Source organism: Panthera tigris, chromosome C1 (assembly GCF_018350195.1).
Source record: "Panthera tigris isolate Pti1 chromosome C1, P.tigris_Pti1_mat1.1, whole genome shotgun sequence".
Lineage (NCBI taxonomy): Eukaryota > Metazoa > Chordata > Mammalia > Carnivora > Felidae > Panthera > Panthera tigris.
In genome coordinates, this window is record NC_056667.1 from 94,015,641 (window position 1) to 94,263,458 (window position 247,818).

Below are 247,818 nucleotides of genomic sequence, written 5' to 3' on the forward strand. Positions count from 1 at the left end.
CTAATATAGTTGGAAACCTCAACACTGAGTATCAGAAATGGACAGATCTAGCAGGAAGAAAATTGGTACGGACATAGTTAAAATCAACAGCACCATGAAGCAACTCGATATAATTGACATCAATAGACTACTAATCAAAAAGAGGTAGAATACACAGACTTTTCAAGTTCATATTCAATATTTACTAAGATAGACCACATTCTTTGACACAAAATACACCTTAAGAAATTAAAAAGAATGAAAATATACAATGTATGCTCTCAGACCGCAACATAATTAAACTATGTATCAACAACAGGAAAATAGCCAGAAAATCCCAATATACGTAAAGATTAAATAACACATGGGTCAATGAAGAAAGCTCAAAAAATTTTTAAATGTTTTGAACTGAATGAAAATGCAACTTATCAGAATTTGTGGAACTCAGCAAAGGCCGTTGTTTTAGTCTGTTTGGGCTGCTATCACAAAATACCACAGATTGGGTGGTTTATAAACAAGAAACATTTATTTCTCACAGTTCTGGGGGCTGAGAAATCCAAGATAAAGCCGCTGGCAGATTTAGTGTCTTATGAGAGTCTAATTCTTGGTTCATAGATTTTTTGCTATGTTCTCACATATCAAAAGAGGGAAGGAAAATCTCTACAGTCTCTTTTTTTTAAATTTTTTTTAATGTTTTATTTATTTTTGAGACAGAGAGAGACAGAGCATGAATGGGGGAGGGTCAGAGAGAGGGAGACACAGAATCTGAAATGGGCTCCAGGCTCTGAACTGTCAGCACAGAGCCTGACGCGGGGCTTGAACTCACAGACCGTGAGATCATGACCTGAGCTGAAGTCGGATGCTCAACCGACTGAGCCACCCAGGTGCCCCTCTACAGTCTCTTTTATAAAGATTCTAATCACATTTATGAGGGCTCTTCCCTAATAACCTCACTTCCCAAGTGCCCCACCTCAAATACTCACATCAGGATTAGGTTTCAATTTATGAATTTGGGGTGGGGGAGCAAGACTCAAACATTCAGTCCATAGCAGCAGTGTTTAGAAAGAAATTATAGCATGGAGTGCATATTTTAAGATCTAAAAAATAATAACTTAAGCTTCCTCTACAGGAAATTAGAAAAAGAATAGTAAATTTGCTTGATTTTTTTTTCTTTCAGATATATTCTCAGAAATGGGATTGGTGGATTATATGGTAGTTTTAATTTTTTTTTTCTTTTAATTTTTATTTATTTATTTTTTTTTTTTTTATTTTTTAATATATGAAATTTACTGTCAAATTGGTTTCCATACAACACCCAGTGCTCATCCCAAAAGGTGCCCTCCTCAATACCCATCACCCACCCTGCCCTCCCTCCCACCCCCCATCAACCCTCAGTTTGTTCTCTGTTTTTAACAGTCTCTTATGCTTTGGCTCTCTCCCACTCTAACCTCTTTTTTTTTTTTTTTCCTTCCCCTCCCCCATGGATTTCTGTTACGTTTCTCAGGATCCACATAAGAGTGAAATCATATGGTATCTGTCTTTCTCTGTATGGCTTATTTCACTTAGCATAACACTCTCCAGTTCCATCCATGTTGCTACAAAAGGCCATATTTCATTTTTTCTCATTGCCACGTAGTATTCCATTGTGTATATAAACCACAATTTCTTTATCCATTCATCAGTTGATGGACATTTAGGCTCTTTCCATAATTTGGCTATTGTTGAGAGTGCCGCTATAAACATTGGGGTACAAGTGCCCCTATGCATCAGTACTCCTGTATCCCTTGGATAAATTCCTAGCAGTGCTATTGCTGGGTCATAGGGTAGGTCTATTTTTAATTTTCTGAGGAACCTCCACACCGCTTTCCAGAGCGGCTGCACCAATTTGCATTCCCACCAACAGTGCAAGAGGGTTCCTGTTTCTCCACATCCTCTCCAGCATCTATAGTCCCCTGATTTCTTCATTTTGGCCACTCTGACTGGCGTGAGGTGGTATCTGAGTGTGGTTTTGATTTGTATTTCCCTGATAAGGAGCGACGTTGAACATCTTTTCATGTGCCTGTTGGCCATCCGGATGTCTTCTTTAGAGAAGTGTCTATTCATGTTTTCTGCCCATTTCTTCACTGGGTTATTTGTTTTTCAGGTGTGGAGTTTGATGAGCTCTTTATAGATTTTGGATACTAGCCCTTTGTCCGATGTGTCATTTGCAAATATCTTTTCCCATTCCGTTGGTTGCCTTTTAGTTTTGTTGGTTGTTTCCTTTGCTGTGCAGAAGCTTTTTATCTTCATAAGGTCCCAGTAATTCACTTTTGCTTTTAATTCCCTTGCCTTTGGGGGTGTGTCGAGTAAGAAATTGCTACGGCTGAGGTCAGAGAGGTCTTTTCCTGCTTTCTCCTCTAAGGTTTTGATGGTTTCCTGTCTCACATTCAGGTCCTTTATCCATTTTGAGTTTATTTTTGTGAATGGTGTGAGAAAGTGGTCTAGTTTCAACCTTCTGCATGTTGCTGTCCAGTTCTCCCAGCACCATTTGTTAAAGAGACTGTCTTTTTTCCATTGGATGTTCTTTCCTGCTTTGTCAAAGATGAGTTGGCCATACGTTTGTGGGTCTAGTTCTGGGGTTTCTATTCTATTCCATTGGTCTATGTGTCTGTTTTTGTGCCAATACCATGCTGTCTTGATGATGACAGCTTTGTAGTAGAGGCTAAAGTCTGGGATTGTGATGCCTCCTGCTTTGGTCTTCTTCTTCAAAATTACTTTGGCTATTCGGGGCCTTTTGTGGTTCCATATGAATTTTAGAATTGCTTGTTCTAGTTTCGAGAAGAATGCTGGTGCAATTTTGATTGGGATTGCATTGAATGTGTAGATAGCTTTGGGTAGTATTGACATTTTGACAATATTTATTCTTCCAATCCATGAGCACGGAATGTCTTTCCATTTCTTTATATCTTCTTCAATTACCTGCATAAGCTTTCTATAGTTTTCAGCATACAGATCTTTTACATCTTTGGTTAGATTTATTCCTAGGTATTTTATGCTTCTTGGTGCAATTGTGAATGGGATCAGTTTCTTTATTTGTCTTTCTGTTGCTTCATTGTTAGTGTATAAGAATGCAACTGATTTCTGCACATTGATTTTGTATCCTGCAACTTTGCTGAATTCATGTATCAGTTCTAGCAGACTTTTGGTGGAGTCTATCGGATTTTCCATGTATAATATCATGTCATCTGCAAAAAGCGAAAGCTTGACTTCATCTTTGCCAATTTTGATGCCTTTGATTTCCTTTTGTTGTCTGATTGCTGATGCTAGAACTTCCAGCACTATATTAAACAACAGCGGTGAGAGTGGGCATCCCTGTCGTGTTCCTGATCTCAGGGAAAAAGCTCTCAGTTTTTCCCCGTTGAGGATGATGTTAGCTGTGGGCTTTTCATAAATGGCCTTTATGATCTTTAAGTATGCTCCTTCTATCCCGACTTTCTCAAGGGTTTTTATTAAGAAAGGATGCTGGATTTTGTCAAAGGCCTTTTCTGCATCGATTGACAGGATCATATGGTTCTTCTCTTTTTTTTTGTTAATGTGATGCATCACGTTGATCGATTTGCGAATGTTGAACCAGCCCTGCATCCCAGGAATGAATCCCACTTGATCATGGTGAATAATTCTTTTTATATGCTGTTGAATTCGATTTGCTAGTATCTTATTGAGAATTTTTGCATCCATATTCATCAGAGATATTGGCCTGTAGTTCTCTTTTTTTACTGGGTCTCTGTCTGGTTTAGGAATCAAAGTAATACTGGCTTCATAGAATGAGTCTGGAAGTTTTCCTTCCCTTTCTATTTCTTGGAATAGCTTGAGAAGGATAGGTATTATCTCTGCTTTAAACGTCTGGTAGAACTCCCCTGGGAAGCCATCTGGTCCTGGACTCTTATTTGTTGGGAGATTTTTGATAACCGATTCAATTTCTTCGCTGGTTATGGGTCTGTTCAAGCTTTCTATTTCCTCCTGATTGAGTTTTGGAAGAGTGTGGGTGTTTAGGAATTTGTCCATTTCTTCCAGGTTGTCCAATTTGTTGGCATATAATTTTTCATAGTATTCCCTGATAATTGTTTGTATCTCTGAGGGATTGGTTGTAATCATTCCATTTTCATTCATGATTTTATCTATTTGGGTCATCTCCCTTTTCTTTTTGAGAAGCCTGGCTAGAGGTTTGTCAATTTTGTTTATTTTTTCAAAAAACCAACTCTTGGTTTCGTTGATCTGCTCTACCGTTTTTTTAGATTCTATATTGTTTATTTCTGCTCTGATCTTTATTATTTCTCTTCTTCTGCTGGGTTTAGGCTGCCTTTGCTGTTCTGCTTCTATTTCCTTTAGGTGTGCTGTTAGATTTTGTATTTGGGATTTTTCTTGTTTCTTGAGATAGGCCTGGATTGCAATGTATTTTCCTCTCAGGACTGCCTTCGCTGCGTCCCAAAGCGTTTGGATTGTTGTATTTTCATTTTCGTTTGTTTCCATATATTTTTTAATTTCTTCTCTAATTGCCTGGTTGACCCACTCATTCGTTAGTAGGGTGTTCTTTAACCTCCATGCTTTTGGAGGTTTTCCAGACTTTTTCCTGTGGTTGATTTCAAGCTTCATAGCATTGTGGTCTGAAAGTATGCATGGTATAATTTCAATTCTTGTAAACTTATGAAGGGCTGTTTTGTGACCCAGTATATGATCTATCTTGGAGAATGTTCCATGTGCACTCGAGAAGAAAGTATATTCTGTTGCTTTGGGATGCAGAGTTCTAAACATATCTGTCAAGTCCATCTGATCCAATGTATCATTCAGGGCCCTTGTTTCTTTATTGACCGTGTGTCTAGATGATCTATCCATTTCTGTAAGTGGGGTGTTAAAGTCCCCTGCAATGACCACATTCTTATCAATAAGGTTGCTTATGTTTATGAGTAATTGTTTTATATATCTGGGGGCTCCGGTATTCGGCGCATAGATATTTATAATAGTTAGCTCTTCCTGATGGATAGACCCTGTGATTATTATATAATGCCCTTCTTCATCTCTTGTTACAGCCTTTAATTTAAAGTCTAGTTTGTCTGATATAAGTATGGCTACTCCAGCTTTCTTTTGGCTTCCAGTAGCATGATAAATAGTTCTCCATCCCCTCACTCTCAATCTAAAGGTGTCCTCAGATCTAAAATGAGTCTCTTGTAGACAGCAAATAGATGGGTGTTGTTTTTGTATCCATTCTGATACCCTATGTCTTTTAGTTGGTGCATTTAATCCATTTACATTCAGTGTTATTATAGAAAGATACGGGTTTAGAGTCATTGTGATGTCTGTATGTTTTATGCTTGTAGTGATGTCTCTGGTACTTTGTCTCACAGGATCCCCCTTAGGATCTCTTGTAGGGCTGGTTTCATGGTGACAAATTCCTTCAGTTTTTGTTTGTTTGGGAAGACCTTTATCTCTCCTTCTATTCTAAATGACAGACTTGCTGGATAAAGGATTCTCGGCTGCATATTTTTTCTGTTTAGCACACTGTAGATATCGTGCCAAGCCTTTCTGGCCTGCCAAGTTTCAAAGGAGAGATCAGTCACGAGTCTTATAGGTCTCCCTTTATATGTGAGGGCACGTTTATCCCTTGCTGCTTTCAGAATTTTCTCTTTATCCTTGTATTTTGCCAGTTTCACTATGATATGTGGTGCAGAAGATCGATTCAAGTTACGTCTGAAGGGAGTTCTCTGTGCCTCTTGGATTTCAATGCCTTTTTCCTTCCCCAGTTCAGGGAAGTTCTCAGCTATTATTTCTTCCAGTACCCCTTCAGCACCTTTCCCTCTCTCTTCCTCCTCTGGGATACCAATTATGCGTATATTATTTCTTTTTAGTGTATCACTTAGTTCTCTAATTTTCCCCTCATACTCCTGGATTTTTTTATCTTTCTTTCAGCTTCCTCTTTCTCCATAACTTTATCTTCTAGTTCGCCTATTCTCTCCTCTGCCTCTTCAAGCCGAGCTGTCGTGGTTTCCATTTTGTTTTGCATTTCGTTTAAAGCGTTTTTCAGCTCCTCGTGACTGGTCCTTAGTCCCTTGATCTCTGTAGCAAGAGACTCTCTGCTGTCCTGTATACTGTTTTCAAGCCCAGCGATTAATTTTATGACTATTATTCTAAATTCACTTTCTGTTATATTATTTAAATCCTTTTTGATCAGTTCATTCGCTGTTGTTATTTCCTGGAGATTCTTCTGAGGGGAATTCTTCCGTTTGGTCATTTTGGATAGTCCCTGGAGTCGTGAGGACCTGCAGGGCACTTCCCCCGTGCTGTGGTGTATAACTGGAGTTGGTGGGCGGGGCCGCAGTCCGACCTGATGTCTGCCCCCAGCCCACCGCTGGGGCCACAGTCAGACTGGTGTGTGCCTTCTCTTCCCCTCTCCTAGGGGCGGGATTCACTGTGGGGTGGCGTGGCCCGTCTGGGCTACTTGCACACTGCCAGGCTTGTGGGGCTGGGGATCTGGCGTATTAGCTGGGGTGGGTAGGCAAGGTGCACGGGGGCAGGAGGGGCAGGCTTAGCTCACTTCTCCTTAAGTGATCCACTTCAGGAGGGGCCCTGTGGCAGCGGGAGGGAGTCACATCCGCTGCCGGAGGTTTGGCTCCGCAGGAGCACAGAGTTTGGTGTTTGCGCTGCGCGAGCAAGTTCCCTGGCAGGAACTGGTTCCCTTTGGGATTTTGGCTGGGGGATGGGCGGGGGAGATGGCGCTGGCGAGCGCCTTTGTTCCCCGCCAAGCTGAGCTCTGCGGTCCAGGGGCTCAGCAGCTCTCCCTCCCTTTGTCCTCCAGCCTTCCCGCTTTCTGAGCAGAGCTGTTAACTTATGACCTCCCAGACACTAAGTCGCGCTTGCTGTGGGAACACAGTCCGTCAGGCCCCTCCGCTTTTGCCAGCCAGACTCGGGCGCTCCGCTTGGCCGGCGAGCCGCCCCTCCGCCCCGGCTCCCTCCCGCCAGTCCGTGGAGCGCGCACCGCCTCGCCGCCCTTCCTACCCTCTTCCGTGGGCCTCTCGTCTGCACTTGGCTCCGGAGACTCCGTTCTGCTAATCCTCTGGTGGTTTTCTGGGTTCTTTAGGCAGGTGTAGGTGGAATCTAAGTGATCAGCAGGACGCGCGGTGAGCCCAGCGTCCTCCTACGCCGCCATCTTCCGGACTCCTCTGGTAGTTTTAATTTTTTAATGAACCTCCATTTCATACTGTTATCCATAATGGCTATACCAACTTATATTTCCATCAGCAGTATACAAGGCTCTCTTTTCTCCACATCCTTACTAACTCTTTTGTTGCTGTTGTTGTTAATAGCTATTCTAACAGATGTGAGATGTATTTCATTGTGGTTTCAACCAAGATTTCCCTGGTCATATTGAGCATCTTTTTGTGTACTTGTGGTTATCTGTATACCTTCATTGGAAAAATTTCTATTTAGGTCCTTTGCCCAATTTTTAATGAGATTTTTTTCTTTTGCTATTGAATTTTATGAGTTCTTTTTATATTTTTAATATTAACTCCTTATCAGTTAGGATAAGTAGACTGTTGATTACTCTTTTGTATGTGGATAACCAGTTCTTCTAACTCTATTTATTGAAGAGTCTATCTTTTCTCCATTGCGTATTCTTGACAATCTTGCCAAAGATTAGTAGACTATATATGTAGGTTCAATTCTGGATAACTTTTTTGTTCTGTTGGTTTGTGTGTCTGTTTTCATGCCAGTACCATACTGTTATGATCCTATAACTTTGTAGTATAGCTTGAAATCAAGAAGTGTTATGCCGTTCTTTTTTCTCAAGATTCCTTTAGTTATTTGGGGTATTTTGTGGCTCCATGTGAACTCTGGAATTGTTTTGTCTACTTCTGTGAAAAATGCCATTGTAATTTTTATAGAGACTGAATTGATTCTGTACATCATTTTGGATAGAGAGAATATTTTAACAATATTAATTCTTTCAATCACGATCATGGGCTATCTTTCCATTTATTTGTGTCTTTAATTTCTTAGAGTTTTAATGTTCAAGATTTTCTCTGTTAAATTTATTCTTAAACATTTTATTGTTTTGGGTGCTACTGTAAATGAAATTATTTCCTTTTTTTCTTTTTCAAGTAGGCTCCATGCCTGGCATGGAACCCAGTGTGGGGCTTGAGCTCACGACATCAAGATTAAGACCTGAGCTGAGATCAAGAGTCAGACACTTAACAAACTGAGCTACTCGGGCACCCCTGGAATTGTTTTCTTAATTTCTCTTTCAGATAGTTCATTGTTAGTATACAGAATCACATAATTTTTGCATGTTGATTTTGTATTGTGTAACATTACTGAGTCTGGTCGTAGTTCTAAAAATTTTTTGGTGGAGTCTCTAGGGTATTCCACATATAAGATCACATCATCCGCAAACAAAGACAATTTTGCTTCCTCTTTTCAAATTTTGATTCATTTTGTTTTCTAGCTTAATTGTTCTGGCTAGTACTTCCAATACTATGCTGAGTAGAAGCAGCAAGATAAGGCATTCTTACCTGGTTCCTTATTTTGATGAAAGTTTTCAACTTTCCACTGTTGAGTATAATGAACATGAATAATGTCAGCTAGACACAGAATAGGATATATCAATCTTCATCTCCCCACAAAGCATAACATTTAAATAGTTATCCATAAATGAAAATAGGCCTTAGAGAGCTCAAAAGTATCATTAAGATTCTATAGCAACACAGTGGAGCAAAAAATTAAGATAAACCACACAGAAAGGGTCACTGGGAAGATTGTGTTAGTTAAAATATCTGGAGATGATTAGGAACAAAGTAAAAGGGTGGGGTTATCAGTATTAGCTACGTGGTGGGTGCCATCACATTTTCCATTGGCTTGCTCTGCAGAGGACTCTTCCAGGCTTTACTGCCTAGGAATTCAGTAGCCCTCAAAACAAACCCAGGCTCCTATACTGTTCAAAGTTGAGGACTCTAAAATGTTTGTTAGTGTGGATCCTGACAGTCTACTCCTCAGAAGACACCAGCAGCTATTTTCCATTGAGGTAACCAGCAGCCATCACTATGGTGGACTCCCCAGAGAGGATGTAGAAGAATCAGGACCAAGAAGGAAATTCATAGTGATTAATGAATACATTAAAAAAACCCCTCAAATTAACAACCTAACTTTACAATTCAAGGAACTAGAAAAATAGTAATAAACCAAATCCAAAGTTAGCAGAAGGAAGAAAATAACAAAGGTTAGAGAAAAAGTCAAAGAAATAGAAAATAGCAAAATGATTTTTAAAAAACTAAGAGTTGGCTTTTTGAAAAGATAAAACTGACAAACCCTTCACTAGTCTAAGAAAACAGAGGGGAAACTCACTCAAATAAATAAAATTGGAAATGAAAGAAACATGAGAACTAATGACACAAATAAAAAGATCACTTTTCAGAATGGCTAAAATTAACAACTCATGGAAAAACAGATGTCGGTGATGATGCAGAGAAAGAGGAACCCTCTTACACTGTTTGTGGGAATGCAAACTGGTGAAGCCACTCTGGAAAACAGTAGGGAGTTTCCTCAAAAACTTAAAAATAGAACTACCCTACCATCCAGCAATTGCACTACGAGGTATTTACCCCAAGGACACAAAAATACTGATTTGAAGGGATACACACACTCCAAAGTTTATAGCAGCATTATTAACAATAGCCAAAGTATGGAAAGAGCCCTAATGTCTATTGAATGGTGAATAAAGAACTTGTGGCATGAATGTGTATATATATATATATATATATATATATATATATATATATATATATATGAATATTACTCAGCCATCAAAAAGAATCAAATCTTGCCATTTGCAATGGCATGGATGGAGCTGGAAACTATTATGCTAGGTGAAATAAGTCAGTCAGAGAAATACAAATACCATATGATTCTACTCATATGTGGAATTTAAGAAATGAAACAAATTAACATTGGTGGGGTGGAAGAGAGAGGCAAGCCATAAGACAGACTCTTAATTATACAGAATAAGCTGAGGGTTGCTGGAGGGGAGGTGGGTGGGGGGATGGGTTAAATGGGTGATGGGTATTAAGGGCACTGGTTGTGATGGCACTGGGTATTGTATGTAAGCGATGAATCACTAAATTCTATACCTGAAACAAAAGAAAGAAAGAAAGAAAGAAAGAAAGAAAGAAAGAAAGAAAGAAAGAAAGAAAGAAAGAAAGAAAGAAAGAAAAAGCTATTTATCTCAAAGCACTGGATAATCTAAAAGAAATGGATAAATTCCTAGAAACATAACCGACCACAGGTAGATCATGAAGAAATAGAATTTCTAAACAGACCCAAACTAGAATAGTGATTGAATCATTAGTCAAAAACCTCTCCACAAGGAAAAGATCAGTATGAAATGGTTTCACTAGTGAATCCTACCAAATATTTAAAGAATTAATGCCAATTTTGCTCAAATTCTTCCAAGAAATTGAAAATGAAGTTATATTTCCAAACTCATTTTACAAGGTTAGCATTACCCACATACAAATGCCAGTAGAAGAAAACTAAAGGCCAACATCCCTGATGAATATAGGTATAAAAATTATAAACAAAATATCAGGAAACTGAATTCAAAAACACATTAAAAATATCATACAACATTACCAAGCAGGATTATCCCTGGGATGCAGCAAACACAATCAATAAATGTGATATATCATATTAGTAATATGAAAAATAAAATCTATGATCATATGAATAGATGCAAAAAAAAGCACTTGACAAAATACATCATTTCGTGCTAAAAAAACCCTCAGTCAACTGAGTATAAAAGAAACATACATAAACAAAACAAGGATTATATATGACAGTGTTGCAGCTAACATCAAACTCAATGGTGAAAGAATGAGAGGTTTTCCTCTAAGATCACCCTCACCACTCTTATTCTACATAGTACTGGAAGCCACAGATAGAGAAATTAGGAAGATAAAGAAACAAAAAGTGGCTTTCTGAGAGGGGCCAAGTTGGCAGAACAGCATGGAATATTTTTTTTTTGCGTCTCTCATCCCTGAAATACAGCCAGATCAACACTAAACCATCTTGCACACCTAGAAAACTGATTTGAGGATTAACACAACAATCTGCACAACCTGAATCACAGAACTCAGCAGGTACGTGGGGCAGAGAGGTGAACCAGGGGAGAGAAGCCACAGAGGGCAAGGAGCTGTTTTTGCTTGTGGAGAGAGGATGGAGATGGGGGGTGGGTAGGGAAAGTACAGGAAAGCATCCCACCCCCAACCGCCTGAAAGCAGCTGGAGAGAAAAGAAAGAGCACACAAGGAAGTGAAGGAAAAACAGAGAGAAAGGAGAAAGAAGAGTGTTTAAATTCCATTAAGACTCTAAACAGGGGGACCTCAGAGTCTGAAACTCTGTAGCTTGATACCTGATGGTGTTCTGGTAGGAAGGGCGAATCCCCAGGAGCAGAGTGAGGTCGGGAGGTCCTTGGGCCACAGAGGAGAGGCAGTTCCCCTGCTGGGAGGACATCTGGTAGAGGCTATGCAGACACCCCACAGGCAAAGGCTCCAGCAGACCCCGGAGAACAACCACATTCACTGGTGCTGGAACAAGGTCATTAAGGGTAAAGCCTGGTGCCAGATATGTGTTGTGATTTTTCATAATCCCTGAAATGCTGCTGCTACGTGATCGTGTGAACTTTTTCTGGGGTGGGCTGGCACCCAACCGTGGTCTCTGGGCATCAGCATCGACGCGGTCTCCCAAACGTCCCTGGGGGTGGGCCAGCACCCAGCCATTTCTCGGTGAGACCCTCCCCAAGAAGGTCTGAGTGGGCCAAAGACGCAGTCCCTCAGAAGTGAGGGGTCGGGAAACACAGCCGCATTTGAGATAAAACTCAGGAGGGAGGTGCCGCTTAGTAACTTGGCGGCTTGGTCACAGACAGTCTAAAAGTGGAGTGTGGATGGAAGCTGGAGACAAAGGATGTGTGCGGGATTGCTGATCAGGGAGAACAGATTTCTGATACTAGAGACTGGGTGGGAGAACAGATTTCTGATACTAGAGACTGGGTAGCTGGGTGACACCATTCTCACCCCTCCCACACATGCGCAAACATACTTACATGCGACACAACAATCCACCGCAGTAGACTAGAAGTGCCATCTAGTGGAGAACGGAGCTGTTACACTAAGCCCCGCCCAACTGGGCCAACCTCACTCTTCAGGAACACAAGTTTCTCCACCACACAAGTTTCTCCGCCTGCTTAGTTTATGGACTATAAAGTGCTTCATAGTTTGCTTCTAGGGGAAACTGATGTAATTTCAATTGTATTTCAGTCTTTGCTGGTCCATCTATTCAATTTGTTTTCTTTTTCTTTTTTTTTTTGCTTGAATACAGAAAGAGAAAAAATTTTATTTTTATTTTCAATTTTTATAAAAAAATTTGTCTTTAATTTTTTTCTACTATATTTTTTACTTTTTTGTAAACTTTTCAAATTCTATTTTACTTCCATCATGTCATTTAATTCTATTTCATTGTATTCATTTTTTTCAAATTTTCAAACATTTTCCTTTTTCCTTTTTTCTTTTGTTTATCTTTCCCTTTTTTCACTAATCTATCAAGCCCTTTTCAACAACTAGACCAAAACACAACTAGGATCTAGCATCATTTATTTGATTTTTGTGTGTGTTGTTTTTATTTTATAATTTTAATTTTTTTATCTCACGAATTCCTTTTCCTTCAAAATGATGAAATGAAGGAACTCACCCCAAAAGAAAGAGCAGAAAGATATGACAGCCAGGGACTTAATCAACAGACACAAGCAAGACGTCTGATCTAGAATTTAGAATCACAATAATAAGAATACTAGCTGGGGTTAAAAACAGATTAGAATCCCTATCTGAGGATACAAAGGAAGAAAAAGCTAGTCAGGAAGAAATGTAAAAAATGGATAACTGAGCTGCAATCTCGAATAGATGCCACGGAGGCAAAGATGGATGCGGCAGAGCAGTAAATCAGCAATATAAAGGACAAACTTGTCCTCTAGGAGAATAATGAAGCAGAAAAAAAGAGGGAGACTAAGGCAAAAGAGCATGACTTAAGAATTAGAAAAATCAGCGACTCATTAAAAAGTAACATCAAAATCATATGGGTCCCAAAGAGATGAAGAGAGAGAAAAAGGGGTAGAAGGGTTATGTGAGTACATCATAGCAGAAAACTTTCCTAACCTGGGGAAAGACACAGACCTCAAAATCCAGAAAACACAGAGGACTCCCAGTAGATTCAACAAAACTGACCATCAACAAGGCATATCATAACTCAAATTCACAAAATAGTCAGGCAAGGAGAGAATCATGAAAGTAGCAAGGGAAAAAAAGTCCTTAACCTACAAGGGAACACAGATCAGGTTTGCAGAAACCTATCCACAGAAACTTGGCAGGCCAGAAAGAGTGGCAGGATATATTCAGTGTGCTGAATCAGAAAAAAAATTCTTCTCCAGCAAGAATTCTTTCTCCAGCAAGGCTGTCATTCAAAATAGAAGGAGAGAGAAAAAGTTTCCCAGACAGACAAAACTTAAAGGAGTTTGTGACCACTAAACCAGCCCTGCAAGAAATTTTAAGGGGGACTCTCTGAAGGGAGAAAAGACAAAACAAAACAAAAAAGACCAAAAGCACAAAGACTAGAAAGGACTAGGGAACACTACCAGAAACTCCAACTCTACAGGCAACACAATGGAAAAAAGTTCATATCTTTCAGTATGCACTCTAAATGTCAATGGACTAAATGCTCCAATAAATAGACATAAGGTAACAGAATGGATAAGAAACAAGATCCATCTATATGCTGTTTACAAGAGACCCACTTTAGACCTAAAGACACCTTCAGATTGAAAGTAAGGGGATGGAGAACCATCTATCATGCTAATGGTCAACAAAAGAAAGCTGGAGTAGCCATACTTATATCAGACAATCTAGACTTTAAAATAAGGACTGTAACAAGAAATGAAGAAGGGCATTATATCATACTTAAGGGGTCTATCCACCAAGAAGATCTAACGATTGTAAACACGCTCCAAATGTGGCAGCACCCAAATATATAAATCAATTAATCACAAACATAAAGAAACTCATTGATAATAATACCACAATTGTAGGGACTTCAACACCCCACTTAGAGCAATGGACAGGCCACCTAAACAGATAATCAACAAGGAAACAATAGCTTTGAATGACACACTGGACCAGATGGACTTAACAGATATATTCAGAAAATTGCATCCTAAAGCAGTTGTATCCTAAAGCAGAAGGAATACACCTTCTTCTCCAGTGCACATGGAACATTCTCCAGAATAGATCACATACTGGGACACAAATCAGCCCGAAACAAGTACAAAAAGACTGAGATCATACCGTGCATATTTTCAGATGACAATGCTATGAAACTCGAAATCAACCACAAGAAAAAATGTGGAAAGATAACAAATACTTGGAGACTAAAGACCATCCTACTAAAGAATTAATGGGAGGGGCGCCTGGGTGGCGCAGTCGGTTAAGCGTCCGACTTCAGCCAGGTCACGATCTCACGGTCCGTGAGTTCGAGCCCCGCGTCAGGCTCTGGGCTGATGGCTCAGAGCCTGGAGCCTGTTTCCGATTCTGTGTCTCCCTCTCTCTCTGTCCCTCCCCCGTTCATGCTCTGTCTCTCTCTGTCCCAAAAATAAATAAACGTTGAAAAAAAAAAAAAAAGAATTAATGGGATAACCAAGATGTTAAAGAGGAAATTCGAAAGCACCTGGAAGCCAATTAAAACGATAACACCACAGCCCCAAACCTCTGGGACTCAGCAAAGACGGTCATAAGAGGAAAGTATATAGCAATCCAAGTCTTCCTAAAGAAGGAAGAAAGGTCTCAGATACACAACCTAACCTTACACCTTAAGAAGCTGGAAAAGAACAGCAAATAAACCAAAAACCAGCAAAAGATAGGAAATAATAAAGATTAGAGCAGAAATCAATGCTGTTGAAACAAACAAAAAAACCACACACATAAAAACAAAAAACAAACAAAAAACAAAACAAAACAAAACAAAAAAACCAACAACAGAACAGATCAATGAAACCAGAAGCTGCTTCTTTCAAAGAATTAACAAAATTGATAAACCCTTGCCAGTTTGATCAAAAAGAAAAAGGAAAGGACCGAAATAAATAAAATCAAGAATGAAGAGGAGAGATCACAACCAACACAGCAGAAATACAAATTATAATAAGAGAATATTATGAGCATTACACACCGATAAAATGGGAAATCTGGAAGAAATGGACAAATTCCTAGAAACATAGAAATGACCAAACCTGAAACAGGAAGAAATAGAAATATTTAACAGACCCATAACAAGTAAAGAAATTGAATTAGTAATCAAAAATCTCCCAAAAAACAAGAGTCCAAGGCCAGATGGCTTTCCAGGGGAATTCTATCAAACATTTAAGGAAGAGTTAACATCTTTCTCTTGAAGCTGTTCCAAAAAATAGAAATGGAAGGAAAACTTCCAAACTCTTTCTATGAAGCCAACATTACCTTGATTCCAAAACCAAAGACCCCATGAAAAAGCAGAACTATAGACCAATTTCCCTGATGAACATGGATGCAAGAATCCTCAACAATATATTAGCCAACCAGATCCAGTAAGACATTAAAAAAATTATTCACCATGACCAAGTGGGATTTATACTTGGGATGCAGGCCTGGCTCAATATCCACAGAACAATCAATGTGATACATCACATCAATAAAAGAAAGGACAAGAACCACATGATCCTCCCAATAGATGCAAAGAAAGCATTTGACAAAATACAGCATCCTCTCTTGACAAAAACCCTCAAGAAAGTAGGGATAGAAAGATCATACCTGAGATCACAAAAGCCATACATGAAAGACCCAATGCTAATATCATCCTCAATGGGGAAAAAGTGAGAGCTTTCTCCATAAGGTCAGGAACAAGACAGGGATGCCCAGTCTTGCCACTGTTATTCAACATAGTACTGGAAGTCTTAGCCTCTGCAATCAGACAACACAAAGAAATAAAAGCCATCCAAATTGGCCAGTAGGAGGTCAAACTTTCACTCTTTGCAGATGACATGATAATCTACATGGAAAACCCAAAAGATTCCACCAAAAATTGCTAGAACTAATCCATGAATTCAGTAAAGTTGCAGGATATAAAATCAATGCACAGAAATCAGTTGCATTCTTATACATCCAACAATGAAGACCAGAAAGAGAAATCAAGGAATCAATCCCACCTACAATTGCACCAAAAACAATAAAATACCTAGGAATAAATCTAACTGAAGGGGTGAAAAATCTATAAACTGAAAACTATAGAAGGTTTATGAAAGAAATTGAAGAAGACAGACAAACAAAATGGAAAAATATTCCATGCTCCTGGATAGGAAGAACAAATATTGCTAAAATGTCAATACTACCAAAAGCAATCTACATATTCAATGAAATACCTATCAAATAACACCATCATTCTTCACAGAACCACAACAAACAATTCTAAAATTTGTATGAAACCAGAAAAGACACCAAATAGCCAAAGCAATTTTGAAAAAGAAAAACAAAGCTGGAAGCATCACAATCCTGGACTTCAAGCTGTATTACAAAGCTCTCATCTATCAAGATAGTATAGTACTAGCACAAAAACAGACATTCAGATCAATGGAACAGAATAGAGAACCCAGAAATCGACCCACAAATGTATGGCCAACTAATCTTTGACAAAGCAGGAAAGACTATCCAATGGAATAAAGACAGTGTCTTCAGCAAGTGGTGCTGGGAAAACTGGACAGCAACATGCAGAAAAATGAACCTGAACCACTTTCTTACACCATACACAAAAATAAACTCAAAATGGATGAAAGACCTAAACGTAAGACAGGAAGCCATCAAAATCCTCGAGGAGAAAGCAGGCAAAAATCTCTTTGACCTTGGCCACAGCAACTTCTTACTCAACACGTGTCTGGAGGCAAGGGAAACAAAACTAAAAATGAACTAGTGGGACCTCATCAAAATAAAAAGCTTCTGCACAGTGAAGGAAACAATCAGCAAAACTGTAAGGCAACTGATGGAATGGGAGAAGATATTTGCAAATGACATATCAGATAAAGGCTTAGTATCCAAAATCTATAAAGAATTTATCAAACTCAACACCCAAAAACAAATAATCCAGTGAGGAAATGGCCAAAAGACATGAATAGACACTTCTCCAAAGAAGACATCCAGATGGCCAACTGACACATGAAAAAATGCTCAACATCACTCATCAGGGAAATACAAATCAAAACCACAATGAGATACCACCTCACATCTGTCAGAATGGCTAAAGTTAACAACTTAGGCAACAACAGATGTTGGCGAGGATGTGGAGAAAGAGGATCTCTTTTGCACTGCTGGTGGGAATGAAAACTAATGCAGCCACTCTGGAAAACTGTATGGAGGTTTCTCAAAAACTTAAAAAGAGAACTACCCTACAACCCAGCAATTGCACTACTAGGTATTTATCCAAGGGATATAGGTATGCTGTTTCAAAGGGGCACATGCACTCCAATGTTTATAGCAGCACTATTGACAATAGCCAAAGTATGGAAGGAGTCCAAATGTACATCTATGGATGAATGGATTAAGAAGATGTGGTGTATACACACACACACACACAATGGAGTATTACTCGGCAATCAACAAGAATGAAATCTTGCCATTTGCAACTACATGGATGGAACTAGAGAGTATTATGCTAAGCAAAATTAGTCAGAGAAAGACAAATATGATATGACTTCACTCATATGAGGACTTAAAGATAAAAAACAGATGAACATAAGGGAAGGGAAGTAAAAATAATATAAAAACAGGGAGGGGGACAAAACATAAGAGACTCTTAAATATGAAGAATAGAGGGTTACTGCAGGGGTTGTGGGAGGGGGGATGGACTAAATGCATCAGGGGAATTAAGAAATCTACTCCTGAGGGGTGCCTGGGTGGCTCAGTCGGTTGAACGTCCAACTTCGGCCCAGGTCATGATCTCACAGTTCATCAGTTCGAGCCCCGCGTCAGGCTCTGTGCTGACAGCTTGGAGCCTGAAGCCTGCTTCGGATTCTGTGTCTCCCTCTCTCTCTGCCCCCTCCCCAGCTCATGCTCACACTATGTCTCTGTCAAAAATAAATAAACTTAAAAAAAATCTACTCCTGAAATCATTGTTGCACTATATGCTAACGTGGATGTAAATTAAAAAATAAATTATTTTTTAAAAAAGAAATAAAAAGCATCCAAATTAGAAAAGAAGTAAAATTGTCATTATTTGTAGGTGATATGGTCTTATATGTAGAAAATAGTAAAGACTCAACCCAAAACCTGTAGAACCAATCAAGCTCAGGAAAGTTGCAGGATATAAAATCAACATAGAGAAATCAGTTGTGTTTGTATACTCTAACAATGAAATATATGAAAAAAGGAATAAAACTATCCTATTCACAATAGCATGAAAAACAGTAAAATACTTAATAATTTAACCAAGGAAGTGGACATTCAGCACAATGAAAACTACAAGACTTTGATGAAATAAGTTGAAGACACAATAAATGGAAAGATATCCCATGTTCATGGTCAGGAGAATTAATATTGTTAAAATATCATGCCACCAAGTATATTTATAAATTCAATGTAATCCCTATCAAAATCATAAAGGCAATTTTCACAGAAAGAGAAAAAAATAATTCTAAAATCTGTGTGAAACCAGAGAAGACCCCAAATATTCAAAGCAATTCCGGGGGGGAAAAAACAAAGCTGGAGACATCACACTTCATGATTTCACACTATAATAAAGCTCTAGTAATTAAAATAGTATGGTACTGACATAAGAATAGACACTTAGACCAATGGAAGAGAGCCCAGAAATAAACCCCTGCAGATATGGTCAACTAATATTTGACAATGGTCCAAGAACACTCAATGGGGAAATGAAAGCCTCTTCAACAAATGGTGATGCAAAAAGTGGATCATCACATGCAAAAAAATGAAATCAGACCGCGATCTTACAGCACTCATTAAAAATAACTCAACATAAATTAAAACATAAACATAAGACCTGACATTGCAAATCTCCTACAAGAAAACACAGAGAAGAATTCACTTGGCATTGGTCTTAGCAATGACTTTTTTTTTTTTGTATATGACATCAGAAACATAATCAAGAAAAGCAAAAATAAACAAGTGAAGCTACATGAAACAAAAAAACTTCTGCACAGGAAAAGAAAAAATCAGCAAAATGAAAAGTCAACCTACAGAAAAGGAGAAAAAATATTTTCAAGCCATATATTGCATATGGGATAATATCTAAAATATCCAAAAGCTCACGCAAGCCAATAACAAAAAAAATCAAATTAAAAATGGGCAAAGTAGGGGCGCCTGGGTGGCTCAGTTGGCTGTGTCTGGCTTCTGCCCAGGTCCTGATCTCACAGTCCGTGAGTTCGAGCCCCACATCAGTCTCTGTGCTGACAGCTCAGAGCCTAGAGCCTGCTTCAGATTCTGTGTCTCCCCCTCTCTCTCTGCCCCTCCCACACTTGCACTCTCTCTGAAAAATAAAAAAATGTAAAAAAAATTTTTTTAAATGGGCAAAGTAACTCAATAGGTATTTTTCCAAAGAAGACATACAAATAGATAACAAGTACATGAAAAGTATTCACCATTACTAATCATCAGGAAAATCTAAGTCAAAACCACAATAAAATATTACCTCACACCTGTTAGAATACTATCATCTAGAAGATAAAAAATAACAACTGTTGATGAAAATGTGTGGGAAAGGAACCCTACCTAGTGCACTATTGGTGGGAATGTAAATTTGTACAGATACTATGGAAACCAGTATGGAAGTTCAAAATACAAAACATAGAGTGATCATATGATCCAGCAATCCCACTTCTGGGTATACATCCAAAGGAAATGAAATCAGGATTTCAAAAAGATACCTGCAATTCCATATTCATTGCAGTATTTACTACAGCATTTTTACATATGGAAACACCCTAAGTGTCCCTCAGTGGGTAAATGGATGAAGAAGATGTGGATGTGGATGTGTGTATGCATATGTGTACACATACAGTGGAATACTATTCAGCCAGGAGAAAGAAGGAAATCCTGCCATTTGCAACAACATGGATGGACTTTGAGGGCATTATGCTAAGCGAGGTAAGTTAGACAGATAAAGAGAAACACCGCATTATATCACTTGTATATGGAATCTTAAAAAGCTAAACTTGTACAGAGCATAGAATTGAGGTTAGCAGGGATTGAGGAGTAGGAGAACTGGGATATTTAAGGGTACAAACTTGAAACCAGTAAATAAACACATTCTGGAGATCTAATGTATAGTAGAGCGGTTATAATCAACAATATTGTATTATAAACTTCAAAAGCACTAAGAGACTAGACCTTAATTGTTTTTACAATAAAGAAATGATAGTTATGTGATATGATGGAAGTATTAGCTAATGCTAAGATGTTAAACATATTGCAATATACAACTGTATCTAATCAGTGCATTGTAAACTTTAAATTCATATCATGTTATATTCAACTATATTTAAATAAATAAATAAATAAATTTAAGAAGTTCTCTGCACATTTTTATCACATTATTTGCTATTCTGTTATTGAGCTGTAGCAGTGTTTGCCTTTTAGAGAATTTATAGTTAATATTTATTATAATTATTGATACATTTGACTTAAATCCATGAAATAGAGATACAGTCACATTTATCTCACTTGCACTATTACTTTTTCAATCCTCTTGCTTTGTTTTGGCTTAATTTTTATTATTCCATTTTTCCTTTTATCTCTTACACATTCTCATACTAATGTCTTAAGGGTTCCCTACAGATTCCAGCATGTACCCCTTACTAAAATCAAAATCTGGGGGTGCCTGGGTGGCTCAGTCACTTAAGCATCCGACTTTGGCTCAGGTCATGATCGCACAGTTCGTGAGTTCGAGCCCTGCGTTGGACTCTGCGCTGACAGCTCAGAGCCTGGAGCCTGCTTCAGGTTCTCTGTCTCCCTCTCTCTCTGCTCCTCCCCTACTCATGCTCTGTCTCTCTCTCTCTCTCAAAAATCAATAAACATTAAAAAAAACCAAAATCTGTACATTTCCTGAGCAATTAAGGGAAATTCAAAAATTTTTATTCCATTTATTTTGATTTGTGTATTTTTTCATATATTTTGCTTCTGCATATATTTTAGGCCTAGGCAGGTGTGATTGATAATGATGATGATGATTTTGTACAATCAACAGTAATTTAGACTTACCCATTTATATATCCATTCTGTTCCTGTTTATTCTTTAATTTCTAATACTGCCTCTGGAATCTTAACTTTGCACAAACAACCCCCTTTAATATTGTCTTTAGTGAAGACCTAATGGTGAAATTTCTCGGCCTTATAGGTCCAAAAATGTTGCTATTTTTACTTAATCTTGATAGATCGACTTGATACACAGGTTTAAGTTGGCAATTATTTTCTTTTAGTTCTTTGAATACATTATTCCATTGCATTCTGATTTCCATCATCTCTGTTAGCAAGTCACTTGTAAATGTTATGTTCCCCCCCTTTTTAATGTTTATTTATTTTGAGAGAGAGAGAAAGGAAGAGACACGTGTGCATGCGAGTCAGGGAGGGGCAGAGAGAGAGGGAGAAAGAGAATTCCAAGCAGGCTCCACATTCAGCACAGAGCCCTATATGGTGCTCGATCTCACAAACTGAAAGATCATGACCTGAGCTGAAACAAAGAGTCAGACACTTAACCGACTGAGTCACCCAGGTGTCCCATGTTCCCCCTTTAAACACAATGTTTCTTCTCTTTGGATGTTTTGAAGACTTTCTCCTTGTCATTAATTTTTACTAGCTTTGCTGTAATATACTTACGTATGTTTTAATTTACCTTCATAAATTTATGTTTATAAAACTTTTTTTTAAAATTTGCAGATTGACCTTTCTTCAATCTTCTAACATTCTTCAGCCAGCATGTCTTTAAGTAGTGTTCAGCCCCATTCTCTCTCCACCCTGTTCTTCACTCCAATCAGTCTTTTTCACTATATAGTCCACGTATCTCTTATGGTCCTTCTTCTGACATCCATCTTTTTGCTTCTCTATGGCATCACTGTAATATTTTCTTTTGACAAATTTTTTACTCTTTTCCTTTACATCTTATCTATTAAGTGAATATTATTTTCAGCTATTATGTGTTTTAGCCTAACAAATCCATTTGTATGGTTTTAAAGTCCATGTCTGTGAACTCCATTATTTGGCTTTCTTGGTTATCTAAAATAAGTTCTTGGTATTTTGTCATCCCCCCTCACCTGTCCATATACTCATCTGGTTGTCAGATATATTAATGTGGTATTTAACTTTTTTTTAATGTTTTTGAGAGACAGAGAGTACAAGTGGGGGATGGGGACAGAGAGAGAGGGAGACCCAGAATCTGAAGCAGGCTCCAGGCTCTGAGCTGTCAGCACAAAGCCCGTCACAGGGCTCGAACTCATGAGCCGTGAGATCATGACCTGAGCTGGAGTCGTACACTTAACTGACTGAGCACCCAGGTGCCCCATACTGTGATATTTAATGTGAAAAACTGTAGATATAATTAGAGACTCTGGGTGATGGGACCTTTCTCCAGATCGGATTTGCTCATGCTTCTGTTAGGAAGATAGGCTAAAGGAGCTGGAGATCCCACAGTAGGCGGACTCATCTAAGGAATATATGATCTGAAGCTTGGCTTAAAACTGTACAATGGAAATTGTACATGTACCTCAGCCTCACGCCTTTCAGAGTCCCGACTGAAAGTGGGTTATTGCCCAAGGTCTCACCTCCTTCCTAGGGCCAATTACTGCAGTATTTGTCAGTGTACTACTATTGACTCCACAGAAAGTGATGCTTGGTTTTGTACCACGTCAGCACCTCCTTTCAGAATTGGCAATTCCTATAATTTGAGGAAAAAGCAGCATCGATGATAGGCTCGCTTCTTTGAGCATTCCTTCTTTTTAAAGTTTGGCTTCCAAAATTGCCAGTACCTATGCAAATCTTCGATGCCTTTTAACAGATTTATGATTTTTAGTATAAACCTTATTGAAATATAATTCACGTAAATGTGTTCATTTTAAGTGTAGAGTTACATGAGTTTCGAAAACTATGTACAGCAATGTAAACACTACCAGAATTAGGAAGTAAAGGTATTCCATCATTCCTCAAAATTCTTTTTGCAGTCAACCCCCTAACACCCAAGTCCCAAATGGACTTGTCTTCTATAATTACAAATTACAATTTGCTTTTTCCCTTTTCTAAAATTGCATGAGTGGAACTGTATTAACATACGTTCTCTTTTGTGTCTAAACACGTTTAGAACTTCATCTATATATTTACATATATCAGAAATTTGTTTCCTTTTACTGATTAGCATTCCATTGTGCAGATATATCACAATGTGTTCATTCATTTACCTGTTGACATTCACATTATTACCAGTTTATAATTATTATTAATACAGCTGCTATGAAATACCAATATAAGTCTTTTGTGGACAAAAATTTTCATTTACCGTGGGTAAATACCCAGTGGACTCATATCATAATTGTAAATTTGAGTTTATAAAAAACCATCAAAAATATTTGAGTGGTTATAAATTTTACATTAACCAGAAACATGTGAAAATTCTAAGTGCTCCATATTTAGCAATATTTATAATTGTCAGTTATATAATTTTAGTAATTCTAGTTGGTGTGTAGCATAATTATATTGATATTTCAATATGCACTTCTCTAATGACAAATAATGTTCATTATAATTTGATATGCTCATTGACCATTTCTTGATCTCATGTTACAAAGTATTTGTTTAAATCTGTTCCCCTTCTTTATGGATCTTTATATTACTGGATTAAAAGAGTACTTTATATATTTTGGATATAAACCCTTTGTAAGATATATATTTAAAATGTTTTTCCCCACTCTCTAGTTTTCCTTTTCATATTCTTAGGGTGTGCATAGGGCTCCCCAGAGACACCTATGTGTGTGTGGGGTGGGAGGTGTTAAAAGAGTTTTTAAAAAATTGTCTCACATGATTGTGTGGGCTGGCAAGTTGGAAATCTATAGGGGAGGCCAGCAAATAGGAAATTAAGGTAGAATTTGATGTTGCAGTATTGAGTCCGAAATCTCCATTGCAGGGCAAAAGACTGAAAATTCACTCAGAATTGTTATGTTTTTGAAGTAGAATTCATTCTTCTTGAGAAACTTCAGTTTTTGTTCATAAGACCTTCAACTGATTGGATGTGGCTAACCCACATTATGGAGGATAATCTGCTTTACTGAGAGCCAACTGATTACAAAAGTTAATCACATCTAGGGGCGCCTGGGTGGCTCAGTCAGTTGAGCGTCCAGCTTTGGCTCAGGTCATGATCTCATGGTTCATGAGTTTGAGCCCTGCAGCACTCTCTGCCCCTCCCCCACTCTCTCTCTCTCTCTCTCTCTCTTTCTCTCAAAAATAAACAAAAACATTAAAAAAAATTTTTTTAAGTTAATCACATCTAAAACAGTACCTTCACAGCAACATCTGGATAGCTTAGCCAAGCTGGACACAGGAAATCAATCATCAGAGTGTCTGAAGCAGAAAATTTTAATTATGATAACTCTAACTTATCCATTGTAATGACTCAAGCCTTTTATGTTACATATATATAAAACTATGTCTACCCCCAATACTGCTAAAATTACTCATACTTTTATAAATTTTATAGTTTTAGCATTCTTAAATGGATGTCTATATAAAGTAAATATTTTGTGTGAAGTATTAGATTCAGTGCGTTTGTTTCTATTTTGTTCTTCAGTTGTTTCAGCACTATTTGATTTAAAAAAACTCTTCTTTTTCATTGAATTTTTTAGAACCCATGTTAAAAATACATAGACCAGATGCATTATTTTCATAGGTTTTTGTAAGTAAGACTCATTTTCTCACCTCCTGCTTCCAAAACTAGATTCCTGAGAAAGAGATTTATTTTAAATAATTGGCTCACCTGGCAAGAATCTGTGTATTTTCAGCCCACTTTTTCAAACTCTAAACTTGTTCCTCAAAAGTGTCTTGGAGAACACTTTAGGAACAGTCAAGTAAGGACTTCTGAATATCCACTCTGAGAGGGGTGTGGTGGGGCGGGGGTGGGGGGGGTGGGGGGAGAGAACAGTGGCAAAATGCTCAACGTCAACTTTTTCTAAACTTTGGAAATTACCCAAGGTTTCAAGAAGCTGGAGAGCATTTCTTCAAGAACAACAAGTGAATCTCAGTAAGAACTGTGAGCTCTGAGGATGCTCTTTCCTAGTCACCTCCACAGATCAGTGGTAGTCTTAAAACTTAGAGGCCTAAGAGCAAGAGCAATTAAAGAGAAGGGGAGGGGGAGGGGGAGGGGGAGGGGGAGGGGGAAGGGAGAAAAAGAAAGAAAGGAAAGGAAAGGAAAGGAAAGGAAAGGAATGGTTACACATAGAGGTCTAGAGGGCAGAACACACATGCAAGCAGACATGGAAGCTCAGGAAGACAATGTAAAAGACCCTAATCTCTCACAAGCAGGAAATGAAAGCTAAGAAAGAACTATAAACCACCAGAGCACCGAGGGCATGCTGCAACATGTACACAGAGCCTCTTTTCAAATGGGGACGATTCATTGCTTTAAGGCATTGTTTTGAAGTTGTTTTTTTTTTAATTTTTTTTAATGTTTATTTTTATTTTTGAGAGACGCCAAGAGCACAAGCAGGGCAGCGAGAGAGGGAGACACAGAATCCGAAGCAGGCTCCAGGCTCTGAACTGTCAGCACAAAGCTTGATGCCGGGCTCCAACTCACAAACCGCAAGATCATGACCTGAGTCAAAGTCAGACGCTTAACCAACTGAGCCACCCAGGTGGCCCGGCACTGCTTTGAAGTTTCTGCCAATCACTAGTTGACTATGAAGTTGACCAAAAATATTGTCGGCTCCACACTAGACAGAATAGGGAATGCATTGTATTGATCCAGATAAGTAATCAAACAGCAAACTAACAAGCTTTTGGAAGTGGGGGGGGGGGGGGGGGTGGGGAGGAGAGGGGAGGGCTGATTTCTAGAGTCCCTACATTATATTATGTAAAATAACTAGTTTTTGCCCTGGCCCTCAGCCTCCACTGCCAGCAGATTCTGCCTGTGCCGCGGGGTCAGGGCCTCTGGCATGTCCCAGGGGAGTGTCCTGAAGCTACTATACCACACCTGGTGGCACTGGACAGTGTTGGGCCTGGGTGGCCTGGTGCTCTGCAGTGCCGGACTTCTCTACCTGGCCTGCTGTGCGGCTCTTGGCCCTAGCCTGCCAGAGGCCGCAGCCCTCCTCCCGCTGGGCCAGCACGGGCCACCACCTTCCTGGCGGTACCGTTGGCCCGTGCGCCATGGGCGACCGCACGGCACTGTGTGGTGCACCACACAAAGGAGGCAGCCGCACGGCCCGGCAGCCAGGGTGACATGCGGGCACATTCTGCCAGTGGGCACAGGCAGCCTGGGCGCTGAGGAGCGGCCAGCCCTGGCACGCGAGCAGGCACAGCATGGTGACCTGCTGCTCCCCGTGCTGCACCACGTGTGCGAGAACCTCACGGCCAAGGTACCGGCCACGCTGGTCTGGCTGGAGGGCACATGGCCTTTGCGTTCATACTAAAGGCGGATGCCGACGCGTTTGCGGGGCTGGGCGAGCTGCTGGCAGAGCTGCGCACACGTGACGCCAGGCACGGCCACCGTCTCAACTGGGGCTTCCTTTTAGGCCGCGGCAGCGCCAAGCGTCGGGGCCACTGGCACAAAGCCATCTGACAGCTCTGTGACTACTACCTGCCGTACACGCCGAGCAGTGGCTCTGCGCTCTCAGCGGACCTGGTGCACTACCTGTGCCGCAGCTTGAGCACTTGCACACGTGGCACAGCGAGGAGGTGTCCCTGGGCGCCTGGCCGGCGTCGATGGGTGTCCGGCGCGAGTACGACCCCTGCTTCCACACCGAGTCGAAGTCCAGCGGCTGTAGCGACCTGTACCCAGTGACACGCAAGCTGAGCCTGGAGAACATGCTGGAGAAGCGCAAGGCCCTGACGGGAGAGGACCACCTGTGCAAGCAGGACATGCAGCTGCGCCTTTCCTACGTCTTCCACTGGTGGGCGCCTCCCCCACAATGCTGTCAGAGGAAGGAGGGCCTCCCCTGAGCTGCAGCCTAGCTGACCTGCCACAGTCACAACAGCACTGTTGGGAGCCAGGACAGATGCTTTGGGAGGTGGCCGGCACAGCCAGTCATTCAGGGGCCGGTGGGGCAGATGATGAGTGGCCTCCCACTGGCCTCGCATGGACAAAGCTGGCAGGTTCTGGCTAGTGGTTCAAAATGAGTCCAGCCCCCAGGAGACCTGGTTTATTCAGCGCCAAATGGGGTTTTCAGGCAGAAGCCAAGCAGCAGTGGGCAGCTCCTGGATCCCAACTCTGGTGGGCACCCTGGGCTGTGCACCCCAGTGGCCACCATGGGGCCTCACTCAAAGAGCATCTTGTTCGGGGTCTGGGAGACCCATGGTACTTGCCAGGACAACACATGATGTCCAGGTACAAATGCTTGTCGCTGGATTTCAGGCAGTGTTGGCCTAGACTGGGAAGATGTCCGGTTTGGGGTGTGATGGCAGACAGCAGGGGCTTGCAGCCCCACCTCAGCCTGTCCGCTTGCTGTTCTCTCCCAAGGTAGGGGCAAGCAGCCAGAGGCTGGAGCTGACAGGCGCTTGCAGATCCTGACCCCAAAGAAAGAATCTGGACTTGTTCAGGGGTGGGGACTGTGTCATTTCCTACATCCTGTGTCATTTCCTACATCCTAGGAAATCCCTGCACCAAGAGCTGTGGCTGCAGGGAAATGACCCTTGGACCCTTACATGTTGCAACTTAGCTCTGTGTTGCACTCCAATGGCGTTTATCAAAATTGCTATAGATTTACTGCGTTAGGTTACCTTCTTTAATGTGTCATGTTGGTATCTTTTGTCATGTGTAAGTTTAAAATTTAACTTTGTGTTATGTTCCTTAGCTTCAATGGTATTTTGGTCTGTGTTGCTCTAGAGTGAATTTGTGACAAATGTAATTCAGGGCTAGCCTGTGACTTATTTATAAATAATGTAAATTTGTGTGGATGAGGGTTTAAGTTGGGAATGTATGGGTCTCAGTATTTTTAAAATTATTTAAGGGCAAATTTTTCTTCAGAACGTGTAATTTGTGGATTAATCCGTTTTTACAACTTGCGTTGTAGAGCCATTGCTGCATGTGTATTTAAATGTGGAAGAATTCTAAAACTGTCAAAAAATAAAATAACTAATTTTTAACAAAAATTATGAATCATGCAAAGAAAGAAGAAAGTATGGTCCACACAAAACAAAACAGTCACTAGATACTGTTCCCAAGGAGCTCAAATGTTGGAATTACATGATAAAAACTTTAGAATAACTGTTATAAATATGCTTAGCAAATGAAAACACATGTTTAAAAAATTTTTTTAAAGCATGAGAATAACATTTCACCGTATGAAAAAATTTCAATGAAGAAACCAAATAAAACTTCTGGACAGAAAGTACAATAACTGAAATTAAAAAGCCACTAAATAAGGTCAACAAATAATTGGAACTGGCAGGGAAAAATAGCAGTGAACTTGAAGATAGGTCAATTGAGATGATCTAATCTGAGGGATGAAAGAGAAGAAGAAGAGGGAGGAGGGAAGAGAAGAGAGGAGAAGAGGGGAGAAGAAGGGAGGAGAAGAAGAAAAAGGGAGAAGAAGAAGGGAGAAGGGAGAAGAAGAAGGGAGAAGAAGAAGGGAGAAGAAGAAGGGAGAAGAAGACGGGAGAAGGGAGAAGAAGAAGAAGGGAGAAGGGAGAAGAAGAAGAAGGGAGAAGAACGGAGAAGGGAGGAGAAGGGAGGGGGAGGATGGAGGTGGGGGACAGAGGGGGAGGAGGGAGAAGAAGGAGGAGGAGGGAGGAGGAGAAGGGAGAAGGGAGGAGAAGAGAAGAAGAAAGAAGAAAGAAAGAAGAAGAAAGAAACCCAAAATGTCAGAGTCCACTGAAACACCATCAAGTGCACCAGATGTACAGTAAAGGAGTCCCAGAAGGAAAGGAGAAAGGGGCACATTTCAAAACTATTTCAAGACCAATTAGTTCCCAAATTTAAAGAAAAATAGTAATCTACTTATCCAGAAGCAATGAATTTCAATTACAATAAACAAAAAGAGATTCACACAGTCATATCAAAGTCAAACTGTCAAAAGCCAGACTTATATATACATTGAAAGCAGTAAAAAAAAAAAAATAATAATAATCTAATTAAAAATGTGAACAAGAAATGAACAGACATTTCTCCAAAGAAAACATCCAGATGGCAAACAGACACATGAAAACATCACTCATCATCATGGAAATGCTAATCAAAACTAAAGTGAGACCTCACACCTGTCAGAATGGCTAAAATCAACAACACAAGAAACATGTGTTGATGAGGCTGTGGAGAAAAAGGAATCCCTTTGCACTGTTGGTGCGAATGCAAACTTGTGTACCACTGTGGAAAACAGGTTGGAGTTTCCTCAAAAAGTTAAAAATAGCACTATCCTATGATCCAGTAATCATCTTACTGGGTATTTACCCCAAAAATACAAAAACCTTAATTCAAAGGGATACATGTGCTCTTGTGTATATAGCAGCATTATTCACAGTAGCTCAATTACAGAAACAGTCCAAGTGTCCATCTACAGATGAATGAATAAAGAAGATGTAGTTTATATACACAACGGAATATCATTCAGCCATAAAAAACAACGAAATCTTGCCATTTCCAACAACGTGGAGGGACCTAAAGAGTATAATGCTAAGCAAAAGAAGTCAGTCAGAGACAGACAAATACTATATGATTTCACTCATATATGGGACTTAAGAAACAAACAAAAAGGAGCAAAGGGGGAAAGAGAGAGAGAGGCAAATCAAGAAACAGACTCCCAGCTATAGAGAGCAAACTGATGGTTACCAGAGGGATGGGTAAAATAGGTGATGCGGATTAAGGAGTGCACTTGTCAACATGAGAATACTGTGTGATGTATGGAATTGTTGAATGACTATATTGTACACCTGAAACTAATATAACACTGTATGTGAATTATACTGGAATTAAAATTAAGTTAAATGAATGTAGTAGAAAAAAATTACTCCTAAGGGATCCACAATAGATTAACCACTGACTTCTCCGCAGACATCATGAAGGCCCATGAGCAATGGAATGACTTATTCAAAATCAAAGAAAAGACCATCAACCAATAATTCTAAGTCCATAAAAACTATCTTTCAAAAACGAAGGTGAAATTAAGATCATCCCAGACCAAAACAAACAAACAAACAAACAAAAAACTGACAATCTGTCTCTAACAGGTCAGACATCTATGCAGTTGAATCTTCTATTCATAACTGCATAGAAGAGTAATTACAAAATTGTGTTGAAGGGCTTAAAATTGACGACCTTATAAAGACATAATATATATGAAAATGGTACCACAAATGCATGGGGAGATAACATAGCCATACTGGAGCAATATGTTTGTATACAATTGAAATTAAGTTGGTACTAATGTGAACTAAAATGATTTAAGTTAAAATGGACTTATAATCCCAGAGTGATCACTAAGGAAGTAAAAAGTGACACAAAAATATATAGGAGTTAAACCAGTAGAATAAACAATATCTATTCTTAAAATCTTTTTTATGTTTATTTATTTTGAGGGAGAGAGAGACAGAGCACGAGTGGGGAGGGGCAGAGAGAAGAAGGCACAGAATCTGAAGCAGGCTCCAGGCTCTGAGCTGTCAGCACAGAGCCTGACATGGGGCTTGAACTCACGAACTGCGAGATCATGACCTGAGCCGAAGTCAGACACTTAACCGATTGAGCCACCCAGGTGCCCAACAATACCTATTTAATACAGAAGAAGCCAGTAACACAGAAATGGAGAAAAAAATAAAGACACAGAAATGTAGAAAACAAAGAGTCACAAAATGGTAAATGGTGCAGTAAGAAGCTCCAAGAATTCATCCCTCCAGCAAAACCAATACTGAAATGATAAAAACTGTCAAAAATCACTATTTTGGAAACCTACTCTAGCTGAAAATTTGAAGTGATCAGTGGAGTCCCTGAAGAAGAAAGAGGCTGGTAAATTTAAATGCTTGGCATTTAAATATTGGTAAATTTAAATGCTTGGCATAGTAGTTATCAGCCCTAAGCCCCAGCCATGCAGAAGCTAGAAATTGAGATTCTGTTCCATATCCTGCTGTGGCTTGTTAGTTCCAGATGAGCTTTGTCCTCCAAAATCTAGGTTTACATTTTGATCTGATTGGTTTGGTTATTCATTTAAGAAACAGCACAGAGAGTGACCATTTTAAACTCAGACAGAAGTGATTTCTACTGTCTGAAGAAAGAATTTAAAGGGACAAAACACTTGTATTTTCCTTTTGGGTCCAAGTATTTAAGGAGAACTCTGTCAGGGCACTGGCTAAACATGTAGATAGTAGAACAGAGACATCATGGTCACACATGACAAGGAATACAACATTTGCAAAAATAGTTTGGAAAAGCCTTTTTTTTTTTTTTTTTTTTTTTTTTTTAAGAGAGAGAGCATGCTCACCCAATGCAGGGCTGGATCCCACAACCCTGGGATCATGACCCAAGCCAAAATCAAGAGTTGGACATTCAACCGAGCCACCCAGGTGCCCTGGAAAACTCACCTTTTAAAGAAACAGTAATTTTGCAGGAAGGTAAGATGGCAGAGGAGCAGGGTGACCCTAAGTTCATCTCTTCACTTCAACAGCTAGATTAATATTGAATCATTCTGAACACCCAAGAAATCAATTGGAAATCTTAGAGAACAAAGCTGCATTTCTACAAACCAGAAAAACTACTCGTAGAAGGTAGGACCTGGGTAGAGTTCATGGGAGAAAAGGGCTGCAGTCAAACCCCAGGGGAAGGAGCCCTGACTGTGTTGGGAATAAGGAGAGAGAAGGAGGAGAGATAAAGCACAGAAAAAAAAAAAAAAAAAAAAAAAGAATGAAAACATGCACAGAGGACTGTACAAGAAAACTACTCCCCTAAACCTTTGACAAGGAAAAATACAACACTGCCAGTCTTCTATAAACAACGGAGTGCAGATTCCAAAGTTTTGGAGGTCTATGAAATTGTGGTTCATGCGTGGGGAGCTGAGCAGTGTTCTGGTGGGAGAGCAGTGTTGAGCCCCAGTAGCAGAAAGCCTGAGGGTCCCTAGGGTCACACGGTGAGAAGTGATTCTCCTGTTTGGAGTGCATTTTGGAGAATGATGTAGCCTCTCCACAGACAAAGGACCCTGTGGGCATCATCAAGCTATCCCGCTCACCATAATAGGAACAAAGATGGTGACTGAGAGCAGCAATCCCTGGCACCAGCTATGTGTTGCGATTTACCATAAACTCTGATACAATGCACGGTTGGGTGACGGTCTTCTACGGTCTTCAATGACAAGATGGCACTAGCCACAATGCAGTATTACCCTCCCCACAGAAGACCAGTATGGGTCCCTGCTACAAGGGTCTCTGTAGCGTGGGGTTTTGAAACACAGCCACGCCTGAGTTAAAAAACAGGAGTGCTGTGGCATTTGGCAGGCTGACAGCTCAGAGACAAGATGAAGGTGGAGATCTGATGGAAACCAGGGACACAGGTGGGGTCACTGTTTGAGTGTCTCTGACAGCTCACTGAACAGGGATGGCTGCATTTCCTCCTCCCAAGAGAGAACAGGGTAAAGAATGTCTTCCCCTTATCCACCAGCTTGAACTACCTCAGTGAGCTAAACAGCACCACCAAGCAGACAGAAGCCACTACACCAAGCACTACCTTCCTGCTCCCTGCAGGCACGTCTCCACTACAGCAATTGCACCTGAGAATCAGAGTAGCAGGTTCCTCCCCCAGAAGACCAGCACAAACCCCTCACCCATAGTGATTTAGTCTACTGATCATAAACTGCTGCAAAGCTTCACCTCTAGGGGAAAAAGGATCTTGCTTCCTTTGTTTGTTTGTTTTTTGTATTTGTTTCACTATTTTGTTTTGCTGATAGAGAAAGCAATTTTTAAGTTTTTAAAAATTTTGTACATATTTGTTAATTTTATATATGTATTTAAAAATTGTAATGTAATCCATTCCTTTTCTTTCTTTCTACCTTTTTTCTATCAAGCTTCTCATAACAAGCAGACTAAAACACACGTAGGATCTAGCTTCCTTTGTGTACTTTATTTTTAATTTTTAATTTAATTCAATTTTTAGGTTTTATTTTGTTTTATTTTGCTTTTGTTTCCCTCTGTCTCCAAAATGACAAGATGGAGGAATTCATCTAAAAGATATTCACCTAAAAGGAACAGGAAGAAATGATGGCCAGGGATTTAATCAATGCAGATATAAGTAAGAGGTCTGAACTAGAATTTAAAACAATTATAAGATTATTAGTTGGGCCTGAAAAAAAGCACAGAAGACACTAGAGAATCCCTTACTGCAAAGATAAAAGAACTAAAATCTAGTCCAGCTGAAATTAAAAATACTATAACTAAGATGCAATCACAAATGGAGGCCATAAAATCAAGGACAGCAGAGGCAAAGCAGCATATCAGTGATACAGAAGATAAAATCATGGAAAATAGCACAGATGAAATGAAGAGAGAAAGAAAGGTCATGGACAATGAAGGCAGACTTAAGGAACTCAGTGACTTATTAAAATGCAATAACATTAACATTCATATCATAGGATGCCAGAAGATGAAGAGAGAGAAAGAAAGAGGGCAGGTTTATTTGGCCAAATTAAAAAAAAAAATTTTTTTAATGTTTATTTTTTTGAGACAGACAGAGACAAAGCATGAGAGAGGGGAGGAGCAGAGAGAGAAATAGAGAGAGTGAGATAAAGAATCTGAAACAGACTCCAAGCTCTGAGCTGTCAGCACAGGGCCTGACACAGGGCTCAAACTCATGAATTGTGAGATCATGACCTGAGCCAAAGTTGGACACTTAACTGACTGAGCCAACCAGGTACGCTTGACCAAATTATACCTGAAAACTTCCCTAATCTTGGAAGAAAACAGACATCAAAATCCAAGAAGCACAGAGAATTCCCATTATATTCAACAAAGGCTGATCATTGCCAAGGCATATCACAGTCAAATTCACAAAATATACAGGCAAGGAAAGAACCCTGAAAGCAGCAAAAGTGTAAAAAAAGTTCTTAACCTACAAGGGAAGACAAATCAGTTTTGCAACAGATCTGTCCACAGAAACATAGCAGGCCAGAAACAAGTTGCAGGAAATACTCAACGTGCTGAATGGGAAAAATATGTGGCCAAGAATTCTTTATCCAGCATGGGTGTCATTCAATATAGAAAGAGAGATAAAGAATTTCCCAGACAAAAGCTAAAAGGTTCATGACCACCTAAACCAGCCCTGCACAAAATTTAAAGGAGGACACTGAGTGGAGAAAAAAAAAGACCAAAGCAACAAACACTAGAAAGGACCAGAGAACATCACCAGAAACACCAACTCTACAGGTAAAACAATGGCACTAAATTTGTATCTTTCCATAGTGACTCCGAATGTAAATGGACTAAATGATCCAATCAAAAGACACAGGGCATCAGAACGGATAAAAAAAAACAAAAAACAAAAAACAAACAAACAAAACAAGATCCATCTATATATTGCCTACAAGAGAGTCATTTTAGACCCAAAGACCCCTGAAGATTGAAAGTGAGGGATGGAAAACCATCTATGATGCTAACGGATGTAAAAAAAAACCAAAGTAGCCATACTTACAAGAAACAAATTAGATTTTAAAACAAAGATTGTAAAGAGATAAAAAAAAAAAAGGGGGGGGGCATTATATCATAATTAAGGGGTCTATCCATCAAGAAGCATTAACATTTGTAAATACTTTTGTCCCCAACGTGGAACCCCAAATATAGAAATCAATTAATAACAAATGTAAATAAACTATTGAAAATAATACAATGTTAGTAGGGGACTTTAACACCACCCTTACAACAATGGACGGATCATGTAAGCAAAAAGTCAGTAAGGAAACAAGGGCTTTGAATGACACACTGGACCAGATGGACTTAACAGATAAGCAACAGAATACACACTCTTCTCAAATGCACATGGAACATTATCTAGAATAGACCACATACTGGGTCACATATAAGTCCTCAGCAAGTATAAAAAGATTGAGAGAATATTATGCATATTTTTAGATCACAATGCTATGAAACCTGAAGTCAACTGCAAGAAAAAATTTAGAAAGTCCTCAAGTACATAAAGGTTAAAGAAATTCCTACTAAAGAAAGAATGGGTTGGCCAGAAATTAAAGAAATAAAAAAATATATATATATGTATATATATGGAAGCAAAAGAAAATGAAAACATGATAATCTAAAAACTTTGGGATATAGCAAAGGCAGTCGTAAGGGGAAATATATGGCAATTCAGGCCTATCTCAAGAAGCAAGAAAGGTCCCAAATACAAAACCTAACCTTACACCTAAAGGAGCTAAAAAAGAAACAGCAAATGAAGCCTATAGCCAGAAGAAGAAGGAAAATAATAAAGAGAAGAGCAGAAATAAATGATATAGAAACAAACAAACAAAAAAACAAACAGAATAGATCAATGGAAGTAAGAGCTGACTATTTGAAAGAATTAACAAAATTCACAAACCCTTAGCCAGACTCCAAAAAAAAGAGAAAGGACCCAAATAGATAAAATCATCAGTGAAAGAGGAGAGATCACAACCAACACCAGAAAAATATAGACAATTATAATACTCTGAAAAATTATATGCCAACAAACTGGGAAATCTGGAAGAAATGAACAAATTCCTAGAAACATACAAACTACCAAAACTGAAACAGGAAGAAATAGAAAATTTGATCAGACCTATAATCAGCAAAGAAATTGAATCAGTAATCAAAAATCGCTCAACAAACAAAAGTCCAAGGCAGATGCCTTCCCAGGAGGAATTCTACCAGACATTTAAAATAGAGTTAATACCTACTCTTCTCAAACTCTTCCAAAAAAAAAAAAAAATAATAAAATTAAAAAAAAAAACATATATATATATATATATATATATATATATATATATATGGAAATCTTCTGAACTCATTATATCGAGCTAGCATTACCTTGGTTCCAAAACCAAAGACCCCACTAAAAAGGCAAATTACAGGCCAATATCTATGATGAGCATGGATGCAAAAATTCTCAACAAGATACTAGAAAATTGAATCCAACAATACATTAAAAGAATTATTTACCACTATAAAGTGGGATTTATTCCTGGGCTGCAGGGGTAGCTAAATATTTGCAAATCAATCAAAGTGATTGATTAAGAAAAGGATAAGAACATGATCATTTCAATAGATGCAGAAAAGACATCTGACAAAGTGCAACATCCATGCATTATTAAAACCCTCAACAAAGCAGGGTAAGGGGAACATACCTCACCATCATAGGGCCATATATGAAAAACCCACAGCTAACATCATCCTAAATGGGGAAAAACTGAGAGCTTTCCTTCTAGACTAAGGAACAAGACAGGGGTATCCACTCTCACCACTGTTATTTAACATAGTACTGGAAGTACTACCTCAACAGTCATACAACAAAAAGAAATAAAAGGCACCCAAATTGGCAAGGAAGAAGTAAAACTTGCACTATTTGCAGATGAGATGAGACTCTATGCAGAAAAGCCAAAAGATTCCAGAAGAAAACTGCTAGAACTGATATACAAATTCAATAAAGTCACAGGATATAAAATCAACATACAGAAATGTGTTGCATTTCTATACAACAATAATGAGGCAGCAGAAAGAAAAATCAAGAATTGATCCCACTTACGGCTGCACCAAAAAACATAAGATACCTAGAAATAAACCTAACCGCACAGGTAAAAAATTTGGAGTCTGAAAACACTTATGAAAGAAACTGAAAAGGATACAAAGAAATGTGAAAACATTCCATGCTCATGGATTGGCAGAAAAATATTGTTAAAATGTCTAAATTACCCAAATTTAATGCAATTCCCATCAAAGTACCACCATCATTCTTTGCCGAGCTAGAACACACAACCCTAAATTCATATGGAACCACAAGAGACCCCAAATAGCCAAAACCATCTTGAAAAAAAGAAAACTGGAGGTATCACAATTCCAGACATAAAGTTATACTACAAAGCTGTATTCATCAAGACAGCATGGTACTGGCATAAAAACAGACACCTAGACCAAAAGAACAGAATAGAAAACCAGAATTGAACACACAACTATATGGGACAATTAATCTTTGGCAAACTAGGAAAGAATATGCAATGGGAAAATGTCTTTTCAACAAGTGGTGTTGGAAAAACTGGACAGCAACAGGCAAAACAATGAAATGGGGCCACTTTCTTACAACATACACAAAAATAAACTCAAAATGGAGAAACACCTAAATGTAAGCCAAGAAACCATCAGAATTCTAGAGGAGAACACAGGTAGCAACCACCTTGACCTCAGCCACAGCAACTTCTTACTAGACATGTCTCCAGAGGCAAGGGAAACAAAATCAAACATGAACTATTGCAACTTCATCAAGATAAAAAAACTTCCTTACAGCACAGGAAAGTATCAGCAAAACTAAAAGGCAGCCTATAGAATGGGAGATGATATTTGCAAAGGACATATCTGATAAAGGGCTAGTATCTAATATCCATAAAGAACTTGGCAAATTCAACACCCAAAGAGTAAATAATCCAGTAAAGAAATGGGCAGGGGAGGAGCCAAGATAGTGGAACAGCATGGAATGTTTTTGGCATCTCGTGTCCATGAAATGCAGCCAGATAAACACTAAACCATCCTGCGCACCTAGAAAACTGATTTGAGGAGTAACACAACAATCTGCACAACCTGAATCACAGAACCCAGCAGGTATGCAGCACAAAAAGGTGAACTGGGTGAGAGAAGCTGTGGAGGGCAGGGAGTGTTTCTGCTTGCAGAGAGAGGATGCAGTCGGGGGGAGAGTATGGGAAAAGCACCCACACACACAAAAGAGGTGGAGAGAAAGTGGAAAAGTGGAAACAGCCACAGGGAATGAACTAAAAAGGGAGAAAGGAGAAAGGAGAGGGTTTAAATTCCATTAAGACTCTATAAACAGGGGGAGTGCAGTCTGAACTCCACAGCTAGATACCTGGTAGTACTCTGGTGGGAAAGGCAAATCTCCAGGAGCAGAGTGAGGTCCAGGGGGTCTCGTGACACGGAGAGAAGTGGTTCCCCTTCTGGGAGGACATCTGGTACAGGCTGTGTGGCCACCCCACAGGCAAAGGTCGTAATGGAGTCTGGAGAGCAATCACATTTGCTGGTGCTGGAACAAGGTCGTTAAGTGTGAAGCCTGGTACCAGATGTGTGTTGTGATTTTCCATACTCCCTGAAATACTGCTGCTACACGATTGCATGAACTTTTTCTGGGGCGGGCTGGACCCAGCTGCAGTCTCTGGACATCCGCAACAGCATGGTCCCATGAACATCCCTGGGGAGGCCAGCACCTGGCCATTGCTGGGTGAGACCATCCTGTAGAGGGTCATAACAGGTCAAATCCGCAGTCCCTCAGAAGCGAGGGGTCGGGAAACACAGCTGCATCTGAGATAAAACTCAGGAGGGAGGTGCTGCCTGGCAACCTGACAGCTTGGTCATAGTGTGAAAGCAGAGAGTGGATGGAAGCCAAAGACAAAGGACAGGTGTGCTATTGCTGATTGGGGAAACAGAGTTTGGATACTAAAGGTTGGGTAGCTGGGTGACGCCATTTTCATCCCTCCCACGCATGTGCATACACACCTACAAGCACTACAATAATCCAACCCAGTAAGCTAAGCAGCACCATCTAGTGGAGATTGGAGCTGTTACACTAAGCCCCGCCCAACAGGGAAAACCTGGCTCTTCAGGAACACCCCTCTGCCTGCTTAGTTTAAGGACTTTTATAAAGTGCTTCAGAGTTTGACTTCTAGAGGAAACATGTAATTTCACTTTTCACTGGTCCAGCTATTCGTTTTCTTTTTCTTTTCTTTTGCTTGAATACAGAAAAAGAAAAATTTATTTTTATTAAAAATATTTTTAATTTTATTCTACTATATTTCCACTTTTTTGAAAATATTTCAAATTCTATTTTACCTCCATAATTTCATTTTGTTCTATTTCTTCGTATTTATTTTTTAAATTTGCAAGCATTTTCCATTTTTTTCCTTTGTCTCTATTTTTTTCCTTTCTTCTCTAATCCATCAAGCTCTTTACAACAACCAGACCAAAAGACATATGACCTAGCATCATTTATTTGATTTCTGTTTCTGTGTCTGTGTTGTTTTTAATTTTTTAATTTAAAATTTTTTCCCTTATTAATTCCCTTTCTTCCTTCAAAATGATGAAATGAAGGAATTCATGCCAAGAGAAAGAGCAGGAAGAAACAACAGCCAAGGACTTATCAACACAGATACAAGCAAGATGTCTGAACCAGAATTTAGACTCATGATAATAAGAATAATAGCTGGGGTCAAAAATAGATTAGAATCTCTTTCTGAGGATATAAAAGAAGAAAAAGCTAGTCAGGGAAGAAATAAAAAAATGCTATAACTGAGCTGCAATCATGAATGGAGGCCACGGCAGCAAAGATGGATGAGGCAGAGCAGTAAATCAACAATATGGAGGACAAGCTTGTGGAGAATAATGAAGCAGAAAAAAAGAGGGAGACTAAGGCAAAAGAGCATGATTTAAGAATTAGAAAAATCAGCGACTCATTAAAAAGTAACATCAAAATCATATGGGTCCCAAAGAGATGAAGAGAGAGAAAAAGGGGTAGAAGGGTTATGTGAGTACATCATAGCAGAAAACCTTCCTAACCTGGGGAAAGACACAGACCTCAAAATCCAGAAAACACAGAGGACTCCCAGTAGATTCAACAAAACTGACCATCAACAAGGCATATCATACTCAAATTCACAAAATAGTCAGGCAAGGAGAGAATCATGAAAGTAGCAAGGGAAAAAAAGTCCTTAACCTACAAGGGAACACAGATCAGGTTTGCAGAAACCTATCCACAGAAACTTGGCAGGCCAGAAAGGAGTGGCAGGATATATTCAGTGTGCTGAATCAGAAAAAAATTCTTCTCCAGCAAGAATTCTTTCTCCAGCAAGGCTGTCATTCAAAATAGAAGGAGAGAGAAAAAGTTTCCCAGACAGACAAAACTTAAAGGAGTTTGTGACCACTAAACCAGCCCTGCAAGAAATTTTAAGGGGGACTCTCTGAAGGGAGAAAAGACAAAACAAAACAAAAAAGACCAAAAGCACAAAGACTAGAAAGGACTAGGGAACACTACCAGAAACTCCAACTCTACAGGCAACACAATGGAAAAAAGTTCATATCTTTCAGTATGCACTCTAAATGTCAATGGACTAAATGCTCCAATAAATAGACATAAGGTAACAGAATGGATAAGAAACAAGATCCATCTATATGCTGTTTACAAGAGACCCACTTTAGACCTAAAGACACCTTCAGATTGAAAGTAAGGGGATGGAGAACCATCTATCATGCTAATGGTCAACAAAAGAAAGCTGGAGTAGCCATACTTATATCAGACAATCTAGACTTTAAAATAAGGACTGTAACAAGAAATGAAGAAGGGCATTATATCATACTTAAGGGGTCTATCTACCAAGAAGATCTAACGATTGTAAACACTTACGCTCCAAATGTGGCAGCACCCAAATATATAAATCAATTAATCACAAACATAAAGAAACTCATTGATAATAATACCACAACTGTAGGGACTTCAACACCCCACTTAGAGCAGTGGACAGGCCACCTAAACAGAAAATCAACAAGGAAACAATAGCTTTGAATGACACACTGGACCAGATGGACTTAACATATATATTCAGAAAATTGCATTCTACAGCAGTTGCATCCTAAAGCAGAAGGAATACACCTTCTTCTCCAGTGCACATGGAACATTCTCCAGAATAGATCACATACTGGGACACAAATCAGCCCTAAACAAGTACAAAAAGACTGAGATCATACCGTGCATATTTTCAGACCACAACGCTATGAAACTCGAAATCAACCACAAGAAAAAATGTGGAAAGATAACAAATACTTGGAGACTAAAGACCATCCTACTAAAGAATTAATGGGATAACCAAGAAGTTAAAGAGGAAATTCGAAAGCACCTGGAAGCCAATGAAAACGATAAAACCACAGCCCCAAACCTCTGGGACTCAGCAGAGAGGGAAGTATATAGCAATCCAGGTCTTCCTAAAGAAGGAAGAAAGGTCTCAGATACACAACCTAACCTTACACCTTAAGGAGCTGGAAAAGAACAGCAAATAAACCAAAAACCAGCAAAAGACAGGAAATAATAAATATTCGAGCAGAAATCAATGCTATCAAAACCAACCAACCAACCAAACAAACAAAAACAGTAGAACAGATCAATGAAACCAGAAGCTGCTTCCCTGAAAGAATTAACAAAATCGATAAACCCTTGCCAGTTTGATCAAAAAGAAAAAGGACCGAAATAAATAAAATCAAGAATTAAAGAGGTGAGAGCACAACCAACACAGTTGATACAAATAATAATAAGAGAATATTATGAGCATTACACACCAATAAAATGGGCAATCTGGAAGAAATGGACAAATTCCTAGAAACATAGAAACTACCAAACCTGAAACAGGAAGAAATAGAAATAATGAACAGACCCATAACAAGTAAAGAAATTGAATTAGTAATAAAAAATCTCCCAAAAACAAGAGTCCAAGGCCAGATGGCTTTCCAGGGGAATTCTATCAAACATTTAAGGAAGAGTTAATACCTAGTCTCTTGAAGTTGTTCCAAAAAATAGAAATGGAAGGAAAACTTCCAAACTCTTTCTATGAAGCCAGCATTACCTTGATTCCAAAACCAGACAAAGACCCCATGAAAAAGGAGAACTATAGACCAATTTCCCTGCTGAACATGGATGCAAGAATCCTCAACAAGATATTAGCCAACCAAATCCAACAATACTTTAAAAAAATTATTCACCATGACCAAGTGGGATTTATACCTGGGATGCAGGGCTGGTTCAATATCCAGAAAACAATCAATGTGATACATCACATCAATAAAAGAAAGGACAAGAACCACATGATCCTCCCATTATATGCAGAGAAAGCATTTGACAAAATACAGCATCCTTTCTTGATAAAAAGCCCTTAAGAAAGTAGGGATAGAAGGATCATACCTCAAGATCATAAAAGCCATATATGAAAGACCCGACACTAAAATCATGTTCAATGGGGAAAAACTGAGAGCTTTCTACCTAAGGTCAGGAACAAGATAGGGATGTCCACTCTCACAACTGATATTTAACATAGTATTGGAAGTCTTATCCTCAGCAATCAGACAACACAAAGAAATAAAATACATCAAATCAGCCAGGAGGAGTTCAAACTTTCACTCTTCACAGATGACATGATACTCTATATGGAAAAGATTCTACCAAAAAACTGCTATAACTGATCCATGAATTCAGCAAAGTTGTAGGATATAAAATCAATGCACAGAAATCGGTTTCATTCCTATACATCAATAATGACACAATAGAAAGAGAAATCAAGGAATCGATCCCATTTACAATTGCACCAAAAACCATAAAATACCTAGGAATAAATCTAACCAAAGAGGTGAAAAATCTATACACTGAAAACTACAGAAAGTTTATGAAAAAAACTGAAGACACACAAAAAAGGAAAAATATTCCATGCTCCTGGATAGGAAGAACAAATATTATCAAAATGTCAATACTACTCAAAGCAATCTACATATTCAATGCAATCCCTATCAAAATAACACCATCATTCTTCACAGAACTAGAACAAACAATCCTAAAATCTGTATGGAACCAGAAAAGAATAGCCAAAAGCAATCTTGAAAAACAAAACCAAAGCCGGAGGTATCACAATCCCAGACTTCAAGCTGTATTACAAAGCTGGAATCCTCAGGACAGTATGATACTGGCACAAAAACAGACACTCAGATCAATGGAACAGAATAGAGAACCCGGAAATGGACCCACAAGTATATGGCTAACTCATCTTTGACAAAGCAGGAAAGACTATCCAATGGAATAAAGACAGTGTCTTCAGCAAGTAATGCTGGGAAAACTGGACAGCGACATGCAGAAAAATGAACCTGAACCACTTTCTTACACCATACACAAAAATAAACTCAAAATGGATGAAAGACCTAAATGTGAGACAGGAAACCACCAAAATCCTTGAGGAGAAAACAGGCAACAACCTCTTTGACTTAGGCTGTAGCAACTTCTTACTTGACACGTCTCCAGAGGCAAGGGAAATAGAAGCAACAACAAACTATTGGGACCTCATCATGATAAAAAGCTTCTGCATAGCAAAGGAAACAATCAACAAAACTAAAAGGCAACCCACAAAATGAGAGAAAATATTCACAAATGATATATTGGATAAAGTGGTTAACATCCAAAATCTATAAAGAACTTACCAAACTTAACACCCCAATAACAAATAATCCAGGGAAGAAATTGGCAGAAGACATGAATAGACACTTTTCCAAAGACATTCAGATGGCAAACAGACACATGAAAAGACCCTTCATCATCAGGGAAATACAAATCAAAACCACAATGAGATACCACTTCACACCTTTCAGAATGGCTCAAATTATCAACTCAGGAAACAACAGATGTTGGTGAGGATGCAGAGAAAGGGGAATCCTTTTGCACTGCTGGTGGGAATGCAAACTGGTACAGCCACTCTGGAAAACACTATGGAGGTTCCTCAAACAATTAAAAATAGAACTACTCTCTGACCTAGCAATGGCACTACTAGGAATTTATCCAAAATTTATCCAAATAAATTTATCCAAATAAATTTATCCAAAGTAAAAAAACAAAATGCTGATTCAAAGGGGCACATGCACCCCAATGTTTACAGCAATGCTATCAACAACAGCCAAATTATGGGAAGAGCCCAAATGTTCATCGGTTGATGAATGGATAAGGAGATGTGATATATATACAGATACAATGGAATACTACTTGACAATGGAAAAGAATGAAATCTTGCCATGTGCAACAATGTGGATGCAACTAGAGGGTATTATGCTAAATGAAATAAGTCGGTCAGAGAAACACAGATATCATATGACTTCACTCATATGTGGAATTTGAGAAACTCTACAGATGAACAGGTAAAAGGAAAGAAAAATAATATAAAAACAGAGAGGAAGGCAAACCACAAGAGACTCTTAAATACAGAGAATAAACATAGTTGCTGGAGGGGGGTGGGTGGAGGGATGGGTTAAATGGGTGATGAACATTAAGAAGTCACTTTTTGGGTTGAGCACTGGGTGTCATATGTAAGTCACTGGATTCTATTCCTGAAGCCAAGACTACACTGTATGTTAACTAACTTGAATTTAAATAAAAAATAAAAATCAACAACAAAAAAAGTAAAAGGCATATGTCCATTTCATCTTAGTTGTTGAACTTATTGGTATAAAGTTGTCCATTACATGCTCTTATTATCTTTAATGTCAACATGTTCTGTATTGATGTCTCACTTTTCATTCTTGATATTACTAATCTGTTTTCTCTTTTACTTGATCAGTTTTTTTGTTTCCTAAGCTATTATAACAAATAACCATAAACTGAGTGGCTTGAAAACAATAGAAATGTACTCTGCCACATTTTCCTTTGAAAATCGAGGAGCCTTTTAAAGGCTGTAGGAGAGGATTGTTCCTCACCTCTTACTGGTTTCTGGTGGCTAGCAATCTTTGGCTTGAGGATGCATTAGTCCAATCCCTGCCTTATCTTCACTTAGCCTTCTGTTTCTTTGTCTCTTTATGGTCTTCTTATAAGGACACTAAATCATTGGATTTAATATGATATAGTATGATGTCATAACTAAATATATCTACAATAACCCTACTTCCAAATAAGGTCACATTCTAAAGTTCTGGATGGACGTGGCTTTTTTTATTAAAAAAAATTTTTTTTAACGTTTATTTTTGAGACAGAGAGAGATAGAGCATGAATGGGGGAGGGTCAGAGAGAGAGGGAGACACAGAATCCGAAACAGGCTCCAGGCTCTGAGCGGTCAGCACAGAGCCCGATGCGGGGCTCAAACCCACGAACTGTGAGATCGTGACCTGAGCTGAGGTCGGACGCTTAGCCGACTGAGCCACCCAGGCGCCCCAAAGGATGGACGTGGCTTTTGAGAGAATACTATTCAGTTCAGCATATTAATCCTGCTAGGTGTTTATCAATTTTAATCATTTCCACAGTCTCACTTTTTTGTTGATTTTCTGTGTTAATTTCCATCAATTGTGGATATGTTCTCTGTCAATATCTCTTCAAACATTTCTTCCGTGCCATTCTCTTTTTCTTCACCTTGTGAAACTCAATTACAAGATGCAAGGCCATTTGATTTTGCCTTCAAAACTCAAATACTCTGTCCTTTTTATTTTCACTCCCTTTTCTCTTTGATTTTCAGTTTTTTATTTTCAATTGTCCTGTCTTCCAAGTTTATCAAATCATTTCCTATGTAGTCATACATTCTAGAATTTTCTTTTTGTTTCCCATAGTTTACATGTATTTGCTGAAATCCCCCATCTTTTCATGCATGTTTTCCACCCTTTTTACTACCTCCTTCAGCAATTTATCATAGTTAATCTACTTCTGATAACTACAATATCTGGGCAATCTCTGAGTTCACTTCTATTGACTTCTCTCTGAATCAAATCAAATGTCTCTGCTCCTTGAAGGTCTTATAATTTCTTGCTGCATGCTGGATATTTTCTATAAAAGAACAGTAGGTATGAAAATAAATAATAATTACCTCCACAAAAGGGTGTGCCTATTCCTTGTCAGGCTCTTAGACTGGGAAGCTGCATCAATCTAATCTGTGGTTGATGTGGAGATGAGCTGTGCTAATTTAGTTTAGTTTTACCACTTGCTTCAAATATTTTAAATGAAGATTTCCTTTCAGCAGGAATTGGGATCTGAGAATTGGTGAGAACTTAGTAGAACCTTTGGTTTTTCAGCTAAATCGCCAGCTTTCCAAACATGTGGAGTTTCTCTTTGCACTACATTCCAAAGGCATAAGTTAGAATTTGAGGTTTTCTCTTTGTATTCCACTGAGGCTTCCTGAGAAGGTGAACTCTCTCTCAAATTACCATGCCTTTTGGAGGATACAGTTGCTTACAGTCACAACGCCTCAGAAAGATCTTTCCTGTTTTAGTTCTGTTCTATGTTCTTATCTTCCTAGTAAGTGAGTACATCCTTTCTAAAACTAGCAATCTGGCTGATTGAAAAGAAGCAAGACATAAATCACGGATTTATAAAGATAAGCCAATGTTTACTGAACTTCATTTCACAGTGAGTCTATACAGGACAAGGCAGAAGAGATAAGAGAAGTTCTTTCTCTTTCATAAATCCACTGAGCACTTACAACATATGACACTATTCCAGCAAAATATAATCTCAGTAACTGGGATGGATAAAAATGGAGCTCCTAAATTATAGATCTTGTTTGATTTTCTAAAATCTAAAATTAGAAGTGGACTAGTTCAGGTTCCTTTTACCACGTGATTCTGCCATCTCCTAAAATCTTATCATCAATAATATCCATTGAATGGAAAGAGGAAAAAAAAGGGGATGGGCATTCCCCTTTTTCAGAATCTTAATATGAAAACAACAAACACATCCATTTCACTTACATTTCAGTGGCTAATATTCAGTCTCATGCAATTCTTAATTGAAAGGGAGGCTGGGAAATGCAGTTTTGCTGTGTATCCAGAACAAAAAAGAAATACATTCAGTTCATAGAATCTGTTAATTTTGTCAGCTTAAAAACCTTCTATCCTTAAAGCTAAATATTCAATACAGGAACGTTGATTGAATTGAGGAGGAATGCCTTATCTGTTTATACAAGCTTCTGTACTGACATTGGAGGCAAGTCATATTTTAAGGAAGGGTGTGGTTCTCTTCCATTACTTCAGTGCAAGTGAGGGATAAACACACATTCAAAAATCTATTTATAATCCCTTTTTGAATTAACATTTTCACCCTCTGTTATGTTTAAGAGTAAAAGTTACATAATGGGATTAAAATACTATTGAAGTAACTTTTTGTTTTATAAGAATTTAATGTGTTAGTGCATATTTCTAAACCTAATATTCTAGTACAGACCTGTAAGTCCAAGTTCTTCCTGTGTCATCCTCGCCACATGTAATTTATAAACTTTGATTCTATCAATCCCCCTCTCACCATATGTGGTCCTTCACAACTTGAATTTCAGCTTCCTTGATGTACAGGAGTCAGGACCCACCAGTGTTTCTCAGGTGTGGTTGCACTATGATTTTCAGAGGCATGAAAGAAATTTTTCATGGTTTGTATCCAAATATTTTTCTAGTGATGTCAAATTTCAATGCATCGATATTTATTGAAGTATCTCCCATGGTCACTACTGTGTGACCTCTGTAAATAGTATTTTATTCCACTTTCTGTCTTATTAGCTCAGAAGTCTTCAGCAGTATTATTTACACAGTCTTATATCTAGAAACTTATTCTTAATTGAGATTTCTAATTCCACCAGATAACCATTTTCTTTTAAAGTGCTCCCTCTTATACGTTAAACTTGTCACCATCTTTTATTTTGGCCATGGAATCATTTCTTCTAAAATGATAAACCCTGTGAATCTTCTTCAAAGATTCTTTTGAGAACCAGTCACTGGGAACCTTCTGGATGATCATTTTCTTCTTTTGAATTTTCTCTGGGATCTGTAAACCATTCTTTATCTGCACAGATATGGATCCAAGTAGAAGCTATCCAATCACTTGCATGACAGAGAGAGAGAGAAAGTTGTTTTTGTGGATACAAGTATCACAACTATTTTGTACCTAGTTTTCTCCCCCTCTCCCCCCTGTGGATTGATTTTGTCCTTCCTACAAAGATCACACCTTGTTTAAAAGGGTTAGTATTTGCTCATTCAAGACTACTTTTACAAATAACTATAATTTCTATATAAATGAAAATCTAAGAAGCTCTTGACAGCAGTTTGTGGTAACTTCTATTAATCATATCTGCTATTACTCACAACGTTTCAGCCTTATGTATGAACACTAGCCCTTGTTTTGTGTAGATCACAACTGAAGTAAACTTACCTATAGCTACTTCTCTCATGCATTAAGTGATTAAAATCCCATTTCAGAGACTAAGCTTCATGAACCTCTTGCAAGGATGTGTGACAGACTAGTTGGCATAGTATTTGGCCTTATGGCAGGAATTAAATCAACACCTACAGAATCACTTGTGCAAAGCCTAAGCAATGAAAGTGCTTACATGAATTCAAGTCTGCTCCCCTTAATAAGTGGATTCCAGAAGAAAAAAATTTTATAAAGACTGTAAGAAATGTAGTGATATGGTAAAACTATTACTTCAAAACCCAATTCTGAAGGAGCTGCTGAGCAATGCTGAGTATCCGGGGTCCTGGAAAATGTCTCTTATAAAAGTGCTCCAAACAAAACACGCTTTACGATGATTTAGAAAATATGAAAGGCTGGATTTTGTAGACTGCTTGGTACACTTCTGGTTGTTTCTCATAAGTAGGAAAAAAATCTACAATGTTGTAGTCCTTTGGTTTTATTTTCTGGGATTAAAAAAAAGTATAGGCATAAATGTTTTCCCATGCTCTTCTTGATGATATCCTTTAAAATAACTTATCAAACGGCTTTATGTCTCTTGTTTATCAGTGTTCATCAAAGTCACTGTCAGCCTTGATTAACTGGTTGAAAATTTCAGAGCAGAGTAAGTAACTTTCATGAACATTTTCCCCAATCCCTGAGAATCATAATCATCACAGAAATGTTTTATCCCTTCATCATAAATCTCTGGAAAGTAGCCGTGTTCGTTCATTGTTAACAGGGCAAGGAGCAGTGTCATAGAGGGTTAATCCATGTAAATTGGCTTCCACTTGTAAAGAAATTTTCTGTAACAGAAAAGAAAATTATATATAGATGTTTGTTCCTTAAAGACATCTTCAATGTCTTCAACATCACATCTTCGATATGTTCTGAGGAACATTTATGGGATTGAGGATGTAAATCAATTCTAATGAGTAACAAGAGTGAGACAGATGCTATACTGACAAAGGTATCAACTGTAGTACCAACAGAGTTGGGAAAACCAAGCTTCTCTACTCAGAAGTTCTTCATTTTTCTTTGGTTTCTAAAAGGAATCAGTAGGCGGAGGAATCAGGAAACGTAGGCAGAGTTGATGAAAATTCTGTGAAAAAGTTTCTGCAAATTTACTTGTTCTACAGCCCTATTTTCAAGGTTGAATACCTTACTAACAATACACTACTTCTCCAAACACAGAAACAATTTCCCTGAGTCGTTTCTCTTCTGGCATTGCTGCTTATGAAGTTAATTTTCAAAAAGGCTGGAGACTTGCCTATAGAAACTTCTCTTATTCCACCTGCAGGAAGTTTGACTGCATAAATCTAACGCTGTGTTTTCTTACCTGAAAATCACGGATGTAAGTCAAGAAAAAACCAAAGAAGGAGAATGACAAAGACCATTCTGCTGCAGTGGTGATCATGTGAAGCACATAACCCTTGAGTGACAATGGAAAAAAAAAGAACGTTCTGTGAAATTTCATTCAAATAATCTATAATTTCTCTCAAAAAACCCATAAAATTTATAATCCAATCTGCCTTATGAAAATTAAAAGACATCAGGTAAATACTAAGGACATTTTAATACGCTATAGACTTTTGTTAAAAATGTGTCCATTTGAGTTTAACTATAACAAGCATGCTATATTAAAGATGTTAATAAAAGGGGAAGGTATAGAATACATTGATAACACAGAACCCTCTGTACTATTTTCACAATTCTTCTGTAAATATAAACTATCTAAATTAGGATTTGTTTAAAAACTTAATTCCATTTATATTTTATAAATAATTCCATATCTGAACTTTCTGTGGAAAAAAACCCAATCCTTAATTTATTGAACCTAGCTCGAGAATTAAAGACAGACATTAGAAAGTTCCTCCTAAATGATTTACCTACTGTAAATTTCATCCAGAGCAAATAAAATTTCCATCTGAGAACTAAGACAGGAGAACTTCTCTATGATCAGGAAGTTACTGCCTTTCCCACAACCATAAGATTCATTAAATGTCACTAAAAATGTTTAGGTAAAAAATGCTCATGGTAAACGTGGTGTCATTTTTAGAGCATTAAATAATATATGGATTATAGCTAAGAGAATCCAGGGGCTCTTAGGTGGCTCAACTGGTTGAGGATCCAACTCTTGAGTTTGGCTTAAGTCATGATCCTAGGGTCATGAGATCAAGCCCTAGGTCAGGGTCTGCACTGAGCATTGAGACTGCTTGGGATTCTCTTTCTCCCTCCTTCTGTCCCTCTCCTCTGCTCATATATCTCTCTCTAAAATAAAAAAATATATACAATAAAAAAAATAACTGAGAATGGGGCACCTGGGTGGCTCAATCAGTTAAGCGTCCAGCTTTAGCTCAGGTCATGATCTCACGGTCTGTGAGTTTGAGCCCCGCGTTGAGCTCTGCGCTGGCAGCTCGGAGCCTGGAGCCTAGTTGGATTCTGTGTCTCCCTCTCTCTCTGCTCCTCTCCCACTTATGCTCTGTCTCTCTCTCTCTCAAAAGTAAATAAACATTAAAAACTATTTTTAAAAAATAACTGAAAGAATCTAATAAATTATTCCATTCTTTCATTCTTATAAACATGTCCTATCCAGGGCTAATTCTTTAAAAATAACTTAAAATGAAATGCCACTGAGAGGTTTGTGAAAACAGATGAACTTATTTTATCATCTATTTAGTATATGTCCCTCCACTTTTTTTCTCAGGATCAAAGATGCTATCTCCATTCAGATATCCAGTATACTGGAACCCAAATGTAGAGTCCATAATAATAAACTTCCAGATAATAATTCAGAAAACACGATTTCTAATAATAAAAGATCTCAGTTGGGTATGTTGTACACTACATCCATATTTAGGAGAGACAATTTCTGAGAAAACTCTTTGCCATCACGATTCTCTTCATGTCTTGAAAATGTTCACTGATCAGACGCGAGAGAATAACACAGGTAATTCTACACAAACTCAATCATACATAGTAAATAATCCTAATTTAACAGAATTGACTATTCTACTGAAAAAGTTTCATTTTTGGTGATGACACAAAAGAATACATCAAAACCAACCAAACTAGTCATCTTTAATATAAAACTAAGTTTTGTAGATTCCAAGCTCTTACTTTGTCCTCGGGGTCCCAATGGAGTTTCTGGTCTACATCTTTGCCATAATTGCCACTGTGCAACAATGATGAGGAAGTCAGCACTATAAAAAAAAGTAAGTCAAGGAGAATCTCGGACAAGACCTGTGCATTTAAATTACATTCAAAATAAAAATAACTTTAAAGGTCCCAAAGGATTACTCATACATTTGTTACCAAGGTCCAAACCCATTTTCTTAAAGACTAGATGTCACATAGCAGTAGTGAAAATTAAAATGTGCCTGGAGGATTACTATGAAATGGTCTGTAGAGTCAACTCCCCTTTGCTCAGTAAATCAGTACTATCCTCCATAATTGTTCTCAAGGACATAAACTCATCCTTCAGATGTCTGAAGTGAGTATGGTCAGGCTAAACATCAGCTTTGTTCCTAGTTCAATTACTGAGGTCTTATGTAAAATTTGAATTTCACATTTCAAGTCTTTTAGTTTACTAACCCAAGAATCTCACCCACAAAAGACCTGCTTACAATATGCCAACAGTGTTCACTTAAATTCTGTTATTCAATTCCCTTCCAAGTGGAGCCACATTTTACAGCAAAGGATACTGCTAAATGCACTTACTCCACACCAGATAACCAGCAATAGTCTAATCCAGAAGACTTGTTTGCCATGAATTTTGGGCTGCATTTGGTAGGAAAGGATGGTCTGAACCAACATATATAACGAGCCCATACCAAAGGTGAGCACAGCTCCACATATGTGTACAGGAAAAAAGTCTGTTTTCTAAGAGGTAGAAAGAAGAAATAAGTAAATAAGGTAAACTCAAAACACATTACCAACACAATATTTAAAAGCACAAGCCAGCGATTTCAATAGAACATTCACTGAGTGCAAAAATACTGCGAATTCTACAAAATTAGTTCTTGAAGTAATTCTCTCTTAGACTACTCAGCATAAGCCAGAGGACTACAGTAAACCAAATTATTCATATGCCACTACTGAAAATATGACAGTAGTTGTTCATTTACTCATTGAATACCATGTTTCTGTGGGTGCCTCTTGTGTGTCAAGCACTGTTCTAACTACTCAGATATATCAGTGAACAAAACAGGCAAGCATCTGGCCCTCAGAGTTTATATTCAAGTGAAGAAGCAAAAACAATAAATAATAAACTTTAGAAGCAAGTAAAATTCATAGTATGTTAGATGGTGATAAGGACTATAGAAAAAGAGTAATGCACAACAAAGGGAGATTAGCAGGTTGGAAAGCTGGAGGGAGGGAGTTTCAACTGAAACCCAATTTAAATCAAAAGCAATTTAAAGTCTCAAAAAATTTAAACACCCCACCTTGGCTCTAATTGATTGGTATTGATAAAGTATACAAGGGATTATCATAAATTATAATTTTTCCCCCTTTACCTCACTCTTACTGGTATCCATTTACATTTTACTTTTTACTACATATACCCTCTGCTTAAAAGTGACAAGAGTGGCTCTCCAAAAATCCTACAAAGACCTTCAGTTGAGCCCCTCTAATTCTTGAAGCTGGCACTGTCTGTATTTCATGTGGTTGGGAAGGCACTGCACAGCATCTGGCACGGAGGGCATCACGGGGTAGCAAGAGGGAAGAGGTAGGGCTTGGGCCCCTCCTTTCAGTCAACTGTGCTAATTCACAAATACAGAACCCAACTTTCTTAGTTGAAGCTACAGGAAGTTTCCAGTATAAAGAAGTAAAAGATAACGTTTTTGGCAACGCCATTGGTTTTCTTTTGGAGAGAAAAGGCTACTTTGATCCAGTTTGCGGTGTTATAACTGGCAATGAGTTATGAGTACTGAGAAGGGAAAAAAATGCATTGTCGTTTCCACTTTGGGTAACAGAAAAAAAACCCTTCAGCACCTGTAAAACAATACAAAAAATAATAAAAAATAAAACAAAATGGTACTATCTTATCTTCATATGGGAATTTATCTGTATGTATGGATAAAGGCTGGAAAAATATAGACAAAAATGAAATTAACTATTTTAGGGCTATGAGAAGGAATATGGGTGAACATTTCCCCTTAAAAATATTCTCATATTGTGATGATGCTAGAGATAGAACCTGATTGATGACCATCTGGGACGAGTACACAGTCCCATCAATAAAACCCTGTGACTTAAAAAGTAAAAATAAAAAATGGAGAACATTTATTACTATATTTTTATAGTTATAATAAAGGAATATAAAACTGGCAGGAATATTTAACTGGCAGTGCTTCAGCTTGTACATTAAATTTTGTCATATTTTTGAGACCAGAGAAACAGCAAAAGATCTTGAAATAGGTCAGACAGCATTCTTCCTATGGAATGCTAGAGCCTCTGGGTATAGTTCTACACAAATGTGAATTTTACTTGGCTTGGATGAGGCTACTTTTCACAGAAAACTTCTGTAATAATAAAGCTATGTGTAGCTTAGAATTCATAGGTAAATATTTTGCATACGACTTTTGAAAATGAAACAAACCATCCTTTGAGGTGTAGAATAGTTCTATATTTGTTCACAGGGAAGAAGAGTAAAGGAAGAGAACAGAAGAGAATTCTATTCATATTTATTATAACCATTGTTCTTTGGGCATATTTTATGTAATGCTTTTGCACAAATGCATTGAAACTTGATTGAAAGTCACAGAAACTCACACTTATGGAAAAGAGGGTATTTATACCTTTTATACTCATTTTACTAGAAAGGGCAATGATAGACCTATTCCTTGCATATGCTAGATTAAAGTGTTCTGTACCTGGAAAAAAAAGTTATGTACAGAGACAGAAGTTAACCTATAGAACACTGATAGTAATACAAATAATCCACATCTGCATAAATGCAAACTGTGTCCTTTTGAATGCTATTAATTATTACCCTGTGAATAATGGCCAGTTTTGCATCATAAATTTATTTTACATTCCTTATCTGACAATAAATGTGTGGTACTTTGACTTCTCTTTTGAGCTGATTTGTAATTCCTAGTATTTCTCTCATGAGTTAATAAGTTAAATAAAAGTCTTTGACACATTTATCCTCTTTAAAAATATATCCTTTATCAAAGACAAAAACTTATCTTTTGACAAAGACAAGAAAAATTACAGAGATTATGTGTGGTCAGGAGCCAATGTCTGATAAAGAACTTATAAATTACATATTGATTATATCTGTAAACTTTACCTAAAAGCAGTTAATGAAACTTAGGAACTAATATCCTGCTTACTTATCCTCTCTCCCAGGTGTCCTTGAGGATAAATTTTACAGGAAGAGAGAATGCCATGTGACAACAGAGGCATATATTATAGAGTTATGCCATGAGCCACGCATACCAAGGGTTACTGGTTTCCACCAGAAACTAAGAAAGAGGCATGGAATAGCCTGTGTCCAAAAGGGAACCACCCCTACTAACATCTTGGTTTCAGACTTCTGGCCTCCTAAACTTTGAGAGAATAAATTTCTGTTATTTTAAGCCACTTGATGTACGGTATTTTGTTATGGCAGCCTTATGAAATTAACATAGATTTCTGCTTACTTGACCCTTCCAAGTTTCCTTGAGGGTAAATTTCCTAGGAGGGGAAAAATTCCTCTAAGTAGGCATTGAGGACATATGTGTTTGTTTTGCTGAATATTATCATACACAGTTGTTTTAAAAGAAATTAAATTTGTATCTTTTTAGTCAGAGTTTTCAAATCTCATTAGATCTCTTTAAATATGGACGGCCACCCACACTCAGATATCACCTCACGCCAGTCAGAGTGGCCAAAATGAACAAATCAGGAGACTATAGATGCTGGAGAGGATGTGGAGAAACGGGAACCCTCTTGCACTGTTGGTGGGAATGCAAACTGGTGCAGCCACTCTGGAAAACAGTGTGGAGGTTCCTCAAAAAATTAAAAATAGACCTACCCTATGACCCAGCAGTAGCACTGCTAGGAATTTACCCAAGGGATACAGGAGTACTGATGCATAGGGGCACTTGTACCCCAATGTTTATAGCAGCACTCTCAACAATAGCCAAATTATGGAAAGAGCCTAAATGTCCATCAACTGATGAATGGATAAAGAAATTGTGGTTTACATACACAATGGAGTACTATGTGGCAGTGAGAAAGAATGAAATATGGCCCTTTGTAGCAATGTGGATGGAACTGGAGAGTGTGATGCTAAGTGAAATAAGCCATACAGAGAAAGACAGATACCATATGGTTTCACTCTTATGTGGATCCTGAGAAACTTAACAGAAACCCATGGGGGAGGGGAAGAAAAAAAGAAAAAAAAAGAGGTTAGAGTGGGAGAGAGCCAAAGCATAAGAGACTCTTAAAAACTGAGAACAAACTGAGGGTTGATGGGGGGTGGGAGGGAGGGGAGGGTAGGTGATGGGTATTGAAGAGGGCATCTTTTGGGATGAGCACTGGGTATTGTATCAAGACCAATTTGATAATAAATTATATATATTAAAAAAAAAAAATATATATATATACATACATACATATATATATATATGGACGGCCACAAAAGGGGCGCCTGGGTGGCTCAGTTGGTTGGTCATCTGACTTTGATTCAGGTCATATCTCACAGTTTGTGGGTTCAAGCCCCACATCAGGCTCTGTGCTGACAGCTCAGAGCCTGGAGCCTCCTTCAGATTCTGTGTCTCCCTCTCTCTCTGTCCCTCCCGCTTGCACTCTCTCTCTCAAAAATAAATAAACATTAAAAAAAATAATAAAAATATATAGACGGCCACAATAATCACAAGAGAATTTTTAGCCATCCTGCTTAGTCCCTTAGCCTCTTCACGAAGTTACTAAACAATGAGAACATGTTGGTGGTAAGTACTATGTTAGGTGCTAAATATGCAATATACACAACGGTGAACAAACCCATGGTGCTTACAATTAATGGAGAACTAGATCAACTAAAAATTTTTAAAAACCATAGATATAAAATTAGACTGTAAGAAGTACTGTGAGCAATTTGTTTCCAGAGCTTAGAGAACACAAAGAATACAAAGAAAACTCAAACTACACAGAAGCAAGTCTATTCACAGATTTCCCTGAGGAACTACAGCGTGCACTGAGATCTTTAAGACACCTCGATCTGTTTAGGCTTGGGGTTGTGAAATGTCCAACAAAGGAAACATGAAATGGAGTGAAATAACTTATCTTATTTAAAGAACAAAGAAAGTCCAGTGTTATGTACAAGGGAAGACATTAAGAAGGGGAATGATGCAGGGGCGCCTGGGTGGCTGTCGGTTGAGCGTCTGACTTCAGCTCAGGTCATGATCTCGCGGTTTGTGAATTCGAGCCCCGTGTCAGGTTCTGTGCTGACAGCTCAGAGCCTGGAACCTATTTCAGATTCTGTGTCTCCCTCTCTCTCTGCCCCTCCCCTGCTCATGCTCTGTCTCTCTCTGTCTCAAAACTAAATAAAACATTAAAAAATTAAAAAAAAAAAAAAAAAAAAAGAAGGGGAATGATGCAGAACGAGGTTAAAGAGGTAGACAGCACCCAGATCATGTAAGACCTTTGACTTAATTAAGCAGCTTGGCAGGCAGTTTGCCAAACTCCTTTTTCTCTCTTGATTCTATGTCTTTGCATGAAACTTTGGAGCTGTACAGCTCTAAGCAGGGGTACAGAGAAACAGAGTAGGATGTATATATAGCTCCAAAAGATTATACCGGAGCAATATTAAATGAAAGGCTTGCAAGAGTGAGTGCAGAGGAAGTATTCAGGCAACTATGGCAGTAGTCCAGATGAGAGAGAATGAAATCTGAACTGGCTGAGAAGGAGATGGTAGGGAGAGAAGTGGAGATGAAAATGGACAGAAGCAGATGCTTTCAACACATGTTTAAGAGGTAAGACCCATAAGTCCCTACTTTAAAACACAGTGCTAGAGTCTCTTCCAAGTCAAGCTCTAGAACTGTAAACATCTGGTTTGTGGACCTTTTTTTCCTGTATCAATCAGCTAGAGTTTGTTTTTGCAAGAGAGAAGTGGGAAGAGGGGGCAATGCACTCACCACTTAAAATAAGCAGTAACAGTTTATGTGAGAAAGGAAGGAAGGATATCTGGGTACTATTACAGAGTCTGCTTATAAACAGGGCCCAGCAATGAAGCCATCAAGGAAGGATGTAGAAGAAATTCAATAGGTCCAAAGCTGCATGAAAAGAGATGTGACCAAGAGAGAAAAAGCAATTTGATTCAAAATTATAAGGCTCGGGTGATGAAGTAAATTAGAATGAAAGCTGAAAACAACAACAAAAAAGTATATCAACTGTTTTTGTAGGTGAATGAGATAAAGGTAGAAAGGCAGTGTGTATGAGTGCAATCAGGAACTGTCACTGGAATTTACTGGATCGCATAAACAAATTTTAGTTACTAGTAGAAGTAACAAATTAAGTGTGGAAGTCAGGTTGGGATTCATTTTCCCACATGGGGGTGACAAATATTGTTAAATTGATCAAGGGACAACCAGAGCAAAGAATCACTATCCATACACTAAAAATTTCCAAATTTCCAAAACATATTTTTAAACACTGAGCTTTAGAAACTGATGGACGGGGGTGGGTGGGGGGGGCGGGTTGCTGAATGGTTTGGGCGGTTAAACATCCAACTTCGGCTCAGGTCATGATCTTGCAGTTCGTGGGTTCAAGCCCTGCAGTGGGCTCTGTGCTGACAGTTCAGAGCCCAGAGCCTACTTTGGAATCTGTGTCTCCCTCTCTCTCTGCCCCTCCCTTGTTTGCACTCTGTCTCTCTTTCTTAAAAATAAATAAACATTTTAAAAAATAAAAGTAAATTAAAAAAATAAAGAAAGAAACTGATCAGGGAAGGCAGGACCCTATTTGTGGCAAAGACAACTAGGTAGCTGTCCACCAAAAATTGTATGTCCCTTCCATGGTTTAGAGTTGCCCCAGGAACTGATGCTCAGCAAGACTTCATTTCCTAGCACCCCTGTGTCTAGCAAATACATGTTACTAGAATGATGTGACTAATTCTAGTTAACGTTAAAGTTGTAAAAAGCAGGTGTGGTTTTTGCATGTTCTCTTTGACTGTTTCAGCCAGCTGGTTGCAGAAGACATTAAGGACTTAGGGAACAGCAGAGCTCAAAGAAGGATAGTGTCAAGGCCTTAAATCATTGTGGGAGGAAAGCCATCCATCAACCAAAAATAACTACACTAGATGCATGAATATGCCTCTATAAGTATATTTGTATGATGAGTGTGTATAAATAGGGCATCAAACGTCTAAACTGAAACTTCATAAAGACTGTAGAGAGATTAATCAAAAGACACAATGTGCCCAGGATGTGGCTGAAAGAATGTCAATAGAAAGGAATGTGAAGAGTTGGCAAATGTTTATGAAGGTTGACTACCACTTTGAGAATTCCCTGAGGAAAAAGCTGGAAGAGCTCCATATCCTCCCTTTACTTACTCATATAAGGGGCTGAACACCTAGAAAGAGAGGTGATCAATGGGAACGTCTTAACAAGAATATAAATACAAAATAGGTGTCAGGCATATTTTTTTTAAGTTTAAGTCTATAATTTGGTCACTTATAATTTATATCAATTCTCTCTGGTCTTGGAGTAATCACCAACTAAGTAGTAATAAAGAGTCTAATAAATGAAGAGTCCTGTGGACCCTTAAAGGGATAATTTATAAATAAAGAGTTCTGTGAATCCTTAAAAGGTCAGAATAATTTATAGGTGTTCAGCAGTTTACTGAGAATGAATTTTTCTAATTGTATATGTAGTGATCTCTAAGAAGGCCAAATAATTTAATGGTAGGGGATTCTACTTTGTCAAGGCAAAGAAACAATAACAGTGTGTAACTGAATGCTTCAGGTTTCCTTTTTAACATGTATTAATTTAGGTACTTCAGGAAAATACCTATGCTGGGCTAAGGCACAAACCTGGAAGTTTGCCACGATAGAAAGTCCAAAACAACTCAGTAATCCAAGTACAAGGCCAGCCTTGTTTATTCTGATGATACGATTCTCTTCAGGATTCAGAGCATGAACTTGCTTATAACGAACATAAATTGTAGCAATGCCTGGGAAGAGATAATCCGAATGACAACAAAGTAATAAATAACCAGGGAATAAAGTTGCCAACAGTTAACAAAGGTCATATATCATAGATTTTCCTTTTACATTTTATTTGAGAGAAGAGAAAAAACAAAAAGCAGAAATAGCTGTTGATTTCAAAGAACTTTTAAGGTTGCATTATGGAACTAGTAATATCTCTGTGTGACTCAAAGGCACTGGCCTCCTGTGGGCCTCACGTTTACAAATATTTAGGATAAAACTTAAGAGAGAAGTTTGATGTTTTCTGAAAATGTCTAATAAGTGTTATATAAAACACAAACTATTCTATATGATTAGCATTAAAGTCTAAAGTAATTAGTGCCAAAATATGGATAAAATGAGTCTAGGCAAACAAAACAAAACACTAAAAGATGATTTGCCTCACTCTCATCAAATTATTACAATTTGGCTCAATGAGATATAGCAGTCAATTACACAGGGGGAAAATCCACACAACAACCCATTTTACTATCCTTATTAGTCAAAAGAGTCAAATCAAATCAAATTTTCCATGGCAAAAATATTATCAAAGATCTCAGAAGTGTAGAAAAGGAAACAGAGATATGCTTTTGTAGACAAGTTTTTGAAAACTTTAGTCATAAGAAGAATTTCTATGCACGGAATCATTTCCTTGACTTCAATTTTTGAAGTAATAAATATCATATGGAAGAATGCAAATATTTAAAACAATCAAAACTGAGAGAAAAAATATTTTAGTAAATCATTAATGAAGTTTGGTTCAAAAAAATAAACAGGAATGTAAAATCCAGTAGAACTCCATTCTTTTGGCATTAGAACATCATTCAAAAATCAAAACGTGGTTCCACTGCTGCTCTCAAACTTCTAAACTGTTTATCCCAAACGAATTTAGTTGGTGTTAGTTGTGAGCAGTGTGTTTACAGCTTTCTGTCCTCTACTGGTTCCTTAAGAAATCCACTTAAGGCCTCAAGAAATATTTGGTTGTACTTTACAACTTCTATTTGGATGAGAAGTTAAATAGCTTCATAGATATGTTTTATGATTTCTGTAATTTAGCATTTTTAGAAATTGCTTTTCTTTTAAAAGAAACATACCTGCGATCAATAATTTAGTGATAACAGTCCCTCCAGTAAACAGAAAGTAAAACAACAGAGTAGTGTTTAAAGAAGGAAATTAATTTAGCTATTAATTTCAATTTTTAAAATAATTCCCATCACTTACATAAAACTGCAGCGATATTTAACATTGCCCCAAACAAGCATTTTTCTGGAGGCAGTGTACCGGTGTCACTGAAAGAAAAAAAAGAAGGTATGTGGATTTCTCACACTAGGTATACATGTGCATTTTTTCTAAAGAATAAAAAATAGCAGGGTTACTTCAAATCCTTTGTCTTTTTATACATTTGTAAGTTCAGCTCTTATATAATTTTATGCGATCATGACAGTTTGAGCTCACAATATCCTACCTGGTTCACTTTTTCTCGTATCGCTTTAGCTTATTTCTTTTTCACATAACAGAAATCAACAGAAAATGATTTGAAAAACACACAAACAAAAGCACATGCTGGGTATGTTAGGGCTGTGTTCCTGACTTCCATCCTGGGCAGGTGTGTTCATCTGTCTCACCAGAATATTCATTCCCTAACACCGCAGGTTCTTTCACAACTCTGTCTTTTGGCATCTGTTGTTGATGCTGCCTATAATTCAATTAATACTTAATCATTTCCTGTTAATTAAAAAAACATTTATCAAGCACCTCCTAAGTGCCAGACAGTATTTTAGGGACAGGAATACAGTGGTTAGTAAAGGAGACAAAGCCCTTGCCCGCCTGGAGCTTCCACGCGAGACCAGTTTTGAGTCCCCTCCCCTCCATAGCCTTAGCCAACTCCTCTAGCAGAGTGCAGACTCACAAAGCATTGTGTCCAGACTTCTATCGAAATCAATTAGTACGATGTATTGCAATGCATCGGTTTACATGCCTGTGTTTCAGGGCAGTGTGGAATACACAGATCCAGATCAACAGTCCACCCACCATTTACTGCAACACCTTGGGTATGCTCTTTTCAGTCCTTCTGACTGCTCCTTATCTGCAAAATGGGGCTATTAATTCCCTCCCAGCCTCGTCAGACCAACAAGAGGAAATGAAACTGTGGTCATACATGTGAAGATCTAGCGAAGTAGCAGACGCAGGGGAGATGCGTATTAAATGTTACTTCCTTTCCCTTCCTTCAAACTACAGTAAAGATGAAAAAGACAAAGACTTTCAAAGTCTCTTTTGAAAATAAGAAGGATCTCAACTAACACAATGTAATGGGATTAAAAACGAAATGGAAACTCGTGTCTGGTAAGGAATCAATAAGGTTTGGCGAGTTAAGTTGGGTTAAGTTCAGGAAAACTAAAGTATCAAATATCAATTCTAAGTATTGTTCCTTCTGACTCTAAAATGTATCTTCAGAAACAAAAGATTTTGTTACTCTGATCATCTTCAGGAGGTGGAGATTGTGGTTTTGTTAGTTTCTTCTACCTTTCAAAATTTCAAAAATAATGTATATATATTCTTATAATCAGAAAAAAAATCCATAATAATCCATAATAGTTGTATTTCAAGTGATGCGGTTTTGAACTATTCCATAAGTAAACAAAAGCATGCATTTCCAAGACGACTGGCTAAGTGTACTCCTTCCTTGGCTCTGCATCAGAATGACATAAACTGGCCCACAAGTGAAAAGAGCCAAGTCCATCACCTCATCAGCATGATGCCCCAACCCGGAGGTCATCAAATTATTTTGATCATACACTATCAAAAAAAAAAAAAAATCTGATCATGTAACTTCAAAATGTATGTATTATATATATTTAAACATTGAGATTTAAACAAAATACAGAAGTTCTAATAATTTCTCCTCGTGCCCCAGTACTAGTCTTGTGCATTCTACCTGAGCGTCCACTACTTGAACCGCTAAGAGAACATGTGCAGTGGAACCGCTGAAGCACATGTGCAGTGGAGTTGTCTTTGGAGTGAAATTTACACTTGGTTATGTCTTTTGGGACTATTAACAACTAAATCTTTCAGGTAGGGTGTGTGAGCTGAAAGGAAGTTTGCAGAGCATCTAGTCTAACTCAATCATTTTTCAGATGAAGGAAACGAGCCTGAGAAGTAAAATTAAGTACTACTGAGTTTAGATATATTAGAATGTTGGAGAAAGATCCCAGGGTAATATTACTAAGGTCATTAGCAGGAAAATAAAAAGGCAGAATGACAGGGATGGAAAAGGAAGTGTCTAGGGTACTGTCTATCAGAAAGTCACATGCAGTACCATCACAGAACTGAAACTCTGAAGAACCCAGTGGCCTCTTAAATGATTAAAAGCTCTTTAAAGTGAAAGCAGACAAGTTCTCGAAGGGGAAGTAAAAATGCTGATGGATGCTCAGGAATCACAGATATATGCTCGTTAAAGAGTTACTAAAGAATGAACGGGCTCCTTAAACTACATATTCTGCTAGCAGAGTGGTGAACGGTGGTGATTCTTCATCAGATTATTCCTAGACTTGGAACCTTAAATTCTAAAGTATCTTTGGTTTTTGTAAATCTTCCCAAAGTGTACCCAATTGGTTGATATCTTTTACTCCACAGCATGCTACTGTGAGAACAGATGTAGATGGTAACATTCTGATCTCTTCTTGATATTTTTAAAAGGTAAATTTAGGCTTTTGGTTTATCATCCTTTAAAAGTTCGCTATTCTCTATGTTGGAAAGATTACTTTTCAGGAGATAAACAAACAAGTGAAACAACTACAGCAACAAAACAAACAATGGAAGGAAATCAACGAAACCATTATATTACCTCTGGACAGGCAGGAACTGGAGAGGGCTGAAACAGACTTTCATTTTTTACTTTTATAAGCAGTCTAGTATTGTTTAAAATTTGTTAGAATAAGTATATATTGCCTTTAGAATTGGGGAAAAAAGAGAGTTACTGACATAGCACATATAACTGAGTACCCATACTAACGTCGTTATTAGTTTTGAAATTTCAAAAATATTACTGATACATGTTGATACTTAATGTGTTAGAAAGATCTAAACGACATGTCATAAAGATTATGAGCAGAGCCGGTAGAATCAAATTATCCAGTCAAACTGAACCTTGGTTCCATCACTTACTGAATCATGTGCCCTTGAACAAATAACTTAACCTCGGACCTCATTTCCTCCTCTCTCAAATGGGGGTAATAATTCTTACTTCAAAGGGTAATTGTAACTATTCAATTATTTAAGACCTGAAGAATGCTTGAAACATTACCTTGTACACAGTGGGTCAAGAAATAGTTGCCATTACCATTACATTTTAATACTATTACTGTTGTTTGCAGCATTTTTGAATTTTAAGGAGAGAATAATTCCACATCTCTCTTCCGAGACAACCTCAAGTACTTATTTGGAAAACAAGACACTTGAATGTCGTAATTCACTAACTAGTTCACTAAGTGAATCTAATTCCATCCCCACATTTTTTCTATCACATGGAAAGAACCAAACATAACTTCCTTTTTATATCCCTTTGGTTGTTGTAATGTCAAACATGAAATCTGAATTTTAAATGTTAGCATTAAATGTGGCTTTGGCTACTATAGACATTTTATCAATATTTGTTCTTCCAATCCATGAGCATAAAATGTTTTTCCATTTCTTTGTGTCCTATTCAATTTCTTTCATCAGTGTTCTATGAAGCAGAGTACAGATCTTTGACTTCTGTGGTCAGGTTTATTCCTAAGTATCTTATGGTTTTTGGTGCAATTGCAAATGGCTTCAATGTTAAAATGTGAATGAAACAGTCTCCTATAAAAGGATATATTTCACTGACCTGATATAAGGCAAAGCAGGGTCAACATGGTGGAGTGTTATAGCAATAATGTACGAAAATATGAAAGCAGCAGCTGTCCAAATTACTAGGGCAGAAGGAAGGAAACTGAGACCTTGCTGAAACCACCACATCTCAAACACGTCTTCCGAAGTAGAAAAAAAAACAAAAACAAATTAGAAAAGATTATTCACAAGTATTTCATCTCTTCTACTTTAGCTATCCACTCCCACAATCTTGTACTTATCACCATGAGCTGTCCCACTTCTGAAATCATCCCCCATACCATCTCCTAACACCTGTTTGCTTTCAATTTCTCGGTAAACGGAACCGAGTTTCACCCACTTGCCATATTCAGAAACATCCTTTCTCCCCCATCTTTCCACACATAATCAAGTACTAAGTTTATTCAATCTCTCAAATATCCTTCAAATCTACCCTTTCTCTCCATCTTCCCTGCCACTACTCTACCCAAAATACCATCGTTTCTTGACCAGATTATTGTTATAATCTCCTAAATGGTCCTTCTCTAGTGTGGACCATGATCAATCTAGACTCCACCCTATAACCAGAGTGATCCTTCTAATTCTGAAATACCAATCTGACCACCTAATTCTCCTACAAGAATCTTTCGGTGCCTCCCTGTGCCCTTATAAATTGTCTTTCCTCCTTAACATGATCTACAAGGTCTTTGTATTGTCTGATCTCTACTTACCTTTCATAATTCATCTCTGACTACTTATTTGTTCCCAGTTCCTTGTTCCAGTTATCATCATCTTCATCATCATTACAAAAGTAAACACAGTGTCTATTCTGTGTCACCAAGTTACTAAGCATCTTAATTACATGATCTCATTTACTCCTCAGAACAGAATTACAGAGACAAAGAAAACTGCAAGGTCACAGAGCTGGAACTCAGTAGAGACAGAATTCAAACTCAGGCCTTCCATTCTAACACCAATCACTATGCTCTATTGCTATAGCGAACTTCTTTCAGATGTTCAAATGGGTCATGCTCTCTTGCACACTCATAGACCTTCACGTACACTGTTCTGTCTGGATGGCAGGCCGCAGTGCTATCATTCCCCCAGCTCTATGACCACCTGTTAACTCCTATACATATTCAAGTCCCAGATCTTCCAGCTTCAGCTGAGTGGCCCTACTTTGTTTCCAATAGTACCCTTTACTTCTCCAACCAGGGCATTTATCTCACTTAACTGTTCCTAGTTTGCTTGGTTTTATCTTCACTAAACCTTAGATTCTGAGACAGAAGAAACGAACTGTTTTGTTCACCATTACATGCATAAGGGCAGGGGGAAGAAAAAGAGCACCTAAATACACACCTAACACACATCACCACTTTCTTTCTTCAACTCCAGACGGAGAATGTTAAGTAATCATAATGAATTTTAAGACATTAATGTATCTGAATGCATTTACTTTTCAAAAATAAATACAGAAATACTTTCAAATTCTAAGAAATTACTCCTCTGTATGCGAAAATAATTTCATGTTTGGAGGGGTATCTTCTCATAGTTTGAGGGACAGAAATTGAGTACTTCCCATGAACAATGTAAGAACAACTCCTATCTACACAACCCTCCAGTACACTAGCGTCCGCATCTCAGACTGAGGTTCCAAACAATGAAATCTCAGCCATTTTTCACTTGTCATTTACTCTGATCATCTGACTTGTTGCTAAATATGTACATTTAAATCTTGCTAAATAAGTTTCTTTTCCTTTATCCCCGAAGTCACCATTATAGACATGGTTTGAGTAATTTCCTGCCTGAATTATCATAATCTCCTTCTTTCTGTTCTTTTTTTGCCTTCTGAGTCTTTAACATTCTATCAATGCTTTTCATCAATTTAAACATGACAATTCCTTGCCACATTCCTATAGTGCTTTCCCCGGCATAAGTTTCTGGGATAATGATTCTCAATTTCTAGAAAGTTTGAACTGCTTCTAAAGTCTTTAATTCTTCTCCTTTCTTCTCTTTGAACATTAATATGTTTTGGGTAATTCTAATGCAACATCCTTAGAGGAATCTAATTTCATATTTGTTGGTTCCACCACCCCTTGCACCTGTTTTATAGTTTTTGACCATGAACTTGTATTTGGATGATTTTAATTGGGAGAATTCTAAAAGGCTTAGGTTAAGGGTAAATCATTCCAGAAGCGCCTGGGTGGCTCAGCTCAGTCGGTTGAGCGTCCGACTTCAGCTGAGCTCATGATCTTGCCATTCCCAAGTTCAAGCCCTGTGTCAGGCTCTGTGCTGACAGCTCAGGGCCTAGAGCCTGTTTCAGATTCTGTGTTTCCCTCTCTGTGTCTGACCCTCCTCCGCTCATGCTGTGTGTGTGTCTCTTTCTCTCTCAAAAATAAACAAACATTAAAAAAAGAAAAGAAAAAAAGGGTGAATCATTCCAGGGAGGGTCTATGACTATTTTTGCCAGACACTCTGGCACATTACCAACCTAGGCCAACTTTACTTTCTTGACTGCCAGGTTTTTCAGACCATGTAGATATGTAAATTGAGCCCTGAATCTGAGTGATGAAAGACGCTGTAGCTTCAGGTTCTCAAGGGGGAGCTTTACTCCCTCACCTGGACCTGGGTGAAAATTTCTTTGTGATCTTCCTTTGCCAGAAAGGAGATACATTTCCTAGCCCACCTTTCATTGAGTGTGGATTTTTGAGGATCCTGGCTGAATGAGGGGGAAGGTGATTCTCCAAGGCCGTGAGCTGTACAGTTGCAAGTAGAAATCTTTACATTTTATTTTTTATGAGAAAGGTCGTCCCCTGAAACACATTTACACAAACTACCCTGTGAATGGTGCCTCTTGGATTTGTATACCTGAGAAGTTAAAGGGGTATGAATTATACCTCTCTACCTTGGGGGGAGTAGGGGGGTGGTGGGGAGAAGAGGAGCCTATGAGCTGACTCTAATTGTGCTTCATTTCTGCTATCAGCCAAATGCCTTCTCCCTGCAAAAGACACATTGCTAGTTTACTACTCTGGTTTCTGCTCTCTCTCTTTGACCTTTAGCCCTGGGCATTTTCCTTTCTGTTCTACACGCCTGCTATGCATTTAAAGGCTAATATAATTTATCCAACATTTAGGTGTTCTAGCAAAAGTAATTTTCACAACATCATGTCCATCTCATTTCTAGAAGCATAACCTCCTCTCCCTTTAATCATTTTTGAATGCCCACATCCTTCCTATTCTTTATAATGGAGCTCAAATACCATCTTCCACACACAACCTTCCCTTATCTCTTTGCATCTGGAAATAAGCACTCCTTCTTCAGAGAACGCTAGATTTGCACATCTCTCGTGGCTATTATCTTCTGCAGTAGGACAGATAAGGAGAGTGTCTTTAAGTGGATAAAATCCTTGATAAGAGAGTCTACTACCTAAGCATAGCAGAGGGCCTTGCCCATAGTAATCACTCATTCACTATTTTCTTTTTTTTTTTTTTTTAAGTTTATTTATTTATTTGAAAGAGGCAGAGAATCCCAAGCAGACTCTGAGCTGTCAGTGCAGAGCCCAATCCAGGGCTCGATCTCACGGACCATGAGATCATGACCTGAGCCAAAATCGAGAGTCTCATGACTGAGCCACCCAGGCACCCCTCACTAAATATTTTCTGAATGAACAAACAGCTAAATCCAACTCATCTTAAACCCCAAAAGGATTCACGTCTTTTCTACTTCAGTAAACAGTATTACCATTTTTCTAGGTTATCCAGATTCTAAGACCTCAGAGTAACCCCATGTTCCAATACAGTATCCTCCAGCCAAATGTGGCTACTTAAATTAAAATTACAAATGACTAAAATAAAACTTAAAATTCAGTCTTTCAGTCACACTAGCCACATTTCAAGTGCTCAAAAGCCACATGTGTCTAGTGACTACCATGAAAGATGGTGAAGACATAGAACATTTTCCATTATCATAGGAGAGTTCTATTGTACTATGCTACATAGCTATCACAGGGATTGCACTGACATAGCACAAGAAACTAACACATTACTGGTACATAATAAGGGCTAGCTTTTACAATTAACTGTTTTAAATAATGCCCACTTCACAGAGGTTTAGTCAAGAACTAAATGAATTAATATAAGTGAAATACTGTCATAGATGGTCCATAAATGGTTGTTCCTCTTGTAGAATAAAAAGACGAATTACCTGTTTTACAAGTTCATAAGATACGTCTTCAAATCTGCACAAACCTGCACCTTTGTAAATCTTGAAATCTACATACAAAGAGAGAAAAAGGGTATTTCAAACTGCATTCTTTTAAACATGTACAATTTCAAGTCAATGCATCAATATTTGTTCATAGGTAGAACACTATGTTATAGAATTATTAATAACTTATTTTTCTTTAAAGAGTTGATAATTGTGTGTTTAATTTTTTTATTTTAAATCTAGTATAGTTAACATATGGTGTTATATTAGTTTCAGGCATATGATACAGTGATTCAACCATTCTATACATTACTCAGTGCTCAAGATAAGTGTACTAGTGTGTTTTATAATGATATTGTACCATCTGAAATTAAGTAATATTTTAAATCCAGGATGTCAATTTTCCTATCCTTTCTCCCATTAGACAACTTTCACTGACCTCAAAAAAGATAAAATGAAAGGAAAAACACTGAGTTTCCTCCTACAAAAGGAAAGACAAAAATGAAGAAAGAACAATAGTTTATTATTAAGCAAAATAAAACATTAGTCTGTGTGATGCAATGGAAAGAACACACACAGTTGTGAGAGGAGGAAAAAAAAATCACTAATCTGTGTGATGCAATGGAAAGAACACAGTTGTGAAATCAGTTGTGACATTTAGCCAAGTGCAAATCCTAGCTTTATCAAGTCCCAGCTGTGTGATTTAGGAAAGTTACTAAGCTTCTCTGAGTTACAGTATTCTGATTTGGAAAGCAGCTATATCAAAGGGTTGTTCCTTAGAGTAGAACAGAGTAAGCACACAATTTAACAATGAGAGTTGATTTATCAATTCTGTACAACTAGCCACGGGGATGGGGAACAACACTCAATTCTTTGCATGTGTGAATCATCTTGGAGTTGTATCTCCTTAGGCTTTGAGGGTTCTCATTGTTTAAACTGACAGTTTAGATGAGAAGCAGGGCTTGAAATGATTTACCAATTTGCTAATGACAACTGAAAACTTTAAGTGCACTGACTTGGTAAGGAAGACTACTTTTGCTCATGTATTTTCACAGTGGAAAGCTGGAAGTATGGCTGTCTAAGTGCCAAGCAAATAAAGTTAAAATTTTAATGGTTAATGATTTAAGGAAACCTTTGAAAATAAGCAGGAATAATCTTCATAGAGTAGTAAGAGTGATTAACAAAATGTTGTTGCGTCTCTCACCTACCTTCTCTACTTTCTTTGAAGATCCACGAATCAGAACTGCAGTTACAATTCTTAAATTTCACAAATGTTTGAATGCCACTGGTAATAAGATGAATTCCTTATTCATCTGCTGAGTCCTCTAAGTGGTGACTGCTAAGAAACAACAAGAAAGTAAATTCTAGATATTCCAACTGAAGAGAGAAAGCCTAAAAAAGAGAGAAAGCTTAAAAAAAAAAAATTCTATGGAACCATCAGGCCCAAAGCAAAACAGAAAACGGTTATTTGTCTAAACTCTAACTTGGCCTTCTGGCAAATGTGATATTCTTGTAATTGCTAAATCCTATAGAGTCTAAAAGATTAACTTTGTTATACGTTGGGTCAAATGTTATAGGGAGAGAAATGGGGGAGAATCTGATGATGCCACAAGAATTACAGAAGGGCATTTGGGTACTGATTTATAAATTAAAATTTGGGAGAACTGGAAAAATTTCCCTGGTGTGTTTTCTGTTTTTCAAATGTATCCTAATGCAAAGAAAGCACGGTGTGAGGATACAAAGGACCAGCCGTTTACCTTTCCGTATTGGGCTCACACACCCTTCACTCCGCCCCGCGACAGAACTGCGCGTGGTGGACAAGCTTCGGGTAAACACAAGGTCAACACAGATCTCAATTTCAAACCTGCCCCCAAGCACCCTACCAAGAACTCTGAGCCTGGGCGTGAAAACTGCAGTTTTTGTGGGACTGGGGCGAAGGTTCTCAGTAGCCGCTTAAAACAAAACCAAGGCACTATTTACACCGTTGCCTCCTTCAGAGGTGCAAAGCCCTCGGACTAGCACCTGGGACCAGGTAAAATGCGGGAGGCGGAGCCTGGCCCGGCTCGCGGAAAGGGGGCAAGGGAGAGGGAAGGAGGAGGAAAGTGGGAGGGGGACCGCCCAAGGATGGGGCGCAAAGGTGAAGCGCGGAGACCTGAGCCCAGTGAACACACCCGCCCCGGTCCCCCGGAGCCCGCCCGCGCCCCGACCACCACCAGGTCCCTCTCCCGCGCTTCGCACAGCGTAGGGCCAGCTGGCACGCGACTCGTGCGCGGGCCACCTTGGTGAGGGGGGAGGGGGGTGGCGGTCGGGATCGGGGCGGCTTCCACTTCTCCGACCCGCCCTATCCCATCCTTTGACACACACTCCGACAGCGGTCTGGGGCCGGCCCTCATCCCCTTTTCGGCTTACCTCGCTTGCATGGGCGGGCAAGTGCTGGCCGCCGCGTCGGCAGCGGCCCCGCCGGACGAAGACAGGGCGGGCCTCCGGGGCGCGCTCCCGAGCAGCCAGGCCAGGCCTGGGGCGCGCTTACCGCCCCGAGGAGCGCGCCCGCGCCGCCGCTCGTTCCAACCCTGTCTCCCTTTACGGCAATCGCGAAAGTGTCGCAAACGGGCCGCCGCGGATCAGAGTCACTCAGTCGCCTGGAGTAGGAGGTCTTATTTCTAGCCGTGTGCTTTCGGGGGTCGGGGTAAGGCTGCCGGGCTCGGCCTGGGGAAGGTGGCCGGGTGTGACGGACGTGTTGGGGGCACGACTCTCGAGCTGGGTGGAGAGAGAGCTGCATGCTCTGGGGTGGGGCGTTGGAATATTGGTGTGTAGGGACCCGAGCGAGGCGAACGCAGTGCTTCCCCGCGCCGGCTGCCCTCGCGCGCGGGGTTGTGGGGAAGGCGAGGGACGCCTGCTCCTCTGGCCGCAGGTGGAGAGATTGAGGTGGCCAAGTGCCAGCGCGGGAGCCCGGGGGCTGCTGAGGGGGAGTCGGGATGCGGAGAACCTCGGCGGGCCGGGGCTGGGCGGCCCGAGGGGTGGAGGCGCTGCCCGAGTGGAACCGACCTTGCCTAGTCAGGTCCACACCCTCCTGCCCAGGTGCTGCCAAGTCCACCAGCGTGTTGCATCCGGTGCCCGGGTGGCCTTCTTTTTGGAATGCGGGCTGGGCCACGCTTCTTCATCAGCAACTTTTCTAGAAATTTCAGCGTATATTGACAAGCTCCGAGATCGCCAGCTAGGGTTTATTTTCAGCAGCGTTCTTGGAAGGAGGAAGGACGGGAGGGTTGGTAGTGTTTGCCGGTGTTCCCAGGATCACTGGGATGAATGGGATTACAGTTAGCCGCGTTTAACCTGTTTTCTCCAATTCGGTGCTTGGCGTTTCCGTGTCGTTTTGCTATTTTGCATCCTTGGTATCGGAGTGAAATTTAGTGTCTTGTATGTAGCCAGAGAGTAAAGATTCCGTTTCGACTCTCGAGCTAGTAGGAGTGTGTTCAATGCTTGTGTTTAATTGACTCACAACACAAGTTAGACTGTCGTAAGGACATTTAGCATTACTACTTTAGAACCATTGGCGTTCACATAAAGTTCCAGCTATCCAAGTTCTAAAAGCATTTATTTTGCCGCTTATTCTGTGCTGGGAAAAACCACTCAAAGCCCCTTGTACAACTTGTCCCTACGATGCTTCCAACTGAGAAATAAGTTTGATGAATCTGCCTTTTGTATTAACCTGTTCCGACAGAGGCACCTTTATTTCTTGTCCAGTTGATAGATTATTACTGAATATTTACCACTGTGGTTTCATAAATTTATTCTCTTTCCCACACCCAGTCTCTCCTGAAATTTACATTATCAACATTTATTCGTTTGAGATGTGTAACTCTAAACTTTGTTATAACCCAAATTACATTTTATTGCATAGTCTGTTTTCTAGGAGGCAGTAGACAGACATGTTCTTTAAGCTGGCTAAAAGTGCTTGGTGATGTTCTTTTGAGGGTCATGCTGTGCTGTCTTTTTTGATGGAATATGAAAATAATCTATAAAATGCCACGATTTTGCTTTGCTTTTTTTTTTTTTCTGGAGGAAGTCATTTCGTTTTTTTAAGGAATGCAAGATTTCACTTCAGCAAAACAGTAGATCTAAATTGTGTTACACAGTACTGTTTTTGCTTCCAAGTCTGCTGAAAAGGCTTTTGTTTTTGCTAACTTGTTCTGTTATCACTTGTTAAATAATGCTGAATGTAATCCTGTGATCCTATTAGTTTTCCTTTTATTTTTTTTTTAACCTTTTATGATTTGCTCTGCTGCCCAAATAGTGTTGGCCATTACAGTTTTCCTTTAGTAGTGCCATAAAGGTCGGAAAGAGCTGTGTTGTCACCAATTTCTGTGAAAAGACTATAAACATACTGCTGAATCAGTGCAGCTCAAAACTTGGCACCCTGAGATGTGGGGGGTGGGAAATCTGGAATTTCACACTTCAGGTTGGATATTGTGTAAGCTTACCTTATGCTCTGCAGAGCAGTTGGAGATTCCTTTTTTAGTGGGATGCTTGTCAGATGTTCCCCAAAGCTGAACCCAGGAATAATGTAGGCAGCATGCCATTATCCTCAGCTGCTATAAGCACAGATGTTCTATGCCGTAGATGTATGTCCACAAAATGTGTGTAATTTTAGTAAAGGTATTCGTTAAACATCTCTGATTATATTTTTGTACCTTCATTGGGCTTTTCATATAAATATTCATGTCTGCACAGAGAAAATCTTTTGTTAGACCATATGTGCCCCCTCCTCTGGACTCCCACAACAGTTTGTTCAGAGCACATTGTAACCTAGCTGTTTATAAGACACACACGCACACACGCCCTGAGCTTCTTGGGGGAATGGATGGCACACTTCAGTTTTTCTGTTTCCTCAGGGTCAAGAATAACTAGGTGCTCATTAAATACTACATAAATCATTTTTGTTCCTTGTTCCATAAATAAGTCCTAATTACCCACTTAGTATTAGGTATGGTATGAGATTCTTGGAAAAGAATGTTGCGACAGGTGTGGTCTCTGCATTCGTGGAGCTTATAGACCAGTGTGGGGAAAAGACCAAAAACAGTACAAGAAACAAAAAAATTCAAAATGTGGTAAGTGCTATGAAAGGAATATTGCACTGGGGCCAGGAAGGGGAATTTGCTGATTACAAGTAGAAAGGTTACAATAGCTGTAGGCCTGTGATCAATATTTATAGTAAACTGGATTCCAGATAATGGGAAATTTTTCAGTTCAAAATATTCACTTTTACTATTATGATTTATGAAACATATCCTCAGTTAATAAGCTGTGCTACAAAATTACAAATTTATAAGCTCATTGATGGCCTTCCAAAACATCAGAATAAATTCTCAGTTCCTTACCTATAAACCTTCCTCAGTTCCTTCCTACAAACCTCTGCATTGTCTGGCTTTTCAGACTTTATTGTATGTCACTCTTCAATCTGATTTACTGCTGTCCAGCCACAGTGATCCCAAAGGTACCTGAACAAGACTTGACTCAGGGCTTATTCCCTTGGACAGTTCTTTCTCCTGCTTTTGGAATGACTACCTCCTTTTCTTCCTGTGAATTTGATACAAATGCTACCTCTTCATAGATTTCAATTACCTTACCTAAAATGTGCACCCCTAACTATTTTCTGGCTGCACACTCTTTTCCTCATAGCCCTCATCATAGTATGTAATGCTGTTTGCTCATTTACCTGTTTTTAGTTATTTTCCATTTGGACATGGGAACCGGGACTCCCGTTGTCTGTCCTGTTTACTGCACCAATATTGGCTGAATGCATTTGGAACTTGGAGTTCATTTTCTCATAAAAACTTATGACTGGTGGTTGGTAGGCTAGCCAGCAGTGATTTTAACTCCTTACATTAATTGTTTTAGTTCCTTTAGTGTGGCATAGGCCTGACTCTATGTAAAAATTTCAAGTGGCTAGAATAATTTAGTAGTATTTGTTTCTCCTTTCCGTATTCCCATTCCACATCCTATTTCCCTTTCTCTCCATAAAGTTCGATCTTCCTGTTACAGTCACCTACCCTGTTGCACTCCCTTGAGATATGCTTGCTTTTCATGAGCTGAAATGCAAAAGCTCCTGTTTTTTTCTTGAGATGGTTTGAATTGCAATAGCGTCTAGGTCCCAGATGTTATGGGATGAAGGGAGAGTAGAGATGGGCTTGTGTCAGCTTCGACAACCTCTGTGTGTATCTGAATGTAGTGAAAGTAGGTATCTGTATGTCAGGGGCTACATGTATCCCAATTTATATTTGCAATCTTGTTGCTAATAGCTTCACAGAGAGACAATGTTGCCAAATCGCAGTGTTTAAAAACTCCCTGGCCTTTTTTCTTGTATGAATTATGCAAAGGCTAGATCTATGTAAAAATCTAGAAAGGTTTGTCAAAATGTAGATTTTTTTAAAGAGAGAAATAAAAGGTAAAAAAAAAAAATGTAGGGCACAGAGGGAAAACACTCAGAAGGGAGGTATCAGTGTATCATATAATCCTGCCAAATGCTCAAACTTAAAACCATTAGGATCAGTTACTTGTAGTTGTTTAGTGCCTTCAGCATGTCACCTGTTTTTTGTTTGTTTGTTTGGTTTTGGTTTGTGTGTGTGTGTGTGTGTTTTTACAATAGGAAAATGGAACACCACAATAATAAAATGTAAATTGAGTTGACTAGACTTTTTGTTCCCATTTTAAGTTGAATTCTATAAGAACTGATTTATTATAGCTTCCAAATGTGAAGATGAATCATTTGACCACAGAAAATATGACTACTATAAGGCTATTTGGTGGCCTGTCACTTTCTCTAAAATGATTACAAACCAGTTGTTTGGCATTAATCAATTGCTTTGTGACACAGTTGGGTGTATGGAAGAATTCTTTGAAACAATAAGATATTATCTTTGGTTTGCCTTAGTTTAAAAAATTATTTCAGTATTTTTACTTCAGAGCACTTTAGTTAGCACTGGCGATTCTTTTTAAGATTTTTGAAAATTTATTTAAAGTAGTTGATGATTACAGTAACTTTTCTGAACCAGTTATTGAGATACATGATTGAGATTTTGGATGTCACTATAGATCATTAGTGACATTGAAGCTTTAGAATTTGATATGTATGGGAATAGAAGGAAGAAGTCTTGCACATGTTTAATACCAGGTCCATTGCTGAGATGTCCTAGTCCCTGTATCACATTCTTTATTCCCATAGTGCAACATTTCTGGGAATTTCATATTGCATTTTGGATAGCTTTCTACCAGAAGATTGAAGTATACCTCTCTTGGTTCATTGCCACTACCCTTTTAGTTCTATTGAGATTGTTCCTTTCTTTTTCCCCCCTTAATCCTCTTATGGCTTCCCTCTCTTCTGCTTTGTAACCATGAATTTCCTGCAAAGTTCCTTACTCTTTTCCTTTTTTCTTCACACTTAATCCATTCAAGAAATTTTCTACTTTCTAAAAGAACTAGACTTTAACTTTTAAGTTGATAACTTGAAATTTTCATCTCTTGCTCAAACTCCAGGTATTTGATCTTGTCTGAAACATGTCTGCTTAAAAGTTACTTCTGTGTATTTCTTACCTCCATCCCTAAATCCCCTTCCATCACCCTTCAAGCCACAATAACTGGTTTACTTTCCTCACTTCCCTTTTTGACAGTAGTACCACTAGTCTCTGACTGTTCATTCATGTTTTCTTCTGTTCCTCCAGCCTTCGTATCTAATTCCTAAGTGCCTTTCCAGGATTCTTCCTTCTAAATAGAAGTTACGTACAGATTTGACTTTCACACTTCCATTTTTACTACCCTCGTCAAATGTTTGAGGTCACCACACTAACTTTTGAGTGTTCTCACTTTCTGTGTTCTGATAAATATACATACATGTATATATATATGCATATATGTATGTATATACACATACATACGCATATACACACATATATACATGACTCCCCTTTAGTCTTGAATATGTTCTTGTCATTACTTTCTTATGTTGCTTAGTGATTTACAATAATTATGTTATCTTTAATCTTTTCTAAGTCAAGTACAAGTACTTTTGGGATTAAACTTAAGGTCCTTGGGGCGCCTGGGTGGCTCAGTCGGTTAAGCGTCCGACTTCAGCTCAGGTCACGATCTCACGGTCCGGTCCATGAGTTCAAGCCCCGCGTTGGGCTCTGGGCTGATGGCTCAGAGCCTGGAGCCTGCTTCCGATTCTGTGTCTCCCTCTCTCTCTCTGCCCCTCCCCCGTTCATGCTCTGTCTTTGTCTCAAAAATAAATAAACGTTAAAAAAATTAAAAAAAAAAAAACTTAAGGTCCTTTATGAACAGTCATCACTTAATACACTTATACTTTTTTCTTACTACCTCAGTTCATCAGGTCACTCTGCTAATACATGTATTCTGTCCTCTTAAAGTTAGGTTTGTTACTGCTCTTCACCCCTGCCTAAAATACTCTCAATATCCCATTCTACTAATAAGTTTTTTTATCTTTCAGTTTAGCTTAGACAGAAACCCTGTGTTTGTGTGAACCCCACTTACCAGCTCTATGAGCTTGGACAAGTTAGTTAGCCCCTGTGCCTTAGTTTCATTTTCTGTAAAAATGGGGATAATTAATAATCCTGACCTCGAGTTATTGTGAGGATTAAATGAGTTAATATGTGAAACGTGCTTGAAGCATTAGTACACAGCAAGTGCTCAATGTTAGCTATTAGCATTAAATAAATAATCTGATTTAAAACCCATTTTATTCAAGTCATTCCTCTGATATTAATATTAATTTGCTAGCTATCTTTGGGTATGCCTTTGGACCTCAGTGTCCATACATGTGAAATAACTAGATCATTTCTAAGGTTTATTCCATTATATTACTGAAATCAGAGTGAGATAGAAAAAAAAAGTGAGAGCTTTGAATTCAGTCAAACTATAAGGTTTCGGGAACTATATTACTATTAATTCCCTTAATATTTTTCACCTGAGAGTGAAGTTATATGACTTCTTTTGGCTCACACATTTAGTAAGAATTAGAACTAAAAACAGGTCCCTGGTGTTCTGATCCCTGTTTGATATGCATTAGTCTGTTACCAGTTTAAACTTTACTGACATTGACATAAATAGTGGCTGATAGATACATCTTTTTCTCTTTTTTCAGGTAAAGACCAGCCACAAAAAGCTGTGAAACAAAAGAAATTATTCTCTTCAAATAAAAGACAGCCAAGATCCATGAGTGGGCATCGGTCAACAAGGAAACGATGTGGAGATTCTCACCCGGAGTCCCCTATGGGCTTCGGGCATATGAGTACTCCAGGGTGTGTATTAAATAAATTGTTTCAGTTACCTACGCCACCATTATCAAGACATCAACTAAAGCGGCTAGAGGAACACAGATATCAGAGTGCTGGACGGTCCCTGCTTGAGCCCTTGATGCAGGGCTATTGGGAATGGCTAGTTGGAAGAGTTCCCTCCTGGATTGCCCCAAATCTCATCACCATCATTGGATTGTCAATAAACATCTGTACAACTGTTTTATTAGTCTTCTACTGTCCCACAGCCACAGAGCAGGTAAGGTGAATTTCTTAACAGATTTGAGCGTTTGTTATATACCCAAAACAATGTAATTGGGATTTTAGGTCATTTTTGCTAAAGATTTGACAATTATTTATCAACTGTTCTAAAAGATTGTATCACACATACTATTAATAAAGCTTATAACTACAGTCTATTTTGTATACTCCGCTTATGAAAACCAGAAGGAAAGGGTGGAGTCTGATTCTGGTAGGTATATTAGTGTCATCAGAGATTAACATGTAAGGTAATCCTTTTAAAATCAGTAAATCTCAATGCAAAAAAGTTTTTTTAATGGCTGGATTTTTTTTTTTTAATTTTTTAATTGCTGAATGAAATCCTAGCAAAGTTGAAAATGATCAGAGAAAAAAGGCTCTGGTAGTGAGATGGCACAGCTGTAAATCAGTCTTATCAAAAGTGGTTTCCTCTCGGGGCGCCCTGGGGGGCTCAGTCTGTTAAGCGTCCGACTTCGGCTCGGGTCATGATCTCATGGTTCATGAGTTTGAGCCCTGCATCGGGCTCTATGCTGACAGCTCAAAGCCTGGAACCTGCTTTGGATTCTGTGTCTCCCTCCCTCTCTCTCTGTCTCTGCCCCTCCTCCACTCACAACTCTGTTTCTCTCTCTCTCTCTCTCTCTCACTCAAAAATAAATAAACATTAAAAAAAATTAAAAAGTGGTTTCGTCTCCATTCCAGTGAGAATTGTTTGAATATCCCTTTTCTCTTCCTGTAAATACATGTGACAGATAGACCTCAGATATATCTCTATTATTCTAACAAGGCGAAAGAAGTTCTGTTCTGTACCCTGCAATGGCTGCCTTGAAGAAGAGAAGCAGTTATTGCTGACAAGGACTGTCTGCTTGGGCCCTTCAGTACAGGTCTCTCTACTGCTGGTCCCGCTTTTTACCCTCTGTACCCGTTACTTAAAACCAAAACTGAAACTAGAGCTCTTCATCAGAATAGGTAAATTGATGTTTATCTCTTTGGTTTTGAAACTTCCTTGATAAAAAGGGAACTAAAGTAGTTAGGTAGATGGCACAACATTTGTTGTGCCCCTCCGAATGATCAGTCACACCAAGAAGATACAAGGTGATTCTCAATGAAAGGTGTCAAACGTGACTCTGAACCATATGAAATCATAGTGGTCACAAGGATTCCTTATCTTCTTTTAAGCTTGAAGTAATCATTTTTAAGTAGTCTTTTCAGATTATTCGTTCTTTGTGATAAAATTATCACCATCCAACCCTTTGTCCCTTTCTGTTTTTATCAATTCATTTGTTTCTCTCTCTTTTTTTAATATTTACCTATTTTTCAGAGAGAGAGACAGAGTGTGAGCAGGGGAGGGGCAGAGAGAGAGGGAGAACCAGAATCCGAAGCAAGCTCCAGGCTCTGAGCTGTCAGCACAGAGCCCAACACAGGGCTCAAACTCATGAACTGTGAGATCATGACCTGAGCCGAGGTTAGATGCTTAACCGACTGAGCCACCCAGGTGCCCCTACATACCTCTCTTAAAGTAAATGGCTACTGAATGTCACAGTTACTTACAAAACACATTTTTTTCCTTCTTCCAGTTCATTTCTTAATCACCCTTGAATACTTTTATTTTAATTCCTCTTCTCCTGTACAAATACAGTTCCAAACAGATTGTATGAATATATTTCTGATTTTCTATCATTTCCTTAGCTATCTTGCTTCATATCAATCAGGAAACTTAAAAACCAGTATGATTGTTTAAATGTGTCCTGGGATTCTTTATCACATGTCCTTTGAACTATTTTACCTGTGACTTATTTGAGGACCTGATAGCCACTTCCAGAGGAACTTGGTTCAGGTCTCACACATCCTTAGAGTTGCAGCAGAACAACAGGGGTGTGTGTTAATTCTAATGGAAGCCCTCCAACAATCCTAAGCTAGTTCCACAATAGGGGTCAGGGAATGAGAGCAAGTTTAAAGGTAGAGCTCAGCTACTAATATTTACTGAACACCCCAGAGTGTACCAGTTACCATGTTCCCTATAATACTTTTCCTCAGCCTCTATGCTTAAGTGATTTGGAATTATTGGAATAATCTTAGAATTAGTTTAAATCTTTGAGGAAACTTCCAGAATGAGAACCAGTTGAATCAAATAGAACTTTTCAGAATGGCTACTAGGAGGAATGAAGGTAGAACATGACTGAGCTGCTGTTTGTTTGGTGCTCTGCAAGGGAAGGTAGTGTCCCACAAAGGCTATGCATGGATACATTTATAGCTGCACAGTAGAAATCCTTGTTAAGCTTCAGATCACAGTGCATTAAAATAGGTCATGGCTGTCTTCCATGATATGCTCTTATTATCTCTGTGATCTTCAGTAAATTACATAAATTCTCTAAGTCACAGTTTATTCTTTGAAATTTTATTTTGTGGTACTGAAAGAAGTAAGATTATCCATTTATAGTACATAACCTATAATGCTCCATAAGTAATTATTATTTCATTGGTCAAAAAGATTAAGTATGTAATATGTTCTTCCCCACAATTTCCCTCCCATTCCTCATTTCTTCTAATAAAATACTTATATATGAAAGCATGGATATTTTTTTCTTTATCACTGTTTTGGAGTCAGAGAGTTCCATAAACTTATTACCCAGGGACATTCTCATTCATTATGATTCTAATTCCTTTGGGCTTTATTCCAGTGGGTGAGCATTAAATTTCATGTCTCCAGATATTGTGAACTTTCCATATATTTATGTTACTGATTTCTTTTAATACATTAGAGTTTCAGATACTAGTCTTTCTAATAGAAAAGAATGTCACTATTGTAATGGTTTCAGCAGAGTTTGCCTTTTTGTTAGAAAAAAAACTTTCCAGTAGATGGGAAAGGAAAATCAGTCCTTATTTTTCAAATTACTAAGGTAGAACTATAGGCTTAACCCTTTAAAAAAAAAAAAAAAGAAGAAGAAAAGCTCATCTATTTATTTAGAGAGCTTGCAAATGTGTGCACACAAGAAGCAGAGAGAGAGAAAGAGAGAGAATCCCAAGCAGGCTCCAAGCTGTCAGTGTGGAGTCCGACACCGCACTCAAACCCAGCAACCCCAAGACCATGACCCGAGCTGAAATCAAGAGCCAGGTGTTTAACCTACTGAGACCCCCAGGTGCCCCATCCCTTTTTATATGTATACCAAAATATACTTGTGATTTCTGATACTATGTACTTAAATCTCCTTAGCAAGTAGCTTTGATTTTACTATCATAAGTTAATTTGGAATTTATCTTGCAGCTTGATACATGTTACATATGCTTGAGTTACCCTTGCAGCCTAAGACAGATAAAGGAAATTGGTATTAGCTATTTCATACACAGGAAACTAGAACGAACTGAGCTGTATGTTGTTACCAATAAGAGCTCTATCAGGTTTAATTAAAACTTTTTGAAATATGACCATAAGAGTTTTTAGTTTTAATATTCATTTGTTTTTGTTTTGTATTGCTAAATGAAATTCTTTTGATCTGACTTACTAAATGCGTGGTCCAGGATGGTAACCATAGCCACGTCTGGCTGTTGAGCACTTGAAATGTGCCTAGTGTAGCTGAAGAACTGAGTTTTTAGTTTTATTTAATTGTAATGAATCTAAACTAAAATAGCCACACATGGCTAATGGCTATGTAGGACAGTGCAGCTCTAGAGTTACTGGATTCCTGTAGGAGCAAAAAGCAGTAGCTTCAAAGTCTAGAAGGTGGGGCTTCTTAGTCACACGAGGTTAACCAATCTCTCAGTGAACTTGCGCATCAACTATGGTTATGTAACCACAGTGATTGCTTTCAGGGTTTGTAACTCTGTCCTAGAGGAGGCTTACACTCTGGTCCTTTTGATAGCTTCAATGTTCTAAAATATGAGACTCTAAGAAAATGTTTAAGAAAAGATCCTTACCTTTAATATTGGTAACTAAATAGATGTCTGAGAGCAACCTCTTTGCAGTGAAGAATATGAATATTATTTGCAGCTCTGCATAGTTTTGATTTGCTGCTCTGAGCACTTGATACTCAGTTTAACTTGATAACCAATATCTGAGAAATACCTTGTGATCATAGAAATTTTTCCATGGCATGGGAAAATAGTGAAAAGTGATATAAAACACTCTTTCTTACTTTCTTAAAGAGAACACACCGAATAAAAGCTCTCCTTTTTTAACACATAGCATTTAAATTCAGTATTAGTGGTTCAGTTTCTGCCTGGGAAAAGAGAAATTATTCCTTGAAAATGTGACCATAAATATATGAAAAATAATGTTCTAAGCACTCCGTGTGCTAGATCATCATTTCCCTACCGTTGTTCCATTGAACACTGATGAGGTGTGTTGAAAAATAGGTTACGTGCTCAAATGAGTTTAGAAAATGGCAGTGTGTTGTGTCTCCCTTCTCGAATATTCACAGTGTGCATTAGTAACATTAAGGGCTGGAAGGAGTCCTGCAGTAAAGAAATGTTTAACATTGTTTAACCCAGTGTTTCCCACATGTGTTAAGCATGGAATTCATTTTCTTCATGCAATACCTATAAACATCCTCAAAATCCAATTTGGGAGAAACTGTACTAGATTATTCATTAATTGACTCAGCATCTAAATGTTAGTTATTCTAACTAAATGTTAGGAGGAATCTTATGGACGTTACCTAGTGTAATCTCTTAGATAACCTTACAAAGCAGTTATCCAGCATCTGCAGTGAGCAGCCCTCCAAAGCAAAGAATGTGATTCTTTTACAGTTCTGATTGTTTCAGAAAGTTTTCCATTATGTAACCCTTGCATTCTCTCCCTTAGCTTCCAACTAGTTGTACTTCTCTGGAGAATGAAGACAAACTATCTGCAAGTAAACCGTTATCAGTGAAACATAGTAACGAATATGTCTTAGTAAATCTTGTGTCTTTTGTTTCACAGGCACCTCTGTGGGCATATATTGCTTGTGCATGTGGCCTTTTCATTTACCAGTCTTTGGACGCTATAGATGGGAAACAGGCAAGAAGAACCAATAGTAGTTCTCCTTTGGGAGAACTTTTTGATCATGGTTGTGATTCACTATCAACAGGTATTGTTGATTTTTTAGTGTTAATGATTAATAGTGATAAAATTAATATGATAAACAATGTTAGAATAAAATGTTTATGGTGTTATGGTATCAGAGTAAGTGATTTATATCAAATTTTAATGTTTTCAAAAGACTATAAATATGATTAATACTTGTTCATTATTGGCTGTATTGGGAGATTTAGAAATTCAGTTAATTTCTACTTAAACTACTTTTAGCCTAAATATTATTCTTTTGGCACCTGTGATATTTAAAATCTTAGGGCATAATTATCATCAAAAATCTCATAAATTGTAGACAAGAGTACAATAGTGGGAGACCAGGAAATCTGTGGTCTTTATATTTATGTGGATATTCTGTAGACATTTAAAATTATGTTGTAGGGGCGCCTGGGTGGCTCAGTGGGTTAAGCATCTGACTTTGGCTCAGGTCACGATCTCGCGGTTCGTGGGTTCGAGCCCCGCATCGGGCTCTGTGCTGATGGCCCGGAGCCTGGAGCCCGTTTCGGATTCTGTGTCTCCTTCTCTCTCTGACCTTCCCCCGTTCATGCTCTGTCTCTTTCTGTCTCAAAAATAAATAAACGTTAAAAAAAAAATTTTTTTTTTTAAATAAGTAAAATAAGATAAAATTATGTTGTAGGCTTGCAGTATAACTGGCAATGAATGGGCTTGGATAAAAAGATTGAAAAGAGTGGTGCCTGGGTGGCTCAGTCGGTTAAGCATCTGACTCTTGATTTCGGCTCAGATCATGACCATGTGGTTCATGGGATCGAGCCTGGTATCAGGCTCCACTCTGTCAGCACTTGGGATTCATTCTCTCTCTCTCTCTCTCTCTCTCTCTCTCTCTCTCTCTCTCTCTCTCTCTCCCTCTCTCTCTCTCTCCCTCTCTCTCCCCATCTCTCTGTTCCTCCCTCACTCATAATAGACTTGCTCTCTCTCAAATATTTAAAAAAAAATTTTTTTTAAAGACTGGAAAGAAATATATATACTAAAGTGCTGGCAATAGATGAGTTATATATTAGGTTATAGGCAATACATCTTGTACTGTTTTAAGAATACTATTTTAGTATTTGGAGGGAAAAAAGATTTAGAAACTAAATGACAGTTTCTAACTAGTCTTCCTGGTAGGAACACCCCATGCCCTCACAACACATATTTTTACTTAGTTTTTTCTGTTGGTTTCTTGTCATTTGGCATAGCATTTAGAATATTTTTTTTTAAGAAACAAAAACCCATGGTAGCTTTACCTCTTGAACTCAGATATGCAGATGTAGGTTCCTGTGAAAATCATTGTTTCAGCGTGTCCTGACAACAGCTTCCTAAGTAGAGGAGAATGAATAGCTAAGCACTCATAATTCAAAGGACTCAAGAAACACTCAAGACTTCTACTGAATGCAAAGGCTTAACGGGCACCTAATTTAATCAAGTGTATCCTATTTTTTTTTTACCTGTTTATTTATTTATTTTGAGGGAGAGCTTGCATGCGTGTGTACCAAAGGGGAAGGGGCAGAGAGAGAGGGAAAGAGAATCACAAGCAGGCTCTACACTCAGCATGAAGCCCCATGTGGGGCGCTATCTCGTAACTGAGAGATCATGACCGGAGCCGAAAATGAGAGTAGGACACTCAACCAATTGAGCCACCCAGGCACCCCCCTATTTTTTCTTTTAAGTGGTAATCTTTTTTGTGGTGTACTTTGAGTTCCAAACTTTTATAGGACATGTTTTTCTGTATAAGTCACCCATAATTATATCTGCTACATATGAAAAGATACCTATGGATGTAAAAAACAATCAGTCCTTTTGTGAATTATGTAGGTCTTTAGTGTTTCTTCCTCCTCTGCCAATAATCACTTAATGCAATGTCTAATATGTTTCAGGCACTGTTTGAAATCCTTTACAATATTGATTTATTTTGTCTGGTTTTTATCATCATGTTACAAATGAGGTAACTGAGGCACAAGGGAAGTCTTTCTTTTTACTCTGTCCTGTAATTTTTTTTACTGTTCATCACTATCACTAAACTGGGAGGATACTCCAAAAAATGCTCAAGTATTTTAGTTGCTTTCAAGACCTTTGGTTCCACTGAGTGGTATAGTGAAAAATGAAAGTGAAATTATGGGGTGAAAGATAATGTAAAAGATTATATCCTGCTTTCCTGGAACCATAGGTACCTGAGACAAGATTGTACATTCGTAGCATGTCTTTTTTTTTTTTTCTTTTTTTTGCTTCATCTAAAAGTATTTCCAGCTCAGTTAATGTTGGTTATTGAGATTGTTCAGTTATTATCGTGATCTTTCTTTTGCAGTTTTTGTGGTTCTTGGAACTTGTATTGCAGTGCAGCTGGGGACAAACCCTGATTGGATGTTTTTTTGTTGTTTTGCTGGAACATTCATGTTCTATTGTGCACACTGGCAAACATATGTTTCTGGAACATTGCGATTTGGAATGTAAGTAACACTTAACAGTGATTTTTTTTGTCTTCTCTTTCAGATATGGAGAATGTTGCTTTTACATATCTCAGTATTAGGAATTGATCAAAGCTCTAAATTAGTTTAGCAAATAGAAGTTTAAAACTCTCATTATTGTAGCTGCCTAATGGTCTCTGTCCGTCTATCACACTGTTTAGAAGGAAATATTAGGACCTCCAACCAATATTTTTAAAATAATATGAAAAGCAGTGGCCCCTCCTCACTCATACCCACTTGTCTTTCCCTCAGATAAATTCACTGTATTTTTCCTGTATTTACCTTAACTCCATGTTTTATTTTGACATACGAAAATGCATTTTCAGGAAAGATTAGATAGTTTATGAGAGCAAAGAGCAACTCTCATCTCTCAATATCATAGCTTAATTAGATTTTATTCTTTTCATATTATTTGTGAGTCTATAAAAATCTAAGCTCTTAATAATTCAGTTGACATAAACACACCATATAAGTTACTACCACCAACAAATGCCCAAGAATTTAAAAAATGAAATACAAGCTCCTTTCAGACTCCAAAATGTATAGTTCCTACCTGTTGATCAGTACTTTTTCATAAATATTAATGAGTAAACTCATCTTGGAACAAGGTAAAGGATGAAATTCACCAACTGGTGTTTAATTGCCACAGATCCGATTTACACTGCTCGAGTTAGTCTTATTTTTTTCATGGTGTCGAAGTAAAAGAGAAAGAACTTGAGAAAAGACTCTGAATACTTCATGAAATATCCAAATAAAATCTCTGATTGCAAATGATAGGAGAACATCTTAACCTAGTCTCTTTAAGATGAATCATTAATGGATATTTAAATTTTAGATCCCTAAGAAACTTAGTTTTCTAGCTCTTGTGAGAGCCAAATGCACAGAAATCCAGCTGTTCCTTACAAATTCAGTTCAAATTGTTTTTGCTAAACTTATTTAAACAGAACTTAAGATGTTCTTAACTTATGACAGTAACAATAATTATTATTTTGGATGTTAACTAAAAGACATGTCCTGGAAGAATTTTATAATAAAGGGGTTAGAAGACATGTTTAAGGCCCATCTTAAGGTGACAATAGTAGACACGCATGTCCAATTGAAACTCGAATGCTTGTGCGTTCATCAGTTCAAAAATGATCAGTGCTCAGGAAATATTGTAGATTTCTGATACAAAAAAAAAAAAGCAGTAATTGAAAATACTGTGTGCAGATTTTTTTTCAAATTGTTTTTATAGCCTATATCTCAAGTTTTCATAGTATTTCTCTGCATTGGTAAAACCACAAAATATAATGGACTTCCAAGATCACTTGGTTTGCCCTAATTCAGTTTTAATTTTTAGTGATGTGACTGTTTTCAAAAATAGCAGAACTTGTAATATCTGGATTTGACATAGTTTGTTTCATTGGTTATTATCTCATAGTTAACTTGCAAGCCCTTATTTTGAAAGTTTATTTATCATCAGCCCTAATAAATTCTCTTTCCCTTTCAAGTAAAGCAGCACCAACCATGTAGTATGGGAACTGAAGGAAGGAGAGGGAGTGAACCATGGAAGTAGGGGAAGAGTAAACAGTGTTTTTAGGAGCGATTTGTTAGCACAGCTCTCAATTTGCCAGTCTTAGAATGTCCCTTGTGGTGTATTCCTTTGATAAAATATGCACTTAGAGAACTGTGAGCAGTTCCATATTGTTAGACCAAAGATGCCTGTAGGGGAGTGGCAGGAGATAAGGCTGGAGAAGATCCAGAAAATCAGGGGATTTCTATGTCCTGCCAAGAAATATGAGCTTTTTTCCTGAATCTGTGGGGAGCCTTTGCAAAACCAAAACCAGGAAAATGACAAAAGGACAATTGGAAAGAACAGTCTGGCAGCATTTGGAGGGTGAATTGGCATGGGCTAGTACAGAGGTAAGGAGGTCCTGTCGGAGTCATCAACATAATTAACATGAGGAATGCTCATACCTGAACTAGTGTGATGACAGTGCTATCAGAGAGAAAGTCATAGTCTGGAGAGAGGCTGAAGAGGTAGAAACTGTAGGACCTGATCTCTATCTGCACGTGGAGAATGAATGAGCGAGCAGAGACTGGAGTAACTCCCAGTTCCCCTCCTTAGGTGGTTGGATGGGGGGTAGAGAAAGGCCCTACACGCAGAAGAACCTATGTGAAAGGGCGAGTTCTATCAGCACATGTATGTGAGGGATTTTAGGCATCCAGATAGAATGAAAATAGCTTAGAAAACTTAGAAAGCAAGCTTAGAAAGAAGCCTATGAAAATTATTGAACAGCCAGAGAAGGAGGCATACCAGAATGAAAAGCCAGAGATTTCAAAAGAGAACAACGCTGAATGCTGCCAAGACTCAAAATGAGGACAGAAAATTGTACACTAAATTTGGCGATCTGAGGCCATCCGGAGTAGTTTTCTATAGTGGAAGGGTAGAAGCCAGATTGTAGGGGATGGGAAGTGAAGGGATTAAATAAGCATGTGGTACAGGTGATGTACAGAATGTGTGGCTGTGATGGGAAGAAGACATCTGTTAGAAGAAAGAACATAGGTGCAAAGGAAGGAGGGTTTTGAATTTACACAGAAGAAATTGGCTAGAGAAGAGATTGAAGATATTTGGGGGAGAAAAGAGAGAGATGGATCTATGGAGCTAGACTGATGAAAATGCAGGAACAATGTTTAGGGTAACAGGCAGAGGGACTAGGTGGGAAGACACTGTCCCACTGAGACTATAGTGCTTCTTTGTAATGGTGTGAAACTAGATACACAAATATTGGAGCCAGTTTAAATTTAATATCTCAATTTAAATTACATATTAGTATTACAAGGGATTGGTTTTGATTTGGAAAATTAAATACAATTTTCTGAAATCCTGCATTCATATTAAGGCAACGCTTTTTTTTTTTTTTTTTTTTTAAGTAAAAGCAGATCTCAACATTCAAAGAAATGTGCTGCGAGTACTCACATTTAAGGAGATATTTTTCCAATGTAATGGGGACATATGGAATAATAGAGATATTCCTAAAGAAGTTTTAAAAATGCCATTTAAGATTTCACATTCTTTTCAAGAGCAGGTAGAATAGGCTAATGTATAATAGGTTGAATATTGAAGTAAAGTTTATATGTGTGGAGGAGAAAGTCTAAGTTTTGTTTAATTAGAAAAGAATAAGATAACCTTTCAAATGTAATTTGACTAAAAAGACTTTTTTTTACTATTTATTTTTTTGAGAGAGAGACCGACAGAGCTTGAGGGGAGAGGGGCAGATAGAGAGGGAGACACAGATTCTAAAGTAGGCTCCAGGCTCTGAGCTGTCAGCACAGAGCCTGATGCAGGGCTTGAACTTAGGAACCATGAGATCGTGACCTGAGCCAAAGTCGACGCTTAGCCTACTGAGTCACCCAGGCATCCCTGACTAAAGAAATTTTTTTAAATCCCTTACTTTTCTTACTCCTTTTTGGAGAAACATGAAAGCGGTCCTTAGGCACCTTAGGAATTTTGTTTTAAAATATTTTTATTTTAATTGTTTTACTTTGGTGGTTACGCACAAATGAAAAAAAATCATGAGGATTTCTTTTTTATATATAATCAATTTAGGTTGTTGTGTGTTTAATAACCATATAGCATATTTGTCAAATAAGAGATACTGATTTGTTTTTCTTAATCGCCTAGTGTCACTAATTTTAGTTGCTATTAAATTTGCTCATATCTTGACCAAAAATAGGCACCATAGTTAATTCATTTTTAACTAAGTAATTTCCATTCAAAGTCAGATATCATGAGAAAGTCAATGTGTTTTGGATCCATCATCTCTGATATTATGACTAAATCTTCCAGCACAACTGGAAATTTTGCTCTGATCACAACTGAAAGCTGCCTTGTACAGAGAATATTAGTACCTGTCGCATCTAGACAGACCCCTGTTCTGACAGTGTTTCTGGACCAAGCAAGTAGAGGTCTGATAGAGATGAGTACTGCTCACTGGGACCTTCTAGATCCAACTTAGCCTGTTGGGATTTTTACTAACTTGGATTTGAAAGCTGGGGAGGGAAGTGGGCTCAGAGGCTAGAACTTCACAGAAGAATGGGGTCGGCCAAAGAATTATGAATCGAAGCTCATTTGTAAACATTTGTAAAACATACTTTAAAATGTTTATGGGTTATACTAAATGGAAGAGTTCACATTTCCTCTCTTAAGGCTTAAACCGTGTATATCTAGATATTTTAAAATATATAATTTGTAGATGTATATGTAGAATCATTTTTTATAAATCAAATGCTTAGAAATTCTAGACAATCTCTAATAAAACTATTTATGCAAAATACTGGCCTTAAAGAAATCCTCCACACTGTGAAAGGTAGAACTCTTAAATTATCATTTCAGGAAAAAAAAAAACAATAACAAAACTTTTCACAAGTCAAAAAAAGAAAGAAATTATAATAAATTGAACTAGATCAGTATATCTTGCCTCAAGTGTTACCTCCAGACTATTGTCTGTGTATCAGCTTGAGCAAGGCCCAGAACTTTGATTTCGTAATTTGTAAGTCAGAGTTTTGGATTTGATGGTATCTAAGGTTCCTTCTATGAGCCTATTAACTTTACAGATGCTATTTTCAGTGTACTTACTATTTATAATTATAGCACGTAGAGTATTTAGTACATTTTTCAATTCATTTTTCCACACTTACATTAGCTAAAACTATGTAAATACATAACTTCTGACTTTTTCTTTTCTAGTTAAATGAAAAAAGTTAATAGGCTATGTATTCTGGTAGTCTGGCAAATCCAGTTCAATTCTTACCCAAGAAATCTCTAAAGTATAAGTATTTGCAGATATCATAGTAATTAAAAACTGTTAATGTATAATCCACTTTTTGTGGATTAAGAATTAGGAAGCTTCCTGTTAAATGCCCATATAGGATATTCATACCTTTAGAAGTTTAAGACTTACCATGTGAACTAATAACTATCAAAGATTTTCCTTTCAGTTTCTAGTTTCCCTGTGTATTTTTTGTTAGTAAGTCATTCATTTGGACTGTGCCTGTTTTAATTCTATCAAGTTGTTAGAGATAAGATCTTAAAACAACTGTTTATATTAATGTAAAGTCTAGATTGCAGTTTGGACTTTAAGATCATCAGGTAAAATCGTAGACCTGTTTCCATCACATTTAGCATTCCTAGGTTCTTAATTTTGATTACATGGCTTTGATTTGAAGTCTGTTCTATACTGCCACTCCTTTTGCCAACATCCTTTAGTGATCACATTAGACATGTTACTTATTTTTACCACTAATAAACTAATCCAATATAGTAGAGAGTTATAATGCTGGTATGGAATTAAGGGAAGAGAAAGAGGAAGAAGGATAAGATTTTAGACTAGAAATGATCAGGAAACGGGACAAGGAGCTGACCAGTTTTATTTTGTTCTGACCATATCCAAAGAAGTCATAGTTTCCCCCTTGCCTTTTTCACATACGTGTGCATTTTTTTACTGAATAGCAGAAGCAGGAGCATGATGAGATGTGGGGCAGTGAAGGGGTATGAGATGATTAGTGGTTTTTCAAACACCTAGATAACTGTACACTGGGGCTTCTGGAAGCACTCCTCTCGACAGAGAAGTCTGGATAGGTTCTCACAGAGAAGGGACCTATGTCACAGCTAATGTGATTATTTGGCAAGTAGTGTTCACTACTTAGGTAACTAAGAATTAACTGCATTTTTAGTTCTAGTGTTTCCAGCTGCCTATTTACAAGTCATGTATTCAGTGTGTTATAGTTTGAATTTTTACACTTTTCTACTATTTTGGTTTGGGTAAGAAATATACATGTTTGCATAAGGTTAGTAATAGTACTGTATAAATTGTTATTGAATCTTTAGATGTCTTTATAAGGGTAATGCTACTTTTTAAATGTTTTTGCTACCTGTAGGGCTCTTTGGCAAAAGCTCTGAGTAAAGTTATTTTGAAATGTTTGTTTCCTTATGCATAGATTCGATGTTACAGAGTCCCAGATCATAATTATAATATGCCAGCTTCTCACAGGAACCCTGGGACCTTGGTTCTGGAACTTCACGGTAACTGCTAGAATATTCATGCTGTCCAATGAACAGTGGCGTGAACTCAATAAAGACAGCACCTTTGTCATGCACAGAGTAATTAAAATACAAAAAAATAAAAAGTTTTCTGGTGGTATTTCACAGACAAACAGGTTATTAGAAAACAAATAATTTTAATATATATAGGGCAATAAAAATCCACCCTATTAAAATTTTTTGAAAATAATATTCCTGGTGATTTGATGCTAGAAACAATTATCTCTCTCACTTACCCTACTGTACCTAATAGCATTTTTGCTCTTTGTAATATTTTTAAAACAAATACCTTTCCACCATTAACTAGATTTTTTTTTGAATTTATATTTTGAAAACAGAATAAAGCAAGCAGAGTTTCCCTTTAGATAAGCAAGTTGAGAAGATGCTTAGTAGTAATGTAGGGAAGATTCTGTTTATTCCCTTAACTCCTTTAGAATATTCTTTAAGCAATCTAGTACTGATTCTTCTGTTTCTGTTTTCAACGATCTTAGTTTTTAAAAAAATTAATGCTAGAAGCTATTCTTATTTGTATTGTTTACTGTTTTCTTCTCTTATTGTGCTTTTAAAACTAAGTATCCTTTGCTTTTCATGTTACTATAGCCATCTATTGAATAACATCCTTTTTCAGGTTTGGTTTGTTTTTAGTAAATACATATTTCCTTAATTAATGCTGAGTAAATAATACATCTTTTTTTCTCTCATGTTAAAATTATAATTTAGACTTTATGACCTTTAAAAGTTCAAAAATATTTATTAGGAAATAGTTTCCCAGTAGAATAGTCCAGAATCTTTCACACTTTAGTATGAAAGGTTTATTCACAAGCAAAGTAGAGCTTAAATTCCATTTATTTTGCAGTTCATGGAGTGTTTGGGGACTGTTCATATGGACACCTAACATATTGTTCTAGCAATACGGGGCTGCATTAGGTTTCCTATATTGAATCCTCATGCTCCAAAATGTTTCAATAATGTGATAGAGTAAGTCTGGTAGCAGAGTTCTTTCTGAAAGGTATCTTGCAGCATTGTAAATCCATTTATTCAGTGGCAGTAGAGACCTCTTTGGGGACAGATTAATAGTGAGGGATAGTTTACATCTTTTTTTTTCAAAAGAAGCTTAGACTTTGGAGAATACTGAAAAGTACTATAGACATGATTTAGAATCAAAACAAAAGCCATTTTTTCATTTGAATTTACAACGTACTTGCAGAATTATTTGTGGGGTCTATTTTCCTGGGGTAGAATAATGTGCATAGTTCAGAATGTGTCATTTTTAGTCCCCCTCTACCCATAACCTGTCTTCTGGTTCTTTCTCCAAAGACCTAAAACTTTATGCTCACTGCAGTTGTCTAGGTAGACAATTTTTGATAGCTCATTTACTATTTTTAATTGTACTCACCAAAGGTCTTTTCTCCCAGTGTTCTTAGTGAAATTAATAGTCAGGATATTGACCATATTACTTACTTTCACCTTGTTTGTGTATGATAAAAAAGTACCTGTATTTATAGAACCTTTCCTATTAAAATGTTTCTAGAAACTAATGCAAATCTGTTCTTTTACCAGTTGCTAACTTGCAGAGACTTTTTTTGCTTTTAATATTTGTTGCTTTAACTGGTTTGATCATTGCAATGAGACTGTCAGATGTTTGTGGGTTTTTCTTTTTCCATTTTTTCAGAGTTCAGGGGGAAGATAAGCTTAAGAAAGAGTTCATTATAATTTGTTTCCAATTAATTTAATTTATTAGCATCAACTTGGAATGCTATTACCATTTTACAGAAAGTTGTGTTAGAATACAAGAAACATCATACATGGACACCTTAGTGATAACAAGGTAAAAACTTAGCACAGATGTTTACTCCAGTTGATTAGTAAACTAAAAATCAGAGTTTTAGCACCATGTAGGTACAACACTTCCATTTTCTTTCAAGGCTCTGCCACCTATTATCTCGGTAACCTTGGAAAAGTCCATTAACCTATCTGACTTTCCTCATCTATAAAATGGTGGCAATAGTTCCTACCTCCTAAATAGTTGTGAAGATTAAGAGTATCAAAATGTAATGTGCTAGCTTTAGTGACTGGCATATAAGTGTTTGTTACCACTATTATTTTTATTTATTTTAAGGCCTGTGTTAGTAACTCCCAGAAGTTGCTAGATTTCTTCCAGAATTGATTGTGCTAGTTTCAGAGGAAGAATAGGTCCATGATCCCTTCATTTAACTTCATCACGATTATTACTAAATGAGGTGAGAGGACTCTCCTAATTCTTCTGTTTCCAAGGGTGATGAGGGTAGGCTGTCCCCTGAATTGTGAGACCTAAGCTTTAGCTCCTTTTAGAGGACTTATATTCTAGCCTTTGGCTATTTTTCTTCTTACTCAAAAATCACTGGATGGGTTGTTGTTGCAGGTGGTGGTTTTTTTTGTAGTCTTCTCAGATAATCTAAAGATTCATTTAGTCCTTCATGTGGTAGATAATAAATATGGTTTTAAATAATTCAGCTTATCTCAAAAATAGATGCTTAGACTTTCTCTGTATGTGACACTTTTTGAGAGTGTGTGTGTATGTGCGAACAGGAAGGGGCAAAGGAAGAGGGGAGAGAGAGAATCCCAAGCAGGCTCCGTGCTGTCCGCACAGAGCCCAAATCAGGGATCAATCCCACGACTGTGAGATTATGACCTGAGCTGAAATTAAGAGTCAGATGCTTAACTGACTGAAACACCCAGGTGCCCTGTACCACTTGGGTTTAAAATATCATCGTTACCATTCAGCTGTCTGGTTAATATTACCTAACATTAAGCTTGCCATGCCCAGATTGTCCATTATCAAGGGTAGAAAGTAAAATATTGGAAGGCAGTATGGTCAGTTTCTAGGCCAGTCTTGGTTGCAGTCTACCAAGACTTCACCCCACCCATGATTTTTCTGGTATAATAAATGTTCTGGTCATGCAGAAGTTCCCTACAACTTCAGATCCATTGACAAGTGAGTGCAAATCTGTAATTAATAACAATCTAATCTTTGAATAGGATTCCAGACACCCTCAGTGGATGTCTTTTTAAACAAAATTCTTCTTTTTATTTTTTTATTTTTTTTTTATTTTTTTTTTTTCAACTTTTTTTTTTTAATTTATTTTTGGGACAGAGAGAGACAGAGCATGAACGGGGGAGGGGCAGAGAGAGAGGGAGACACAGAATCGGAAACAGGCTCCAGGCTCCGAGCCATCAGCCCAGAGCCTGACGCGGGGCTCGAACTCACGGACCGCGAGATCGTGACCTGGCTGAAGTCGGACGCTTAACCGACTGCGCCACCCAGGCGCCCCTCTTCTTTTTAAATAATAAATAGCTCACAAGTCAAATTGTACAAATCTGGGTTTCTTTGACACTTGAATTTAGCCTTAGTGCATATTCTCTTAACCAAGCCAACAGCCAACCCAAATTATAATACAATTACATTTGTTGTGTAGAGTTTAACAACAACAACATTGCTTTTATACATTAACTGCAAAATATCTTTGAATGCATATGTGACACATATAAGAAAAATAGATTAACTCGTATTAGAGTGAGTGGAAAGACATAAAAATTTTAGGGAAAAGATGATTAACATGCTTACCAGCTTTCACAGAATGTCATTTAAATCCCTTCACATTCCCATTACTCCTGAGTCTTGTTGGAATTCAAATCAGATGCATTTGTTAAGTATCTCTCTCAAAACTGAACAATGAAAATGAAACTTAAAATATAAATTTTATTCATAGTCAACTTAGGAAGTTTGAGGTTGTTACACCCCTTAATCACTTTTTAAACCTCTAATTCTGATGTAATAACTGACCTAGGCTGCCTTTCTGTTGTGATAGAGACCCCCGGAGTTCCTCACTCCCAGCTAGAGAGATTTTCTGTTCCCTGTTTAGAAGTTAAAATTACTCCTATTCATTTAAGATACCATGATCTCTTTACCTCTTAGTCAGTAGACCATTAAGATGTTGCTAGGAGTGATGGGCCCAGGGGATTTATTTCAAATATTCAGTTATTTTGACTGCCACACTTACAGCCTCCCCATCAAAAGAATGGGGGAGCTTAGTCTCCACAGCTGGTTTGCTTCTTTGCATTTTTCTTCCGTGACAGCCATTAGAATGTTGTTTATGGCTGGCTTGTTATTGTCATTTGAAGAGATTATACATAGCAATTGGGCAAGTTCTTTCTGTACTTTGACAACCTATACTAAAATAGAAACAGGAAATTATTTAAAGCCAAACAAGTCAGAATATTTAAATACCTTCATGGTTACAGAAAATTAAGTGCATTCTCATCTAATTTCCCCCCTCTGAAACTTTTAGGCTGTGGAAATCTAATGCTGTAGATAAGAGATTTGTTTTCCCATATGTCTTTAAAAAACAAAAAAAATCACTCTGGTGTTTTGGATGCTCCTTTACCACATATTCTTTGTATCTTGAAGGGCTTATTTTTAGTGTAGTTCTGGAGGATGCTTTTTTGGTTTTTGAGTAGTAGTCCCAACATTTGGGAATTTTCCACCCATATTATTATTTTGAAATGAATAATAAGAAAGTGACTACAGAAATGCCACATTCCTGCCTTTCCATAACATTCTCCTTTCTGGATAACTGTCTTTCCTCCTCAGCCAAAAGTAGTAAATGATGAATATATATTACCATAAATTCATCCACTAGGAGACTTCTTAGTGGAAAGGTAGGAAAATGGACTGCCATATAAGCAACTCTTGTCTAAATAGATTCATTGACTCTTTTGTTCATTGTTAATCACTTCTGCCACCTGTCCCTCTTAGTTCCCTTAGTTCCTATCTCTAGGGAGGGCCTCTTACTGCACTCTTCTTCATTGACAGTCAAGCTTAGAGCCACACCTCCAGGAGTGGGGATAGGCCATGATTCAGTGCAGGAGGGTCTCATCCGGCAGTACTGAGTATTCCTCTAAATCAAATAAGCAAACAGGAAAAAAAAACTCTTAACTACCTATAACTGGTAAGTTTTCCCTGGCTTTCCCTCCTAACATTAAGGCATCGTGGATCTAAATACAATGACAGTATCTGCATGGTTTAGGAAATTCTGTCTTCTAAAATTTTTAAACAGGCAAATCCATAAAACTTTCCCTAGGAATCCCAGTCTGAGCTTTATAAAGATCTTTCATGTTCCCCATTCTCTTTTACATTCATCCAGGGTACAAAGATTAATTGCATGAGGTTCCCTCCATTTTTATTTTGTAATTCTATACTTCTGGCCCTTCCCCTCCCAAAAGGCTACTTCATATATCCAGCAAAATGTTGTAAGATGTCTACCCTCCTCCACCCAAGACAGACTCGATCATCTTTGACACCTGCTTAGTCTCCTGAATCTGCTACTGAGTGTAATTCCCCTTATTGGCAACACCATTCATCAGGTCAGCTCTACAGATTCTTTTTAGCCTAATTCGGTCCATTTTTTCCCCAATAAATGTGTATGTAAAGATGACTACATCACTATATGTTTACAACTTAATAAGCTTCTGTTCAAAAAAAAAAAAAATCTGGAGCAAACAAAGCTCAATTTTTTTTAGTTGTGAGAGACTGGTATCAACTTAGTTGTTTATGTTGGGCATGGAAACTTGCATATCTAGCTCACATTATATGTTTTAAGTGTCAGTTTTAGAAATGGGGGCTCCATTCTGCTCTGGGAATTGAATCCCCTTGCTGTTGTTGGTATCTGTTTTTCTTAGACTAATTTTTTTAAAAATTTACCTTAATATAAGTTATTCACTTTGTTTAAAACTAACATTATAAAAAAACGTATGCGGTGTATGGTCTCTTTCCCATCCTCCTCTCCCAGCGGTCCATCCCCACACTGTCCTCTCCAGTAGGTACCACTGTTCTTAGTTTATAATGTATCCTTCCAGAAATTTGTTATGTAATTACTGACAAAAATAGAGAATATTATTTTTCTTCTTTTTTACACACACACACACACACACACACACACACACACACACTAGCACTTACACATTCTGCAACATTTCTTTTCACCTAATATATCTTTGATATTTTTCCATATCACTTTTTAGGGAGCAACCCACTCTTTTTTCAAAGCTACCAGATACCCCATTGTGTGGAAGTACTCTAATTTCTATAACTGTTCCCTCATTGAGGGCTTTGCTGTTATAAAGAATGCTGTAATAAATAACCTTGTACAAACACTTTGTGCAAGTATATCTGTACGATAAGTTGTGAGAATTTTAATTTTGGATCCAATAATCTGGAATGATAATCTCAAGATTATGTAAAGTGCTGGTCTGTAGAAGGAAAAGAATGTCAGTTTGTGCTTTGCTCCTCAATCTTTTTGTCCATATTCTTTTTTTTCAGACTTTCAGACTTCTAATTTCTACTGCCCTGTTTTTGTACCAGGTTTGTCTTTTCTTGACTGTAAGATCATTTTCAGCAACCTCAAACTAATTCTTGGCTGCTTTTCAGTTCTTCTTTCCAGAAATCTTAGGGTAGTTCACCTAATAAGTGTAAGAATTTGAGAGCTGGGTGAAATTTTTTTTCACACCCCTACTATGGAAGGCATTAAGTGAATATAACTAAAGGGCAGTAAGTTTTATAAGATCTGAGTGATTTACGTTACTTTAGTAAAAACTCACCATTTCCTCTATTTGGTACTACAAAGCCCTGGTTTCAAGATTTCATATTCTGTAGCAGTGTAATGCAGTCCCCTCTGCTTGACACTCGAAATTTAATACACACATGCCCTGCCCCTGCTCCTTTTTTCTTTTTTTCCTTTTTTTGGTGGGAAAGGTTAAGCTATAGTTTCAGCTCCACTTCAGTGAGTCAGAAATTTCCTATGGAAAGGAGGGGTTTTTATTGCTCTGTGAAATTCATCAAATTAAATTAAAAGCCTCTGGATTTTATTTGATTTTGCTCATAACAAATTTTTGACACCTCCTTCTCCCCTTTCCTCAATATTTGAGATTTTTTTCTATTGTGCATGATAGAGGAATGCTGCTAAGCTCGCAAGTAATTAACTTGAAATTGTTTTGAGTAATTCTGCTTTTTTGGCTTTTTGTACCTAATCAGAATTGATGTGACTGAAGTGCAAATCTTCATAATAATCATGCATTTGCTGGCAGTGATTGGAGGACCACCTTTTTGGCAATCTATGGTAACTTTGTTCACATTGTGTATCCCATGTAATGCATGTTGTCTTTTGCTTGTGTTTTCTAATATAGGATAATCCAGTTAAAGAGTGATATGTAAAACTATTTTACTCTTTCTGAAAATGAAAAGCCACAGCAATGGTAGGACACAAACTTCTCTTTGGGTCATGGTGAATTTTACTACTTGGAGTCAGGTGGAACTTGAGGTCCATTCCAGGACTATTGTTTTGGAAGGCCATCTGAATTATTATTCGTCATCCCATTTTACATCTGAGGAGACAGCGGATACTATAGCCGCTTAACCAATGACTAGATCAAATCAGACTTTTTTTCTTTCTGAGCTATAGGAGTCTACTAGTTTTTCTATCATATGCTTAAAGCTGAATAACAAATTGGGGGTAGCAAATAAACTAGCCCTAAAACAGAATAAATGCTTATTGAAATCGGTGCCATAGAATGGTTTTAACAAGCCAGGACCTTGATTTTCAACCTGACCTATAAACACACATTCTTTTTTTTCACAAAACGTCAAAACAGGGTACATGAAAGGTATAATATGCAAGCCAAGAGCACAGGCTTAGGAACCAGACTGCCTGAGTTCAGTCGGGCTCCTCTGCGTATTGTGTGAACGTCATCTGTTACTCAGCTCTCTGTGGCTTAATTGCCTCCTCTGTAAAATGAGAACAGTAATAATACCTATTTCATAGGGTTATTCTTTTTTGTTAAATGAGTAGTACGTATAAAGCACTTAGAACCGTGTGTATCAAGTAATAAGCCCTCAGTGAAAGCTGCTCTTACAATTGCCAGATAGATCTTCTTCCAGATCTGAGTCACAGTTGTTTGTGCTGCCTGGTCCAGTTTACTGCTGATCACTACCACCACGCTTTCAGAATTTGCCATTCATTTGGTGTGATCTCACCAAAGGATTTACTACTCCTAAACAAACATAATTCTTAAAAATCAGATTAATTTTAAGGTATATGGGAAATTTATGGAACGAGATCTTTCGCATACCTAATTCACTTTATGAGGGTCAATCAGATATTTGAGGAGGTGTAATTGACATACTTCCCTGCGTATTCATTACCAGAAATTGTTCAATACCTTTTTTTTTTTTTTAATTTTTTTTTTTCAATATTCAATACCTTTTGTCAGGAGGATAGGGTTGTGAGGAGGGAGGAGATAAAGGAATAAAAATAATCCATAGTCTGCCAGGAGAATTCTGAAGCTATCTAGTCATGTATGTAGTATCATTCAAATTCACATCTTTCCTACACACGAGTCTCAAAAGCTGATAGGGTCTTTAGTGAAATCTAAGATATATTTTAGTGAAATCTGAGCTCCATAGATTCAGATATAGGTATACAGAGAGATACATAGATATAGGGAGAGAATTTTATTATTTTTGTTTTCCAGCAAGTTAAGCATATATAAATATATATATATATATATATAAATAAATATAATAAAATATATAAATAAATGTAATAAATAAAATAAATATATGTTATATATACAGTTGACCCCTGGACTACACAGGTTTGTTAAAGCAAGGGTCCCTTAACTATACACTTTTTTTTATAAATACAGTGCAGTGCCATAAATGTGTTTTCTGTTCCTTATGATTTTCTTAATATCATTTTCTTTTGTCTAGCATCCTTTCCTGTAAGTGTATAGTATATAATACATATACAAAATATGTGATAATCAACTGTCTTATCAGTAAGCCTTCTGGTCAACAATAGCTCAGTTTTGGGGGAATCAGAAATTATATGCAGAGTTTCAACTGCACGGGGCTGGGTGGGTAGGCACTCCTAACCCTCGTGGTGTTCAAGGGTCAATTGTATGTTGACTTAAATTTTTTGTATCTCTTGACTATGTTATGTTCATAGACTTTGTGTTTTATACCAAAGTCTCCCCTTCTCCAAAATTATTTTGAATATCTTAAATGTATATAAATTATCTATACAGTTTCATCATACCAGTTACCAAAAATTGTGATTTCTGGCTTGATCGTTGCAAAACAAGTCAGCGTCAGGTATATAAACCATATTATCCTTATCAGTATGGAAATACATAAGGCATTATTGCAAATGAAGTTATAGGCTGTATGCGTATATTTTTTATGTGGTGCCTGGTGATGAATTTGCTTCAGGTATCCTTGTTACCTTTTTCACTAGGATTTATATACATGAACTTAACAGAAGTGATGGTTGTTTTTTTTTTTTTTTCTTTTAAAAGGATCAAATAGTTTGCCCTATCTTTATAGATAATTAAGATAATATAATCATCCTCTTTTATTATATGTTTTAAAAAGTAACTGTAGGAACTCTCAGATCCGAGACTGAAGTAAAATCCCCAGGCCCAACAATCTAACTCCAGTAGGAGTGAGGCCAGGTTGCGGGAGAGATGCAGATCCCAGGCCTTTGTTAGTGGCCCTGCTGTTACCATCATTAAAGTAAAAGGGAAGGGCCTGACCTCTCTGGTGATATTTGGAGGCTAAAAGAAATATTCTGTGTTCTTTGAGCAATTCCCAGTAGAGAGTCCCATAATTGACCTCAGACCACTATATTTCTTTTTTTCTTTTTATTTGTCCCTATGGGTTCAATGCTGAATATACTGTTTCAAATTGGATTATGTTAGTTTAGGAAAGATTACATGTAATAATTTGTGTGCCAAAATGGAGAAAATGTACCCGTTTGGAGCGTCAAATTTTCATCTCTCTTGAAGTTGAAGGCACGAAATGGACACTGCTTTCCAAATCCTCATTAAAAGGCTTTCATTGATAGTTAGGAAGCAAATCTATGGCTTTAAAAAATATATACAATTGTTTTTATAAAGCTGATTTCAGAATATCAGCTGTTTTGCAAAGATAAGTGATTTATATCTGCAGCTTATGGATTACCCATTTCTTGCTGCTTTTTTGCTTTTTTTTTTTTTTCTTCAGAGAGGTGGGTTTTTACCAAAGTTTGTAATTAGTTCTGTTGGTTTGGGTTGTTTGTGGTTTTTTTCTTTTCTTTTTTTTAAGGAAAAATTGTTTTCATGCACAAAAGTCTGTGCATGGGTTTACACATTGCAAGGAACAAAACAAAAATCCATATTGTTAATTTTTCTGTATTGCTTTTCCCAGAAGAATATATTCTTTTGGAATGTCTTGAAACTATCTTTTATCCTATCACTGTTTTTTTCTTTGTTTGTTTTTGTTTTAAGGAGAATTATCCTCACTTGAAAGGGACCCACATGCAATCCCCTCATGGTTACTTTCACTGCTGTTTCATTCTTTTTTTTTTTTTTCTTTTTTAAGTTTGTTTTTATTTATTTTGAGAGAGAAAAGAGAGCACGAGTGGGGTATGGGCAGAGAGAGAGGGAGAGAGAATTCCAAGCAGGCTCCACTTAGAAGAAGTGTACTTAGACTTAAATAATTTAGACATGGTGATTTTCTTTAAATACTTGGTAGATGCTGTAATTATTGTTATATTAAAGTTTGATGGAAATCACTTCTTTTCAAAGTACTTTTAAATAGGCATTGCCACATTGTTTGGAAGAAGGTTAGTAGTATCTAACCTCAAAATGACACTTTGTGTTTCAGCTGAAATTTACAAAGCCCATAAGAACATTTTATTATGTCCCTAAGAAAACTAGTCTTAACAGTTTAGTAACTGATATTCTATATTAATCCAAACTATTGAATCAGAACATGTCCATTGTAATCTGGTAAATCTGAGATTTAATACCTGCTTTTCCATCTCTAACCTAATTTAAAATGAATTACATTAGATTGATATTATTTAGATGCATAATTTGATAGCTTAAATCCAGAGGGTTTGCCCCTGGCTATAGAGCAGACACCATGACCCAGAGCTCTGATAAAGGTATGTTTTCAGTATAGCTTTCTTGTATTTCTGTAGAGTGAATGCATGTTAGCTACCTTGGGCGAGTTCCAAGATGAGAAGGCCAGAAAGGGAAAGATTGGGAAAAGACAGAATGTGTCCACCTTCCTTGATCTTGGGTGGGAGGTGAAAATGGCAATGCTTTTGGTGCTTTTTATAAGTGGTTCATTTGGTGCTGATTTTTAAGGGATTGCCTGATAAGGCTTGTGATTCCTTTCCTTCCAGCTCCCTTCACTTTGCCTCAGATTTTCTTGTAGCTAACATTCTTTTTCCTTCTTAATGTGGGAGCAAGATATGTCTTCTTATTCTCCCATAACAGTAATTCTACATAGAGGATAAGAGAAAGGGAGAAGATCTTAATCTTCAACAAGTGTATATAGAGCACTTACGATGCGCATGGCTCCAGAGAGAATATAAAAAATCAATGCAAACAAAATCCTATACTCAGAAACTTAGGGTTTGGTGTATATAGCTATCCTATATGATGGAAACCGAGAGGGTCTTAGGAATGTTTATGATACTTTGCTCCTAAGTCTGTAGCTTGCTTACTTATTTTGTGGTTCAAGGCATTTACTAAATTGCCTGGCTTCTTTAATATTTCAGTTTATTCTTTCTTCTTTCAATAGCCAACAGTTTCCATGAACCTACTGCATTTTCACCAAATTTTAATTATAGTTGTGGTAATACTCAGTTCAGTTGTGGCACAGATGACTGCTATGCCAGAGTTGGCACTTACTCGATACCCTGGCCCTAATACAGGCATGCCGCTGTAATGGATGAATGCTTTGTCTCCTTTGAAATCTGAGGGAGTATAGTATTTCCCCCATTGCCATACAGGGCCTTTGTCTCTGGAGGAAAAAAGAAAACTAGCCAGGGTATTAAATTTAATTCAGGTGCATCAGATTAAGATTGTAATATCCCTAGTTTTCTGAACCAGAGCAGGAAAATCTTAGAGCTCGAAGCAACCACGGTGTTGATTTTCTCCTTCACTGTAAACAAGTGTTGAATTTGGGCTATAGGGTTTAGAAATGAATTAGGGAAGGAAGAAGACCATTTAGGATGCTCTGTAGAGTTCTGGGCTTAACTTTTAAGTTGACCTATTTCATTTTAGAAAACTAAACACTGCCACAGTACAACTTGAAATTTGAACAGTTGATTACAATTTTTTTTCAGAGCTGCAGTTTTGCAAGAGGTCATAGTGTTGTATAAACAAACTGAGTTCTTCAGAGTTTTGAAGAAATACAGTATCTAAACATTAGGATTGTTGTCTCTACCAATTTTACTTGGGTTTTATGTATACAAAAAAAAAAAAATTAGGAAATATGACATGTCCTATTTGGTTTTTAAATGGTAGCCCTAAAAAGTATAAATAGCCCTAGTTAAAATGTTTTCATTATAAGAACTCATTGCCTATTAAACCCTGTGGGCTTCTGGAATTTTGTACTTATACTCATTTGTTTCTGTTAATAGAATATATCATTTTATGTTGCTTTATTTTCAACCCGTATTGGACAAAATATGAGCCTTCAGAAAAGCTAAATGAGAGGTGCAAACAGAAAGAAAATCTTAAATGATTTTAAAAAGTTAGCACAAGTGTATTTCATTTTAAATGATGGATATTATACTTGCAAGATTGAATACTTGATACCAGTGCACTCAGCCGCTCTCCCCCGCCCCACTTTAGGTAAATTAATCTGCATTTTCAGTATGCTTTTGTATTTTCAGTATGCTATAAAAATATATTATTTGCTTCTTCTGAAAATTTAACATGTTAAAATTTTGGATACACAATTGTACCTGCTTGGATGGTGCTTGACGTCTTTTTGCCCTGCATATGAATGTCTTTTTGGCTGCCCTCTGCTTTTTCTAGTTGCTTGTATCCTAACAGTTTGGAGTTGAGACCTCCTCTGAGTACAGCTTTTGTCTTCCATTCTCTAGTTTGCATGCTTTTTTAATCTAGCTGCAGATATTTCTAGTCTTCTATGCTCCACACTTTGTCTCTCATAACAATTAGTAACAAAGTACAGATTTAAAGGCAGAGGTCCAAAAATGTACAAAGAAACAAGCAAAGTACACTTCATTTATAAAAAGTCCAGAAGACAGCCTGTTCCACTGTTGCCAGACTTCTGGGATACATTAGGTGAACTTTACTTAGCTTGTGACACAATTTAATAAAGTTGAATCAGTAATTTTTTTAAAGGTTGGCGTGAGAAATGAGATTAATTTCTACATAGCCTCGTCTCTTTGTTATATTGCTTCTAATAGAAAGAGGGAAATGTTCATGAATTTAAGTATTTGCTAAACTGGAGGGAATATGGAGGATATATGGGAATATGAACCAAACATGTGTTGTATTTTCTTATTTCAATTTGTATATATTTTAATTGTTCTCTTTCTCTCCACCCACTAAAGATTCCAGTGCTGAATATCCAAATGAAAATTTTTCCTGCACTTTGTACTGTAGCAGGGACCATATTTTCCTGTACAAATTACTTCCGTGTAATCTTCACAGGTGGTGTTGGAAAAAACGGATCAACGATAGCAGTGAGTACATCTTAAGATTCCCCACAATTGTTTATACTAGGACTTGGTTTTGTAGTTGCCTTTCCATTTGAATTGTATAAAACATTTGCTAATTTAGACTTTCTGCTCAGTCTTAAACAAAAGTAATATCCCAAACTCACTTTTATCTATACATGCATACATGTATATGCTTACGTGCTTTTTTTTTGTGCATGTACATACGGACACACATGCATGCCTTTATACACAAATGTATTTTTAAAAGTATGATCTGCTTTGTAAAATAAGCCTGACAGCGTAAGTAAAATCCTCAGATTGTGCCTGACCAACCCATACTGCTGCTTTCTTCACTAGCTGTTCAGTATTCGGTTACAGAAACTGCTGGCTGTCAGGCACCGTGAGGTTCTTAAAAGTGTGAGTTGATCTGCCTTACAACAGATCCGTGTTGTATCTGACAGTTTGTACCTCTCTTCTCTTTATTCTGCACAGGGAACAAGTGTCCTTTCTCCTTTTCTCCATATTGGATCAGTGATTACATTAGCTGCAATGATCTATAAGAAATCGGCAGTTCAGCTTTTTGAAAAGCATCCCTGTCTTTATATACTGACGTTTGGTTTTGTATCTGCTAAAATCACTAATAAGCTTGTGGTAAGCACTAAAGATTTTCTTTGTTTTGTGTTTAAAATTCCTCTTATTTTGGGTTTATGGCCATAGCTTTCATCCCACAGCTTCCTGAGCAGCTCTAGAGTTTGCTCTCCTCCAGTCAAGATCCCTGGACATCAACGTGGGAACTGTTCTCACTCTTCTGTGAAGCTACAACTGGAGGTTACCAGAAGCTTCTTGGACCTCCACAGCCCTTCTTTCTGCTACAGTTTAATGTGGTGCTTTAGTTTATCTGCCTTCTTCAGTCTCCATCTGTACACTCGAATCAAGGGTGTTTATGAATAGCATCTTCTGGGGCGGGGCGGGGGTGGGGGGGGCTTGGTTGACATGGTCTGTCCCTGTGGTGTATAGCTCTCACACATAATTCTTGTCAGTTTTCTGGGGGTTTTTTGGGAAGTTTAGCTTTTTATTCAGTATCGCCAAATAATTCTCGAAACTTGTGAACACAACTTGAAACTTGAGCACAAAACTGATTTACTGTGACTCACGGTTGCTCTAGTATGAGAGTGCCTGCATCACGGGTTCTCTTTTGTTTTCAGGTGGCACACATGACTAAGAGCGAAATGCATTTGCACGACACAGCATTCATAGGCCCAGCACTTTTGTTTCTGGACCAGTATTTTAACAGCTTTATCGATGAATATATTGTACTTTGGATTGCCCTGGTAAGTATCGTTCTGTGTCCGGTTTCATGATTCAGAAGCCACTTGTTTTCTTGTTCCTGTGGGTCAGTCCTGAAAGATAGATACTATAATTGTAATGATTTGGAATGTCAGAAAACCATATTTATGGGACTTTGTAAAGAGTTCTTCGTGGCTTCATCTTTGAGCCATTTTTTGCATTAGTCTTATTAGTCCTACATCTGGGCTCAAAAATTCCAGATTTCTGACTGTAAAGCAGGAACTGATAAATTACATCCTGTGGGCCAAAGGTCTGTTTGTATAAAGTTCTATTGGAACACAGCCGTGGCCATTCATGAAGGTATTGTCTGTGTCTGCTTTCGTGCTATAATGGCAAAAGTTGAGCAGCTAAGATACAGACAGTATGGTCCACAAAGCCTAAAATATTTACTGTGTCTCTGAGAAAGAGTTTGTCGATCCTTAGCGTAAAGGAAAAATCCATGAGGAAATTGAAGTATTAGATTGTATGGAATTGAAGACATGTCTGGAAAGAAGGGAAGAAGGAAGCCACTCCTCATTTAGGAAGCTTAGGAATCACCTAAGCAGGTCCTGAGAATCTGACACTCTCTTTTCTTTCTAGGTCTTCTCCTTCTTTGATTTGATCCGCTACTGTGTCAGTGTTTGCAATCAGATTGCGTCTCACCTGCACATACATGTCTTCAGAATCAAGGTCTCGACAGCTCATTCTAATCATCACTAATGACATACTTGGTGTCATATAGGAAACTCACGTTTTCTGCAGGAAAGAATCAGAACATATTAAGGAGAATGGGGTGGATAAGAACAAATATAATTTATAATAATCAATGTTGTATAACTTTTCTTTGTTATTGGTAACACTCCTTAACTATCCTGTGTGAGAATGGGAATTTCAATCCCATCCTGTAATTGTACATGTTGTCATACAGGGTTTGGCCCAAGGAAGCATGCAGGAAAAATGGCCATGTGTTTGTAATTATCTTGGATTCAGAATAAAATTGTCCTGGGGAGCAGATTCCCAGTGGTGGAGATTTCTCATGTAGAATATTTGCCGGCCAAAAGATGGTTGCTTTATAATTTTAACAAATCATCATCTTTTAGTGACATCCTTGTTTAGTCTCTTCTCAAGCTTTCTTTACTAAGGAGCTCAGCTTGTGGCACAGATATATCCTACTAGCTTGTGCAATGGAATTAGTGATGAAGACCTTGAATTTGAATTGAAAGGTTTCCTATCTTTACATTGTTGAGGAGGTAATTTTTTTTATTGCTCAAGAAATGGTATCTCTCATGGGCTTGGGATTTCCTGTTAGCATGCAGAATAATGTAACTTTGTTGATCCATTTTATTTTTTTAAATAAATATGTGACCTGAAAGCCAGCCTTTTTCTCAATTTTATTCAGTGGAAAGATAGACTAAGTTTTAATGTCATTTTTTTTTAAGCAAAATTTATTTCTGTTCTTTAATAAATGAGGAAATTCGGTCATCTGCTTTGTCATGATGTGTCCTGCGATCTTTCTACTCTGTTTAACTTAAAATATGGAACTGTGTTCGTTTTCCTTCTTGATAGGTTTTTTTCGTTGCACTTGTCCCCCTTCAGATTATAAATCTTTTAGGAATCTCAAACCCTTCCCCAGAATTTTCCATGAGAGAGGCTTCGGCCTCCCTAGGCAGTCACCGAAAAGTTGTGCTCCTGTTCTGCCTCCTCGGTATGCTACAGTTTGAAATGAGAACCAGCTGTCACAGTGACTACAAGCCGGATCTGTTTCCGCAGTATGTATAGTCCAGATGCTTGAATGGAGGGGGACAGCAGAAAAGAAACTAGTGGTATCTTTTTATTGATTTGTATAGATTCCTGTTGATTTGTATTTATACCCTGTTTTGGTAATCATGGGTAAACAATAGCCGTTCTGCCTCAGCTGGGAGTCGGAACTCTGCTCTCTCGCACTTCTAATGCTTCCGTTAATCCCATGTAATCTTGAGTAGGAGCGACAGTGAAACCTTCAAGTTCCTTGCTAGACTGTAGCAGTAGAGAGAAATCTCTCATTGTTTTTGCTGGCTAGCAACTCCTCCAGCATCTGGGGTAGTTTTGAAGGTTAGGACGAAGAAGGATAATTCTACTTATTTGGAACAGTTGCACCTCCTGCCCTCCTTGAGTAGTACAATAGACACAGCAGATGGTAATTACCTACAGTGGAAATTGAGGTCTGCCGAGAGGCTAAGTGGTGTATCAGTGTCACACAGTCGTTCCTTTTCCAAATAGGGACTAGACTCTGTATCTTCTGAATCCTGGTCCAGTGTTCTCTCCTCACACCATAGTAGGTTTTTGTGGGCTAAAGCTATAAACCCAGATGCTCAAATCTTTTTCAGCCATAAAGGGAATCTGAAAAATGCTCAGATACTCCGTGTGTGCTTTCTTAGCTCCAGGTACATCGTCATCAGATCAAGGGTACATTTATAGTCAACCTCAGCTGGCCCGCCTCCTCTTTGATCCTATACCTAGTTGGGTGTCGGAATCACCTGAAGGAGCTTTAGAAATTACAGGTTCCCAGGTCCTATCTCTAGAGATGCTTTAGTCAGTTTGGGATGAGGCCTCAGAAAGTATTTTCAAAAGCTTCCCAGGACTCCAGTCCATGTTCTAAAACCTTCTGAGGTACAGCTAGGTTTAGGAACGGCGCTGGCTCTTAGAACCCGTGAAGAGTAGCAGCATCGCTACAGGCGGTGGGTGGACAGTGGAACATCTGCCACCCGCAGTGTGTGTCTGTGCTCCACCCCCCGAAAACATTTGTGTTCTTCGTATAGAATTCAGGGGCCTCCAAGGGCCACGCTCACACACACACATTCAAAAGATGAGAGTTTTGAAAGGTAAGAGGCTTCTAAAAGTTTCCCATCCCTATCAGTGTTGAAACAGAAGCTGTCATTGGAAGTACAGAGGGAAGGTGGACCAGGTGACCACTCAACTCCTTTGGACCCTTAAGATTATAATACTCTTTTCTGAAAGGGGGAAACGGCAATGCAGCAATCCCTCCACCGTTAGCTAAAGAGTTGAAATTGGTGTCTAAGGGGGGCTCAGTCAGTGACGCGTCCAACTCTTGATTTTGTCTCAGCTCATGATCTCATGGTTCATGGGTTTGAGCCCTGCATCATGCTCTGCACTGACAGTGTGGAGCCTGCTGGGGATTCTCTCTGTCCCTCCCCTGCTGTCTCTCTCAAAAAATAAACAAACTTAGAAAAAAAGTTTAGGGATGCCCGGGTGGCTCAGTTGTTTAAGCATCCGACTTCAGCTCAGCTCACGACTTCACAGTTCGTGGGTTCGAGCCCCACGTCAGGTTCTGTGCTCAGAGCCTGGAAACTGCTTCAGATTTTGTGTCTCCTCTCTCTTCCCCTCCCCAGCTCACGCTCTGTCTCTCTCTCAAAGATAAATGTTTAAAAAAAATTTTTTTTTTAAATTTTTAAAAGAGTTGAACTTGGTTTCTCAAAATAACCAAGTAGGAAGTTGGATGTCTACAACTGAAGGTTCCAAACCTTCAGTTGTGATGGGCAGACAGACCTGCCTATGGAAGCAATGTAGAGCTCTTCACCGGCTTCTGGGAACTGACATCTCCTACCTCGAGTTTCCCTGGAATGCAGATACTTCCGTGGCCAGCAGCCTTTCCTCCCGGATTCTGGAAGGCACACCCAACTAGACCCAAGAAGTGCCGCCCTGTCCCAGTGCTGTTGCCGCTTCTCCCGGTATCCCTACCCTTCCTGTTAGAAGCAGAGCAGCTGACCCCCAGTCCAAACACAGCCCCAAAGTTCTGGGCCACAGTGGCCAGGTCTCCCACTCCCCATGCAGATTATTCTCCTATCTTTTTGCCTTGTGCTCCTGGTTTCTCCCCCCAGCGTGGAGGCCAAAGATAACACGTAAACAAGACTTTCATCTTTATTCTTATCTTCCTATGTCCACAGACCTCTTTTTTACGTGGAGAGACTGAGCCTTTGGGCCACAAGTACTTTCCCTGTTGAGGACTTCATCATAGTGGTTCCTGGAAGAGGGCATTCACAGCAACTTCTAAGGCTCCACAGCACCTGTGCTACTGTGCTGTGTCACCTGCGCAGAAAATGTAGCTTTGAGCCCAGCTCTGTGGGCACGGAGGTCCGAGCCTTCCACGGTCCTGGGAAAGCTGATTCCAGGGATCCCAGACCCAAGACACCAGCTTGACGCCAGACCTGGTTACCAGGACTCGGAAGAAGGCCGTGGGTTCTGGGGGCTGCGAGCTTTGCCAATCCCACCGTGCTGGCAGGGGCCAAAGTCCAAAACTGACCCGTGAGTCCAGTCCCCCACTTTTGACCACAGCTCTTATTTCACAGTCTTTTCCCTTGATTTCTTCTGTTTCTTCTGTTCCTCGTATTCAAGTATCTTCTGTTGGAAGTAGCCTGTGGGTTCAGAAGCCGGTGTTAGAGGCATATAATCCGACCAGGTGGACGACGATGAGGTCAGGAACGGGGATCAGATATACCCTCTCTGTCTCTTCCACCACCACACCCACATTCCCGCCAGGACTCCCATGTTCTCACAGGCCTCTGGAGATCCAGGTATTCAATTTGGCCCCAATCTGGGGCTACAAATAGAATAGTTAGTAGAAATTAACTCCAGATTAAAACAAAGAGCAAGTTCTACCAAATGGCAGCCCAGAGGCATTTTCTGAGGCTTCAAGTTACTTTGTTCCAACCCCCCTGACAAGACTACATCTTATTTTGTGGGCCTCTAGACACCATGCTGTTCATCCTCGGGCCACACCTGACTTGGAGGCAGTGACCCTCTCTGGGCTTGGAATGATGGGGGCCGTCACCGCATACCTGCAGGAGGGTGCTTGCTCTTCTCAGCTTCCTGGATGAAAAGGGAGAAGAGCTGCGTCTTCACAAACTTCTTCACAAATCGGCGGTTGGTCTTGGAGGTCAGAGCCTTATAGAAGGCCCGTTCTTGGAAGCGGCCTTGCCCGTTTGCCTCCCGCTTGATGTAGGAAGCATAGTGGCCCACAGTCTTGACAAAGAACTGCACAAATGGGCCCGAAACATGCTCGTTGAGCTGTTCGGAAGCTGCTGGAGATATACAAGAGGCCGTCTCAGAAGAACCACCCACTCTTGCCTCCAGGTGGCTTTCACCGCAGGGAAGCGGCCAGGGTAGGCCTCATAATTACCAATCAAAATAGGAGATTGGGTACGGGTTCTCCACCCCTGCTTAGGAAGAATGACATCTTGCACTCAGACTGGCCCTAGAATCTAGGCACCTGGGACTGGCCCAGGACTGCTGAGTGAGTCCATTTTAGTCTGGGCAGGGGTGGTCGGGAATCCTGCCCTCAGGCTCTGTGGAGAAACCCAAATAAGGAGGACCAAGGACTTACTCTCGAACTCATTGATCCCCTGGCCAAGAGACTCTAAGATGTCATCCTGAAGCTTGGGTGGTAGGATATCTTTTTCATCACCAACCTAGGACAGAACAGAGCTCAGACGTCAAGCTGTCAGGGAGGCGGTGTCTTCATAGGAGGTGTATCGGCAGATAGCGTGAGGAGGGTGTGAATTCTACACCCCAACTCTACCCCCAAATAATTGGCCATGTAAGAGAGAAACAACAGACACTGCCTCTGGGTCTTGAGTCCGAGTGTAAACATTAGCAAGTCTTCTCTATATCCCTGGGGTACTGGGTTTACATCCCTGCTTTAGAAGCATCAACACCGATTGCCTCATAGAATGGTCTTAGCGTGGGTTCTCCCCCAGCAAAAGCACTTCAACCACGTGGAAGGAGGTGGAGCATGGGAGAGATGAGTGTGATAGACCAGGTGGTGGGCCTGCAGGGGTGTCGGAGCCCAGATACTTACTGACATTAAGAAGGTTCCTTCACAAAGATTCACCAATAGGACCTGAAATAAATAGAGCGAATGGTTTTCCCTCTTCCCATCAGAGACCACAGGGGCACTTACCACCTCCATTTCTGCCTGTGGCCGTACCTGTCAGCCCAAATGGCAACAAGATCGGCAACTGCAATTCTCCTTTCCTGCGTGACACCCTCCTCTCTCACCCTTCCCCTCTTTGGAAACCCCAGTTCCCTTCCTGGGGAAAAGGAATGAGGGTGTAGGAAGGGGGTGGGGAGGAGCGCTAAGGTAGGAAGGAATACAACATGGGAGAAATCACAGCCAGTCACTCTTAATGAAACACGGATCACAGGAATGGCTTCTAGATCTGGAACATTTAGCACGCAGCACACACGATCAGGCTTTGCACATTTTCTCTCAGTTAATTCTCCCCACGGTCCTGTAGAGGCAGGCACTATCCCCATTTTGCAGGCGAGGGAACAAACAAGAAAGTTGTCCAAGGTCTTACGACTAGTAGAGCCCATTTCCAAGCCTAGATGGGTCCTACGTTCTGCATCCCTTTCTCCACCACCCTCCTTCAACTCCCTGCCCTCTGGTCAGATTTAGGACAGCAGTGGATGGCTTTTGATCTTTTGATGCTTGCAACAACTTTCTGTATGATCTCCTGATGTCCTAGTTTAAAAACTTCCTGGGAGCTCTGGACCTTCCCACGGGAAATGGGAAGAGAAGGAAATGAGCCCAGGGCAACAGGAATAGGGAAGGAGAGGTGGTGAGGAAACCATGTGTGTGTCTGCAGGCTGCAGGGAAGGCACGCACAGGGCTGGCAGTTGAGTTCTGCTACCGGCTCCCTCACTGTCCAAGGGGCCCTCGGTCCAGACTCGAGATTACAAATTGGCATCCTGCTGGTGGGATTCCAACCTGCTGGTCTGTTTCTTTGATCCTCAGAGTACGTTTAAACAATTGAGTTGGTTTCCAATATTCAAAATGGGAAAAATCACTTAAACTTGGTTTTAGGACTCCTGAAAAGTCAGGAACTCTAACACTGGTTGGTCCACATTTCCTTATTTTTTTTAAAACTTATTTTATGTTTATTTACTTTTGAGAGAGAGAGAGACAGAGGCATGAGCAGGGAAGGGGCAGAGAGAAGGAGACGCAGAATCCAAAGCAGGGTCCAGGCTTGAGCTGTCAGCACAGAGCCTGACACGGGGCTTGAACTCACAGATCACGAGATCATGACCTGAGCTGAAGTCAGACGCTTAACGGACAGAGCCACCCAGGCACCCCTGGTTGGTCCATGTTTCTAAAGGACCATGTTCAGATGGAACTGAGTGCAGCTGCCCCCTTTAGGTGGGGCACGTGCTCGACAGTTTGCCATGATCCACAAGCCTGGCTTGGTCATTTAAAGGCCTGCTGGGCCCCCCTTTGCAGTTTGGACTCTTGATCTTGCCAATATGGTGAATGATCCCTTGTATGCTCCGTTCTTCCAAATAAAAGGAAAGAGGGACCAGAAAGTGTGCCAAAAGACAGAGTAGGCACTGTAAATATCCATTATCAGGGGAGAAAACGTTGAACTAGTCCAGGCCTGAGATCACTTGACTACATAGGCTCACATGCCTTCATTCAGGGAAGGCGGTTCATTTCAGGGAGCTAAGAGTATGCATGAAGAATTTTTTTTGTGAAGTTGTTCCCCAGAATCTTTCTAGTAATCGCTATATTACGGTCTGTTGAGTGATCCCTTCCAGAGAGCTTATGTGGGCCGCCAGAGAATCCCCCCACAGCGCCAGCGGCCCCTGGCCTTCCCCCTTCCTCAGCCCCTGCCCATTTCGCAGAGCAGCTGCTGAGGACGAAAACAGGCCAAGGCTCTTGCATGGCAGGCCTTGGGGTGTCGTCCTGCCTGGCTGTCGGGGAGGAGTCGGAACTGCGGTGTCAGCAAGTTTCATAACTCCTAGGGTTGGGATATTTTAAGTCCTTGCTAAACGTGGGGCTAATACTCTGACCCAGTTAGTCACACGGCAAAGGCTCCTTCAAAAGCCCTGTCTACTCAGCACTTACGAGGAGGGCTGGGAAGGCCAGGGAAGTTAGGAAGGGAAGTAGCTGACTTCTTTACTTCCCAGCAGCACGTTGTATAAGAGGGGCTTTGGTTCTATCTGTGCTAGGTTCCATTATTGCCTGTGTGGCCTCGAATAAGTCAACTCAGTTCTTGGGACCTCCATTGTTTCTTACGCAAATGGGGGAAATCTTCCCCCTCAGGCTGGTTCTTGCCTCTTCAGTAGCTTCCTACTAGACCTCACCTCTTCCCTTGGTCAGCCCTTTACACAGAAGTCAATGGTTAGCCAGTGTAGACATCCCTAAGTAACTCTCATAACTGAGATTATAGTAACGTGCGATCTTGGGAACAGGCAGAGTGCATGTTTTGAGTTGTTCTTCCAACACTGGAGATAGCTTTATGCTACCAATGCCCGTTTTCACCACGCAGCCCTCTGGGCGTGTCTGGGCCACTGCCAAGAAACCAGAAGCTGACAAAACCAAGGGGGATCTGGACCTATATCCTCATTAGCCAAGTGAGCTCTGAGGTTATCAGAGAGAGAACTCTTGTGGGGCATCTGGGTGGCTCAGTGGGTCCAGTGTCGGCCTCTTGATTTCGGTTCTGGTCATGATCTTGCAGTTTGAGTTCAAGCCCCGCGTCAGGCTCTGCACTGACAGTGTGGAGTGTGCTTGGGATCCGCTCTCCCTGCCCCGCCCCTGCTCATGTACACATGCGCTCGCTCTCTCTAAATAAATAAGTAAACAAACCTTAAAAAAAAAAAAGAAGGTAACTCTCACTGCAAAACTCTGCATTTATCAAGGCTCATCGTTTGCAGGAGGGCTACATTAGCTCCCTTGCAAGGAACACAAATGAATTCTAGTGGGGTGTGGTGGCGTAGAGACCAGCTGCGCTTGTCCATTCAGATGAGTGAGGGGACACCCCAGGGCCTGCCCTTTGGAGCCAACCGACCTAGGACGGCTGGACGACCCCTGAATAAGCCGCCCCTGAAGCCCAGAAGGAAATCTTCCGGGAGGAGGAAGTAGCCACGTGCTGAGCATCAACCATGCGTTAGGCACTGGGCTATGAGCTTTCCTGCAGGCTCTTTCCCCCAGAACCCCTAGCACTTGAACACTGCCGTCCCCGTTTTGCAGAGAAGAAGCTCAGGCTGAAAGAGGGTAAGCAACTTGCTCCGAGTCACACGGCTGTTAGTGGCGGAGCCCAGGTGCGAAGCCAGGTGTGCCCGGCTCCAAGCGACGCCCTCTTCCTGCGGCACCATACCTCTTCCATGGGGCTATCCATAACCTGCTGCTGAAAGCGCATTTGTACTCCGACCATGAAGGGAGTGGGGCAGCAGACAGTGTCCAAAAGGCTCTCGGGGACAACGGGGATGTAGGTGTGCGCCCAGCTGAAGGGGTAGAGCAGCGCGGCGGCAGCGTGGATGCACTGAGACAGGGTGCTGGGGACAGGGCACAGAGAACACGAGTCAGAGGGGCCTCCCTGCGCCTCCGCCACGACGCACCCCCCACGGCCCCCGCCGACGGCAGGAGCAAGTCTAGAGCCGGTGCCGGTCGCAGAGCTTGGGACTACCGATGGCTGCGGGGAGGGAGCGCGGGGGACAGAAGCCAAGAGCGGCCGAGGCTCCTCTCATCCAGGATGGGGCCTCTGTCTGACCCTTCTTTTCCCGCCCAGTTGGTGCCCCTTCACCCCTCTGCACAAAAACACTAGTGGCTCCAGAGAGGGGGGAAGAGGAAATGCCTTCACTCCAGCAGCTTACTGAGTGAGCCCTTCTACACGCTCACCGCTGCGCTAAGGATGCGGACACCAGGAAGTACAAGGCGCTGACCCCGCTGAACAAACTCACAGTGTAGTTAAGGAGACAAATGTAAACAGTGAGGCACAGCAGAGAGGCGAAGCCGTGTTTCCTCCTTGTGGCTATCCACCCTCACCCATACGTAGTCTTTACCTCTCACGGCTCCCTCTGGCCACCGGAGGTTATTTAAAGTTAACAGGTTGGTGCCAGAGCGAGCTTGGGAAATTCCTAGATTCCAGGAACCTTTGCCTGGCAATTCCTACCCGGAAAGTCCCACAGAGGTGGCCCCTCCACCCTTCCAATGAAGCATTCCCCCGGATGATTCCTGCCTCGGTCACAGCTCAGGCAGACTCCTCACCACACCCCCCGACACACACACACACACACACACACACACACACACACGGCCCGTTCTCTGTCCTCTCCACTCCTCTCCACGGCTTCTCCGTGGCTCCCCATTTCTCCAAACAACACCCAACCCGAGGCCAATCAAAACACAGATACAGAAACCGTGTTTCAGTTCTTGGAATGGAGCTTGCACTTCCTGAGTAACAAAGATTGAGTCCCTGAGGGTCTAGGCGGGCTTAGGCTGACTGGAAGTCTCCTCCCTGCCTGTGCTTCAGGGGTCCGACAAGCTCAGTGTGGGAAGGAAGTGGGGGGGGCGGGGGGGCCGGGGGGAACCTCCCTGGAGAAAGTGAGCACCTGAGAGGCGAGTCCTGCCTGCCCTGGCCCGTGCCCAGGCCAGCAGGCACCTGGAATCACCTTCACTTCCCAAACACTGATCTCAGGGGAAAAGGAGGAAGCCCAGCTCCAGCCACAAGAGAAACTTCGTATTTTTCTACAGGGTTGAAAGTGGGAACACTATTTCCGGAGCAGAAGATGCCACCACTTCCCTCAAGGTTTTAGCCTACAACGAGTGCCTTTTTGGCGGTCACTGATTTTTATAGAATGTTCAGCCCAGAGACCTCCAACCCTACACGCTTCCTTTCCCCTAATACCCATGACATTCCCCTGACCCTCTGGCCTAACATTTGAGCCCCTAACCTAACCTCCTTTTCTTCTTCCCTAAAAGATAGAACCAGGGTTGTCAGTCCAGTATCCTTGGCTTTCTCCCTCCTCAGACATGAATAAAAGGTCAGCCTCCTACTGTTTTATGATATTTTCCTCCTCTTCTATCATATGTCTCCCCATGTCTTTCTCAGACTTGAGGCCCGTAAGAGGTAGAGACCAAGAAACGACAGTCCCCTTCTTTGACTATGTACAGGGATATATGCAGCTGTGAACTTATCATGAAGGATAACAGCTAGCTTTGGCACAGCAAAGGAAACCATCAACGAAATGAAAAGGCAACCTACTGAATGGGAGAAGATTTGAGGATGACATAACCAATAAAAGGTTAATATCTAAAATATATAACGAACCCACACAAGTCAACACCAAAAATCATCACAGTCATGTGATTAAAAAATGGGCAGATGACCTGAATAGCCATTTTCCTAAAGAAGACACACAGAGAAGATCCTCAGCACCACTAATCGTCAGGGAAATGCAAATGGAAACCACAATGAGATATAACCTCGCACTAATCAGAACGGCTTGTATCAAGAACACAAGAGATAGCAAGTGGTGGAGAGGATGTGGAGAAAAGGGAACTCTTTTCATTCACTGTTGGTGGGAATGGAAAGTGATGCAGCTACTGTGGAAAACAGTATGGAGGTCCCTCCAAAAGTTAAAAACCAAAATACCACAGACCCCCAAAATTCTGCTGTGTGTATATCCAAAGAAAACAAAAACACTAATTTGAAAAGCTGTATGCACCCTTAGGTTTACTGCAGCACTCTTTTACAAGAGCCAAGATACGAAAACAACCTAAGCGTCCACCGATCGGTGAATGGATACAAAAGAGTGGATATATACACATACACAAAGGAATATTAGCCATACGAAAACAATGAAATCTTGCAATTTCTTTTTTTTTTTTTAGTTTTTTTTTAACGTGTATTTATTTTTGAGACAGAGAGAGACAGAGCATGAATGGGGAGGGGCAGAGAGAGAGAGGGAGACACAGAATCGGAAGCAGGCTCCAGGCTCTGAGCCGTCAGCACAGAGCCCGACGCGGGGCTCGAACTCATGGATGGCGAGATCGTGACCTGAGCTGAAGTCGGACACTTAGCCGACGGAGCCACCCAGGCGCCCCTTCAATTTCATACCAACATAGATAGACCTAGACCTTGTACTATGCTAAATGAAAGAAGTCAGACAGGGGCACCTGGATGGCTCAGTCGGTTGAGCGACCGACTTCGGCTCAGGTCATGATCTCACGGTTTGTGAGTTCGAGCCCCGCGTCGGGCTCTGTGCTGACAGCTCAGAGCCTGGAGCCAGCTTCCGATTCTGTGTCTCCCTCTCTCTCTGCCCCTCCCCCGCTCATGCTCTGTCTCTCTCTGTCTCAGAAATAAATAAACATTAAAAAAAAATTCGGAAGTCAGACAGAGAAAGACGAATACCGCCTGAGTTCACTTCTACGTGAACCTAAAAAACAATACAACAAACAGAAGCAGACACAGACCCATAAATACAGGGAACAAACTGGTGGTTGCCAGAGAGGAGGTGGGAGGGAGGATGGGCAAAATAAGTGAAGGGGGTTAAGAGGTACAAACTTCTGGTTATAAAAATAAGCAAGTCACGGAGATGAAAAGTACAGCGTAGGGAAGAGAGTCCACAACATTGTAATAATGTTGCAGAGTGACTGACCGTGACTACACCTATCTTGGGGAGCACCGAGGAACGTATAGAACTGTCGAATCAATATGTTGTACACCTGAAATTAATATAACACTCCGGGCTACGCGTATGCCCGGCAGGGAGGTGGTGCACTGTGTCATTTGATCCTCGACAGAAGCTTATGAGGTAGGCACGATCCTTATTGTGATTTTACAGATAAGGAGACTATGACTTCAAGAAGTCAAGAAACTACCCTAAGGGAAAGCACACAGTTAAAGGTAGAAGAATGGTTTGGACTTGAACCTTGCCCTGCTGATTTCAACACCTGTGCATTCAACCACTACAGATTCCTACATCCCCTACGGTCAAAGACCATGTCTTGTTTGTCTGTATCTTCCTGACGTTTGGCATCTGGCAGACAGCTGACACACAATAAATGTTTGTTGAATGAGTGAAAAAATGGATAGATGAGATGTGTCTGCCATTAAGGATGATGGGCTTGGGGCGCCTGGGTGGCTCAGTCGGTTGAGTGTCCGACTCTTGATTTTGGCTCACGTCATGATCTCAGTTTGTGGGATTGAGCGTCGAGTTGGGCTAAGCACTGATAGCATGGAGCCTGCTTGGGATTCTCTCTCTCCGTCTCTCTGCCCCTCCCCTGCTTGCACACTCCCTCTCTCTCTCTCTAATAAATAAATAAACTTAAAAAAAAAAAAAAAGGGATGATGGGCTTTTGACCTCCAAACCTATATACGCCTTCTTCCCCTCCCTAAGCCATCGGGAGCAGAATCCCATCTGCACCCACCCTGACTGGTCTCTGCCTGGAGCCAAATCTGGATCTTTCTTCACCCTTAGGCAGCAATCAAGTTTGGAGGCAGAAGCAGGGGAATTGCAACAGCTGTTTCTCTAGGAGGCTTAGTGCAAAATCAGACCTGGAGGCAGGAGGGTGGGCATCAAGGTCCTACAGACTGATTCCCTTAGAGAACCCTCCGGTCCGTCCCCTGAACCCAGGGGAGCCAGACGGCCCGGGGAAGCGGCCCAGCAGCTGGACCCACCTGAGATCTTCTGCCAGGAAGATGATTCTTCTCTCCAGCACTGCAGAGGCAAATATCTGAAGGATCTGCTCAAAACGGAGACAGCGCAACAGAGATCTAAAATCCACGTGTTCTAGGTGGGAGTCCAGGGGCCGTGTCAGGGAGATGAACTGCAGGGGAACCAAGGAGAGAGAAGGTGTCACCACATTGAAAACTCGCAGACCCTGGAACGCTGGGTCTCCACCTGCCTCCCCTCCACTCTCCTGGCTACATCTGATCCCGCCTCTCCCCTGCTGGAAGCACTTCGGTGGTTTCCCTTAGATCTGAGGGTCATGCCGACCCTGTCCCCCTTTCCAGTCTGCTCTTCCTGCCTGAGGGTCCTCACAGGTCAGGTCACCCTTCTGCTTGTCTCCTCCTCCCTCCGGCCCAGAGGCCCGCCTAATTGGGCATGTGTTTCCATCATTTTCTCATGGAGCATCTGGTTTCTCCCCTTTCGTCACTTTAAATTACATACTTATTTGTGTCTTTCCTTATTTAGCGTCTGTCTCCTCCACTAGATTTTAAGCTCCAGGAGGTCAGGAATCCTATTCATTGTATTCACTGAGTTGTATCCAGAAAATTGCATCGCCTGGTGTAGGGCAAGCATTCTATGGAGACTGTGAAAAGGCCTAGCTCCTCCCCTCATTTTTACATAGGAAAGCCAAGGTTCAGAGAGGCAGGCCGACCTTCCACAGTCCCAGGGGGCAGGACTGGAAGAGACAGCCTCGTGCCTGCAGTGACAGCATCCCCGTGTGGCATGGGTGGGGACACAGGGGTGGGGAGGGATGATAACAAGTAGACAGATGGGAGGCCATGAGGGAGTGATACTGGACACACACATGGGAAGATAAGGGTGGTAATGGGGAGAAATGGCCGTTTGGGGCTGGGGGCACAGTCCATTCTAGCACCAGGAACCTTAGCTTACATGTTTTTTTTTTATTATAGATACAAGTCTTGGTGGCTCGAACAGTAAGTAGGTCCCTGGGAGCATCAGGTTGGGAGGGTCAGAAAACATGGGCTTGATTTTCACACTTGATCTTAGCCAAAAGGCCGAGAAGCGATTGGGCTTGATTTTCAGCTCTGTCAATCCTTCTAGTCAGGCCCCGGTCCCGGCCTGGCTCAGTCTGGGTGTGTTAACCAGGGCGGGGGATGGCATAGCTGTGACAGCGGTACCACCGAAGCTGGGGCTCACGCACTCCGTAACCCACCTCAGTGCCCGAGTCGGGGATGAAGCTCTTGAGGGTGACAGTCTTCCCGGGGGCAGGGAAGGCCGCCTCTCGGAGGCCCTGCATGAACGGGTAAATGACGGCCACGGAGATCTGGTGCCTCTTCTCCACCTCATCCAGGATCTGCAAGGAAACGGCTCAGAAGGATGCCACCGGGAAGTGGCAGAGAACCCCGTGCGTGCATCTTCCCGCCCTGCACTGATCCAGCCAATCCCCGTGGACCTTCTAGGCTTCCCTCTCTTCCCCGGCAGAGCCCAGTCTGCTGTTTCTCTCCTGCAGGAGGCCTGTAGCCTTCTTCCTTTCACCCTCTCCCTATCAGTCCGTTCCTCCCTTTTCCTGGCACCACGTAACCGCCTTCCCCCCGGCAGTCATCCCAGAGCCAACCACCGCACACAGCGGTACCATGTCTCGTCACGCTGGCATGCTGGGTGCAGTGGGAGCCTAGAACCCTGGGCCTCTTGGGTGTTACTCTGCCCTCCGACTTCCACTGGAGACTCGCCAGGGCCAGGGCCAGACTGCATCCCCGAGAACCCAGCCCAGATGAACACCCCACCAAGCAAAGGCTCACAGCGTCCTGCCCTCACCCTCTGAAGATCCTGCTGGGGGCAGAGCACATTGAAGCTCTTTCGTGGCCACCAAGACATGCCTGTCTGTTCTGAGGCCTGACTCAGGTGCACAGGCCCTGCAGTTAGCTCCAGAAGCCCTAGGGACCTCCCCCCTCAGAGGGCTCACGGGGAGTCTCGGGGCCCCCCTGTAGAGCAGCCGTCTTCACCCTTGTTCAGTGTTCTGCATTTCTCATGTCGCTTCATTCGAGCCTCGTGCCAGGGAGGTGAGCCATCACTGCACGCCCTTGACAGATGAGGAAACGGGAAACTCCCGCCCCCTAACCTGGGGCTTTCCCTGCTGTCTTGCTCCAGCTGCTTTCTTACCTGACCAGAGGGGGAGCGTGGGCTCTCTGCAGGGGAGAAAGTCCCAGTTTTCTTGAGCCCAAGCTCCTCTCTGCCTCAATTTCCCCAAGTGTGCCTAGGATCGACCCCGGCTGTGAGAAAAGAAGTCCACTGAGGGCCCAGGGAGCACAGACAGGTCAGGCGGCCAGGCCGACCTGGAGGCTGAACAGGTCAAACAGGCCCCAAGGAATCCCGCTGCACCTCTACCTTGGAGAACAGGCCGAAGCAGCCGATGCAGCTGATGATGCAGTAAACCTTGGGAAGGCGAGGGCCACGGCCGGCGGGCTGGGGAGGGACAGACAGGCTCCTTCAGTTCCGCAGCCTCCCCAGGGCTTCTCCCAACTGGGGCTGACTGGGCACACGGCTGGTGGCTGGGACTAGGGGACTCATGGGGAAAGGCGGGCCAGACGGAGAAGCCCCTGGCTGTGCAGAGCTTCTGTTCATGGCGCAGGCAGCAGGGAGGCCAGAACAGCCACCACAGTCAAAAGAAGATGGCCTTGAGGGGGCCAAGCCCTGCCACCGTCAGCACCAGCACCATGTGGGGCCCGCAGAGAAAGGGAGCAAGTGTGCTGTAGAGATGAGGGAATGGCGAGGGAGGACAGCACTGTAAAAGTGACTTGGAGAATCCTCTTGAGACCCAAGAATCATCGTCCAGCCCCAGTCTATGCTCTGGGAGGCTCTGGGGGCCAAGGAGGCCAGGACTGGGTACAGAAGGTGGAGAAGGGATTAGGCAGGAGCCTCCCACACAGGGAGATGTCAGAAGCTTGGGGAGAGAAGAGACCAAAGCATGGCCAGCAAAGGTCCCCTGGGTGGGCAAGGAGGGGCAAGTGTCCCCGTTCCTGCAGGGTTGCAGAGGGCACTAACATGGCAGCAGGTGCTGGGCCGTGCGCTCCCCGCAACCACCACTGCCAAGGAGCCTTGGCTTTTGCAGCTGAAGCTTGAGCAAGCCCAGCTGTGGAGCCGAGCGGGCTGCAGAGAGGAGGGGGCAGTTCTGAGCAGCACAGACCAAGAGGCGCCTGCAGTATCCAATCTTCCTGCTCCCATCCACGTTGGTCAGAACGAAGGAAAAGGTCTCCCTGAAGAAGAGCACACACATGGTTTGCATTTGCCCACTAGACCCTAAAACAGGAAGGCGGCAGCCTCAGAGAGATGCTGAGCAGGGTCAGGGGGGCAGAGGGGAGCTGCTGATTAATCCTGAGGGTAATAATAACACCAGTAATTTATTACGTGCTTACTGGCTCCCAGCTCTAAACGCACCACCTCGTTTAATTGTCAAAACAACCCTTTGAGGTAGGTTCAATTACGATCCCCACTTGAAAGACAAAGGAACTGAGGCCGCAAAGGTGGTTCTTATCCAAGGTCATTCGACTCAAAAGTGGTAAAGCCAAAATGCGAACTCGGGCAGCCAAAAACCAGGGCTGATGCTGAAAGGGACTTTGCCACATTGTCTTCATTGAAGCCAAAGGCCTTCTGCTGAGTCCAGCTTCTTCCAGAAGCAGCCAAAACATGGCGACTGTCATTCCCAGGACAGGTGAGAGAACCTCGCCCTTCTCTGGACAGAGGTGACAGGCCGGTTGACCGAGTTGGCTAAGATCCCTGGCCTTGGGGGACTCCAGGAGAGATGTTTATAAATGGATTGACTACAGCCCCTCCCCATCAGGAGAGAAGCTGGTGAGAACTGGCATCCACACCAAGTGAGGGAGCCACAGGACCCACATGGCTCACACTTGTCCCTTCTCCCCCAGTCCCAGGTTCCTCTGTCCCAGGCCCGGGCAATTACCTGGGGTACTCAGTGAGCGGTGCCCACTCATTCCCATCTGGGAAGCAGAACAAGGGGATGGCACTGAGCAGCCGTTCCTCCTCCTCCTGCTGGCCCCGGAGCAGGTTCTCTCGCTATAGGAAACAGGGGAAAAGCCCAGTGAATTGTGGGGGCAGGGGCAGGAGGAGAGGGCTTGAGGGCTGGCAGGCTGCTCTTGAGGCTCTAAAGCAGTTTGAGAATAAGCTTTCCTGCTGGCATGGGGGCTCAACGTGCCTCTGCCTGTCACTCTGCACAGGGACTTCATTCAGGGTCTGACCAGCCCCACGGCTGAGTCTACACGAGCCTGAGTTAGACATCAGTATCCTAAGGACCCACATAGGCAGGAAGGGGGCCAGGGCCTCACTTGGTATAGAAAGGCCCAGAGGCTGCCTGGCCTCCTGGAGGGGCCACATGAGAGAGCCACATTAGAGAGGACAGGTGGCCAGCTCAGTTACCAGGCCGGCAGGGTCAGTGAGGATGCCCTACGCCCGCCCCTGACTGCAGTGCGGGAGCAGACATGAAGGAGCCTGGTGTTTGGGCTGTGGCCACAGGCTGAGCCTGCCCACCAGCTGTGTGCCCGCCCCACCCTCTCCTTCCCACCCACCCCAGGGAGGGGATGCCCGCAAGGAGGTCTGGCAGAAGGTAAGCTTCTCTACAGAGAAGGATGACTAAGGATGGAATTTGGAAGAACTAGGAGGCCCCAAAAGGGGCAGAAGAACCAGCCTGGTCTCCTGGCCAGGGAGCCCAGGTCAGTTCCTCACAAAGAAGCCAGACCTAGATTCTGTGGGTGATAACAGGAAACAGGGCTGGGCCTGAAGGAAACAGGAGCAGAGGAGCGCAAGGCGGCTCTCGACCTGAGCCCTGGCACCGCCCCCCTCTCAAACACCCAAACCCGGGCTCCCCCTGCCCCCTCCTTCAGTCCTTACCTTGGGAAACTGGTAGGTGATGGTGGGCTCATAGTCATGCCCTGAACTCTTTTTTTTGAGGGAAACCACGAAGAGGTATTCAAAGAAGTGCTGCCCTCCAGCAAAGGTGGACAGACAGTGCTCCGGGGCCCTTTCTGGTTCCTTCACAGCTTCCCTCAGGTTGTCCTGGCGACTTCCTGAAACCAAGACACCAGACCCCACTTGGTATCTCCGCAGCCCATGCCCCAGGTGGAGCCTGTGTGGCTCCCGGCAAGTTGTGCACCTCGGGGCCGCCAGGCCAACGCTAAGGTCCCCGGAGGCTTCCCCGCTCCTCAGGGCCTGCAACAGGGTCAGAACCAACTGGGCAGTTTCCGTGCCTGCCCTGGGAGATTTGAAAACCCAGGGAGCCAAGAGGGGGACAGAAGCCACTGATTTGGACGCCAAGGAAAGGGACTGGGGAGCCACTTGGGAGGCCCTACGCCCCAGAGGCAGAGACTGTGCCCACCCACAGGTGCCCAGGCCAGTACCTGAAAGAGTAAGCCCTGAGCGGACATGTATCCAAAGCAGAACGGGTCCCAGAGCCACGTGCCTGTGACCACACAAACCCCCCCATGGGGGGGCATGACCAGCTCTAAAATCCAGTAGGGGAAGTATTCTGGTCTAGTCACACGGGGGACCAGGTGGAGGTCAAACTATAAAGATTCTACATGTAAGAAAAGGAAGAAGCATTTCAAGGAAGAAACAGCCCCATCCAAGAGGGTCACCCTAGAAAACAGGAAGTGGGTAATCCAGTCCAGACCTGCTCGGAGTCGGGGCAGCCGGTTGCGGAACAGCCTGAGCATCGTGCCTACCACTTGTCCTTCCATCTTCTCGAACCTGCAGGGCATTGGAGTGCTTCCCTTTCCTCCTACAGACCGGCTACAGAGAGTCTGAGAGAGGGGCCGCTTCAGTCTCCAACCACAACTCCGTGAAGCCAAGCCATGTGCTGCCTTCCAAACAGGGGACGGCAGTTTCCATGCTGAGCACGCAATGGCTGAGCAAGAAGGATGTGACGGGACCCAGGAAGGCAGCAGAAGGCCCGCACCAACAGAGGCAGCATCCTGGCACTGCAGCTCAGACCTCAGCTCCTCCCAAGAGCCCCAGGGTGTGGCGAGAGAAAAGGTCGTGAGCAAACACCTCCAAGGCCCAGCTGCTTTCTGGGCTAAGGGCTGTGAATTCTGGGCTGCGGATTGTGCAACGGGTTTATTTACAACTTCGGGACAGTGAAGAATGCCTAAGAGCATCAGACTGTGGGCACTGGAACTTCACCAGCCCCAGGACAGGGATCTTATATCCCCATAACTTTGACTCCTGACCTTTCACATCTCAACTTGGCCCACTACCGCCCCAAACCCCTGCAAGGCCCCATGCTGCATTCAGGAGTTTCCAGGACTTCAGGACTGCAAGCAAGAGGATAGGACCAAATATTCCCCACAGCCAGCATACCACTGCCTCCCTTGATTAAGATAAATAGACTCAGTCCATTAATTCTCTAAATGGAAAAAAACCGTTCTAGCATGAGAGAGTTCTGGAAATTGATACGAACGTAAAAGCCTCCTCTCCTGGAGGTAAAATAGAGAATAAATCCATCTCTGAGCTGGAGAGTTCCTGATACTTCAGGATGATCTACAGCGATGCATCTCTCACCGCACCTCCCCCCCTCCACCCCTGCAATATATCCGAAGTCTGACTTCTCTCACGGGAACCGTTCCAGGGCTCCAGCAAAGGATCCCACTTCCCAAATAGGAAGCACTGACTCAGGACAGTCTCCCTGGCCTACAGTAGGGGACGGACTGGTAGCCTCAGCAGCTTGAGGGGCATTCGGTGACAATAGAAAGCAACTGGGTGATCTCTGCCCTACCCCCACTCCTGCTCAGGCTTTTTTCCCCCGTTGAGCCAGGTCAATAGTTCTGACCAAGCTAAAAGCAGAGACCCTTGGGCTCTAGTGGTATCTAGAGCCAGGAGGCTGGGGAAGAGAGAAAAATAACAATAAGTCACCTATGAATGAGTAAATGCCCAGGGTCAGAGAGGACTTTGTCAGAAAGCTGACTCTAAAAGGGGCCAGGAAGCAAAAGCGTTTGGTATCAGTGTTTGCCACTCCAGCAAAGAATTAGCAGCCCGCTGGAGGAAAGTGCGTTGCTTGAAAGGGGGAGATGGCTGCCTTCTTCTTAAGAGCTCCAGATTGGCTTTTGTGGGACTAGTAAAAGCCAGGACTCAGGGGCCCCAGACACGACTCGCGGGGAGAACCCACAAGTAAGGATGTGACAGATTCTGTCATGGTGAGGACAATGACCCAGAATACTCAGAACTGTCACCACGCCTTACAACCTGCACAGACTTGTTGCACAACCCTCACCACCTGAGGAACAAGCATCTTCCTCATACAGATGGGGAAACTGAGTCACAGAACAAGTCAGGGGCTATTCAGGAACTATTAACAGAATCGGGGGGGGGGTGGGTAGGAATTATGAGAGTCCCATGTCTATGCTCCTGCCTTTTAGATATAGTACACACCAAACATTCCACAAATGTGGGCTGCCCCCTATTTGCAAAGGTCTTTGAGAACCCAAATCTTTTCACTGACCATTCCAGAACCTCAGGAAATTATGCCTTTCCCTGAACCCTTTGGGTTGCATTTTCAGCCCATTTCCTCCTGCTTTATCAGCAGAGCCAGGAGAACAGCAAAACTCAAAAAATCAAACAAAAGAGATTACCAGACTTTTGGGCTGAAGCCCAAGAAATCCAGAAAAGGATTGCTTTCTTCTCCCTTTCAAAGAGGTTTATCAACAGAAGAGAAAAGCTGAACAGAAAACATTCATCCTAGGGGTGCCTGGGTGACTCAGTCGGTTGAGTGTCCGACTTCGGTTCGGGTCATGATCTCGAGGTCTGTGAGTTTGAGCCCCGCATCGGGCTCTGTGCTGACAGCTCAGAGCCTGGAGCCTGCTTCGGATTCTGTGTCTCCCTCTCTCTCTGCCCCTCCCCCGCTTGCACCCTGTCTCTCTCTGTCTCTCAAAAATAAATAAATAAATAAATGTAAAAAATTAAAAAAAAAAAAAGAAAACATTCATCCTATTAATATAGGTCATCTCATTTAATCCCTGGTGCCCTGGAGTGCAATCACAGTCCTGAGTTTTTTAGTTGAGGAGGGAGCCACCCCTTCTAGGGAAGTCGAGAGTCTGGTTACACTTGTTCCTCCACCAGGAAGCCCCTCCCACGGCCACCTGACTAAAGTCACAAAACCAGCTAGACTATAGGTAAGGGGACTTTTTAGAACTTTGATGTAGAAGGCTGGCTCTTCCTTTTCTAGCTCAGCTGCTCTCCACTCAGGACCACCACCACTGCCACTTCTTCCCACCAGGATGATTTACACATGCGTGTACGTGCACACACATAAACACACGCACACACACACCTCTTACCACACAACTGCCCTGAGGCCAAAAGGGAAAAGAAGATGCGGGAACTCCCCAGAAAGGTGAAGGATGGCATGGAAGACGAAGAGAGCACACTCTCCTGGCCCGACAGGTGGCCAAGCTCAGGACAGCGAACACCGGCTGCTCACCTCACGGCTCCTCCTTGATGCCCAGACACCATGATCAGCCCACTTTGGGGGCTGGGGTGGGAACAATTGGAATGTCTCCTCTGGGCTGCCAAAAGCAGAGCTCTGCCATTCACACAACCTCTGCCTTCTGAGGGTTGAGGGAGTCCAGGAAAGCCCAGGCCAGTACTCTCCAGAGAAAGGAGGACACCAGCGAGGTCAGAATGGCCGAACTCTGTGCCAACCCTTGCCGTCCAGAGCCCTGCCCCCATTCCGGTCTCTGAAATAGTCTGGGAGTTGGGGGGGGGGGGGCGGAGGGTGGCAGGAGGGATGGCAGAAGGAGCACCTGTGTCTCACCCCAGATCTGCCCAATTCGGGGGCCTGGCGTAGGAAGGGGACTTTTCAACTGCCAATGTTAGAAGGCTGTCTGGGAGTGACCCGATTTACCTTCCAACCGACTCCTTTCTCCTCAGAAGGTGCGACCTCTGGGCAAAGTATCTAAAGGACACTTCAGGACTGGCTACCGGCAAGCCGAAATAAATGTTTGTTGAATGAATGAAAACATGAATGAATTCCCAATTGTGTTCTTGCAAAGCCCAGCGCCCCTGCTAGGAAGAAAGGAAGTGACTTCTACTGGAGTCCCCACAACCCTGGACGGGAGGAATTCTTTCCCCCTCACCTGGGGGTGGGGGTGTCAGCGGCCAGGGCAGGCATGCCCTGTCTGGTTCGCAGGCTCTAAGGCCCCGCAGAGCAGGCGCTCTCCCAGGTCTGCCGGGGGCCACACTCCCCGGGGCCCCGCCGCCCTCAGGTGGGGGCGGTCACGTCGGGGGAGCGGAGTTTCCGAGGAGCGCAGCGGGCGGGGCGGGGCTGGGGTTCCAGGAGGGCGCCTCAAGCACACTGCGGTTGCACCACAAGCTTCCTGGCTGGGAGGACACGTGGCCCCGGGGCCCCACAACGGCTTCCTTCGGCCCGCCGCCTCCCCCTCGCCCCCGCGGGCCTGGGCGCCCCTCCGATCTCCGACCCCGGCGCCACCTCGCCACGTCCCCTCCACCTGCGCCCCCTCTCCGGCTCACCTGGCGCCAGGCCTGCGCTCCTAGTGGCCCTCACTCGCCCCCCTGTCGAACCTCCCCCCGCCACCCTCTCCCCCGGCCCCCGCCCCGCCAGCCTCGAGGCCCGGCCCCCGGCTTCCCCGCCCCCGCGCCCCGGCCCCGCACTAACCCCCGCTGCGGCGCTTCAGTCTCAGGCTGGCTCGAAGGCGGTGGCCGAGCCCATCCATGGCCCGGCGAGTGCCCGGCGCCCGTCCCGGGTCCGCGCCGGCCCCGCCCCCGGAGCTCGCCCTTCGCGGACCCGGCACTTTCGCTTTCACGAGGGGGGGTGGGGGGGGAGGCCGAGGGCACAGGCCCGGAACCGGGCGGCGCACCTTCCGGACGGCGGGCCAAACCCCGGCGCACCTGGGCGGGCCGCCTCTGCCCTGGGCACCCCCCCCCCCCCCGCGCCCCCGGCGGAGCGGCGTGGGGTGACAGAGGGCGCTCGACGCGCGTCCGGGAGGGGGCGGTGCCACCGCGCTCCCACCCTCCGTGGGGCGCCCCGGGAAGCTCGACTTGCCCGAGCCCGCAGTCCCCAAACGCGCGAGTGCGACGCGGTCACGCCCTACCTTCTCGGCACCGGCTGGGAGTGCCCTGTGGGCACCGGGGCCCTTTCCAGGTGGCTCCACTTATCTCAGAGTCGGCACACCTTCCACCCTTCCATCTCTCCCCACCCCGCAACTGCTGTAGCCTCTGGCCATTTCCTTCTGTGTCCTATGCTTTCTCTGTCCTTGCACCCATAGGGCACGTGTCCCTCGCTCTTTTCCCTATTTCACTTCCCTAAGAACCAACGAGCCAACGACAGCCCTTCGGGCTCCCGAGGAGGGACTGGAGGAACCCTTAGGGATCTGACCCTGACTTGCGTCCCGAGTGTGCTTGGGCAGCTCAGCAAAGTGGGAGTAAACCCTGCCCCGCCAGCCCACAGACATGTGAACGCTAAGGAACAGAAAGCTCTTTGTAGACTATCATGTGATACAAATGTAAGGGATGGTGATGGTGATGGTGATGATGATGGTGGTGATGGTGATGTCAGCTGCAGCTATCCACACTCCTGGTCTAATCCGAAATCCCCATAGAGCCTTTCAGCGCCTCCTCCGCCCTTCTCCTACTCATTGAATTCCGAACGAACACGCAGAGACTTCAAGCTTCAGTTGTCAGACATGAAAATTTGCATCTTTGATAAGCCCCACTTGCTTCTGGGCCACCTGCCTGGCTCTCCTCTTCCTCCCAGACCCGCACCTGTAGGCTGGGAAGGGTGGGGCATGTGCAAAGTCTATCTGAAGTTTCTGCATTCAAAGAGGTTTTAGCCTCAGTTTCACTTGTGAGAGGCACAAGGCAGAAGACACTGGCAGAAATATGTCTGGGCTCTATAGAAAGGACGCTCAGACCTACACCTCCTTTCTGTCACCCACGCATGGCCTCCAGGTACCTCTCCTGTCGCAGACAGGGTGGGTGAGCAGGAGTGGAGAATCCAGCCCTGGTATTAAACTGTCTAGTCTTTGCCAGGAGGTTTTAAAAGTTGGCCTCTACTCTGGGCATATGCAATTTTGTACTTAATTACACAGTCTGTTTCTGTTCCCTATTCTCTGTGTGTTCCCACACGCAAGGACACCTCCTCCCCAAGTATCTCCTCTTGGCTGGTGTCTTATGCATCTCTGTGTAAGTACAACAGTTGTTCATGATCAACGTGTCCAGTCGGTTGAATATTGTCGTGCCTTAATTTTCTCAACCTATTTTATGGCGGTCCAGACCAAATCACTTCCTCCCTTTAAAAACAGGCAAAGAAATATGTGCACATGTACAACTAAAAAGCATACACAAATATTCATGGAAAGCCTACTTGAAATAGCCTCACACTGGAAATAATCTCAAGTGTCCATAAACAGTGAAATGGATGGACTGTGGCATATTCTTACAATGGAGTACTATGCAGCAGTGAAAAACATCAATAAACCACTGTGGCACACACCATGGCTAGTCACACAAATGTGATGTTGGGCCAAAGAACCAGACATGAAAGAGCACATAATGTAAGGTTCCATCAATATATAAAGTTAAAAACAAGCAAAACTAATATATATAGTATGAAAAGCCAGGATGATGGCAGATTTATGGAGGAAGGAGGAAATAATGACTGGAAGGATACCATAGGGCTTCTGGGTGCTGGAATGTCCTCATTCTTAACATAGTGGCAGATACATAAATGTGTTTACTGTGTGATCATTCTTTGTATTGTCCAGTTCTATGCATTTTTCTATATGTTTCTATATGTTTCATTTTTCTTAGAGAGAGAGAGAGGGCACAAGTGAGTGAAGGGCAGAAAGAGATAGATAGAAATGGGGCTCACCTGAAGTGGGACTCGTGTTTTTACCTGAAAGGGGGCTCGTGTTCACCTGATTCGGGGCTCAAGCTCACCCGACATGGGGCTCGAACTCACGAACTCTGAGATCATGACCTGAGCTGAAGTCAGATGCTCAATGACTAAGCCACCCATGTGCCCGGAGTTTAATTTTAAGAGACTTTAAAAAATACTCATCAGGACCGTAGGGTGACATAAATGGAGGTATAAGCCAGTTGAGAATGAGAAGGTACGGATAACTGTAGGAAAGTTAATTGTGGCATAGTTAGAGGGACATATGGGTTTGAAGCAGTGGGTTAAACATCTGAATAATGGAAACAAAGATGACCTTTTATATTACAACAAAGAGCTTCTGAAGCCGAAGGTCTCAAATCTCTCCCTTTTAGACAGGAGTTTGTGCTCTATATTTGGATAACCTTGAGATTGCTCAACTACACTTTCCTTTTCTAGAGTTTTCCCCAAGAGGCATCAGCTGTGTCTCTTTTGCCTAACTCTGTGTCCCCAGGGCCTGGTAACAGTGTAGGCACACATGACGTAATCAGTAAATACTTGAGTGAATAAATGAATGAATGAGTCGAAGGGTAGTCTGCCCTAAACTTCCATCTCTACGGAGACAGAAAATCACTTGAAACGTTTTGTTCCCCTGGGTTCTACTGAGGTTGCTTAACACCCATTCTGCCTTTTACTTTGCTGGCAGCCTTTGGCCAGAGTTGTATCACATGGGTGGAATCTGAGCATCGTAGCCCCAGTCTCCTTTCTTGAGCCTCGTTTATAGTGGGCATGTGACCCAGCTCTGGCTGGTAAGGACATTATCTGTTCTAGTCGAGGAGTGATCTGCTGGGGATGTCTGGTATGGGTTTCCCTAGAAGGGATGGTGTTTTTCTGCCTCTGGCCATCACTGGGTTTGAGGAGGGCAAGAGCTGCGGAGGCAAAGCCAGCACATGCACAGAACAAAGCCAACGTGCTCTCAGAGTAAGGAGGCAGGAGCCCGGTGTGGCTGGCAGGAGCCGGGAGCACCTCTTGCTACCTTAGGTAATGGCTCTCTTGACAGATTAAGGCAGTGAGCTTTCTAAATACATTTTACATGGCTTCCAACACAAATACACACGCATGTAATATACAAAAACTACAGAAGTTTCACAGGACAATACCACTCCTACTCTTTGCAAGATAGTTCTCCTTTTTTCTCCCATTCTATTGTTGCATTTTTAAAAAGACATAACTGAGGGGCGCCTGGGTGACTCAGTTAAGCGTCCGACTTCAGCTCAGATCATGATATCATGGTGTGTGAGTTCAAGCCCCACATCGGTCTCTCTTCTGTCAGGGCAAAGCCCAATTCAGATCCTCTGTCCCCCTCTCTCTCTGCCCCTCCCCTCCTTGTGCTCTCTCTCTCTCTCTCTCTCTCTCTCAAAAAAAAGTAAACATTTTTAAAAAGACATAATTGAGGCACCCTAAAATCATTACACAAACCCAAAAATGTGTGTGACCTACAGCATAAAAAAATTGGGAGTTTTCTGGTACTTTTTCTGCAAACTCTGAAGTCCGACTACCTTGGGTTGGTATCCCAGATCTGCCAGTTACCAGCTTTGTTCAATTGCCCAAGCTTCTTCACCTCTCTGATTCTGTTTTCTTATTATCTGATGGGAGTAAGAAGGGCACCGACTTCCTAAGGATTGTTGTTCTAAGGATTAAATGAGTTAATATATGTAAAGCAGTTGGAATGGGGAGCCATTGGGAGGTCTGAGCAGAAAACTGACAGGATCTCCCAAAGCTGACTTAGGCATGGTCCCTGCCCTCACAGAGTTTACATTCCTCTGGGGAAAATATAATGCAGAGGTACTGGGATGAAGAGAAACACATAGCGGTCTAGAAACATGAAGAAGAAACTTGCATTTTGGCTGGTAAAATAAAGTCTCATAATCTCCAGGAACTAGGACTGGGAGATAAAATGAATTTGGAAAATTCTATTTGCTTAAAAAATATAATACACTAAGTTTTAGAGCAATGTCAGGTACACGAAAATCTAAAGGAAAGTACAGTGCAGAGCATATTCCCTCACCTTCACCCTCACAATTTTCCCTATTATTAACATCTTGTATTTGTGTGGTACATTTGTTAGAATTGATAAGGCAATATTGATACACTATTATTAAGTGAGGTCTATAGTTTACATCAGTGTTCACTCTTTGTCCCATACTTTCTGTGGGTTTGGGCAAATGCACAGTAACATGTATTCATCATTACAGTATCATATGCAATGGTTTCACTGCCCTAAACCCCGCTCCCAAGCCTGTGCTCCACCGACTTACTCATCCCTCCTTCCCTCCCGTGAAACCCCTGGAAACCCCTGGTCCTTTTATTGTGTTCATAGTTTTGCCTTTTCCAGAATTCCATAGAATGGAAATCATGCAGTAGGTAGACTTTTAAGATTGACTTCTTTCACTTAACAATGTCTACTTACTTTTTACAAAACCTTTCTAGGGGCGCCTGGGTGGCTCAATCGGTTGAGCATCCCACTCTGGTTCAGGTCATGATCTCACAGTTTGTGAGTTCAAGCCCTGCGTTGGGCTCTGTGCTGACAGCTCAGAGTCTGGAGCCTGCTTCAGATTCTGTATCTCCTCCTCTCTCTGGCCCACCCATGCTCATGCTCTGTCTCTCCCTGTCTCCCAATAATAGTAAATAAATGTTAAAAAAAATTTAAAAAATCAAATATGAATAAATTCCCAGCAGTATGATTACAACATTAACGTGTGGTCAACACATATTTGTTGAACTGAATTACAGTCCTAACCCCTTGATTACACTTAGGAATTTCCTAGTTCTCCTTGGCCAGTCATATAATAGGAACAGACAAGGCTCACGGATTGAACTCTTCATATGTGCAGGCACTGTGCTAAGCATTTTATAAACATTACTTTAAATCAGTTTTACCAATAATCCTTTGAGCTAGGTATTACTATCCCTGCTTTATAGATGAAGAAACAGGCTCAGAGATGTTCAGAAACTTGCCCAAACTCACAAAGCAGGTAGAGTTCACCTTTCATTCACACTCAAATGAGAGCCTTATCTCCAGGTTCCTACTTCCATAGTGCTCTCAGACAGATAGCCTGTGTGATTAGAGTAGGCCAGTCTTCTCATTGTTCCCCAAATTCCCTACCTTCCTTGCTGAGGAATTCCAACTATGTATGAGGGTTTTTGTCATTTATTGTTTCCTATATGGGACAGAGCCTCATCATAATAAGTGTCACAGGTCTTGGAAGTATGGAGATGTAAGTGATACCTCCAGACGTAAGGCAGACATATAGTCCTGTCACGCTAGGGAAATGAACCCACCATCCATCATTGTAGGAGGAAAGAAGGGGACTCAAAGATCAGGGAGGGCTTTGTAAATCATCAAAGATTATTAGACATCTCTACCTACAATTAGAAATGTTAAATACCTGATTTTCTCCAATGCTTCCAACTTCTGGCAGGGAAGACTTACAAATCTAATAAGCAAAATATTTCAAACAGGTAGACAAGTCTTGTAAATCAAATATTCCAGCCTGCTAAATGTGGTAAGGTGACACAGTACAACCAAAGCAGCATCGCAAAGACAAATTACTCTACCTGAATGAACACAGTTTATCAAGGTATTGATCCTGTATTCATGCCTTTATTGTCACCCTGCGTCTTTGTACAATTTCTTTGTACAATTTGAACTACATGTGTTTCTCATCCGACCAAGGGAAACTTATAAACCATCTCACTCCCATGACTGCAGTAACTGACATTTCAGAATCAGGGTTTGGTCTGAGACTCTGGATGGGGAAACAAGGCTTGCACAATAATTCCAAGAACATTCTAGATGAACCCTTCATTAATAAGCTGAATCCTTCTTACGGTAACAAAGTCTTCTTAGTCCTATACCTTTCTCAGAATATTGTGCATCTTCTATCACTGTTTTGATTTTTTGAATGGTAACCTCTATCTTTTACCAAGGTACCGTCCACATGAATTTTATTTTTTTTAAGATTTTTTTATTTGTAAGTAATCTCTACACCCAGCGTGGGGCTTGAACTCACAACCCCAAGATCAAGAATCAGATGCTCCACCAACTGAGCCAGCCAAGCCTCTCCCACATGAGTTTTAATTGACTAATTTGAATCAAAACTCTCTTCTCCTTGCCTGAATTGCAGTGAAATATTTTTATTGCCTGCTTGAATTCCATTTGTCTTATTAACCACCATATTCTGGCCACTTATTGACAGAAATAACTTAGAATTATAGAAGGTCAAGTTGGAAAAGACTGTATCCGAGGCATTCCTATGCCCCAGGCTGTCCCTGTCAGGCTCTGGCACCTTTGCTGGCACAGTGGAAAATCCCCACCTTGAGAATGAGAGCCTTCCAGTCCCTGGCCTCCCTGGCAGGGGCAGGGGTGGGGTGTAGGGGTGTGTCGGGGTGGTGGTGAAGTCTTGTTGCAACTAGTTAGTGGCTGTCAGGATCAGAGCCCTAGATGGCTCTGTCCAAACTCCTGTCTTCAGCCCAATGAAGGGATCTGATGAAGAACCATCTTCTATTGTTTCCCCTTTATTCACTTAATGAGCAGAGACAACAGAGAACAGTGAGTACTTAGCACAGCCCTAGAACATGGAAATGATAAATATTTGTTCACTGACTGATTAATGACACCAACACCCAGCTGTCCTGACCACATTCACCCAAATAACAAAGCCCAGCAAGGTATGGCTTCCATGACCCCATGTTTCAACCCCCTCTATCCCTGCCCAGCCCAGGAAGGAGTTGAACAACTGTGGTCGTGGCCATCGTGAGGAAATGATGAAAGGCTTTGAAAGACAAACATGTGAAGAAAGGGAGGAAGAGCGGGGGAAGGTCACAGTGGGCAGGGACCTGGAAGGAAGAGAGAAAGGTGGTTGGGTAGAGAGCCTGGGGGGCAGGACTAACATTACCCTCACAACCATGGGCTCCCATCTGGGTCTCAGAGATGGCTCTCTTCTCTTCCCATTGGCTCCTGCAGAGAAAATCATTCCATCTTAAGTCTTGATCATACTTAAAGAGATGATGTACATAGATGTGTGTACGGACGCACACAAACACTCACATAGGTGCTCATGGGTCTGTTTAACTATATGTAACAAATTGACACCTGTTCCAAAACCGGACTCTACCGAACAGAGCCATTCAAAGTGGGTGCCCTGAGGGAGCCTGCACCCTTGAAATCAGATACCATCTCAAGGGTAAGGGTTAGCCTCAGCCTCAGCGGGTGCCCTCTCCGGACCTGATGAAGAACTGAGAAGGGCCACAGCCTACTTCATTACTTCTTCTCTTCTCAGCTTGCTTTACCTGTCACTCTAACCCCTCTTCTGCAGCTGTCCTTTGCTGAGCATCTCCTGAGTCCCAGACAAGCTGCTGGGTGCTGCAGGTTAAGCCATGCAAACCTGAACTCCGATCGAAGGAGGCACCATCTCAGCTCTCAGAGGACTTTCCACACCCAACGTAACCTGGAGGCTTCTTGTGAAAACCAGGGGAGACCAGTTGTGAAAATGCTCTGAATAAGTGGAGTATGTGAACTAATATTACATCACATATACAGTGGTGCACACAACAGAACTCCCTAGTGTGCTTGCTGCTGAGAGGAAGCTGAAGGTATAATACTCAGCACCCGATGGACCACATGAGAGGTGGGAGGTCTCAACAGCAACCAAGGTGTAAATACGTGGGAAATCATGAGCATCAGGTTCCCAGGGCGAATGGAGCCGTGAAATTAAAAACCGCTTTGTTTTGCTTTTGCTTTCCTCATTATTTTTTCTTTTGGTAATATTCAAGGAAGAACAAAACCCAAAGGAAACCATATTCAGATTGGTACTTATTCTATAGGGGCCCAGACACCAGCCCCCTACTTATCAGTTGCCCGAGTAACAGAAGCCGGGCTGCTGGAGACCTGGGGGTGGAAGGTGGGGCTAAGGCTGTTTACCAGCTTGCTTGGGGAAGGAGGTGGAACCATCACCCACAGCACTAACCAGAGGAAACTGCCTGTTCCCCAAGGTCATAGTAGAGCTTCCTGCCAGAGCACCCAGCATCTGAGTTCATGACTGAGGTGGCCTTCACCACAAAGTCTTTCCATAGATGGAGATCAGAGGGTTTGTGAATGACCAACTAACTGCCTCCATGCTGCCTGGGGTGGGGCTGCAGGTGGAGAGAGGGAGCACCAGGCTTTTGTTTGGTTCTGGTCTTTTTTTTGTTGTTTTTTTTTTCCAGGCTTTTGAATTTCTGTGTTTAAATCCTGGCTCTTTCATTTGAAAGCTATGGGACTCCTTCCCTGTAAAACAAGGACAGGGTATAATGTCCACTGGCTGACGGTTATGGAACTTTCTCTCCCATCCATCTTAATTTTCCCCTTTCTTTTCAGATCCCCGGGATCCCTTTACCCCCCACTCTTGTGCAACCAGCCCAAACTCAAAAAGGAATTTTGCTTTCTTTGTGTCATGGTTTGCTCTCTGAACCAGATCCTGGGACCCAGCTTTTCAGAATTGAGTGCCAGGCAAGTGCTTTTGCTGACAATAACAACAAAAGTCCTCTAAAAGGAATTCTGCCCCCAGCTTTAATATAACATGCATTTCTTTCCCTTCATGGCTCCACCGGTTCTTCCCTCTGCACTTCCCTTTTATCTCAACACAACCTACAATGAATGAGATGGCCAAACCGACAGCCTACCTGCTTCGCAGACTTCATGAATCTCCAGTGCACTGCTCCCCTCACAGGCCATTTTTTAAACAATCTAAGACCAATCATGCCCACCCTTTCCCCCTCCACGTCTCTCCAGTCTTTCTTTCAGGAGCTTATTTAAGAAGTCTTTCAAAACCACTATGCCATCATGCCAACCTGGTAGCAGGGAATATTTATTATATATACCTGCCAAACACGGGGTTGGGGGAGGGTTGTTTTTTTAAACAAAACTACAAAAACCAATCAATCAATGGTAGAAATCAGCCATCACTCTTCTAACATTCTTCCTGAAGTATGCCCCATCTACTCTGCTAATAGAACCTCATTTGTTCAGCTAATAGCAGAAATCTTTTGACTGTAGGGAGAGAAGGCCTCTTACTCTGGCCATAAAGAATGAACTGCAATTTGCCTAGACCATACATAGTAATCTCATTCTCCTAAGGTTGGCGACGTGACCCAATGAAATATTAGGGGAAGTTTGCTGGATGTGGCTTCCAGGAAAGTTTTTGCTTTCTTGGGTTAAAAAAGGACAAACTCATCTGGCAGGGTCCTTTTTGTACCTTTGTTATTTTTTCTTTCCTGGAATACTGATAATATGCCTGGAAGTACAGCAGCCACCTTGAGACCATGAGGCAGAAGAAGAGGGCAAAGATAAAATCTGTTAAAGTATGGCTTAACAGAAAGATAGCAAGAGCCTGGGATACTGATGGTAACCTCAAGTAGCTGACCAACCTTGGTCCCACCAGTCATGTGAAACAAATAAGCCTCCATTTGTTTAGGTCGTTGGGCCTTTGGTTACACATACCTAAATGCAATCCTAACTGATACATAGTTCTTGCTCTCAAGAAATGGGTAATGGCTCAGTGTATACAACTTGATATCACTCTTCATTCTAAATCTAGTGCATGAAAAAACCCTGTCTGCTCTACAATCAAAATATATCTCAGGAGTACCTGACTGGCTCAGTTGGGAAAGCAGGCGACACTTAATCTTGGGGTCATGAGCTCAAGCTCCATATGGGGCTTAAAGCTTACATTAAAAAAATATATATCTATATATCTATATCTATGTATCTATATACCTATATATATATATCTATATATAGATATAGATATCTCAGATTTCAACCATTTCTCATTGTCCTGATATTAACCTGGATTAAGCACCATCATCTCTCACTCAGAATATAGCAGCATTCACTGAACAGACCACCTGTGTCTAGCCTTTCCCCTCTGTGGCTTATTCTTAATACAGCGACCAGAGAGCTTCCACTGACAGGTAAACCAGATGGTATCCCTCTGCCATCAAAACTCTCCAGTGGTGTCTAAGGTACCCAGAGTAGAAGCCAAAATCCTTAAAGTGACTTCAGGGCACCTGCGTGACTCAGCTCCTGCTTTGTTATTATTTTGTACGGTGTCCATCACTCTGCTTTGAAGTTTACTGATATTTTCCTCCTCAAAATCGAATCTACTTTCATGCCCACCCAGTGCATTTTTCATTTTGAACATTTCACTTTGTGGCTCTTGAGTTTCCTTTTGTTCTTGGTTTCTCTCTTCATTGTATTCATGTTTCCCTTTACATCCTTGAGCATAGTTACAATAGCTGCCCCAAGGCCCTTGTTTGTTAATCTCTGTCATTTTCTGGTCTGTTTCCATTGACAGATTCCCCCCCCCCCCCGCCCCTCCTGTGTCACATTTTCTGCTTGTTTTGGGGCATATCTAATAATTATCACTGGACACGGAACATTGTAACTGTTATGTTGTAGAATGTCTAGATTTTGTGGGCAGCGCATTTACTTACACATTGACTTGAGCATTTTGCAGTTTGTGTTTAAGCTTTGTCCGGGAAGGTCTAGAGATGTCTTTGAGGCCCAATGTGCCCTTTACTGAGCATTGAACCTTCTGAGATCCCAATTTAATTTCCTAGCTGCTCAACAAACACTTTCCACCCTGGCCAGTCTTACATCAAGTACCTCTCAGCCCTTTGCGAGCTCTGGTGTTTGTTCAGTATCCAGCTCTCTGGTGGTGGTCTTGTTTGTCCGTCTGTCTGTTTTTGTAACTGCTCTTTGTCTATTCTTCTGGAGTTTCACGCTGTGTAGGGACAGCTTTGCATTCAGCAGAAGATCCAAGGGAACCCCATACAGGTTTTCGAAGCTCTGTTCCTGTATCGCTCCCTTAGCTCTGATATTCTCCGGCACAATTTCAAACAGCCTCTTCCAACTCCTGTCTTCGCCTTCTCAGCTCAGTGAGATGATCCACCCTCTTTACAGGTTCCCCTGCTTCGCGTTGTGGTCTGGAGTTGCCCCAAGGCAGAAGTCTGAGGTAGCAGGGGGCCTCCCCTCACTTGTTTTCCTTCCCTCAGTGTTCACCGTCCTGCACTCTGTGTTGCCCACTGCCTGAAAATGTGGTTCCATATATTTAAGCTAGATTTCTAGTTTATGGCATGAGGGTTACTCAGTCGTACCTGGAAGTGGCCGTAAACACTTCTTCAATGTGTAGTGCATTTCAGCCTCCGTGTCAGTTCCTAGGACACCAAGTTGAGTGTGAGTCCATTGACATGTGGCCGAGGAATTGAACCTCAGAGTGGGGAAATAACTTGCCTAAAACAAAGCTGTGGCTGGAGCTAGGATAATGCCCAGGAGTTTGGGGCTCTTAGGCTGATCTTCACGCTCAAGCTGTATCACCTTTCCCCAGCTTAGCGCCTCTGAACACTCCCTCCCTCTCAGTTCCTTAGAATACAGACTTCTTCAGCCAGCACCCTCTCCAATACCCTCCCCCAGACTAGCTGGGAAATGTCTTTCACGCCCCAGTGGTTCAGACCATTTAGAAGGACTGAGACCCACTCCATCACAAGCCAGCGGGATGAGCTTTCTGGTTCTCCCCACCACCCACTTTGATTTCTGTTTCAGATTTCCCCCAAAGGCCCCTCTCACCAGCCTGCAACAGGATGAGACCACGTCTGGCGAAACTGTGTTGTGAACAGCAACACTTAGGCAAATGGGATTCATCCAAGAATAACTGAGGTAGAAAACATCTGCTTCTGAGTGTGTCAGGCGACAAGGGGCTGAGGGTCACAAAAGGCCTCTTTGCTCCACAAGTACTCATTCCAGGGACTTGCAGGGGGGCCTCGGCAGACAGGCTCCTGCTGCCGGGGTTCCCAGGGTCTGTTCCCATGCAGACAGTGCTTTTTCCCAAGATCATGCCCTTACGAGGTGACTGAATGAGGTGGGAGTATAAAGGCCCAGGCATTTTAGTCTGAATGAGGCAGGCCAGCTCTGGCAGACAGCACTTGTTCTGGAGCTCCCGGCCAGGCTGGCCAAAGCTTTGTCAGGGTTGCCTCAGGACTCTGCTTCCCCCCTGCCCGGTCCTGCCTCCTCCCCGGCCTTTTGCAGGTGACGATTCCTGGTGAATGATCTGCACCCACGTTCTGGCTCCACCTCTGTTCCGAAGCCAACCTGTGACTCAGGGAACCACCACTGGGGCCATCCAGCCCAGGTTCCCTGCAGCCAGGGCCTCAAAGTTAGGCAGTGGCTGCTCATTCCATAGGATGGTCACCCCGATATGACAGGTTTGGGTTCCTCACAACTTTCCACCTCCCTTCTTTATCGGTGTGATAGAAAATTGAAGTGAGCATCCAGAATGTATTGGGAAATAATATTCGAAATTTATCGAGTGTACATTCTGAGCCAGACACTACGCTTCACACATATGGTCACATTTAATCTCCACAAACGATCCCATAGGAAAGGTAACCCTATTATTCCCACTCTTTAAAGACCTTTTCTAGCCTCTGTCTGCAAAGAGTTGGGGCAGGTCCATGGGTAGGTGATGAATGACTATCTCAGGCTCTCTCCAGGGTCTTGGCCCCATTTTCTATGGCATGAGCTCCTGACCGTGGCTTCCTTCTCATCTCTGGCTGGTGCTTACATCCTCCCTTTCCTCCTTCCTCCCTCAGCTCTCAGTTCTGCAGCTCTGGCAGCCCCCGCACTGGCCCCACTAGCAAAGCAGAGGCACTTTCGGTGCCCAAAACCCACCCTTGAAAGTAGGAACATAAGAACTCTCAGCCCACATCCTGTATCTGAGCAAATTTCTCACAGGTGGTTCAGCCCCGGCAAGCCTTTATGCAACATCTTGCAGCCTACCACCAGTCTAGTAACCACCAAATCTGGGCTCCCAAGAGGTCACTCATTCATTCATCCATTTATCAACAATGAACTACCAGCGATGGACCTACTGGGTACAGGGGCTGGCTGGAAGAACACGGATGGACCACCTATTCATTTATTCATGCACTTGCTTACTTGACAATCACTTACTGAGATCCTATTTTGTCTGAAGCACACGTCCTGATGACATGGTGGGAGCCAGAAGCAGTCTAGACCTTGCATTCCAAAGGAAGGGGGGAGGGTTAGAGTCCATTTTGCAACTACTTTACTAAAGAGTCCAGTCTCACACACAAAGTCCAGAAGGATGTACAAGAGACTTTTAGTTCAGGTTGGAGAGTGACTTCTCATGCAGAAGGGGCTCTTGGACAAGGTGTGCATCTGGGCATCTCTTTCTGTTGGTTCCTCCCTAGTTCGTTTTGGGCTGGGTCTTTCCATTTAAGCTCTTTGGGTGCCTTGCTGGTGTACTCTTCCCACCAAGGAGCAAATATGTCTCTGTGAACCTGCTGTCTCCTCTCTTTCCTTGTAGATGGGCCTCTCTTCCCTTGTAGATGGGCCTTTCTTTGCAGGCCTCCTATGTGTTCCCAGGCTGACATAGGCTGAAAAAGCCCATCCCTTCCTCTGCCTAGAGGCACGTGAACAAAGAGCCCCTTTCTCTTAAACCAAGTTAAGGCCTGAACCAGGTCCCACAAAGCAAGCTGGGGAGGCGCCAGGCCTTAGGAATGAATGCGTGTGGGGACAAGCAAGGAAAATCTATCTGGCCATACTTAGAGTGTTTCTTCCACCTTTTTCTGCATGTTTCCATTTGACTTTCCCTGGTGTTCTCCTGCTTTGGGGTCCATACTTACTTCCGCACTGAGCTAGGTTATAGATTCATTCCTCTCTCCCTATCCATCCACCCAACTTTCCTGAGACAATCCTTATCCCAAGAAAAGACTGAGGAAGGGGAAGACAGCACCCTCCCAGGAGTCTACCAGGTGTTGAGCCTCCCGCCAACCACCACCAGAGGGCGCTGCTCCCCCTGGCCTCCTGCGGTGCTGGCTCTCCCCCAGTCCAGGCAGGGGGTGCTTCTGAGGCACTGCACAGGCCTCGACCCAGGTTTCTGTCTGGACAGTGGCAGTGCGTCCGTTACATATTTCATTTTTATTTCCTCCTTTAGCAGAATAGTCTTCTGAATTTTGACCTCAGACAAATCACTAAAGCATATGGTTTCTGACCAAATCTTGGGTTAATAAGTATAGTTTTCCCCACCTTTAAGGATTCAGGTCTCCCCTTGGGTTTAAAACAGAGCTAGATCTTGCCTTCCCAGGCCCCTGTAAATCAAGGTGACCCAGGACTGGCATTTAAATCCGCCCTTATTAACCAAAAATGGGTGTCCTCACATCTCCACCCACATGGCGATTCTTAGTTGCTATGATGCCCCTAAAGGCCCATCAGTCACTCTTGTTCTCCATGAGTACCCAGGGTGACCATTTCTGCCCCCGAAACTTCACTGAGGACTGGCTACAGTGTACGTTTCTGACTTTCCTTCTGCACCTTGTCAATGCCCAGGCCCTCTTTCTCAGCCTATCTCAAAACTCACTTTCTTTCTTTTTTTAAAGTTTTCACTTAAATTCCACTTAGTTAACAGTGTAATATTGGTTGCAGGTGTGCAATATAGGGATTCAACACTTCCATGCATCACCCTGTGCTCCTCACAAGTGCCCTCCTTAATCCCTACCTGGTAAGTAACCCACCCCCCACACCCTCCCTTCTGGTAACCATCAGTTTTTTCCTCATAGTTAAGAGTCTGTGTTTTGGTTTCTCTCTCTCTCTCTCTCTCTCTCTCTCTCTCTCTCTTTCCCCTTGCTCTTTTGTTTTGTTTCTTAAATTCCACATATAAGTGAAATCATGTGGTATTTGTCTTTGACATATTTCGCTTGTCAAAACTCACTGTCCAGAGGAAGCCGGCCTGATCCCTGCCAGAACCCCACCCTGCCCCATTCCATTCACCATTAATACTGCTGTGCTGCTCAGATTCAATCCTTTGCTCCCTCCTCCTACATCTTCCATAGCTCCTGCCCATGTCCTCCTTCCTGGGGTTACATCGGAAGCCATAAATGAAGATTGACAGAGGGGTACCTGGGTGGCTCAGTTGGTTAAGTGCCTGACTCGATTTTGGCTCAGGTTATGATCTCATGGTCTGTGGGATCAATCCCTGCTTTGGGCTCCATGCTGAGCGTGAAGCCTGCTTGAGATTCTCTCTCTCCCTCTCTCTCTGCCCCTCCCTTGCTCGCCCCCTTGCTCCCTCTCCAAAAAAAAAAAAAAAAAAAAAAAAAAATCACAAAACAAAGATTGACAGATTGAACTCCATGAAAACATTTGTAATTGCACGAAGACAATATAAACAAAACATGAAGAAAAAATGAGTAAATTTTAAAATAAATATGAGAGAGGAAAGATCAATTTATGTAATGCAGAGAGAAGGACAACCCCATAGGGATGGGCAGGGAACTGGGAGAGGCAATACTTTGGTCAATAAATATATGAACAAATAATTGCTCAACCTTTCCTTTTAATAGAAGTTCAAATAAGAAGGCACTGTTGTTTAATATAAAAGATATAAAACACTGATAACACCCACTTTTGTCAGAATGAGGGAAACAGGCATACTCCATACACTGTGGGAGGGAATATAAAACTGAAGCTCATTTTGAAGAGTAGTATAGAAATAGTAAGTGTCTGTTCTTTTATACCAGCTCATCTCGTGGCATTATTGTCTGTTACTGTGAAATGTAGAACCAACTAAAAGCAGTGGGAGAGTGTAGCCACTTAAAAGGGCATATAAACCGATATATCTAAACTGATGACACATACGATGGTTTATCTTAAATTTGTGTGTGTGTGTGTGTGTGTGTGTGTGTGTGTGTGCGTGTGCATGTGTATACAGAGGCAGAGAGAAGGAAGAAAACTAGGAATGCTATATGCTAAACCATTAACAGTGGTTTCTTTAGAGAATGAGTAGTCACTTTCATTTTTTGCTTTATATACTTTCATATCCTCTAGGGTTTGGTGGCAACGCACGTTTGCTACAATTATATTTTTTTCCCATATTTCCAATACGGGGCAAAAAGGAACAATTTGTTTATTGTTCTGAGGACATAAGGACGTAAGGTATGTCTGAGGACATAAGGTATTAGAAAGCTGGAACCAAATCATATTTATATCTATGAAGTGGTTGGCATAAATACTCCATTCATGTATTTTGAATTGAGTTTCTTTTACACATTTTAAAGGTTGATACTCTATTTAGCCTTTCATTCCCTATAGTATTATATTTTGTTGTATTTATATATTTGCCTCCCTAAGTAGAGTGCAAGTTCCTCGAGGCAGATCAGAGGCATCCCTTATAAGCTCCTAGCAGTTCGCTGCAAAGTGTAGATTTTCCATGAAGTTTGCAGTACTTGTTGGCTACTGAGTCACTGAAAGTCTCACTTCCTTTCTAGACCCCAACCCCTCCACCCATATTCTCTTCCTCTTCCTTGGTGGGGCTTTGAGTTTAGAACATACTAATATCTGTGTGATTGGGAAAGAGCGAAGGTCTAGTAAGGAATGTCTCCAATTCAGGGTTTGAGTCAGAATAGACAATGTAACAACGGAGTGGAAGACCCGACTTGGGATAGAATCCACACCTCGGAACCAGAATGAGACTTGCTTCAGAAGGAAGTCTGCAGGGGTGCCTGGGTGGCTCTGTCAGTTGGGCGTCTGACTCTTGATTTCGGCTCAGGTTATGATCTCAGGGTTCATGGGACTGGGCTCACGGTTGATGGTACACAGCCTGTTTGGGATTCTCTCTCTTTCTTTCTCTCTGCCCTCTCCTGCTTGTGCTCTCCCTCTCTCTCAAGATAAATAACTTAAAAAATAAAAAAGAAGAAGTTCTGCAAACAATTATCATGACCCTGAAGGTAACAGAATCCAGGATGGGCTGGAAGCGGGCAGTGGGCTAGCAAGAGCAGGACACAGGAGACTGAGGGAGACTGACTGTCTTCACATATTTGGACTTTCCCATTCTTATGTTCCTTTGCCACCTGCTGCCTTGTTTTCTTATCGATTACGCTGGTTCTGTCCTTTTGATGGCTTTCCCACAGACTTTTGAAATAATAACTGTAGTCATTTTGATTACCATTTGTTGAGCACAGTCTGAGTCAAGGGCTTTCTTTTTTTTTTTTTAATTTTTTTTTAACATTTTATTTATTTTTGAGACAGGGAGAGACAGAGCATGAACAGGGGAGGTTCAGAGAGAGGGAGACACAGAATCTGAAACAGGCTCCAGGCTCTGAGCTATCAGCACAGAGCCCGACGCGGGGCTCGAACTCACGGACCGTGAGATCATGACCTGAGCCGAAGTCGGCCGCTTAACCGACTGAACCACCCAGGCACCCCATCAAGAGCTTTCTTTACATGTGTAGCAAACACTGACTCCACCACAATATTTCCTTAAAAATACATCAGTCTGTTTTAATTTTCTGAATCAGAATAAATCTGATCCTATGCCCTTAACTCGCTGGACTGATGAGAAATGCAATCTCAATCATTACTAATGCTCTGTCCCTCCACCCACAGCTGATCTTACTTTAGTCCAGACATTCAGGAGTTCCCATGGTCATTGTTGATATGCTCCTGCATATCAAGTCTACCTATTGCCCTAGAGGCAGGTGGTTTGGATGCCCTTGTCACCCCTGGGTTCCGGGGGTCCTATGGCCTCTTGTGTAGGTAGGAGCTGTTGCTGACCTGCCAGCCAGGCCGAGATGGTCAGAGCAGAGAAGCAGAGGGCTGGAGAGGACTGAAGCCCAGAGTAGTTTGAGATCTCCTAGACTAGACCGCTGGGCAGCTGCCTTCAAGCTCTGAGCATCTACGGTTTAGTGACTCCATTCAGGCCTTATGTTACTAACTTGGGCTTTGAAATATCTTTTTGTTTCCAGACTTAACTTATACCACAGTAGGCAGGGTGACCTTACCACATGCTCCTTCTCCAGGAATTCTTGTGTAGGATTCTTGGAGGCTACACGGGGCCCTCCAAATCTCCCCCTCTAGGCCTTCCCTTCACTTCCTCTCAGACCTTGCACTGGGCCTGGCTTTGCTCTCCTGTAGCTGCTGGCTCGTTCTCTGAGGCACGAGGAAGAAAAAAATCATTTTGTTCCAGCAAGCGTGGCCTCATTTGTGCAATCTTGACCCTGTGGTGTAAGGCTGGGGTACAAATGGAGGCTTGTGTATCGTGTGTTTAAATATTTAAAAGTGCTAACTGTTAAAAATCTGATTTATACTCCTACATTAACAAACAGGATTTCACAACAACCTAGAAGATCAGGCTTGAATTCAGGATTCTCAGGCTCCTGAGAATTCTGCACCAGCTTGGGGCAGCATGTGTCCTCGGCTCTCAGCCCACAGGCCACACCCCACTTCTCCCTTTCAGCCTCTCACAGAGCAGAGGCTTCACACACATTTGGGGGCACCTCAGTCTTGGCACCCATGCTTCGTCTGTACCCCACTCCCACCCCCAACACACACACACACACACACACACACACACACACACACACACACACAAGATCCTCTGGGCCAGACATGTGTATGCCAGCTTTGGAGTCCACACTCAGGATGATGGGACCAAGGAAAAGGCCTATTCAGACCCTGAAAGTGGGAACCAGGCTATTTGGGCAGGAATCCTGAGTATCTGGGTCACGGTGTAGAAGAGGAGAGATGTGAATTCCAGGTGGATGTGCCTGCCCTTAGAGGAGTCTTCGTTTCATGGTGGGGGACAGCTGCTGGAGGACCAGAGTGGACCCACCAAAAGCAGAGGGGTAGGCAGCTATGGCCCCCCAGGTCAAATCCAGCCCACTGCCTGTTTTTGTAATTACAATTTTTTTGGAACACAGCTACTCCCAATTTGTTTACATATTGCCTATGGCTGCTTTCCTTCCTTAGTGGTGGGGAAGTTGGGGGTTGGGAAGTTACCACAGACAGAGAGTATGGCCTGCAAAGCCTAAAATATCTGGCCCTTTATAGAAAAGTTTGCAATTCTTCCTCTAAAGCACGGTGCCCAAAGCAGGGACTAAGGCTGTTTGGGTCTAAGGCTCCTTCTGGGTTCAGACACCTTAATTTCACCATAAATTTCCCCCTGATTCCCTCACTTCTAATCCTTTCCTTCTAGAAAAATGATTTGCTTTTGTTCTTGTTTTTGAGGAAAATGATTTTTAACCTAAACTCTGAACAACACTTTCACAAACCGATTTAATCCTCGCAGCGCCCGAAGGCGGTCATACAGGCCTAATTTGCAGAAGGAGCTAACGGGGACGCAGGGAACCTAAGGTCATGTTTCTAAGTGGTGGCAGCAGCAAAATTTCTGTGGAGGAGAGGCTTGGTGATGGCCATGTGATCCAAAGGGGAGTGAGAGCTGGATGCTAGGGGATTTCTTTCTAAGGGACTTTGAATATTCCCTTACGACTGAGAAAACACCAGATGTGCATACTGAGGAACAGGGTGACAAGCATTGCTGGGGTGGGGGAACTTAGTGCCCAGACACCCCTAAACACTGCCCCAGTGCTCAGATTTTCTTACCACAGGGTAGACGTTACCGGGGTACTTCTCTGATTTTCTAACTGGTTCAGTGTTTTCATTCTTCTGGTCATCATCACGTTATCAAGAAGCAGAAGAGCACAATCTGGAAACAGACGGCCTGGGTTCACCTCTTGGCTTTGCCACTGACTTCCTGGCTGTGCAACCTGGGGCAAGCTATCTACCTTCTCTGTGCCCCACTTTTCTCATCAGCAAAATGGGGATAATAAGAGTATTTGTCAGCTATCAGCTGATTCTGATGAGCTATTAGCCTCATTCTGCCCAGGACAGGCAGTTGCTGTCATTTTTTTCTGCATCATTTTCTTACCGGATCCTCAGCACTGTATTCTACGTGTCCCGGGAGGTGCCATCCACGAGGGATTCATCGTGGACACTGTCCCCAGGAGTTTGCCTCACACCATCCTATGAGCTAGCCACCAATTTAACCTAAAATGGATCTTGTGCCAGTTAAATGCTTAGCATATTTACTGGGTGACAACTGTGTGCCAAGCATTATGCCGGATGCTTTTCACTTGTTATTTATGTAACCCTCACAACAAACACTATGAAGTTAAGAACACTGCAGTTAAAAAAAAAATTTTTTTTAAAGTGGAAGAAACTGAACCAGAGAGAAGCTAAATGCCTTCCCTAGCCCACAGACTAGTAAGCGGCAGAACCCAGGAATGCCTGATCAGCTTATTGGATGGGTTAATTGACCCTTTGGTCCAGTTGGGAATCCAATGGGCAGATTTTAAGGTCAAGCTCTCAGGACCTGAGTGCCTGCTGGAAGACATCATGGGAAAGAGAAGGTTGGTTTGAATCCTGGCTCTTTCACCTTACCAACTAGGTGATCTTAGACAAATGACTTAACTTCTCTGAATATCACGTAAAGGTCAAATGAAATTACAGTTTCCTGCCAGTGACCTCTTCACTGTGCAACCAGACTGGAGTAAAGCAGGGGAGCTGGGGGTGAAACTGGAACCATGAACTCTTACTTCCAGCAAGATTGGTGGGGTGCGGAGAAAAAAAGGGGAGGGACGAGGGAAAGGTGGCCCAAGCAGAGCAGGGAACATCTGAGTCAGGACTGTTCTTCCTGTGCCTCCCCCGGGTCTGCTCCTTCCTGGAAGGAACCACCAAGGTGTGGAACAGCCCCCCAGGAGATTCCTTCAGGAACTCTTCCGTCAGCAAGTTTACTCATGTCTCAACTCCAGGGCTCAACAACCCCACACGAGCCATACTGGTTATTTAAGGACCGAGTGCAATGTCAGGATAGTCTGAGCACTCCACGGGAACAAAGACCGTCAGCACTGATTCCAAAATTAGCTCACTTAAAAAAAAATTACCTCATTACTGTCTTTATTGTCACACCACACCCAAATGTAGCCTGCAGTTCCCTTGGGGAAGGCACCAAGAAAGTTAAAAGAAAAGGCACATTACAGCAAGGGTGCGAGGTGTTGCTCCCAGCGTCCTGGGGACAGCATGGCCACTACCTGTCCTCAAGCTGGTTGCCAAGCTGAAGAAGCTGAGGAAGAATGCAGCTCACTAGAGAGGAAGTGCTTACCCACTAACCAGCTCCCATGGACATGGGGTGGAGGGTTCTGCTGTTATGCTCTTCTGACAAAACCCGGACAGACGGCAGGCACTTGAACACGTGGTTACATCTAAATGCTCACTAGCGATAAGCAAGTTTTCCTTTCCTGGCCCTTTCTGACAAAGCTTAATGATAGCCTCTTGCCATGACCACTGGCAGGATGTTTGCTGGTAAATTGGCAGTTGCTTAGGTGGAAGTGGCTAGAGACAGCTGTCTGGTCTCCAGGATTGGTTGGGGAGGTCCTGGTGACCAGCCACTTGTGACATGGCCTGAACCATACATAGCTCGAGAGATATACACGGTCCTCGGTGGCCCCGCCAGTGGAGGGATCAGTGGCAAATGTGGGAAATTGTAGGTTAAGAGTGTGTGGGATATGAATAGGGAGACAGAAGCCAAGCAGTCTTACCACTGAGCTTGTCAAGTAGTCTGAAAGCTCTTGCTACGGGCTTTGTCAGTTATGGTGTGGCATAAATCCACAGCCACTTAGTTATTTTATCATTGGATAACACTTTTTTATTTTGTAAGTAAATGCTTTTGGCAGCGATGAGCTAAGAAAAAGAAATTTAAAGTGTCTATATAAGGACGAACTAAGTACTCGATTTTCATTTTCCAAGGAAGTCCAGACAAATGTATAACTTGCTAAGATGTTAGTTAACATTTGCTCTCCCCCCTGGTGCTGTTTGATATTGCATAAGACCCAAAAGACACGAATCTGCTGAACAAGGATCGGCATCTACCTGAAAAGTACTAATTTTTAAAAAAAATTTTTTCAATGTTTATTTTTTGAGAGAGTGAGAGAGAGAGAAAAAGAAAGAGCGTGAGCGCAAGTGGGGGAGGGGCAGAGAGGGAGATACAGAATCTGAAGCAGGCTCCAGGCTCTGAGCTGTTAGCAGAGAGCCCGATGCCCTGCTCTAACTCGTGAATCTCGAGATCATGACCTGAGCCAAAGTTAGACGCTTAACCAACCAGCCACCCAGGAGCGCCCAGAAGTACTAGTTACTCTAAGAGGATTTGACCTCAATACCATGACTTAATAAAGGTAATTGTCAAAGGTGTTTTTTTGTATTACCCCATAAAGCATAAATTTTCATTTAGGTAGGTCTAATGATAGATGTGCCAAATTAATTTCTCTTTTTTTCTATTCCATATTTTTTGTTTATACATGTGTAAAAGAGGACCTCTATTTGCAGAACAAACCCACAAGTTATTAAATAATGTCAAATTCATATCAAAGTCATCAGATGCTTCAAATAAAAAATCACATAAGTTACTTGTAATAATGGTTGAATTTTTTTCACTCAGTTCATGAAATAAAAGTAAAGCTTTTGAGGGTTCATTTTGTCAAAGATAAATCATCTGACGTTATTGTAAAGGCTATTGTAAATTAAGTTTAGAGCTCAACATTGAAAATGAATGTTTTTTGGGGCAGCTGGGTGACTCAGTCGATTGAGCATCTGACTTCGGCTCAGGTCATGATCTCACGGTTCGTGGGTTCCAGCCCTGCGTCAGGCTCTGTGCTGACAGCTCAGAGCCTGGAGCCTGCTTCTAATTCTGTGTCTCCTTCTCTCTCTGCCCCTCCCCTGCTCACACTCTGTCTCTCAAAAATAGATAAATGTTAAAAAAAAAAAAGAAAGAAAATTACATTTTTTTGTGATAATAATAAAGTCAAGTATTAATGGAGCACAACATGATGTAAAAACAATATTCTTTCTAAATTTAAAAAAAAACATACAAAACAGAAATGCCCTGGGGATTGGGCGTAGGCCACAAATCACTCATTGATGTGTCCAAAAAAACCCATGATATCCTATCATGCAAAATAAAAGTTGTCAAATTTTCAAACATTTTTATTTGATCTATGGCTGTTTTTTTGTTTTTTGTTTTTTGTTTTTTACAACACTGATGTTGAAATACAAGAAAATATCCATCAGGGTGGCAATACTTGCTTTCTCTCTTTGCTGCCTTTTGTCCCTTGGATTTTAGAAATGTTTGGACCATTGAAGAATTACTTCTCAGTGACTTTGAAGTGTTCCACAGTGATGCTGAACTTAAAAAAAAAAAAAACACAAATCCTCTAAATTTTGGTTGCGTTTTATTCCAAATCAGTTATAAATATTTTGTCAGAGTATTCAATGGGTGAGGCTCCAAAACACTTGAGCTTCTGAGGTTTTAGTAAGGTGATTTAAAAAAAAAGATTTTGCCCCCTGAAAAAGGCATTGAACAACTCAAATAGATACTCAAATGCTATACAACATACAATTTTGAAATTCTGAAAATTGAAATATTTCAATCTTTTGATGGAGCTACTATTTTTTAGCCACTACTTTTAATTAGATACATTTATTACTATATTAGATTATTAAGGAACTGAATGAAAAGGCCTATGATCTTGCAGCATCTAAATTTGGGGAATTGTTCAAGAGTCATAGAGATAACTTAAGAGTTTTGTCTTAAAAACATATTTGCTTAGAGGCACCTGGGGGCTCAGGCAGTAAAGTGTCGAACTCTTGATTTTGGCTCATGTCATGATCTCGTGGTTCTTGCATTTGAACCTCACATCCGGCTATGTACTAATGTACTGATGTACTGATGATGCAGAGCCTGCTTGGGCTTCTCTCTCTCTCCCTCCCTCTCTCTCTCTCTGTCCCTCCTCAGCTAAGCGCATGCATTCTCTCTCTCAAAATAAATAAATAAACTTGAAACGATATATATTTGTTTCAAAAAAGTTTCCCTGGATGGAGGTAAAAAGAAAATAGCATCTGTGAAAATATTTGAGTTGAAATATTTAAACACTTGAATAGAAAAAAAAATTACAATTGAAAATACCCCCCATTGAGCAGACTTTCCTCTGAACATCTGGAGAGAGTTGTTCCCAATTAAAGATTTTCTGGCCTACAAACAAAAATCAGTAGAAGCTGTGTTGTGGGCTGAATTGTGTCCCTCTAAAATTCATATGCTGAAGTGCCTCAGGATAGGACTATTTGGAGATGGGGCCTTTAAAGAGGTGACTGGTAGCATGAGATGATTGGGGTGCACCCCAGTCCAGTATGACTGGTGCCCTTATAAGAGGAGAAGATCAGGACTGAGACACACAAACAGGGAAGACCATGTGAAGACACAGGGAAAAGGCAGCTGTCTACAAGCCAAGGTGAGGCCTCAGAAGAAACCAATCCGGCAGTCACCTTGACCTTGGACTTTCAGCCTCCAGAACTGTGAGACGATAAAATTCTGTTGTTTAAGCCATATCTGTGGTATATCTTTATGGCAGCCCTACCAAACTAACACAAATGGTATAATTAACTATGAAGAGCAACTTCAAAAAAGATTTCAGGAAATATTATGAAAAAAAATTAAAAACAATAACACAATATTGAAAGCTCCATTCTTCAGAAAAATGCCTGTGATGCCATACTAAAACTATGGATAAGAAACTGATTGAAGTTTGTCAATGTCACAAGAATAATTACTCAGATTTTTGTTTTTGTTGTTTTTTTTAATTAAAAAGAAATTTTTTAATGTTTTTTTTATTTTTGAAGGAGAGAGAGACAGAGTGTGAGTTGGGGAGGGGCAGAGAGAGAGGGGGAGACATAGAATCTGAAGCAGGCTCCAGGTTCTGAGCTGTCCACACAGAGCCCGACGCGGGGCTTGAACTCACAAACTGCGAGATCATGCCCTGAGCCGAAGTTGGACGCTCAACCAACTGAGCCACCCAGGCACCCCTGTTGTTTGTTTTTTAATCATTTTATTTTGTTTTATTTTCATCACAATAGGTGTGCTCTTTAATTCCCATCCCCTATTTCACCCAACCCCCCATCAACCTCCCCTCTGGTAACCATCAGTTTGTTCTCCATAGTTAAGAGTCTATTTCTTGGTTTGTCTCTCTCTCCCTCTTTTCTTTACCTTTGCTATTTTGTTTTGTTTTTTAAATTGCACATATGTGTGAAATCATATGATATTTGTCTTTCTCTGACTTATTTCACTTAGTATAATACACTCTAGATCCATCCACGTTGTTGCAAATGGCAAGATCTCATTCTTTTTGATTGCCAAATAATATTCCATACAATAATCCAATAATGGATTCCATTCCAAATAATACACACACACACACACACACACACACACACACACACACACCATATATTCTTTATCCATTCATCTATTGATTGATGGACACTTGGGTTCCTTCCATAATTTGGCTATTGCAAATAATGCTGCAATAAAATAGGGGTGCATATATCCCTTTGAATTAGTGTTTTAGTATTTTGGGGGTAAATGCCCAGTAGTGTGATTACTGGTTCATAGGGTAGTTCTATTTTTAGTTTTTTGAGGAACCTCCATACTGTTTTCCACAGTGGCTGCAATATATAGCTAGAATAATTACTCAGGTCTTTACATTTTGATTTACTGTGCAGATATATATTATTTTTTAGAAAAACATATTTTTGAAAATAGTGTTAATGGAAATAGTTGATAAGTTTATTCGTATAGCAAAACAATCAAAACTAAATATTTCTGGATTTGGAAGTGTCCGGGTTTGGATGTGTCTGGGTGTGGATGATGAATTATGTGAAGGGATTCAGAATTGTTGGCCAGACATTCCATTATACACTGAATGTTCTCTTAGGTCGGCAAAATAGAAGACCCCAGATTTGCACCAAGTGCTGACCCAGCTGTTTTGTAAGCGAGTTATAAAAAGAAAACTTGAAAATATTGCACAGCCCAGCATCTCTGGCCCAGGGTTTCCCCAGATTCCCCTGCGAGCCCTGCGTCTTGCACTTTAGCCATCTGTCCATGTGTTTGGATTACTCTCCTCATCTTGAGAGTCCACACACCCCTTATCTCATTGCCCTGGCTAGGCCAGGAAGGAAATCACCCTGGTATTCCCCAGTCCTCAGCTCCAAGTCCCTTCCTTCTGCTTTATTTATTTAACCAACACGTACACGGCACCCTATAAACAGGCCCTGTGCTCACAGCACTCAATAAACATCAACCATCAACTCCTTGAATCTTCGTAAGGACCCGCTGAAGTAGTCATGGTGATTATCCGCATTTTACAGAGAGGAAAGTGGCGCAGAGAGGCCGAGAGCCTTGCCTAAAGTCATTCAGCAGGAAAAGGCATTTCAAAGCTGGCAGGGTGGCCAGGGAGTGCCTGACCTTGCCCCACACTCTGTGCCTTCCTTTGGCCCGACTATACCCCATACCACCCCTCATTCCCAGCCCAGGCTCCGGTCTCTGCATCTTACTCAGAACTGAGGGAAAAGCCGAGTGGAGTAGGTCCGGTGGAACCACCCTGTGATTTAGGACCCCCTCCTCCGACTTCAGTACACCCCACCCAGAACCTGGAGCCATCATGCTTCTCCAGACCGGTCGCCCTCTCCGCGTGGCACGGACCTCGCAGGCGGCGCGGGGAGAATCGAGTGTCGCCCTCGAGTGGCGACTCCGCTCGGTGCCATCCCGCGCGCAGCCAGCCCTCCGCACCCTTCCCGCCTGCGCAGAATGTTCCGCCCTGAGCGGGGCCGCGACAGCGATCTTCCCCGACCCCTACCCTCTGTCCCCCGCAGGACTGGAGCCCAGCCAGAGCGCCCCTAGCGGCGCGCCGGGAGAGCGCACTTGCTGGCACTCAGCGCTCCCTCCCCCTCCCGTCCCGGCCCCCACCATCCCTTTTCTCCCGCTGGTGATGGGGTCCCGCCACCCCATACACTCTCGAGGGATGTCCGAGTGGAGGAGCGCTGGGCTGAGGGGATGGCCTTGGCGTCGAAATCTCCGCTTACAGAGCTGAAGCGGCGGCAGGAAGCTGGCCTGCCGGCAAGGCGGAATGGGACAGAACGCGCGACAGGGTGGGGAGGGCACAGTGATGGAATCCCCATCTCTGTCCCCGGAAAGAGGAAATTAAAGGCAAAGTGACACTCGGTGCTCTGGAGGTGTCCGTGAACAACACCTCTTGCACTTCACAATTCTCGCAGCTACCTGCGCCCTTCATCCACCCACTGGTGGGTGATCTATTGCTACAGGTTGTCAAGAGTGTCTCAAATCCTCTGTAGGCATATCCAACAACCCTAAGGTGGATTGAGCTGTCAAGCAAGACAAATGCTGGCCAGAATCCAAGGGAAATACTGCACCTCCAGCAGGCTGGAGGGAGCATCAGGTCCTGCTCGGAAAACGAGTGAAGTGCCCGTACCCTCTTTGGGGTGCCGGATGCCCAGGTGTCTGAAGACGCTCAAGGCCACTTGGCCTAGCTCTTGGGGTTCCCTTCCCGCCAGCCCATGTGGGCCACCACGGTGCAACCAGGGGCAGTTACCACCATCCCCAGCAACAAAGGGCAAGTGGGGCCCTGGGTTTTTAAAACCTCCTGGCCAAAAGTTCCAAGTGCCCAGATGCGAGGCAGGCAAGTCTGTGGGACCGGGTGCCCACCCCACTGCCACTTGCTCCCTTCTTGTTCTGCTGTCTCTATTCCTCACTCCTTCACTCTGTTTTTCTTTTTACATCCCTAACAGAGTTATCATTTGGATGTGACAGGTGGCTGCTCCGTCAGCTGAAGCATTTCGCAAAATGTGTTCTAAATAACACTAGCGTTTTGCAAGCTAGTAATAGACTAAACACATTTTGGGAAATGCTATATGTGGCCATTCTGTATTTATGGTAGCCAATGAAAAATAGGAAATGAGTTACACAATTTATAATGTCCAGAAAATCATAAAGAAAAAAAAAACCAACAAGACAATTAAAAAAAAAAAACCACTATGTTAGATTCCAGGAGCAGAAATCTACTTCCCCCAGGATATTTACAAAGAGAACACCGTATAATGTTAGGATGAACATCCTTACAATAAACACCAGGCCTCTTTTATATATGGATGCGCTCTATAGCATCCCTCAGAAGAAAGGGCAGGCCTAAGTCCAAACTACAACCAATCCAAGCAAACCTACAGGAAGCCTGGAAAAACCAGATCTGAGCTCTCTGCTGGTCTCTTCAGAGCTGGGCTGTCCAATACGGTAGCCGCTAGTCCCAGCACTTGAAACATGGCTACTCCAAACTGAGATGTGTGTTTAAGTGTGAAATACACCCCGGATTTTGAAAACTAAGGGAAAAAAACAAGTAAAACATCTCAATAACTTATATATAAATTATGTAAATGAGTAGAGCAGTCCATGATGAAATAATATTACAGATAAATTAGATTCAATAAAACATATTGAATTAATTTTACCAGTTTCTTTTTACTTTTCTAAAGGTGGCTATTAAAAAATTCAGTTATGGGGCGCCTGGGTGGCTCAGTTAGTTGAGCGTCCGGCTTCAGCTCAGGTCATGATCTTACAGCTCCTGGGTTCAAGTCCCGCATTGGGCTCTGTGCTGACAGCTCAGAGCCTGGAGCCTGCTTCGGATTCTGTGTCTCCCCCTCTCTCTGCCCCTCCCCACTCATGCTCTGTCTCTGTCTCTCTCTCTCTCAAAAATAAATAAACATTCCCAAAAAAAATTAAAAAAAAAATTCAGTGTTACATATGTGGCTCCCAGTATATTTCTACTGAAGAGAGATGCAATGTTTATTAAACTATGTACTCTAAAATATCAATAAATATACATGATGAAAAGATGCCATAAGTTTAACAACTTGGGAAATACTGTCTATAGTTAGCCCCTTCTTGGTGTGTTCTGAAGGATCGTAATGTAACAAACCTGGGAGAAAAATTCCACGAATCGACATGTTTGGGCAATGCCAGATTAAGCATAGAGGGTTTCTTAGGACTCTTAATGATAAGTGATTTTCTAAGAGTGCTTCTCATAAGTAGCATTTCTGCAACAACCAAAGAACCCTTTTTATCATGAACACAACACCTGTTGATGTCATTCTAAAAGGCAGTTTAGGGAACACTGGCCAGGAGGATTGAGCTCATGGGCTTTTACCCTGGCCCCTAAGCCTCCCTGTATGGCTTGTGGTTTGGCTCTGAAGTCTTTCCTCTTGCTATTCCAGATAATATCTAAACCAATATTTTCACCTGATTGAAAGTCCTTACCCCAGACTTAATGACTCAGCTTTGAGACCACCCTTTTTATATTGGTTAACTCTGGCTGCATCATTAACCACCCCAAAATATAGTGCCTTAAGACAGACACAATTTCACATGCTACAACATGGGTGAACCTTGGGGACTTTATGCTGGGTGAAATAAGCTGGTTACAACAATATGAATACGGTATGATTCCACTTACATGAGATATCTAGAGTGGTCAAAAGCATGGACCAGAGAGTGGAATGGTGGTTGCCAAGGGCTGTGGGAAGGGGGCATGGGAAATTGTTCAGTGGGTAGTACAGAGTTTCGGTTGGGCAAGATGAAAAAGTTCTAGAGATCTGTTACATGACAACGTGATTATAGTAAATGCTACCGAACCATACACTTAAAAATGATTAAGAGGGTAAATTTTATGTTTTCTACCACAACTTAAAAAAAAATAAAACTTAAATTTTAAAAGGCCAGCAATCATTAATTTCGTTCACAATTCTGTGGGTCAGCAGTTTGGGCTAGGTTGAGCTGCGTACTTTTTCAACTGGTCTTGGCTGGCCTCACTCACACATCTGTGGTCGGCTGGCAGTCAACTAGATGGGCTTCCGGGAGTTGCCCAGCTGTCAGCTAGGGCCGTTAACATGACTGGCCATATGTTCCTCATCTTCCCTCAGGCTGGCCCCACTCACGTAGCAGTCTTGGCATTCTGAGACTGTGAGAGCCAAAGTTTCATGGCCTGTTCAGGACTGGGCCCAGAATGCACCAGTGTCACTCCAGCCGCATTCGGTTAATGGAAGCGAGTAACAAGGCCAGCTCCCATTCAAAGGGTGGGGTGAGCATCTCTACTTCCTGGTGCAAAGAGCTCAAAAGCACTGTGGCCATTTTTACAATGCTCCACACTTGCGCATAGTCCCATTTTCCAGAACAATCCATTATTATCTGTCTCTCGTGCTATATATGTAGAGAAGCATCTTCTTTCCCAGACCCCTCTCCATCTCATCAGCATCACAAAACTGCTTTATTCTTTCCAGTGGTGAATTTTTGCATTATCACTTCTGTTGGGCTTCCCTTGCCCCCGTCTCTCCCTGTCTTTACTGTATCTCTATACCAAATGATGGATATTCTAAAAACAGTGTTCTCTAAAAATGTTTTCTTGACTCTTCACCTACCTCTGATCATTTTTGAGGTGGGGGGATCCTTATATCCAGATGCATAGCTTCCCACTCATCAAGCTGGACTCCTTTTTATTTGGCTCTAATAGTTACTCTGGACTAATTTGTCTGGTAGCACTTAATTCACCAGGTCATAATTTTCCACTTATGTTTCTGTCTGCACTGATGACAGTGAGCCCTGTGTCTTGTTTATTCATATAGCTCAGCACCCACATGGTACCTGACACAAGGTAAGCAACCATTAAATCATTATTAAATACGTGAATGAACATTATTGAATGACAGGCTTGATACAGGTGTATTCCCATGGCATTTATTGTGAGTAGAGTATGTAACCACCAGGTTACAGAAGATGGGAACTGCTCCTCCTTCATTTCTTCCTTCCAATTTGTGACTCACCTTTACTGGAAGAATGCCTTTTTTTTTTTAATACCTCCTACATGGTTCCCTATATGTGAATTCCTTTGGTAACACTCTCAGCATTCTGTCTGCACACACCTATGTGTTCCCCCTGCCAGAATCTGTCTCTTCATTAGGCTATTTCTTCTTCGCATGTGCTTTCTGTGATGAGAGCTCTCTCTGACCCCCTTCATGCCCTCATGTGCACTTGAAAAGAATGTGATGGTGCAACTTTGGATACAGTGTTTTATGGATGTCAATTAAAATTAATCATGTGCTCAGATCTAGACACTTAACTTTCTGCTTTGTTCTATTACTATGAGAGGTTCTTTAAAATCTCCCACTATCATAGTGAACTTTCGGTTCTGTCAATTTATATATCATAAAGATTACAAATTTCTATATATTCTTGTTGGATCAACTTATTGTTATGATATGTCCTTCTTTATTTCTAGGATGCTTCTTATCTTAAAGTCTGCTTTGTCTGACAGCAGTATACTATATCTACTTTGTTTGGTTAATGTTTGCATGGTATATTTTTTCCATCCTTCTACTTTAACCTTGCTGTATCTTTGTGGTATGCTTCTTAAAAGCAGCATTACTTAAGCATTTTTAAAATAAGAAAATAGATGATCAATCTTTGATTTATACGTAGAGTATTTAGTTTATTTACATTCATTGTAATTACTGGTATGTTTAGGCTTAAATCTACAATCCTCCCCCCCCCACTTTTTTTGGCCCCAGGGCCATGGAGCTTGTGCGGGAAGTCACCCTTGTGGGTACAAGTTGTTGGTGTGGCTTGTAACATTTGACAGTGTGGGGGTACAGGCAAGGAAAGTACTTGGGACATTTCATCTTGTTGAAGTTGTATTTCTGGGAAAGCTGGTAGAGGGAAGGTTCAATAATGTCACTTGACAGGAGAAACACTGAGTTCAGGGTGGATTTTTTTCTGGATATTGCAGTCTGAGTGTGGCCACTCTCCAACTGTTTACTCACAAAAACCAGATGCCACTGGTTAAGTGGGAAGCCTTCCCTGTCTTGAATTTTGGCTTTGACATTCTTGATGATGACACTCCTCAACCTCAAGGGTGTGGTCTTGCCCATCAGGGTCTTACAAAGATCTACATCTCTACCTCTGCTGACTGACTGCCTCACTGAAGAGAAAGAACTAAATCTACAATCTTTTTTGACCCACATTTTACATTCTGTTTTTTCTCCTCTTTGGAAAGAATAGCAATTGTGAAAAGGAAAGCAAGGAAGGAAAATCTTCAGATTGCAAACTAGTTTGGAGGCAAATAAATTCTAGTAAAGAATACATAGGGAATTTGAGAATCTCCCCATGTATTCTATTTTTAAAATTTTTTTTAACGTTTATTTATATTTGAGAGACAGAGCATGAATGGGGGAGGAGCAGAGAGAGGGGGAGACACAGAATCTGAAGCAGGCTCCAGGCCCTGAGCTGTCATCACAAAGTCCGACGTGGGGCTCGAACCCATGAACCGCGAGATCATGACCTGAGCTGATGTTGGACGCCTAACTGACTGAACCACCCAGGCGCCCCTGTATTCTCCTTAAAAGGTTTAGGTATTCTAGCATCTGATATAACGGCACATGGGAAAGAGAGAGACAGAATGAGAGTATGTTAATCTGTTTCTAGAAGGTACCATTGAAATCATTTGTTACAAATACATGAGATAGGAGGCCAAAGAGATTAAGTGACTTTACCTAAAGCCTTCAGCATGTTAATGGCAGAGATCACACTAGACATGTCCTGACTGCCAAGTCGAGGACACTTTCTCATCTATTGAACATTGTACCTGGGTTAAAGGGTATATCTGCCTCTTGCCCCCCTCCCTCGCCCTGCCCTTACTACTGCTGTGATCTTGGTTCTTAAAGTCCTTTGAGGGGTATGAACAGTACTGCCTTGGAATTATAGGCTGGGTTCTGCCTTTACCATTGAAAGACAGCCCAGAACAAAGGAATACTAATAGCCCGCTAGGGCTTTCCAGGAGCCCACACAGGAGGAGAAAACTTTCAAAGAAAGCAGCTCCACTACTAAACTATCACAAAGTTCACGATTGTGAATTTCCTTGAACTCCTCTGAGAGCCCTAAGATCTGGGAGGGTCAGGACCTCAATGCCATTCGACAGATTGGAAACTCAAAACAAATCAGAGGTAGGGCTGAGTCCACATCCACAGGCACCAGCAGAGCTCTGTATATGCTATTAACTGCTAGTGCTCCCTAGCTCACTCATTTTATTTGTAAGGGACAGGAACACTTGGAACATTCTGAAACACAGCTAGAGAAACACAGGACAGAACAATGGGGAGCTGGGAGGGCTGGAGCACAATGTAAGAAAAACCACATTTGCCTTTCCTCCGGGTGTACCTGATGTGCACACTGCCTCAGTGCTTCACTTTTTCTTTTTTTTAATGTTTTTTATTTATTTTTGAGACAGAGGGAGACAGAGCATGAGCAGGAGAGGGGCAGAGAGAGAGGGAGACACAGAATCTGAAGCAGGCTCCAGGCTCTGAGCTGTCAGCACAGAGCTCGATGCGGGGCTTGAACTCACAAACCGTGAGATCATGACCTGAGCTGAAGTCGGACGCTTAACTGACTGAGCCACCCAGGTGCCCCATCAGTGCCTCACTTTTATGGCTACAAGTTTTATAGCAGCCCTTCTCAGACTACAAAACTCAACTGAAATTCATCCAGCAATTCCTAATGCTTGCACTAAGATCGTGTCTAGACAGTTTTCTACAAGGTATGACTTGGGGCAGAATATTCCTGCTCCAAAAGATGCCCTTATACCAGCCTGCTCTTGTAGATAAAATACTCACAATGGTTACTCCTACTAAAATTAGTTCATTTGGTGTTCAATGTTTATTTGGGGGCCTATTTTGCACAGGAAATAGAACTTAGGTGTGATATGAGAGTCAACATTGGTTTGATTAGTGTTCATAAGCAGAGGGGAGATAACGCACATATGCACTATTCTATAATTACAGTTATCATTTTAGGTTGCTTATTATGTACTTTATTTCTTTATATATATTTAGTTCAAGGCTTAAGAACTGCCTTGAAAAGTAGACATTTGTATACCCCTTTTACAAATTAAGAAGCTGAGATTAAGAAACTTCCCCAATTTCTCACACCCAAGAAGTAGTAAATAGGCTTTGAACCTAAACGTGTATGGCCCTTCCACTCATTCCACACTTCTTCCCTACAAATGGTCCATTAGAATAAGCAGTGAGTTATCTGAGTGGTAAAACAAAATGCCAGAGATTCAGAGATGAAGAAGACAATCACTTCCAGAGGTGATGATTGGGAAAGGTGTCATGGTGGAAAGCATTTGGGAGATGGTGGTGGGACTTGGGTACAGAAGGAATATATGCTATTTTCTAGACAGAGGGAATGGCTCCAGCAAGAGCACAGAGACGAGAATGGTTTGGGTCACGTAGAATGGTATAATTTAATATGCAATATTTATACTGAAAAGATAGCAGGAGGCAAGGCAGGAAAGGTACATTGAGGCTAGATTGTGGAGAGTCTGATAAAGGAGAAAGGACTCACCCTATGTGGCAATGGGGAGCCATTAAAGTCCTTACCATCACCACCACCACCACCTCTAGGGACTTGGGGCCATATATAGACTAGATTTAAAAGGAAATGAGGAAATGGGAGTCCACACTACACTGCCACAGATGATAAGCTCTAAGAGCAGTGGTGGTAGAGAGTGGAATAGAGCATCTTGAGAAGGAGGCACTCTGGCACCAAAGAGAAGAGCACTATATCTCAGTGACCAATGGGTTGTGGAGAGTAGAGGAAAGGGATAAGTCAAAAAGACTCCTATGGTGAGTCAGTGACCAGGAGAAATTTGGAACCATTTACAAAATGTGGCCAACAGGAAGAGTGTTGGCTTAGGGGAAAATAAACACCTGGGAAGTGTCACCTCTTAAACTCAGGGTCTGGTGGCCAGGTATGTTATGCTGGGGGCAGCCAAGGCTGTGGGATGGAGCCTGAGCAAAGAGGAACCAAGCTAGGGCCACTTCAGCAATAGAAGTCTAGGATGAAGTAGGAAAAACAGGAACAGGCAAATAAATAGGAGGAAAGGAGATTTGGGGGGCAAAAAGACAGAGTAGGCTACTCCCCTCTATCCCTTTGCTTAAGGAGGGACCTTTCTTACAATGAATGAATGGATGACTGCAAACAATGAATGAATGTAAATTTAGCCAATGCTTCTGCCTGTCAAAGAAAGTGTGAAATAGTCAATTAGTTGCTTCACTATCCAAACAGACTATAGTCCACTGTAAATAAACCATTTTGAATTATGTAAGCTACCCCATAATGGAGCTTACTGGTATGGTTCCTGGGTTTGAGCCCAATCTTTTCTCATAAAGCGAAATCAAGATAGTAGTGGTTTCCCAGCCAGTAATGGGTTCTTAAATGGGTTTGAGCTTTGTGAACACTACCAAGATCAACATTTACTTTAGGGGCAATCACAGTAAAGAAGAATCTGTTAAGTCTTGGGAGAGGAGAAGGAGAGTCTAAAAGGCAAGTTAGATGAGGTAGTCTCTACCACTGAGGCAAGATGGCCAACCTCACCCTCCTCCCTGGCAAGAACCACCACAGCTCTGTGCCTATGAGCCACTCTCTCCCTCTTGTTTTTTTTTACCCCTTTAAAAACTTTTAAACAAATTGCCTGAGATGATAGCCTTTGGCAAAAGTACAGGGACAGAGTCCCTTCCCAAGTGATAGGCCTCCCACTGCCCCGCTCTCTCCTCCCCACCCCCCACTCCCCTTCACAAGTCTCAAGGTTATGGCACTTTAATGGTCTTGTGAGTAGAAGCAAAGGGGAGTGAGTTTCCAGGAGAAACCTTGAGGTTTTATCAGCCTCAGTAGGTTGGGAGACTACAGACAGTATTAAAAAGACTCAAAGAGTAAAACAGGAAAAGTTTCCTACTACAAGTAAAGCACTAGTTTACAAAGGCTGCTCTTCCTCTAGTTCATTATTATGTTTCTTTAAGATCTGCTTCTTGTGCTTACAGCTGAGATAGGTATGCATCCTTGGGATGGGCCACCATAGTGTTCTTTTTTGTCTTCATAATTTGGAAATTCAGCATTTGTCTTTCTACTTCAAACAAAGAATAGTAATTCATTTTTTAGAGAGTTTGAAATTACCTAATCACATTTTCAGGACTGGGATCATTGACCCGAAAATCCAAAAGCTGAAACCAACTGATAGTGGCCTTAAAAATGAATGTTAATGATAAAAAATAGTATGGTGAAGCGATGCACACGGTGTCTTTGGCTCTGTTGAAGCATTTTCAAGCCTGTCATCTTACTGGGTCTTTGAAACAACTCTTTTCTGAGAAGTGGACAGGAAAGGCATTAATACCCCATCACACAGACCAGTAAACTAAGACAGAGATTAGTCATATGACTTGTCCTAGAGATACAGAGAGTTCATGGCAGAATCTAAACCAGAAACCAGGACTCCCGACTGCTAGTGGATGGTTCATTTCTCCCTGGGTGAAATTATTACTCAGGGCAACAGCTTTAATTGCTAAACAGACTTCTACCACTATCCTGTGTTTCAGTTTCCAAATGAATAAAATGGAAGTAATAATAGGACTTACCTGATAGGGTTTTGGTGAGGATTAATGAGTGAATTTAAGTAAATTACTCATAGTAGCACTTGGTATATAACAGGTGCTGAGTAAGCATTAGAAATTGCTATTATTAGGATGTGGAAGAAGCTAGAATACATTTAAATCAAAGTTTACTAGCTATAAGCTTTCATTTCCGGCTTAAGGCTCTGATTTTTAAGGTTCATTAATTCTCTTGGAGGGACAGAGCTACCTCTAAGAGCTATCTTCCTGAATTGCCTGCTAATTATGGGTTTGCTGCAATACACAAGGTTCTCATACAGATCTTCTCTCTCCCTTTGACACTTAAACAGGAAAGTTATCTGGAAATCCGTGGTTTCTGAAGCTATGTTTGACTCTCTAGGGAGCTTTTTCTGCAATAGTTTCTCACCTTTTGAGTAATGGGTTCTTCCTATCAGCTGACACTTCACTAACTGGGCCCAGTACTTGCCATGCCTGGGCGGGGGGGGGGGGGGTTCAAATCTGGGGGTACCAACCCCTGCCTCTGTACTCACTGATCTAAGCCTTTGCTGTGATGTGAAATGAGATCACTATCTGTGAATGCAGAGATGTGGCTCTACCAAGCTTTCAATGACCTAAAAAATAAGTAAGTAGTGAAAGGACCAAGGATCAAAATGTTTTAACCTTCAGGAGTAGTTTGAGCAAAAACTTTCATAGCAGCCGCTAGGCTGCAATTCCAAATAGGCTGACGTGCAGCACACAGTTAAGTTTCAAGCTTGCTTATTATTTCCAATACAGAGGTGATTCTAACATTAAGGGGAATGGCTGGCTCACAGGAGGTGGTTGTCAATTAAAGTCCAGCTCCATTGCCAAGGAAATTTAGAAAAGTCCAAGTACTTGTGGACTCAGATGAAAACAATCTTCCACTTGGAAGCAATTCAAGGCTGGCATTGATGAAGCACTCAGTGTCCTCAGCCAGGGGCTTCACTCCAAAGGCAGTAATTAAAACTGTAGAGACATTGAAACATACCAACCTCAGGCCACCTACTTCAATCACTCTCACAATTTAGGAATAAGGATGAGAACGAAGAAAACCAGTATGAGAGGCTGCATCAATCCCTCTAACAGCTAATGTTGAAATGAATGATTTTTCCATTTGTTCTGATCAGCAAATCTCTGCTTCTTTTTCCTCAGAAATAGTTGACTGAAAACTCTCCTGGCTTTTGGTGGCTAAAACTTTAGAACCGCTCCAGAAGTTTTTTGAGATGACTTCCTACACTGATTTTACTACCAGGTATTGGGACCACCAAGGTGTTCCCTCACCCAGTGTTCTTTGGGTCTCCCTCAGCTTCACTGCCATGGTCTCCACTCCTCAGAACCGCCAGACCTTTGTTGCCTCAATCACCAAATTCCTGCACCCTTACGAGTTTAATGGGTTGGACTTTGAGAGTACCCTGGCTCTCATGGGAACCCTCCTCAGGACAAGCATCTCTTTACTATTCCAGTGCAGGGGAGCCATGTTCCATATCATTTTGGCTGGAAAGCATACAACCAGTCTAAGAAAGATCACTGAGGCTGTACAGAAAACCTAGCTCCCTACAGTATCAGTTGGAGATGAAGGATCCTATTCTAGTGAGGATGTTAAAGAATGAAGAATGGGAAAGATTAATTTAATTCAAAGAGTGGTCATGGAAATCAACTCAAGAGTTGACGTTCATAGACTTTCTCCTATGTACAGGAGACATGTGAAGCTTATGAATAAGCCAAGCAGATTAACAAGCCCAGGCTGATGGTCACCACCACGGTAGCTGCTGGCATCTCCAACATCCAGTCTGACTATGAGATTCCCCCAGATGTCCTGGTGAGTGATGACTTTTCCCCATCTCCTCCATGTGTCACTTGTTCAGGAGACACTCATCTTTGGTCTGCCTGCTGTTCAGAGACCTTGTTTAGAAGGCTTTCTTGAACTCAACACAAACAAAAAAAGCTTTATTATCCAAAGCAAAGTTAAAATATGAGTTTAAATAACTTAAAAACTGGAGGCTGTATTAATTGGGGTTCTTAAAATTTTTTGTTTTTTTTTTAAAGAGCATAGCGTAAAATTTACCATCTTAACCATAAATGTACAGTTCAGTAGGGTTAACTTAATCACATTATTTTTTTTAATTTTTTTTTTAACATATATTTATTTTTGAGACAGAGAGAGACAGAGCATGAACGGGGGAGGGTCAGAGAGAGAGGGAGACACAGAATCTGAAACGGGCTCCAGGCTCTGAGTAGTCAGCACAGAGCCCGATGCGGGGCTCGAACTCACAGACCGCGAGATCGTGACCTGAGCTGAAGTCGGACGCTTAACCGACTGAGCCACCCAGGCGCCCCAACTTAATCACATTATTGTGCAACAGATTTCCAAAACTTTCACCTTGAAAAACTGGGTCTATACCCAATGAACAGCAACCGTCCCTTTTCCCTCACCCCCAGCCCCTGGCAACCACTATCCCGATTTCTGTGTCACAGAGTTTGACTACTTTAGGTACCTCATGTAAGTGAAATCATGCAGTATTTGTCTTTTTATGACTAACTTATTTCGTTTAGCATCATATCCTCAAGATCCAGCCATGTTGTCACAAATGGCAGGATTTCCTTCTTTCTCATGGCTGAATAGTGTTCCATTGTGTGTGTGTGTATGTGTGTATTTGTGTATATTGTGTACATCTGTTGGTGGACACAAGTTGTCTCCGTTATCCTGGTTATTGTGAATAACGCTGCAATGAGGTACGAGTATAGATATCTTTCAGTATCATGTTTTCATTTCCTTTGACCCAGAAGTGAGATTGCTGGTGGTTCTAGTTTCAATTTTTTGAGAAACCTCTATACTTTTTTCTATTGTGGCTGAACCAATTTACATTCGCGCCAACAGTGCACGAGGGTTTCCATTTCTTCACATCCTCACCGACACATTGTGTTTTGTCTTCTTGGTGACAGCCATTCTAACAGGTGTGAGGTGATATCTCATCATGGTTTTGATTTGGCTCTCCCTGATGATTAGTGATGTTGAGCATCTCTTCATGCACCTTTTGGCCCTTTAGATGGATTCTTTGAACATTCTTGTCTATTTTTAAATTGGACTGCTTGGGGGGGGGGGTTGTTGTTGTTATTGAGTTGTATGAGTTCTTTACATATTTTGGATATTAACCCTTTATCCAATTTATGGTTTGCCAATATTTTTTCCCATTCCATAGGCTGCCTTTTCATTTTGCTTATTGTTTTGTTGCTGTGAAAAACCTTACTTCTTCGTCTTGCCTAATGTCTCTGGCTAGGACTTCCAGTACTATGCTGAACAGAAGGAGCAAAAGAGGGAACACTTGCCTTATTCCTGATTTTGCAGGGAAAGCTTTCAGCTTTTCACCATTGAGTGCAATGTTAATTGAAGGCTTTTTATTCATGGCCAGAGTTCTCAGTTTTTAGTAATAAACTATACTCTGGCTAATCCAAGCAATAATGGAACTTATTAGAATATATGTTTTGACCCACAGAATCTCTGGAAAAGTGAGAGAGATGGAGACAGTGCTTGTCTACTGTGGGGGTGGCTCTAGTTGAGATAGCACAGTGTCCAACTGTCTACAGCTAATGACACTCAGGACTGGGTGGCAGCAGCTTAGCATTGCTGCCCTGGAACAACAAGTCACGTCCACCATGGCACTTCCTAGAAGGTGGATTCTCTCGCATATGGCTACCTCTTACGCTGCTTACTTTGAAATCCAGGACTCACACTGATTGCCAGATTCTAGGTCACAGGCTTGATCACTAGCTGTGAGTGAGACAGGAAACATGAGTTTCTGACTTCTAGTTGGGAAAGTGGGATTCGTAAGGAAGAAATGATCAAACAGTAGGTACAGTGTGCAAAGATGTTGGATGATCACAAATGACAAACACCAACTACAGAAATAAAAGGATTGGAGTTAGTAGGCATATTACAGATAAACTGCACAACTTTCTTATTCTAGCAGAATTCAAGAAAATTCTGTCTAGATAATGCTGGGAGGATGCAGGCCTGGCAAGACAGAGATCCCTCAGCACCCAAAATTTTGCACAAATAAGCATAGCAGTCTGGAATAAAATCAACAGGACAGAATCATAGGTGAAGGCTTCTTTTCTAATTCTGCCCATGTTTACCACCAAAACTGCATCTCTAATAATGCAGAATGTTCTACCCGCTCTGAAGAGCTTTATGGGAGGGGTTTTGAAAGTAAGAAAAGGATTCATTGAAGTTTATGTCAATTTTATCAATGTTACTTTTTTCCCCTTCTTACCAAGCCTTTATCACTTCTCTTCGTTGAAGTTCTGCAATTCCACTATTTTAGTTTATTTTTACTTTTATGTTTAGGTGTGGTTTTATTTTTTTCCCCTTCTGCCTGATACTAAATGGTCACTTTCAATCTGAGGACTCATACTACTTTTTTTCAATTCTCAGCCTTTATCTTTTTTAAAATCTAAATTTTAGTTTTTTTCAAAATAATACATGTACATAACTTAGGAGTTGAACATACTACACAGTTACAAAATACAAACAGCAGTTTCCTAGAGGGCTAATTCCATCAACTATATTTCTGAGTACTTATTAATATTATGTACCTATTAGCCAATATTTGTACAAATGAAAGAAGAATTGGCCAGACAGAAAAAATTTTGTAAATCACAAGTAGAAATGCTCTTTTTTTAAAAAAAAAAAAAGTTTATTTATTTGAGAGAGAGAAGGCGAGGGGCAGAGAGAAAGGGAGAGAGAGAGAGAGAGAGAGAGAGAGGGAGAGAGAGAGAATCTCAAGCAGACTCCACACTGTCAGCACAGAGCCCAACATGCAACTCGAACTCATAAACTGCGAGATCACGATCTGAGCTGAAATCAAGAGTCAGAGCTTAACTCACAGAGCCATTCAGGTGCCCCAGAAATGCTCTTTTTAATAAATAAGTATATTTTGTTTTATTTGAGTTTAAAATAAGAATAAAATAAAATAAAACCATGGTAATTGCTGGATTTCATACACTTTTTTCAATAAAATTTATTACACTTACTTTCTGAGCATCTACTATATTCCAGGTACAATACTATGTATTTGAAATGCAGCAGTAAAGGAAAGAAAGAAAGATCCCTGTTCATATGGAGCTTACATTTTAGCTGAGGAGACAGATATTAAATAATAAATATAATAAATACATAAACCATGTAGTACGTTGGATGATGAAAAGTGTTATAAAAAGTGCAGAGGAGAGGAGAGGGCCTGGAGGCTCCTAGGGGAGGGGTTGCTGTTTGAAATAGGGCGGCCAGCCAGTTTCTTGGGCATGTGACCACTGTGCTTGCTTTAATGCTCTGTTGTTAACGTCACTTGGATCCTTAATCATTTTTGAACCTGGAGTTGCGTGTTTTCATTTTACACGGGGCTCACAAATTACCAGAGCAAATATATAAGAGAGCAAAAATGTTAGCCTTGTGGCTATCTGGGGGACAGTATTGTGGAGAGAAAGATCAGTACAAAGGCCCTAAGAAAAAATTCCTGATGTAGCAAAGGAACAACAGCAAGGAGACCGGTCTGGTTGGAGAAAAGGGAGCAAAGGGAGAGGAGTCGTAGGGGAAGTTATAGATGTGGTCAAGAGAGAGCAGATTGTTTAAAGCAGTGGTTGGCCACCTTTTTCTGTAAAGGGCCAGTTAGTAAATATTTTAGGCTTTGCGGGCCATATGGTCTCACTGCAACTATTCAACCCTGCTGTTGTAATAGTGGTGAAAGCAGCCAGAGACCATGCATAAATGAATATGCATGGCTCTGTTCCAATAAAATATTATTTATGGACACTGAAGTTGGAATCTTGTATAATTTTCATGTGTCACTAAATGTTCTTTTTATTTTTTTTCTACACATTTAAAAATGTAAAACTCACTCTTAGCTCCCAGGCTACGTTACAAGAAAATAAGCAATAGGTTGGTCACATTTGGCTCTCAGACAGTAGCTTGTTGACCCTGGCTTAAGGCTTTAGAGAGCATTATAAAGACTTCTGCCTTTACTCTGAAGCAATCAGGAAACTTTGAAGGCTTTTAAGTAGACAAATGTGACTTCTATTTAAAAATAATTTGGCTGCTTTGCTGAGAATGTAGTTTGGAGGCTGTTGCGGTAATCTAGGAGAGAAATGATGGCTCAACGTAGGGTAGCAGCAGCAGGCAGTGGTCAGAAGCAATTGAATTTAGGCTGCGTTTTAAAGCTTTTTAGGGGAGGGTGGTGCTGGGTGGCTCAGTCAGTTAGGCATCTGACTTCAGCTCAGGTCATGATCTCACGGTTTGTGAGTTTGAGTCCCGCATGGGGTGAGCTCAAGCTCCACTTTGGGTGAACAAGAGCCTCGCTTCGAGTGAGACCCACTTCTCTCTCTCTCCCTCTCCCTCTCTTTCCTTCTGCCCCTCATGGGATTCCCTTCCCCTCTTTCTCTGCTCCTTGCAGAGAAACTTGTGCCCTCTCTCTCTCTCAAAAAAATAAATAAAGCTTTTTTTTTTCTTTAGATAAACAGATTTCTTTATGGATTGTATGCAGAATATGGCTAGGGTAGAAGAGGATTCAAGGATAATTCCAGCATACTGGCCCAAGGAACTGCAAATATGGAGTTGCCATTGACTGAAATGAAGAAGGCTGAAGGTAGAGTGGGCTCTCAGAGTACGTCATGAATTCAGTTTTGGACATGTTGAATTAAGATTCCTACTAGCTTTCTAAGTGGATATGTTAAGAAGGCAGTTGGACATGAATGTCTGGGAGGTTGGAATGTAGTTGGTATTTAACGTCAATAGACTAGGGGCCCCTGGATGGCTCAGTCAGTTAAGTGTCCGACTTCCGCTCAGGTCATGATCTCGTGGTCCGTGAGTTCTAGCCCCGTGTTGGTCTCTGTGCTGACAGCTCAGAGTCTGGAGCCTGCTTCGGATTCTGTGTCTCCCCCTTTCTCTGCCCCTCCCCCACTCATGCTCTGTCTCTCTCTAAAAAATGAATAAACATTTTTAAAAAATAAAACAAAAGTCAATAGACTGGATGAAATCTTTAAAAGAGTGAGTATGGAAAGGGAAAGCAAGGAGTCCTAGGACTGAGCTCTGGGCATTCCAATATCCAGAGGCATCAGAAAAAAGTAGCAAAGAGTAATGAAGATGCAAGAAGGATGGATGCACGAGGGAGAACACCAAGAGAGTCAAGTGTCTGGAAAGAGAAGAAAGTGAACAACTGTGTCCAATACTGCCAGTAGGTCAAGTAAAATGCAGTCCGTGAGTTGACCACTAGATTCAACAACATGTGGGTCATCACGAAGAACAGAGGTGATACCCCGCTTAGTGGCAAAAGCCTGAGTGGAGTCGGTTCAAGAAAGAATGGAAGGAAAACAACTGAAGACAGAATACACAAACCGATCTGATGTGCCTCAAAAGAAAGCAAAGAAATGGGTTAAGAATGAAAAGAGAATGGAAACTAGGAGCTGGACTTACGTGTTTAAGCTCCTGCTTCAATGTTAGAGTGTGAAAACTAACCATCTAACACTCTTCCGATACTTGTCACCTCCAGATTTTATGTTATTTTCATTTATGCAATAGTTTTTTTTTTTAATTTTTTTTTTAACGTTTATTTACTTTTGAGACAGAGAGAGACAGAGCATGAACGGGGGAGGGGCAGAGAGAGAGGGAGACACAGAATCGGAAGCAGGCTCCAGGCTCTGAGCCATCAGCCCAGAGCCCGACGCAGGGCTCGAACTCACGGACCGTGAGATGGTGACCTGAGCTGAAGTCGGACGCTTAACTGACTGAGCCACCCAGGCGCCCCTATGCAATAGTTTTAATATCACTTCCTTTTATAATAGAACTAAACTCTTAGGTTTAAATGAATGAAATGCTCATGACCAGTACTTTTACTACAGCTTCTCTAATACTGGATTCTCTAATTCATTTCCTCCTTTGTTTCATTTTTCTTTGCCATGAAAGGCCTGAAGCTGTGGTCTTCCATTTTCCTGCAGCTGTGAAAATGCCTGACCGTTGGCTTTATATTTGATCAATAGCTTGTTAGACATAAAACTCTGGGCTCACTCTTTTCCTCAAAATTTTGTATTAGTTCTTTTTTTTTTTTTTTTTTAATTTTTCTGGCGTTGCATATTGAGCTAGTTCTGTTCCTATGGCTTTTCTTGTACTTTTTGTCATCGTTGTTCTTCTTGACTGACTTTGCAGCTGAGCTCTTTTTGTAAGCAGCACCATGGCTGCTACAGTCCTTGGGTCCCTTCACATGTGAGAACACCTGCCTGTTCTTTTCATACTTGCAAAATTCCTTGGCAGAGTATGACAGGACAGGCCGATACTTTCTTTTCTTCAGAACTCTGTAGATGTAGACAAAACCTCTCAGCACCATTTCAAATTCTCTCTGCTTTACCCTTTTACCTTCAGTCACGGTTGCAGCAACCAGCTCTGAATAAGTTTCAATCACCTTCATGGAGTCGTAGTACCTCGCTTCACGCCTGTGTGTGCCATGCACTTCGGGCTTCCCACCTGGGGCTTCTCAGACATAGGCTTCCACCAGAGCACAGACAACTTGCACATGCAGAGGAATTAATATCATCCCTGGGGGGTCAGGGGATCATGGTCTTGCCACTTTCCCTCTCTGGATGGTCTAGAAACACATTTCATAAGACTTCTAAGACAGTCCTAAGGGACTGGGACTGGGACTGGGGCTAGTTGCCCCTAGCAATGGTCTACTTAATAATATATTTTTGTATTCGTCTTTCCCCTTTCCCCTGTTTCATTCTTCCATCTTTTATTCATGCTTCCTGGATTCCACTACCAAAATAAATTACTCTCACATGAACTACTTCCAGGTAAACTTAGCCTTAGATAGTAGGCATTGCTCCATTGTGCTCTGGCCTCGAATATTGTTGTGGGGATGTTTGGGGTCCGTGGGTACCTCCTACCGCTTCATCAACCCATACAGTTTAAGTTATTTGATACATTTTTCTTTGTGGTGCCTGAAGAATTCAACAATTTAACCAAGATATGTCTCAGTTATGATGGTTCTTTGTAAGTTTTTCTTGGAAGACAGCTGAAGAGTGATGATTAACTTCACCGATGCCCTGAAGGCTGGCCTCCTGGAGAAGAAGTTGGCCTTATGCCTCTGGACACCAACTATAGCCTATGGCCTAGGGTTTAATCCTGGCAGAGAGCTGACATGTGAATCAGGACTTCAGCCAGTTTCCACCCAGTAATAGTGCTGTAATCACAAGGGTTAAGATCACACCAGGGAAAGCCAAGTGTTGTCCCAATCGTTGGATACTGAGACAGTGGGTGGAGCTGAAAGCCAAGGTTCTGCTGTTAGAGCCTATGTTCTAATCTCACCAGGAGGAGTTTGGTTCTTCAGTAATTAAGAAGGTAAAAAACCCCAACATCTAAGGCCCAGGATCTCTCTCTCTCTCTCAGACCTAGATTTATAGTCTGCTAGATTGTTGTGGGCTACCTGAGAATAAGACGGTCATGAGAGGATTATTCATTGGAGATATCGTATTGGAGATAGAATGCCTTTAAGGAAGTAATTAAAGTTAAATGAGGTTACAAGGATGGAGCTGTGATCCAAGGGAACTGTGCCCTAGACACTAGATCTGCCTCTGCCTCTGTCTCTATCTCTATCTTTCCTGTGACAATACAGCCAGAAGGTGACTGTCTGTAAGCCAGGAAGAGAGCTCTCACAAGGAACTGAATCCTGACACAACTTTGATCTTAGACTTTCCAACCTCCAGAACTATGAGAAAATAAATTTCTGTTGTTTAAGTCATCCAATCTATGGTATTTTGTTATGGCAGCCCGAGCAAACTAAGACAATGTCCAAACCTAATCTGATGGCTATTTCATGTTTCTTATTACCCACAGAGGATGAGAGTGAGAGAATGCAGATACGTCAACACAAAGACAAATTGCTTAAGCCTAGAGTTCACTCCAACTGGTATGCTAACTGGATTGCTCTCCCAATGCTATAAATATCCTAAATAGAGCCATTCCCAGCAACAGTCCATCTGTTCTCAGCCATCTGTTAGGAACCTAGGAGTCTGAGGACAGGAAGTTTTCTGGTGCTGAACAACTGTGATTTGGGGACCCAATCCAGATATCCCTTCCCACAGCTATTTCTTTCTGTTCCCCCAAACCTGTCTTAGCAACTGTGAAATCAGGACTGCTGCACTAAGGGACAGGTGGAGAATAGCCTGGGTCTCTGCTATCTTTACCTGGCTGTTGATGGTTTACCCAATTGCAGCTTGGCCTATGACCTTTCCCTTGCTCAGGGTCCAATACTCTGCCATGTGGGCACTGAGAAGCCATTCTTACCCTGGTGCTGGTGCAAATGAAGGGCTCCAACTATTGCATGACCACGGAAATGGGAAAGTGTTGGTGCAAGATTCCCACCTAAGTGATGGTCCCAGGTATGAGAAAAATGTCATTGATATTTATGGAGGTAGAAAAAAAAAATCCCTTGCTAGGTAGGAAGGAAACCTCTGAAATTATAGGATGTGGGGTGGTGATGCATTCCCACTCTCTTGCATTAGATCCTCCTAGGAGAATTATCAATCAGGTTGCCCCAAGTTCTTAAATGCAACTCTCACAGATGGTGGACTCTTTTTGTTACTCTTCATGCTACTGAATCTATTTTTTTTCCAAGTTTTTAATTTAAATTCTAGTTAGTTAACATAGAGTGTAATATTAGTTTCAGGTGTAGAATTTAGTGATTCAACACTTACATGTAACACCCTGTGCTTATCACAAGTGCACTCCTTAAGCCCCATCACCTATTTAAACCCCCCCTTCCCCACCCACACACACACATACACACACATTCCCCCTGGTAACCATCAGCTTGTTCTCTATAGTTAAGAGTCTGATTCTTGGTTTTTCTCCTCCCCCTCCATGTTCATTTGTTTTCTTTCTTAAATTCCACATATGAGTGAAATCATATGGTATTTGTCTTTCTCTCATTGCATCTATAGTCCAGAAGTAGGTGCAACTGGGAGGAGCCAGGAGCCATTCTGGTATCTCCTAATGTCACTATCCTTTTAAAATATTTTATTGAGTTATCCCACCCAGTTATCCCACCCAGTATCTGCCAATGTAAGCCCCTGTCAGTGAAGGACTGTAGGTACTAGGCCTAGTAGGCCATGCAGGAGATTTCTTTCCCTCTGGGATGTTACTGGCTCCGTGGTCAATAGAGCTGACTTGGGACCAATGTTGTAGTCATTACTCAGTTATAGTTTGGCCTTTGTAGTGCATCTCCCAATGATGGCCTTGTTCAGCTCCACAGAATGCTTATGTTTATCAGTAAGGAGAACAATCAATGACTGGTTGACCCTGGCTATCCATGACACTTTCTGGCTGGTATACTGTACCCATGAGGGGATCTTCCTCCTTATGAATGAGCATCTTCCTTAGCCGATCTCAACAAAATGGCACCCGCACCCTGCAGAAAGTTCACCCAACCATTTAGCTTTCCACTATTCCCTTCTGGGACTCTGTGTCCATTATTTGTTCTGGATACAAAGAAGTCACCTTTCTATGGGGTAGGCGTCATAGCCCTCCTCAACATCACTTGTAGTCTCATCTTTGAAATTCCAAGAACTATCTAAATCATAGAGATATGGAGATGCATAAAAAATAGTACCTGCCTCCAAGGAGCTTACCTACTAGTAGGAGATGTAGACTATAAACAAGTGACACAAAACACAATGATGTATATAATGAAAATATGCATAGGGTTACAAAAAAATCTATTTCCCAAGCACACAGTGAGTGAGATTTGTGTCCGTTTTGTGTAAGAAACTCCATATGAAAGAACCACACAATGAAGTTGTTGCAAAAGATAATACAGTCTTAGGCTGCATTAGTAGAAATAAAATTCATCAAGAAGAAAGATAAATACTTGACTAGGAGTCAGCAACTCTGAGCCTCAGTTCAGGCTACACATCTGACTGTTTAATTTCATCAAATTCTCACTCTCCATTTCCTCGTCTGTATATAGGAACAATAAAGTCTAGCTTGCCTCCCTCTCGGAGGAATAGTAAGAATCAAATGGGTTAGAAGAGGCTCTTAACAGTCAGCAAATCTACTGTCTATGACCATCAAAGTCTTTTACTAGGTGACCTTAGATCTCTTCCAGCCTATACTTGAACATCTCCAGAGCAGGAAATTCACCACTTCTGAAACACTTTTGTTTCCTCCCTGCCAGATTCAAATGGTAGCCTTTTTCAAGTAGGACCATTTCTAAAATTAAAAAAAATTAATTTATATACTCCCCTCTACAAACACACAGAGGATAGTAGTGGAGGATTAGTAGTTTTCTTCCTCTGCCAGCTGAGGAAATACAGCAAAAAGCAAGTAGAATTTTCTCACGACTTGGTATTTTATTTAAAATCTATATTAGAAAACTAACAAATTCATATTTGAAACATGTCATTAATCCGTACACAAAGTCTAGTGTGCCAACTCCACCAGCAACCATAATTGCTCCTTGTCTATCCAAGGATTTCAGATCCTCAGTTTGGGAAGAATAATAATGGCTAAAATGTATTAAATACCTAAGATGTGCTAAGTACAGTGCAAGGTGAGTTACATAGGTGATCTCATTTAATCCTCACAATGACCCTGTAAGAACTATTATTATTCAGAGGTTAGGAGTGAGGAAACCGAGGCCAACAGGTGGAATAACTTGTCTAATGTACACACCTAGGAAGAAGGAGAACCAGGGTTGGAAACCAAATCTATGATTCTAGAGTCCGCTTTGGTACTCTGTTCTGTTCCACAGGGAACCACTATGCCAGGCAGGTGTGGCTGTACCATTGTGCCAGTGGTGTCCCTCTTTGTATGTGAATAAATTGGCACTCGTACTTAGACTGACCGCATGGGCCAGTCTCTCATTGCTTTTTTATGTGGTAGCTCTTTAGCTATGCATGTTAGAAATGAAAAAATAAAACTGCCATTGTTCTCAGATGATATGACTCACTACATAGGAAACAAAACAAAAGCATAGAGAATTATGTAAACTAATAAGCATGCCTCATAATGTTGCTGGACTCAAATGTGTATATAAAACTTAATTGCATTTATATACACAAGCAATAAACAGAAAATGCCATTTAAATAATACCATTTATAACAGAGACAGAATATATATAGTACCTTGGAATACACCTTTTTCAAATGATGTGAAAAACCACTATGGAGAAAACTGTATTACTTTTTAACAGACATTTTAAAAGATGTAAACATTTTTAAATATTTATTTATTTATTTTGAGAGAGTGTGTGTGCATGAGCAGGGAAGGGGCAGAGAGGGAGGGGAAGAGAGAATCCCAAGCAGGCTCCGCACTGTCAGCACAGAGCCTGATGTGGGGGTCGATCCTCGAACTGTGAGATCATGACCTGAGCTAAAATCAAGAGTTAAATGCTTAACCCACTGAGCCACCCAGGCACCCCAAAAGGTGTAAATAGTTTGAGAGACAACCCATATTCATGGATAGAAAGACAGTACCACAAAGATCTCAATTTTCCCCAGTGTCATCCCATGTAATTCTAATCAAAATTCCAATGATGTTTCTCATGAAAGTGGACAAGTGAATTATAAAATTGAAATGGGAACATAAAGCGCCATGATGACTAAGACATTCCTGATGATATAAGAGCAGAGTGTGTAAAAGGAGGTGGGGGTGGTAGGGTGAGATGTGACTAGATAACATTACATGTGACAGGTTTGAGTTATGATAGACGTGGTATTTCAGATAAGTGTAAGAAAGATGGGTTATACATAAACGATGCTGGTACAACTAGTTACCCATACAGAACAAAATAAAATTAGTCCATACACTATGCACAAAAACAAAGTTGATGAATTAAGGACTTAAATTTAAAGGCAACATTTAGAAGTTTAGAAGAAAAGAAAAAAGAATATTTATATTCTCAGGGTGGGGAGGGATTTTTTTGTTTTCTAATAAGGTACACGTACACACAAAAGTAAGCCATAAAGGAAAAGTTGTATATATTTGACTACATTACAATTAAGAACTTTTTAAAATCATAAGACATCATGAAGAAAGTGAAAAGACAAGACCCTGATGGGAGAAGAAATAATTACAATTCTAAATATATAAAGCACTCTTATAAAGAATTAATAAATTAGTGGGCAACCCAACAGAAAAGTGGGCAAAAGAGGAGCTCCTGGGTGGCTCAGTTGGTTAAGGATCCGACTTCAGCTCAGGTCATTATCTCGAAGTTCACGAGTTCAAGCCCCACATTAGGCTCTGTGCTGACAGCTCAGAGCCTGGAGCCTGCTTCAGATTCTGTGTCTCCCTCTCTCTCTGCCCCTCCCCTGCTCACACCCTGTCTCTCTCTTTTAAAAATAAATAAACATTGGGGAGACTGGGTGGCTCAGTCGGTTGAGCAACTGACTTCGGTTCAGGTCATGATCTCACGGTTTGTGAGTTTGAGCCCAGCATCAGGCTCTGTGCTGACAGCTCAGAGCCTGGAGCCTGCTTCAGATTCTGTGTCTCCCTCTCTCTCTGTCCCTCCCCCACTTTCACTCTGTCTCCTTCTGTCTCTCTCAAATTAATTTTAAAAATTAAAAAAAAAAAAGAAAAATGGGCAAAAGACATGAGCGGACATTTCACAGAAAAGGAACACAAGTGGATAATAAATGTTTAAAATGTTTAAAAATGCTCAACCCTATTAGTCACTTGAGAGATAAAAACAAAAACTATCTACCACGACACAAATTTTAAAATCTGATGATACCAAGTTTTGGCAAAGACGTGGAGTAATGGGAATTCTCCTACATTGCTGTTGGTAGTGCAAACTGATACAAATACTTCAGAAAAGATGTCTAGCTAAATAGCAAGTTTTAAGATGCATGTTCTGTTTCACGCGGCCATCTTATTTAATATAAACACTGGAGGGGCGCCTGGATGGCTCAGTCAGTTGGGCGTCCCACTTCGGCTCAGGTCATGATCTCGCGGTCCGTGAGTTCGAGCCCCGCGTCGGGCTCTGTGCTGACAGCTCAGAGCCTGGAGCCTGTTTCAGATTCTGTGTCTCCCTCTCTCTGACCCTCCCCTGTTCATGCTCTGTCTCTCCCTGTCTCAAAAATAAATAAAACATTAAAAAAATTTTAATATAAACACTGGAGAAATTTGCAAATATTCACCAAGAGACATGTTAAGAGATGCCTGTAACAGCATAGAGAGGGAAAAGCTGGAAACAACCCACATGTTTCTCTATACAGAAAGGATAAGTGAATCGAGGCGTATTCATTTAATAGAACACCATAATAGAATACCATACAGCTACAAAAATAAGAAAACAGCTGCTACTTGTAACAATGTGGATGTATTTCGAAAATTAATGCTAAGCTAAAAAAGCAAGAAATAGAAGAATACACTTGGCATTATTTCACTTAAACAGAGTCAAAACTAATGAATATATTTAAACTAATGAGGATATTATTAATATGATAAAAATTATAAAACTATTGAATATATTATTTAGGGATATAGGTATATTTGGTGAAATTATAAATAAAGCAAGGAAATGGTTACCACAAAATTCAGGAGAGTCGCTCGCTTCGGGGGAATGACAAACACTGAGTACAGTGTTGTATAAGAACATACAGAGTAACACTCAAAGATAATATTATCACTTTTAAGCTGGGCAGTGGAACAAGGGTCTTCATTTTAATATTTTTCTTTAAATGCACATCTAAACTCGTGTGTATGGTACAATTTGAGAGTCTAAAAATAATGCTTATTGAAAAACATTAAATAACATGGAAGGATACACAATGCAGCCCTTTCAAACCTTTATTATTCTCTAAATCTTATAATTCTTGCCAACACTCAAGTGCTCAGATGGGATGCAAGCTTGATAAGGACTCACCTGGAGCTCCTAAGGAGATATTAAGAAGGGGTGTTTTATCTGCAGGTCACGAATGTAGGATAAGAGGCACCCAATTCAGTAGAAAATATCTCACTAAATCTGAACAGCAGATCTGATAGTGCCAAACAAGATAACCCCAAAACTACTGGCTTTGCTATTTTTGCAAATCCTTAACTTAACCTTGATTTGACACAATTCTGGCTCTTTATCCCAACCATATTCTCCTGGGTGCCTTGGGGGAATGCCTTTCCCAGTTCAACTTGGACCACCAACTAGCCTACTTAATATAAGGAGGCAGTGCAGTGGAAATACTAGGAGATTTCCATTCTGGAGGCAACTACCTTGGCACTGAATGTTGGATCTGGTGCTTACGATTTGTTGGATCAATTTTCTCATCTACAAAATTGGGGTGACAGTAATAATCATTTTTATGGGCTAAATGAAATAATGAAGTAGAACCTTCTGATGAACATTCATTATTTTTCAGTCACTCAGTATTCACTGTCCCCACTCTTTTACAATTCCATTTTGTGATCATTCCTGATGGAAATTTAAATCCAAGTGCCCTGTTTTTCCCTAATCAAGGGCCAGATACAAGCTCAAAGCTACACAGACTATTTCTCCCGGGACTTTGGGTCTTGTGTGGAATGATGCATAGATAAAAAATAAAATTAGGGTTTATTCTAAGGCCTCCTCCCACTCCACTCCCCCAAGAAAGGCTTGATTTCTGTCTTATCTGAGGCAGCCCTACATTCTTATCTTTGATTCTGTGAGCTTCTTCATATTTTTCCAATATACCAATCTGTGCTTGTTAGAGTTGGTTTTAGTCGCTTGCAAAAATAAGTTCTTAGTGATATAAACATGCAGAACAATCTCTGGCACATAGTGTTTGTTGATATTATTATTTTCACAACCAACCACCCACGGCAGCATTTCTACTCGACCTTCTCTGGTCCTGCGAGTAGAAACTAAGCGCTCAGGACCGAATTATCGTTGGGTGAATACGTACAATTTTGTTTCTAAATGTGATAGAGAAGCCAGTCTGCATTCACAGTGAGTGGGCTAAGGTGTTGATATCCCATGATGGGAACCCATACGCCCACCAACTACATTCCGGGTATTGTACAAGACAGTAGCATATACATGGTACAGACAATATGTACTAGAGTACCTAAGATATTTCAGAGGAAGACAAGATCACTGAGCTTCAAAGAGAGGGTCTGAGCTAGGCTTTGAAGAATTGGAAGAGTGGGCAGGCAGTGAGAAGAAGGAGAAGACATTGTGGCAAAGAGTGGAGAGACAGTATAAGCAAAGGCACACAAGACATGTTTGGAGACAACAAATAGACCATTTTGGCTAAAATGGAAAGTTATGACCATCCTGTCATAAATGGTAGTGGATAATGTTTAGAAACGTTGATTGGAATTAATTCCAAACATAAAATTCTAGACATAGTCAAATTGTTAATATTTCTATTAAAAAAGATTCCTTTCAATATCATCACCGTCATCTCTACCCATCGGCAACACAAAATATTTTTTTTAACATCTTCTGGATGTAATTTGGAACTATGGAACACTAATGAGTTCTTATTGACCTTCAGAGGGGACATTTTGGAAACCATACCTTCTTAGATAAAATTATCATATAGTCATGACAAAGTCATTCCTAAGAACAGGTGTGGGTAAAATGTTCAGAAAGTAGCACCTAAAGATGGAAAGTTTGTACTGATTGTACAAATTATACATGAAAAATTCCATGAGGAAAAAAGGTTTTAAAACAGTTAATAACTTCTAAGGGTTTTTATTATTTACTTTCCAATAAAGACATGCTTTGATGCCAGGCACTAAATGTCCACAACACAAAAACGTAATCAGAATGTTTAACCAGATGCTTATCAGCCCTGGGAACTGCCATAAAAGCTACTAAGCTAGTGGTTTCCATTGTGATGGTCTCCACCACCTTATTAGGGGTCATAGCATTGCTTTGTTGTTACTGAGCAGAGAAAGTGGTGGTTGTGGGGGAGCGTAGGTTGCAGGTCTAAGGTGTAGTGTCTGTAGGAGCGGAGATCTGTTGATTTACTGATTAGCTATATACACATCTGAGTTCATTGCTCTCCACTTGGAATCCCTCGTGATAACCTGGGACTCAGATGGTATAAAAAGCAAATCCAGGCTCTCTCTGCCAGACCAGTACCAATGACAGCCATGGCAAAGCTTATTCTCCTCACAAGTGAGTCTCCAGTCAGAGACAGAGCCTTACTCTTACCTGATTTCCTCTTCTCTCTGGATCCGATAGCCTTCGCATTACGCCCCTAGGCTCTTCCATTCTTCTTTCATCATTTTAAATTTCCAAGAGAATCCCGACATACACAAATCATATTCTCTTAATTTCAGTTGACTCTAGTAACATTTCTACCCTCATTGATACCATGGGCATGCTCCTAAAAGAAAGGCTTGTTTTCTTCCAATGCTTTGTCTGACTTTCTCATCCCTTATCGATGGTTTCTTGTTCTCCATTCATCTTCCTGCACCGCCTCATTTTAATTGCTATTATTTTTATTTACATGCTTGCGTCCTTGGTCTAACTTTTCCAGGTATCAAAGTTAGTAGGAACGGGGATAGAATTATGCAAGTTATCTATGTTCTGCTGTTTTGAGGGTTACTTCTCTTTTCTCCCCTACTATCCTACTGAGTTGCTAATGTATCATAAAAATGTCAGCTAGAAATTCAGTCATTTAAAGGGGTTAAGTGAGTAAATTGCTTAGAGCCAAGCTATAGCCGTAGTTTATTAGTTGTTCTAGAGCTGTGATTTACAAACTTTTTATAGTTTCAGAACCTTTTCTAAATGAAAACTGTAGTTCAATGATGCCCGAAGTGCTCTGGTGGAATCAGGGAGAGGCATCTGGAGTCTTGCCTCACAGTTCATGGTTCTTCTCTTCTACCGTAAGGGCTCCTAAAAGGTGGTTCTAAAAAAAAAATCCAAGCTCCAGGAGATATTGAATTCACTGCTTTAGAGGATGCCTTGTCTGTGGAAGGCTGTACTCCCCAGTTCAGGGAGGTGAAGCATGGATGGATGTGTACTCATTGAGTACAGTACATTCTGGGTAATTTCAGTAAGTACATCTTCCATAGATAGTAGACTTTGAACTCTGCATTCAGTGACATTTATTACTGACATGGAAGGTGGAAGAAGAGAGCACCGTGGCCATTTTTGACTAAGAGGAGGGAAGTGTCAATCTATTGGTGCCTTCACTGAAAAGCCTACTCTTCGGCATAATCCACGAGTGTCACTGGGCTATAACAACCTATGGCACATACGACGGCACCCAAGGCCTCAGAATTAGATTCTACAGGATATAGACAATTGGTACAGAGCACATGTGTTTTCTTTCACTCTAGGTCTGGCCCTTCTGCTGAGTGCTCAGCTAGGTAAGTCATGAACTCTGTCTTTTACCTTTTCCTACCATAAACCACAAATCTTTATAAATTACTCATAATGCAATTGTCGATTAAAGTATTTTTTTAAGTAAATCAAGAGATAGGCCACATGAGGGAAAGGGAACTACTGTCTACTTCACAGATAGATGGGTTTGACATTGAGAAAATCTGTTGTTTTGGATTGGCTGTCACTGCTATTCTCTTTAGCATGGCCACCGGGTATTATAAATTGGTATTCACCGGGCTTCACAGGACTACCGGACATATTTTCATAAGTGGTTCTTAGGCTTAAGATCCCCAAATGAATCTGTTGAAGTGGAAAATAACCAACTCCAAGTCAGTCACTAGTTTCCAAACTAGAATCTTTGAACTCATCTGCAAGGGTATTTACATTCAGCACCACCACACAGAGATCAGGCATTGAGGCAAAGGGAGGGAAACAGAGGCGGGGCCAAAATTCACAGTGCATTTCAGTGACACCTACATCAGGTCATTGTTTTCACTTCTTACTACTTTCAGGTTCTGCTTACCAGCTGACATGCTACTTCACTAACTGGGCCCAGTACCAGCCAGGCCTGGGCGCTTCAAGCCTGATGACATTGACCCCTGCCTCTGTACTCACCTGATCTATGCCTTTGCTGGGATGCGGAACAACGAGATCAACACCACTGAATGGGATGATGTGACTTTCTATCAAGCTTTCAACGGCCTGAAAAACAAGTAAGAGAGAGGGAGATATCTAATTTGGTTATCTCCTAGGTCAGTTCTTCCCAAACATAAATGTGGAAACAACTCATGTGGGATCTTCTTAAAATGAGTTCAGAGACAGCAAGACTGAGGTGGAGACCAAGATTCTGCATTTCAAACAAGCTCCCGGATGATGCTGATACTTCTGGTCCAGGAACTATACTTTAAGTAGCAGACATATAGATAACATAACACATTGCCTTCTCTAGAAGGTATTCAAAATATATCAGGTCTGTGTCTTTGATTCCCTGTCAATATCTTTTTTTTTTTTATGACCCAAGAAGCTGCAAGCCATCTTAGCTACTCACATCAGAAAGCAGGAGGTGGAAGATACTGAAGATCAGACATCACTGAACTGAAAAAAATCAAAAGTGTCTACTGTAGTTTAAAAGTTCTATTTGTGTAAAAATGAAACAAAACAAAGAAACGATAACCCTAGTATCTTCTAATTTCTGATTTGTTCAATTTAGCTATTTCTAGGAGAAAAATAAGGCTATAGGCCATTGCTATAATCAGTAGTGGTATTGTCTTGAATGTAGCTACTAGAATTTAAGTTATGATAAACAGGAAATAAACTCCTTTAGAGTGGTATTTCTTGAGGTGTGATCCATGGACTGTGAATCAAAATCACACGGGGCACCTGATAAATATGCCAAACCCTCTCCCAATCCAAATGAATCAGAATCTCTGAGAAAGAGGCTAGAAACCCAGAATTTTAATGTTTTCCCGTTCTGACACTTGCACTCCATTCTTGTATGAACTGTTTGAGAACTGCTATTCCAGAAAGTGTACATAACTTTAAGCAATTGATTTATATTCATTATCTTGGAGGCTGAGAAAGCAATTAAGCTCAAGCAATATGTCATCTGATGGAATAGAATATGGTTCAATTATGCTTTTAAGTTTTATATATATTATTGCTATTCGATTCCTAATTTTACAAAATCCAGTCCCATAATTTGGACTTCCCTAAAGAATTATGAGTGCATTTATTATTTTTTTAATGTTTATTTATTTTTGAGAGCGAGAGCAAAAGCAGGGGAGGGGCAGAGAGAGAGAGAGAGAGAGAGAGAGAGAGAATCCCAAGCAGGCTCCATCCACACTGTCAGCGTGGAGCCCAATGTGGGGCTTGAACCCATGAACCGTGAGATCATAACCTGAGCCAAAGTCAGATGTTCAGCTGACTGAGACATCCTGACATCCCTTGAGTGCATTTATGGTAACAACACAATTTTTTTTGTCGTTGAAATATAATTAACGTAATTATATCGGTTTCATGTGTGCAATACAATGATTCAACAATTCTATACATTACTCAGTGCTCATCATGATACAGTGTACTCTTGGTCTCCTTCACCTATTTCACCCATCTTCCCCACCAGCCCCCCACATCCCCTCTGGCAACCACCATTTTATTCTCTGTAGTTATGAGTCTGGTTTTTTACTTGTCTCTTTTTTCTATGTTTATTTGTTTTGTTGATTAAATTCCACATGTTTGAAATCATATGGCATTTGTCTTTCTCTGACTGACTTATTTCACTTAGTATTATACTAAGTATTGAATAACAACATAATTTTTATAAAGAAAGTCTTCAGTAGTGAAGGAAAATTATCCTACAGAATATCTTATCAAGGCAACATCAAAGTATATGACCAGACCCAATAGTAAAGCGATATAATTTTAAATAGAAGGATTCATGGATCTTGAAGTTTCTCTTTTCTATCCTTTGCTTTATAGGAACAGCCAGCTGAAAACTCTCCTGGCCATTGGAGGCTGGAACTTTGGAACTGCCCTGTAAGTCCTCTGTGGGAGAGCCTAGTGTTCATTTGCTATTGAAAACAAGCTGTGTTTCTTTAGACTTCACAATCTAAGACAGGGTATGAAGGATCCACATTAAACAAACAGGCTACTGGAATAAATTACTCTACCAGAATAGCAATATTAAGGTAGAACACAATTTATTTTATATGTTTACATTTAGATGGATATTCTGAGATTCCATTCATAGGGGTTTAGTTACGGAGATTTCAAAACGACCTCTTCTTAGAGTATTTCAAAAACACAACCCCTGCAAAGGGTGTTATAGTGCTTCTATTTACCTCCTGGGGGAAAAGAAGAGAAAGTCAGGCAAATAAAAAAGACTTTCTGAAGGTATATGAACTTGGGGGGCTATCTGGAGAGAGAACACAGTGAGCTGGGTAACCATGTGTTCAAAGCAACAAGCGCAACCTAGGAGAAAGCTCAGAGCCGGGTGGATCACAAAATAAATGGAGTGCTGAGATTCCACGGCTGGCGGAATACTGATTACAAAGGACAGGAGAAAGCCAGAACCATACGTACATCTGGGCTGTGGGTCTCCGTGAAGGGCTCTGAGGCAGAAACATAAAAGTCTGATTTTACTACAAAGTGTTGGGACCGCCAAGGCATTCCCTCACCCTGTGTTTGTTCTTTGGGTCTCCTGCAGCTTCACTGCCATGGTTTCCACTCCTGAGAACCGCCAGAACTTCATTGCCTCGGTCATCAAATTCCTGCGCCAGTATGAGTTTGATGGGCTGGACTTTGATTGGGAGTACCCTGGCTCTTGTGGGAGCCCCCCTCAGGACAAGCATCTCTTCACCGTCCTGGTGCAGGTGAGGAGAGATGTGGCAATCTCTAGCCCAAGAAGATTCAAAGCCTATTCCTTCCAGTGATAATCTGGTGGTTCCCAAGTGCAACTAAACTGGAATTTAGAATGACAGAATCTTTGCATCCCAAAGATTCTTAGATAGCATGCCTTCATTCGAAGCTTTTCATAAGGATAACAACAACACATGTGTGCTACATGCCAGGCACTATTCTACTGTATTCTACTATTCTAAGAATTATAACTCATTTCACCTGTACATCTATTCTATGATCTAGATACTATAAGTACCATAATCTGTATTTTACAGAGGAAGCTAAGGTTTAGGTAACTTGCTTCATATCACACGCCTAGCAGGTGTCATAATTACCCATGCGGTCTGGCTACGGAGCCCACTGCTTCTAACCATTACACTACGAGACTGTCTGTTATTACCGAGCACTTACTCACTCTGTCCCAGACACTGGGTGAGGTGTCAGGTTGGAGATAAGAATAAGATAATCCTTGGCTTTAGGGAACATGAAATGAGGTGGAAGGTTGGAAAACAACCAACAATTACAGTATGCTTTGATCAAGCAGCACAGAGGCAACCTAATTCTGCTCTGGGGCAGGATCAGGAAGAGTTTCCTAGAGAAAGTGACGCTTGAGCTCAGTCTTGAAAGCAACTAGTATTAGCAACGAAGCGAAGATGGGGACTGCACAGATGAAGACAGAGGGACGATTGTGAGGCCACACGTGCACAGGAATAAAACCATGTGGGACTTGTACATTACGTTAAGGAATTTGGACTTTACTCTCAAGGCTATGGGGCAGCTTTGAAAGTAGTGGAGAGATAGGATGAAACTTGTGTTCTAGAAAGACAACTCTTGGCTTAACCATGGAGGACAAATTCAAAGGAGGTAGGAAGGCAGGGATACAGTTAGGCTATTGCAGTAAGTCAAGCAAGAGATGCCAAGGGAACCGAACAGAGGACAGAAAGGGCAAGTATGCAAGGGTACAATCAATTGGATTTGGAAACCGATTGAAAGTGGAAAAGATATGGCTTCCAGTTTCTGACTTTAAGGAGTGCCTTCTTGTCCTCTTAACTAAAATGTAAATACAAAAAGAGTAGATTTGGAACAAGGAGGACTCATGAATTTGTCTTTGGACATGAAGAATGAGAGGAGTCTATAGGACCTCCTATAAGAATGCCCAGTAGTCACTGAATGAAGACCAATCTAGAGCTCAGGACAAAGAACCTGACTTGATATACTGTATTGAAGTCATCAGAAGAGGAAGATAATTCAGAGATCACCAAGGAAAAGTGAATGGAGTAAGAAGATCCAAGGATAATTTTTAAATGTACCCTCTCAAAATAGAGAGTTTCTTTTTTTAACTTTTTTTTTTCATTTTATTTATTTTAGAGAGAGAAAGAGAGAACATGATAGCAGGAAAGAGGGACAGAGGGAGAGATAATCGTAAGCAGACTCCACACTAGCATGGAGCCCCAACGTGGGGCTCGATCCCACAACCCTGGGGTTATGACCTGAGCCAAATCTAGAGTCAGATAGATGCTCAACTGACTGAGCCACCTAGGCAAGCAGAGATTCTTCCTATACTATTCCATACAGCAGATCATCAGCCAGCCTCCAAGGGCTTCAATATTAAGTAACTCACTAGTTGAAAAGTCAATCTACTTATTTGTTGAACAGCTCGAGAGATCAGAAAGAACATCTCTATTCTTAGCCGAAACATGCCTCCAATCATAATTTATAACTTCCAGTCATTGGTTCTAGCTCCACCCACTAAAGTAACCAAGGAAAAAAACACCTTCTGTAATCTATCAGTTCAATATTTGCAGACAGCTACAACATCCCACCTATAATTTCTCTTCTTCCAGTTTAAATATCCTACTTCCTTTAACCAGTACCACACGACAGTTTTCAGACCCACCCTTCCGTGGAACACACTCTGGCACACCCTAAGAACACAGTTATAAAAACTGAACCCAGTCCTCCGAATGAGATTAGAGTCATACAAAATAAAGGTGCTAGGGCTGAATGGGAACCTATCACCTGGCTGTAGCCACTTCCCTTACTGGCCAAATCAGCATTTCATTTGATGGGATGTCAGTCCTCCAAAGTAGTTCATTTACTGGATGAAGGGAAGCAACATCTATACTGCTAAAAGCTGGATATAAGTTCCTGCAGCAACTGTGAGTTCAAAGTATAGTGATATAAGTGGAGCTCTGACTGGTCATCTGGGACCTGCATTCTGGTCATGACCTGGCTACTAACTTGCTGTGGGACTTTGGTGAAAATGTGTAATTTCTGTTCATATTAGATACCACTAAAAGGGACTGGTATCATCAATACTATGCACGTTATCGGGATATTGAAAGACTAAAAAGTAAGATAAAACACATGGAAACATCTTGAAAAAGAAAAGCATTATACAAACATACCTATTATGATTATTCAAGGAGCTAAAATCAGATTCATAGATGACCTACAGTGTTTGCTTATTCTATAGGAAATGCGTGAAGCTTTTGAGCAGGAGGCCAAGCAGATCAACAGTCCCAGGCTGACGGTCACTGCTGCAGTAGCTGCTGGCATCTCCAACATCCAGTTTGGCTATGAGATCCTCCAGCTGTCCCAGTGAGTGATTCCCCCTATCCTCAAACTCCTGTAGCAACCTCTTTTGCAAGGTAGACTTGTCCTTAGTCTGACTTGCTATTCAGGGACCTTGTTTAGGAGGCTTTGGAAGTGGTATCGCTTGCCTGCATATGTGTGGAAGATGACCATCAGAAATGTTTTTAAATCCTTTACCCCACCCCAGGTACCTAGACTACATCCATGTCATGACCTATGACCTCCATGGCTCCTGGGAGGGCTACACTGCAGAGAACAGCCCCCTGTACAAATACCCTACTGACAAGGGCAGCAATGCCTACCTCAATGTGGTAAGTCTCTGCACGCATGCACATGAAGACCAGAGATGAGGCTGTAAATCACATGGAGATTCGGGGACAAAGAAAATTCTGCAAATGTCTCACTTGGATAACTATGCTCCTTAGTGGCTGATCATATCCCATTAACTATGATTTCACCAAAATGTTTTGAAGAAATATTACCTATCTGTTATTAACATCGTACAATTTTGCCTGTTAGAACAGTAAACTAATGTCACTAAGCATTGGGTCATCAGCTGGGTGGAGCCTCTGGCTAACCCACCGCCGTTGCAGGATTACGTCATGAACTACTGTAAGGAAAATGGGGCCCCCGCTGAGAAGCTTATCGTTGGATTCCCTACCTACGGCCACACCTTCATCCTGAGTGACCCCTCCAACACTGGCATTGGTGCCCCCACCTCTGGTGCTGGTCCTCCTGGGCCCTCTACCAGGCAGTCTGGGTTCTGGGCCTACTATGAGGTAGGCAGACTGGGCTGTACAATGGAAATTCTGTGAATTCCAGGGCTGTGCTGAATGGTAGCCTTAGGGCTAGAATCTGCAGAAAGCTTGAACGCTCATTCAGTCCACTACTTATCTACTTAAAACACAGCTATCACTCTAAATGCTTCAAGTGTTTAAATAATCAACTCACCTACCTAATCCAGTCTGAAGAGCACTTATTTTTTTTAGAGTTTTTAAAAAATGTTTATTTGTTTTTGGAGAGAGAGAGAGAGAGAGCACGCACGCACAGGCGGGCTAGGGTCACAGAGGGAGGGGGACAGAGGATCCAAAGTGGGTTCCGTGCTGACAGCAGAGAGCCCAATGCAGGGCTCAAACTCACGAACCTCAAGATCATGACCTGAGCCGAAGTTGGACGCTTAATCAACCAAGCCACCCAGGCGCCCGAAGAGCACTTACAATGGGCAATATTCAAGCATCAGATGGCAGATTTAAGGTCATTTACATCAGCACCTAAGGGAATGAAAGAACTATATCTCTCATATTAATGTGGGCTCCCAAAATTAAGCATTAAGAGTAGGGATAACGAGAGTATTTCAAAAGCAACTTGATCTTATTTACTGCAAATAACAACCCATAACTAGAAAACAGAAAAATCGCCCAATTAGAGACATGAGAAAAACAAAACAAGGAAACAAGTGTCTATTTTTTTCTTTCATGGGAGTCACATTTAAAAGATTTGAATCTCTTGATTTTTTAAAGATCTGTACCTTCCTGAAAAATGGAGCCACTCAGGCATGGGACACCCCTCAGGATGTTCCTTATGCCTATCAGGGCAACCAGTGGGTTGGCTATGATAATGTCAAGAGCTTCGATATCAAGGTAAGGTCAGCCCCTCTGCCATGCTGTGGGCCCAGCCTTAGTCCAGGGAAGTAAAATGACCTCTGCTGTCCTCTATCCTTAAGCAGGCTCAGTGGCTTAAGGAGAACAATTTTGGAGGTGCCATGGTCTGGGCCATAGACCTTGATGACTTCACAGGCACTTTCTGCAACCAGGGCAAGTTCCCCCTGATCAATACCCTGAAGAAAGCCCTTGGACTGCAGAGTGCAAGTAAGTGACAACAGGAGGATGCCCAGGGCAGACAAATGCTCCTTCTCTAACTCAAAAGGCAGCTCTAATATCTGCCCACCCCCACTGTCCAGGGAGTCACTTCCCATTTCACCTCACTGCTCTTGCCCAGCTGAAACACAGGTGCTGCATTCTTTCCCTACCCTTGAACTTCCAGGTCAGCCATGTTATGCTTTTATGGCAAGCCAGACCTACCTGGGTGAGTTTTCTAGGTCGGCTAAATCTTAAAGGAAAGCCTCAAGAAATTAGGCTGACTTTCAATATATAAGCATTTATTTTCTATGAACCCCTCCCTCATTAATAGTCTCTTTCAGCCCTCCTGGAAATTGAACAAGAGCCTTCAGCACTGCTCACATGTTTCTAGTCTGTACTTCAGGACAAATACCACGTCCCTAATTTTTTTTCCAGACTTTTCTCCCAGAGGTTATTGGCTTGCCACATATGCCCAAATCCTAAGAAACAATTTGGTACATACTGGTGCTCAGTGATTTTTTTTTTTTTTTTAATGATTTTGACATCATAAAGAAGAGAGAACGTTTTCAATTTAAAACTGGAGTGGCTTGAAATTATAGCTCTTCCTAATTCCTGAATATGGAGTAATCATGTGATCTCCTCACTGGCAGGGATCCTGAGCTAACAGCACTCCACCTCCAGACTTTCGCCTCAAGGCCACTAGTCTCCTCACCTCAAGGCAATCTGGGTGCCCCTTCCAGGTCCACTCATCTGCTTTGTGCTATTTCGGGTTGCACCGGCCCTGCTAAGCCAGTTGAGCCCCTAACCTCTCCTCCCAGCGGCGGAAGTGGGACCGGAAGTGGAAGCGGGAGCATCTCCTCCGGAAGCAGCTCTGGAGGCAGTTCTGTGGGTAGTGGGTTCTGTGCCGGCAAAGCCAACGGCCTCTACCCCGTGGTGAATAACAGAAATGCCTTCTGGCACAGAAGGTACGTGAATGGAGTCACGTACCAGCAGAATTGCCAGGTGGGGCTTGTCTTTGACCCCAGCTGTGAGTGCTGCAACTGGGCATAAACCTGACCTGTGCCTCCATTCCCGAGGGTTCGGAACAGTCTCCCTTGCTTAGTGCATCTTGCTCCTGCCTAGAGTTCTGCAATAAAAGCCATCAGTCAAAACATGAGTGTCCTTGGTTTTAAGTGATTTGGGTGGAAACCTTTCTAGATGTGAAAATACAGTCTGTGCAGGGGTTGGAGAGCAAAAGAGTGTGTAAGGAAGTCGGGGGGTAGCGACAACCCCACAGTCTTCTGTTTGTCTCAGTTGATCTGCGTGAAGGCTGGAGGCTGTCATGACGGAGGAAATGTTTGGATGTTTGGTGCTGGGATGGGATGAGGACATGAAGAAAATAGGTCCGTAGCCTGGTGACTGTCCTCGGGAAAGAGCCAAAGTGACTCTGTGAGACCAGGGAGCACAGGCCTGTGTGGCTTGCTCAAAAAGCAGAAGCAGGGGGCATTGTGTTCACAACTGTTAAGATCCCAAACCTGGCCCAGCACCTTCTAAATTGGCAGCTTTGGGAAGATCTGTGAGATAGACTCCTTTTGAAATGTCTGCCTACCCCATGGGCCAGCCATGTCCCTTGATCAGGAGATTTTCCCCTTCTTTGAAACCATGGCAGTGGTCACCAACTGCTGTGCTTATACTGCATGGTCTCCTTGCCTGGCTTGGCTGATTGACTAGGATGGACATCAAGAGGGCCAATCAGATTATTAACACTTGAAGTCTGCAACAGACAAGGAATGGCTGTCACACCCTGAGAGTGGCTTGTTTTCGGATGCATAAACTCAGGAGCTATAGTGAGAGACTGCGGAGAAGGGAAGTTGCCCTGGGCACACAGCAAGAAGAAGACCAAAGGGGAGCTACAGAGAAAAGCCACCATGCCAGTTGGAGAACACTTACAGATGGCTTTCCACCTTTTGATTCTAGATCTTTCCTGAGACTTAGATGCCTTTCTGCCTTCAGACTCTGGTGAAGCACCCCTGTCACTATATGATAAATTCCTCTTTGCTGCTTAAGCTGGCTTAACTTTGTTTCCTTTATTGCAACTAAAAGAATCTATAATAACAATATAATGACTCCTTTTTTTCTGGCAGGCTTGCAGTATGTTAAACTCTGTTCTAAGTGTTTTAGCTGTATTTTATTATTTAATTCTCCCAGCCACCTTGTGAGGGAAGATAACATTAATTGCTGGAAACTGAGGCACAAAGGTCACCTGCCCAAGAACACACAGCTAAGTTGCAGAGCCAGATCCCAAGCCAGGCAGGCTGGCTCCGGAGCTCAGAGTCCTAACTACCATACTTTATTGCCTCCCTTGATAGGCCTCAGTGTTCACATAGTTGGTGGCCACCTTGGTGGTAGTGATGAGGCACATATAGCTTTCTGGGTAATGACCACATAATCATGAGCTCACAACACTTATTGATTATTATGTGCCAGGTAATGTTCTAGGTATTAAAGATACAGTGGTAAACAAGATAGGGACTCTACCCCTATGACGATTGTATTTTGACGGTGAGAGTGTTAGGCAAAAAAGTGTAACAGTGACAGAAAGTGACAAGGGGCAGGAAGTACTTTAGTTTGGGCAGTACAGGAAGGCCTCTGTGGGGCAGTCCCATATGAGACAAGCCTTGACATTCAAGAAGAGCTGGGCATTTTGAGATCTGGGAAGAGGGCATTTCAGGCAGAGGTGCAGCAAGTACAAAGTCCTTGAGGTGGAAATGAACATGGCACGTTAGAAAAAAGAAGACCGAGGTTGTGCCAGGGTAGTGGGCACAGGAAAGAAATAGGCAGGGGTCAGACCACACCAGGTCTTGCAACATGGTTAGAAGTTTGGATTTTATTGTAAGTGAGCTGCGCAGCCATTGGAAGTTTATAGCAGGGATGGAGAGGTGGTGATATGCTCTAAATTCACCACTGAGAAGACAGAGCTGGCATAGGGTTACAGAATGTGGGAAAATCACACTTGTGGGTGATGATAGCTGATGTATTGACTTCTGAGTGCTTACATGACATGCTTTGGAGATCAGAAACATAAATATGAGAGTGTCGTCAATAAGGAAGTGAAAGCAGAAGTCAGTAAAATTGAGTGTTATAATTAATGTAATCGCATCTCTAACCAAAGAATAAGAGAGTCTAGAGTAAAATAGAGCATAGGAATTTGGGCGGTCCCTTTGGAAGGAGTTTCTATTTAGGTCAGTGCTATGGCAAATAACACTGAGGGGACAGGAGGATGCAAGGAACCGGTCTTGGTGAAGGACATGAAAGGGGCCATTGACTCCGAGGAAAAGCATCTTTGAACAACACAGTGGCCAGCTGCTAGATTAGAATGGTTTCCCAGACTAATATCTTTTTCCAATGCCACTATTTTCTCATAAAGATTTTTTTTTATTTTAAAAAAAAATCTGTATTTATTTTTGAGAGAGAGAGACAGGGTGCGAGCAGGGGAGGAGCAGAAAGAGAGGGAGACACAAAATCCGAAGCAGGCTCCAGGCTCCAGGCTCCAGGCTCCAGGCTCTGAGCCGGCAGCACAGAGCCCGACGCGGGGCTTGAACTCACGAAACTCAAGTTTATGACCTGAGCCGAAGTTGGACCCTTAACCGACTGAGCCACCCAGGCTCCCCTCCCATAAAGATTTTGATTCTGTCACCATGTCTAGAATGCAGAAATTACTGCAGCCAAAAAAAATGGTGCCCTGCCCCCCCCTTTTTTCCTGCTACATTTACATATCAATTAGTAATTCAAATGAATGTTTACTGCATACCTGCTACTTGCAAGAAGAGGACAGGCTCAATCCAGCTCTAGAGTCATGACGGTTCTTATCTCACCTCCTTGGACTCATCTCACTCCTGCCCCTGGAACTATTTCAGCCTCTTTTCTGTGTCTCAAATAGTCCAGGTATGTTACTGCTTCAGGGCCTTTGCACAAGCTACAGCACTTTCCCCAGATCTCCTTTTGCCTCTGGACCACCTTTTCTTCAGGCCCTTCCTTGAAACCAGCTTCTCAGTGAGGCCATTCCTGACCGCACAACCTAAAATTGAAACCTCCTTTTTCTCTTTTCCCCTTCTGTGCTTCTTTTGCTTTTTCTTGGTATCTGCAATATCTTACATTTTATATATTTACCATTTTTATTGTCTGCCTCCTCCGCTAGAATTAACCTCTAGGAGGACAAGGATTTCAGTACACTACTATGTTCCCATTGCCTAGAGCAGTGCCTGGCATATATTACAAGAGTTTAATAAGTATTTGTTGAATAACCAAATCCATGAGGGCAGGAAGGGAGACAGGAGCTATCAAGGTGAGTGTTCCAAGCATGAGACTAGGTACTTCGTATAGGTTATCTCCTGTGTGGTGAATATTGTCCTCACATTATAGGTGACAAAATCGAGATCTTGTGAGAAAAACTTGCCCTAAATTATGCAATTAATAATTAGCATAACTGATTTTTTAAATGTTTATTTATTCTTGAAAGAGAGAGAGACAGAGCATGAGCAGGGGAGAGGCAGAGAAAGAGGGAGACACAGAACCCACAGAGCCTGATGCAGGGCTTGAACCCACCAACTGTGATATCATGACCTAAGCCGAAGTTAGACGCTTAACTGACTGAGCCACCCAGGTGTCCCTAGCAGAGCTGACTTTCGAAGTGTGGTCTTTATGTTTATGTAGCCTTCTCACCAGAATGTTGCCCTTCAGAAAGCAATGTCACAATGACTTCTGGAGGGCTTCAAGGGTGGGGCTGCTGCCTAGCAGCCAGTCTTAGTCACACCCTTCATTTTCTTGGTTAAAGTCTATTTGTGTCAGTGGTGACTCATGGAGCTGGTAAATGAAAGGGACAGGCTGGCTGAAAGTCCCTCCGAGGGGGGCATCTGGCCCAGATATTCTTGGAGATATTCAAAGTCTATGCCATCCGATCCATTTGGGAACATAAAAGACAACCGAATCACATCATGGATCACCCAGCCATTTCTTTGGAAATTTGCTTATGGTAATCATGTTCCTAAACTCTAGTACATGTATGAAAACTCATTCCTTCCGTATGGGAATCTAACTGGAAGGAGCTGGGATATGCATGGGATGATATAAGAGCCCTGATCCAGGCAGGGCTGGGGCAGTGGTCCTCTCACTGAGTCCTGAGCCTTCATAAAACATGGCACCCATTCAGATGAAAAGGCAACATTTTAATTTTTTTTAACTTGCACAAAGGTACTCCTGGAGTTAGCTGTAGCCCTGGGCAGGGAGGTGGTAGATTGGAAGTGCATTAACATCTGTTAAATGCCAATTATAAGTCAGTCATTTGCTGTGGAAGATGTGTCCCTTGTTATCTCTTAAGTTCTCATGGCAGCCTAAAGAGGCAAGAAATGATTAGAGCCATTTTACAGACGAACCAAGGCTAAGTAACTTCCAAAAGTCATGTAGCCAGTAAATGGCATACCAGTACCTATCAGAAACCAGTTCTGAGAGTCTCAAAGCCTATGTTTATTCCTCTACTACCAGACAAGAAAGACTGGTGCTTAAGAAAGTCTGGAAAGTGGATTTAGAAAGTCTATTTTCTTCTCTTCCTTCTACCTTCTGGAGACACACCCATACTCCAGCAGAATCCCTATTCACTGGATCAGGGGATCTCAATTCTATTTGGATCCAAGTCCTGCTTTGAGTAACAAATTATTTTGTAATACCCCCTTTATTATCCTAAAATTAAATTCATGAATAACACAACCTACCACACATAATTTCAGAAATAACATGATGCCATAATTGTAAAGGCAAAAAATAATTTCTAATAAAATAATATGCATTTCAATATATAAATGCCCAGATATAACTACTTTACAAGACAATGAACTAGTCAGACTCTTGCACCATATAATAAATAATGAATAAGTCTAGAATTAAGAAAGAAGGCTAAATGCCATTCATACAAGCAGTTTAGGAAAACAAATAAAGCAGATTTATAAGTGGATGCCAGAACAAAAACTTGTTAGGAAAAGTGATAACACTCTAGACTTCCTGGTTCCTGATAATAAGAATAGCTTTAGTTAATATAGGGATAATACTTGACAAATTAAACTATTGAAGTAAAAAAAGGAAAAGGGGTTTGACTATGTTATTTTTTAAAAGAAGTAAGTAATGTTAATGTGCTTCCTCTGGGATTGCCAGATTTTTAAAAATATACTATTTTATCGTTCTATCATGCATACCAAAAAAAGCCCAAATCGTATTGGGCATCAGTGAGATATGTAGGGTGAACTCCTCAGTATAAGCAGTACTCAGGTCAGAAATGGAACACCTCTGGGGTGCCTGGGTGGCTCAGTCGGTTAAGCGGCTGACTTCAGCTCAGGTCATGATCTCCCAGTTCGTGGGTTCGAGCCCCGCGTCAGGCTCTGTGCTTACAGCTCAGAGCCTGGAGCCTGCTTTGGATTCTGTGTCTCCCTCTCTCTCTGCCCTTCCCCTGGTAAAGCTCTGTCTCTCTCTCTCTCTCTCTCTCTCAAAAATAAATAAGCATTAAATAAACAAATCATAAAAAAGAAATGGAACACCATTATCACCCGAAAAGCCCTCTTCATACCCTTTCTGTTTTTCCTTCCACCCTCCTCTAAAAGGTACCCCCGTTCTAACTTCTAACACATAAATTAGTTTTGCCTATTTTTGAATTTATGTAAGTGTACTCATACAGTATGTAAATGTTCGTGTCTAAATTATTTCATTCACCACTGTGAATGTGCAGGGTGTTGTTCCTTTTCGTTGCCATATAGTATTCCTCCGTATGAGCATTGCACAACTGAATTTTCCATTCTACCATTAATGGACATTTGGTTATTCCAGTTGGGACTATTATGGATCATGTTGCTTTTAATGTTCTTCTACTTGTCTTTTGGTACACAGTTGTATGCATTCTTGCTGAGTAAACACCAAGGAGCAGGAGTTTTTAGGTCGTGGAGATGTCTATTTCAGCTTTGGTAAATACTGCCAAAGAGTTTTCCAAGGTGATTGTATCAATTTCCTTTCACACTAAAAGCTTATTCAAGATTTCCAGTTGTTTCACATCCTAGCAGCACCAAGTGTTACCTGTCTTTATAATTTTAGCCATCTTGTGGGTTGTGCATTGTGGTTTAAATTTGTAATTCCTTTATGACTGCTGAAGTTGAGCATTTGTTATATGTTTACTGATTATTTGGATATTCTTCTTTCTGAGCTTCCCATTCAAGTATTTTACCTATTTTTTTTATTAAGTTGTTTTTTCTTATTGATCTGTAATTTTTTATTAAGTTGTTTCCCCTTATGATCTGTAATTTCACGTTGATTGGTAATCTGATTTTAATCTATCATAGATCAACACTATCCAATGGCAATATAATGTGAGCAACGTGTTTAATTTTACATTTTGAATGCCACAGTAAAAAAAGAGTAAAAAGAAACATGTGAAGTTTATTTTCCTATGTTTTATTTAATCTGATAGATCCAAAATACTATCATTTCAACATGCAACCAATAAAACATTTATTAATGAGATATTTTGTACTGTTTTTCACTTGAAGTCTTTAAAACCTGAGGTGTATTTTACACTTACACACATGTCAATTTAAATTAGCCACATTTCAAGTGCTGATAGTTAATATGGGTAGTGACTACTGCATTGGATGGACACTGCAGGTCTCGATGTTTTTGGTGCTTATATCTTCCTCCATATCTTGGCTTAATTTCTCATTTTTCTAATGGTATCTTTTTTTTAATTAAGTATTATGTTGAAACAGTTTCAAACCTAAAGTTGCAAAGACAGTACAAAGAATTCTCTTACCTCTTTACCCCAGTTCTTCAATTGTTAAATGTTCTCTCTATCACATGCACACTCTCTTTTTCTCTCCATATATATATACATATACATCCAGCTGACCTTTGAACACATGAGATTAAGAGTGATCACTCCCTACGCAGCTGAACATTCACATATAACTTTTGATTGCCCAAAAATGTAACTGACAGCTTACTGTTGACTAGAAGCCCTACAAATAATATAAAGAGCTGATTAACATGTATTTTATATGTTATATGTATTATACAATGTATTCTTACAATAAAGTAAGCTAGAGAATATACAACATTATTAAGAAAATCATAAGGAAGAAAAAATACATTTACAGTACTATACTGTAAAAAATCTGCATGGAAGTGAAACTTTACATTGTTTCTCATCTTTTATACTTTTTTCCCTGTATTTTCTGTCCTTTTGCATCACCAAGCTTCAAGTCTGAATATGTTCTTCTGATTCATTTTCCTATTTCTTTCGTTTTTTCAGCTTTTATAATCTGCTTTTAAACTCATGCATTGAATTCTTGCTTTCAGAGATGGCACTTGTTATTTCTACAATTTTTATCTGATTCCTTTTTATTGCTTCTAAAATTCTCTGGGGCGCCTGGGTGGTTTAGTCAGTTAAGAGTTCAACTCTTGATATCGGCTCAGATCATGATCTCGTGATTCGTGAGATCAAGCCCTGCAGCCAGCTCTGCCTGCTCAGGATTCTCTCTCCCCCTCTCTCTTCCCTTCCCCCACTTGCTCTCTCTTCTGTCTCAAAATAAAGAAATAAACATTAAAAAAATAAAATTCTCCAATTTATCATTTAATTTTCTTGAATATAATTATCAGCTTTAGCCCCTTTGCTGAACTGATTTATCACTTAATGCAACATATTTTTAAATGAGACAAAAATCTACTTAAAACATTATACCAAAAATCAAATCTATTTATCCCATTCAATTAGACCACTGCAGCAGAGTGGGTGGTTTCCCAGAATAATAATTCTTTTTTTTTTTAATTTTTTTTTTAACGTTTATTTATTTTTGAGACAGAGAGAGACAGAGCATGAATGGGGGAGGGTCACAGAGAGAAGGAGACACAGAATCTGAAACAGGCTCCAGGCTCTGAGCTGTCAGCACAGAGCCCGACGCGGGGCTCAAACCCACAGACCATGAGATCATGACCTGAGCCAAAGTCGGACGCTTAACCGACTGAGCCACCCAGGCGCCCCAGAATAATAATTCTTATAATGGCCTCATACATAGCCAAATGAGGAAAGTAGATAAACTGTCTCATAAAACTAGAACAAGCTGCATAAATATTAGGCATCCTCTTGATGTTATAACTATGGTTAGACATGTATATGATGGGAACTGCTGAATTCTTAAAAGTCTTCATCAAAACTGGCCAAAATATAAAACTTTGCCTAAATATTCTTCAGTACTAAATAATCACCTGCATAGGTTCCTTTGCACTTCATCATCATTCAAACATCAAATCCTTGATAATCCTTAGAGTTACCTGAAGTTCTACCTTCACTTCTCAATTTTACCATCACACCGTTGCTTATGCAGGAGATATATGTAGCACATCGACAGTAATATTTATTTATTTATTTATTTATTTATTTATTTATTTATTTATAGAGAGAGAGTGAGCAGGGAAGAGGGGAGAGTGAGGGAGCTGGTGGGGGGGGAGAAGAATCTCAAGCAGGCTCCATGCTCAGCGTGGAGACCAATGTGGGGCTTGATCCCATGTCCTGGGATCATGACCTGAACTAAAATCAGTAACCGAACGCTGAACCAACTAAGCCACCCAGGTGACCTTAGACGGTCATCTTTGATTGTACTGTGTTTGGATTGGCAATAATGAAAAGTTGATAAATTTGCATCAATCAGGATGCAAACTGGTGGACCCAGTTGTGTGTTATATTAGTAACATAAACAGGAAGATTGATGGGGAAAATTTCTCTTTCTTGAGAAAGAGATCTTTATTGACTTTTTTTTAGTGTCTGATCAACTTTTTTCTTTTAGCCTTGCTTTCTATTGCTTCCTCTTTCTTCCTATGTGTACCCTGCAGTTTGGAGGCTTACTCTAAAATCTCAGTCAAGTACAGTTACTTTAAAGTCCATGTTTGAGAACTCCAATCTCTGGATTTCCTTTGGGTTTATTTCTACTCTTTTTTTTTTTTTTTTTTGTATGAGTGGCTGTTTTATGTTGAATGCCAAACATTTTGCATGAAAAAAATCATAAAAATTAGTTGAAGATTTGGATGATTTCTATTCAGAGATTATTTATTTATTTATTTATTTATTTATTTATTTTCTGGTATGCAGTAAGGGTACAAGCAGATCACCTTAAAGCAGTATGGAGACTATATAGATATGAAGCTGGATTTCAGGGTTTTTTGAGAGCTGGTCTATTTCTTATTTACCCTTATTCCCATAGTTTATCTGTATAGGGTCCCAACTAAAAGCCCAGGGTGTTTTCCAGTCTCCCATCCTCCACGGCCAACCTAATTTTTGGTCCCCAACTTTCAGAGACACACATGTCCAAATTTCCGCTCAAACCCTGTGCTTCTCGGCCACTCTTTGATTAGCCCATGTTGAAAGGGAACATCAGTACTAACTGTGGCTCACCACTTTGGACTTCCCCCTCTCTTTGCAGTCTTGGCCCCTTATATTCTTCCTTCCTTGGTGTATCTTGGATGTCTCCAACTATATCTTTTTTATTTAGTCCAGCTTTTCTACCTGTTCTTAGCTGGAGTATTAGTCTGAAGCAAACTAGTCCACCAATGAGAAAACTGGGTGCCAAAATATCCAAGTACTTTGCAAGACATGTTTCATATCACTAATAATGTAAACACTAATTTCAAAAATACTATGAGTACCTAAAAATATTAATATTACCTGATGGGGCGCCTGGGTGGCTCAGTTGGTTGAGTGTCCAACTTTGGCTCAGGTCATGATCTCACAGTCCGTGAGTTCCAGCCCCATGTTGAGCTCTATGCTGAGAGCTCAGAGCCTGGAGCCTGCTTTGGATTCTGTGTCTCCCTCTCTCTCGGCTCCTCCCGCTCACACTCTGTCTCTATCTCAAAAATAAATAAACATAAGAAAAAATTTTAAAAAATATTAAGATTACTTGAAATATTAATGAAAGTGAAAATGACCAAATCAATACCAATATTTTTACATTTTATTTATCATCAGTGTTACTGCAATTATATTTCGAGTAGACAGAATGCTTAGAGTAAATTGTACAATAATTTTGAGATCATATCTTTGTTCCATTTATAAGCTTTGTTTCTCACACAACCTTCTTCTCTATTATTGGGCTTTCTGCACTATTACTTGTAAAAAATTTTCTTAGTGCTGTTGTATATAAGTCAGGCACAACCAATTATTCCTGTAAAGTCCGGCAAGATATCTGAATATTATGTAGGACATGTGACAATTCACTTTGTGACTGGGCAATGCACTGCAGAGGTGGCCAGCCTCCCTGGCCCAGTGACCAGGAGCATCCCCACAGTAATTTTTTTTTTAATTTTTTTTCAACGTTTTTTATTTATTTTTGGGACAGAGAGGGACAGAGCATGAACGGGGGAGGGGCAAAGAGAGAGGGAGACACAGAATCGGAAACAGGCTCCAGGCTCCGAGCCATCAGCCCAGAGCCTGACGCGGGGCTCGAACTCACGGACCGCGAGATCGTGACCTGGCTGAAGTCGGACGCTTAACCGACTGCGCTACCCAGGCGCCCCTCCCACAGTAATTTTTGACAAGCAAAATGCTTCCGCAAGTTTCCAAAAAAAAAAAAAAAAAAAAAAAAAAAACACAAAAGCCCTGCATTAGATGTATAAAATCATCCCTGCAGACAATTCTAGCCTGGAATACGTGTGGCTTACAGGGTCATCTTTAGAGGCTAAAGGGTAGCACGAACGAGCCACGTGTGATAACTCCTAAAGCTATCCAAAACTCAAAACAGGTTAGTGTAAATATTCAGGACAAAGGTAAAGGCAACACGCACTCTGACATTTCTTCTTGGGTTAGGATGGGAGCGCTCATGAGGGGGCTGGAAACTATCTTCATAACCTCTTGCAATTGTCACCTACCAAGTACCAGGACCTGATTGCTTTCATCCTGTTTTCCCAATCCTGCCAACAACCCTGTAAGGAAGAGTTTTTATTCCCAATTTGGACATGAGGAACCGGGTACTTAAAACACTGAAGTGACTGCTCAAGATTTTAAAACCATCAGACACTTCTGTGATTCCTCTGCAGTCCCACTGCTCCACACAAGGCTGCCAACCGTTTTAAAGCCCCGTGCGTGCCCCACTTAGAGGTAGAAGGGGGCAACCTGCGGGGAAAACTGGATCTAAAAGGGGCCTAATAGGGAACTGTCTAGGCTACACTCCATTTAGTCCTCCATTCCCCTGCCGTAGGCATGGCCCTGGGAGCCCTCTTCAGCAGCACATCCCCGCCGGGTGGCCCAACTTCCAAAGCCCTTCCGCTCAATCCCACACCTGCACAGCCCCTGCAGCCGCGTGTCCTACAACCCTTCCCTGCACCTGCGCCCAACGCAGAGTTCACACTGCTCTGGGACCTAGGGGTGCGCGGGAAGGCGGGGCAGGGGGAGGGTCCCGCGCAGCTGCGCAGGCGCACGCGGCTCCCGAACAGCAGCGCCGGCGCGCGCGGAGCCGCTTCCCTTGCATTCGCTGCGCCCCTGCGTTCTCTTAGCAACGCTGTACATAAACGCCAGCCTGGCTGCGCACGCGATGTGCTTCAGCAAAGCGGGTGCGCGGGGCTGATAAGGGAGTCAAGGATAGAGGGCAGGAGGGAAGAGTGGGGAGGCTGGCGGGCGAGAGGATGCAGTTCTTCCCCTCCACGGGGTTCGGTCTGGTTTTTATTCTCTGTCCGGCCCAGTCCTGGTCTCGGCTTCCACACACCCCACGCGCTCCCTAAGCGCTCACTTAGACCCAGGGGCCTTCCTCATGTGGAGTTTCTCCTCTTTCTTGATCTTCAGATTCGCTGGATAACTACTCCTTTGGAACATGTCAACAGAGGAAGCTCTTTCCTCAATACTACCCCCCAAACTTGTTGGGGAACAAGTTTATCCCTCTTCGAGGAGCGCCCCACAGAGGGCCTGGATGTTACATAGCAGAAGATGTGAGTATTCACCTTCCCTTGCGTGGGTCTCAGCTCCCTATTCGAGGACACCCGGGTTGCATGGAAGAAAAACACGTGATCTTTGAGGTGGCCGCATAGGAAGGTGCCCTCGCCCTCTAAGGCTAGCTGTCAGATCCAGTGTCGCAATTAAAGGACTCTTGTCTCCACTATCAACACCCACCAACCACAAGCCTCTCTTTATATAGTCTTTTATGTAGTACTCACTCCATTTCCACCTCCAAACGCCTCTGAACCAATGCCTCCCATTAGTCCAACCTTGGTACCTTGCTGTGCTGCTAGGTCATGAAATAACGTAATCTGACCAAGGGTGGGATTAGGGCAAATTCAGCTCTGTGGAGCCCACAGGACTGGATTCACTGGAATGCACAAGTCATTTACTCTACGTAGCCAGCCACGTTTCCTTGCAGATGTATCTGCCTTACTTTATATAATTGTTTCTATAGTCCTCACTCACAGGAGTAAAAAAGAAAGAGCAACTTTTGCAGAGAAGATTCAGATAAGAACATTTTGAGTTCACTCTGTTTTGATAACTATAATATTCATTATGTGTTTTCTTTCTTTCCTTTCTTAATACACTACCTGAAGATGTATGGATTGGCATACAACCTCTCTAGGATCCCAACCAGTAGAAAAGGATATACTTTTGGCGCCAGGACAGCTGTGAGGTTTAAGTCAATCAACAAGGTTAGAAATGGCTGAATGTGCTTTGATTTTAGTGTGACCCATGTTGCTGTATGTATTTGCTGCATGTATTTGCATCCCAGAGAGAACAGGGTGTTACCCAAAAAATATCCCCTGCAATTCAAGAAAAATATTTAGACCAAGGCTGTTAAGAAATATATCTGAAAAACTTGGATGTTAGTATCTCAAATGTGTATCAGAGCCCTGGGAGAGTGGAAAATGATCCTAGAAAGAACTAGTACCAAGACAGGGCTTCAGGGCTGACACAGATGATGTTACAGAAGCTTTGTTTATATGCATCCTATCATCTTGTAAGAAAAAAAACAAATTCCTACCTTTTAACCCTTTTGTGTGATTGGATTTCAAGTCTAAATGTCTTCAGTATAGGATCCTAATCTGTTGTTGAACATTTTTCTGACACTTGAGCTCAAGGAGAGGGATACTGGATCTAAGAAATCTCTGGGTGGGATGACAGACACAGCAGGTGCAAGAAGTCACCTTGGTCCTTTTCCGCCTATAGGTGTCTTTCTACAGCCTCAGCATATGTGTCTTTAGGTAGCTGAACCCCACCCTCATCTTGGGTTTCTCCCTACTGTAGGTTTAAATCTGTAGCTGCAGTAGTGAAACCATAGTGATACATGAACAGAAAGAGGATCTGTCTGTTTTCTTTAATTAGAGGCTTTGTATGTGTGTGTGTGTATATATATATATATCACCCTCTAACATGTTTATCTTTCTCTGAAAAACAGGACATGATGCTTTACCCTGGCATGTACCAGACTGCACATCCTCGGGAGCAAAAACACAAACAAAATTTTGCTCCATTTAATACCTTCTTGCCTCGATTTAGGACAGACTCAAAGGACACTTATTATCCTGGGTATGTCTCCTCTTTCCTGGAGTCCTTCAACAAACAGCAATAGGAAAGGACGTACAACGGAGAGGCTCCATCCAAACCATGTCAGCTCAATAAGAAACCACCTGTGCATCTTTAAAGAGCCAACCCCTTACCTTCCAGATCTCTGGCATTGTAGAATTCTAATTCACAGTGGTTCATTCAGTCAATGTTTATAAACGTGCCAGGCACTTTTAAGGGTTCCTGAGGTTTTGCTTAGTTAAACCCATCACGCAAGGCTCCTCATTCCTTGGACCCTACACTCTGGAGTCCAGACAGATGAGAAGTAAATAAACATGAAAACATCAATGGTAATTAGGACAGTTACCATACAATTGAGTAGTCAGACAGTGACACTTCTGAGAGTGAACTTATTAATTACACCAAAACAGTAGCCACAAGCTAGGACTGTCATGGGCACACCAGACAGTGTGGCGAGCTGGCGATGTGCTATGAAGACAGTAACCGGGTGATTAGATGGATGGCACTGCTTTGGCAAGGATGTCCAGAAAGGTCTTTAGGGGAACAGACACGTGATCTGAAGTCTGAGTGACAAGATGGTGCCAGGCCTGTGAAGATCTGAGCCCAGGGCCCAGGGCTTCCCAGGCAGCAGGAACAGCAAATGGGAAGGCTGTAAGCTGGGGAGGAACCGGTGGGCAGAATGAAGAGAGAGGCTGGTGTGACGAGGGTGTGCTAAGCAAGGAGGAACTGAATGCAGGAGGAAGGCCAGGGCTGAGCACGTGGCCCTTATAGACCAAGTGCTTCAGGAAGCCATTCAGCATGTGTGCAACTATGGGGCAGAGGGTCAAGGTCTTTGCCTGATTCATGAGAAATCCAAGGATCAGAGAGTGGGTGTAACTTTCTCAAGGTTGCATGAAGGAAGTGAAAATGTTGACTCTTGGCCCCCATGTCCATCCTAAGTGCTGTTTCCAACACAGTGAAGAGTCTACACCAAAAACAAAGCGTTATGAACAAAAGCAATTATAAAATAATGCCATGTCTATCAAAATTTAACAGCCTTCTCATCCTGAGATTGCTGATTGGATTATCATTACACTTTTACCACCAGTTTCAAATCATGAGCAGTACTTATTCATGACTGTGGTAGATCTCTTTTTCTCACCCACCGCTCCTGGGATCTTTTGGTCTCTCCACCAAGGATACTGAGTTGCAGAAATATTTTTTAAACTAGAGTCAATGTTAATCCCAACTGGATGGCAAGACTAGATATCATAATCTTTCACAGAAATACATTAATAGGCAAGCAAACCCCACACTTGCCCCACATTAAAAAAAGCTAATTGGGCTATTTCCTTTTCTCAAGGAGTTAGGCCAAGTTCAGGGATGGCTGTGGTACTGATGGAGTTTGTATACAGTCACTAAGTCATCACATGTGATGCTTTGTATTTTTATTTCTAGCCCTGGCACATACAACCCAGAGATGAAGCCCCCCAAAAAAATCACCTGGCCAATGAAATTTGGATCTCCAGACTGGGCTCAGGTTCCATGCCTACAGAAAAGAACCCTAAGAACTGAGGTAATCAGACTGGACTTTTGTGGAACCCTCTTCCTTACGTATCAGGGGTTCTTATCCAGAAGTGTTTGAATGAGCTACAGGAAGTCCTTACTCCCGGGACAGTAGATGCACATATTAGATTATATTTTTGAGAGTTACACAGTTTCATTAGATTTTTAGAGGTGTATATGACCGAACAAAAGGCACATTTTCTCCCTTAATCCTCAAATGCTCTTCTGGTGTAGGAACAGAACGATCCCTAGATGACAGAGGAGGAAAAACAGGCTCTGATGGATTAAGTGATGTGTCCAGATTGACATCTTTTTTTTTTTAAATATGAAATTTATTGTCAAACTGATTTCCATACAACACCCAGTGCTCATCCCAACAGGTGCCCTCCTTAATGCCCATCACCCACTTTCCCCTCCCTCCCACCCCCCATCAACCCTCAGTTTATTCTCAGTTTTTAAGAGTCTCTAATGGTTTGGCTCCCTCCCTCTGTAACTTTTTTTTTTCCTTCCCCTCGCCCATGGTCTTCTGGTAAGTTTCTCAGGATCCACATAAGAGTGAAAACATATGGTATCTGTCTTTCTCTGTGTGACTTATTTCACTTAGCATAACACTCTCCAGTTCCATCCATGTTGCTATAAAAGGCCATGTTTCATTCTTTCTCATTGCCAAGTAGTATTCCATTGTGTATATAAACCACAATTTCTTTATCCATTCATCAGTTAATGGGCATTTAGGCTCTTTCCATAATTTGGCTATTGTTGAAAGTGCTGCTGTAAACATTGGGGTACAAGTGTCCCTATGCATCAGCACTCCTGTATCCCTTGGGTAAATTCCTAGCCCAGATTGACATCTTGAATCTAGATCTCGTAACTACTAAGCCAGTGCTCTTTCCATCACACCATTTGAGTATTAGATCACCCAGGGGCTGTAGACCATTCTGGTAAGAACATGAATTCATGGGACAGACTGCTTAGGTTCAAGTACTAGCTCCCATATTTACTGACTGTGTCATCTCGGGCAATTTTACTAAGCCTCCATTTTCCTTTCTTTATAATGGGTATAAAGCAACTAAAAAAATTAAGAAATAAATAAAATGGATATAATAATAGAATCCATCTGATAAGGTTGTAAAGATAGAGATAAGGTAGAGAAGCATCTAACAGTACCTATAACATAATAATAATAAACTTTCAATCCATGTGAGTTATCATAATTCTGGGGGTGCCGGGTTTTTTAAAGAGGAACCTTGGATTAATTCTACAACTACGTATTAAATGCCTAATGCATCCACATCACGGCCGCTAGACCTATGAGTAACATGGAGGAATCAAACACATAATCTTTGTGTTTGAGAAGTTTACCAGCTCTTCTCAGAGATTTGTCAAGTAGGAAACAATTCCTAGCATGACAGCAGCAGAGGAAGGTGACAGAGAGTAGCTGTACATGCAAACATTGACAGCATCCCTGAGACGAGGCTCCTCTGGGGTGGGCTTCAGCCGGGCCACACCGGCAGCGACGAGCCAGGAAGACCAGAGGTGGAGGGCTCTCATTAGAATATTGACCCAGACAATACTCCTTCCTTGCAGCTGTCCACTGACAAGGACTTCAGAAAGCACCGGAACCGCGTGGCCTACCTAAGCCTGTTTTACAACTGAGGAGCTGTGACTGCCTTCACGCGGTCCTCCTGACCACAGATCCAGGACTGAGGACAGAGTCGCTCTTCCCCCTGCACTGCTGTGCTCTCTCCTCTGCCAGCATGGGGCCCGGGGAGGGAGAGGGCTCATAACTACCGTGTGAGAGGAGAAAGACCGCTGCAGAGCTCTGTCTCCATGTGCTGGTTTGTCGTGTGCGTACGTACGTAGACGGGCCTGGGGGTTCCTGCCGAGTGTTCAATGGGGTGGCTCCACTTTACCGACCTACTCGTGGGTCCCTGTCCTCACGCTGTCGTTCCCAGGTTCCAGTCTTATATATTCTACCACTAGCATTGGGAAGAAGGGCTGGTGGCCTCTACACATCAAGGATTGGATGGCTTCCTTGGGTTTGTACTTGGCCATGCTACATACAGAGGAAACATACAGGCAGGGTAAAACATTTCTATTTTACGATCTGTCCCAAATTTCTGAGTTCCTGGCATGGAGTAGACAGGTCCAGATTTGTTGCTTTCCCAGACTGACATTAAACTCACTGAATCAAAAATTTGCCACTTCCCCCTACATCATCTATTTCATTTGTCAGTCATCATATAAATTGAGTTCTTGCCATGTATCCGAAAGAGTGGCAAGGACTGGGGACATAGCAGGAGTCAAAATAACCTCCTCTACTGGTCTGGAAGCTACAGAAGCAGTGCCCTGGCGTAGATGCATTCAGGGAATGCCTGACCTGCTGGAACACCCCCTCTAGGCCTCTGGAATGCTCTTTCTCTCAACCCACAGAGGACCTCAATCTTTACATTCTGGGATTAGAGCATGTATAAGAGAGAGAAAACAACAACCTGAAAAGTCAGGCCAAGGGAGAAATGGCATGGTAATATCCAAACCGAACCTTGGTGTGTCGAAGCTGGGGGCTGGATCTCTGCTCCCTGCTCCTTGCTGGAGAGGACCCCCGGGTACAAAGAAGAAGGGAAAGGGCTAGGGTCTTTGTGACTTAACAGCTCAAAGCAGCGCTGCCTCATCTCTGCTGCAGTCCAGCACAAAGGCCTCGGGACCCCCACTGTCTGCATAAGGTCTGAGCCTGCAGGGGCCTACTTATCTCTGCGAAACTGGAGTAGTTGTACAGGCAGAGTACCAGAAATCCAACCTAAGGCCTGCTTCCGGGTCTACATTTGTCCATTCCCAAGGCCCCCACGCAGCCTATTTTGTTGCCAGAGCCCCCACCTGCTGTGGCCAAGTTCAGTGAAGTCATTACTCACGAAATCTTCTCAAAAAGATAATATTCTTCCGAACATTGCTTTGATGTGCTGGCACACAGAAGGAGGCCTCGATCAAGACCTCCCGTTAGGATGGCGTGGAGAGCAGTTCTGGCATTTCTGGTGACATTTTCATAGTAAGAATAGAGTCAGAGTGGAGCTAAGAAGGGGGGAAGCCAAGAGCTCACTACTGTAGGTTGGCTCTAATTCTGGTTTGGTGAGTCAGATAGAAAGAGGTCTTTCATATCTGTTTAGATGTTTCAGCCGTGATTATGAGCCTAGGAAAATGGCCAGAGTTCTAGAGCAGAAGCTCTCCCAGGAACGAAGATGATGCATCTAGGGTTGAGTCTGTACAGATGCTGGCACCTGGGGAGCCCCAGCTGCGGGCTGCGGAGCAGCAGAGGACTCCTGCCAGCAGAGCCCTGTTCCTCAAATATCGGATCCTAGGTCTCTCCTCCACTAAAGCCCAGTATGGGTCCCCTTGACTAGAGAATCAGGTCCAGACTTTTAGCAAGGCCCTGCCCGTCTGACCACAGCCCGCCTCAGCAGCCTCACTTCCTGCTATCCTCTCTGGGTACCTGTGTCCAGCCAGTTCACATTTCCTGCTGCTCTATGACTCCTCAAACTGTCTCCAGCCTCCGTGCTGCCCTATGCCAGTTTCTGCATGAGATGCCTTTCCTCACACTCTCTACCCAGTCAGTTCCTACTCATACCTCAAGGAGAAATCTAACACGGTTTCCTTTGTGATCCCTTCCCTTTTCCTGCCACTCTCAGGCACCATTCACCGTAACAGCCTTGATCTCACTTGTATTGTCATGAATCTGGTTGCATAGCAGGCATTTGCAACACATGTCAGATCTGGGGATTTAAAGAAAAAAATAATCATTCTGTTTCCTCCAGATCATAATCGAGTTGGGGAGGCAGATGTGCAATGGATAAAATACAGTGCACTCTATAGTGCACTGTCAGCGGGACAAAGTGCTGTGGGAGGAAGGAAGGGGGAGTAATTACCTCCATGTGGAGTGGGGGCTGGTAGGCAGGGGACAAACAGAAAGATGTCTGGGATCAGGAAGATTTTGCTTACACAAATTGAGATTTTGATTAATTATTATGAATAAATTAATGATACTTCACCAGTGATGATGCCATGAGAAACAGTCAAATGGAAGGAAAACTCTAGAGCCTGTTTTACAATTATATCCCAAATATAGGCTGGGGTCCCATGTGGCCACTTTCTGCATGAATTCACATTTAAAAAAGCACATTATAACTGCCAAAAACAATTACAGGGGAATTCCAATCTTTCTACTCTTGAAGAACATTAAAAAGCCTCTAATTTGCAAGCACAGGCAACATTTCTCAAAATCTTTATCCTACGTTCCCCTCCACAGATGTTGTTGTGAAACATCTCCACCAAGAAATTCCAAATTCCAAGTCTCTATTGTCACCTCCCCCATCCATAGTGTCTATCCCTTCTCTCTTCCCCCTTACCTCCCCCCCCTTTCTTAAAATGCCCATTACACCTCATTTCTTTTGCCTTTTTTGACCCACTGGGCTCGCTCTCTCTCTCTCTCTCTCTCTCTCTCTCTCTCTCTGTCTCTCCTGCACTCTCTTTTTTTCTCTCCCCAGTCCCCCAGTCTCTATCACATAAGATACAAGAATCAGACGGGCAAGATTTTTATTAGTGTGATGGGGACAGCATGATATACTGGCAGGTGGGAAACACACATATTAATCTTGTCCCCATCCTACAATGATAGACAGTGTGGAATAGACCTCAAGCTGCAGGGAGCTTCTGTGAATTGCCAAAAAAGTCTGTATCTCCCATAAGAGAAACACAAGAAAGAAAAAGCAATGTCCAAAGTGCAGACATTAGGCTCCATAAGATAACATCGTATGTTGGTAGAGGGGAACGATGCGATGCTGTGGAGAAAGGCACACCTCCGTCCACCACCACCACCCATGCACATCTGGACTGAGAATTCTTTGCATCTTTCTTCCCAGATACATCTTTCTAATTACATTTCTGGAAACAATTTTGAGTCCCAGAGCCACACCAGTTCTTAGCTCCCCAAAGGCAGCACTACTGTGGTCGAAGAACCCACTGCAGATGATTGCTCATAACCTACCGTGGAGGGCAAGTTCAGCTACTGGTCATACTGCCATCAGAAAACCGCTCTGGAGCCAGAGGCTCTACTTGATAGAAAATCCCTAGGGAACCAATGCCACGCCTCATTTATAATTGCATGCGTCCATGGCTTGCACATAGCAGACTTCATCGAGTGGCAGCACAATAAAAGTATTTAATACCTTGAATCTGGATCTGATTTTAACACTAACTGTATGACTACCTGTCCACACCTCACTTTCTTCCACTGTAAAATGAGATGGGGTTTCTAAACTCAAAAGCAGTCAGGCCCAGGCAGGTAAAGTGCGTATGTGAGCAGCCTGAGAGCACCAGTAGTGATAGGGGGTCTGTGAAAAAATCAGATAATGTCAACATACATTAAAGCTGTGTTGCTAACCTACAAACAAAAACAACAACAAAACCTACTGTGTTGTCTGATCAGATTTGATTCAACATTAGTTTGAAATGCTCACTAAGGTTTCTTTTTCTTCTCTAACATTCAAGAATGGAGAGGAGAATGTGTTGGAAGGGAGAGTGCTGGGAGTGCAGTTCGCCTCCGCCACAGTTCGCCTCCGCCACAGTTCCTCATGTAGGTACTACTGTGCCCTTAACGTCTGTGCTGTGGATCCTCACTCTGAGATCTCTGCTCCCCTTTTCTTGCCCATTAGTCAATTCACTGATTTCCCAAGGAGCTGGTGCTAACTTTCAATTTAGGATAAACTAAGCAGAACACAAGACATTTGGAAGGAACAGCAAAGACATTTGGAGATTATTATAATTTATTATTTACTGCAAGTAAGACTCTATTATTGCACAAAAGGGTCAGACTAGCCTAAAATGCTGCTGTCGGCTGAGAGAGAAGGGCAATCCCCAGAGTCCTGCAGGGAGGGTGGAGACTGCTTCCTCCTACTAGTCTAGGCAGAGAGGGCAAAGCCCACCCTGTTGACCGCCATGTCGTAGACAGTGTAATATTCCCTGAGGAAGACATCTCCCAGAATCCACAGGGGCTGCCCATTGGGGGAGGGCAGGTAAGTGACTTCAATGCCGAGTGTGCAGTAACCATTGTTCTGAAGAGACAAAGGACATGACAATATAACTAGTTGCATATAAAGGCTTTTCTGCACTGGAAGTTCCCATCCTATATTCCATGACACCTGCGGGGGTCTCTGGCTTCTTGTTCACCCTCAGCCCTGCCGCTGGTGACTCCCCAGAATACCAAACACCTGTTTGGGCCCATCCAATCCCATGTCCGTGGAGCCCAGAGTGCATACGTACGTTGAGGACATAGGTAGAGGGAGGCAGAGGTAAAGGAGACCCGCTGATGACGAAGGTGATGGTGGGCATGCTCTGTATGGAGTTGCAGTTGACCACAAACTGAGAGAGAGGAGAGGCAGAGCTGTAGCGTGCCAGGACACGGGGGGCCCAGACAAAGGGCCCCAATCCCCCTTTCCCTGTGAGACTTCCTTCCTGACCTTCCAGCAGAGGCTGAGAGCATGGAAGGCAAAGCCCGATTCCCAGGCACAACACTGACCAGGTGCTCTGCTTTCCTGGGTCTCCCTGAGCACATCTCAGGTTTGGAATGTGTTGGTATGGCCGTAAAGAGTTAGACTCATTCCAGAACAGATTTCTACCTTCAGAAAGTGCAACTTACAGAGAAGAAACACAGGCCCAGCCTGTAAAAGCATGCTCTCACACAATTCATATCCCTGCTTGTGTGCACCTGTCCACGTACTCATCACACACACACACACACACACACACACACACACCCTGAGGAGCCAAGATTTGGTCTGACTAAACGAGACTCTTGCATGCTGGAGGAGCAAACTGCAGAAGTGTGTACAAGGGGAGCAGGGGTGGGGACGGGAGGCTGCTCAGATAAAAGCCAAAGGAGTATTTCTAGGTAAAAAGAAATCTCGGTGGAATGGGGAAATGTGGTATGCCTGCCTCTATCGGCACATGTCAAATGACACTGGCCACACCAAGGTGAAATGTGCTCCTAGGGCTGCAATGGAACAGCCGTCCCTCCTGACAACCATTCAGCCCATACTCACAGTCTGGTTGGTGTTACTCCCTCCCCTCACCCCTCCTTGCTTTGAGGGTTCATGCCTGAAAGGCCATGCTGTGTCCCCACCTGTTCTGTCCTGCCAGGGGCTCAGCTCCCCACAAATCCTTCCTCCTATCTCTCATGAACTCATTGCACTTAGGCTCCTGTGCTGAGGCTGCCTAGATGTGCAGAGGAATCTTGGCTTCTGGTTACTCACATTGCCGTTCTGATCTTGCTGGGCTCCTGTTGCCTTCACAAAGGAGTCCAAGTACTGCTGGGGAACAGTCAGTGGGAAGGTCCCCGTATCCACAATGCCCTGGCATCCCTGGGAGCAGAAGCCGGTGGCCTGGTTACCGATGAGAAACCTGAGGGGAACACCAGTACAAAGAGAGTCGAGCATTTCTGACACAAAGAAGTGCCTTTTTACCCTAACCTGCCAACCCTGCTCCTCTGAAAGTATGCCTCTCCCCAAAACTCAGGACATACCTCGGAACTGCAATCCACGTAATGTGATTTTTGTGTCTTTGTGATTATCAGAGTAACATCCTCAGTCTTGCTCTGGTAACTACTCCAGCTCTGACTGAAAGCTCTGGGGAGGCAGGGAGCATGTCTTGTCTTCTTTAATCTACCTATATGCAGCCCGGCACATAGTGCCAAAGAGCTAGAGCTGGGAATCACTTCAAAAATACACTTTGGGCACCTACTATATACAAAGCATTCGTATAAGAATTATGGTGATATAAAGGTGAGTCAGTTATATTCAATGTTTTTAAAGAACACGTTCTAATGGACATGTGACAACACCATACATTAAGCCACAGCTAACACCATAAGGCAGTAGCTGGTAATCTCCATAACGTGGTTCTATGTGATTCGGTTCCTGTTTCCTCATCCAGCTTTTTCTGCTACTCTACGCTTCCTCTTCAGTCCACGTATATTTTGGGTGTTTTTGGTGAACTAAGGCACTTGGACATAATGGTGAACAAGACAGACACAACAGAATTAACAGAAACACACAGATGGAGTTTGATTGCAGCCCTGGTGAGTGCTTGATCTAGTCTGGGTGTGGGAGGCATTTAGTCAGACAAGGATTTTTCTGAGAAGAAATACTTAAAGTGTGAGTGAAATTGGTCCAAGTGAAAAGATCCCTTTATTCCAGGCACATGAAACTAGTTGTCAGACATCCAACTGCTCACCTGTCTCTCTACCCTTGCACTGGCCGGCTGCACTGTGACTTACCCAGAGATGAGGAGATACATATTAGGACGAAAGCTGGTAAGACTATGGGACTGAAAGAGAGACTGGGACGCTGAGAGGCCTTTTCAAGGGAGGTAATAATTCATCTGGGCGCAGAAGGATGTGCAAGGACACAAGGACCACTTCAGGTGTTATAGTCAAAAGAGAAGAAGCAAGAAAGTCATGGCGAGGTGCAAGGACATGGTCAGGTCCGTGCTGCACATCCGGAAGTGGTGGGAAGGCTGTTCTGTTAGGTAGGGCTCAGCTGTTGGATGGTCTCGACTACTGGCCAAAGACATGTATCTTTATCTGGCAGTGATGGACATTTCCTGAAGGCTTGGGGTGTAGAAGTAACTGATTCAAGAGGTTTATGCCATGACAAGAACAGGAGATAGAGTCACACTGGAGGGACACTCTAGGGGTGTCCATAATCCATAGGAACTTTCCTCTGTACTTACTCATCGATGGCAATCTGCCAGTACAGTTCCCGGGTGACAGGAGTCCAGACGATCTCACCAGAATAAAATTGGGTGTCCACACCTCCCAGGATGAGTTCTCCACCATACTCATAGGTTGGTTGGCTAGGGAGAAGAGGAGAAGAGCGTGAGTTCCCACAACACACATGGCCAGGCAGCCCCTCCCTCCCCTCTCACTGTCCCTCTCTCCTTCAGACACAGTGGAACCAGAGGAAGAGGGGTCCCATCCTCTGACCTGCTCTTCAGGCTCCGCCAGGCTTAAGGCATAAGGGAGAGGAGCCTCCTCAGAGGAACACCCAGAGTATCAGAGAACTGGAAACACAGACTATGCCCATAAAAGAGGCGATGGGATTGGAAACCAGGCCTGTGAAAACAAACTCTAAAAGCTTCCCAGGGACACCCTCCTGAGGACAAAGTGAGAAGAAGAAGAAACCTCTCAGAGAGTACCTGGAGGGGGCCTGACAGACAGAGATCTCAAGTGGGCAGTGATGGGGATGCTCCTGTCGTGCTCAGGTTGGTAACTAGACGGTGTTAAGAGGATTCAGGCCTCTTCTGTTCCCTAACCTGGGCCTGCCAGTCATTGAACATTTGGACTCAGGTGCCCTGAGGATCATTGTTTGGGGAAAAAATTAGTAAATAAAGTTCACCATGAAAGCTCAAGACCAGTAGAGTAGGATAGGTCTTGGATTTGTGACCAACGTATTTGCATTTGAATCATGGCCTCACACCTACCAGTGAGTCAGTGAGTGACCTTGCTCAATAGTGACTACCTTTGAGCCTGCATTTCCTTCTGGCAAAAAGAAGTCAATAGAATTTTTGAAATAAGAATTGTTATGAGAACACTTTGGAAAGTCAGATGTGTATTGTAATTATCATTTCATTGTTGTTCTCTCTATTACCAAATGATCATCAGGCTAGTTCTATGGCTCTACTGTTGTTACAAATCTAATACAACAACTTCAAATTTTTTAATCAAAAGGTGAGGGACTACAGTTCATTTTTTTTAATTTTTTTAATGTTTTTATTTATTTTTGAGACAGAGAGAGACAGAGCATGAGCAGGGGAGGGGCAGAGAGGGAGACACAGAATCCGAAGCAGGCTCCAGGCTCTGAGCTGTCAGCACAGAGCCCAACGTGGGGCTCGAACTCACGGAGTGTGAGATCATGACCTGAAGTCAGACGCTTAACCAACTGAGCCACCCAGGCTCCCTCAGTTGATTTTTTAAAAAAGAGTCATCTTATGACTTATGGCCTGAATTAAAAATTCTTCTAGTGCATTTAGGGGCACCTCAGTGGCTCAGACAGTGAAGCATCCAATTCTTGGTTTCAGCTCAAGTCATGATCTCAAGTTCACAAGTTTGAGCCTTGCATCGGGCTCTGTGCTGACAGTGTGGAGTCTGCTTGGGATTCTCTCCCTCTCTCTCTGTCCCTCCCTTTCTCATCTCTCTTTCTTTCTCTCTCAAATTAATAAATAACCTTTAAAAAATATTCTTCTAGTGTATTTAAATAAAATCCCCTGCAAAATGAAATAATAAATGTTCAGAAATGCATTGATTGCATATAGCAAGTTATACTTGTCAGGAAACTTTAAAACCTGGGCTCTGTGTGATGTTGACTTGTTGAAAGCCCCTACAGCAACTCATTTGCACCTACCCACCCAGGGCAAGGGTGCTTACCGAGAGAAGTAGAAGCTGAAGATGGGTCTGGTGAGCTGGCCCTGCTGCATCATGCTCTGAAGGACGGTTGGGCCATTCTGCACCGCCAGGTTGGAGTAGGCCATTCCCAGGATACCATCAAAGTATGAATAGTAGAAGGGGTAGTTGGGCTCATTCTCACTCATGCCAAACACCTGGTTGTGGATGACAATGTTCTGGACCTGGGACAAGCAGAAAGAAAAGATTCACAATTCAGGTGGACAAATCCTACATAGACTTAGGTGTCCAGGGAATGGAACCTAGACCCTTTTTTAGGGAGAAGAAGTTGGCTTCTTTCACGCTTAGCTCAATCCTAGGGTGGGGCACGGAAAATGAAGGGATGACAACATGACCCAACCATGTGTGTCTTGGAAAGAATGTGGGTGTTGGGGAAGTAGAGGCCATTGTTTTCTGGGGTGGCAGTTTTCATTTCCAAGGACAGTGTAAGGACAGTGGCTGGTTTTATATTGAACCGTCCATGTGCAAGAATGACATAGGACCCATGGGTGCTTGATGTAAAGAAAAGAAAATAGTGAAAGGAAGGTCTTCAAATATCCAGAGTGAAGTCATGTGGAGGAGGAAGCAGATGTGCTCCAGGTGGTTGAAGAGGACAGTTAAGACCAGGGAGCAAAGTCATGGGGAGGCACAATGTAAAGAGCCTGCAGCAGTCAGGACTGCTGTAGGGCTATCCCAGTCTTGGGAGAGAGGTTTAATTATATGGCCAGTGGTGTTCTTTCCAAGAATCAGCTTCTGGGAATTTGTACCTAATTAGTAATCATGGATATCGCTGACAGCTTAAGGCTCTAGAATAGGGGAGCCAAATGACAGACCCACGGGAGGATAAGAACAGCACTTACAGTCACAGTGTCATATCCCAGGAGCACAGTCAGGCTTCCAAAACCATAGGCCAGTGTATAGGTTTGCTCACTATTTCTGAAGGTGGAAGACGTTCTGGGGTTGAACTTGTTGTGATTGGCTGTGGAAAAACAGAATTAAATATTAGCAGCATTCGTGGCTCTCCAAAATACATATACAGCATTCGTGGCTCTCCAAAATACACGGCCTGGGACCATCAGACCAAGCCTGGGATTGGGCTTCAGCCTCAGACTCTGGGCTGAAGGCAATCAATAGCCCCAGAAAAGTCTGTCCCCTTGGGAAACAAATGTTGCCCCAATTCCTTCCAACCTACCATTTCCTGAAGCATGGGTCAACTCAAAAGTGCCAGGAATTGGGGCCCACAGGAGAGAGCTGAGGAAAGGGATCAATAGAGAAAGGAATGGAAGCCCTGGTCTACTTCTTTCATTTTCTAGAGATGCAGCACTTGTGAAATACAGACCAAGAGCAAGATTTCCAGATGTTCTGGATTTAAGGAGGCTAAGATCATGGATATGCACCAAGACTAGACTTGGTGCACCATCTAGACTTGGATGATGGGCTTGTGCTTAATCCTGACTCTGCATCGCCCTCTGCTCCTATCCGTGGGTGGGTGGTGATGGTGGTATACTCACAACAGGCCTGGCTCTTGCAGTAGGTGGAGGGCACCCACAGGTTGGATGAACCCGTGTCAAAAAGGATCAGGAAATTTTGTGGTGGTGTCCCAATGCTGATCTCTCCAAAGTAGTAATTCTGCAAAGAACAGTTTATCACCCGTATTAAGCAGCCAAATCTTGTCCTAAGAATAGGGAAGAAGTTGACTCACTAGAAGCCACATTTTTCCCAAATAATTTCCTTGGGGGAGTAAGTAGCTTCTCCTCCAACAGGTTCTTCTTTCCATCTGGAGTCAGATTCTCTCAATATTCCCCACTTTTGTCCCTAATTGCAAACCTTTGACTAGCTGAGTCTGGCAAGACAATTTCTTCTTCCAAACTGTTTTCTACTTTGTATCAGGTGATACCTCCATGGATTTACCATTTTATGCCCGAACATGCAAAGCTGGAGAAGCAATCACTTTCTCCTTTCCCAGTGTTCATCCACTGTTACAGGGAGTATGGCCGGAGTTGCAAAAGATGAGTCCGTAAACAAAGCGCAGTTATGTGAAGGTCCTCATACTCGAGTCGGAATGAGGCCCTGACTCCAGAATGAAGCTTCTTTTTATTAGGATAATTGCTAAAGGCTACGTGCATAAAGTCAGCTAAGCAAGTGTGTTAATGAATCTAATGGTTTAGCTTTTCAAGGTTGAATTTCGAGTTAATTGGTTTCTATAACACTAGGAAGGGTCAGGTGTGAAGGAGGATCCGGCCCCGGACAATGTTGATGTCTCTAGTTGTTCCTTAGGAGCTGCAGCCACATTCCGCTGTGTAAACATGTCCTAAGACCTTGCACCTTCTCTAGCCATTCCCTTTTGAAGTCTTTTCCTTTGATGCTGTCTCCTATGTCTCCCACAACCCATCTTCCCCACATCTCTCTCTCTCTCTCTGTCTCTCTCTCACACACACACACACACACACACACACCGATGTCCCTTTTTCTCTTCCAGTGTCAAGTATTTCCCCACCATTCTTCTCCCTCTGGTCACATAGTAGCCAAGGTGCCAGGAAATCAAAAATGAGGGTAGCATGGAAATCAAGAGAACTTCACTGAGACACAATTTGAGTTCTCAGTGAATTTTGGCCAGTCATGTCACAGACCTACCTCTTTATCTACTATCTATAGAAAGTGGAATTCGAAATAGGAGATCCCTAGATCTGACACTCATGTAACATCTCACTAAAAACAGTCCATGGGACACCAGTGTGTTGAGATGCCCTGAGCAGACACTGCAGTCTCAAGAACATGCAAATACTTGCTCTGAGCACCAGTGTATGTTCCCAAATGGGGTGGCCGCTTTGCCTGTGCTTTCCCTCTTTCCCCTACAGCTCATCACTAGGACTTCCTTTCGATTGCTCAATTGACTGGAACATGGTCATTCGGAATCTCCTAACCATGTAAATGGGGCTTTAGAGACTGAGCCAGTAATGACAGGAAAGAAGGAAGGAGAGAGAATATGATAGTGTTAAATGGTACCAACTCATAACTTCTCCGGATACTTTCCTGAGGAAGGAGAGACTTGGGTTTAGTAAAAAGTCCAAAATCAGAGCTAATGAGAGGTCTAAATGAGTATCTGAGAATGGTTTTCAGCCAAGGTTTATAGACACCACCTTGACCCTCACTTACATCCAGGTAGTTGGTGAAGGGCTCATAAGCAACAGCATCATTATTGAAAAGATACTTGGCAGCTGGATCAACCTTTGGGTGGTTCTTCAGGAAAGTCTGTAGTACACCCCGCTCTTCCATCACCTGGCGGATGGACTTGCCTTTCTTCAGAATGATTCTGCAGAGAATAGGGCAAAAGGAGTGACCTCACCTTCCCCATGAAAGCAATGCCTTCATTGATCTGATGTGGGTTTTCAAACCTTCTTATACTCTACTCAAAAAGAGCCTCTTATAAGAAATCCTCCTGGATTTTAGTGAGTTCTGACCACTGCAGTCACTCCAGCATTTCCAGCATGAAAATGCACTGCAATATGTATTTGGGGTTTTCTGCTTACATATTGCTTACACAGAATAAATTTCCATTTATCCAAAGTCCCTCCTGTAAACTAGGGACATATATCCTGTATCCCTTTTTCTTAGCCAACAAAACACCAACCTACCTTTAATCTCACAACACACACACACACACACACACACACACACCATCCGTCCACCCATCCATCCACCCATCCATCCATTGTAAGTCTTCACTCCCTGTGGTTTTTGGGTACATGTATCATGACACAATCTGACTGCCTTTCCATGAGATCTATAGGGGAAGGCCTTTGCTCTACCCTAGCTTGTGATTCTCCCTCAGGGCTGGAATTTACAATGAAGCTGAATCCCCATACACACCTTTCCACACCCTCCGAGAGGTGTAGACAAACCAACACCAAGACCAGGATCTTCATTGTGCTGATCTCAATGGCCCAGAGACACGTAGAACACAGTGGCAGACCCAAGGGTTGGGACACACAGAGAGAAATTGGATCTCTCTTTTATACCTCCATCTCCCTGCACTTTTCACCTCTAGGCACGTAGGCTTCTTAACCTTTACACCAGCTTGTGGCCCTACATGGTAATTGATTCTGTTTGTTTTTCCCTCTGGAAATATCATGGCCTTTAATATTCTCTCTGTTGGCAATTTAAAAAGCAATTAGTGGCTTTGTTGATGGAATTCACAGATTAGGATGTGATAGCAAATGTGAAATACACTGGGGACAAGGGATCCTGGTGCCCACATCTACCGGGAAATGGGTGCTGGCAACTTCTGCCAAAACAATGGAACAATTTGTGCTTTGACTCCAAAGTCCATGTGCTTTTGGGAGATTTACAATAGACTCTCCACTTCTTCCCCTTTTCTTTCTTGTTCCTCTCATCAGACTCATCTATAGTCTCCTGAATGCGATTCTCACAGTCCATGACACTGATCTTTATTTTCTATCTCTTAGTTCACAATTAGCCAACACTTATGGAATACCTACTCTGTGCTCACCTCTGTGCTAAGCTCTGGGAGCACAAAATAAAATCAGAAATGGTCCTTGTATGCAAAGTCGGCATCCTGTCAAATGACTGACAGCCTAGCATTCACATATGTGTTGAGTGAACAAGAGGGAGAAGAACAGTATGATAAAGCAAGCAGAGACAAGGAGTGATAGCTTCTGGAAGGATGGAAAAGCCTTCAGAGAAGAGGTAACATTTGAGGAAGGATCTTGCCAGATGGTAGTTGAGAAAGTAAGGAAAGTGGAAAATCCACTGGCGGCAGAAGCAGAGCCTGGACAACGGCACCCAGGAGTGAAGTGATGTGATGAAATCAGAGAACATCGTGACCAGCGTGGCCAGAAGAGCAATTTTCAACGTGGCTCCTCGGAAGCCAGGACCCAGCCCAAGAACCTGCACTGGGGCTGAGCGGTCCTCATCATGCTAACTGTCGCTCTGGAAATTATTTTCTACTCAGGACCCATCGCAACGGAAAGGCCTGTAATGCTAAAATCGGAATACTCTTGATTCTGCCAAACTGTATTAAAGCAACATATGTTCAGTATCCACAGTATTTTAACTTCTAGTCCATTGAACTATTTGTTATCATGCTCCATACTGATGGAGCACACCTTGGAGCACCCGGATCAAACTCCTGGAGCACAGCACTAGGTGTCTACACAGACGTGACCAGATGGTGAGGCAGACCCAGTATGCCATGCTAAGCAATATGGGCTATATTCCATAAAGAGTTAAGGAACCATTAATTTTTTTTTATCCTGGAAATGACACACTTAATACCTTCTATACACACTTTACTAGCTTCTAGATTGTAGTGTTTTAGAAGCATGTGGTAAAAGTAGCCAGTTTATAAAATGATTCCCTGCATAAAGTTGTGGAGGCAGGAACTTTGTCATGAATGTACTCCTGAAGCCTCTGGGCTATGCACAAAGCCAAAGAGCCTCCAATTTCATATCTATGATTTAATGTTTCCTTATAGAAAGAAATTCTTTTTTTAAACCTTTTTTTAATGTTTATTTATTTTTGAGACAGAGAGAGACAGAGCATGAATGGGGGAGGGTCAGAGAGAGAGGGAGACACAGAATCCGAAACAAGCTCCAGGCTCTGAGCTGTCAGCACAGAGCCCGTCGCAGGGCTCGAACTCACGGACCGCAAGATCATGACCTGAGCCGAAGTCAGCCGCTTAACCGACTGAGCCACCCAGGCCCCCCAGAAAGAAATTCTTAAACAGAAACTTGAAGTTCTACGGAAGATATGCTTATAACAATAACTCTCACTTATTGGCTTGCACTGGACACAAATTTAACTTAACCATTGTAACACCCTTAGAGGCTGATTCAACTGCCCCCATGATCACATAGTTAATAAAAAAACAGGGCTGGGACTTCAAGTCTGGTTTGTCTGAACTCAACCTGTATCTCAGCACAGACCCTCCTCCAAGCCCAGGGCGCTTATGCTCTCTCTGCTTCAATGTGCATGAAACTGTAGACTTTAACAATAATAAAAGAGATTTATATTTGATTGAATTTTCTGTACAAAAATATTCTAATTGCTTTTCTTCCATTCTCCTAGTTTTTCTTCCCACCTGCAGAGAAAATGTAACCCTCTATGCTGCTGCCCCCTGGTGGCAATATTCCTAACTCAACAAAAACAGGGTTTGGGAACCTTTTATGTAACTCTTCAAAGTCAAATGAGAAAGTGACAACAGCTCCTAATATGGTGTCCAAAGATCACCTTCCTGTGCGGAGACAACTGGTGCCTGCTCATTAGTCATGCCCGTGGAGTTTGCGTCCTGCCCCCTTGCCCACCGCGTCAAACCTTGCCAGGGGTTCCTGGGACTTGATCGCACATCTGTGCCCCTGGCCAGCTGCCATTCCTTAACACTCCAGGCTCCCTTACTGCACTTACCAAGGCTTCTTTGCAGCGAGATATTAGTACATGAGCTCTCAGAGTCTGTTTCCTCAGCATGAGATGAAATGTCGGTGAAGCACAAACCAGCCACTGGCTGCTCCCAGAGGTACATCACTAAATGTACTAAGTGTCATCACTCAAATGTCACTAAAATAGACATTTAGACCAAAGCTTCTGAGAATCCAATATGAAAACCTTGGGTGTTAGCATCTCCAATGTGTGTAAGTGTCCCGGGAAAGTGGGAAATAATTCTCAAAAGAAATGGCTCCAAGACAGGGCTTCAGGGTTGACATAGATGATGTTACAGAAGCTTTGTTTATATGCACCCTATTATCTTGTAAGTTAAAAAACAAATTCTTACTTTTTAGCCCTTTTGTGTGATTGGATTTCAAGTCCAAATGTCTTCAGTATAGGATCCTAATCTGTTGTTGAACATTTTTCTGACACTTGAGCTCAAGGAGAGGGATATGGATCTAAGAAATCTCTGGGTGGGATGACAGACACAGCAGGTGCAAGGAGTCACCTTGGTCCTTTTCCGCCTACAGGTGTCTTTCTACAGCCTCAGCATATGTGTCTTTAGGTAGCTGAACCCCACCCTCATCTTGGGTTTCACCCTACTGTAGGCTTAAATCTATAGCTGCGGTAGTGAAACCATGGTGATACATGAACAGTGTGGACGCCAAGGGCAGGTTGCCCCCAAATATGCCATTTTGACATATTGATTATTTTAAATAAAAGTTACTTAAGCAACAGCTGGTAGAAGGAAATTCAGATCCCCCTCTGTCCCCCTGAGAGCAGGAAACCGATCTCCTGTATTAAAAGTACCCTCCCTACGGGCACCTGAGTGGCTCAGTCCACTGGACGTCTGACTTCGGCTCAGGTCATGATCTCGCGGTCCATGAGTTTGGCCGCACGTTGGGCTCTGTGATGGCAGCTCAGAGCCTGGAGCCTGTTTCAGATTCTTTGTCTCCCTCTCTCTCTGTCCCTCCCCCGCTAACGCTCTGTCCTTCTCTGTCTCTGGAAAATGAACAACCTTAAAAAAAAATTTTTTTAAGTACCCTCCCTGTAATAAGAAGTATAAGGAAATCCTTATCACCAGAGATAGGGACTTTAAAGGTGAGAAAGCTGTAAAAACAAACTTTGTTATTTTTTCCAATCTATTACCTCAGCCTGAATTCTGCTTACAAGTCTCTAAGGCTTCTGAACACCTGCTTTCTTTATCCTATCAGTCCCTCACAACCTTATTTTCTCACTCTAAAATGGACAGACACTGCCTGCCTTGATCATTTCTTTAGGTTTCAATCTCATTATTAGGCCCCCAAGTGACTTAATGAAACTTTGAGTTTTTTACTTCTGTAAATCCGTTTTATGTAAATTTGATTCTCAGACCAAAGGAAGACTTCGAATGGTAGAGAAAGAATTGTCCCTTCCCAGAAGCAGAAAGATAATTCTGTCTTATCTACTTTGAGGCTCTATATGTATATATATGTATCACCCTCTAACCTGTTTATGTTTTCTGAAAAAAAGCACATGATGCTTTACCTTGGCATGTACCAGACTGCATATTCTTGGGAGCAAAAACACAAACAAAATTTTGCTCCATTTAATACCTTCTTGCCTCGATTTAGGACAGACTCAAAGGACACTTATTATCCTGGGTATGTCTCCTCTTTTCTGGAGTGCTTCAACAAACAGCAATAGGAAAGGACATACAACAGAGAGGCTCCATCCAAACCACGCCAGCTCAATGAGAAACCATCCGTCCATCTTTAAAGAGCCAACCCCTTACCTTCCGGATCTCTGGCATTGTAGAATTCTAATTCACAGTGGTTCATTCAGTCAATGTTTATAAACGTGCCAGGCACTTTTAAGGGTTCCCGAGGTTTTGCTTAGTTAAACCCATCACACAAGGCTCCTCATTCCTTGGACCCTACACTCTAGAGTCCAGACAGATGAGAAGTAAATAAACATGAAAGCATCAATGGTAATTAGGACGGTTACTACAATTAAGTAGTCGGACAGTGGCGCTTCTGAGAGTGAACTTATTAATTACATCAAAACAGTAGCCACAAGCTAGGACTGTCACGGGCACACCAGGCAGTGTGGTGAGCTGGGCATGTGCTATGAAGACAGTAACCGGGTGATTGGATGGATGGTGCTGTTTTGTCAAGGATGTCCAGAAAGGTCTTTAGGGGAACAGACACGTGATCTGAAGTCCGAGTGACAAGATGGTGCCAGGCCTGTGAAGATCTGAGCCCAGGGCCCAGGGCTTCCGAGGCAGCAGGAACAGCAAATGGGAAGGCTGTAAGCTGGGGAGGAACCCGTGGGTGGAATGAAGAGAGAGGCTGGTGTGGCGAGGGGGTGCTCAACAAGGAGGAACTGAACACAGGAGGAAGGCCAGGGCTGAGCACGTGGCCCTTGTAGACCAAGTGCTTCAGGAAGCCATTCAGCATTGTGCAACTGTGGAGCAGAGGGTCAAGGTCTTTGCCTGGCTCGTGAGAAATCCAAGGATCAGAGAGTGGGTGTAACTTTCTCAAGGTTGCATGAAGGAAGTGAAAATGTTGACTCTTGGCCCCCATGTCCATCCTAAGTGCTGTTTCCAACACAACAAAGAGTGTTGGGCAATTTTCTTGGAAAATGTTTCTAAGTCTCCGTGTTCCTTTCTTTAAAATGTGTATAATAATAGAATCCATCTGATAAGGTTGTAAAGATAGAGATAAGGTAGAGAAGCATCTAACACAGTACCTATAACATAATAATAATAAACTTTCAATCCATGTGAGTTATCATAATTCTGGGGGTGCCGGGTTTTTTAAAGAGGAACCTTGGATTAATTCTACAACTACGTATTAAATGCCTAATGCATCCACATCACGGCAGCTAGACCTATGAGTAACATGGAGGAATCAAACACATAATCTTTGTGTTTGAGAAGTTTACCAGCTCTTCTCAGAGATTTGTCAAGTAGAAAACAATTCCTAGCATGACAGCAGCAGAGGAAGGTGACAGAGAGTAGCTGTACATGCAAACATTGACAGCATCCCTGAGACGAGGCTCCTCTGGGGTGGGCTTCAGCCGGGCCACACCGGCAGCGACGAGCCAGGAAGACCAGAGGTGGAGGGCTCTCATTAGAATATTGACCCAGACAATACTCCTTCCTTGCAGCTGTCCACTGACAAGGACTTCAGAAAGCACCGGAACCGCGTGGCCTACCTAAGCCTGTTTTACAACTGAGGAGCTGTGACTGCCTTCACGCGGTCCTCCTGACCACAGATCCAGGACTGAGGACAGAGTCGCTCTTCCCCCTGCACTGCTGTGCTCTCTCCTCTGCCAGCATGGGGCCCGGGGAGGGAGAGGGCTCATAACTACCGTGTGAGAGGAGAAAGACCGCTGCAGAGCTCTGTCTCCATGTGCTGGTTTGTCGTGTGCGTACGTACGTAGACGGGCCTGGGGGTTCCTGCCGAGTGTTCAATGGGGTGGCTCTACTTTACCGACCTACTTGTGGGTCCCTGTCCTCACGCTCTCGTTCCCAGGTTCCAGTCTTATGTATTCTACCACTAGCATTGGGAAGAAGGGCTGTTGGCCTCTACACATCAAGGACTGGAATGGGTTTTGGGCTTGCTTGGGCTTCTACTTGAACTTGCTGCATACAGAGGGATATTTAAAGGCAGGGTAAAACATGTTTTAAGAGTGCATCTAAGTTTCTGAGTTCCTGGCATGGACTGGCCAAGTCTGGATTTCTTTGCCTTTCCCAATTGATGCATATTTCACAGAACCAAAAATTCCCCACTTCCCATTACATCATCTGTTTCATTAGTCAGTCCTTGTATAAGTTGAGTCTGAGTGGTGAGGACTGGGGACACAACAGGAATCAAAATAAGCTCCTTTACTGGCTCCTTAGACAGGCCTGAAGTATGCAGAGGCCTCCCCATGAGGCTAGTGGGTTGAGTCTACTCTCTCATCTGAGTGATTCCCTGAAGCCTTCCAAATTAGTCTCGGGATATAAAGGTCAGAACTCACAGCAGCCACATTCAAAGTACTTATCTAGACATTCTGTTCTGAGAAGCCCTTTCCTTCCAATACTGACTGAAATAACTCCTTCAAGATAGGCACTAAGTGTGGTCCTCTTTGTCTTTTAATTGAAAGGTCGTGGGGCGCCTGGGTGGCTCAGTCGGTTAAGCGTCCGACTTCAGCTCAGGTCACGATCTCACAGTCTGTGAGTTGGAGCCCCGCGTCGGGCTCTGGGCTGATGGCTCAGAGCCTGGAGCCTGCTTCCGATTCTGTGTCTCCCTCTCTCTCTGCCCCTCCCCCGTTCATGCTCTGTCTCTCTCTGTCTCAAAAATAAATAAACGTTAAAAAAAAAAATTGAAAGGTCGTTAGTGCCCACTTAGTAATTAGCAGAAAGGTGACAAATCTGCATGTGTCTGAATACCAAAGACCCGAGAAGGTGCCAATGACTACAGAAAATCTTTAGTACTAGTATGACAATGGTCTCTGAATTTTCAGCCCAGGATTTGAGTGTGAATGCAATCAATTCAAATTGGAAGGGAGATCCAATTATTTGCCATCCTTGGGCTAGACTATTGGAATCCTTCTCCAGCGATTTCCACGGATGGAATAGAATTGAGTATTTGCTTTGGGGCTGTGGGAAAGATGATAGCACATACTTCAAAACCCAAAAAGGAAATTCAGATCGATTTTTTTTTTTTTTTTTTAATGAAAAGTGTTCCACAGTCATTTTCCCCAGGCTGCTTGTGTTCAGAGCTGTGAGGGGCCAGGATATAGGATCTCAAGAGTAGAAGGATAGCAAGAGGAGAGGGATTAGAGAATGACAGAGTTTTCCTCAGGGTATTGTAATTCCTGAATTAGTCGTGTCAGTTATGTCATAGTACGTCCAGAAGCCAGCCTTACACACGTAAGGACCGGAGACTGGGACAGAGACTGAGGATCAGAAGTGCTGAGCCAGAAAGTCCTCCCATAGGGAACCCTATGATGAGCTTCTGTGCAGAGAAACCATTGTTTCTACAGTACTTTTTGACATATTCCTGAAGAAGGTTTTATAGGCATTATTGCCTTGCCAGTCATTGTCTTATTGGATTAACAAAATCCCCCAAGAGAAAGCCGCTTTCCCAAAAAACAAACTCTCCCCAATCCCCTCCCTCTATCCCCTTTGCCTATGATTTGAGGCTTTTCTTGGTTACAGAGTTGAAATGATGCATGCCACTTTGATCCTTGGATTCCACATGCAGGGGACTGTTGTATCCTGAACATCTGTCCCGTTACCGTGGAAGTCATAGGTCATCACACTGATGAAATCAAGCATCCTTTTTAAAAATTTTAATGTTTGCTTATTTTTGAGAGAGAGAGAGAGAGACAGAGCATGAGCAGGGGAGGGGCAGAGAGAGAGGGAGACACTGAATCCAAAGCAGGCTCCAGGCTCTGAACTATCAGCACAGAGCTTGACATGGGGCTTGACCTCACAAACTGTGAGATCATGAGTCAGAGCCAGAGTCCAACACTCAACCAACTGAACCACCTAGGATCCTGGAATAAGACATTTGGAGCCATCAGGATCTTGGGGGCATTTTCTTATAGACAATTTAGGAGCAAGAAATGGTAGCAGTGGGGAAATTCATGATGTCAAGCAGATATCCATATGGTCCCACCAATGTGCTTCCTGAGGGCCTCCAGGGAACAGTTTATCTTCGGTGACCCCCCCCCCCCCGCCAGATGGCTAAACAGGATGTCTCCTCTACCTCTTGAAAGAAACAGGGTAAACTCAAAGCAGAAGGTTAGGAAATGTGAAGTGTTAGGGCATGTGTCTCAAAAACATGTCTCTAGGTCCACGGGAATCACAGGTGAGTAACTCTCTTACTGCTTTGTCGATAACAGTTTTCTTCGTTTTACAGCCTCTTTCAAAAGAAATTGCTAATGAGGATTGCTATTATAAGTATTTGCCATGTCTTGAACCTTGTTCCTCTCCTCCCCAAAGTCCAGCATGTTGACAAGTTAAAGGGGCCACCGCCGTATTTCAGAGTCACTAACCTCTTTGGCAACTGAAGGTACCAACTCTCTCAACATTACGTTGTTGACCTAGAAAGAATTCACTGACAATTTACGCAAACAGGCATTTATTTGGGTAATTAGAATTGTAATTTGGGAGATGTGGATTCAGGTAGAAACCCGACTCGTGCTCTGAGGAAGACAAAGGACAGGCAGAATTATGAAGGCAAAAGGCCCTGAGAGCAGTTGTCATTTAGGTCCTTCATGCAAAACAGGAATTGAAACTCGGTTAACTGGGATTGGTTGGGCTAGTGTGCAAATGAGGGATTGAAACTTATTACACTGCATTGGCTCCTGTCCAAGTCAAGAATGGGACCAATTCAGTTGTCATGATGAGGAGGCAGGTTAAGCCCAAGCTCCTGAGGGCTTGTAGCTGGCAAGAAGTTCATGGTTCCTCTGGTGATGATTTGCATAAATTCCTCCTCCCTTATAGCCTCCCGACCCTATTTTCCAAAGAGACTCTTGTTTCATTTCGAAATCTCCTTTTACAATGTTCACATGACGACTTGGTGGGATGTTCTCCACCTAAAAGCTTAGGAATCTCTGCTCCAGGATTTGGGGGCCCCGAGAGACCCAGTGCACTCACTTCCTAATCTCTGCAATTTCATTTCCTGCATCAATGCTTCCTTTGTCAGCAGATACAGCTGCTGTGCTAAGCAGTCTGGGATATCCTGTTTCTTTAGCCTCTTCTTCGAAAGCCTCTAGCATTTCCTGGAAAGAGAAGAGAAAGGGATTTTGGTGTCTATCTTCATCGTGTATTTTCTGAAGTAAGTGCCTCTTGGGCTACTTTCTAGTTCATAGCAATTCCCAATTTCTAGAAATGGTCCCTAAAACATGAGGATAGGTTCCGGTGAAGTATAACTTGAATGCAAGAGATACAGACTCTAAGATCCTAGAATCTGAGTTACGTCTAATGATAATCCTGGAGACAAAGCCCAGGAACTCCTGGTAGAGAGTCTAGAAACGACCCTGCCTGCTATGAATTCACCCTCCCTTTTACAGTTCTCTCCTCCCAGTTTTGCGTGGCGGGCTAAGCCCTTTCCTGCCTCCAGGCCCTTGCGGATGTTGTTACCATGTTGCCATTTCCTACAAACATTCTTCTTCCTATCTTTTGTATGCTTGATTCCATTTAATTCTTCATATCACAGCTCAAGGGTAATGCCATTGCCTCTGAGAAGACTCCCCTGACCAGCCCATCTATTTCTTCTTTTTCTTATTCTTTTCTTTTTTTCCCCTCTGGGTTCTCCACTATAAGCCCCACAAAAGCAGGCGTCATGTTTGTCTTGTTCGCTGCTCTATCTCCAAAATGATGCATAGTGCATGGATTATAGAAGGTGCTCGATAAATGTTTCCTGAGGAAAGATATAATAAATTGTTCCCCTCTCTCAATTTAATGATTCCTTCTTCAGGTTCCTACAGATACTTGTATCCTTCCAATAAATTCTGTTTTGGCTTAAGCTAGCCAGAAAGTGTTTCTGTTGCTTGCAACCCCAAATGCCTCACCCAGTGTCCTGAGAGCAGCACCCTTTGCTTTCCCCAGGAAATGAAACTTTTATAGAAAATCCACAAGGGCACTAGCTTCTCTATAAGAAGATACAGAAAGAGTGCTCCATTCTGACCTTAATCAAGATGGTAAATCGCATTGAATATTCAATGTCATCAAATGCAGGGTGACAAAGGAAGTCAGTGACAGAACAGATGAGCATTTTGTGATTGACAGGCCTGGAAACTATGGTGGTGAATCTAGGCAGAGAGTTGGTCTGTATTAACATGAGCACCCCTTGGGGATCCTCCCACGCCATGTCTGATAACAGTTTTTATTATGCTCTTCATAATAACCCCTGTTGGAATTTTACACTTAAGATGAACAAGAAAAGCATTAATTTAATCAAAGGATAAGTGTTTTTAACTTAAACGTGTTTTCTTCAGTATACCACTGAATAGTATTTCTCTATTTGTAAGATTAAAGGTGCATGTGCATTTTTTTTTATTAGGGGCAGTGGTTCAGATACTCTTTGATTCTAAGATGTTCATTTTTTAATATTTGCTGTTTCCAAAACTAAGGTGTAATTTACAGTCTGTGAATACATTTAATGAGCCCTTCTGACCCTCAGAGAATGTACTATTAAATATATTCTGAGTCCTATACTTGAAGGTGCTGTAATATCTAAGATATTCAGTTCCCCTGCCATAGTCAGTATCTTTATAGCCTAAAATACATATTTTTTAAAAAATTTTTAATGTTTATTATTTTTGAGAAAGAGAGAGAGACATAGAGCAAGCAGGGAAGGGGCAGAGAGAGAGGGAGACACAGAATCCGAAGCAGGCTGCGGGCTCCAAGCTGCCAGCACAGAGCCGGACGCGGGGCTCGAACTCACAAGCTGTGAGATCATGACCTGAGCCAAAGTCGGTCGCTTAACCGACTGAGCCACCCAGGCACCCCTAACCTCTCAAGATTTTTTATTTAAGTGATATGTGGGCAAGATAAGGCAAAGCTATGTTGGTGGAATGGACATTTGGGGCAGAAGATATATGGGTCAAATACCATAGGTGGGAATTAGCCAGCTAGCTGATAGGCAACTGCCAGCACGTTTACTTAGCCATTAGAACAGTCACTGCAACTCGTTCTAACGCTGCACTTACAAGATGGCTATTTCTGGAGAACCGGGGAAGGGAAGAAGAGACAGGGGCAAGTTTCTTTCTGTGTCAAATAATTTTGCTCTATCCAATTTAAAAAAATAATTATGGAAACGCAACATTTTCATAATTAGTGACTTACCACGGACTTGGGCAACTCTGTCCATGCAAGTCAGGTCTCATCTTACAATCTCCTTTGTCCAACTCTGAGCCTACATGCCTATGAGGCTCCCGATCCTTTCCGGTTGCTTCCCAGAAGACAAGCCTATGACCCAGGCCAGGGCTCTGCATTCTCCTTGGCCGGGGCGCTTCTCCCTCCCCAAGACCCTTCTCTTCTATTTGTCGTTTTCTACAATCCTTTGAGTGTCTGACTGCCCAGTCTCCATTTACCGTTGCTTATCTCTCCACGTCTGCTGCTGCCGACCATTACCACCAGAAGACGTCAGTTCCTTCCAGGCACCAGCCTCTTTTCCCCCTGCAATATCCATTTCCAGCTGTCCTGTGGCACCACTGTTTCCCACCCCAGCCTCAAGCACTCTTTCTCTTGCTTTTCACCCTCATCCCCTGGCCATGGAAATACTCTTACTTTCAAGCGCCAAAGTTCCCACTGCCAATGGCCAGCCAGTTGACCAGATCTCTGTCACTGCAGAAACTAAGAGGCACATTTAAGTGAGATCTCTGTGAGCCTGTAGGATGCAGACACTGTGGAAAGTGACTCTTGCCCCTTCATTCTCAACTATGGGAAATGGGCAGCTGCCAAGTATGACCTCTAAAGTCCCCAAGGCAAGGGCTCCTCCCCACATGCCCGTGTTAGTGTTTACACCATCGTGTGTATCAAACATCTATGTCTTCTTTTTCAGGAAGAAACTACCTGCAAAGGACTTTGCCTGCCAGAATCTTATGATATTTGAGAATGAATCAGGGACTGACTTTGGGCTCGGCATTATCCCTCCCTGTCTCCCATTCACTGTGGGTTCAATTCCCCTGACCATTCTTTCAGGGCTCAGTACTGAGGATACAGGACATCAACATCATTCCATTCGCAGGGGGCGATCTTGTCATTCGCGGTGGTGAGGGCATATGTCAGGTGTATGCATAGATGTGAGTCGGCATCCGCTGGGGAGAACTTGGCTGGTTCTGGTCAATACTGGGGCCAGTCAGTAAAGTAGCACATTGGCTTCTAGGCTGGGTCCACAAGAAGAAAGCAATTGTCACTGTAGTGTAAGGTTCCACTGTCGGTCTCACCTGATGATGACCTCTTCAAGGGAAAGGGTTACCTCAGAGTTAGCTTGGCATGTCCCCAGTAGATACTGCTGCACTCTTTTCCCGTGCCTATGGGAGAATTTGCTTAGCAGTCATGACACTTTTTTCAACAGAATCGGAGCAAGCCCTAAGCACCTTTTGTGACTCAGCTTAAAAATCAATCAGACCAACACATAAAATAAAATCAATTTGCCATTACAGAAGCAAGTAGCCAGGATAAGGATGCTCCTTGTGTATTATGAATAACTTCACAGACCGTTCAAGTTCATTATCAATAAAACACCTACCCTTTGTAGATGGCATATGATGGGATTGGTGCTTTGTTTAGAGGGTTTACATACATTGTTTTGCTTAAATTTTAATTCTTGCAATAGTCCTATGAGGGAAATATTATCTTCATTTTTAGCTAAGGCTCAGGAAAAACTTCTCAAGACTGAAAGATTAATATCAACTCACTCGCCCATTTATTCCCCACATTTGTACTGTGCATGCACTGTTTCCAGGCAGTCTTACTCCAAAGCTCATGCTACCCTCACTCTTCTTTCCTGAGTCCCCCCGCCTCTGGGCCTTACTCATGTCTCACACCCATTGCTCAACACCTCGGTATCAGGAAGAAGATGATGTTTGAGAGGAGAAAAGACAACACAAAGACAAGTATAGACTGCTAGTAACAGAGATTGCATCAGCGTTGTTGGCATTAGAACATACAGATAGGTCCTGATGCTGAGTATGAAAGGCAAGTCACTTCCTCTCTCTGTGCCTTAGTTTTCTCATCTATCAAGTGAGGCATTTTGAAATCGATGAGCTCTACATTCCCTCCCAGCTCTGATATTCTGGAATCCAGTAAAATGGCTTGTGGTTCCAGTCCTGACTTCCTCATGGAAGGAGAAGGGAATGCAGAGTTGGAAGAAAGGAGAGGAAGTGGAGCGACTTTCAGGAACATTGGACGGGGGAGAGGAGGTGGTGTTATTCCTCACCCAGGTGCACCTGAAGCAGAACAGCCATGCCTGAAAAAAACAAACAAAAACAAAAACAAAAACAAGAAGTCATCAGACAGGCTTCCCAGTTGGGACCTGCTGCTACCCAAGAGACTTTCAGGGTGTTAAGGGCCTAAGGGCATTTGGATTTATCAGTGGCCTTTCTCAGGGCTCCATTTGATCATTTCCAAGTCGAGACTTAAAATTCCTCTGCTCAGAGCCCAGGGCATGGGGTAGGGAGGACCCCATGTAGCAGCCTCATGGAAACAGATGCCTGCCCTTCACCCCATTTCCAGTGAACCCCCCTCCCACCTGAGGTAAGGAAGAATGGCAAAAAGAGTGGGAGACTCAGAGCCCCAGAGCAGAATCCTCCCCACGATGCCTCCACATCAGCCCCCTTGGCCCTGATCAGCCTCCTGGCTCAGCCCTATATAAGAAGACCTGTTTATCATGTGGGAGCCACGTAGCTGCCACATCATGACCACAGGTCCCCAATGCCTTCATGTTCATATCACCACCCCTTCCAGATTCATAAGAACAGGCACTGACCCCCAGTGGGGAGAGAAATCCAGAAGAACCTCCTCACCAACCCAGGCCTGGCTACTCTGATACAACTGCTTACAAGTGGAGGCATTAACTCAGCACTGAGGCCAAGTCCCCTTAGGGATATGGAAGCCCAGGGAGAGAAGGAAGGGCACTGTGCTGGAAATCAGGGTCCTAGCCCAGGCCCAGGGCCAGGAAAGCATGTAAAGGGCTGAGTCAAGACACTGAAACATTTAATTGAGGCACGTCATTTTCCTTCTGCAGGACTGGGCCCTACGCTCAAGGCCAGCAGCAAAGGTCCGGGAAGGCATTCAGTTCAGGGAAAGGGCACGATTAGCTCTGCTCATCTTTCCCCCCTGTCTCCTTGTGCTTTTATTGCCACAGCTCTGGAGGAGGACAGGGCAGCCACAGGATGCTGCAGCTGCCAAGCCTCTTCTCTTATTCCAGCCCAGGGTGGGGGTAAGGAGAGGGCACTTGCCACCAGAGAAACGTGGACCTTGTACCTATGCCCCCTTCTCCTCATTCTAGGATGGGTATAAGGAGCATTGTGACCTACTTTGGGTAGAGCCTGACTCCCTAGGAAAAACAGATCAGGGGGAGGGCAAAATGGGCAGGTGGGGAGGGTGGTCAGTGCTCACAGGTGACAGGGCTTGTTTTTTCTCACCTTGATGCCCCCGAGGGCATTGATTTATCACTGCCAGCAGCTGTGCTTCCTTGGAACTGGGATTAAGCCAGGCAGGCAGATAAGAGTGGGCATAGGTGCCGGGCAGCTGCCAGCTTGGCCTGAAAGCAGATCCTCAGGCCGAGCCAAGAATTTGCTCAGTGCATTTCAGCTTTCTCTGGAAGGGGCTGATTCATATGCCCAGAGCCAAGTTCATCTTTGGATCCCTAGAACTCGACACAGACTAGGCATTTGACAAAAGTGGGTTGGATGAATGAATATTTCACCTTCAACAGTCCTGGTGTTGGGCAATCAACCACCAAGATATTCCTGACTGTATTCATTATCTATTGCTGTATAACAAATTATCCTAAAACGTAGCTATTAAAACAATAAGAAATATTTATTATTTCATACGGTTTCTGTAATGAAGGAGCAGCTCGGCTGAGTGGTTCTGTATTGGATTCTGTCATAAGAACTGTAGGTTGCAGACAAGATATCGGCTGGAGCAGTCACTGAAGGCTTGACTGAGTCCAAAGGATCCATTTTGAAGTTGACTCACTCACATGACTGGCATGCTGGTGCTGGCTGTTGGCAGGAGGTCTCAGTATCTCTCTGTGGACCTTTCTTCAGGGATCTTAGGGCAGCTGTTTCTCTCAGAGTAAGTGATCCAAGAAAGAACGTGATGGAAGTCCCACTCCAACATAGCTACAGCTTTCTAGTAGTTACACCAGCCGGTCTTACTCAGAGTGGGGAGGAACTACACAAGGGCATGAATACCAGCAGGCAAGAAGCACTGAAGGCCATTTGGAACACGTAGTTTTTGAACACCCACTGTATGAAGGTTTTGTGCTAAATACTGGTGATTCAAAAACTGAGACACGATCCCTGTCCTCCAGGAATTCAAAGACTAGTGAGGGAGATCGTGATATTGCAGGGTGCCATGGGAACACTCGGCAAGGGCACCAGCTTGACCTGGGCTCCTTGCCAACAGCCTCCCAAGTGTCTGACCCACCCAACTAGACTTTCTTAGTAGGGTTTTTATATTTTATCGACTTAGCCAGTGCTTTTCAGGCACATGTGCCCAGCACATGGAAAGTGCTCGATAAATCCTGAGTTGTATCATTCTTTCTTTGGACCTGATTCCTGCCTCAGACCCACCTTGTTGGCAGAGGCCCCGATTGGTCTCACTTCCTCAGTTTGCTGACTTGGCTCCATCCAGATGCTTTACTGTCCACTGTGCACATACTTACAACTCAGGACAGGACTCACCTGCCTGCAGCCTATATCTGTAGAGCCTCCATCAACTGAATTAATCCCTAAGCAATGGGCAAATCTGCATCTTTTACATTTAATGGTGTTTAACACCGCATTCATTCTTCTTTGATAGGTTAAGAGAGACATTGGTATACAGAGGGCAGATAACTCAGCCCGAGATCTTTTTGGAAAATTAGCAGAGTCTTACATATTATATATTATCTTATACCTTATATATTATAATAAGATATTATATTTATACAAAAATTAATCCTCAGGATCCCCCAAATTCCCATACCTTACAACTTATCTAACATCTAAGATACATTTAATTCCCTTGAGAGAAAAATTTTATTTTTTCCATTTTAGACTACCCTGAAAATTGGCCTGGAAATCTTTCTGATCCCTTGGAGGAGAAACACCCAACTTAAAGTCCACCTCATACTTCCGTCACTGCCTGAAGGCCCCAAAAGTCTGACCTGTAGAGCACTGAGTCAGGCATACCCATTGACAGATGGGAAAAGGACAACGCACATCATTTAAGGGAACCCAGTAGCCTGAAGGAAAGAACCAAATAGATTTCAATAAACTCAAAAGTATTTCTGAACTTTTTATAATTTCCCACAAATGCAAAAACCCTTAATATAACATTTGTGATCTCATGGACATGTCTTGACTACTTTTCCCTTTTAAGAGTATTTGCTTGATCATTTTCACTAATGTTTTCTCTTGATGAAACTTATAATCAATTTATCAAATAAACACACACACATCCTTTGGGAATTTTTTTTTTTCAAAAAAAATTTTTTTTAACGTTTATTTATTTTGGGGACAGAGAGAGACAGAGCATGAACAGGGGAGGGGCAGAGAGAGAGGGAGACACAGAATCAGAAGCAGGCTCCAGGCTCCGAGCCATCAGCCCAGAGCCCGACGCGGGGCTCGAACTCACGGACCGCGAGATCGTGACCTGAGCTGAAGTCAGATGCTTAACCGACTGAGCCACCCAGGCGCCCCTCCTTTGGGATTTTAAATAAAGACAGAGATTAATATGTGAAAACTGATATTATAATATTGAGTTTTCCCATCTAGGGACATGATTTATTTCTAAGAAATTGCAAGAGCCACAGAGAAGGAATTTATATTTTATTTGCCTCTGATCCCCACAGCAAATTGCCTGGAAAATGATAGATACTCATTAAATATTTGCTGATTCTTTATCTTCCTCAGGTTTAAATGAAAGGTAAATGAATTGGGAAGCTTTTCTTATGCTCTGGGTTTGCTTGTTTTGTAAATTCTGATAAGTCTGTCTGGCTCTGGTGGCTTTTGGTGAAACTTTTAATGTCACTTTCAGTATCTCCAAAGGTTATTGGTCTATTTAGGTTTTCTACTTCTTATGTCAATCTCATTAGTTCCTATTTTCCTAAAACTCACCTAACGCTCACCTAAATCTTTTTGTGTATTTGCATAAAAGTATGGTAGTGTCTGTTTATGATATGAATCAATTTTGTATCCGTGGTAACCTGCGGAAAGAAAACAACACCCCAATTCCACATTTAGGTAAGGCTGGAGTGAGTTCTTCACTAGAATAGTAGAAGAGTAGGGGTGCCTGGGTGGCTCAGTTGGTTGAGCATCTGACTCTTGATTTTGGTTCAGGTCATGATCCTAGAGTCGTGAGATCGAGCCCCGCGTTGGGATCTGCACTGAGTATGGACCCTCCTTAAGATTCTCTCTCTACCCCTCTCCCCTGCTCCTCTCTCCTACCCCCCTACCCCTTTCCCCTGCTCACTCATGCTCTCTCTCTCTCTCTCTCTAAAATAAAAAAAAGAAATTTTAAGACTAGTATAGGAACAATACCCTGGAAATCAGGCACATCAGAAAGTATGGGTGCCACTCAGCCCCAATACTGAATCTGAGTCCTTGTGACAGAAATTCTGGGCTTCAAATCAGAAAGCTGTTTGCACACCTGCTCTCTCATGTACTAGAGATGTGATCTTGGCCAAATTACTTAATCTCTCCAACATTCAGTTTCATTTATAAAATGCAAACAATAATATCTTTTCTACAAGGTTGTTGTGGAAATTCAACTGTGTTAACATATGTAAAATCATGTGTAGTTATTTACATAGAGAAACAAAGAATACCCGGTAGCTAGTACGATTATTAAGATGCATGGTTAGAGGATCTCTGGATTTAGTGATATAACTGGAAGAGTTAATTTTTTAAATTGCTCTTGAAGACTCAGAATGAAGATCTTTCTTCATGCAAAGCCTCTGGAAACTCATTTTCCAAGATGAGCAAATTAATGTGAACCCATAGTATAGCAGGAGAAATGGGTTTCCAACAACGCTGGAGAGGAAGACAGTGAAGCTCACTGTTCTGGCCCCTTATATGGGGATAAAGTAACAGAGAATTTCACTGCTGTCACCCTACATGTAAACATTTTTCTATTGTTCACTGGTTCTCTGGTGAAAGGTTGGAGACTGTGCAAGAGCCATAGGAAAGCATTTATAAAACAATATTGAGGGGCCCCTGGGTGGCTCAGTTGGTTAAGCATCAGCCTCTTGGTTTTGGCTCAGGTCATGATCTCACAGTTTGTGTTTCTCTCTCCCCCCACCCCCACCCCTCCCACATCTAAATAAATAAATAAATAAATAAATAAATAAATAAATATTGAGGAAATTAGCGACCAGAACCAACATTAATATCGTTGAGAACAGGTCAGTTACCTAATCTCTGCAAATGGACAAGATGTGTTCTAGAAAGACCTCTAGCTGAGTTGGAGAATATGATCAACGAGTTTGCAGCCATGAGTGACTGGGAGAAGAGTTTTGAGAAGTTTTGTAGAAGAGCTGATTCCGCAGGAAATGAAATGAGCTCAGTTTGAGAAATAATGACTAAGATAAAAATATGGGTAGTTTTTTGCCTCGAGTTTTTTGCTTGAGTTCACTCTAAGTGGGCTGACAATTTACTTGTTTAAAATGTATTTCCTATTTGTGAACACGTTCTCTTTCAAGGTGCAAGTCTATAAACAAAAGAGATCATGTCTGCTTAATTCTCTCCACGGGGAATCCAACAAGAAAATGACTTTCTAAACAGTAATGTTAAAGGAAAGAGAATGATAAGAATGATTAGCAAAGCAACATCACATTTCATATATTTATTGAGTTGAAACAAAATACAGGAAGTCTTCATCCCCTCAGAGCTTCATTCTTTTTTTTGTTAAGTTTTTATTAATTTAAAAAATCTCTAGCCAACATGGGGTTTGAACTCATGACCCCAAGATCAGTAATTGCAGGTTCTTCTGACTGAGTCAGCCAGGCACCCCTCAACCCCATTCTTTCTGTTCAAGGCCAGTTACAGTGTGAGCAGCTTTGGTCAAATACGAGGCCCTCCAAACCTCTTTTGCACACAGTATTAGCATTAGCACACTCAGGAAACCTGGGTGGATCCTTTGAGTCCCCATTAATCCCATCAGCTTTGCCTTCAGAGGATGTGCTGGGAGGTGTTGGCTTGGGAGCTCTGGAGCATGAAACAATGGAAACACCACTAGTGGCAGCTTATGAAAATTTGGAGGACACATCTACACATGGGAAACTAGAAAAGTCTTCTCTTAAACTTAACAGAAGACCATGGGGGGAGGGAAGGGGAAAAAATAGTTTCAAACAGACAGGGAGGCAAACCCATAAGAGAATCTTAAATACAGAGAACAAACTGAGGGTTAAAGGGGGCGGGGGGCAAGAGAGAGGGGAAAATGGGTGATGGGCATTGAGGAGGGCGCTTGATGGGATGAGCACTGGGTGTTGAATGTAAGCGATGAATCATGGGAATCTATCCCTGAAACCAAGAGCACACTGTATACGATGTACATTAGTCAACTTGACAATAAATCGTATTTTTAAAAAGTTAAAAATTTTAAAAATTAAATACAAAATTCACAAAAAGAAAGGTCTTCTCTTCTTCATCAGTTCAAACCCAGCCATATTAGAGGGAGGGGAACCATATTCACTAAGATGAGAGGAGAGTTGCAGATTACCATGGGACCCTTTGTTTAAAGTAAAGAGAATGCTAGTTTAACATATGGAGAGAGATAGAGAGAGAGAGAGAGAGAGAGAGAGAGAAAGTGCACATGCAAACAGAAGGGCAGAGAGAGAGGGAGAGAAAGAATCCCAAGCAGGCTCCATGCTGTCAGTGCAGAGCCTGATGTGGGGCTCAATCCCACAAACCGCGAGACCATGACCTGAGCCAAAAGCAAGAGTCAGATGAGCTACTGATGAAGCCACTTAGGCACCCCTAAACTTATTCTTAGAAGGAGTTTACTTCTCAATTCAAGAGGAAGGACCAAGGTGGCAGAGAAGCATGGAAGTTCTCGCCTTCTCTCATCCCTGAAATGCAGCTAGATCAGCACCAAGCCATTTGCACACCTAGAAAATTGATCTGAGGATTTACACAACAACCTGCATAACTTGAGCCACAGAACTCGGCAGGTACGCGGTGCAGAGAGGTGAACTGGGGGAGAGAGAAGCCGTGGAGGGTAGGGAGCTGTTTTTGTGGAGAGAGAAGAGAGAAAGGGGGGAGAGTGCAGGAAAAGCACTCCCCCCGCAGGATAGCACTCCCCCCACAGAGAAAGAGAGAGAGTGGAAATGCCCACAAGCAACTAAACAATAAAGGGAGAAAGGAAGAGAGTGTTTCAATACCATTAGGACTCTATAAACAGGGGAGCGCAGAGTCTGAAACTCCACAGCTCGATACCTGTCGGAGCTCTGGTGGGGAGGGCGAACCCCCAGGAGCAGGCAGCGAGGTCTGAGGCGTCCACGGGCCACACGGGAGAAGCGGTTCCCCTGCTAGGAAGGCATCCGGTAGAGGCCGTAAGGCCTCCCACAGGCAAAGGTCCCAGCAGACCCCGGAGAACAGCCACGTTTGCTGGTATTGGAACAAAGATGGGGTGAAACCGCCCCGGCTGTGTGTTGTGTTTTGCCATAAGCTCTGAACTTCCGCCGCCTCATGATCCCGTGAACTTTCCCTGGGGCAGGCAGGCACCCGGCCACAGTCGCTGAGGAGGCTCTGCAACAGCACAACTGCACAAACGTTCCTGGGGGGCAAGCCGGCACCTGGCCATTGCTTGGCGACATCGTCCCCCAGAGGGTCAGAGTGGGCCCGAGCCACAAGGCTCTCAGAGGTGAGGGGTTTGGAAACACAGCCCCAAATGAGATAGAATTCAAGAGGGAGGTGCTGCCTGGCAGGCTGACAGCTTGCACCTGGACAGTGTAGAAGCGGTGAGTGGACAGAAGCTGGCGTCAAAGGAGGAGTGCTTGATTGCCGGTCTGTGAGAGCACAGAGTTCTGATACCAGAGACTGGGAAGCTGGGTGAAGTCATTTTCACCTCTCCCACACGTGCACGTACATTCCCATGCGCATGCGTCCCACACTGATCCACCCCCAGTAAGCTAAGTAGTGCCACCTAGTGGAGAACAGAGCCATTACACCAAGCCCGGTCCAACTGAGCCAACCAAATTCAGGACTTAGAGGACCACCACAAGTCTCCCCTCCTGCCTAGTGTACAGACTATAAAGGGCTTCATAGTTAGACTTCTAGGGGAAATTTGATGTTATTTAATTCGGATTTCATTCTGCTCACTGGTCCATCTGTTCCTTTTGGTTTGTTTTTGTTTTTTCTTTTCCCTCTCTTATCCTTGGATATGAAAAGAGAAAAAAAAATTTACATTCCTTTTTTAATCTTTTTATTAATTTTTTACTATATTTTTATTTTTTGTAAACTTTTTAATTCTATTTTACTTTATTCATTTCATTTTATTCTATGTTATTGTATGCATCTTTTTAAATTTTTAAACACTTTCTTACTTTTTTTCTTTTCCTTTCATTATTTTTTCTCTCTCTTCTATCAAGCTTCTTCCAACAACCAGACCAAAACACACCTAGGATCTAGCTTTCTTTATTTGATTTCTTCATGTTGCTTTTAATTTTTTAATTTTTATTTTCTATTTTATTAATTCTTTTTATTCCTCCAAAATGACAAAAACAAAGGAATTCACCCCAGAAGAAAGAATAGGAAGAAATGACAGCCAGGGACTTACTCAACACAGATATAAACAAGATGCCTGAACTAGAATTTAGAATCATGATAATAAGAATACTGTCTGGGGTTGAAAAAAGCATAGGATCCCTTTCTGCAGAGATAAAATAAGTAAAATCTAGTCAGGATGAAATTAAAAATGCCATAACTAAGATGCAATCTCAAATAGATGCCACAGCAGCAAGGATGGATGAACACAGAGCAGTGAATCAGCAATATAGAAGACAAACATAAGGAAAATAATGAAGCAGAAAAAAAGAGGGAAGCTAAGGCAAAAGAGCACAATATAAGAATTAGAGAACTCAGTGACTCATTAAAAAGGAATAACATCTGAATCGTAGCAGTCCCAGAAGATGAAGAGGGAGCAAATCATAGCAGAAAACTTTCCTAACGTGGGGAAAGACACAGACATCAAAATCCAAGAAGCGCAGAGAACTCCCATTAGATTTAACAAAAAACAACCATCAACAAGGCATATCATAGTCAAATTCACAAAATACACAGACAAGGAAAGAATTATGAAAGTAGAAGGGGAAGAAAGTCATTAACCTGTAAGAGAAGACATATCAGGTTCACAGCAGACCTATCCACAGAAACATGGCAGGCCAGAAAGGAGTTGTAGGATGTATTCAACGTGCTGAATCAGAAAATTATGCAGCCAAGGACTCTTTATTCAGCAAGGCTGTCATTCATGATACAAGGAGAGATAAAGAGTTTCCCAGACAAACAAAAACTAAAGGAGTTTGTGACCACTAAACCAGCCCTGCAAGAAATTTTAAGGGGAGACTCTCTGAGAGGAGAAAAGATGAAATAAAAAAACCCCAAAAGTAACAAAGACTAGAAAGGGCCAGAGAACACCACCAGAAACTCCAAATCTATAGGCAACACAATGGCAATATATTCATATCTTTCAGTACTCAATATAAATGTAAATGAACTAAATGCTCCAATCAAAAGACATAGGGTGACAGAATGGATAAGAAAACAAGACTCATCTATATGCTGTTTGCAAGAGACCCACTTTAGACCTAAAGACACCTTCAGATTGAAAGTAAGGGGATGGAGAACCATCTATCATGCTAATGGTCAACAAAAGAAAGCTGGAGTAGCTTATAGAAAGTTTATGAAAGGGGTGCCTGGGTGGCTCAGTCGGTTAAGCGTCCGACTTCAGCTCAGGTCACGATCTCGTGGTCCGTGAGTTCGAGCCCCGCGTCGGGCTCTGGGCTGATGGCTCAGAGCCTGGAGCCTGCTTCCGATTCTGTGTCTCCCTCTCTCTCTGCCCCTCCCCCGTTCATGCTCTGTCTCTCTCTGTCTCAAAAATAAATAAACGTTAAAAAAAAATTAAAAAAAAAAAAGAAAGTTTATGAAAGAAACTGAAGAAGACACAAAAAAATGGAAAAATATTCCATGTTCATGGATTGGAAGAACAAATATTGTTAAAATGTTGATACTACCCAAAGTAATCTACATATTCAATGCAATCCCTATCAAAATAACACCAGCATTCTTCACAGAGCTACAAAAAACAATCCTAAAATTTATATGGAACCAGAAAAGACCCCAAATAGCCAAAGCAATCCTGAAAAAGAAAACCAAAGCTGGAGGCATCACATTTCCGGACTTCATGCTGTATTACAAAGCTGGAATCATGAAGACAGTATGGTACTGGCACAAAAACAGACACACAGATCAATGGAACAGAATAGAGAACCCACAAATAGGTCCACAAACATATGGCCAACTAATCTTTGACAGAGCAGGAAAG

At 41.9% G+C, this 247,818-nt stretch overlaps 7 protein-coding genes across 23 annotated transcripts; 4 read left to right on the plus strand and 3 right to left on the minus strand.

Moving 5' to 3' along the window:
- Positions 1-26,172: 26,172 nt before the first annotated feature.
- On the plus strand, positions 26,173-28,354 carry LOC102964488 (beta-1,3-galactosyltransferase 6). Its single transcript, XM_042998163.1, is given in 5 exon segments — positions 26,173-26,383; positions 26,386-26,564; positions 26,566-26,707; positions 26,710-26,967; positions 26,970-28,354. Coding segments are annotated over 5 exon segments (996 nt in total). The 5' UTR covers positions 26,173-26,262; the 3' UTR covers positions 27,266-28,354.
- An 18,197-nt stretch (positions 28,355-46,551) lies between these two features.
- On the minus strand, positions 46,552-71,146 carry DRAM2 (DNA damage regulated autophagy modulator 2). Of its 7 annotated transcripts, none has more exons than XR_006221794.1 (11): positions 71,032-71,091; positions 69,831-69,961; positions 68,620-68,687; positions 64,436-64,577; positions 60,793-60,860; positions 59,419-59,558; positions 52,103-52,280; positions 51,519-51,601; positions 49,738-49,830; positions 47,484-49,204; positions 46,552-47,001 (listed from the first exon to the last, which is right to left on the minus strand). XR_006221794.1 is itself a non-coding variant. In XM_042998166.1 (10 exons), exons 4-10 carry the CDS (start codon positions 64,564-64,566, stop codon positions 46,957-46,959), a joined length of 738 nt encoding a protein of 245 aa, XP_042854100.1. In that variant the 5' UTR covers positions 64,567-64,577; positions 68,620-68,687; positions 69,831-69,961; positions 71,032-71,094; the 3' UTR covers positions 46,552-46,956. The 7 variants fall into 7 exon arrangements, 4 of the variants coding, with proteins under 4 accessions (XP_042854100.1, XP_042854099.1, XP_042854101.1 ...); XR_006221793.1 differs by having other exon boundaries at positions 46,934-48,052; positions 48,559-49,204; XR_006221792.1 differs by having other exon boundaries at positions 46,934-48,052; positions 48,381-49,204.
- Positions 71,147-71,220: 74 nt separating this feature from the next.
- Positions 71,221-108,023, plus strand: CEPT1 (choline/ethanolamine phosphotransferase 1). 3 transcript variants are annotated; one of them, XM_007076392.3, is made up of 9 exons: positions 71,221-71,308; positions 77,774-78,183; positions 83,098-83,245; positions 85,550-85,691; positions 91,689-91,773; positions 105,243-105,374; positions 105,843-106,001; positions 106,556-106,681; positions 107,277-108,023. In XM_007076392.3, the coding sequence occupies exons 2-9, from the start codon at positions 77,845-77,847 to the stop codon at positions 107,394-107,396; spliced, it is 1,251 nt and encodes a 416-aa protein (XP_007076454.1). In that variant the 5' UTR covers positions 71,221-71,308; positions 77,774-77,844; the 3' UTR covers positions 107,397-108,023. The 3 variants fall into 3 exon arrangements, with proteins under 3 accessions (XP_007076454.1, XP_007076453.1, XP_015390441.1); XM_007076391.3 differs by lacking the exon at positions 91,689-91,773 and adding an exon at positions 98,861-98,945 and having other exon boundaries at positions 71,223-71,308; XM_015534955.2 differs by lacking the exon at positions 91,689-91,773 and adding an exon at positions 98,861-98,945 and having other exon boundaries at positions 71,246-71,273.
- Positions 108,024-110,576: 2,553 nt separating this feature from the next.
- Positions 110,577-192,397, minus strand: DENND2D (DENN domain containing 2D). 8 transcript variants are annotated; one of them, XM_042998172.1, is made up of 15 exons: positions 192,354-192,397; positions 186,747-186,793; positions 186,314-186,400; positions 136,998-137,059; positions 125,049-125,224; positions 124,105-124,217; positions 123,331-123,400; positions 122,532-122,609; positions 121,360-121,500; positions 120,134-120,282; positions 115,829-116,006; positions 112,531-112,572; positions 112,057-112,141; positions 111,512-111,754; positions 110,577-111,088 (listed from the first exon to the last, which is right to left on the minus strand). In XM_042998172.1, exons 4-15 carry the CDS (start codon positions 137,017-137,019, stop codon positions 111,012-111,014), a joined length of 1,374 nt encoding a protein of 457 aa, XP_042854106.1. In that variant the 5' UTR covers positions 137,020-137,059; positions 186,314-186,400; positions 186,747-186,793; positions 192,354-192,397; the 3' UTR covers positions 110,577-111,011. The 8 variants fall into 8 exon arrangements, with proteins under 8 accessions (XP_042854106.1, XP_042854107.1, XP_042854105.1 ...); XM_042998173.1 differs by lacking the exons at positions 186,314-186,400; positions 186,747-186,793; positions 192,354-192,397 and adding an exon at positions 137,487-137,826; XM_042998171.1 differs by lacking the exons at positions 136,998-137,059; positions 186,314-186,400; positions 186,747-186,793; positions 192,354-192,397 and adding an exon at positions 129,823-129,966 and having other exon boundaries at positions 111,512-111,751.
- CHIA (chitinase acidic) lies at positions 186,276-195,554 on the plus strand. Its single transcript, XM_042998175.1, has 9 exons — positions 186,276-186,411; positions 188,177-188,233; positions 188,904-189,069; positions 191,574-191,698; positions 191,880-192,003; positions 192,286-192,471; positions 193,213-193,332; positions 193,416-193,560; positions 194,321-195,554. Exons 1-9 carry the CDS (start codon positions 186,335-186,337, stop codon positions 194,599-194,601), a joined length of 1,281 nt encoding a protein of 426 aa, XP_042854109.1. The 5' UTR covers positions 186,276-186,334; the 3' UTR covers positions 194,602-195,554.
- A 2,815-nt stretch (positions 195,555-198,369) lies between these two features.
- Positions 198,370-211,484, plus strand: PIFO (primary cilia formation). Of its 2 annotated transcripts, none has more exons than XM_007076384.3 (6): positions 198,370-198,562; positions 206,387-206,529; positions 207,136-207,234; positions 207,981-208,111; positions 209,546-209,663; positions 211,241-211,484. In XM_007076384.3, the coding sequence occupies exons 1-6, from the start codon at positions 198,388-198,390 to the stop codon at positions 211,307-211,309; spliced, it is 735 nt and encodes a 244-aa protein (XP_007076446.2). In that variant the 5' UTR covers positions 198,370-198,387; the 3' UTR covers positions 211,310-211,484. The 2 variants fall into 2 exon arrangements, with proteins under 2 accessions (XP_007076446.2, XP_007076447.1); XM_007076385.3 differs by lacking the exon at positions 198,370-198,562 and adding an exon at positions 206,075-206,157.
- A 4,094-nt stretch (positions 211,485-215,578) lies between these two features.
- On the minus strand, positions 215,579-224,062 carry LOC102965559 (pepsin B). Its single transcript, XM_015534997.2, has 9 exons — positions 224,007-224,062; positions 223,293-223,449; positions 221,648-221,765; positions 220,997-221,115; positions 220,122-220,321; positions 218,429-218,551; positions 216,952-217,099; positions 215,963-216,061; positions 215,579-215,754 (listed from the first exon to the last, which is right to left on the minus strand). The coding sequence occupies exons 1-9, from the start codon at positions 224,060-224,062 to the stop codon at positions 215,602-215,604; spliced, it is 1,173 nt and encodes a 390-aa protein (XP_015390483.2). The 3' UTR covers positions 215,579-215,601.
- Positions 224,063-247,818: the final 23,756 nt, after the last annotated feature.

Bases quoted from the DNA above. Each gene is read 5' to 3' on its own strand.
- DRAM2 (XM_042998165.1), bottom strand. From the start codon at position 64,566: ATGTGGTGGTTTCAGCAAGGTCTCAGTTTCCTTCCTTCTGCCCTAGTA. The intron at 60,861-64,435 runs GTCAGTGAAATA...TTTTTCTTTCAG, and splicing joins CCTGCTTTGCCTTATATCAG to TGACACCGGTACACTGCCTC. The intron at 49,831-51,518 runs GTAAGAGCTTGG...TTGTCACTCAAG, and splicing joins ATTGGGACCCCGAGGACAAA to GGTTATGTGCTTCACATGAT.
- CHIA (XM_042998175.1), top strand. From the start codon at position 186,335: ATGCGGAACAACGAGATCAACACCACTGAATGGGATGATGTGACTTTC. The intron at 192,004-192,285 runs GTAAGTCTCTGC...CCGCCGTTGCAG, and splicing joins GCAATGCCTACCTCAATGTG to GATTACGTCATGAACTACTG. The intron at 193,333-193,415 runs GTAAGGTCAGCC...TCTATCCTTAAG, and splicing joins TCAAGAGCTTCGATATCAAG to CAGGCTCAGTGGCTTAAGGA.
- LOC102965559 (XM_015534997.2), bottom strand. From the start codon at position 224,062: ATGAAGATCCTGGTCTTGGTGTTGGTTTGTCTACACCTCTCGGAGGGT. The intron at 221,766-223,292 runs GTAAGTGAGGGT...TGTTCTTTGCAG, and splicing joins CCTTCACCAACTACCTGGAT to AATTACTACTTTGGAGAGAT. The intron at 220,322-220,996 runs GTAAGTGCTGTT...TGCTTGTCCCAG, and splicing joins TGGGATATGACACTGTGACT to GTCCAGAACATTGTCATCCA.
- DENND2D (XM_007076387.3), bottom strand. From the start codon at position 126,310: ATGCTCTTAGGCATTCTTCACTGTCCCGAAGTTGTAAATAAACCCGTT. The intron at 120,283-121,359 runs GTGGGTTACGGA...GTTCCCCTGCAG, and splicing joins TCCCCGACTCGGGCACTGAG to TTCATCTCCCTGACACGGCC. The intron at 116,007-120,133 runs GTGGGTCCAGCT...CCCTGTCCCCAG, and splicing joins TTCCTGGCAGAAGATCTCAG to CACCCTGTCTCAGTGCATCC.
- PIFO (XM_007076384.3), top strand. From the start codon at position 198,388: ATGGAGCTGGTAAATGAAAGGGACAGGCTGGCTGAAAGTCCCTCCGAG. The intron at 207,235-207,980 runs GTTAGAAATGGC...TCTGAAAAACAG, and splicing joins GGTTTAAGTCAATCAACAAG to GACATGATGCTTTACCCTGG. The intron at 209,664-211,240 runs GTAATCAGACTG...CCTTCCTTGCAG, and splicing joins AAAGAACCCTAAGAACTGAG to CTGTCCACTGACAAGGACTT.
- CEPT1 (XM_007076392.3), top strand. From the start codon at position 77,845: ATGAGTGGGCATCGGTCAACAAGGAAACGATGTGGAGATTCTCACCCG. The intron at 83,246-85,549 runs GTATTGTTGATT...TTTCTTTTGCAG, and splicing joins TTGTGATTCACTATCAACAG to TTTTTGTGGTTCTTGGAACT. The intron at 106,002-106,555 runs GTAAGCACTAAA...TTTTGTTTTCAG, and splicing joins AAATCACTAATAAGCTTGTG to GTGGCACACATGACTAAGAG.